Consider the following 240,820-nt stretch of genomic DNA (forward strand, 5'->3'; position numbering starts at 1 on the left):
TGTTTCCCTAATAATCCTTTCATTTCAAGAGAAAAATGAGTTTCATGTAGGGAATGACATTTGTCAAAGGCAGGATTCCTTGCATGGTGGGTGGCTTGAGAACTAGTCAACAGACATACCATTTGAAAAAATAAGGACACAAAAGTATTCGGCATTTTAACCCATAAATTCAGCTCCCTATTCTTTTAATTTTCCTCTGTATCTATTTTTGAGGACACAAACTCTGTTCTACTTCTTTTTCAGGATCCAATACCCAAACCAGGAACTGCTCAACAATCTGCTCCATTTCAGGGGAAAATATGGTGCTTAGTCTATTATCTTGAACCAGAAATTCTAACTTTGTTTCCTAAACCTTATCTTTTTTAGCTAGCAGGCATGATTAAATTTAGATTGCCTTGTATTCAATAGCAACAACAAACTTCTCTTGCAGCTGCTTATTATTATTATTATCATCATCATCGTCATCATGAAGAGACTTTATCCTTTAGATTTAGGAATACAGAAAAATTAAGTGTAAAGTACAAAAAAAATTCCCATATGCCCCTTCTCCTGACAGAACGGTTTCCTTTGTTATTAATCTTGCATCAGTGTGTTACCATTACCTTGCATTTTTTAAATTGAGGTATAACTGACATATATTAGCCTCAGGTGTGCCACATAGTGTTTCAATATACGTATATATTGCAAAATGATCACTACAATTAGTCTAGTTAACACCTCTCATCATACAATTTTTCTCTTGTGATGAGAACTTTTAAGATCTACTTTTAGCAACTTTCAACTATGCAATACAGTATTATTAATTATAGTCACAATGCTGTACAATATATCCCCATGATTTATTTATAACTAGAAATTTTTACCTTTGACCCCTTTCACTCACTTTTCTCATCTCCCATCCATCATCTCTGGCAATTACCAATCCCTTCTCTACATCTATGAGCTTGTTTTTGTTTTTAGATTTCACTTATACGTGAAATTATATGGTACCTCTTTTAAAGTCCATTCATGTTACCTGTCACAAACGGCAAGATTCCCTTCTATTTTTTGGCTGAATTATATTTCATTGTATATGTATACTACATTTTCTTTATCCATTTATCTATCAATAGACATTTAGTTTCTTCCCCTTAGCTACTGTAAATAATGCTGCAATGAATATGAGGGTACATATATTTTTGAATTAGTGTTTTTGTTTTCTTCAGATAAGTACCAGAAGTGGAATTGCTAAATCATATGGTAGTTCTATTTTTAATTTTCAAAAATATTTTATTTATTTGAGAGAGAAATCACAGGGAGAGGGAGAGGGAGAAGCAGACTTGCTGCTAAATGGAGAGCCAGATGCAGGGCTCAATCTCAGGACCTTCAGGTCATGACCTAAGCCAAAGGCAGACACTTAACTGATTGAGCCACCCAAGCACCCCAATTTTTAATTATTTTTAAGGAAAGCCCATAATGTTTTTCATAGCGACCAAACTAATTTACATTCACACAAATAGTATATCAGAGTTCTCTTAACTCCACATCCTTGCAAACATGTATTTCTTGTCTTTTTGGTAATAGCTATCCTAACATGCGTGAAGTGATGATATCTCACTGTGGTTTTGATTTGCATTTCCCTGATGGCTAATGATGTTGAGTACCTAGTTATGTACCTGTTGGCCATCTGTACGCCTTCTTTGGGCAAATGTATATTGAAGTCCTCTGCTCATTTTAATTGGATTATTTGAGTTTTTGCTATTGAGTTGTATACCATTACCTTGCATTTTTATAGCACTTTATTGTTTACAAACAACTTTAGTTATATCATTTAATCATAAAATAGCAGGTGTCCAGTAAGTACTTTTGGATTACTGAATGAATTAAACAGCTGTGTATAAGCTACAATTGGATTGTAATTAAATGCAGATGGCAGGATAAAAATATTAAAATAACTATTCAAGTTCAACATCTTTCATTTGCTAAATTACATCTCCCAGGCTACTAACAATTCCTTGATATCTTTATAGGGTTGATCTGCCTCACTAGAATAAGAATTTGATATCTAGAATTATCTCTCCCCCTGGTTCATCAGGCAACATGACTAAACATATAATCCTAAAAAAGTTTTCTTTAAACATCTAAAATTTTACCTCATTGAAATATTATTTTTTACAACTCCACTAATTGTAGTAACCTTCTGACAGAAGTTATTAAAATGTTTTTTTTTTGAAGTCTTTTTTTTTTTTTAATTTTTAAAATTTATTTATGATAGTCACAGAGAGAGAAAGAGAGAGGCAGAGTGTGTCTGCCTGTGTGGCAGAGGGAGAAGCAGGCTCCATGCACCAGGAGCCCGATGTGGGATTCGATCCTGGGTCTCCAGGATCGCGCCCTGGGCCAAAGGCAGGCGCCAAACCGCTGCGCCACCCAGGGATCCCTAAAATGTTTTTTTTTTAATGTTTTTATTACCCACATTGAATCCTTTTGAGAACCTGTTTTAAAGTATATTCTTTAAAAAAAAAAAAAGATTTTATTATTCATGAAATACACAGAGAGCGAGGCAGAGACATAGGCAGAGGGAGAAGCAGGCCCCATAGGAAACCCGATGTGGGATTTGATCCGAGACCCCAGAATCACGCCCCAAGCCAAAGGCAGAGGCCCAACCATTGAGCTACCCAGGTGTCCCTTAAAGTATATTCTAACCAGCAGATATTCTTGCTAAGATTTTAGGGAGCTACCAGAAGAAAATGCTTAAATATTAAATCTAATAATGCTCCATGTGCACTACAGAAGAATATGTATTTTGTTGCTTTAAGATGGAATGCTCTGTGTGAAGTCCATCTGGTCCAGTGTGTCATTCAAAGCCCTTGATGATCTGCTTAGATGATCTGTCCATTGCTGTGACTAGGGTGTTGAAGTCCCCTACTGTTATTCTTTTTAATTTGGTCATTAATTGGTTGATATAATTGGCTGCTCCCAAGTTAGGAGCATAAATATTTATACTTGTTAGATCTTCTTGTTGGATAGACCCCTTAAGTGTGATGTAGTGTCTCTCTTCATCTCTTACTAGTCTGGTTTAAAATCTAATTTGTCTGATACGAAGATTGCTACCTCACCTTTCTTTTGAGGTCCATAGCATGATAAATGGTCCTCTAACCCCTCACTTTCAGTCTGCAAGTGTCTTTAGGTCAAAAACGAGTCTCCTATAGATAGCATGGAGGAGTCTTGCTTTTTTACCCAGTATGACACTCTGTGCCTTTTGATTAGAGCATTTAGCCTATTTATATTCAGAGTAACTATTGAAAGATAGGAATTTGTGGTATTACTTGTAAATTTCCTGTTTCTGTAGATTGTTTCTTTCTGGTCTATGTTACTCTTTCTTGGTCTATGTAAGTTCTCTTTGCTTACTGAATCCCCCCTAATATTTCTTGCAGGGCTGGCTTAGTGGTCACATATTCTTTCAGTTTCTGCCCATCCTGGAAGCTCTACCTGTCCTTCTATTCTGAATGACAGCCTTGCTGAATAAAGTATTCTTGGTGGCAAGTTTTTCTTTTAATACCCTGAATATATCATGCCACCACTTTCTGGTCTGCCAGGTCTCTCTGGATAGGTCTGATGCCAGTTAATGTTCCTACCCTTTAGGTTATGAACTTAAGCTGCTTTCAGGATCTCCTTATCACTGAAGTTTGCAAGCTTCACTATTGTATGTTGAGGTATTGATCTACTTTTGATTTGGGGAGGGGCCTCTAACTCTTAAATTCCTGTTTCCTTCCCCAGATTCAGTAAATTCTCAGCTATGACTTACTCAAATGTAACTTCTGTCCCTTTCTTCTCCCTCATGGACTCCAATGATTCTAGCATTTTTTTCATTTTATGGCATCATGGATTTCTCAAAGCCCTCATGGTCCATTAATATTTTTTCAACTTCCATCAACTTGTATATTACGCTCTTCTGCCTCATTTACCCTAGCTGTTAGAGCAACCAATTTAGACTGCATCTCACAGCATTTTTAATTTTGGCCTGATTAGATCTCATTTCTGTACTGAGATTCTCTAGTGTCTTTCATGCTTTTTTCACGTCCAGATAGTAACTTTATAATTGTTATCCTGAATTCCAGCTCTGACATTTCACTTAAATCCATATGGATTAGATCTGTGGTAGAGTATTACCTCTGGTTCTTTCTTTTGTTGTGAAATCCTCCTTCTAATCCAGGGAAGAATAGATGAACAAGTGAACAAAATAAAAAATATAAACCATGACCCAAGCAAAACACACTAGACAAATCCAAAGTCAGAAACCAAAAATGGAAAAGAAGAAAAAAAAATGGGGGAGGGGAAGAGAATATAATCTCACAAGGTGGAAAAAACAAGGTGACCTACCAGGTCGTGAGTGTATTTTGGCCTGTTTTAGAGACACCAAGCCCCAAAATAATAAAGAAAGCAAAACATATATATATATATTTATACAAAAATAAAACTGAATAGAGTGAAAGGAAGCCAAAAATGAGTAATATATCCATAAAATATAAGAAATGGAAGTTAAAAAAAGACAAAAATCAGAGTTGATAAAACGAGAACTACATGAAAAGGGAAAAAAGAAAAAAAGAAATGGAAAATCTTAAACTGAAAGACAAGCAAATCATATTTTCCTCTAGCGCTGGAGTTTTGCAGTTCTCTGAGGTCCATAAACTTGTTTACCTGTTCTTCCAGCTGGTCTTCTGGGGGAAGACCTTGCTATGCTGATTCTCCGGTGTCTTTGCCTGGGTGGAGTTGTACCGCCCCTCACCAGAGGGCTGGGCAGTGTAAGCTCTGGGTGCTCTCTGTGGCCTTTGTTCCCTGAAGTCCTTCTGTGCCTCTTTAGGAGACCAAAACAAAAATGGTGCACCCCAGTTTCCAGCCCCAGAGCCAAAAGATTGCAGGCCCCTCTCTTCTGTAAACACTTCCCCTTAGGGACAAATGGTCTTCAGGTCTGTGTGTGCCAAGCTCTGTAGACTCCTATGGTGCACACCACACCAATCCTCCCTGGGGAAGGAGGAGGTCCCCTCCCCCATCTCTGCACTTTGCAGAGCCTGGACTAGAGAACAGTCTCCAAGTTGTGAGTGCACCCACTCTGCCCCTCCTGGGAGAAGGCAGAGCAGTGCTCTACACTGTCCTTTACAGGACCCCTATGTGGAGAAAGGTCACTTGATTGGGCTGCAGCTCAGAGTTTATAGTGAACCAAGCTAAGTGCTCCTTCCCAGGCACACTGACCATAGCCACTTTCTCCACTCCAATGCTTGCAACTGTACCAGCTTAGGCACCTCCATTCTGTGTGACTCCAGGGATCCTTAGACCACACTATCCCAAGCAGCATTCTGTCCCATTTCATCACCTGAGCACCTTTCAGGCAGGGATGTCTCAGACTGCAGAAATCTTGGGTTCCAATTTTGTGCTCCGGGGCTGTGTCACTTTCCAATAGCCAGCTTAAGGAGGCTCCCTCTCCCCATGTTTATCTTCTGAAATATCGCTTCTGATTCACTTCTCCATACCTCCTATCTTGCAGAAAGTGATCATTTTTTTACTTGTAGAGTTCCAGCTATTCCTTTCTTACATCTCACTTTGAATTCATGGGTGTTCAGAATGATTTGATAGTCATCTAGCTAAATTCAAGGGACCAGATGAAATGTTAAGCTACTCTTCCACCATCATGCCTCCTCCTCCCAGTTTGTACTATTTTGTTACAAAGTCCTAGAAAAGTAATACAGATGTACTATTCCTGTATATCACAATTCTCTATTACTGGGTTATTTTGTTGGGGAGTTAAAAATAACATTTGGAAAAGTTTTTTAAATGAATTAACATATTAATCAAATCTTCTAAAAAAGAAATGTCCTATATTTCATTGTGAGAGCAGTGATTCTCATGTTATTAAAATACTATGAATATGGGCATCACTACAGGCTATATATGTATTTGTAAAAAAAAAATCAGAAGACACATGGGAGTTTGAAATGTTTATCAGATAAAAGGACACAAAACTGAATCAATTTTTTATTTTAAAATATCACAATGTCTCAATTGTACAAACTTTTTTATATGTGTGTATACACACACACACAAACATATATATATATATATACACACATGTATTTAAACTTTGCTTCATCTTTCATCTTTTTATTTGAGTAAAAAGAAGAACACTTTCCTCATTTAGGAGATTTTTGATGTTGTAATAATTACCTACAAGTAAAGCGGTAAGAGAAAAAAACACAATTATTTCCATAGAAATCATTTCCTTTTGATTAAATATTTAGCCATCAATAGGGCAGTTATGGTATATAGTACCAATTTGTTTTTAAATCAGTTCATCTAACCTAAAATAAATCTTATTTAATTTCATGAAATAAAAATCCAAGAGTTCACCATCACCTGTGATGCAGATAAGGTTTGAAAGAAACGAAAGTCTTACATCATTCTGATAATGAACACAAAGATGAATTAGACGAGGATGAAGGAAGAGAAAATTTCTCTCTGACCCAGCTTTAGGTCTTTAGGTCTTGAAAATTAGGTCTTTGAAACTGTGTGGATTCCCCTAAACCAGACATATGCGCATAAAGTATAAAAAGTAAACTGTTAAGTAAAATTGAATCTCAAAGCTTAAAAAGAGCAAATGCTTCTCTTATTTAGGTAATAAATAAGAGCAAAAGTGAAATACAGAACAGCTACACAGAAGGCAGGTTTATAGCACTGAGCACTGTGACACACCCTGACTTTATATATTAGAAACTGATACATATTTTTTCAATAAATTTATTTTTTATTGGTGTTCAATTTGCCAACATATAGAATAACACCCAGTGCTCATCCCATCAAGTGCCCCTCCCTCAGTGCCTGTCACCCAGTCACCCCCACCCCCCCGCCCACCTCCCTTTCCACCACCCCTAGTTTGAGAAACTGATACATATTAACTGAGTTATAATAAATATAGTATGTTCACAAGAGTGCTGGTACATATTAAGAGGACTATATAAACACTACTATTATTATAGTGTCCTTTCATTAGAATGTAAGTAAGCTCAATGAGGGCAGGGATTTCTTCTCCCATTTTGGTCACTCATGTATCCTATACTCTTAGAGCAGTGCGTGACAGACACTCAATCACCTTTGTTGAATGATGAATAAATAAATGAACAAATTAAAAATCCTCTTTCCAGAGACATGCTCTTCAATGGCTAATGAAGCACACTATTCTGTATGTTTAAAATAATCTACTAAAAATTGTTTGACTACATAATGTCTTAGAGATAATAAAGCAGAAATAATTTTCTTCCTACCTTGGACACAGCTAAATATTTTTATATTTTTCAAGAAGCAACTCTTGTTCAATTTTCATGTACCCAAATACTAACATACTTACCTAATGATAAAATATGTACTGGCATGAGTCAAATGATGTTTCATTTTGACTACTGTGGCTTCCAGTTGCATGGTACTCATGAGCAACTATATAAATATTTTAGCTATATGAAAGAAAATGTCTTTATTTTTCTTACCTGAAGGAACATAGAATGAATCCCCAGCTGTTATTATATAAGATGTTTCATGCAAGGTACATAAAAGGTCACCAAAGTTAACATAAAAAACCTGTAAAATTAAAAATTAAAATCTCATTTCAAATTGAACCGCCAAAACACACTACAATGAAGCTTATAGGAAATGTGGTAAGCAGAATAACAGCCCTCCAAAGATGTCTACGCTCTAATCTCCAGAACTTGTTCCATTACATGGCAAAAGGGACTTTGAGACTGAGAAATAGGTTGGTCTAGATTAACTAGTCTGGCCTATTCTAATCATACAAACCCTTAAAACTGGAGAATTTCTCTTGGAAGCAGAAGAGAGATGAGGCAGAGGAAAAGCCAAAGACATTTAAAGTATGAAAAGGACACTGTTGCTGTTGCCGGCACTGAAGATAAGAGGGCCATGAGCCAAGAAATACAGACTATTTCTAGAAGCTAAGAATGATACTCTACCCAACAGCCAACAAGGAAATGGGAGCCTAAGTCCTACAATATGGAACTGAATTCTGTCAACAACCCAAATAAACCTGAAAGCAGAAGAGTCTCCAGAGAATACAGAGCTCCCAACATCTTGATTCCAGCCTTGTGATACTCTAAACAGAATACTCAGCCAAGATCATCAGGATTCTAATCAATATAACTGTGAGATAATAAATAAATGGATATTGTTTTCAGTCACTGAATTTATAGCAATTTGTTAAAACAGCAACAGAAAACTAATCCAGGAAGAAATTTCTTTTGTTCTTATTATTTACCAGCTTATGAAAATTCAGTACTATAAATAATATCACTTAGCTATTCTACAAAAATAGCTAGGTTTTATATACACCTCTTTAAAAGGTTACATACTTAGGACATGTAATTCAATCTGAAAGACCAGAGAGAACAAAAAGCAAAACTAATAAATGATATATTTAAACAAGCATCAACATTAAGAAAGTAAAAGAGGATAATCTAACTCTCAACCATAAAGGCTTCCATATTCATATTCATGGCAAATTTTACATTTTATACATAGGTAGCATCCTGGTAATGATCTGGTTTTGAGCAACTAAAAAAATAAAGCCTTCAAACATTCAAATTCAAATTTTGAGATTCAGCCATCAAGAATATTTTGCCTCAGAGAATTACTCCTCCTTTTTTTTCTTTCTTAACACTTTGTAAATTGAGCCTAAAATACCAGGAAAATAGCAGATAACACTTATATAGCACTTACTCTTTGCCAGCCAGGATTCTGAACACTTAATACGCATTTACTTAATATATGTAAGTAGAAACAGGTACTATTTTAATAGCTTTATACAAATGAAGAAAATGAGGCAACAGAAAGGTGTAATTTTCCAAATTCACAATGTAAATGGCAGAAATGAGATTTGAACTTTGATTCCAGAATTCATGCTCTTAACCACTATGATATGCTAACTCCCTAAATAGGAAAAAAGCTCTCAGATGATTCCAAAGATACTCTGTAATTTAACAAAACAAAAAATATTACATCTAAAAAATTTTTGCCTCAATTTAAAAGACAAAAAGGTAACAAACCCAGGAAGGAAAGCATGTATTTCTAATGGGTTTTTTTGTTTAAAAGTTTTTGTCTATTCAGTTTAGCTAAGTATACCTCTCTCCACTTCTGCAAACATTTTAGTAGGAAGGCTTCTGATATACAAAAAAATAGAATGATGAATTCCCATGAATATCTAATACCAACAATCTTCCCTGTTCCATCTCTTTACTTCCCCCATTCCGTATTACTTTGCAATATATACCCCAGCATCATAAATCATCCGTAAATATTTCAGTGTGTACTAAAAAAAAATCAAGGTGTTTTTTAATTTTAAGTTTTTTAATTTTAATTTTAATTTTTTTTAGTAATTTCCATACTCTGTATGTGGCTTGAACCCACACCCCAAGATCAAGAATCACATGCTCTACCAACAGAACCAGTCAGGCACCCCACTCCTCAAGGTCCTTTTTAAAAACATGACAACAGTGTTATCACACCTAAACATAAATGAATATTTAATATCAACTACCCAGTCAGTATTAAAATTTCCAATTGTCTCTTAAATGTATTTTTAAGAGTTTGTCCTCCTAAATTGCTTAATCTATAGTAGTTCTCAATTCGGGGGTAATTTCTCAATTTCAGGAGGTAAGAGGCAATGTCTGGGGACATTTCTCATTCTTAAAACTAGAGAAGTACTACTAGAATCTAGTTGGTAGAGGCCAGGGATGCTACAAACATCTCACAATGCACAGGAAGCCCCTCTACAACAAGGCGTTATCCAGTCTAAAATGTCAATAAGTGCCATGGTTGAGAAACATTGATCTAGAGGTTCTACTTGGTTCTTTTTTTATTCCCTTCAACTTATTTATTCAAGAAATCAAGCAGCAAAGTTTGCTGTAAAAATCTTTGCACAACTGAATTTTGCTGATTACAACCCCAGGGTGTCATTTGAAAGGTCATCGATTCTTTATTTCCTATAAATTGGTAGTTAGATATTAGAGTCTTTATCAAATTCCGATATTTTTGTTTTTGTTTTAAGGGGTTTCTTTTTGGTTTGTTTTTTGTTTGTGTGCTTTGTTTTCCTTTAAGGAGATGGAAGAGGCAAGACTACTTCATAAACAGTATTGTATTCTTCCATCAAGAGGCACATAATGAAGGTCTGGTTATCTTCTTTTTAGATGTTAGCAGACACTGATGCTTAATGCCTACACAGATCCAACAATTTATCAGGAATTGCAAAATGGTGATATTATATTCTAACATTCCTTTTTCATTTATTAATTGGAAATATTTCTTTTTTTTTTTAAGATTTTTTATTTATTCATGACAGACACACAGAGAGAGAGAGGCAGAGACGCAGGCAGAGGGAGAAGCAGGCACCATGCAGTGAGCCTGATGTGGGACTTGAACTGGGGTTTCCAGGATCACACCCCGGGTGGCGCTAAACCGCTGGGCCACCGGAGCTGACCTAATTGGAATATTTCTTACAAGAACAAAGTTCACCTCATTTTTATTTGGTTACATAAAGTACAGTCTACAGGAAAAGGGTAGAATAAATATTTGATTATATTTCCCTTTATTTACTATATTCATTGTCAAAATGAGTTAGCCTCCTAGAATTCTCTAAAAGTGATGAATTAGTTTTTCTTTTTGTAGTAGTCTTCAAATTCATATATTTAGATATTATGGATATGAGGCAATCCACTTAAGTTATTTTTATTGATTCCAAGTTTTCACATCTTTGTCCAGTGAGAGCATCTTCAAGTTGGATCTTGAGACTCTATGACCCAATTCTAATGGTCTTTGATAAGTCTGCTAGCAGTCATGATAAAAACATTTCGAGCTCAGGGGCACCTGAGGAGCCCAGTCAAGTAGGCCTCCGACTCTTTGGGTTTCAGCTCAGGTCACAATCTCAGGTTAATGGGATTAAGCCCTGCATCATGCTCCACACTCAGCACAGAGCCTGCTTGAGACTCTCTCTCTCTCCCTCTGCCCCTTCTCCCCCCCAAGCTCTCTAAAATAAATAAGTAAATCTTTAAAAAAAAAAAAAAAAAATTCAAGCTCAGCTCCAGGCTTGCATTTAGTTCTCTAAGGAACTCGGTTCCTTTAAGTGTTTTTGCTCTCACTTTTTTGTTTTTTAGTTCTGGTACATTTACTAATTTTTCAAATACCTCCACCACTTTCCTTATTTGTGTTTTTTCCTTTCTTCTCCTGTTTTTTTTCTGTTCTCCACATCACTACACTTTGATATTTTCCATTTCCTAATCTCTTCTTGTCTTTTTGGAGAGCTCCACAACCAACTTCCATAGTTATTAATCTGTTATTCTTCTGTGGTTTGATTTTAACAAATCTACTACTGCTACTATCTCTCTCATACACACTCTTTAACACTGAGTTTGAAGGAAAGAGTTAATGGCCTATGCTTGTTCTCCATCTAGTCCCTTTTGTTTCTCAAAAGCATATATTTAAAAATGTGCTTCATGTTTAAAAAAATACCATTATTAAAACAAAACATTTTAATTCTGATTTTCATTATAAAAAGTTAAAAACAATATTTAGAAGAAAGAAAAATCAACTATAATCACCTAATAACATGTTATTTTTCTACAGTTCCTTCCATTTTCATTTTTAAATTCTAATCAAAACAAAATAGAGAATTCTCTATTTTCTGTAAGTTTTAAATACTTATCTTAAAGGTCTTCTTATATGGCTAGTCTTCAAAAACAATATGTTTAAACTGGTATAAAAATACTTATTACAGTACCTGGAACATCTAAGCGCTATATAACTACTTATTATCATGTAATGACTCAATCTCATTAAGTCAAAATATAAAATATAACCATTTCTTCCTGCAACACTTTTCAATGGTTTCTAATTTTTGTCAATGTTATAATAAATACCTGTATATGTCCAGGTTCCCTAACCTTTATATTATTTTTCTAGGAAAATACTCTGAAATGAGATTCATAGATCAAAGGGTACAAATATTCTTCCAATAATTTCTACTAGCTTAGTAAATATAAAATATGTTTGTTTTTAATGCGGATTCCTTTGAATAGTAGCCCGGCTAAATACTTTCAAACATCTACTGTTCAAATTTTCTTTTGTATAATAAAAGCATTACAATTTAATAGGTAACCGGCATTATTTCAATGATATTTCATAATGCTTATCTTACTAATTGTTCCTTAACAATTATGCAGAAGTCATTACTTTGGTTAGTTAAATGTGTTATTTTTACTCTTTTAATAGCACCTGGAGATCTATAACACTTAAGATTGGATTAAAGCATATTTTAAAGTATTTTAAATCCAGACTCTAGTTATACTAATGCATTAATGAATTATTCACTGACTTTCATGTGTACCTTCTTTTCTTGCCTCAATTTGCCCTTCTTTGTTAATATAACTCAAGGACCTTGATGTTTTCTTCTTTTCTTTCTTGAGTTTACTTTCATTTTATCAGTAAAATAATTGTTTTGAATGTAAAAACTCCAATAATCCATTATATCACAGGTTCCTGAAATGTTGCTTACTAAAAAAATGTGCCTTAGACTCAATATTTTTTAAATAGTAAATATTTTTAAAATTTGGTGATTTTCAAATTCTGTAATGTACAAGTTTACCATATATATCTCTAACATCAATGGTGTGTATCTCCAATAAGAAAGACGGACTCACCTTAAATCTCATTATAATTTCAGCCAGTAATACTGCCACATATAGTAATACATTATTTAGTACTTATTGAAGTAACTAGTAGCTCCTGGTCCTCAGTTTACTGCTAATCACCTGATTTTGAAGAAGACATTTAAAACCTCATTATTGCTAAGAGGCATGACCAGTGAAATGAAATTTAGATTTAATTTTCATCAGCTCTAATGATTTATTTGCAAACCTATATTCTACAGTTCTTTTAAAAACATTCCTTAAACATGAATTTTAAGATCACACTGCTATGCACAGAACAGGTACTTTTAAATAACCACTGGCTGATGGACTCTAAACAGATTTAACAAAAAAATTCTCTATGCACTACAATAGTATCATTTCTGAGAAAACAGCATTTTTAATGCCTCACCAAGTCTAATAAATCAGAGTTATAACAAAAGAGAAACAAACTATGGAGAAATACACTCACCAATATATCTGAGCCAACATGCTGCTTTCCCTTTTCTTGATGTGGTCCTAGTATCAATTTTCCAGTAGAAAAAAGAGGTGTATCCAGTGTTTTATATACTTTCAACTCATCATGCTCAATAAAAAATTCATATGTATCTCGTGGTCTTAAAAGATCTAAAGGAAAAACACTAGTATAAATATAAAGCAATAGAGTAATATGCTCAATGATATAACATATAAACACATATACAACACAACTATTCCTAGATATAAACCTGCCTTACAAAGACAGAAATGATTAAGGTCATTTACTCAAGCTAGAATGATAGATGTCAAATTTTGTTTGTCTCTCAAGCTATGCGACCAAGCAAGGCACTTCTCTTTCTGTGCCTCTGTCTCCTTTTCTATAAAATGGGACAATAATAGTTCATCTACTTAGAGTTGTAAATATCAAATAAATTAATGTGCATAAAGTATTTAAAATACTGTCTGGCACAAAATAAGCATTAGGTAGGTCTTAGCTATTAGTAATAATGGCATGCAGAAGAATGAAACTAGACCATTCTCTTACACCATACACACAAAAATAAACTCAAAATGGATGAAAGATCTAAATGGAAGACAAGAATCCATCAAAATCCTAGAGGAGAACACAGGCAACCACCTTTCTGAACTTGGGCACAGCAATTTCTTGCAAGATACATCTATGAAGGCAACGGAAACAAAAGCAAAAAAATGAACTACTGAGACTTAACCAGGATAAAAAGCTTCTGCACAGCAAAAGAAACAGTCAACAAAACTAAGACAACCTACAGAACGGGAGAAGATATTTGCAAATGACCTACCAGATAAAGGGCTAGTTTCCAAGATCTATAGAGAACTTAATCCAACTCAACACCCAAGAAACAAACAATCCAATCATGAAACGGGCAGAAGACATGAACAGAAAGTTCACCAAAGAAGACATACACATGGCCAACAAGCACATGAGAAAATGCTCCACATCACTTACCATCAGGGAAATACAAATCAAAAGCATGATGAGATACCATCTCACACCAGTGAGAATGGTGACAATTAACAAGACAGGAAACAACAAATGTTGGCGAGGATGTGGAGAAAGGGGAACCCTCTTGCACTGTTGGTGGGAATGTGAACTGGTGCAGCCACTCTGGAAAACTGTGTGGAGGTTCCTCAAAGAGTTAAAAATAGACCTGCCCTACGACCCCGCAATTGCACTGCTGGGGATTTACCCCAAAGATACAGATGCAGTAAAAAGCCGAGATACCTGCACCCCAATGTTCATTAGCCAAACTGTGGAAGGAGCCTCAATGTCCTTCAACAGATGAATGGATAAAGAAGATGTGGTCTATATATACAACGGAATATTCCTCGGCCATTAGAAGCAACAAATACCCACCATTTACTTTGACATGGATGGAACTGGAGGGTATTATGCTGAGTGAAGTTAAGTCAATCAGAGAAGAACAATCATCATTTGGTTTCACTCATACGAAGAATATAAGAAATAATGAAAGGGACTGTAAGGGAAAGGAGGGGAACTGAGTGGGAAAAATTAGAGAGGGAGACAAACCATGAGAGACTCCTAACTCTGGGAAACAAACAAAGGGATGTGGAAGGGGAGGTAGGTTGGAGGGGTTGGGGTAACTGGGTGACAGGCACCGAGGAGGATACTTCATGGGATGAGCACTGGGTATAATACTATTATGTTGGCAAACTGAATTTAAATAAAAAAATTATTAAAAATAATAATGGCAGTATTATTATTTCTATTTTAGCTCAGAAAGCAAAATTAGCTACAAAACAAGAATTCCTCATCTTTAAACAGTTTAACATAGCCTACAATTAACACATGTATCATCATGATAATATTTTGCGCTTGCTTGACTGATTATTAAATAGCAAGATTATTTTTTAAAGATTTTCTTTATTTGACAGAGAGATAGCATGCACACACACAAGCAAGGGGCACGGCAGTGGGAGAGGGAGAAGTAGACTCTCCCCGGAGCAGGGAGCCCAAAATGGGGCTCAATCCCAGGATGTTGGGATCATGATCTCAGCTGAAGGCAGGTGCCTAACCCACTGACCCACCCAGACACCCCTAAATAGCAAGATTTTTATCAAGTTAAGCAAGAGTTCTTACTGTTGCTTACCAATCACTATCTCAATTTTGAATTTCCCTTTTACACCTCTCCAAATACAGAGTTAAAACATTCTTCTACAATCAACTTCTGTTTCCTTGGATATCTGGGAATGTTAGTAATCTCACAGATTACAGGATATAGAAAATACATAGACTCAAGAAACAGATAAAAAGTTATGAACTCCTGGCCACACTCACAACTTTTCTAACTTGATACAATGTTTTTAGTTAAGAGCTAAGCAAAATTTTCTGTACTTTTACATCTGTTGCCAAATAAACAATCTGATCATAAAAATAACTTTACTACTTAAGATGTCAAATGGAACCTATTTCACAGCCAAAATTTTAAGTCAGAATACCATTACTGCCTCTGTAGTTTTGACCTATTTGTCATCTGACTTAACATAAATAGTCCTCAGAACTCATTGGTATGGTCAAAACAGCTAAAACATTTAAATACTTCCTGTATGTAAATAGTGGCTGTTGGTAAACAGCTGTGTGTCCCCCTACTTGCCCTTACCACATTACAGCCCATCCTTTGGAACCAATCAATCATGATCTTGGAGACAATGTATTTTTAATGCCTATTAGATAAAACTCTAGGACCCTGTGCTGGCCTTAACGTTAAGCCTGGCATTTGTGTGGAAGGTCAATGCCTTTACTTGTCATTACTCTAAAAGGTCTGATTTCCCAAGTACTATTATTGGCATACCAAGGCCCAAAAGGCTGTTTAAATCTGCCCACAATCCCTGCCTGGTCTCACAGTAAGGGTATGTATTCTGTGATCTACCACCAGCTAAACTGTAATAATTACCCATAAAAAGCCCCTGTCCCAGGGGCTCAGTCGGTTAAGTGTCTGCCTTTGGCTCAGGTCATGATCCCAGGGTCCTGGGATCAAGCCCTGCATTGGGCTCTCTGCTCAGCAGGGAATCTGCTTCTCTCTCTCCCTTTGCCTCTCCCCTGGCTTGTGCACACTCTCTCTCTCTCTTTCTCCAACCCACCCCCCTCCCCCCGCCTCGTTGCTCACTCACGCTCTCTCTCAAATATATAAAATATGGAAGAAGAAAAAAAAAAAAAAAAGCACCTGTCCGCATGTGACAGACATCTTGGTCAAAGAAAGCCTGGATTCTACTAGGGAAGGCAACACTCCTGATGATAGCACTTGTATCCCAGATGACAAATGCATTGTGCTTTCTGTCCCCTAGACATTGTTTGCTATCAAAGCTCCTCCAGAGTAGTCCTCACATAGGCTGCTTACTAGAATTAGGTACTTTAGGTACTTTACTTTGGGCCCTAAAAGAGCTGAGAAGAAAAAGAAAAAGCCAGCAATTTGTCCTTACTGTTAAATTAAGCATTTTCATTATCCTTAATCTTACCCATGGTAACAATCTCTCTTGTTTCTGGGTCCTTGACCCTTGTTGGCTGCAACGGATCTCCCAAAGGTATATTCAGATTTACCATGAATTTCTTTTCTGCAAAAGAAATATCACTGTAATACAAACTACTTACTTAAAATTCTTGTAAATTAAAAAAAAAAGTCTGGTATGAAACACAGCTACGGACAAGTTATTAAAAAAAAAAAACTGCCACAGGCTAACAATCTCTTCCTATTTTCCTATTTATAAATGACCACTCTCTCATAAAAATTTAAAAACCAGAATGATTTAATGTAGAAACATACTAAACTTATTTTCTATAAACCTATTATGACAATTCTTGATACTCTTGTATCATGAAGAATGTTTTGAATATTCTCTTAGAGAGCTTTAAGTATGTAACACACTTCAAATTCATTACACTTTAAATCACACTTCAAATTCATCACACTTTAAAATTCATTAAAATGCCTATTTTAATCAGTTTGAGCAGGGGAGAGGTGAGCTTCAATGACAGGGAAATTTACTCATGAGGATGTGTTTTAAATTATGCTATTAATAATTTTTTAAAAGAGCAAACTCAGTTTATTTCCAGGATTTTGGAAAAAGGTGGACATTTAAAAGTGAATTCAAAACAACAGAAAAAAACAGAATATTCCAAAACCTATAGGATGCAGCAAAAGCAGATGTTAAGAGTGAAATTTATGCTATAAATGCTTATATTAAGAAATAAAGTTCAAAGAAACAATTTAACATTATACCACAACAAACTACAAAAACACTTGGCTGAAATTTAGAAGAAAAAGGAAATAACAAAAATCAGAAATAAATAAAACAGACCAGAATAATCAATAATATAACATTGAAAGAAATGACCAGTTTTACCATTTGATTTCTTATTTAGCCCAATGCTTGCTTACACAGTAGTGTATTATTTAATATTCACATACTAAGTATTTAATAGCTTACACTGAGTTTCCAGCTTTGTCTTATTGTTGATCTTTAGCTTTATATCATTGTGATTGGAAAATATACTTAGTATGATTTCAGTCTTCTTAAATTTGAAATATTTGTTGTTTCTTTTTATGTAGTTTAACCAGGGGGATTCTTCTATGTGTACTTGAAGAAAATGTGGATTCTATTTTTCTTGGGTGGAATGTTTTACATACACTTTTTTTTTTTTAAGATTTTATTTATTTATTCATAAGAGACAGAGAGAGGTAGAGACATAGGCAGAAGGGAGAAGCAGGCTCCCCACAGTGAGCCGGATGCTGAAACTCAATCCCAGACCCCAGGATCACACCCTGAGCCAAAGGCAGGTGGCTCAACCGCTAAGCCACCCAGGCGTCTCTCTATATATCTTTTAGAACCATGCATTCTGCAGTATGCTTCAACTTAAAAATGTTCTTTGTTGAAAAAAAGTAACTTTAACTGAGGGTACTCATTTAAAATAAAGCATATCAGAAGGGAGGTTAGGAAGGAGGAGGGTGAGTAGTTAAGGGGATTAAGAGTATACTTAATATGATGAGCACCAATGACATTTAGTTTTTTTATTTTTTAAAGATTGAACCCATTTATTCATGAGAGACACAGAGAGAGAGAAAGACAGAGGCAGAAACACAGGCAGAAGGAGAAGCAGGCTCCATGCAGGAAGCCTGATGCAGGATTCTATCCCAGGACTTTGGGATCACACCCCGAGCCAAAGGCAGATGCTCAATCACTGAGCCACCCAGGCATCCCAGTAATGACATTTAGAATTACTGAATTACTATACTGTACATCTGAAACTAATATAACACTGTGTATTAACTATACTGGAATTAAAATAAAAAATTTAATAAAAAATAAAGTGAATGCACCCTAAAGTACGACTTTTAACATTTTTACAAATAAATTTCAAAATTTATAAAAAGCTACTTCTCAGAGCACTATTATTTAAAATAAAATCTAAAATATACTTTCAGGAAAAAGTTCATACTTCTTTCCTCATCATCAAGACAGATCCTTTTCCTATTAGCCATTTTCTTGACTTTTCCAACGTTTCCTTTTGACTTTGTTTTAGATGATACTGTGTCTGGGGATAGTATTCCACCAATAACAAATCCACCTAAAAGTTAACAACAAAAAAGGTAAAGTATCGCACCTGAGAAAGTAGAAATATTGAAACAAAATTTAAATTATTATAGCACATTTCCTTTCAGACTCCAAAGAACATATTACTATTACTACATTCTACAGCTAATAACTCAAACAACACAAATACCAACCAATTCCACTTATATTTCTACTATCCAAATTCTAGATACACTGATGAAACATGATAGAATGATCTCTGTTGCTTGAAATCAACAGTCAGGTTGAAAAACACAAAAGCCAGCAAGGAAATATTTATAATAATCCCCATGTGAGCTTATACAAAAGCCAGCAAGGAAATATTTATAATAAACCCCATGTGAGCTTAGTTTTTTTACTTAAATATATCACAGAAAGGAAATATCTTTCTTGCCCACTGTCTATATTTCTGTAGATAAATATGATGAGAAAATGGGATGAGAATAGTAAAGGGGAATACTTAACCTTTGCCAGTTACTAATTTTCTTACATTCTGATCTAATGACTTATTTTGTGCAATAAACCTTGTTCAACAGTATGGAATAACACTCTATAAAGCCACACACTCACCTCAAACTGCTACCAAAGAGAGAAAGAGAAGCATCTCTAAAGTAATCAGAACAATCTGTACTTGAATTTATTCTGGCCTCATTTCTGGAGGATAATGATAAAATGAGGTAATTTATATAAATATGTAAGACAGTGCTTTGTATGTAATATACATAAACTATTAGCATCCTCAATATTATTTTTTACTATCAGATATTAAAGTGTAAATTGGAATTCTCACCTGATGGCCTTCCATGATAATCTATTCGTTCTCCCCGCCAATATTCCAAAGGTTTCAATCGTGTTCTCTTGGTCCTGCGAACATTTGGTGTGTTGGAAGGCAATACTGTAAAAAGATGACACAAAATTGTACACATATACACGTTTAATTGAATGTTACTCTAGTGGAAAGACTGATACTACCCTCTAGAACACTAATGCTTCTAGACAAAACAGTAGAAAAACAAAATTTTACAATGTATTTGTTCTAAGAGTTAAAGAAATACCAATCAAAAAACAAGCTGCTAGATTCACAGATTAAAAAACTTGGTAATACCCGAGGTGAATGATGTTAAAGGTACACAGAAATTCACATATATTGTAAGTAGAAAAGTAAACTGACATAAGATAATTTAGCAATAACTTGATTAAGAATTTAATTTATAGGGCAGCCCGGTGGCTCAGGGGCTTAGCGCCGCCTCCAACCCAGGGCCTGATCCCGGAATCCCGGGATCGAGTCCCACATTTTGTGTTTCTATGGTATTGGTTGTAACTTTTTTCATTTCTAATTTTATTTGAGTTTTCTTGTTGTTTCTTGATGGGTCTGGCTAAAGGTTTTATCAACTTGTTTATCTTTTTTAAAACCAGCTCACGGTTTCATGGATTTTTTTTTTTTTTTTGGTATTTTTTTTTTTAGTCTGTATTTCCAGTGTGATCTTTATTGTTGCTTTCCTAAGATGCTTGATATGATTTTAATATTTTTGAATTTATTGAGACTTGTTTTGTGGCCTAACTTGATCTATTCTGGTGATTGTTTCATGTGTACTTGAATGTGTATTCCGCTGGTTTTAGATGGAATGTTCTGTATAAATCTATTAAATCCAGATGGTCTAATGTGTCATTCAGAGCCACTGTTTCCTTATTGATTTTCCATCTAGATGAAATATTCATTGATGCAAGATGTTGATCTCTTTTGCTGTTTTTTTAAAGGTTTTATTTATTTGAGAGAGAGAGTGTGAGTACAAGCAGGGGGAGGGGCAGAGGGAGAGCGAGAGACAGACTCCCTGCTGCGCAGGGAGCCTGACATGGGGCTCATTCCCAGGCCCCTGGGATCATGACCCCAGCCAAAGGCAGACACTTAACCAACTCAGCCACCTAGGTGCCCCTGAAGTCTACTGCTATTTTCTTACTCTAAGTTTCTCCCTTTGTATCTGTTAATATTTACTTTATATATTTAAGTGCTCCTATGTTGGGTGCATTTGTACTTAAAACTGTTATATCCTCTTGTTGGACTGATCCCTCATAATTATGTAATTCCTTTCTCTGTCTCTTGTAGTCTTTATTTTCAAGTTATTTTTGGTTTGATGTAGTTATTGCTACCCTGGCTTTTTTTTTTTTTTTTTTACCTCTATTTGCACGGAGTCTTTTTTGATACCAGCTTCAATTTGTATGTGTCATTAGGTATAAAATGAGTTTATTGTAGACAGCATATTGATGGGTCTTGTTTTTTATCCATGTCTTTTGATCAGAGCATTCAGTCCATTTACATTTAAAGCAATTATTGATAGTTATGTACTTACTGCTCTTTTTTTCATTGTTTCTAGTTGTTTTTGTGGCCTCTGTTTTTTTTTTTCATGTGATTTGATGACTTTCTTTAGTGTTATGCTTATGTTCTTTTTTATTTTTTGTTTCCATTAGAGGTTTTTTATTTATAGTATTAATATGAGGTTCATATAACATTCTATGTATATAGAAGTCTATATTAAGTTGATGGTTGTTTAAGTTCCAGCACATTTAAAAAGCACTACATTTTTGCTTCCCTTCCACATTTATATATATGATGTAAAATTTTGCATTTTTATTTTGTGATGATTCACATCCTTGAGTAATAATCCCCCCTCCCCCAAGATGTATGTGGGAACTATGACTTTCTTCTCATCTGCAGAATACGGCAATAATGACAGAGAATCAGTCCTATGATCACATCATGATTATATATATATGATATTATACATATAAGACACCATCTAGCTGAAGCAGAGAGAATTTTTCCTTGCGGACTCTGAAGAGTCAAGGTGATGGAAGAGGTCATATGGCAAGGAACTGTAGGTAGCTTTTAGAAGCTGATGGCCCATGGCTGAAAGCCATCAAGAAAACAGGTACCTTAGTCCCGCAATTGCAAGGAATTGAATTCTAACATCCATATCAACTTGGAATACAATCTCAAACCTCAGATGAGACCACAGCCCATGCTGACACTTGATTGAAGCCTGTGATATTCCTGAACAGAGGACCCAGCTAATGTGTGCCTGGGCTTCTGACCCACAGAAAATATGGATGATAAATAAATGTATGTTGTCTAAACCAATGAACTGTGGTAATTTAGTACACAGCAACAGAAAACAAATACACACTATTTAAATTTAACCAATATATTACAAGAATTATTCCTCACCACTGTTTCCTCTATCTGGACTCAGTTTTGATTTATATACTTGGTTAGAAAACCTCACATAAGTATTCTACCCGGAGGATTTAGAGTCCACTGAATCTCTGCATTTTCTGCAAAATAAACTCACTAATTGGAAAGGAAAGTATTTTGGCTAGGTATACGATTATTGAATTGTAACACATTTCTTAAAAAGGCTATGGATGTCATTTTATTCTTCCAATTTTACATGGAATAACAGTGCTAGTCATTAAAGTTGTGCATTCAAACCATCCTTAATCTAGGGAAGTTTTCTTTAACATACTTCTTTTAACTCTTTTCTCTCCTCCACCTGTTTCTCTTTTCTGGCAATCCTATTACTTGCAAGTTTTCTCAGCTGTCTACTTATTATTTCCATGTAAACCTTTTTCCCCATCATGATTTCCAACTTTCTGTATTTTGTCTCTGAGGAATTTCTTCCATATCAACACCAGTTACTAATTCAGCTCTAAATAACAGTGATTACCTTTACATTCACTTCATCTACTTTTTAAATCAAAAGAATAGGATTTTCAGTACCAGAAAGTTTTCTATGCTATAACTGAAATGATTTCTGAAATGATCATCTTTCTTTTATTATTAAAATTGTTAAGAACCTACTGCAAAAATTCTAGCTTACCAGCAGTTGCCTACTGTTTTTAGGCATAAGGCTTGATTTTCCTCTCTTTAGTTGCTAAAACCCCTGCTCAGGAACATTTTTATTTGTCTGCTTACTCCTGACTAGTTATCATTCCCCTCCAAGAAAGCATTAAGTACTAAAAGTCAGAATGGTCTTTCTTCATATGGGCCCACAAAATACTGATAAGATGTGAGTTTTTGGTTGAAGCCATTTGAGGAGCTTCTCTTCTAGTGGTTCTCTTCCGGTACAAGTGCAGGAGCATTCACAACCTCAGGAATTGAGAGAAACATAAAAGGTCACTCCAATCCCACAAAATTGAGAGGTGCCATGAATCCTGACTGGCAGCTATCTCATTGGGAACCACAGAATTTTAATTCTCCATGGCCTCTCCATGGGTTCCCAAGCTCCCATCTTTGCCTACTTATTCCAGCTACTGCTTTGTTTATAAGTAAACTGGATAAAAGCAGGAGTTTTCAGGGATATCATCTGCTTAGCAGTTATATTTTATAGAATTCTCCACCCTAGCTTCTTAGCCTAGGTGAAATCATGCTCCTTAATACAGGAGTGAGAGGAACACAGGCTTTATAAATGAACAACAAAGAACATCACTGGCCTGTAATGACTTATGAAAGTCATGAAAACAAAATAAATAGTTTTATCTGTCAATCCAAACATGTCGCCCCTGCTTGAGAAAAATTAAGTCCTATTTAGTAGAGAGGTTTTATAATATGAAGATACTAAAAGACAGAAATAGTCTTACCTAACTTGTGATGTATTTTATGTTCTGATATTATAGGAGGCAGTTTTAAACTTGAGTCACCTGCAAAATACAAATGATATATCATGGGCAAGGCTGCTAATTCCATCTTGAATTAAAGTGTGTTAGTTGGTCAATTTAAATATACGTAATTTAATTAAATTTAACCTGACAATACATGTTATTACTTCTTTTACTTTTTACTGCTGAAGAATAAAGGCTAATGAAAAACAGTGTAACATTTCTCTAGATTTTGCTACCATGTCCGTGTGCATGTCGAAAGAATCTAACACTTAAAAATAACAAAAAATAAGCAGCTTTTCTGGATTTCAGGTGAAATAAGTCACTTGAAACACGAAAATGTAGGGTATAATAATGAATAGACATGCTAATAATGTAATATATGATCTTTCAAATTCTAAAATAGTACAAGTATGCTAAATTTAGCAGTGTGTCAATTAGGCCAGAGTTTTCAACTTTAGTATTGTAAATAGCACCTAAAGATAGCTGCCATTGGGATGCCTGGGTGGCTCAGCGGTTGAGCGTCTGCCTTTGGCTCAGAGCATGTGATCCCAGAGTGCTGGGATCGAGTCCCACATTGGGCTCCCTGAATGGAGCCTGCTTCTCCCTCTGCCTTTGTCTCTGCCTCTCTCTCTCTCTTTCTGTTTCTCATGAATGAATAAATAAATTCTTAAAAAAGATAGCTACCATTAATTCTTTCTCTCCCTATGCACAAATGTTATCAAGAAACAGTCTAGTCTCCTTTCCTTTGCATCTCCGATCTGAATGACTTGCTTGACTAACAAACCAAGCAGAAGTAACATTCTGGGACTTCAAAGGCTAAGTCCTAAAAAGATATGCAGGTACCACCTGGATCTCTTGGAATTTCACTCTGGAGAAAGATAGACATCATATATGAAGACCATCCCAAAATTGCCATACTGTGAAGAAACCCAAGCTAACCACAGGAGAAGGCCATGTGGAGAAAAGATATAGTTGGTCAGCCCTCAACTGTTCCAGCCACCGAGCTAAGTGCTAAATATGTAAGTAAAAAAGTCACCCTGGACTTCCAACCCAGTTGAGCTTTCAAATGACTCCAGCCTCAGTAGCCTGCATTTAACTATAAATGCATGAGAGAGCCCAAGTGAGAACTGCCCAACTAAGCTACATCAACCTATAGAACAATGAAAGATAAATCAAGCCACTAAGTTTTGGGTGTCTGTTATGGAGCAACATGTCACTGGAACACTTAATGTCTATGAATGACCTAAAATTTCTAATACAATTTTACATGTAATATCCATTTCCAAAAAGTAAGTCTAAGCTTTTGTTGTATTTTTAAATGAGTCTGTGATAGCAAAAGACTGTTTAAAATTATTGAACTGGGGCACCTGGTTGGCTGGCTCAGTCAGTTAAGCATCCAACTCTTGATTTCAGTTCAGGTCATGATCTCTAGGTCATAAACTCGAGCCCCACATTGGGCTCTGTGCTGAGCATGGAGCCTGCTTAAGATTTTCTCTTTCTCTCTTCCTCTGCCCCTCCCCACCCCACTCATGTATACACACACACTCTCTAAAAAAAAAAAAAAAAAAAAAAAAATTAAATGGCTGAATTACATACTTTATAAAATTGCTGGGTAAGAAGAAACTTGAGTGATCATAAAATCCAATTTCCCTATCCAGAACAGGCAAATCTTACATAGATCTATAGAAATTAAAAGTAGATTACTGGATGCCATAGGCACACAAGATATGAGAGGGAGGGAATAAAAGATGCCTGCTGAAGATAAAGAATATGGGGTTTCTTCTGGGGATAATAAAAATGTTCTAAAATTTATTGCGGTGATGGTTACACACCATTGAATTATATACCATAAATGGGTAAATTTTACGGTATCCGGATATCTCAACATATATCTCAATAAAACTGTTACAAAAAAAAAAAAAAATCTGGGGAAATAGGAAGATGGCAGGAGTGGGGGTCCTCAACTCACGTGCCCCCACCAACTCACCTAGATAACTTTCAAACCAGCCTGAACACCTACAAATTCAACCTGAGATTTAAAGAGAGAACACCAGGAACACTACAGAGAGAGGGGTTTTCGCTTCTAACAAGAAGCCGCAGCCCCGGGAGCACGATGCCAGCAGCACAGGCCCCGGATCCCAGGGCACCGGGGGGACACAGCCAGGATCCTGTGCTTCCCCCCGACGCCCTGGGACAGGCAAAGGCAGGGAGGGCCCAGGACAGCGAAGACGCTCTTGCTGCCGGGCGCCCCGAGCTGTGCAGGTCAGTGCCCTCCACACTGACCCAGGAGCACCCAGGCCAGTGTGGACTGGGAGACTGCGGTAGTTACTAGGGGAGCTGACTCCAGGGCTGGGGACCTGGCCCCCACCAGTGGTGATGTTCCTTCTGGTGTCACCCTGTGTCTGGGGTGGGGAGGGGGCGCCAGGGAACAGGGGACTCATGGGGTAAACATCTCCCACTGAACCCAGCACCAGGCGGGTGGAGGGGGGCAGCTCCCCCAAGGTGCACACACCTGAGAACCAGCACAGCAGCCCCTCCCCCAGAAGACCAGCTGGAAGGACAGGGGAAGAGCAAGTTCTGGACCGAGCAGTGGGGGAAAGCTCCAGGGGAAGTCGACAGATTTACAGTATATAGAACTAGAGGGTACCCCTCCTATTTTTTTCCTCTTCCTTTTTCAAGTACAACTCGTTTTTGTGTCAGTCTGTAAATTTCCTTTTCTTTCCCCACCTTAACTACAATAGTTTAGCAACTCTTCCTTTTTAAGATTCTGCCTTTCATATTTCTACAATTACAGGTCCTAGATATATTTTCCACTTCTAGATTCCCTTCAACATACTCAACTTAATTTTGGGAGACAGACAAGATATGTTTTTTTGTTTTGTTTTGTTTTTTGTTTTCTCTGCCTCATTTTGCTCTACAATGGTAGAAGTTAATACCTTCTAAAACATGACCAGCATGCACCCAGAACCAAGTGGTGTACCGTGCTGGTTCATTCTGTAACATTCCTCATTCCCATTCTGCCCCCGTTTTATCTCATTTGTTTTGTTGGTCAAAGTGGGGGCCCTCTACAAGTATTTCTGGTTTATATAAATTTGGAACTGAGCATCTTCTAACATACAGAACTTAATATATTCAGACATAAGAGGATTACTCTCTAGAACCCCTCAGGTAGACTACATTCTCCCTCCACTACAACTTCGTCACCACCACCATCTCCCAGTCCCTCCCCCTTTTTTTCTTCTTTTTTTTTCTCCTTTGCTTTTCTTTTTTTTCCTCTTCTTTACGATTCCTGGCCTTTTATTTTTTACTGCTTTGTTTTAAAATTTGTTTTTCACTTTAATGGTCCTTTTGTTTTATGTCGTTCTGATCTTTGTTTTCAATTTCTGGTCTCTAACCTCGGCAGAATCATCTAGGGTGAAATTTACTTAGGTCGTGGCCAATAATCATGACTCAGCCCACTCATACAGCCACTCTGCACTGAGCAAAATGACTAAAAAGAACTCACCACAAAAGAAAGAATCAGAAACAGTACTCTCCCACAGAGTTACAGAATTTGGATTACAATTCAATGTCAGCGAATTCAGAAGCACAATTATAAACCTACTGGTAGCTCTGGAAAAAAGCCTAAAGGAATCAAGAGACTTCATGACTGCAGAATTTAGATCTAATCAGGCCAAAATTAAAAATCAATTAAATGAGATGCAATCCAAACTGGAGGTCCTAACGATGAGGGTTACTGAGGTAGAAGATAAGGTGAGTGACACAGAAGACAAGTTGATGGCTAAAGAAAAAAAGAGAAAAACAATTAAAAGACCATGAGGAAAGGTTAAAGGAAATAACTGATAGCCTCAAAGGAAAAATCTACATATAACTGGGGTTCCATAGAGCACCCAGAGGGACAGAAAGTGTATTTGAACAAATCATAGCTGAGAACTTCCCTAATCTGGGGAGGGAAACAGGCATTCAGATCCAGGAGACAGAGAAGTCCCCCCCCCCCCAAAATCTATGAAAACCATTCAACACCTCGAGATTTAATAGTGAAACTTGTAAATTCCAAAGATAAAAAGAAAATCCTTAAAGCAGTAAGAGACAAGAAATCCCTAACTTATATGGAAAGAAATATTAGAATAACAACAGACCTCTCCAAAGACCTGACAGGCCAGAAAGGTCTGGCAGGATATATTCAGGGTCCTAAATGAGAAGAACATGCAGCCAAGAATACTCTATCCAGCAAGGCTCTCATTCAGAATGGAGGAGAGATAAAGAGCTTTCAAGATAGGCAGAAACAGAAAGAATATGTGACCACCGAACAACTATGCAAGAAATATTAAGGAGGACTCTGTAAAAGAAAGGAAGACCAAAGTAATAATCCACAAAAACAGGGACTAAATAGGTATTACGATGATACTAAATTCGTATCTTTCAATAGTAACTGAACGTGAATGGACTAAATGATCCCATCAAAAGATGCAGACTGGATGAAGAAGCAAGACCCATCTATTTGCTGTCTACAAGAGACTCATTTTAGACCTAAGGACACTTACAGCCTGAAAATGAAAGATTGGTACAGCCTGAAAATGAAAGGTTGGAGAACCATTTACCATTCAAATGGTCCTCAAAAGAAAGCTGGGGTACCAATCCTCATATCAGATAAATTAAAGTTGATCCCAAAAACTGTAGTAAGAGATGAAGAGGGACACTATATCATACTTAAAGGATCTATATCCAACAAGAGGACCTAATGGTCATGAATATTTATGCCCCTAATGTGGGAGCTGCCAAGTATATCAATCAACTAATAACCAAAGTAAAGACATACTTAGATACTAATACACTAATAGTAGGAGACATCAACACAGCACTTTCTGCAAATGACAGATCTTCAAAGCACAACATCTCCAAAGAAACAAGAGCTTTAAATGATACACTGGACCAGATGGATTTCAGAGATATTTACAGAACTTTACATCTGAATGCAACTGAAGACACATTCTTCTCAAGTGCACATGGAACTTTCTCCAGAATAGACCACATACTGCGTCACAAATCAGGTCTCAACCGAAACCAAAATATTCGGATTGTCCCCTGCATATTTTCAGAACAAAATGCTTTGAAACTAGAACTCAATCACAAGAGGAAATTTGGAAGAAACTCAAACATGTAGAGGTTAAAGATTCCTGCTAAAAGATGAATGGGTCAACCAGGAAATTAGAGAAGAATTTAAAAGATTCATGGAAACTAATGAAAATGAAGATACAACCATTCAAAATCTTTGGGATACAGCAAAAGCAGTCCTAAGAGGTAAATACATCACACTACGCATCCCTCAAAAAACTGGAAAAAACTCAAATACACAAGCTAACTTTGCACCTGAAGGAAATAGAGAAAGAATAGCAAAAAAAAAAAAAAAAAAAAAAACCTACACCAAGCAGAAGAAGAGGGTTAATAAAGATTCAAGCTGAACTCAATGAAATAGAGATCAGAAAAACTGTAGAACAGATCAACAAAACCAGGAGTTGGTTCTTTGAAAGAATTAATAATATAGATAAACCTTTAGCCAGCCTTACTAAAAAGAAAAAAGACTCAAATTAATAAAATCACGAATGAAAAAGGAGAGATCACAACCAATACCAAGGAAATACAAACGTTTTTTTTTTATATTTTATTTATTTATTCATGAGAGAGACAGAGACACAGGTAGAGGGAGAAGCTAGAACCAGGCTCCATGTAGGGAACCTGATGTGGGACTCAATCCCAGGACTCCAGAATCATGCCCTGAGCCGAAGGCAAGGGCCAAACCGCTAAGCCACCCAGGGACCCCTATAAACGATTTTAAAAACATATTATAAGCAGCTATATGTCAATAAATTAGGCAATCTAGAAGAAAAGGACATATTCCTGGAATACAAACTACCAAAACTGGAAGAAGAAGGAACAGAAAACCTGAAGGAATGAAAAACCGATAACCAGGGAGGAAACTGAAGCAGTCATCAAAAACCTCCCAAGACACAAAAGTCCAGGGCCCAATGGCTTCCCAGGGGAATTCTATCAAACGTTTAAGAAGAAACCATACCTATCCTACTAAAGCTGTTCCTAAAGATAGAAAGGGACAGAATACTTCCAAACTCCTTTTATGAGGCCAGCATCACCTTAATTCTAAAACCAGACAAAGACCCCACCAAAAGGGAGAATTATAGACCAATATCCCTGAAGACCACAGATGCAAAAATTCTCAACAAGATACTAGCCAGTAGGATCCAACAATACATTGAGAAGATTATTCACCATGACCAAGTGGGATTTATCGCCGGGATGCATGGCTGGCTCAACACTTGTAAAACAATCAACGTAATAGATTATGTCAACAACAACAACAACAAAAAAAACAAGAACCACATGACCCTCTCAATAGATGCAGAGAAAGCATTTGACATCCATTCTTGATCAAAACTCTTCAGAGTGTAGGGATAGAGGGAACATTCCTCAGCATCTTAAAAGCCTTCTATGAAAAGCCCACAGCAAATATCATTCTCAATGGGGAAACACTGAGAGCCTTTCCCCTAAGATCAGGAACACGACAGGGATGTCCACTCTCACCACTGCTATTCTACATAGTACTAGAAGTCCTAGCCTTCAGCAATCAGGCAACAAAAAGAAACAAAAAGCATTCAAACTGGCAAAGAAGTCAAACTCTCCCTCCTCGCAGATGACATGATACTGTACATAGAAAACACAAAAGACTCCATTCCAAGATTGCTAGAACTCATACAGAAATTCGGCAGAATGGCAGGATACAAAATCAATGCCCAGAAATCAATGGCATTTCTATATACTAACAATGAGACTGAAGAAAAAGAAATAAAGGAGTCAATCCCATTTACAATTGCACCCAAAATTGCATAAGATATCTAGGAATAAACCTAACCAAAGAGATAAAGGATCTATACCCCCAAAACTGCGAACACTTCTGAAAGAAACTGAGGAAGATACAAAAGATGGAAAAATATTCCATGCTCATGGATTCGAAGAATTAATATTGTGAAAATGTCAATGTTACCCAGGGCAATTTACATGTTCAATGCAATCCTTATCAAAATACCATGGACTTTCTTCAGAGAGTTGGAATAAAGCATCTTAAGTTTTGTGTGGAATCAGAAACGACCCCGAACAGCCAGGGGAACATTGAAAAAGAAAACTAGAGCCGGGGGCATCACAATGCCGGATTTCAGGTTGTACTACAAAGCTGTGGTCATCAAGACAGTGTGGTACTGGCACAAAAACAGACACATTGATCAATGGAACAGAACAGGAACCCAGAAATGGGCCCTAAACTCTATGGTCAACTAATATTCGACAAAGCAGGAAAAACTATCCACTGGAAAAAAGTCTCTTCCATAAATGATGCTGGGAAAATTGGACAGCCATGTGCAGAAGAATGAAACTAGACCATTCTCTTACACCATACACAAAGATAAACTCAAAATGGATGAAAGATCTAAATGGGAGACAAGAATCCATCAAAATCCTAGAGGGGAACACAGGCAACATTTCTGAACTTTGGCACAGCAACTTCTTCCAAGATATATCTATGAAGGCAAGGGAAACAAAAGCAAAAATGAAGTACTGGGACTTCATCAAGATAAAAAGCTTCTGCACAGCAAAAGAAACAGTCAACAAAACTAAAAGGCAACCTACAGAATGGGAGAAGATATTTGCAAATAACTTTTCACATAAAGATCTAGTATTCAAGATCTATAAAGAACTTATTAAATTCAACAGCAAGGAAACAAACAATCCAATCATGAAATGGGCAAAAGACATGAACAGAAATTTCCCCAAAGAAGACATACACATGGCTAACAAGCATATGAGAAAATGCTCCACATCACTTGCCATCAGGGAAATACAAATCAAAAGCACGATGAGATACTACCTCACACCAGTGAGAATGGTGACAATTAACAAGACAGGAAATAACAAATGTTGGCAAGGATGTGGAGAAAGGGGAACCCTCTTGCACTGTTGGTGGGAATGTGAACTGGTACTGCCACTCTGGAAAACTGTGTGGAGGTTCCTCAAAGAGTTAAAAATAGAACTGCCCTACGACCCCGCAATTGCACTGCTGGGGATTTACCCCAAAGATACAGATGCAGTGAAAAGCCAAGACACCTGCACCCTGATGTTTCTAGCAGCAATGTCCACAATAGCCAAACTGTGGAAGGAGCCTCAATGTCCTTCAACAGATGAATGGATAAAGAAGATGTGGTCTATATATACAATGGAATATTCCTCGGCCATTAGAAACGACAAATACCCACCATTTGCTTGGACATGGATGGAACTGGACAGTATTATGCTGGCTGAAGTTAAGTCAATCAGAGAAGGACAATCATCATATAGTTTCACTCATACGGGGAATATAAGAAATAGTGAAAAGGACTGTAAGGGAAAGGAGGGGAACTGAGTGGGAAAAATTAGAGAGGGAGACAAACCATGAGAGACTCCTAACTCTAGGAAACAAACAAAGGGATGTGGAAGGGGAGGTGGGCGGGGGAATGGGGTGACTGGGTGACAAGCACTCAGGGGGGCACTTGACAGGATGAGCACTGGGTGTTGTACTATATGTTGGCAAACCGAAGTCCAATAAAAAAATATGCAAAAAAAAATCTAACTTCTCATGCAATCCCAAGTAGAAAAGGTAGAGAGCTAGTCACTGGCTGAAAATTATCCCACAGCAATGAGCTGTGGGAAGCAGCAGATGGGAACAGAGAAGGAATGAAGCAGTAAGTACATATATTGAGGACAGTCCACTGAGAAAGCCTAGAAGCAATGATATCCTTGCCTCCTTTGTCATAGATTAATTGATTATATAAGCATGAGTTATAAGTGGGCTCTCTGTTTTGTTCCATTTATCTATGTGTCTATTTTGTTCCATTATCATACTGTAGCATTATTTACAACAGCCAAGATATAGAAGCAACCCAAATGTTCATCCATAAGTGAATTAATAAAGAACATGTGGTACATATACAAACCACACACACATACAGAATAGAATTTAGGCATAAAAATAGTGACATCTTGCAATCTACAACAACATAGATGGAATGGATGGACAGTATAACGCTATGTGAAACAAGTCAGTCAGGGAAAGATAAATGCCATATGATTTCACGCACATGTGGATTTTTTTTTTTTTTTAAGATTTTATTTACTTATTCACGTAAGAGAGACAGAGACAAGCAGAGGGAGAAATAGGCTCCCGGCAAGGAGCCAGATCTGGGAGTTGATCCAGATCCCAGGATCACGCCCTGAGCTGAAGGTAGATGCTCAACTGCTGAGCCACCCAGGTGTCCCTCACAGTCCCTCACAAGTGGAATTTAAGAAACAAAACAACTGAATAAAGAAAACCAGACTCTTAAATACAGAGAACATAATGGTGGTTGCCAGAGGAGAGGTGGGTGAGCAATGAATGACACAGATAAAGGGAATTAAGACTATGCTTATGATAAACATTGAATAAAGTATAAAAATGCTGAATCATTCTATTGTATACCTAAAACATATCACTGTATATTAATTATATTTCGATAAAAATAATTTTAAGGGGTGCATGGGTGACTTAGTCAGATGAGTATCCAAGTTGATCTCAGCTCAGGTCTTGACCTTGGGGTCATGAGTTCAGGCCCCACGTTGGGCTTCAGGCAAAGTGCAGAGCCTACTTTAAAAAAATATATTTTTTTAAGGTCTAACAGAAGTGAGTATGAACATGTATGTACTGGAGGCAGGAAGGAAAATGAAACAAATATAAAATGTTGACAATTGTGGAAACTGGATGAAACAAATATGGGATTTCAGGGAGAGTTTAAAATTAAAAATTTCCAAAATTTAATAACTTAATAAATTTAATAATTTCCAAAAAAATATTTTTCTAAAGATTTTTTATTTATTCAGAGAGAGAGAGAGAAAGAGAGAGAGAGAGAGGCAGAGACACAGGCAGAGGGAGAAGCAGGCTCCATGCAGGGAGCCTGACGTGGGACTCGATCCTGGGTCTCCAGGATCACACCCCAGGCTGCAGGCGGCGCTAAACCGCTGCGCCACTGGGGCTGCCCCAAAAAAATTATTTTAAAAAAATAGCAATAAAAAAACTTCTGTTTCAAACATTTAAGAATCTTAATAAGCACAGAGATAGAAGAAAACAGATTACCTACAAAGAAAACAAGAAGTAAGCCTGCTTTTGAATTTCTGCTCATGAGCATTAGCTATGAGGCAAAAGATCAATAGCCAGCTAGTTTAAAGGAAAAAAAGATTATGACTCAAAGATTATTTTTACCATTCAACTGATTGTAAAAAATATATATAAATATATAAATACATATATTTTTTTTCCCTGAGTTTTCGCTAGCATATGTGAGAATGTCTACCAACTTTAAAAAGAAATATCAAGGCTATCTGTCCTGACAGTAAGTACAAATGTATTAAACATTTATTAAAGGAAAAAATACTGACAGAAGTTAAAAATAAAAACTCATTTATGTACTATTTCTAAACCACTTTGTTTTAGTTCTTTAAGAAAGGTTAAGTAAAAAGATGAACAAACATATAAAAAAATAAGAACAAACCAAAAGAAAGCAGGCATCACAATATTAGGCAAAACAGACTATAAGTTAAAAGCACTGTAACAAGATCAAGAAGATAAATTTGACTTAAGCAGTTACATTCCATATAAATGCTTACCTGCTTAGTAAAAGCACTGAAATATACAGAGCAAACACTACAGAAGACAGAAGGAGAAAAAAGCAGACCACTGCAGGAGAAGCACTTTACTGCAACTCTGGCAGTCCTCAGCAGATTACACAAATCACAAGCAAGGATATAAAGATAAAGGATCAAAATAATATCTATGTAACATGTTCCATTCTAAGATCTTGTTCTTTTCCCCAAATCCACTCCTTCCCTAGTAGTCTCCAAATCACATAATGACACGACCATTCTTTCAGGTGCTCAACCCAAAACCATTAAAGTTATCATAAGAAACATAATATTCTATAAATATTTAAGAAATTCCGAGGTGCTTGGGTTTAAGCATCTGCCTTGGGCTTAGGTCATTATCTCAGGGTCTTTAGGATGGAGCCCCGAGTCTTCAGGCTGCCTACTCAATGAGGAGTCTTAATTCTCTCTTTCCCTCACCCACCCTACTCCCGTTCGTGCTCATTCATTGTCTCTCAAATAAATAAAAATCTTTAAAAATTAAAACAATATTTAAGAGTGCTACATATATTCAAAAATATATATCCACTTATATCATTAAAACAAGTGGATATTTTAAAATCCATACATATACACAAAATAATATTCTTTTTTCAAGCACCCATGGGAGAATTATAAAATTCTTACATGAATTTTATATGTTCTAAGTATACTATAGAACACAAAGAAAATCTTAATAAAGGTCTATTTTTCAAAAAATTTATAATACAAGCCAAAGTACCCTAGAACAGTGAAATGAAACTAGAAATTCTTAACAAAGAACAAAACACTTTAGGGCAACAGCCAACATTATGTTCTACCACAAACCAGATATTAAACTAAACAAGAGGGACGTCTGGACAAATGCTGGGTGGCTCAGCATTTAAGCCTCTGCCTTTGGCTCAGGGTGTGATCCTGGAGTCCCAGGATTGACTCCTGCATCAGGCTCCTGCATGGAGCTTACTTCTCCCTCTGCCTATTGTCTGTGCCTCTCTCTCTGTGTCTCTCAGGAATAAATAAATAAATAAAATCTTTAAAAATAAATTAATAAGTAAACTAAACAAGAAAGCTAAGGGATTGGAAATGATATCCCCATTTTACAGATAGGACGTTAAATGTAAGAGCAATTAATTTTTTTACTCAATATAACATAGTAAATAAGTGGTAGAGCTAGATTCAACCCCAAGTTCCAGACTCTGGAGACCAAGTTCTTGATTAAATATACTCTTTAAAAAAACTCATAGGTCACAGAAAAATCACTGTAATTTATGGTACACTACAATAAGAACACAACATTTGGGACTCCCTAGGTGGCTCAGTTGGCTTAGTGTCCAACTCTCGACTTCGGCTCAGGTCATGATCTCAGGGTCATGGGATGGAGACCCACACTAGGCTCTGCACTCAACGAGGAGTCTGATAGAGATTCTCTCTCCCTCTGCCCCCTCTCTGCTCATGTTCTCTCTCTCTAAAATAAATAAATCTTTAAAAGAAAAAAAAAACATTTAAAAAGCTATAAAATTGGGTGCCTGGGTGGCTCACTGAACTGAGAGTCCAACTCTTTCTGGCTCAGGTCATCATCTCAGGGTTGTGAGATCGTGCTCCAAGTGGGTGCTCTGCCCTCAGCACAAAGTCTGCTTCAGATTCTCTCTTTCCCCTCTCCCTCTGCCCCAATCCTGCTCACATTCTCTCCAAAAAATTAAATAAATCATTTAAAAAAATTTTTTAATAAAAAGCTAAAAAATTAAGCCAAAACTATAATCAGGAAATTTTTTTCAAATGAAAAATTATTATCAAATAAAAAATAGAAAAATAATTATAGAAAGCATTCAACTTAGAGGAGAAAAATAAAATCTAAACACAGGGGAAAAAAACAATTTAAAGGAAAAAGCAAAGGGGATGTCTGGCTGGTTTAGTTGGTAGAGCCTATGACTCTTTGTTAACAGGGTTTTTACATTCAAATCCCACATTAGGTATAGAGATTACTTAAAAATACAATCTTTAAAAAAAAATTCCACCTTTCTAGCATTTCAAGAGATGCAAATTAAAAGGAAAAAAAGGGGCATTGGGTGGCTCTGTCAGTTGAGCATTCAACTCTTATATCCAGCTCAGGTCATAATCTCAAGGTTGTGAGATCAGCCCCATGTCTAGCTCCAAGAAGTCTGCTTAAGAGTCTCTCCTTTTGGGGTAGCCCACATGGCTCAGCAGTTTAGAGCTGCCTTCAGCCCATGGTGTGATCCTGGAGACCCGGGATCGAGTCCCATGTCAGGCTCCCTGCATGGAGCCTGCTTCTCCCTCTGCCTATGTTTCTGCCTCTCTCTCCCTCTCTCTCTCTCTCTCTGTCTCTGATGAATGAATGAATAAATAAATAAATCTAAAAAAAAAAAAAAAAGTGTCTCTCCTCCTGGCAACCCCCCTCAACCAACCCTGCTCGTGGGTACACCTGTGTGTGCTGTGCTCTGTCTCTCTCTCTCAAAAAAAAAAAATGATATTCCAATTTTAAAAAATAAGTAAAAGGAAAATGAATTAGTGAATCAGGAAGAAAAAATAGATAGTAAAACATCATATTTCAAACACACTTTCTTTGGCAGCATAAAAAGTTACAAAACTATTAAGAGGCATTTCAAAAACTTTAAAGTTTCAAACATATTTAAGGCAGAAAAAATGATATAATCAAATGATATACCCATCATATACCCACAGTAATTAATAAATGGCTTATCTTGCTTCATTTATTCCCTTATCAGCTTAACATTTTTTTTTTTTTTTTTTAAAGATGTATTTATTTGAGAGAGAGAGAGAAAGCACATGGCATCTGGGGCACAGGGAAAGTCTCAAGCAGACTCTGTACTGAGCAAGGGCCCGATGCTGGGCTCTCTCTTACTACTACCCTTGAGATCATGACCTGAGCCAAAACCAAGAATCAGATGCCCAACTGACTACACCACCCAGGCACCCCTTAACATTTTTAAATACTAGAGTAGATATTTTCAGTGTCAAATATTTCATTATGTTCTACCTCAAAGAAAGGACTGTCACTCTGTCATTCCTTCTCTTCCTCCCTGTCACCTAGGTGTAAGGTCTTAAAAATCTCTAAACATTTGGTAAGGCTCTTAAGAGTAAGTACTCAATTCACATTTACCACTGGTGATTATTTATATAAAACACAGCACACCTTACTCTATATGCATAATGCCATAAATATCAAGACAACAGACAATAAATAATAACTTACTTGAACTTTCCGAAACTTCCCTGTCATCCACATCGGAATTATTCTTTCCAGATGTTAAATAATTCTTAACCCTGAAAGGTCCACTTTAAGATAAAAAAGTAAACCATAAAATTGTGCATTTATAATACATATATCTAATTATGTACCTTGATGGTCATTTTTTTCCCAAAACTGCCAAGGTTTCCTTCTTATAAAACTAACATTGATGTTATAGGTCACCAAATATGTATGTACATGATGCATAAAATAATCTATAATTTAGTCTTATAACCGTCAAACAAATGCTGAATTTTATAACCTTTTAAGCTTCATGAATCAGTTATAAATTTTAAATCAACTCAAGCAACACCCCTTGATAAAAATTAAATCATAAAAAATTAGAAATAAATCAGCTTGTCTTAGTTAAAAAATACAGTAAAAAACAAGTGAAATTTAAAATATGGTCCAGAAACTGCTCAGAGATAATTCAGCTTATCCTAGTCCTAGATTCCTTTCCTTCTACTATGAATCCAGGATAGGCCTACTAATCATAACTCACCAAACAGTAAAGAAATCTTAGCCATCACTTAAAAGTCTTGGGAATCTGTTATAATTTACCATTCCTTCATTTTAAAAAAGGGTATATGACTTCAGATATATACATACCTTCCTTCCAAAACTGAAGTTTTAGGCTCTCCAGAATCCAAGTTAGATTCTGCTGGAGTCTTGCATGTAAATTCCTTGATCTGAGACTTCAGATGAACATTTTGTGCGGTCATATTATCTTTCTTCTTTGGATTTCCTATACCTCTGTAAAAATGTAAAGTGTAAAATTGTTTTCATTCCTCCATAAAATATTCTTCCAGAAAGAATACACAATGAGTAGACAATATAATATTGGCTGTAACAAATATCAGATAATCCTGTTCAGGTCTTAGGACTTACTAGAGTAGGAAAAAGAAATTTGATTCTAGGACCCACTAAGAATAATTCTGATAAGAAATCTGGTAGACACCTGGCCTAAGATGGAAGTGATGACAGGAGAACACAGGGAGACACTACCTACAGGCAGGATATAATGTATTTTACACATTTAATATATCTTTTTTTTGAAAATCCACAAACAACTGAAACTGTTTTCTTTGACACCCCTATCCAGCCTATTGAGGTACAGTAGGGGGCTAAGAGGCACTCAGGCTCATCTCTTTAATAGCTAACATCTAATTAGTTTAAGTTTATCTCCTATATATGCATATAGGATATACTATTCCCAAACTATACAACTTTTCTCACCTTTCTAAGCCCTATGTTTTACTTTGTTTCTTGACTCATTCTAACAGCCTACTCTTATTATACTTGAGGAAAAAATTTGCATGTGACATAACTAAAGAGCATGCAAACTTTCGAGTATTCTTTGATATTTTATTTCTGAAGGTTCTACTATCCCTCTAGGTCCTATGATCAGAGTCTAAAGAAATAAAAGGGATTATAAGAGAATATTATGAACAACTATACATCAACAAATTAGATAACCTAGATGAAGTGGAAAAATTCCTAAAGATACGCTAATTACCAAAACTGATTCAAGAAGAAATAATCCCAAAAGACCTGTAACAGGAGAATGAATCAGTAATCAAAAAAACTCCCTAGAAAGAAAAGCCCAGGCCCAAATGGTTTCACTGATGAATTCTACCAAGCATTCAAAGAATACAAATTCTTCACAAACTCTTTCAAAAGACAGAAGAGAACTTCTTAACTTATTTTATGAAGCCAGGATTATCTTGATACCAAAACTCGACAAAGACATCACAAGAAAACCAGAGACCAAAAAAACTCAACAACATAATAGCAAAAGAAATCTAGCAATGTATAAATAGAATTATATGTCCCATTTGGTCCCGTCGTGTCCAAATGGGATTTATACCAGAGATGCAGTATGGTCTACCATACTAAAACCAATTAATATATCATCTGAGTAAGAAACAAAAATCATATCATATGAAAAGATGCAAAAAAAAAAAAGCATTCCACAAAATCAAATAGCTTTTTATGATAGAAACACCCAACAAACTAGAACTAGACGGAAACTGCCTCAACCTGATAAAGAGTATGTATGAAAAACCTACAGCTAGCAACATACTAAATGGTGAAAGAATGGATGCTTTCCTCTTAAAATTTAGGAACAAGACAAAGAAGTCTGCTGTTGCCACTTCTATTAAACACTGTACTAAAGATTTTAGCCGGGCAATTAGGCAATATAAAATAAATAAATAAATACGAGATTTTAAAAGAAGGGTAAAAGTATCTCTATTCACAAATGATATGGTTTTTGTACTCAGAAAATCCTATGAAATCCACTAAAAAGCTTTCAAAATTAATAAATGACTTTAGCAAGGTTGAATACAAGATCAAATATTAATTGTATTTCCATACACTTGCAACGAACATCCAAAAATAAAATTTAAAAAGCAATTCCTGGGCAGCCCCGTTGGCGCAGCGGTTTAGCGCCACCTTCAGCCCAGGGTGTGATCCTGGAGACCCAGGATCGAGTCCCGCGTCAGGCTCTCTGCATGGAGCCTGCTTCTCCCTCTGCCTGTGTTTCTGCCTCTTTCTCTCTCCATGGAGCCTGCTTCTCCCTCTGCCTGTGTTTCTGCCAATAAATAAATAAATAATCTTTTAAAGAAATAAATAAAAAGCAATTCCTTTCACAATAGCATCAAAACAAATAAAATGCTTAGGGATGATTTAACAAAAGAAGTATAAAACTTATGCTCTGAAAACACTCTTGCAATAAGTTACAGATCTCAGTAAATGGAAAAATATCACATGTTCATGTATCAATATATTTATTGTTAAAATGGCAATGTTCCCTCAAGCTGATACACAAATCCAATGCAATCTGTATCAGAATCTCAAATGAAGTCTTCGTAGAAATTGGCATGCTGATTTTAAAATGTATATGGAATTGCAAGGAACCCATAATAGTCAAAACAATTCTGAAAAGGAAAAATAAAAAGGACTCATATCTCTTGATCTCAAATCTTATCATGGCAATGGTAATCACAACAGTATAGTACTAGACCCAGAACTGATACACAGATCAAGAAGGAAAAAATTGAGAACCCAGAAAGAAACTCTCATATATTACGGTCAACTGATTTTCAATAATGGCGTCAAGACCATTCTATGGGGAAAATAAGTCTTTTCAACAAACACTAATGGGACAATTGGATAGTCAACATGGAGAAGAATAGTGAAACCTTTACTTCACAGAATATATAAAAATTAGCAAGATGGATGAAAGACCTAAATGTAAGAGAGTTAAAACTATAAAACTCTTAGAAGAAAAGATAGAGGCAAATCTTCATGAACTTCCATTCTTAGATATGACATCAAAAGTATAAACAACAAAATGATAAAATAGATTGGACTTTATAAAAATTAAAAGCTTATGAGCTTCAAAGGACACCATGAAGAAGCAAAAAAACAACCCAAAGGAGAAAATACCTGCAAATCCCTTATTTGACAAGAGACTTGTAACCAAAATATATAAAGATCTCTTACATTATTTTTTTTCTTACAACATAATTTAAAAAAAAGACAATCCGACTAAAAATTAGGCTGAACAGATCTTTTTCTAAAGATATGCAAATGACGAATAAACACACGAAAAGATGCTCAACATCATCAGTCATCTGGGAAATGCAAATGAAAACCACAATGAGATACCACTTTCATACCAACTAGGATAGCTAGAATCAAAGTCAGATGATAACAACTGCTGGCAAGGATGTAGAAATACTGGAATCCTCATACACTGCTGGTAGAAATGTAAAATGGTGCAGATGCTTTGGAAAACAGTCTTGCAGTACCTCAAACAATTTAAATATAGAGTTACCATATGACTAAGCAATTCCAATCCTAGGTATATGTCCAAGAGACATGAAAACATATGTTCACATAGAAACCTGTACACAAATGTTTATGCCAGCATTATTCACAAGAGCTAAAAGGAAGAACCCAAATGTCCATCAACAAATGACCAAATAAACGAAACATGGCAAAACCGTAAAATATTTGGTCCTAAAAAGTAATAAAGTACTGATACATGCTACAACATGAATGAAACCTGAAAATATCCAAACAGGGGGCACCTGCGTGGCTCAGGCGGTTAAGTATCTGACTCTTGATCTCAGCTCAGGTCTTGATTTCAGGGTCATAAGTTCAAGCCCCATGGGGAAAGAAAAAGAAAGAAAATATCCAAACAGAAAGAAGCCAATACAAAAAACTCATACTACAGGATTTCATTCAGATTAAAATCCAAAATGTAAAATCTATACAAACAAAAATTATATTAGTGGCTGCTTAAAGCAGTGGAAGAGGGACTACAGAAATGCTAACTAAAGGGCACTGGCTTTTTTGTGAAGTGCTGAAAATGCTCCAAAATGGACTATGTTGATGGTTTGCACCTTCCTGTGAATATATTTTAAAACAATTGAGTTGTGCACATTTCATGAGTGAATTTTAAGTCTACTGTAATGAGCTTCTGTTCCATCCGGCTTATAGAAATAATACAGAAATTAAGTGATTCCATAAATTCAAATGAAAGAAACTCAGTGGAAACTGTTTATGATTCAAGTCCTCTAGCCCTTAAACTTTTGTTCCCAAAAGTTTTAACAGGGAAGAAGGAAGTTAGCTTTAATTAATGCTCATGGTTATAAAGAAACAAAAAATAACACTTAAGTTAAAAGTTTCAATATCGTTACATACTTGTAAAGAGAAGTAACTCATGTAACATTTCTATTCAGGAAGATGCCTTAATTTAAAAAAAAAGCTAGATGCCTTAGACAAATTAATCAATTTCAGCTTAAAAACTATTACCCATCTCCTCTCTGATTTCAACATGTGTATGTGTGTGTATGTATATGGGTGTATCACATAATATTCTAGTATTAAAAAGGTTTAAATTTATTTTCTTCCAAAAATCCTAGTAAGTTTTAATTCCTAAAATTCCTCTCCTGGTACAAATGGTACGAATAACATCTTTGAACATTACAAAATACAAAATCATGTGCCCAACTAAGTTAAATAATAATAATAGACAATATAATGTCTTTTTTTAACATTCATTTATTTATTTGAAAGAGAGCGCAAACGGGGGGGGGGGGGGTGGGTAGCAGAGCAGAGGGAGAGAATCTCAAGGAGACTCCCCACTCAACATGTGGGGCTCAATTCCACAACCCATGAGATCATGACCTGAGCTGAAAGCATTAGTTGGACACTCAACTGACTGAGCCACCCAGGTGCCCTGGTAACGTCTTTTTTAAAAAAGCAATTAATTCTTTTTTTTTTAAAGAAAATTTTAATTTATTGAGAGAAAGAGAGCACACAAGTAGGAGGAGGGGCAGAGGGAAGCAGATTCCTCACTGAGCACAGAGCCCATGGTGGGGTTCTACCCCACGACCCCAGGATCATGACCTGAGCCCAAAACAAGAGCTAGAGGATCAACTGAGCTACCCAATCATCCTAGAATTTTTATAGTGCCATAAATTATAAAAACTCAAAGTATCAAGCTAAATTGTGTTTTCAAACCCCTTTGTTAGCTTTAAGACTTTAGATTAATATTGAATTATATTAATAATTAATTTTTGGATCTGTGGACAATTCCTAAGATAAAAGACACAAAACTGGTTTCTTTTTCTTTTTCTTTTTTTTTTTTTTAAGATATTTATTTATTCATGAGAGACAGAGAGAGTGAGAGAGGCAGAGACACAGGCAGAGGGAGAAGCAGGCTCCATGCAGGGAGCCTGACATGGGACTTGATCCTGGGTCTCCAGGATCACACCCTGGGCTGAAGGCAGCAACCAAACCGCTGAGCCACCCAGGGATCCCCACAAAACTGGTTTCTAAACATAGTTTTAATATACTCCTGTCTCATACATTTTTAAATGACCATCAGTTAAAAAGACTAAAAATGAAGCAATTCCTTCAGATGCTAATATACAATTCATGTTAGCCATTATGAAAACATTAAAAGGTTTATGTTACATGTACTTGCACAGAGCATTAGCTAGATACTAGTTCTTGACTACCTACATTCATATATCCCTATGGCCAGAGGAAACAAAAGTTGATTGCTTAGAGGCTAAAAAATCTTGGCACTACACTAAATAAAACAATTACAGAGAAATACAAATGTATACACAAAGTAATGAATATGTTTATATATCAATTCTTACAATTTATTAAGAATGTAAAATCAGGGATCCCTGGGTGGCGCAGCGGTTTAGTGCCTGCCTTTGGCCCAGGGCGCGATCCTGGAGACCCGGGATCGAATCCCACGTCGGGCTCCCTGCATGGAGCCTGCTTCTCCCTCTGCCTAGGTCTCTGCCTCTCTCTCTCTCCTTTCTCTCTCTCTCTCTGTGTGACTATCATAAATAAGTAAAATTAAAAAAAAAAAAAAGACATTAAAAAAAATAAGTCTTGAAAAAAAAAAGAATGTAAAATTAATTTGATGGGATGAGCACTGGATGTTATACTCTATGTCGGCAAACTGAATTTTTAAAAAAAGGAAAAAAGGTAAAATCAATACAAATTATATACTATCTTATTTAATGATAAGGTCAGGTTAATACAAATTATATACTATTTTATTTAACAAGAAGTTCAAGTTAAAACTGATGCCAAACCTTGTACTTATATATGTACATATGTGTAAGTATACACATATAAATGTATATTAAGATTTACAGTTTTTAAAGAGCTTAGCAATGATGAACAAAAAATATTATAAAACCTAATCTCTTCTGGCATCCTTTAAGCCATTTTTGACATAAGTGCCTTCTTTTTTTTTTTTTTTTTTTTAAAGATTTTATTTATTTATTCATAAGAGACACAGAGAGGCAGAAACATAGGCAGAGGGAGAAGCAGGCTCCATGCAGGGAGCTGATGTGGGACTCAATCCCAGCACCCTGGGATCACAACCTGAGCCAAAGGCAGACATTCAACCACTGAGCCACCCAGATGCCCCAAGCTCCTTCCTTCTAAAAGAGCTTACTCTTGTTACTGATGCATGTTTTAAATATTATCATCATGAAAAGGGACCAATCATTTGCCTCCCTGTAGGCACCCATGATCTATTCATATTTTAATGTAATACCCAGTTTTCTCTGACCATTTTTTTTGTCTAACTTTCCTAAATACAGAACCATACAACTGTTAATATGTATTTTATATCCAAATTATCTTTGAAGTTTCCATAAGGATCACTGGGTAACCACAAAGATTTATCTTTTCACCTTATGACAGGGAGAATACCAAAACACATGTTTGCTCTTCTGTGTGTATAAAGTAGCTTAATGATCATATATCCTGATGAAACAAATGTCTCAAAGATCTGTCTATGAATTCAGATACCTAATAGGTTTTCTTCAGCAAACATTTTAGCAACTATCAACTTTGGGTATTTCTAATTAGGCTAACTCCTCATTTTACACAAAAGGTAAGGTTTGTTGTAGGAATACTAGCTCAAATTTTAAAACTCAGGGAAATCACTTTTTACCTGAACATTTCTCTCAACCTATAACTAAGGCTCATCTGCCTTATTTAATAAAACTTGGATTTATTTTATTAATACATTCAAGTAAAAACTACTGGACTACTAGTTAGAAGGCCTAGGTATCTAATGACACACTATTTAATCTATGTAGACCTTCCTCATTTATAAAAATGGAGCTAATACCTGTACTATCCACTTCTCAGGAATCTTATGCAAATAAATAAGAAACAAGCTGATATAAATATGGAAATCTGATAAAAGACAGCAAGGTCATTACAATTCAGTGGGGGGAAACATACTATTCAATAAACTGATTATCTACATAGGGAAAAAAGAATTTTAATTTCCTAAATAAATTACAGATGATTTAAAGAAGTAAATACTAAAAAAGCAAGTTTTTTAAAGATTTATTTTATTCATGAAAGATTTATTTATTTATTTATTTAAAGATTTTTTTATTTTATTTTATTATTTATTTATTCTCTCTCAGAGAGAGAGAGAGAGAGGCAGAGACATAGGCAGAGGGAGAAGCAGGCTCCATGCACCGGGAGCCCGATGTGGGACTCAATCCCGGGACTCCAGGATCACGCCCTGGGCCAAAGGCAGACAACTTAACTGCTGAGACACCCAGGCATCCCACCAAGTTAAAGTTTTGAGAAGAAAATATAGAAAAATAGATCTTTATGATCTTGGAATCAATACAAAAGCAAATGTTCAAAAAGTCTGATAAATTCTATAGCTTATCTTGAACAATACAGGTTTAAAGGGTGCAGGTCCACTTACCCATGATTTTTTTCAATATACACAATACTGAAAATGTTTTTTCTCTTCCTTATGATTTTCTTAATAACACTTTCTTTCCCATTTCTAGATTTTAAGAATATAGCATATAATACATGTAAAATATAAAATACGTGCTAATTGTTTATGCTTTCAGTAAGGTTTCGAGTCAACAGTAAGTAAGCAGTTACATTTTTAAGACAAAAGGTATAAGCAAATTTCTGACTGTACAGCCTTAACTGTACATTAAAATTATGTCTTCTGAAAATAAACAAACAAATAAATAAATAAAATTATGTGTTCTGTATAAAAGACATTAATACATGTGACCCATTAAGGATTACACGCCAAAATAGAGTTTCTAAAAAAATAGAAAACTGAGCCAAGCAACTTACAAAGAGGCAATTCATTTAAAAATGAACAAAAAGCAAATGAAAGATATTTAACTATTTAACCTCACTAATAATTAGGGAAATGCAAATTAAATCCAGAAATATACCCCACTACACTGTCAAAAAATAACAAGTCTAACACCAACACATTTCAATAAGTACATGGGACAATAAGAATTCTCACACCTTGGGCACCTGGTGGTTCAGTCAGTTGAGGGTCTGCCTTCGGCTCAGGTCATGATCCCAGGGTCCTGGGACAGAGTCCTGAGTCAGGTACCCTGCTCAGCAAGGCGTCTGCTTCTCCTTCTCCCTCTGACCCTCTCCTCTACTTGAGCTCTCACTTGCTCACTCACTCTCTCTTTCAAATGAATTTTTAAAAAAAAGAATTCTCATACCTTGCTATGGGGTTATAAATCAGCTCATCCAATTTTGAGAATGATGCAGCAGTATTAGGACAAGTTAAACATGTACATACCCTAAAATTTAGTAATTCTATTTCTCCTATATATACTACTACAAGGAATCTCTTACACATTTGCTCAAGGAAACATGTATAAAATGTATGTACAGGGATCCCTGGGTGGCGCAGAGGTTTGGTGCCTACCTGTGGCCCAGGCGCGATCCTGGAGACCCGGGATCAAATCCCACATCGGGCTCCTGGTGCATGGAGCCTGCTTCTCCCTCTGCCTGTGTCTCTGCCTCTCTCTCTCTCTCTGTATGACTATCATAAATAAATAAAAATTAAAAAACAAAATAAAATAAAATAAAATAAAATAAAATAAAATCAGGTTGTTTTAAAAAAAAATGTATGTACAGGCAAAAATCTTTTTTCAGAGTGATAAATTATCAAGAGACTAGATAAATACATTGTATACCTGAAAATATAACACAGTGTTAACACTTGAAGAAAAAGAATCACATCTGAAAATAAATAAAAATTATCATTTAAAAAAATAAAAGTGGGGCAGCCCCAGTGGCGCAGCGGTTTAGCGCCGCCTGCAGTCCAGGGCGCGATCCCGGAGACCCTGGATCAAGTCCCACGTCAGTCTCCCTGCATGGAGCCTGCTTCTCCCTCTGCCTGTGTCTCTGCCTCTCATTCTCTCTCTGTGTTTCTATGAATAAATAAATAAAATCTTTAAAAAAAATAAAAATAAAAAATAAAAGTGGAAACAACTCAAATGCTCACCCTTCAATAAATGAATAAAAAGTGGTACATTACTTGCAATAAAAAGGAGTGAAGTACAAAAAAAAGGGGAGAGATTAAACATTTTCATATAACCATACAAGGTAATAACTATAAATCAACCACTTGTTTCTTTATATATATATATAATGAGAGTTACGAATGGTTTGTATATTTTCAAAAGTTATATCTTAAATGGTTATTTATCTAGATAACTATTTCCATTTTGCCTCTTGGCCAGCAAAGTCTAAAATATTTACTCTCTGGCCCTTTAAGAAAGTTTGCCAACCTCCACTCTTTATAAAGGAATAAAAATAAATCATTTATCAACATGAATAATCTTAAAAATGAACTGTGGGAAAAAAAGCAAGTCACAGAAGGATGTGTATACTAATGAAACCATTTTTATAAACTTTTAAAACCATACCACTGCCGTTCATATATATACATGCACATGTAGAAAAAGTATAAAAATATCCATGAGAATGGGCTCAGCAAAAGTACACATGGGATTTCAGTGGTCACTATGTTTTATTTCTTAAGTGAAATCATGAGGGAATCAGGGGTTTTACTTTTTTTTTTTAACCTGAAATATAAAGAAACTGAAAAGTTGTATGAAAATGGTGTGAAAAAGTTAGAATGTGTATAGGATTTTTTTTTTTTTTGGTACTACAATGACATATACTACTATGCTTTAGGGCACTATGATCATTTATTTTCATACACCCCTAGCACCTTGCAGTTTCTCACATATATATTATTTGTTGAGTAAATGAAAGAATAAATACTATGTCAATAAACAAAAATATGCAAGAACAATACCTAACTCACTAGGTTGTTAGGACTGATGAAAATTCATTGAAAGTTCCTAGCAAATACTTGGCACAAATAAGCAAAGTATGTTGACTATTATCACCTGAGGAGAAGAAGTATTAAGATATATTCCCAATTATTGAAACCACATTAACCTCACTCAAAAGGAAGCAAATCAAACTAGACATTAAAATGACTAAGGGGCACCTGGTTGGCTCAGCTGGTTAAGTATCTACCTTCCGCTCAATTCATGATCCCAGAGTCCTGGGATGGAGCTCCGCCTCTGGCACCCTGCTCAGCCTGCTTCTCCCTCTCTGTCTGCCCCTCCCCCCTGCTCCTGCTGGCTCTCTCTCTCACTCTTTCTCTCTTAAATAAATTAATAAGATCTTTTAAAAAAATTACTAAGATAGTTAATTATACTGGAATTAAAATACAAAATACATTTTTAAAAATAACTAAAATGGTAAATTTTATGTGCTTTTACCACCTTAAAAAAAAACTTAAAAAAAAAACTTTTAAGTGACAATAATACTTACCTTTTTAAATATATCACTCACATGCCATGTACTACATAATAGTCCCCATTTTAATATGAGGAAACAAATGGAGAGTACTACTTTGTCCTGGGGCAACCTCTAACTAACAGGTGAGCATGGATTTACAACCAGGTTTGTCAGACAGCAGAGCTTCTTACTTCTTCAGAAATGATTAAATGACACCGACAAACTATTAAATGCTAAACAACAAAAATAACTATATTGTACACATAACAGACATTACCCAGAATGATTTTTCTTCGTAACCAGGTCTTCCTCATCACTTTCTAATGACTCATTCTGGCAACAACCAGAAATTTCATCATGGTCAGTAACTCTTCCAGAATCTTTAGCATTTAAAAACTCCTGTGCTCCTGAGCTGCCTGAAGTAGTTATCTTCCGCTCTTTAAATGGGATAGTTTTTTCCTTAGTATTCTTAGATGACTGATTTGGTTTTTCAGCAAGTTTTTGTCTACAGTCATAAGACAATGACAATTCATTTCTTCTTGGAGAATTGCTATAAACATGACCTGAAAGAGTCAATGATAACCTAAAGTTAGCATAATGTTTATCTAGATTATTGAGCTCACTGAAATACCAACATTATTTACTTAGATGTAAACACACACACACACACCAATCTCATAGGCTATGTTTGTTTTCAAATTAAATTCATATACTGTACAGCTTTTCAATTTTTAGGTATATGCACCAACCCCTTTAAATTCATCACAGGCTTCCAAAACCACTTTCTGTGTCTCTACCCACTACTCTTTGGGCCATCCTTAAGATCTAGTTATTTCCCAAGGCTCCAGCTTCAGCTTCTCACTCTATGCACCTACTTTGAGGGACCCTTCTACCCTTAAACTGTAATTACTATGTAGATACTGGTATAATATTCACCTACAACTCTCTCCTAAATCTTCCCCTCTGGTTTTAGTTCCTATCTTAATGAAAAGTGTAACTATTGACCCAGATACCTACATCAGGAATCTGAATCATCGAAGACTCCTGTACCTACTCACAATCAATCCCCTAATTCTGTCATTTCTACATTCTTAATATCTCTCAAATCTATTTCTTCCATAGCTCTCCTGCAGGGATCCTCAACATTTCTTAACTGGATTATTAAAGCAGCCTGTTAGTCTACCTTTCTCTAGTCTTGCCATTCTTCAATCCATTCTTCACACTGCTTCAAGAATCATCTTAGGAAAACACAAGTTGGATCATGACAATGTTGCTAAAATCTTTTAGTGATTATCTGTAACTTAAGGATTAAGCCAAAATATTTTCAATTATTTATTTCTACACCTATTTATTTCATTAATCAAAAATGTTTAACATTCGCTGTCAAATAAACAAACCAAAAAAATCCAGCAATACTGAACTACTTACATTTCTCTAAAGCACTGCATCTTAAAAGGTTGCTCCCTGGACCAGCAGGATCAGTATCACTTGAGAACTAGTTTGAAATGCAAATTTTCAGGCTTCACTTCAGACCTACTAAATCAAAAACTCTGAGTAGAGCCCAATAATCTGTGTTTTAACGAGCCCTCCAAATAACTCTGATAAAACAATTTTTAAAAGGTTAAACTCTAATCTCCAGATGCTACTCTACTGAAAACATTCCATCCTTCCCTCTCACCCCATTCACTCAGTTGATTGCTAATTCATCCTTCAGGAAGCTTTCCCTAATTCCCATCCCTAAATTAAGCAGCTCTCTCTCAACTCTTTGATAGTATTTATTAGCCATCTAACTGTTTACTTATCTCTCTCTTCTAGCATACTGACAACTCCTAAGATCAAAATTGCTCTTTTATATTCTGAATGCCTAACACCAGGAGCAGGACTGTGGTGAAGCAATTTTTTTTTCCAGTTCTACTGAGATATAAATGACATATAACATTGTATAAGTTTAAGATACACAATATAATAATTTTATATATGTATGTATTACAAAATGAATACCAAAGAGTAAAACTTAAAGTTCTCATCATAAAAAAATTTAATAAGCTTGGAAAATTTAAGAGGGTGCTCACTCTCAGAGTCATACAAACACTGAATCTGAACTCACACAACCCTGAGACCAAGTGCTTCTGCAAATTTCTCATTCTTTGTTACTCACTTGCTCCACTCTAGTATTGGGCCTTGCCTAACACCATTCCTGTCTCAGAGTGGGCACTCGATAAACGTTTCTCAACATACATGAAAAAGCAGCGGGGCCACATATCTACTATAGGCAGTTTGGTTGCTTACTAGGGAAATAAGCAATGGATCAACAGACAGAAAACTTGAGTTCTACTGTTTTCCAGTTCTAGCACAAAGGCCTATGACTTTAGGTTGCAACTCATATTGCTTTTTTGAGCTTCAGACTTTCTTTTTCTATCAGAAGAAATATTGGTAAGTCTCAGAGTTCTAGAAAACTTCTCCAAGCTTTGTAGATTTTTATTTACCTATATATTTACATGCTCATCTGCCATACCCTGGGTGACTCAGCGGTTTGGCGCCTGCCTTTGGCCCAGGGCACTATCCTGGAGTCCCGGGATCGAATCCCACGTGGGGCTCCCGGTGCATGGGGCCTGCTTCTCCCTCTGCCTGTGTCTCTGCCTCTCTCTCACTATGTCTATCATAAAATAAATAAATAAATCTTTAAAAAAAAATAGTAACAGGAGTTAATATTTTATATACTAACTACATGCCACTTACTCCTTCTACGGAGGTAGAAGGATTTGTAATAATGTTACAAAATAAGAAACAACAAAATAACTGAAAAGTGGAGAAATCATAATTTAAACCCAGATCTAAGTCCAAAATCCAAGGAAGGCTATAATATAATATCTCTTTCTACTATCAATCAAGGATCCCAATGACTCAAAAATTCATAGCAACAATGCCTCAGATTTGTGCCCTATTTGTTCTACTCTCACTTGTTGATCTAAATACCAGAGACAACAGATTCTGCAAATGTAAATATTCTTTTTTCATTTTTAATCTTCTACCATCTTCTCATGATTACTTCCTTTAAAAGATTAAAAATTTTTCCAAAACAATAAATGTACCACGTTGTACAGAGAAGAGATAGTATAGCAGACCGAAGAATGTCATTTTTATAAAGACCTGCTTGCAAAGTTACCTCTTGACTAGCATGTGGGAACTCAAATTTTGGAGGGTTCCCATTATTTCCTAACTGATAAATGTAGCTTAGTGCGCCTAAACTGCTTTGCAAAAAATACGGTTTATGTCAAATACTTGCTTTCCTTCAGGGAGTCTGGAATTTTAGTACTTACTAGGTAGACGGTGTCTAGGTGATCACCTCCAGGCTTCTTTGTCCATTCATAAGTGATGGACACTTGGGCTGCTTCCATAATTTGGCAAGCGTAAATAACACTGCTATAAACATTGGAGTGCATGTATCCCTTTGAATTAGTATTTCATTGGGTTCAAATACCTCGTAATGCTGGATCACAGCTATTTTTAACTCTTTGAGGAATCTCCATACCGTTTTCCACAGTGGCTGCACCAGTTTGTATTCCCACCAACAGTACAAGAGGGTTCTCCCTCCCCTACATTCTATGAGGTTATTTTATTTTATTTTTTTTAATTTTATTTTTTTTAAATTTATGATAGTCGCAGAGAGAGAGAGAGAGAGAGAGAGCGAGAGAGAGGCAGAGACACAGGCAGAGGGAGAAGCAGGCTCCATGCACCGGGAGCCCGATGTGGGATTCGATCCCGGGTCTCCAGGATCGCGCCCTGGGCCAAAGGCAGGCGCTAAACCGCTGCGCCACCCAGGGATCCCTCTATGAGGTTATTTTAAATGGGCAGATAAATTGATGTAACATCCTGTAAATTACCAAAAACACAAAGACCTTTCCTTGACCCTATATCTCTATGCTCCCTTATCTTACTATCTCTCCTTCCTCACTTCCTATTCTCTTAAAACCACTTGAATCAGGCTTTTGATCTATCATTCCACAGAAACCATTTCTATAAAAGTGACCAACAACTTCCATGTGGCCAAAATTCTACTGTCATTTCTTAACTCTCATCTACTTCAAGTCATCAGCAGTATTTAAGAGTCCATCACTCAATCCTTAAAATGCTTTCATTACTTTGCTTCCATAAACCTAAGTGCTCTTCAATTTCCTTTAATCTTACTAACTGTTCCTGTTTAGTTTCTTTTGGTGGATGGATCTACCTTTTCGTCTTGACTCCTGATTAGTCTCCCAGGACTAAATCCTTGGCTTTCTTCTCCAGGTTCATTGTATCATTAGGTGATTTCAAACAGTCCTAAAGTTTTAAAAATCATCTATATATTGTTAGGTCCCTAATTATACATCCTCCCATATCCTTCTCCCTAACTTTAAGTTCATTTACCAAGCTATTTCCTCAATATATCTACTTTGATATCTAATTAATTTATTACAACCTGAAATCTTGACATCCTTCCATATCTGCTTCTTTCATACTTTTCCTCATCTCAGTAAACAATAGAGCTCAAATATTCTACTTGTTCAGGCAAAAATAAGTCTGAGTCATCCTAGACTCCTGGTTCTCTCTCCGTTAGTACCAAATCCAAACACTTTTCATCTCTTCCCTCTGATAATCTCTTCCCTAGTGCCCATGCCCTAGTTTCTTCTCTATATAGCAGTAAGAAAATCTTTTAAAAGAAGACTCAACCAAGTCACTTTACTGCTTAAAATCTTCCAATAGCTTCCCAATACACTTCATCTAAACTCTCTATCCCAGTCTGCCTCTCTGACTTCATCTCTCCTGGCTTACTCATCTTTAGCCATACTGGCCTTCTTGAATTTCTCAAACATGCCAAGTATGCTCCATTAGCACTTTTACAAATACTGTTCTCTTAGTCTGAAATGTTACACACCAAGTTATTTGTATGGTTCCCCTCTTCATTTTTCTAAGATATTTTCTCTGAAAGATCAAAATGGACTCTTATTACACCTTTTATAAGAACAGTATTCTATTTTCTTACCTACCCCTACTTCTGCCATCTACTTCTCATCTCTATCATTTATCTGATTTTTCTTTATTACCTATCACTGCATGAATTATACATCTATATTGCTGGTCTTCCTTTACTTAAATGTAAGTCCCATGAGAGCAGTTTATTTTTCCACAGCTATATCCTTCTATCTAGAATATAGTATATAGTAGAGCCCAGTATCTTTACACTTTAATTGATTTAATATTTCTATCAATGATCCAATTTAACTTTGTCCTCATTAGATTTTCTGTGGAAAATGGGAGTATAAATCAAACATAAAGCCTCCTATACAATGACTTTTTGGAGCTCTCCATGAACATCATTTAAATAAAATACTTACTCTGCTCTGATTTTACCACCCACCAATCAGATGGGTGCCGGGAAATTCTTCGACTTCTTGTAATAGTTGAAGTCACTTCATCAGGTATAAGCTTATTCTTCTTGGACCCACTAGGAAAATGCTTCTTTTTAGATTTCTTATCTTTTTTCTGATACACTGTATAAGGAACATTGGTGCTATTTTTCTTGCTTCCTAAATTAAAGAAAATAAAAAAAAAATTTACAATCTATGGAACCAAAGAGTTTTCAGAAAATCACAACAGATTAAAAAAAAAAAAACCCTTTCAATTATGTCTTAAATTTATTCTGTGGGCTTCTTTCATCTCCTTTTTTTTAAGTCAAATGTTCTCAATAAGATCTGTTTCTGTCAGTTAAATGTAAACCTTTCACATTGCTTGAGAACATATACTTCTGAGCCCCCCAAAAATGTACATTCTGAGTACATTCTGAAAAGGAAAAGTATGTGGCTTCTTCCAACTACTTACCAATGTCCCAAGTCAAAAAAAAAAAAGGTAACCATTGTTTTTCTGTTTTGAATGGTCATGATTTTGTCAATCTAATTTTTGAAAGAAGAGATTTAAAATGAAGTTTTTTTCTTTTTTTAAAAGATTTTATTTATCCATTCATGAGAGACACACAGAGAAAGAGAGGCACAGAGACACAGGCAGAGGGAGAAGCAGGCTCCATGCAGGGAGCCTGACGTGGGACTCGATCCCAGGTCTTCAGCATCACGTCCTGGGCTGAAGGTGGCGCTAAACCGCTAAACGCCATCCGGGCTGCCCTAAAATGAAGTTTCAAAAGATGTTCCTATATGAAGGAAAAACATTATTTTTGTAAATAGAATTTAAAAAGAAAAAAGAGACTGAAAAGAAACAATGAATATGGCAAGCAATCATAGCTAACGTAAAGGTTTGGTACCAGTAGTAATTTCATTTCATCCCAATGATGTAAGAAAAGAATCTAGCAGAAAGGTGAGATCAATTCTAGTTTTGTTTTTTGCGGCTGACAACAAGAAGGAAAAATCAGGGAAATACAAGATATTTCAATACAAATATTACAGCAAAGAGGGGCACAACCACCAAAACGGAAAATTTTTTTCAGGAAGAGGTTTAAAATATTAGATGTTAGTAGACAGAATGAAAAATTTTCTTGATCATCAAATAAATCAAGAAACCAGCATTTATGAAGCATCTGAGAAAAGACTTCTGATCCAAAAAAAGAATTAAACCCCTATTAAGTAGGAAATATTCATGGAGTAAACAAATTACATAAAGTCTGTAAGACCAAAGGAGCAGATAGGTATTATACATAATCACATAATTAAAGATGAAACTGTACAGAACTTTTCAAAAAGATGAGAACATAATTCGGGTTGAAATCTGGAAATACAGGAAATACAAGACCAGACTTTTACTCTGAAGGTAAATTTGGGAAAATAATTCAGATGGAAGCAAAGGAATAATTTTCTCAAGGTATGAATATAAAGGAAGAACAAAGGGCAAACTATTAAACTTGAGGAATATGGAAAGAATCACGAAAATTTATAAGTGAAATGAGAAAAAGAAGTCAATAAAGAATAGAAGGAAATCAAACAAAAAAATAGGAGAATCAGACTTATCCTGGATTATCTAGGCTGGTCCAATCTAATTATATGTGTTCTTAAAAGTAGTGGTCAGAAAGGGCAATGGAAGAAGAGGTAAAAGAAAATGGAAATGTAAGAAGGCTGGTATTGCTGGCTTGGAAGATAAAAGAAGGAAATCATGATACAAGGATATAAACAACTTCAAGAGGCTGGAAAAGACAAGGAAGCAGATTCTCACCCAGAATCACAAGAAAAGCAACCTTGTCAACACATTGATTTTAGCCCAATGAAATCTATTTCAGATTTGTGACCCATAGAACTATAAAATACATGTATGTTTTTTAAGTCACTAAGTATGTGGTAATTTGTTATGACAGTGATAGAAAATTAATACAACTGGTAATTAATCAGAAATTATAGTCACTAAACAATCTAGATAAAGAAGAATTTAATATACCTGAAAATCAATGTGAAGAATTTGGCATTTAATTAAACAGAGTATCCTTCAAGTATACTTTCTTGATACAATGTTTTTTTCCTAAGAACTTAGGATAAATAAAAATTTTTGTAGCTTCAAATTTTGTGAATTCATATTTTAAGGGACTAATAAGAAAAAAAACTTTCCTATAATGTAACTTCAGTTTAGTCAGATTCTTTTTATTTTCTTAAAATACCCACCTCCTGAGAAAAGGAAAGGCAGGCAGGCAGGCAGGCCAGCCAGCCGGCCAGCCTGGGTGGCTCAATCACTTAAGCATCTGCCTTAGGCTCAGGTCATGATTCCAAAGATTCTGGGTTCTAGCCCTGCTTCATCCGGCTCCCTGCTGAGCGAGGAGTCGGTTTCTCTCTCTCCCTCTGCCACCACCACCCTGCTCATGCTCTCTCTCTCTAATAAATAAATAAAAATATTTTTAAAAAATAACCTGGGACATTTGGACATTTACAAGAGAGGTCCACAAAATAAAAACGGTGGCTTTTTTCTCCCTTTATTTTAAGCAGAATTTTTCAAATACACAAAGGTACGAACAGACAAAACTCATGTGTGACAACCATTAATTCAGGTAATTTAAAGTCTATGTTATAGATTATACAAAAAGAAAGCTAAAGTAATTGAATAAGTAATAATTAAAGTGGAATTTTTCATAAAAACTAGCTTAAACACCGTACTTTACCTCTTTCTCCCTTCTTTATCAGCAATATGTTATAGTCATCTAGAACCTCTAGGTACAAACACAATTATAGTGAAGAGAGTTTTCTGGTTAACTAATAGTTTTTTCAAATGACTACCAAAAACACTTCCACTTATTTCAAAACTTCTTTATAGTGCTTAAAAAATATAGGCTCTGGGATCCCTGGGTGGCGCAGCGGTTTAGCGCCTGCCTTTGGCCTAGGGCGCGATCCTGGAGACCCGGGATCGAATCCCACATCGGGCTCCCGGTGCATGGAGCCTGCTTCTCCCTCTGCCTGTGTCTCTGCCTCTCTCTCTCTGTGACTATCATAAATAAATAAAAATTTAAAAAAAATATTAAAAAAAATATTAAAAAAAAAAATATAGGCTCTAACGAGGAGACAGATCCTCAGCCAGTTTTTTTAACCTTGAGTGTTATCTCCTAACATATGGGATTATCAAGAAGGATTAAATTATATTATGTACATATAAAATATCTAATACATTTATTAAGTGTTTTCTATTCCATTAACTATTCTAAAGAAACCTGTAAGAAAAATTACCTTTTCTATTACTTAGAAAGCGGTATAAAGAATATAAATGGATCTTTTCTTCATGAGAGTTTCATCATTACAAACCTTAATCACTATACAATAATGACATAAAGAGGATAACCATACTCCAGCTTTGTCTGAGACAATCTCAGTTTATGCTTCCTGTCCTGAAATCCCTTTTAATTCTCAAGTCTCCCAGCTTGGATAAGTAATATAGTGAAACAAGATAAAAAGATCTATTGAGATATTACTTGGATAACTGTCTCTAATTCTACTACTGGCCTATGAATATATGTGTATATCTGCTAGTCTACAGACACTACTAGATCGATTTTTTTAATGGTGATAACTGTGTCTCAGTAATCTTTGTTAATTTCACTACCTAAATACAGTGTCTAGCAATTTACTGTTAGATTAATGAGAAAATGATGGAATAAAAGAGTATGAATTTTATTCTGTAATAAATAGCCCCATACTAATCTTGTTTTTTTCTTCCCAGTTTATATTTCAATAAACCTCAAAGAATATATGATGTTGTCTTATTCATATTCTGGTAACTACCTGGTTTATGAGTCTTTCCCATTCACTTTTCCCTTTATATATACTACCATCTTAGAAGCTACACAAAACTCAAGTGACTCAGAATTTAGTTGTAGGTAAAAGACAGATGCTAGAAAAGAGCCTACAGATTTAGTTTTACTTTGCCTACTTCCCAAAGCTAAACAGAAATATTATAAAAACAAAGTTGTGGAATACTGTTCATAGTTATACTTAATATAAAACACTTACCCACAGGCAGCATCTGTTTTTTGGAAATACCAACATTTATCACCTTTTCACACTCTTCCATATTTCTATCTGAATTTCTCTGTAATTTATCTTGGGTGATATGTGACACATTTATATTGTTATCTTTCGATTGTTCCATATCAACCTGTTCTTCAAGGATATTGGCCTTAAATTTTCCTCTCTCTTGTTGTTGTATAGTCTTTTTCTTTCCAGATGATTTCTCTGCATTCTCATAATACATTTCATGTTTTGTAGATCTATAATCATTTTCCAGTTCATTTGTCGAAGCACAACTTCTACCCAGTCTTCTTTGTTCAGAGGGCGGAGACGTCTCTACTGCATAAGCTGTGTCAGAATGTTTGTCACTTGTCAAAGCTGTAGGTGACACGCTGTGATGTTTTTCTTTTGACTTCTTACTTTGAAGTAGTGCAGAGCTCTCTGCAGGGTACACTGTGCACTGTTTCAGAGACCCAGCCTTTCTGGGTATAGTAATCCAAGGTTGACTGGCAATACTGCTTTCTGATTCATCAATTATAAATTCATCCTCTAACAACGTTAGGTCATTTGAAGGAGATGAATGAGGTGGAGCAGTTGCTATATGCCTAACAACAGGACTAAACAGGATGTTACAATAAGTAATAGCTCAAAAAATAAAGTTTTTACCTTTGCTTTGTGAAGAAAATAATCTAAATAGGAAATATAATCTATGTATCTTTTAAAGAACAGTATACATCTCGTCAATTTTCTCTTACCCTTGAAAATCCTCCTCTCCTTTTACATTTCTGTAATACCCAATTATACTCATTTAAAACACTAATGAAATCACAGAAGTTCAGAGCTGGAAGGAAGCCTAGACATCAACTAATTTAAGGCTCCCCCAACCCATTATATATATTGAATAGTTGAAACCCGCAGATGTGTTAAACAGCCCAGAGACATTGACCTACAGTCCAAAAATGTATGCCATTATTATTTATACTGTTATACTAATTCTAGGTCTGTATAGATGTCTCTTAGGGGCCAGATTTCTTTACATCCAAAACAATGTCATTTCCAAGGCATCTTCAAGTATAATAGTCTAAGAAAACACTACAAATTTATGCACTAAATAATATAAAAATTCATTCCAAGTTTGATAATCACATACGTCTTCAAATAAGTTTTAATATTGCAATCACAGTATAGAAATAAATGAAAAGTATCTAGAAAGGTAATCTAATAGGAATTAAACAGCATCTCTTCCAATTAGTTGGGAAAGCTTTCTAGAGAAGGAAGGAATTATTCAAAGGATAGTAATCTGATGGACTCTTCTGCATTTCCTTCGTTTTTATAACAACAGCCTCAAGCAAAACACCTACTGAAGTGAGATATGCATAAGTAAAAACTTAGGGTAAACACCCAAACTCTGAAGCTAGCATATGTACTCCTGTTTCTGCCTTTTCCGCTTGAGTCAGGATCCTTAAGCATTATCGTGTCTGCCTCTTCTATATTTTCATTAATAAAATATACAAAAAGATTATGAAATGAAAATGCCTTCTCTACTTTTCTAATCTCAAACCCCTGATAAATCTTATAATGTAAAACTAGTTTTACATTATAAGATTTATCTCTACATATAAATATATATATATTTATACACACACACACATATATATACACTAAGAAATATACTATCTTCTAACAAGTAGAGTTTTGCAAGTTTATATGATTAGAAAACTCTAGAAAATCTAATGAATACCAAGTCAATATAAATAGAAAACCACAATGTATGAATATTTAAACAGAAATATTACTTTTCAACATTTAGAGAAATAGCCAATCTGTTATAAACAGGTTTAATTTGCCTTACTGTATATAACTCATCTATTAAGTTTTTGTATATAAAGAAGTAATGCTAAGAATTTAAAAATTAAGCCTTCCTAAACCGGCCAATAAGAATTCTCTAAATTTGCGCCTCTATTTTACTTCAAGGGACTTCCAAAACATCATGATTAGTCAAACTGAAGATATCCTTAGGAAACAACGTTGACACTTGCTATAGACTGAATGTCTGTATATTTCCAAAATTTATAAACTGAAACCTAATCCCCAGTGGAATAGTATTTGGGGATGGGGCTTTTACAAGGTGATTAAGTCATGAGGGTAGAACACTAATGAATAGAATTAACACCCTCATAAAAGAAGCCTCAGAAAGCCTTCTTGCTATCATCTGCCATGTGAGGTTGTAGAAAGAAGATAGCCATCCATGACCCAGGAAGCAGATGTCACCAGAAAAGAAAAAGACTAGCATATGACAAGGGAAAAATGGTATGCCAAAACAGACAAATGCAAATGTGTATGACCAAGTTGGCAGAAACAGGTAACCAGGGAGAGTGAAGGTTTTAAATACCAGCTGACAAATCTGAAGTTTATATAGGCCAGTGGTTCTCAACCCTAGCTGACATTAATTGTAGTTAACTGTAATGTGCAGCCAGTTAAGATCACTGTATGGACACTGAAGAACCTCTAAAGGTTTTAAGGAGGCCAAAACAGACTAAAATTTATTAACACAAGCAGAAGAAAAGTAAAAGTGTTAAAGCCCTTAATAGTGAAATACATCATGACATAATTCTGTTTCTAAATACTGCCTTCATTCTTTGGTATCATACAGATTTGAAAGTGCTAATGAACAGAAGCAATGAAAGCTGAAAAAACTTACTGTCTTTCACATTTAATTTAGTAGATATTTAATGATGGCTTTGGGAGTGATTTGCTGTGAGAGTTAGGCATAATTTCAATTAAAATTTGTACCAAATAAGATTAACTTCTATATAAATAGCATTTAGCATTAAGAATCTATTTAAATAGCATTAAGAATCCTTGATATTGTTCACAGAATGTAAAATAAAATTGCCTCAAAGGCAGCTTCTTAGTAACTCACCTGGATTCACTTTTTCGTTTTACAGTTTCTAAAAACAATGTTGAAAAACTTTTTTTAGTTTGTGGCTGAATTTCATCTTCTGAGTCTTGTACTCTTTTCTGAGATATTCTTAATGATCTCCTCTTTTGTGTTTCTTCTGATACTTTATCTTCTATTTCTGATACTTTATTTGCTATTTCTCCTTTCTTCAAAACACTTTTTTCTTCAAAATTTAACCTTGAAGGTTAAAAGGAAGGCAAGTTGTATAATCTCACAGTTTGCTGAGTTATAAGTTTTCCTGAACAATAAAGTTTTCAGTGACAATACAGACCACTTACAAAATTTTCCACTAGGCCGGGACACTTGGGTGGCTCAGTGGGTTGAGCGTCTGCCTTTGGCTCAGGTGGTGATCCCAGAGTCTTAGGATCAAATCCTGCATCAGGCTCCCCCTCTGGTTCTCCCTCTGCCTATGTCTCTGCCTCTTTCTTGGTCTCTCTTATGTATAAATAAATAAAATCTTAAAAAAAATTTTTTTTCCACTAGGCCTTTAAAATCTCCACGTTCTGATCTGTAATCTCTTAAAATATACAAAGAAAATTACATTTCTTATTTGTCAATGGAAAAAAGTAAGAGATAGACCAAGGAAATCTGTATCTTAGAGGACTAGTTCTCAAACATTTCATGAGATTTTGAATAATCTGAAAAATCTTATCAAAATATAGATTCTGATTCAGTAGGTCTAGAGTAGGCTTTGAGATTCTGTATTTCTAAAAAACTGCCAGATAATGCATCCACTGTTCTTGATCCTGAGCCACAGAATATTCTGAATAGCAAAATCTTAGAATGTACTTAACTCCTTGGCTCCAAGAATTACACAAGACACTAGGCAGACAGTTACACTCATTGCAAAGGTACCCAGTAGCAAAGGACTTTGAATGATCTACTTTGCCTCTTAAAGGCCAAAATGAAAGCCCCAAGAAACAGACATAGATTTACCACAATTTACCCTCAAAATACTTACCTTCTGCTACCCTACAAATGACCCAACACATACCTACCACTGTAATTACAAATGACACAGAGAAAATACTCTTAGGAAGTTATAGAAAACATATTATCAGAAGAAAATACTTTTTTTTCCAGCCTATAGAAATGTTTACCCACAAACTTCTCTGAAGCATACCTTAAGCTTTCTGTATCAAATATAAACTGAATATAAACTGATGTATGTTATGCTCTTCTCATGTTAAGATTCCTCAATATTTACTATAAAATACATTAAAAATAAATAACTTAAAATTTTCAAAGTAGGATTCACATTATTATTTGAATAGGTAAAAATTTACCTTTTTCTGGTTTTAAGAGAAATTTCTGTACTTGAAGGCAATGTATTTACTGAATTTTCAGAAGTGTAGGTCTCTCTCTTTTGGGCCACAGATGGAACAGCATTTTGCAATACAGAAGCTTTTGCATCCAAAAGAACTACAGGTGAGCCAACAGATAAGTGAAATTTTTCACTGGCTTCACTGTGGTGATCTCTGAGTTTTTTACTTGACGTTCTTCTTAAGCCAGGTGTATTTTTAGAACCAACAGTTGCCAAAATTTGCTGATGAACTTCATGGTCTTGAGCTAGAAGAAAATTATATGAAGACATTAAAATTTTTTAAATATTAGAACAAAATGTGTTTTAAAATTCAATAGCAATAATTAGAAATAGTTTTCAGAAGACTCACAGTTCATTAAGTTTATAATCAAAGATCTATGATTAAAATATGTAAGTGCTCTACAAGTTCTAATTTACGAAATCAATGAATATAAAGATGTATTTGCTCCTTGCTCTGAAGTTTTGAAATGGCAAAAATTCTCAAACAGAAAATTCACAATTATATGGATAGTCAATTTACTCAAGATTTGAATAAATCTATACACAGTTAAAATAATGAAGAAATGCTAGAGAAATTATGAGATTCGATTTTTAGGTTGAAAGTCAGTAAACTATGGCAGCTAGATAACCACATATACAGATATATACACTTACAGAGCCATAACCGATATATGCAGAGATATATAAGATTTGTGTGTAAATATATATAAAGGTACATATGTAAAAATATTTTTATATGTAAAAGAGTATTTGTGTGTGTATATATATATATACACATACATATATACATGTACATATAAAGAGCATACATATTCTCTTAGCCTTATACCTTCAAATATCAAAGAAAAAGTAGAACTGCTGGGGAGTATTTGTACTGATTCACACTCTTACAAAGCAAAGATCAGGGGCACCTGGGTGTCTCAGTTGGTTTAGCATTCAACTCTTGATTTCAGTTCAGGTCATGATCTCAGGGTGGTGAGATCAAGTCCCGCATTTGGTTCAGCATATAGCGAAATCTGCTTGGGTTTCTCTCTCCTTCTCCCTCTGCCTCTCTCTCCCTGAACCCCACACACTCTGCCTCTCTCCCTCTCAAAAATAAATTACTTAATTACTTAATTAATTTTTTAAAAAAGCAAAGATTAAAAATTTTAAATACAATCAAAAAACATCTTTTAGAAGGTTATGGAACAAGACAGTATACTCAGTTTTCTCTGCTTTTCCCTCTAAATACAACTAAACTAAATTCCTGGTAATTATCTATCCAACAACAATAACAGAACTCTAAAAGCTGGAAAGAAAAAGGTGTATTTGCTAGGAACCTCAAGCTTTAAGCAACAAAAGACAATATGGTGAATCCTTTAGGTTGTCCTTTTATCTCCCATATACCCCCCTAGACTGGATTCTAGAGGTATGCAACCCAGAACCACCAATAGGCATAGGGGAAAAAATCCTCCATTCTCTGGCCAAAAGACTTGAAGAAGGGAAACTCAACAAGGACCTCTAGCAGGGAGCCCCAACTCTTAATTCCACAACCTAACCCACTAAATACGCCATTCTATAGTGGCCTTGTAAAAGCAGCAAAGCCTCAGGCCATGCCAGGTCCCACTCTGTAAGTTATACAGGACAGCAGTAGTAAAAGAGCAAAGTCCTAGGCTAACCTTGTCCCTGGACCAACCCAGTCTCCACTTCAACAATCAAGGATAGCAGGCCAAATGATCCACAAATAGCTGCAGAGAAGTGAAACTTTTTACCTTCCCAGCCACTGCTGCACAGACCAAGGTGACATTTTGAACCACTGTTAGTATCAACAACCAAGGCCTTACTTCACATGGAGGGCCTCTATGGGCAGTCTAACCTGAGGCAGGAAGAACTTAAGAAAACCCTACACCCCCCCATCTTGTCCTCTACCCAGTCATTTTAGAAGATCCAATCTCAACAGTTTCTGACCCCAACCCTCACTTGAGTGAATAAGGACATGGGGTACTCTGAAACATCTTCCATTCATCTGACACAGCACTCCAAGAACTGAGCGGGAATCTCAGCAGCATCAGGAAATGAAACAGACCAAAATATCACTGTTAGGACTCTAAACATTTAACTGCCACTGGAAATAAAATCCACAGAAGCAAGCAATAACCTACACATTAAACCAAAACAAGGCAACTGTATACTATAACAAAAGATTTAAATAGAATCAAGAGTTTCCTAAAATATTAACCAAAATGTCAAGAATACAATCAAAATGATGAAGCATACCAAAACTCAGAAAAGCACTACCTGAACAAGAAAAATATGACCAATGGGCACAAATAAACAAGATGAATCAAATGTTAAAATTATTTAATAAGAATTTTAAAATATCCATCATAAAAATGTTTTAACAATCAACTACAAACTCTCCTGAAACAAATAAAAAGACAAACTCTCAAAAAAATGAGTTACAAGGAAGAACCAGTTTTTTGGATTTTAGCCATTCTTACAGTGTGCAGTGGTATATAATTATTAATTTAAAATTCCTAATGACAAAAAAAATTCCTAATAGCAATGATGAACAAATCAAAATCACAATGAGATACAACTTCATACCCATTAGGATGGCTATTATCAACAAAACACATACATGCAAAAAAAAAAAAAAAAGTATTGTTGAAGATATGGAGCAACTGGAACCCTTATACACTGCTGGTGGAAATGTAGAAATGATGCAGCCACTATAAAAAACAGTTTAGTGGTTCCCCTAAAAGTTAAAAATACAATTACTGTGTGATCCAATAATTTCTTTTTTGTGTATGTCTCCAAAAGAATTGAAAGCAGAGACTGCAAGAGGTATCTGTACACCTGCATTCACAGCAGTGAATAAGCAAAAAGTGGAAACTGCCAAAATATTCATCAGTGGATAAATGAACAAAACAAAATGTAGTCATGGATGGATCTAGAAAGTATAATACTAAGTAAATAAATCAGAGAAAGACAAATACTCTATGATTTCACTCATATGTGAAATTTAAGAAACAAATGAACGTATGGGGGGAAAGGGGAGAGAGAGGAAAACCAAGAAATAGACTCTTAACTATAGAGAACAAATTGATGGTCACCAGAGGGGATGTGGGTTGGGGGATGGGTGAAATAGGTGATGGGGATTTGATGAGCACCAGGTATTGTATGGAAGTGTTGAATCACTATATTTTACATTTGAAACTAATACTACACTCTATGTTAACAAAGTGGAATTTAAATAAAAACTTAAAAAAGAAGATGAAAATCTAAGACTCTACCATTAGAATAAGATAGACCTTTTAACCAAAACAAGGTCAAAAACTATTAGAAGTCACAAATTTGACAATTAAAATTAAAAATCTTACTTACCATATGGTTTAAGATACTATAAAACAAAATCTGTAAAAGTCAAGGGATCATTGGAAAGGCAAACACCTCTCACACAAATCACAGATCAACAGATATAGATACTCAATTCAAAGACCTCTCATTAACAAGAAAAAACTAATGTGCAAAGGATACGAATAGCCAACTCAGATAAAAGGAAATTCAAATAGCCAATAAATAAATTAAAAAGTATTCAAATGCAATGGATATCACAGATATCTTTTTTAGAAAATATTTTAGTTATTGAACAGACAGAGTGAAAGAGCAGAGAGCACAAGCAGGAAGAACAGCAGATGGAGAGGGAGATGCAGGCTCCCCACTGAGCAGGGAGCCCAATGTGGGGCTTGATTCCAGGATGCTGGGATCATGATCTGAGCCAAGAGCAGACACTCAACCAACTGAGCCACTCAGGCACTCCCTGGATATCATAGATATTTTAGAGTGACAATGAGATCATGTAATACCAATCAAACTGGCAAAAAAAAAAAAAAAAGGCAAATGATCTATCAGGTAAAAAGTACTTTCCCACATTGCTAGTGTAAAAAAAAAATTGTACAGCCTCTTCTGAAGGTGTGCACACACACATACATTTATATATGTTTTCATTCAAAGGTTACCTCAGCAGGACAATGGAAATAACAATTAGTAGCTTTACTTTTTTAATCTTTGAAGCTTACTTCAAATGAGCAAAATTTTTCTGATTTGAAAAAATGTAAACCAACTTTTAAAAGTTGCAGCACATATATCTAATAAAAGGAAATGAACAAAAGGATAAAAAAAAGAACACTAACCATGTATATACAAATATTGAATGTTATATACTTGAAGCTAACATGTTACATGTCACATATCTCAATTAAAAAAAAAAATGCTCAAGAAGCCCATGAAAGGGTCCATGTGAGAAGGAATTAAGACTTCCTGCCTGCATTTTAGCCCCACATGAGTCATCTTGGAAATATATCCTTATTCCCCATTAAGCCTTCAGATGACTGCAACACTGACCAACATCTTGACTGACACCTCATGAAAAATTTCAAGCCAGAACCATCTATCTAAGCTGCTTCTCAATTCCTGACCCATAGAACTGTGTGATTTAATATTCATTGGTTGGGGGGAGAGGGGAAGGAGACTAATCTATTTGAAAAGTCTTAAAACTACAGTCTATGCAATAATTTTTTTTTAATGTCTCTTACCATATCCTAATAATCAATGTTCTTACCACTAAAACAAAGGAATACTCAAAGCGTATTATTCGTGTTTAAAAAAACAAAACAAAATAAAACACTGACCACTCTGTCTACACTGACCTGTGAACCTATCACTCAAGCCAACACACGTGACACTTTCAAAATCTCCTTTTAAATGTCTAAGCAAATAACATCCATGGAGATGCCACCAACCTGATCTGTTGACACCTTCACTTTCTTTCTTCCTTGAAGAAACTGGAACTGACTTCAGATGAGATTTCTGGCACTGAGCCTAAGAGATATACAACATTAGATCTAATAAAAAATAGTAATTCTGATTAAATACATTTGTTTTTTAAATTGGAAAAAAAAGAAAGTATTTAAAAACAATAAACCAGCTGATAGAGTTGTATACTTAAGTAACTACTTTAGAAAACAATGTGGAAAAAAGAAAGAAAGGGAAGGAAGGAAGGAAGGAAGGAAGGAAGGAAGGAAGGAAGGAAGGAAGGAAGGAAGGAAGGAAGGAAGGAAAAACAATGTGGCATTATCTAGTAAAGTTGAAATTTCAAATAACCTAACACAGAAACAATGTTGCTCTGGATAACAAAGAACTATTCTGATAGTAAACTGGGTAAATTATGGTATAGTCCTATAACATCACACATCACACATTCAACAATGAAATGACTAAGATACAGCAATAAGAATAAATGACAGTTAACCATGAAAAAAAAAAAATCAGGTCACAGAAGTATGTCACAGTCCTATTTACATAAAGTTCAAAGTAGATACATGTGAAACTATATATATATAAATACATATATTTTAGAGATTCACTCAATGGAGAAATCAACATAGCAGGCCTGATCATTTAAAGCAGCTCACAGGGCAGTCCTTGGTTGGCAACTGGGGACTTGGCTTTCAGAATATTTCCCCCATTACCAAATGATAAGGTTGTGCCTACTAGGCAGCTGCTTAGACTGTATAAAAATGTGATTTACAGTGAACATCTGCTTTTTTTTCTTCAGAGAGAACAGGATTTGATTGGGCAGAGAGTGCCTATGTAACCAGTCCCGAATAAAAATGGGGTAAGCCTCAGAAAGCTTCCCTGGGCAGAAAGACTGTACACATTTCACTGCTGGAAGCAACACGTTTTCTGTGATCCCCACAGGTACCCTTGACATGGTTCCTCCAGACTGCCTGGTGGGTCTTTTTCCTTTCCCGATCTGGCTGTATATCCCGACTATATGCCTATAATAAATCTCAGTCACAACTATATGATGAGTTTCAGGAGTCCTTCTAGTGAAGCACCAACATGTGGATGATAATGGGACCTGTCAGAGGTAGGGGAGAAAGTGCTGAACAAATGTCAGCAACACACCCATTACGTGGTGAAATTATAAAATAAAAGAGGGGAACGACGAACAGAAAATTCAAGATAGTGGTTACCTCTGTGCAGGGAGGAGAGGCTGAAGAACAGGATCAGAAAGGGAGACACTGATGCTGAAGTATGGAGATTTCTTACATTGAGGGATGGGTACGTAAGTGTTCATTTATATTATTTTTAATGCTTTACATAATGCATATTTTCTTTTGTAAATCTGAAATATATCGTCATAAATTTTAAAAATCTAGAAAAGGGAAATCTCATTCATATATTGCATATGGGGGAAAAAACTGGTAAAGCATCTTGCAGAAAAAACTGAAAATACTTAACAATTTTTTTTTCTAAGATTTTATTTATTTATTCATGAGAGACACAGAGAGAGAGGCAGAGGGCGGGCCCCATCCAGGAAGCCCGATGTGGGACTCAATCCTAGGTCTCCAGGATCACGCCCTGGGCCTAAGGCAGGCGCTCAACCACTGAGCCACCCAGGCGTCCCAATATTTAACAATTTCATCTGAAATGTGCATATCCTAGAAACTTCAGTTTACAACATGTGCATGAGGAGGCATGAACAAAAGATGCACATCACTACATCACTGTAATAATGAATTGATGGAAACAACCTAAAAATCTACCAATATGGAAATATATAAATGAGGAAGCCACTGCACTGCTGTTCAGTGAATATACTATGGAACTCAATTACATAAAGAAAACAAAAGCAAACTTTCACTATACTTTGTTCCTCTTAAAACCTCATTAGGATTTTTTTAAAATGTACAAACCCAGAAGTATGAAAAGAGAAGGGATTACATGGGACATGTCAACCAATTTTTCTTCAGTTGGAAAGCAGATCAGCAGCAAGTAATCAGTCCAGAGAGAGCAGAAACATGCTAGCAATGGAGAAAGCGCAGGATAGATTTATGTTTATGGAGAAACCCTTAAGATCATTAATTCAACATACAAGGCACCTCTAAAAGAGAGGTTCCAACTGGGACTTACAAACAGAAGAGTTGTTAAAAGTATGTATAGGAAGCAGTCAGAGTCATAGTCTGTCCTTTCCCAACCCTGGCATATTAGATGTTTACTCTCTTGAGTCCCAGAATTGGAGAGCCTCTAGACTCAGACACAGCTGAAGGTTAAGAGTAAAAACAGAGTTATTAAGTGAAAGCATTCAAAATGTACCTTCCCTCTGCCCCACCTGGCTGAGAAGATTTGTAGTTATCAGACTTCGAAGCAGGAGAGATTTGTCTGAAAAACCTATCAAGCCAAGTTTAAAAAGCCTGTAGATTATTATTAACACCTGGACATCTACAATGACATGGCCCAGACAGATCACAGCACAGTAAAATCTACCAAGGCAAAAATTTTACTACAAAAATAGAACTTCCAACCACCATTTTAGGTTTCCACTCTTAAATATGAAGAGACCACTAAGATTCACTAGACATCTGAAAAAAAGGCTCTAGTATAAAAAGGCAACAAACAAGGTAAACAAAAAAGGTACTTGCAGGAAACAAACTGTAAAAAGAAATCTTAATAAGAAGGGTTAAAGAAATCTAACATCAGGAATATCATGAAATTTCAAGTAACTAAAAGCAGATGACAAGATCCTAAAAGCCTGCAAAGATTAAAAAACAGTGACTCACAAAGGATCAAGGAATCAGAATGGTATTTTCAACAGGAAGAGAAGCCTAAAAGAAAATAGAATATGCCTTTAAAAATCTGAGGGAAAGTAGTTTCCAACCTAGAATTCTGTACTCACTCAAATTACCCATCATGCACATAAAATCAAGGTATTTTCAAATTTTTAAGGTCTTAAACTATCAGGAAGCAACTAAATGAGGAGGCCCACTAAAAAGAGAGGGCAAGAAAAAAGGGAGTATTTGGAATCCAAGAAATATCAACTGCATTACTAGAGAAAAGAGAAGGGACTCTCTGGATAATAAAGGAAAATCACATGGCAACACCTATCTCACAGGCCTAAGGGTAGTCAAGAGCAAAAAACAAAGAGCAGAGAGATGTAGAAAGGACATTTCAGGAAAAAACTGAAAATGACAAATTACTTGATGAGTCTACATACACTAAGAAGATATTTATAATTTTGCCACAGAAACTCATGATAAATTAGAAACAGGTGCACAAACGGTTAAACACGCCATGGTACAACCACACCATAAAATATAACTCAACAGTAAAAAGAAATAAATGACTGATACACACAAAAACCTGCATAAATCTCCTAAGAATTATCCTGAGTGGAAAAATCAATTTTAGAAAGTTATACACACATAACTCTATTTAACTAACATTCTCAAAATAACAAAATTGTAGAAATATAGATTACAGGTTTCAGGGGTTAAGGAGGGGGTTAGGGCCAGAGAAAAGTAAGTGTTGCTATAGTGATCCTGTAGTGATGGAATTGTTCCATACCTTGCCTGTATCAATGTCAGTACACTGGTTGTGATACTCCAACTACAGTTTTGCAAGACCATTATCTTTAGAGGAATCTAGGTAAAAGTACATCGGCTTGCAACCCTTTATTTCTTATAGCTGCTTGTAAATCTATAATTATCTTAAAAGCTTAATTTTAAAAAGTTAACAGAGTTCCCAAAATCTTTCTATAGGGTAAAAAGAAACTTTATCTCCTTTTAGGCAGCTTGGATTGAAATGAACAGATTCCCACTCGCAAGGACTGAGCTGGGTCAGTCTGGGATGAAACTGTAGTAAGACTCAGTATATTTGTAGTCTGCTCTGTTCTTCAGAATGAGGTCTTCTGGGAAACTGAGAGCCAGGAGAGTCACCTTAGAAATACTGGGAGACATTCGGTCTCGTCCTCTGGGGGGGTTCTTGTTCAACTTTTTAGCCTCTTACTTCCAACTGCTTCAAAATCTGGCAAATGCCTACTTGTGGTGGGACCTTTTCCTATGACAGGATTTTCCCTTCTTAGCATAGAAAGACTATATATTTCACTCCATTTTTCTGGCCCAGGATTCTGCGCCACCCCCAGAACTTAAAAATGTTCTCTAAAGGAAAAGGGCCTAGCCATTTGGAAAATCCCTGGGATCCAGCTTGTCATGCCATTCCAGCATAGCTGACAAAAGTTGTCCTTTCCCACAGTAGACTCTTTCTGTGTGGGCCAGCATAAAATCCTCAGCTTTTGCACCAAATGAGCCAATACTCTCAGGAAAGAAAATGACTAATAATCATCAACTCATCTTCCAGATTCTTCTCTTTGGAATTTTATCTAGCCTTTGTTCTTTCCATAGCTCTCCATGTCTCTAAAAATAGGATTTATTTGCATTTCATTCTTTTTCTTTAACTAGCTTTTACAGAAGAAATGTTGGTCCACTGCAATCTGTCACATCCTACCTAGCAGTGAAACCTCTAGCATAACCTTCATACCAAAGCCCTACAAGAACATTCTGAGAAAATAAAAGATAATACTGTTCCTGAACATAGATGTAAATACCTCAAATATTAGCAAACCAAATCAAGAAAGGTTAATACTTTATGACCAAACCAAATACATCCCAGAAATTTTAAAGTTGATTCAACTGTTAAAAATCAGTATTATATAATTTACCACAAAGATCTCTCAATTCTGAAAGAACTGGATCTTCATGCAACCAAAGGCTATATATAGTTGACCCGTGAACAAAGGCTTGAATAAGTGAGGATCCACTTATTCACAATTTTTTGCAATAAATGTAGTACTATAAATGTATTTCCTCTTCCTTATAACTTTAACATTTTCTTTTCTCTAGCTCATTTATTTTTCTTTACAAGATGTATTTATCTATTTTAGAGACAGAGCAGGTGAGGGGTAGGGGAAGGGGACAGAGGATCTCAAGAAGATCCCGTGCTGAGTGCAGAGCCCAATGTGGGGCTCAATCTCACGACTCTGAGATCACAACATGAGCCAAAACCAAGAGTCAGTCATTTAATCAATTGCACCACCCAAGTGCCTCTCTAGCTTACTTTACTCTAAGAATATAGTATATGATACCTATAACATACAAAATATGCATTAACTGTTTATGTTATCAGTAAAGCTTCTGGTCAATAGCAGACTATTAGTACTTAACTGTTTGGGGAGTCTAAAGTTGTACGTGGATTTTCAACTGCATTGGTGGGTCAGCAACCCTAACCTCTGTGTTGTTCAAGGATCAATTGTATAATTAAGTGTTTACAGAAATTTATAGTGAATGTTATTTATAGCACTACATATTTTTTCCCTCCAATTTGTACTGTACTTTTGAATAACATGTCTTTATTCATTAGCTTTACAAACTCTATTTGAAAGTTCGCTTTTTGTACAGTTAAGTCAACTTATCCTCTTAAAATATAATCTATAAAAGATTGATTCTCCTTATAGCAATAGAGTAACTTTGGTTCTCAGAAAACAACAAAATCTGCCACCTTGAACTGGGAACTTCAGCACTGCCCACTTTTCTAAAAATCTAACTTAACTAGTATTTTAGGAGAGGTGAAAAATGATTGTGTTATGATTTGATAATTCTATACCCAGACCTCTGATTTCAAACACAGGAAACGTCAAGTCAAAACTTTCACAGAAGGGCAGCCCGGGTGGCTCAGCGGTTTAGCGCTGCCTTCAGCCCATGGTGTGATCCTGGAGACCTGGGATCAAGTCCCACATTGGGCTCCCTGCATGGAGCCTGCTTCTCCCTCTGCCTGTGTCTGTGCCTCTCTCTCTCTGTCTCTCATGAATAAATAAATAAAATCGTAAAAAGAAAAAAAAAAAAGTTTTTCACAGAATATCTCTAAATTGTAAAAAAGTCAATGGGAATATAGGATTCCCTTTTAAGAATAAGACTTACAAACAACTAAAATAGGAATGACTATATTGTGTAACGCTTCATTCATTAAAATATTAAAGCTGTACTAGCTCTTTTTTCACTTACCTCTTTGCTTGGTGACTGAATACAAATGTCTCCTACTTTAGGTGTTGAAAAAAGCACTGATTTTGTAGAATTTGTGCTAAAATCATTAGCAAAACCTTTTAAAAAAGCAAAAAAAAATTTTAATAAATATGCTATCAAATCTTTTGGTTACTACATGAAATGTGAAGAAGTTTGTTGACTCTTTAAGTACAATTAGTTAAAAATTAAGTACAGACATCACTTCAAGTGTTCCTAAAAGGTATCAGGAACTGAAAAAGGCAAACAACATTCCTGAAGAAATGGTGTGCCAGCTCTTCAGGGCTTATATAAAAGAAATATTTTTTTCACTATCTATGTCTGTTTCTTTGATTGATCCAGTCTGTTATTTCAATACATTCTGACGCTGACCAGCACTTCAAAAAGTTTTTGCCATAATTCACTGTTTCTGTAGAAAGAACTGCAAATCATCAAATATTCTCTCTTAGGGATCCTAAGAACCCTGCACATTTATTCCCATTACATGAAATACTTCCTTTTGTGTATGATAATTATTTATGGACTCCCACACTACAGGAATCTAGTGTGAACTAAAAAAAATGACAAATTATTCTCATGTTTGTATTATAACAAAAGGTACATAAAGGATTGCTCGTGTACTCAAAATTTCTGGGAAAATACTTTACTTATATTTAAATGTTAGAAGAACACACTTGCTGAATTTAGTATCAATACGACAAATTTATATTTTCATCCAACCCAACCATCAAAGTCCAACTCGAAGACACCTTACTTTTTTCTTCAAAACAGTCTTGTAAGATTTCCAGTATGTTCTGGCCTTCCTTCGTATTAATGGCAGGGGCTCTAATAAAAGAAGGAATGAAGGGAAAATGTTACACCTCATTTCCAGAAGATATGTGCTATTTGTGTTACCGTCTACTTTGAAAATTTCATATCTCATTATAAAATGCTATTTTACTTAATGGAAAAATATCATCTTTACTATCTGAGGACAAACCAAGTATTTGAGAGTCCAAGAGTTTCCAGAAAAATATCTGAAAGCAGTATGTCGTTATCTCCATTAACAATTAGATTCCTTGTTATCTAGGAAGGAGCCACATCTAAAGCCATTTTAGACTACTACTATATCTAAAGAATATAAATTTTTTGTAACAAATTTAATCAGTACTAAAACACTTCTTTAAGAAAAACTCTCTAGGGGCACCTGGGTGGCTCAGTGGTTGACTGTTTGCCTTTGGCTCAGGTCCCTCCCCCACTGGGAGCCTGCTTCTCCCTCTGCCTATGTCTCTGCCTCTTTGTATCTCTCAATATTAAATATTTTAAAAATAAAAATTAAAAAAAAAAACCTCTATGTTCATTGGTCCTAACAGTTCCAAGTAACAGTCTTCCCTTCAAGTTCTCAAATGTACTTTTGATTTAATATTATTAACCTTAACAGCAGCTTATGAATCAGTATAAAATTTTAATTGTAGTTTCACATGCAATTGTAAGAAATAATATAGAGGAAATCTCTTGTTCACTTTATTTAGTTTCCCCCAGTGGGTAACATTTTTTAAAACTATACTATACTACCATAACCAGGACACTGGTATCAATACAATCTACTAATCTTATTTAGATTTCTCCAGTTCTACATATACAGTTGACCCTTGAACAATACGGGTTTGAACTGCATGGGTCCACTCATACAACATAAAACAGCACAATTTTTTGGAGATTTGCAACAATTTGAAAAAAACCAGAGATGAACCACACAGCCTATGAATATGAAAAAAATTTAACAAAAAGTTAGGTATGTCACGAATGCATAAAATACATGTAGATACTAGTCTATTTTATCATTTACTACCACAAAATACAAATCTATTATTAGAAATCAAAATTTATCAAAATTTACACACAGAACATACATGGTGCTATTTGTAGTTAAGAGATATAAACAAATGCAAAGATACAGTATTAAATCATAACTGTATAAAATTAACTGTAGAGCATGCCATACTACTGTAATAATTTTATTGCCACCTCCTGCTGCTATTGTGGTGAGCTCAAGTATTAGTGAGAATCCCCTTAAAATGTCATCTAACACTAATCATCTCTGAGCGAGGGATTCATCTTCTCCAATAAATCATGTATTGTAGTAAAAAGTGATCTCTCGCAGTTCTCCTAGTTTTCATTATGTTTAGTCCATTACCATAAACCCTAAATAACACATGGGGATCCAATGAGGTACCACTAGTGATGCTGGAAGTGCTCTCAAGAAACAGAGAGACGTCATGACATTACAAGAAAAAGTTGAATTACTTGATATATACCATAGACTGAAGTCTGCAGCTGTGGTTGCCTACCATTTCAAGATAAATAAATACAGCATAAGGACTACTGTAAAAAAAGAAAAGGAAATTTGAAATTTGTGAAGTTATCTTTGCAGCTGTACCAGCAGGTACAAAACCTTGCATTTTTAAAAATATCTTTCTATCTTATACTGAAAATGCAGCTTTTATGTGGAAGGTATAAAGACTCTATTATGGTTTGAGAAAAAACAAAGTCTATTATGACAACTTAAAGCAAAAGGAAGGTGAAGGATCTAAAGCTGGAGAATTTACTGCCAGCAAAGGATGATTTGACAATTCAGAATGGAAGTTGGCTTTAAAAAAGTTAAAATAACAGGAAAAGAACCTTCTGCCGAACAAGAGGCAGCAGAGGAGTTCCCAAATGCCACAGCTCAGGTCATAACCTGAGGGTCATAAGATTGAGCCCTGCACCACTGCACGAAGTGTGGAGTCTGCTTAAGATTCTGTCTTGGTGCATGGGTGGGGCAGTGGTTGAGTGTCTGCCTTTGGCTCAGGTTGTGATCCTGGGGTCTTGGGATTGAATCCCACACAGCGTCCCTGGAGGGAGTCACCTTCTCCCTCTGCCTATGTCTCTGCCTCTCTCTGTATGTCTTTCATGAATACATGCCTAAAATCTTTAAAAAAAAAAAAAAAAAGTTCTCTCTCTCCTCCTCTGCCTATCCACTGCCCCCACCACTGTCGCACTCTCAAAAAAAAAAAAAAATCACTGAGGAGGCACCAGGATAGTCAGTTGGTTGGGCATCCAACTTTTGATTTTAGCTCAGGTCATGATCTCAGGGTCTTGGGATTCAGCCCTGTATCAGGCTCACTGCTCAACAGCGAGTCAGCTTATCTCCCACTCTCTGCCCCTCCTCCTGCTCATGCTTTCTCTCTCTCCCTCCCTCTAAAACAAGTAAATCTATTAAAAAAAAAAAAAAAAAAAAAGGAAATCACTGAGAAAATACATCCGCCTAAACATTTTAATGCAGAGAAAACTGTCCTATTCTAGAAAAAAAAATGCCACAAAGGACATTTATTAGTAAGAAAAAGAAGCAAGCACCAGGATTTAAGACAGAGAAGGATAGGCTAACTGTACTGTTTTGTGCAAACGCATTCAGGTTTATAATCAGGACTATCTACAAAGCTGCCAAACCCCAGTTTTAAAGGGAAAAGATAAACACCAGCTGCCAGATTTGGGGTTGTACGATACCAAGATAGCTGGGCAATAAGAAGCCTTCTTCTGGACTGGTTCTATCCATGCTTTGTCCCTAAAGTCAGTAAGTACTCTGCCAGTAAGGGACTATCTTTTAAAGTTCTGATATTGAACAATGTCACTGGCCACCCAGAACCCCAGGAGTTCAACACTGAAGGGGAGTCAAAATGGTATACTTGCCCCCAACATGATGTGTCTAATTCAGCCTCTAGATTAGGGAGTCATAGGCCTTTAAGACTCACTACACATGGTTCTCTAGGGCAAAGACTATCAAATGGAACAGAAACCCAACAGAGAGAACATTATGAAAGTCTGGAAGGATTACAGCATTGAAGATACCATTATTGTTATAGAAAACACTATGAAAACCATCAAGCCCAAAGCAATGAATTCCTGTTGGAGAAAACTGTGTGCAGATGTTGTACATGACCTCACAGGATTTATGACAGAGCCAGTCAAGAAAATCATGAAAGAGATGGTGGATATGGGGGGGGAAAAAAAAAAGAAAGAAAAAGAGAAAAAAAGAAAAGAAAAGAAAAGAGAAAAGAAAAAAAAGAAAAGAAAAGAAAAGAGAAAAGAAGAAAAAAAAGAAAAGAAAAGAAAAGAAAAGAAAAGAAAAGAGAAGAGAAGAGAAGAGAAGAGAAGAGAAAGGTGGGAGGTGAAGGGTTTTAAGATAAGGATCTTGGAGAAATTCAAGAGCTAATAGATATCACACCAGAGGAATCAAAAGATGACTTTATGGAGATCAGCACTTCCAAACCAGTACCAAAAGGTGTAGCAGAAGATGTAGAAGCACTGCCACAAAACAAATTGACATTAGACAATCTGATAGACGGTTCCAATTATTCAAAACTGCTTTTGACTTCTTTTATGACATAGATCTTCTATGATACAGGAATACAGACACTCAAATTAAGGTAAACAGCAGGACTGGTACCATATAAAACCAATTTTAGAGAAATTAAAAAGCAAAAGTCAGATAGAAATTACGATGTATTTGCATAAAGTTATACCAAGTATGCCGGCCTCTCCTGCCTCCCCTTTTACCTCGTCCACCTCTTCTGCTTCGGCCACACCTGAAACAAGAAGATCATCTCAACTCTTTCTCCTTCTCCTCAGCCTACTCAATATGAAGAAGATGAGGATGAAGATCTTTATGATGATCTACTTCCACTTAATGAATAGTAAATAATTAGCATGCCATATAATTAAAATAAACTGTGTATGTGTCTTCATGTGACATCTAGTAACTATATAGCAAGAAATGTATGAGACATTTTATGTCATCGTCATCATCATGGTCTAAGTATTTGTTGTGTAGAACATCACGCACAAAACTGCATGGAAGTGGGTAGCCCATCCTTACATAGGCATAAGGTGAATGATATTTAATATAAAATTAATCATGTTATCATACTGACTTGCAACTTTCCTTTCAAAGAATTATATTACCATACAATATATCTCTCATTACAGGTAAGTGGTTTTATAAAAGTGTAAGAATGGTTCCAACTCCATATCATACTCCATACTATAATACTGTATGCCATAAAAATTTCATAACAATTCATTCATTAGTGTCTAGACTAGGTTACCATGAAACAATCGTATCAATTATACCACACTACCATAAAGCAATCATACTGCTGCTTTTTTATCACTACCTACTATACCTGCTATAAATAAGAATTTCTTTTCCACATTATTTTTTCATATCTGATGTCTACTGCTAATATATATATAACATCTACAGTATTTTGTACCTTGTAAGACTCTATGCACATAATGATATGCATATGCATTAATATGCACATAATGATAGATGATTCCTCTTGTAAACAGACAACATAAACTTGCAGTATCAATAGAGTGCAGTACTGTAAATGTATTTTCTCTTCCTTATGATTTTCTTAATAACATTTTCTATTTCCTAGCCTATTTTATTGTAGGATACAGTATATAATATACAGCATACAAAATATGTGATGACTATTTATGTTATTGGTAAGGATTCCAGGCAACAGTAGGCTGTTAAAAGTTTTAGGGGAGTCAAAAATTATACAAGAATTTTCAACTGTGTAGGGGTCAGCAACCCTAACCCCTGAGTTGTTCAAGGGTCAACTGTATTCATTGTGTTTATGTTCATACTTAGTACTGTGCAACTGATCACATCTGTAGGTCCAGATATCACCATCAGTCAAGATCTGTACAGTTCCACACCACAAAGATTTTCTATTGCCCTTTTATAACGTACAGCCACGTTTTCTTTTAGCCCCACCAAATAAGCTGCATCTTTGTAATACTACCATTCAGTCCACTTTATAGAGTGCTTTCCCCATGGCTGTCATTTAGTCAGAATTAAGACTGCTTCTTCCTGATCCATAATTTACCAGGTAAATTTCTGTCTTCTCACTGCCACTGGGGTCAATACACTGCCTGCATTAACATTTCTGTTAATAAAAAATCACTAAGTAGACTATACTTAATCAGTGGGCACAGAAATCATTATGCTAGACAGAAGTAATTTTTCCCTTCTTCATTTAAAAATTACTTTCTGAAAATGGAAATAAAAATGACCTTAAAAGCTTAAATATACAGACGCCTGGGTGGCTCAGCAGTTGAACATCTGCCTTCCACCCAGGTCATGATCCCGGATCAGGGATCGAGTCCCACATCTGGCTCCCTGCATGGAGCCTGCTTCTCCCTCTGCCTGTGTCTCTGCCTCTATCTTTCTCTGTGTCTCTCGTGAAGAACTAAATAAAATCTTAAAAAAAAAAAAAAAGTTTAAATATATAACTCACCTGGAAGGTCGGCAAAATCTTCTTCTATATTCATTTTTGAGATGATCCTAAAAGAAAAGTGAATCATCAAACTGGTGAAAATATATTCATTCAGTAAGTTTTGCCAAATGCCCATTATATTACTATAAAAAGGAATTGGTCTGGATCACCTCATATCCACTACTAAAAAAAAAAAAAAAAAAAAAAACCTCTAATTAATACCTTTAAGAGAGTTTGAAATACTGAACTCATAAAACAAAAGTGGTATACTATAAACACTAAATAGAGACCAAGAAAAACTCTTAATAATTAAAAACATGATGGCTTAAAATTTAAAAAAGCACTAATTATGAAAAAGCTAAGGATATCTCTGGGAGACGAAAAAAAAAAAACAGGACAAAAAATGAAGAGGAAGAGGAAAATGGAAAAAAGAATAAAACAAAGATGATGCAAAAATCAGAAGGTCCAACTTCTGACCAATTGTTAATCGGAATGAACAAAGAAAAAAGAGACATACTATAAGAAAATACACAATCAAATTTCCTAAATCTAAAGGGCATGAATAGATAGCATGATAAATTTAAGAGGATCCATACCTAGGACATAATAGTGAAATTTCTGAAAAATTGAGAATAAAAAAAATCCTAGAATGCTTCCAGAAAGAAAATCATTAACTCCAACAAGGAAACAGCCCCATCACTGGGAACAACAGAAATGATAAAAACACCTATATAGACATGCTGATTTGGGAAGTCAAGAACATATCTGAGATACTTAGGATCCTATCTTTTAATAGTAAAATCAATTCTAGTTGAAAATTGGGTAGTAATAGGATGAGCAGCACACTTTAAAATGTACTACCAATACCAAATATTTACTGAGCCTCACTTTTAGTTGGCCCAGTGTAATATAAATGACTCCACCGCACATAAACACTCCTTTAACCCCCTCACACTCTTAACATCCTGAGCTGAGCCACCCTCCAGACTCCACTCAGGCTCGGACACTCAGCTCTCAGCTCGGGCCACTGTAGCTTCCCATCTTTAGGAGGGACCCCCTACCATGCTTGCTTGACCCCTCCTAAAGGCTTTCGGATTGAATTATTCAACAAGATGAAGACATCTATTAGATTTTTTTAAACCTGAGAGCAGAGATTTTGTATTAAGCTAGTTTATATTCTTCCCAGCACCTTGCCTAGTGCACTATACACCAAACACCTTTTTTTGATATGTTTTTGATATGCCAAATTAGTAAGATCGAAAACTTAGGAGATAAAAATGTCTTTCCTTGAAGGTGAGATATACAAGGATAATGATTATAGAAGGTCGACTAGAGGCATGAAAAACAAGAAATGCAGTCAGTATGAGAACTGAGACTAATTTCAACCAGTCTAAGCTTCTCAAATTCTGAAAAGCAACATCTCCAAGAAAGAAGAAATTCATAAAAGGCAAAGATCACACTGAAAAAATAAGTTTATTGACAATACCACTGATGCTATTATTGTTAATCGTAGATTTTAAATCCATGCCAACGTTGATCCAAATAAAACACTGATCATAGTTTAAAAAAAATTAAAAAGGAGAATGAAAGGACAAGCAACAGGCTGGAAGAAAACACTTGCAAAAGACATCTGATAAGGACTATTATCCAAAATCTAGGAAGGATGCTTAAAACTCAACAATAAGAAAACAAACAACCCAAATTAAAAAAACAAATGAGCCAAAGACCTTATGCCACATGTAAGAAGATGTACAGATGTGGAGAAAAGATGCTCCACATCATGTCATCAGGCAAAAGCAAAATAAAACAATGAGATACCACTAATATCTAATACCTATTAGAATGCCCAAAATCTGGAACACTGACAACTCTAAATGCTGGTACGGATATGGCACAACAGAAACTCATTTATTTTTGAATGCAAAATAGTACAGCCACTTTGGAAGATAGTTTGGTAGTTTTTACAAAACTAAACAGACTCTTACCATGACTTAGAAATCGTCTTAGAAATACTTAGAAATAAGTGCTTGGTATTTACCCAAATGAGTTGTCCACACAACAGTTGTCTATACAACAATCTGCACACGGATGTTTACTGCAGCCTTATTTATAAACGCCAAAACTTAAAAGCAACCAGATGTCCTTCACTAGATGAATGGATAAAGCATGGCACATCGAGACAATGGAATATTATTCATCACTAAAAAATGAACTGGGCAGCCCAGGTGGCTCAGTGGTTTAGTGCCGTTTTCAGCCAAGGGTGTGATCCTGGAGACCCGGGATCAAATCCCACGTCACGCTCCCTGCATAGAGCCTGCTTCTCCTTCTGCCTGTGTCTCTGCGCGCTCGCTCGCTCTTTCTTTCTTTTCTCTCCCCCCCCCCCCCCGTGTCTCTCATGAATAAATAAATAAAATCTTTAAAAAAAAATGAACTACCAAGCCATGAAAAGACATAAAGGAACCTTAAATGTATAATGAAAAAAGTTGATTCCAACTATATGACATTCTGGAAAAGGCAAAATCATCAAGTTGGTAAAAAGATCAGTGGTTACCAGAGCTGTGCAGGGAGGGAAAGTAGGTAGAACACAAAAGATATACAGGGCAGTGAAAACACTCTATCTGATACCATAATGATATATACAAATCATTAAATTTTTGTCCAAACCCACAAAATGTACAACACCAAGACGGACTTTGGGCAATAATGATGTGTCAATGTAGTTTCATCAATTTTTTTTTTTAAATATAGTTTTATTTTTTTTTTAATTTATTTATGATAGTCAGAGAGAGAGAGAGGCAGAGACACAGGCAGAGGGAGAAGCAGGCTCCATGCACCGGGAGCCCGACGTGGGACTCGATCCCAGGTCTCCAGGATCGCGCCCTGGGCCAAAGGCAGGCGCCAAACCTCTGCGCCACCCAGGGATCCCTAGTTTCATCAATTGTAATAAATGTACCACTTTAGTGGGGGATACTGAGAATAGGCTATGCATGTGTCCAGGTGAGTGGGTTTGGAAAATCTCTGTACCTTCCTCTTAGTTTTACTAAGAACCTAAGACTGCTCAAAAAAAAAATAAATAAATAAATAAAACTCCTTAAAACAAACAAACAAACAAACAAAAGGAACCGTGGGCATTTGGTAAATTTTATTCCCCTCCTCTTCCTCCAATAAAAATGGCTTTATTCTTTAAAACTCTCCCTAATGTAAACAATGTTTAGGTGCTCGCAGTAAAAAGTACCCTCTATAGGATCCTTTCATACATCTTCATGCATACAAGCATACAACTTTACATAAATGCGGGGGGGGGATCACTGATGAAGATTTTCTTAAAAGGAGAGATAAAGGAGAAAATACACTAGGGCAGGTGCTGCTGTGGGTTGTATTAAATACATAGTAACCACAGGCAAAGTGTGAGATACAGAAGAGTGACTACCAAACAAACGGAGTGCGGAAACAAACAAAAACCGGGTGCCCCTCTAGTCGTTCCCACCTTGAGCACCTCTTTAAGAGCTGTCTTTCAGAAAACTCTATCAATGACATAACTTACAAATAATCTGCTCCTGCAGACCGGAAGTCCAGACTTTTGAGGTATCCCAATACTTCTACGGACAGAAAATTATCTGGAGGGCTAAGAAGTAGAGTTAAGCCAAAAAAAAAAAAAAAGGGGGGGGGCGGGGGGGGTGGGAGGGAACCACAAGATTCTCTGAAGAGAAAGATGCCATCACAACCAAAATTAAAAGATATTTTTAGGGCAGCCGGGGGGCTCAGCGGTTGGGCGCCGGCCTCAGGCCCAGGGTGTGATCCTGAGGACCGGGGATCGAGTCCCACATCGGGCTCCCTGCGTGGCGCCTGCTTCTCCCTCAGCCTGTGTCTCTGCCTCTCTCATGAATAATAAAATTAAAAAAAAAAAAAAAGAAAGACATTTTGAGGAAACAATACAAGGAAATTAACTCCAAGAAGCCACAGCAGCGGCTAGACGTCTGGGGGCCCCCCGCCCGGAGCGACCCAGCGGGTCTTCCCGCTCGTCAGAAGCAGGAGCCTGCACTTACCAGACCCGACGCAGCAGCCATGTTCCCCCTCGGCCCCGGGGTGGGGCGGGCGTCCCCGCGGGCGTCCCCGCGGGCCGGAACTCCAAGAAGCCGGGCGCTGACCGGTCACGGGTGGAGCGGCCGGACCGCGCCCCAGGAGCGGCCTAAAGGTGGGCGGTGCCAAAACCGAGGGAACCGCGACAGGCCAGCGCGCTACCGACACTCGCCAGCCATTGGCTCGGCTCGGCCCTTCAGGAGCGCGGTACCCAGCAGCCTCCGCGTTTGAAACGGTCTGCACATGCGCAGACTGGCCGCGCCACCCGCGGCGCAGCCGTTGGGCGCCCGCCCCCTCGCCGGTCGTGCGCAGGCGCCCACGGAAGCGGCGCCGCCCTCCGCAGGCTCCGCCCCCGGCGCGCGCCCCTCCCCGCGGGCTGAGGGGAAAGCTGCCGTCTCAGTTGGCGGGACCGTCTCCACAGCAGCCTTTGTTCGCCCGTGAGCCCGCCGTGAGGCACGTGGAGGGTTCTAGTTCGGAGTGAAAATAACACCTGGAAGGATAAGCGCTGTGCGCAGAGAGATGAGTAAAGTACTTCCCTGCGCATGCGCAGACGCGCCGGCCCCCGCCAGCGCCTGGGTGGCCCCGGGGTCGGGCGTCGGCCTGAGGCGCGCGGCGGGTCCTGGGCGCGGGTTCGAGGCCCTCGCGGGTGCCCTGCGTGCAGCGCGCTCTTGCGGCCTTCTGTGTCTCTCACGAATAACTAAGGCCTTTTTAAAAAGTTATGATAATGATAGGATGAGGATGACGACGATGTGCTTTTTTCCGAATAAGTGGGTAATATTTTTCATGAAGCACTGGCAAAAAGTGACCTGGGTAAATAAGACTGTCATTGAGGTATGACGCCCTGGAAGCAGCCCTAATTAAGAGACTTGACATCCGCTCAGCCATCGGTTACGTCATCTAGGGCACACTGGGGCGCCGTTCGAAGTGTTTCCTTCGTAATATGTAAGGGGAGAGCTAAATTCGATGCTCTGGAGACTGGACTGTTCCATGATTCTATAAAACTTGGTGTTCTATTTTGGCGACTTAATAAAAACTTGGGTGGGAATTTTAGACAAAATACTTATTAACTCAATCTATCAATCAAGAGTTGAGCTAATGAAGTGTTTCGACTTGTGATGATGTAACAAATGTTATCACCTGCTAAGGGTTTTTTGTTTTGTTTTTTTTTGTTTTGTTTTGTTTTTTTTAGGGTTTTTATTTATTTGTTTTTGGTAGGGGAGAGAGGTTATATGTTGACTCTGAGATCAGACTGGGTTCCCATCTACTCCACTAATTCTGCCATCGCGGACAAGTTAAACTCTCTCAAGTCCCCTGTGTGTGTGTGTGTGTGTGAGAGAGAGAGAGAGAGAGAGAGAAATAACTGGATTAACTCCTTTTAATATCCAGATGAAATGCCTGGAATATAGTAAGAATTCAATAAATAATGCCTGGTGTCATTATGGAGTTTTTTATTTGATCTAGCAGAAGTCTTGCCAGACTACAGAGTATAATTTGGTGTTGTCATATTTGGAATAGGTTATTTTTTTTTTTAAGATTTTATTTATTTATTCATGAGAGACACAGAGAGAGAGAGAGATGCAGAGACACAGGCAGAGGGAGAAGCAGGCTCCATGCAGGGAGCCTGATGTGGGACTTGATCCTGGGTCTCCAAGATCACACCCTGGACTGAAGACGGCACTAAACCGCTAAGCCACCGGGGCTGCCCTGGAATAGGTTATAATAAAAAACTTTCATGTATTCAGTTCACATTATATGCCAATATTTTTTTCTTTTTTCTTTCTTTCTTTCTTTCTTTTTTTTTTTTTTTTTTTTTAATGCTATCCACGCAGTAACATTTCTTAGGACATTCCTATTACAAGAAGACGACGAATATCCCCATTTTACAGGCAGAACCGGGACAGTGTTTAAGTAACCTGCTCCAAATTGAAATACGATTCCAGGACACAACTGGGGATGAATGCTGGTATTCTGACTCTAGACACTGAGCACTTACTCACTCTACTCTTTTTATCTCTGAGTGAGAAATTTTAGCAAGCGCAATCACAGATATAAAAGTTCCACCTGTAAAATGATGCTCCCTGTTTCCACTGGACACAGTAACTCTCAGAGGTATTTTGAGAAACATGATATAGTATAAAATGCAGTGCACAAAGGTTGTTGGTGATGAACTGGTCTGTCCTACAGAGAAAATGGAGCAGCACCTTTATGAAAACCAAAGTTATGGAGACTCCACCATTCCTAAACAAACTTTGTAGCTCTCTCTGCATTTGTCCCACTATTTAATAGCTTCACCATGTTTTTAGCATCCAAAAAATAAGGTTGCTAGTTGAATGACCAATATTTATAAAACCCAGCTTTGTCATTATAGGCTCCCTGCCTCCCCAAAATACTTCCAGATCACTCCTTCAGAACCTCTATGGCAACTGACTAAATCTTGAAGTTTTTCATCACAACTACGTAACCTAAGTAAGGAGTGTGTGTGTGTGTGTGTGTGTGTGTGTGTGTGTAGTAAACCCAAACTGGTAATATGCCCATCAACTGGTAAATAAACAAACTAGAGTACATCTATAGAGCAGAATATTCCTCAGCAATAAAAACAAGTTACTGATACATGCGACAACTCGAATGAATCTCAAAAGCATCATACTACGTAAAAGAAGCCAGACATCAAAGACAAACTGCTGTATGATTCACACATTTGTGTGACTAAATAAAACTGCAAACTTTTCATAGTAAAGTGATAGGGCAAAGTGGCATTAATAAAATTGCAGATGTTCTCAGAATTTTTGCATAAAAATTATTCCACAAAAGTCAAAAGTACAAGTTAGCTAATTAAGAAAATTTTGTCAGAAAAAAATTACACTCCAAAAATCAATTTGTAAAAATTATAGACGTTGCGATTATAACTTTAAAATTTGCTAAGGTGAAATAAATGTATTTATTTATTGTGTATTTTTTAATAGAACATTTCAATTTTTAAAAGTCTTTATTGTCAAATGTTATTGCATGTGTAAGTATATTCACCTTAAGTAGCCTTTTCTGACAAAGTTATCCTCAGAAAGACTCTACTAAGACTCTAATTGCCACATTAGTAAAGTGTGCTTGCAATATGCAGGTAGATGGCAGCAACGTTCACAAAAACAATTTTAGTTTTTGTGGGTTAAGTGTCCCCATGAGTTCTTAATTTTAGAGTGCTGTGCAAATGGCTTAATAGTTACTCTGTGCCAAGTGTTTTATTCTGAGTTGCAATTGAATTCTATTATATATACATTGTTGCTCTTAACAAGAACACAACAGGCAGGTCTGGTTCAGTAGGTAGAGCATGTGACTCTGGATCTCCAGTTGTGAGTTTGTACCCCATCTTGGGGGTAGAGTTTTACTGACAAAAAATAGGGTTTTTTTTTTTTAGATTTTATTTATTCATTCATGAGAGAGAGGGGGGCAGGGAGCCTGACGTGGGACTCTATCTGGGGACTCCAGGAGGCGCTAAACCACTGTGCCACTGGGGCTACCCTGACAAAAAATAGTTTAAATAAGTAAATAGAGGAACAACAAGTACACTAGTCTCTGGATCTCCATTTTGTAGTCTATAGTTTACTTCTAGTCAGCATAAAATTCTTAAAAAGGAGCTTTTGTCATTTAAAACACATTTAGATTCATGATGTTGTACACCTGAAACTAATGGTAATGTGTCAATCATTTTCTTTAAAAAAGAGATAAACAGGACACCTGGGTGGCTCAGTGGTTGAGCATCTGCCTTCAGTCAGGTTGTGATCCCAGGGCCCTAGGATCAAGTCCTGCATTGGGCTCCCCACAGGGAGCCTGCTTCTCCCTCTGCCTATGTCTGTCTCTCTCTCTCTGTCTCATGAATAAATAAATAAAATCTTTTAAAAAGTTAACTAATTAAAAAATAAAAAGAAAGTTTAAAAAGCACAATTACATTTTCAAAAGCTTCATATACTTTCTGCACTATAATTTTATTTTTTATTTTTATTTTTTGCACTATAATTTTAATCTTGCAAACACATTATCCCAGCGGTACTAGGCAAAAATTTAAATAATGAATGTTCATATATCATATGAAAAATGATATAGATATATTCATATGAAAAATGCAGTTTTATCAAACAGCATGTACTAATCTAATTATATAAAATACACAAATAGAGAAAAAGTGCCAAAAATGTGATGGTACCCATCTAAACCGTGCTAATGCTGTATGGTGGAATAACATGTGATTTTCATTTTTTTCTTATGCCTAAAGACTTTTTTTTCTAAAACTTATATAAGTGAGTTTTTCATTTTTAGGAAAAAACAAATTATTTTAAGTCTTTATAGAACATGGGATATGTTTGTCAACTCAAGTGCCTGAGTTTCATAAGATACATAAGAGATTCATAAACAAGAAAATGTCCAAACTGTAGCTTGCAGGCTACAGTCTTGCAGGCAAAACTATATAGATCAGTGGTCAGTTCTATAGAATAGAACTCAATAGCTTATTTAGGAAAAAAAAGAATCTACCAATAGGCATTTATTAGTTTCCGGAATTGTTGGGAGGGGTGGAGAAATAATGTACTTAGGGCTTTCAGGAATGATTCCCCAAGACACACTGCAGAACCAAACCAAGAGCCAGCTGTTGCATGTACACTCAGGAAGCAAATTGAAAACTTGAGGGCAGCCCGTGTGGCTCAGCGGTTTAGCGCTGTCTTCAGCCCAGGGCGTGATCCTGGAGACCCTGGGTGAGTCCCACGTCGGGCTCCCTGCATGGAGCCTGCTTCTCCCTCTGCCTGTGTGTGTCTCTAATAAATAAATAAAATCTTTAAAAAGAAAACTTGAGAAGCTAATGCTGATGCTGGAGTCTCCAGAACCACACTGACACTGCATGATCAGGAAGTCATTGCTGTTGCAAAACTGCCACGTCTAGGAAGCCGCAACAAATAAGAAGTCTTTGTGACCAGGAAGCCTCCTTATTGCTTCCGGTTCCAGGAACACACCATACCTGACATAATAGGTATCAGAAAACTGATGTTCCATGCTTTGACTATCACCAACCATGAAACTACTGATCGAATCCTGGGACTTTAGGTAGTATTGCCACAGAAAGATTAGTTGTCTACTGATCATGCTTCCCTCTAGAAAAAAAAACAAAGCCAAATTAAGAATAAATTCTGACTCCATTCTTCCTTGCCAATATTGAATGCATCCCAACTCCAGCTGTAGAAATGTCTGGATGTGTAGTGTTTAGCTCTTCAGCCTCTGCAGTAAAGAATGGCACACTGGAAGGAGCTGGATGCTATTGAGCACCAATCTACTTTATCCCATAAGACAATGGTAGCGGGTTTTAAATGAAGGGAAAGGGAAGAAAAATGTAGACCTAAGCTTTCAATATATTGAGCTTGATATGGTTAAAACCAAAGTCATTATTGCTCTACCCTCCAAACCATCATCTTATCTGAAATTTTGAGTTTCTATTAAAGCTACCATTATGCTATGACTTCTGTCATTTAGAAACCAGTATGTGTCCTATATCTATGTGCCATTCAAAAAATATTTCTCAGTAATGTAAATAATGCCCTATACTACAAAATAGTGAGAACATTTAACTAGAAAAGTTGCATCCTCAGCACAACTGTTTGTACTAAACATTGTGTTAGCAAATTAAACCACTCTGACAGACCTACTAATATCACATCTGCAACAGTGATTCTTCACCTTTTTTTTTTTTTTTGGTCCCACAAGACCTAGTAGAAATATCTTTTTGAGTAATAATGACTCGCCATGGCACAAAGTATTCCACGTAGTCATTGAAATTAAAGCTGTATTCGTCAGTTATAGATTGTGAACATAAATGTTTTCAATTCAAACATCTTCAAAATTTACTGCAATGAATTTTGATGAAAATGGCAATAGAGCATCAATAAACCTTAAGTGAAACAGAGGTCAGAAATTTGGAAATATAGGAGAGGAGTTGGAGGCTCCTGTACAGATTTACTGATTGAATCTAATTGGAATAAGTAAATAGTAAAGTACTTTAGAGAGCCTTAACTGATGTAAAAACGTGCATGCATGCATGTTGAATTGCATTATAACATAAATGACTCAAAAGAGCACTGAAATTTTGGTTTTATATGAGTTAATCTTATACTCCATTCAAAGTTGTTGGATTTTATTAGCCATGTATCCGATGTGTAACAAACTCCTGTGACACAGATACTGATGATGGCTGTAATAATAATTGGACTTAGTGAACATCTAGTAGTTTGATAAGTAACATGATTGTTCTACATGGCAATGAGAGAAATCCTATGTCAACCAATGGTCATGCATATCAGAAAAAAAAGAAGCTTCTGTCACAATGAAGGCTAAGAACTCCAAAATTAGAATTATATTTTCTAGCTCGAAGCTATTCATTTAACAAATGGTTACTGCAATCTACTTCTTATCAACTTCAACTTCAGCACAATCCCTGTATTTGGAAAACTCAGTTTCCCGTTGATACAGAATGTATACCAATAGCTAAAATACAACAGAACAAATATTGAAATAGAAAATCCGCAAGATGCTATGGAATGTAGGATGAGAGCAATAAACTTTCTCCTTAGAGATGGGAAAGGCTTCAGGAAATCAGGAAATTTTCATAGACAAGGATATATTCAATGGAAGTCTTGAAGGATGAGTAGGAAGTTGTCATTTTTAACAAGAAGAAAGAAAGGCATCCAAACAAGATGTACAGTGATTGGAAAGGTATGAGGAAATGGGAAAGACCATGAGGTATTGAGACAGTTGGGAGCAACTGAAGTTACTAGAGCAGCTTGTTGGTGCTCTATATTTAGTGCTAAAAGATAAAAATGAAAGAATGAATCTCAAAAGCAGTGAGAATCCATCAAAGTGTTTTGAGCAGGGGAGTGACTTGATTAGACTGCGTTTTAAATGAATCAGAGAAGGAAAAATGTGAAAAGTAGACAATTGAGAAACCTATTGCAGCTCTGGAGACAAGCAGGGAAGAAGCTGTGAGCCCAGATAAGTTAAATGGTTTGTTCAAGGTCTCAGAACCAGTTGGTAGCAAAACTGGCTTTTCTCTCAACACTCAAATTGAGATTTGATTTGATTTCTACTATGATTCCTTCTCTACAAATTCACTATTCACCACCTAAATTTTGAGATATCTCTAAGAGCATTTCCATTGTAATGATACAGTTGTACTATGATGTTGGAAACTGGACAGGTCTAACTGGCTAATAATTCAGCAGCATTTTTGCATCTTAGGGTTTTTTTAGAAAGACATAATTTGAACATTAGTCTATTAACAATTAATGTGAGTTGCAAATAAGCAAACTAGAGAGGCTGATAAACTAGTTTTTCTTTAATTTTCTTATTTTTTTAAAAAGAGAGACATGGGCAGCCCAGGTGGCTCAGCGGTTTAGGGCCGCCTTCAGCCCAAGGTGTGATCCTGGAGACCTGGGATCAAGTCCCATGTCGGGCTCTCTGCATGGAGCCTGCTTCTCCCTCTGCCTGTGTCCCTACCTTTCTCTCTCTCTCTCTTTCTGGTCTCTCATATATAAATAAATAAAATCTTAAAAAAAAAAAAGAGAGAGAGACATAATTAACTAGGTGATTATTTCTCAGAAATACTGCTATGTTTACATTTTTCTAGAGGGATTCTTTTCTCCCATGAAACTCTCTGGCCATAAAGCCAATGACTATTTTTCTCATATTCCACCTACTACTGCCTTGCAATATACATCTCATCTCCCTCCCCTTCTTTCCATTCTCAGTTCTCATCCTTCCTTTCAGTTCCTCCCTGTTATACCAGCTACCAGCTGCCAAAAAGGTGGATTAGGTCATTCATCAAATCAGGAGGTTTTCCCTTGTCATTCAGTTCATCTTCCTATTACATTGAGACTAAGGAGTACTACTGTTTTGTCTCAAAAAAAAAAAAAGCTGAATTTGTATTTTATCATTGGATGGTTTGAGTAATAATAGGAAGCATGCTTTGACTTAATACAAAAGCAAGGGAATAATTTTGAATCTTCAACTCCCAATTTCTGCTTCAAACATTTTCATTTTGATGATGTATTAAACATTCTGCTCTAGTTTACAGATAAGCCATCTATACTGTTGTACCTCATGCTATAGACAATTTGGCTGCACATATCTACAGATACATATCCAGTGGAACCCATACTGGCTGGGAAAACCATGTGATGTCACCATAAGGAAAGGAGGAACAGACTGGAGATTCCTGCCTTATTTTGATTTCTAAGAATCAGCTGGTCTAACTGGGGAGAATGCTCAGGCCTGGGCTATACTAAATCTAGAGTAAACCTGAAATACAGAGGGTAAAATAAGAAATCATGGAACTTATCAGGATCTCTGCAAAACATACTCGTATTCCTTCCAGTGTTCCAGTGTTAGCCTTCTCCCATCATCCCTTGCACAGTGCTAGGCCAAATCCAGTCTCTCACAGACCCTTTTCCACATGCAACTATTGAATGCATTTTGGCCCCAGTGTAGGTCTTTAAATCTCACTAGGTAACTTTAGAGACCCCATCTATGCATCATAGCATCAGTGATACACAACTCAGAAAGCATAAAAGAACAAAATAAAGTTTGAAATATTCTTTCTGTGCCAGACATATTTTGCTAAATATCTACTGGTAATTCACAGATTCAAAATTCTTATTGACAAAAAAAGGAAAAAGTCCCATGTTCCCATAACTGTGGTTTGTATTTGGTGGACTATCAAAATGGGCATGGGATAAAGAACTCCATTTAAAAAAAAAAAAAAAAATATATATATATATATATACATATATATATGTGTGTGTGTGTGTGTGCGCGCGCACGCACGCGCAAAGCTCAGTCCTAAAGGTTTACAACAGAAATAGTACTAATAAAATTATTTTGTGAAGTAATTTTTAATGAAGTTGAGTTAATTAAAGTTATGTCTCCTGGAGATAAAAATGGAAAGCAATCAATAAAAAGGAAAAGGTGGAAGAAAACAAATGTGACCTTGATGACTCCTCCAAAGTCCATAATCACCACATTGGTTCTTTTCATCTGGTGATGTTAATCTTGTGTTTATTTTGCAACAGTAATCCTAAGTAATTCTAAAGTGACACAGAAATTGCCCTTTCAAAGTTGGTCTATGCCTGTTCTTTCTCACTTCACAAAAAGCAAAGGAAAAAAAAAGTGTGTGTGTGTGTACTGTTGGTGGTTAAATATCGAGTTGGGACTTCCTCTTTAAACAGTTGCTTTTTTCCTCTCACACAAAGGAGATCTCATTTTGTTTGAGACTGGGTATAGTTGAAATCAAACCACAAACCAAGAGGGTATGATGGCTAAGAAGCCCCCGAAACCAGCCCCCCGCAGGATCTTCCAAGAAAGGTTAAAGATTACTTCTCTACCTTTGTACTTTGAAGGGTTTTTGTTAGTCAAGAGGTCAGAATACCAGGTAAGTCCATAGACGATAATGTTAAACTAGCAACATCTATATTAATCTAAAAGTTATTTCATGATGAGTTGATATGATGTGACAAGGGCCTCCTTGTGTCTGTTGCGATTAAATCCTCTTCCTTGAGCTCAGAAATATGATGCTGATTTTGCATAATTTAAAGACAAGGTATGGCTTAAACACATACGTCTATATATATTATCTATAACATTCTAATAGTAGGTTAATAATGTAAAAAAATTTAATAAGCTAATTCCCCCAAAGAATTTATTTAAATATTACAGAAGATTTCAGCTTAGAAGATAAAATGTTTCCTATATTTTTTTCTGCAACTTATTAGTATGCTTCCACGATGACGTGTACCATTAAGATAAAATATTATGACCAAAATGAAACCTTTTGCTCCTACTCTCGGTGTTTGTAGTTTACAAATAATAATAAAATTATTTTTCAATAGTAAATTTTTGGGACGCCTGGGGGTTCAGTGGTTAAGCATCTGTCTTTGGCCAAGGGCATGATCCTGGGTCTAGGGATCGAGTCCCACATCGGGCTCCCTGTGAGGAGCCTGCTTCTCCCTCTGTCTATGTCTCTGCCTCTGTCTGTGTCTCTCTCATGAATAAATAAATAAATCTTTAAAAAAAATAGTAAACTTTTGTAAAAATTTATGAGAATTATAAAATTGATACTGTTTAGCATTATGTATAGTTATATATTCTAAAAACATTAAGATAGTGACTTGAAAAGGTAATATGTGGGTGCGGTATGGGTAATATGTACACTAAGCTACATAAATACATTCACTGTAAGAAAATTCAAAAAGCAATTCATATTTTTTAATTGTAAAAATGAAAACTTACAATTAGTTAAAATCAGTGCCTTTAAAATACCAATTATGGAGAATTTGAAATTAATGAGAGAAATAAACATGAAAGAGCCTGTTATTAATGAAAAAAGAAATAATTAAAAAAATTAAAAAAAAATTTAGTTATGAAATTTTAACAGTTAAATAGTAGAAAAAAACTGTTTAATGAGAGAAACATGAAAGAGCCTGTTATTAACGAAAAAAGAAATAATTTAGTTAGGTCAATTTTATGAAATTTTAATAGTTAAATAGTAGAAAAAAACTGTTTCAAGAACGTCATAGAAATGTTTAATAATGATAATGTATATTTTTATGAAGATTTATTAACAGAAAAATTGTGTTTGTGAAAATATCTGTAATAGCACATTCAAGGTTTTTGCAAAGATGTGGTAGTTTATACTGTTATGGGTGTTAAGCATGTATTAGTAAAATTGGCAGTTACATTAGAATATTTTTTCATTCCTCCAGTGTGTTTCTAAAGTGAATTTTATCTTGTCACAACAGGTTAGCCACATTGTTACACTTAGCCAGGAAAGGGGACTTGGGAAAACTAAATTTCTAATTTCTAATTTAAATTTGGTTATTCATTAAATGTTTATCAAAGTGTTCGTAATAACTATTTCTGATATCAGGGTTTAAAAAAATATTGAAAGAAATTCCATTGGTGTGGTTAGCAGAAAGAACAAGGATTTTAGACAATCAGTAAAACATGTCTTTACCTAATGGTTTTGTCACTTAAACAGCTTGTGATCTTGTACAAGTTATTATATCTCCTTGAGATTTAATTTTCTCAAATTATTAAAAGGGGAATAATACGACTCACCACACAAGGTACTATGCCCGGGACACAGCAGGTGCTCAATTAAATTATTCATTCAAGCACTGTTTATCATGTGTCTCCTACGTACCAAGCCTCAAACTGACTTCTAAGAATATAACACAAAGTCCCTTCAAGAAGCTTAGTTTATAGTAAGGGGTGATGACTTCTTTACCTGATTGCTACTCTACCTTTTCTTAGAGAACATGTTTTGAAATGGAAAGAATAAACTATAGGTATAAATATTTCTGATGAAATTTGCTTGTGTTTCCACTTGAATTCATAGCAATGTATCTTTTACTTGTTTGTCAAGGAGAAGAGAGCAAGAAAATGACAGTAATGTTTCCTTATAGGGGGTTTCAAGGATTTCAGAGATAACATAAAATACCTAGCTTACACAAAAGGTTAGATTCATTCTCCTTCCATTTCATTATTTTCATATTCTTATTAACATACTAAAATCAGTTTTGAGTCCATAAGTACAGCTGACCATTAAACAGCAAGGGTCCACTTACACTTGGATTTTTTTTTTTGATAAATACAGTACAGTGCTGCATATGTACTTTTCCTTCCTGATGATTTTCTCAATAACATTTTCTTTTCTCTAGCTTACTCCATTTAAAGATACAATATATAATACATAGAACATACAAAGTATGTGATAAACAACTGTGTTACTGGCAAAGCTTTTTTATTTTTTTTTAAGATTTTATTTTTTCACGAGAGACACAGAGACATAGGCAGAGGGCGATGCAGGCTCCCTGCGAGGAGCCTGATGTGGGATGTGGGACCAGATCCCAGGACTCTGGGATCACAGCCTGAGCTGAAGGCAGACGCTCAACTGCTGAGCCATCCAGGCCTCCCACTGGCAAGGCTTCTAATCAACAGTGGCTATTAGTAGTTATATTTTTCTGGAGTCAAAAGTGATACACAATTTCAGCTGGACAGGAGGGTTAGCGTCCCTGACCTCCCACGTTGTTCAAGGGTCAACCAGTAATATGGCTCAAAGGAGAGCCACAGGGCTCCAATGGTAGAGGATAGAAGCCGGGAGAAAAAGCTAAGGAAAATACTGGGATTCCTAGGCAAGCAGCAGCAAAGTGCCAGGGAACCATTGAAAGTGAGGGTGAGCCTGGGGTACATAAAAGGGTTGTCTTTAAAGAAAATGGGCTAGAGGAAGTTGGGTTGCTCTGCAGAATGTTGAGTAAGGGAGCACGTGGGTGACTGACTCAGTGGTTGAGCTTCTGCCTTTGCTCAGGTCATGATCCAGGGGTCCTGGGATAGAGTCCTGCCTCCGGCTCCCCTCAGGGAGCCTGCTTCTCCCTCTGCCTATGTCTCTGCCTGTGTGTCTCTCATGAATAATAAAATCTTAAAAACAAAAACAAAAACCTTAAGTAAGGGTCTTTGCTGAAGAAATTCATAACATTTAAGCTAAAGAAGATATAACAGAGATCACACATTTAGGTCCTTCTTAGCTGTTTTGTGACAGGGGCACTTTTAAGAATTTAAGGAACTTTGCCCCCAGGAAAAGGTGCCGACAGACACCATTTTAGATGCAATTCCAGAAAGTCCATGGATCCCAGGTCAAGAATCCATTTAAAATACATAATCGTCGTGGAAAGGATGATGTGGGAAGACTTACTTACTTAAACCACAGCAATAAAATTTTGGATTGATCCAGAAGATTTATTTGATAATAAGAGCTATTAAGAAACCGATGAAAACACAGTTCTTGCATGTGGGGATAAGTCTCAATTTCCTGGAACTGTTGGAAAGAATATAAGAGAGAGCTTGGGCAATATCTCATAGTTTATTCAATCTGTGATACGCTGAAATCAAAAACAACATGTATAATATGTCTTCTTATTGCCCTGAACATTAGAATGTTGTCCCCATAATAGTATCAGAATAACATCTCTCTGACTAGTCCCTCTAATTGCCACTAACTCATTAAGAAAAATTTTAGGGCTATCTCCGTTGTGCCAGTAACCTCCAAATTTTTTTAAATAACACACTCCTTTCAAGAAAACATTTTCAAGGACAGATCTTCAATATAAGATTATTAATTTATTTAGAAATTATATATGTGTATTCTTGTACTAATACTTCAAGAAAATTGCTTAATATATACAGAAAAGGAATTAAGAAAGATAAATGAAATATAATTAGTTATCCTTTTTTTTTTTAAGATTTTATTTATTTATCCACGAGAAACCCACAGAGAGAGAGAGAGAGGTAGAGACACTGGCAGAGGGAGAAGCAAGCTCCCCGCAAGGACCCAATCCAAGGTCTCCAGGATCACGCCCTGGGCTGACGGTGGCACTAAACCACTGAGCCACGGGGGCTGCCCTAGTTAGGTATCCTAAAACTTTCTTCCCCAATGGAATTATCTTGCACGCCTCTGGAGTTTATGTGCCCCACCTTGGAGCCACTATACAGCATCCTACATTGCACAAAGGTACTTTACTTGCTCACAGAAAAAAAGAATCAGAACTTTTTATTAGGGACAGAGGATAGAGAGTAACTTAACATTATAACCCATTTTTACTAGTTACATCAATAAGAAAGAGCACTAGAGAGCCAGGAGATACAAATATCAGTCCAAATATGCAAGTTGGACAGTTCCTGTAGATCTTTTCATCTGTTTCCTCTTTTGTAAAATAGATTATTACTCCTTTGCATAACTGAATGGATTGCTGTGATGATCATATGGACTATATAATAATGGGTATTGACGTATGATAGATACTATGCTAGGCTCCTAATGTCCTGTTGCTCTGATCCTCACAGTATCCACGGTATTCCACTTCTTCGGGGTGGACATTTTATTCACTTCATAGACGAATAAGTTGTAGCACGAAGGTTATGTTCAAGGTTCCTCATCCATTAAGGAGCCTAGTCTGAATTTCATTACAAAGCATTTAACATCATGCTGCCTCTCAAACTAAACTAATTCCATTTGATTGTGGGCTTCCAAAGGTTAGGGATACCTAATCACTGGAAACTCTTATCATCAGGCAGCCCGGGTGGCTCAGTGGTTTAGCACCACCTTCAGCCCCAGGCATGATCCTGGAGTTCCACGATCGAGTCCCACATTGGGCTCCCTGCATGAAGCCTGCTTCTCCCTCTGTGTGTGCCTCTGCATCTCTCTCTCTGTGTCTCTCATGAATAAATAAATAAAGTCTTAAAAAAAGAAACTTTATCATCTTGAGATCAATAGTAAACTCAGTAGATTTTCAAAAATATTTGTTTAATTGAATAAAAATGAGATAGTGACCTTAAACTCTAAATACAAGGTCAGCTAATAATTATGAAGCTAGTGATAAACTCAAAATCCTATTTCAGTTCCTTCAGAAATTCAACACAAATGATTGCTAAAACATAAAAAAAAAACTGTGCTAAATGCATTTCATTCAAAAACGTATTCTTTGAAATTAATTTTAAAATATTTGCATATCTCTATAGATATAAATATATACCTAGGGACTGATTATTGACATTGTATTTATAGATGACTCAGATTATACTGGTATGTTCAAAAGAGCTTATCAGAAACTAAATCAAGACTGTGATCTCTGCATTCTGAATACAAGTTTGATCTGTTAGGTTTGTGGCTGTGGGGCTGTGGTAGGAGTTCACAGGACCTATTGCTATTTGAAATCTTTCTTTTTCTCCAGGCTGCTTTTACTCTCAACTCAGAGCTTTGTTCTTCCGCCACTTAATAAACTCTCTTTAGTCTTTCACATGAATCTATGTTTGGTTTGTTTACCAGCAAAACTCTTTTTTGTAAGCTTTCATTATTTTTAAAGATTTTCTTTATTTGAGAGAGAGCACGAGCCTGTAAGAGCTGAAGGACCAAGCAGAGGAGGAGGGAGAGGGACAAGCCAACTCCTGCTGAGCATGGAGCCCTCTGCAAGGCTCGTCCCATGACCCTGAGATCACGACCTGACCTTACACCAAGAGTCAGATGCTTAAATGACTTAGCCACCCAGGGGCCCAACCAGTAAAATCCTTATTTTTCCCTGGTTAATTCTACTCAGTTCATATCATTCTCTCATGATTGAACACTTCTGTAATTTTTGTTAGAAGCACAGATGGATGTACATACAGAAAAAAACTGGCTATTGGTGATTTTAATTTTTCTGTCTTAGGGCAGTTCATGAGGCTAATGAAGACAATCAACAGAGTACACTTTGACTTCGTTTTCTCTTGCTTTCTTTTCCTCCAAGAATGATAGAATCTCCAGTTTGAACCTGATCTTAGATGCCATACACCAGTAAAACGCCACAATCACTAAAATGCCTGCATTCTGATCTCTTCTCACTCTCCCTCACCCAATTGTAGGTCCAAAATACAGTGTAGCTTTGGCTTGCTCCTTGCATTGCAGAGGCTTACCAGCAGAGCAGAATGTGAGGCCTTAAGAATAGATATGATTAAAGAAAAGCTTCCCTCCTCAAATTTGAATTGTTTTATTATTAATCAAAAGACAAACCTGAGAAAATTCAAGTATTTTTGAACAGAGTACCTAGATGCTCTCATGGTTTTTACAGAACATCTGCCTAATCATAGAGACAGGATATATTAGCAACTTCTCAAGCCAAATTTCTCAATTAATTTTTTTATTTCTCTATTTAAGACAACATGAAAGCACCGTTTCATAATATTTGTGAACGGCAATGGGTTTCATTATTCTGACTCACAAAATATCCTCCCCTTCTCATACAGAATCCCACTGAAAAAGTTCTATTTGGAAGATTTTTAATTGATTTTTATTTTTATTTTATTTTTTAAAAGTTTTTATTTATTTGTTCATGAGACACACACAGAGTGAGAGAGAGAGAGAGAGAGAGAGAGAGAGAGAGAGAGAGAGAGAGGCAGAGACACAGGCAGAAGGAGAAGCAGGCTCCATGCAGGGAACCTGATGTGAGACTCGATCCCAGGACCCCTGGGGATAATACCCTGAGCCAAAAGCAGACGCTCAACCACTGAGCCACCGAGGCATCCCTATTTGGGAGATTTTTTTAGATGACACCACTGTCATACACATACACATCACCATGTGCAAAAATATCAAATAAATAATGAAAAATGCTAAGTACCTGTTAATAATATGAGTGATCAGGCAATGCTTTTTTTTTAAGTGACTAACATTTATGAAACACTTGCTATGCCCCAGGTTCTGTGTACTTTACATACAGTATTATTCCATTTAATCCTTAAATAAGAAGCAAGAGCAGAGGTCTGGGGTCTCCCTCTATCCTTGGCCCCTTAACAGTGCACTCTCATACAGGAGCCACGGTAGTAGTAGTCATCATCATCGTCATCATCATCATCATCTTTATAACTCAGTGCTTTTAATACATTCACAAAATTGTACATTATCACAATTTAGTTCAACATTTCCATCATGCTAAAAAGAAACCCCATTAGCAGTTACTCCCACTTCCCCTGCTTTGTACATTTTTATATCTATTTATGGGGATTTTTTTGTCTCCCAAGTATGAAAACAGCTAAAAATTAAGACAGAGGAATCCCACAAAGAACAGTTAGGCATTTTTATCATCAAAAAAATCTATCGATATCGATATAAATATGTTTATATTTATGACCCAAACAATGCTAACACTTTATCCCAGATTTAAGTAGGCTTGAGCTACCTTGAGTCACTTCCTGACCCAGTTTTGAACCACAAGCTTGGGGCACCTGGGTGGCTCAGTGGTTGAACGTCTGCCTTTGGCTCAGGTCATGATCCTAGGGTCCTGGGGTCAAGTCCCATGTCAGGCTCCCTACAGGGAGCCTGCTTCTCCCTCTGCTTCTTTCTCTGTGTCTTTCATGAATCACTCACTCAATCACTCACTCAATCAATCAATCTTTAAAAAAGAAAAAGAACCACAAACTTGCTCCTCTTGGAGACCCTTTGCCCCATGGCAGGACGAGAGCAAAATATTCTCTTCCAGTAGGCTGAGCCCAGAGACGACAGAAAGGAGTTGAGTTGAATATATTGTCCTCCTAACTCATCCATCTGGGGAGGGGATAATTCACTGTCCTGCACTGTGCTAGATAGATCAGAGTGTGTCAGAGGGCAGCAGAGAAACAAGGCAGTGCACTATTGCAATGCCAGTAACAAGCACTTTGTATCATATGTGCAAAGAGGGAAAGAAAAGATTTCTGATGGGGTGGAAAGCAAGGTTTGTTCTCTGGCCTTTTTAAACTGCTTGACTCTGAGATGCATTAGATAAACATTGGGCATCTGGATTTCAGACAAGAAGAAGAATCACTTTGCCTAATTTCATAATTGCTCCTTTGGGGGTCATCTATTGGCTGATCCTTCAATCCTATGCCCTTTTGAATTGGTCTTTTCTATGTTAATTTGTTCTTGGCTCAGGAGGCATCAGCAGGTTCCTTATGGTGCATTATAGCCAGCTGTCAATTAGGAGGTAGGATGGAGTGGAAAGACCACTGGGCTTGGACAAAGGAACTTGACCCACGTTCCAGCTCTGCCCCTGAGGTAGACTGCTACAGTAATACTACTGATTTGTTCAAGCCGCACTGTATGCATTTCCCTTTGAAATGTGACTGTTCTGCTCTTCCATAAAGAGATTGAATTTATTTTTCTACCCCTTGAAATCTGGACTGTGTCATGCTTTGGTAAATGTGACAAAAGCAGATTAGAAAGTACTCGCACGTGGGGTCTGGCTCTCTCCTGTTCCTGGGAATCCTTCTACCAGCATGTGAATAAGTCTAGGCTACCCGACTGGAAACAAGACCCTATGGAGTGAGACTCCAGTTGTCTCAATGGGGGGTTTTCCACCACCACCACCCACTTCTCTGATTCTCTGGACACCGAGAGGGTGTTCAACAATTCAGCTCCGTTTTGAAACTATCCAGATGTAGTGCAGACTCCATAGCTTACTTAAGGGCTCAGTCCCACGAGACAGCCCTCCACTTCAGTCACCAACTGTAAATCCCAGGCCTCCCATACTTGTGACCAACTCACTAGACATCACGAATTCCCAGGGCACTTGCATGGCCTATTCCGTTAAACATCCAACTCTTGATTTTGGCTCAGGTCATGATCTCAAGGTCGGAAGATGGAGGGAGCCCTGTGTCGGGCTCTGGGCTTGGTGGGGAGTCTCCTTGGGATTCCTTCTCTTCCTCTCCCTCTATCCCTCCCCCTGCCAGCATTCTCTCTCTCTAAAATAATAAATATTTTTTTCTTTCTTTACTTGAAAGAGCACATGCATGCGAGACAGAGAGAGAGACAAAAAGAGAGAGAGAGAACAAATTTACAGAGAGAAAGGGAGAAGCAGATTCCCTGCTGAGCAGAGAGCCCACTAATTAGAAATCTCCTCAAATCACATTGTTCAAGAGTTTTTATGAAACCTAAATCTCCCAGTCCACCTCCCTTTTTCCCTAGAGGTGGGTGGGTGGGGCTGAAAATTCCAACCCATTAATCAGTTGTTCTTCTGGCCACCAGACCTATCCTGAAGCTATCCAGGGGTACCATCCTAAGTCACCTCATTAGTACAAATTCAAGTATTAAAGGGACTCATTAGGGATCCCTGGGTGGCGCAGCGGTTTGGCGCCTGCCTTTGGCCCAGGGAGCGATCCTGGAGACCCGGGATCGAATCCCACGTCGGGCTCCCGGTGCATGGAGCTTGCTTCTCCCCTTGCCTGTGTCTCTGCCTCTCTCTCTCTCTCTCTGTGACTATCATAAATAAATAAATTAATAAATTAATTAATTAATTAAAAATCGTTAAAAAAATAAGTAAAGGGACTCATTATGAATAACAACAACACTCCTGTCACTCAGGAAGTTCCAAGAGTTTTAAGATCTCTATGCCAGAAAGTGGGGAACAAAGGCCAATACATTCCTCTCAGTTCTGCAATCCCAGCTAAGACCCCAGGCAAGTGAGTGAGGCCACCCTAGACCAGTCACAGTGAAGTATACTCAAAATAATCATCTGCCAGCCACAGAATGGTGAGAAATAGAAAACATTTGCTATTTTAGTCCACTAAGTTTTAGGGTGGCTTGTTACACAGTAGAAGCTAACTAAAATAGCATCTTATCAGTCATGAAGAAAAAGGGAGAAAATAGTTTTACTAAGAACATGGGAAAGATGGTTGTTGTAATTCAAAATGAATTTAATCTTGAGCTTCCGGGAAGCCAAGACAAATAAAAACAAGATGGGTTATAGAATTGCCATTATTTGAGAAAAGAAATATATAAATTCTGAAGAGGTGACAAACATTTTATTTTGCTGGTCAAAAAAAAGGACAAACGATATGTCAGCATTTAAAGAGACACAAAATACCATAATATATAAAAGTGTCTTCACATTTCATAAGCAAAAGAAGTCATGTAATTCTCTTTTATTAAGCCTTAATATAAGTCAAGATAATCCAACATGGCATAAAAATTGAGCTTATTAAACCCTAAAGGAAGGAATGACCAACATGTCTATGAAACTGGAATTTTTAAAAAACATACTTTTGGAAACAGCTGGTTATGAAGGTCTATAGATGTGGAAGGATTTTATTCTCAAAACCCCTTTGCCATTCTTCAGTAATAGAGCCAGTCTTCATATAAAATGTAATTTCCTCTCATTTAAATAAACTTTCGCTTGAGTGAAATGAGACTAGGTTATTTAAATTTTTTAAACTAAAGAGTTGTATTTCCATAGCCCCATAATAATGCAGCAATAATGAAATGTTCACCACATGAATGAAATTCAGACTTCAAAGTTTAGCTCTGATGATGTGAAATTATTTTTATGACTATGAACTGTTCACATTGCCTTTATTTATATAAACATATACTGTTTCTAGAACTGAAACTATGAGCCATGTACACTGCTAAGTGCTTTACATTCACCAAGCCATTCAATGTAGATATTTAATGCTTGTCCTATCCTGGTCCCTTAAATGAGCCCTCTTACAGGTGCAAGCTTCCACTGAAACCTACAAAAAAGTCAAGTATCTTAAATCAATGGGGAAAGTTTAGAAAAATTATCTATTTAAACACAAATCAAATTACATCCTTACCTCTCACCTTATACTAAGATAAATTTGTGAAGGATGTGATCGAGTTAGATGCAAAATTAAGCCGTAAAATTAGGTGATTTATCTCAAGATAAAAAGGAATCTTGGGATCCCTGGGTGGCGCAGCGGTTTAGCGCCTGCCTTTGGCCCAGGGCGCGATCCTAGAGACCCGGGATCGAATCCCACGTCGGGCTCCCGGTGCATGGAGCCTGCTTCTCCCTCTGCCTGTGTCTCTGCCTCTCTCTCTCTCTGTGTGACTATCATAAATAAATAAAAAAATTTTTAAAAAAAAGGAACCTTATATCCAACAGCAATTAAGAAAGTTATAAGGAAAAATATTAATAGGAAACTAGTTGAATTTAGACCAATGAAATAATGCTTATAATTTATTTCCCACAGGAATATAAACATTATTGGACAGAGTTGAGAGGAACTACGCTTTTCTTTTATTCTGACAAAAAAAGCCCAAAAGTAAGTAGTTAAACATATTCAGCTGATTCATTTTTTCCTAATATAGACTTGTCAATAGTTTTATTCATTTGGGGTTTTCTGTCTTCTGAGAGTAAAGATATTCTAGTCAAAGTAATTCAAATAAGAACATTATGTCTGTGGGGGCTATCAGCTATAAGACCTATAAGATTCACAGTAAAATTTCCATGGCACCTAAGAGAAGGCATAAACTCATGTCTTTGCGTTTTTTCTTTCTGATCCCAATAATAGAAGCTTAGCTGAAATGTGAAAATTTTATTTCTTTGAAGATTTTATTTATTCATTTATTTGAGAGGGAGGGAGAGAGAAAGAGAAAGAGAGGGCACAAGCAGGGGAAGGGGCAGAGTGAGAGGGAGAAGCAGACCTCTCGCTGAGCAGGGAGCCCAGGGCTCTGAGATCATGACCTGAGCTGAAGGCAGAAGCTTAGCCAACTGAGCCACCGAGGCACCCCAAAATCTGAAAATTTTAGCCAGATACCTGGATACAACTTGTTTAAAGCCATGAAATAGCCTTAATTTCCCCCCATCTTTTTATCTTGTTGTAGCATGCAGTTATGATCTGAAAGGAAATAGATGACCCCCAAGGCCTTGTAATATAAAATATGTCACAATTTGATTTTCCTATAGGGAGACAAAAACATAAGTAAAAAAGGACTTCTAAGAGCTTAAGCATGAGAATAACAATAGATTCTGAGATTTATTTATTAGTATTCATCTCAAATAATTGACTTATATTTCAACTTCCCACAAACATTGACAACTGTGTATTTCAGTTTTTTCCACAAATAAAATGTATTTTCATGCCAAATGCTTGCCTACCTTGCTATGCCCATAGGGGATATTATGATCTAGTCACTTGTTTAAATATAAACATTTTGGTCCATGGATGTAGTAGCCCACAGTTCTTAGCACATCATTATTACATGTCCAGACCTAATGAAAGAAATGGAAAAAAGAGCCTTTGTGATGTATTCTATCTGCAGGCACTTTGGTACCATTAGTGGTAAACTAACCAGAAGTCATTAAAAAAAAAAAAAAGAAAAGAGAAAACCACAAACTTAAAATGATCCAGAGTTCTGGATAGACAAGATTTGTATAAAGATGTCCCCAGATACCATAATAATTTTAACAAAACTAATTCCTCTGTTGTGCCTTCCAGCTTCCTACTGCTGTGAGCAAAGCTGTTGAAGCCCCAGCTTGTACCTTGTACAGTCACGTAGGGGAGAGTGCAGTTATTGCTGTCTGACCACCTGGCGGGAGGCAGCCCAGCTTAGTGCCTGCAGCCAGCTCTCCAGGGGGCTTATGCTGGTCCTGCCCCTGTTAACTGTGGGCTCTGGGGCTAGTCACCCAAGCTCTCTGTGTCTCAGTCTGGCAGGAAACAGATGACGTCTCCAGTTGGGCATTTTTTTTAAAGATTTTATTTTTAAATAATCTCTACACCCAATGTGGGGCTCGAAACCCCAAGGTGAAGAGTTCACGCTCTACCAACTGAGCCAGCCAGGCACCCCTCAAAATGGGCATTTTTGAAGAAAGTTTCATGAAGATGCTATATTCAAAGTGGTGGGCAGGATGTAGGAAAACCACAAGGGGGAGAACGGAACTCGGAGGCTAGTCACGATGCCCACACTATAAAGCCCAGGAGAGGAAGAAAAAGTGGGAGAACCGTGAAGGGAGGTGTACAAAGATGAGTGTGTTGAGAGGGTATGATCTCTGACTGAGGAAACGATCGCATAGGATGATAAATAGCTCACCCTCCTCGGTCTTCTGACCAGAGTCCAACCCAATGGGAAGTCAGAGGGTAAGAGGGTCCTTGATGTTGTCCTCCTCGGTCTGTCTTCTGGTACAGAGCACTGTGTGGTGAAGGGATAGAAATAAACCTAGAATACCACATGAAAGATCTTGCCCAACATGCTTATTTTCACATCTCTAAAATTAGGATGAAAAGAGTAGCCCAGGTCATGAGCTCAGCAAAAGGATTAAATGAGATGATAGTGAATGCAAGGACTGAAGAGAGCAGCTGACACTGAGTAAGGATTCAAGTATTTTATATGTAATATGTCATCTAGTTCTCATAACAACTCCGCGGAGTGGGTACTATTTTAATCATCACTGTAGTCAAGTTTCAGGATGCAGAAATTATACAAGATTAAGCAGTTAATTAAAGGGGTATCATCCAGATCTTGATCCTGAGCTAGCATTCTTAACCATTATGCCAAGAAGACCATTACAATGAAATACTGCAGAATTGTCCATCTACCAATTTTGTTAAGAGAGTGCAAGCTTTAGGAAATGTTTTGGCTGAAAATGTCAGGAGAAAGCACAGAGATAGGATAGGTGAGAACTGGTGATACTCAGCTGATAGGAGGAAAGAATTTTAAGCTGCTTTTAAACATTTGAAAGGCCATCAGGAGTCATGTGAAAGAGTCCATGAATTTGTTTCATGCTCCTGCAGAGAAAGGGGACTGGACTAATGGTTGGAAATTCTCTGGAGGAAAAACCATGGCTTAATACGAGGAAATGCTTACTAGCAGGCAGCGTGGCATAGCAGGCATGAGTTTCATGTTGTTTGAGATACTCCAGTACAGACAGGATGGCTATATGGGGGGATACTCTGAAGGAGATTCAAACATCAGATGGCAGTAGATTAAACAGATGACCTTTAAGGCTCTTTTCAGCACTAAAATTAAAAAAAAAAAAAAGATATAACTTCCTTTCTTCTAATCAATAGATCAGTTTATGGCTATCTAATTTGGCCACCTCTTCCTCTGTTGCTTCCTTCTTTGTCTCAGTAAAATTCACTTAGCTTGATCTAGACAATCTATCAGAAAAAGATTCTGTGTAATTTGAAATTCTGTCCTGCTTCTCTTATACTTTTCCTTCCATTTTTAACTGCTCTTTCTTCATTGAAAATAAATAGGTCAACCCAAATTGCCCTCAACTTCATCAATATAGGAATCAGTCTGGAAAAAAATTTACTTATTTTTATGCCTTACTTTATTCAGAAAAATAAAATAAGGAGACATAAAATAACATGGCAAAAATAAGTTATATTGGGCAAAACAGAGGAAAATAAAAAGAAGTCAAGAATGAGGCTAATTCAGGAAAAAAAATTATGATGAAAACTCTACTACAGTTACTGGAGGTGGTTCTGATCTAATACTAAAAAGCAAGTCTGGTCAGTTGAGTACAGACCAGTCCATATATAACAATCGTTCAGAAGAAATATTTTTATTGTACTGGGATAAGATAGGAATTTCTTAATAGGATCCTCATAACCAGTGGCACATAATAAGCATCAAACAACGGCATTCTGGAAAGAATTATATGTATGAATATATGTACATAAGTTTATTATAAACATGACTGATATAAGGAATGTGTAGCACACAGTTAAAAAAATAGAATACACAATATTCTTTATTGTAATTTCCATATAAGCAAATGATTCTCACAGACTATTTTCACTGATTTTTCTGAACTCGGATCCACAGGCAACTATGTTTGCAGTTCAATCATGATTTGATAAATGGAGTTGTCCAATCTGCCATTTCCCTAATAAATGTATTGTCATTAAATATGACATTTCACACAAATATTGGCTGATATTTTTGTTTACATCAATGAATAAGAGGAAAGCAAAGCAATACTTATGCATATCAGAACTTCACCTATTTTTCAATGATGGGGCAAGATCTTTGTGGAGTAACAAGAGTTTTTGAATTAATGAAGAATATTTTGTCAATCTTTTGTTCTGTTAACAATGAAAAAGTTTCAGACAAAACAGACTTTAAAATTTCATCTGTATTATTAACATTTTCTCCTTTACTTTCTTATGTCTCAATCAGAGTCCAGCAAACTGTGGCCCTTGAGTCAAATCTTGCCTGTGGCCTGATTTTGTACAGTCTATCAGCTAAAAATATTTTTTTTACATTTTTAAAGTGTGTATTAAAATAACAACAACAACAACAACAAGAATTTGCAACAGAAACCCTGTGTGGTCCACAAAGCCAGAAGCATTTACTATCTAGCCTTTGCAGAAAAAAATAAATTGCTGGCCTCTAGGACAACTGACAATTGTAAAGTAATTGTAAAAAGTTTTAACAATTGTTAAAAATTATTAACAATTTTAAAGTAAATCAAGCCCTAATTTGTGAGGTTTGCCAATTTCCATGATGTAAATACTCCCACCATAGCTGATTTCAACCTATCAATGTGACCTTGCTGAATTGGGAAGGTACAGTACAAACAGAAATGAAGATGTAAATTACCTCGAGAGCATAGTGAATACACTTTAGTAATATAATTAGAAAATACTGAGTTTTGAATTTTAAGTATATTTTAAAAATAATTATATGTTTATATAATTTAATTTTTAATAATGGCTGTGTGTAGTTGCTGGCTTGCAAAATTCCTAGACATTAAAAAAATCAGCTTTTGCAAACCTGTAAGAGTCAGGTCCAGTGGACCACCACATAATACATTTTCCAAATGCCCTCTGGATTTAAAGGGTTGCAATGCCCAGTTGAAAACCAGGATATCATTCAAGGTATAAATCAGTTGAGAGGAAGAGATTACTTATATTTCCGCCTGCTACCTAATGTATGTTACCCCTGAAATAATTTAATGAGATTTCCTTTACCTTTGTAGTATGTTGACAAGTTAGACATAATAGACCTCACGTGCCTTACTGACCAGAATTCAACTGAAAAGAATTGTGCAAACTTCACCCTTGTTTTGCCAAAAGAGGAAGTGCAACTGAAGGTGAGTAGAAATTAGTTGGAAACAAGCTGTAGTTATAAATAGCATTGGCCCTTCACAACCCAGTGGCTGAGATAAAAAGGAATTATAAGGAGAGCTGCCAAGTCTTATACTTTGTTAATATTTCTTGCCTTGGGGGATCCCTGGGTGGCTCAGCAGTTTGGCACCTGCCTTTGGCCCAGGGCATGATTCTGGAGACCCAGAATCGAGTCTCATGTCGGGCTCCCTGCATGGAGCCTGCTTCTCCCTCTGCCTGTCTTTCTCTCTCTCTCTCTCTCTCTCTCTCTGTGTCTTTCATGAATAAATAAATAAAATCTTTTAAGAAATGTATTTCTTGCCTTTTGCCAAAAACTGCAGTTTTCTAAATAGAGATTTGAAAGGGTATGTTAACTTGTTTAGTATACAAGCACATTGAAACCATATCCTTCTGTCCTCCAACAAAGTCAGAGATCCCATCTGGTGTTTTTAAAAAGTCGTTCTTGAATTGACATTCACTGAGTTCCAGGTGAATCTGAGTCATGTCCAACACGGCACATGGTGAGTTAGACAAACCTGTATTTCACAAACCGAGACATATTTTCAAGGCAAGTTGGCCTATAGTCTGCAAAAATCAAAACGGGCACCGCTTTGGAAAAAAAAGCCAAAGGAACACCGGACACCTGTTCCCAATTATGGAAACTGGAGTATGACAACTAAATACAGTGTGTGATCCTGGATTGGATTCTGTATTAGAAAAGGAAAAAAAATTATAAAGAACATTATCGTGACAGAAAAACTTCAAAAAGACTGCGTTAGATATACACAGTTTGTGAAATATGGTATTGATCTCACAAAACTCTAAACTCCACACAAGCAGAGATTTGTTAAATCCATCACTGTACACCCAGTACTTACATAGAAAAAATGTTTTTGTTGAACTGACATTCAAAGTGGGCCAAGTAAAATCAACCAACAACTGTAGTAATAACGTATAGAGCACACCTTGTAATTGAGTAAGATGTTGTTCTTGCAAGCACTGGTCATGAGCTGTATGTACCATTGTCTCTGCATAAAGTGGTTGCAGTTACTGGCAGTCAGCTGTGGTCTGGAGGCAGATGGTCCTCTTTCTGACCCATTGTCAGAAGGTCAGTAATAGCCTACCACTCCGTCATAAGGCCTATCCTATGTCATTCATATCACTTCATTTCATCACATAGGCATTTGATCATCTCACATCATCACAAGAAGAAGGGTGAGTACAGGATAAGATAATAAAATCTTTTTTTAAATTTTATTTAGAGAGACAGAGAAAGAAAGCACAAGTAGGGGGAGGGGCAGAGAGAGAGAGAGGGAAAGAGAATCTTAAGCAGATTCCACGCTGAGCACAGAGTCCAATGCAGGGCTCAGTCCCATGACCCTGAGATCATGACCTGAGCCGAAATCAAGAGCTGGACACTTAAAAGACTGAGCCACCCAGGTGCCCTAGTACAATAAGGTATTTTGAGAGAAAGACCACATTCACATAACTTTTATTACAGAATATTGTTATAATTGTCTTATTGCATTATTGTTAATCTCTTACTGTATCTAATTTATAAATTAGACTTTATCATAGGCATTACGTATAAGAAAAAACATCGTATATATAGAGTTCACTACTGCGATGTCAGGCCTCCACTGGGGGTCTTGGAATGTATCCTAACAGATAAGGGGGACGACTGTATATAGGAATCACTTGTACTTAGGAAATCTAGGCCCTACCCCTAGCCCGGGGCCCTAGAATCTTTGTTTTAAGCAAGCTTCCCAGATGATTCTGAAGCAGGATTGGAATCAGACACCTAGAGTTGAATTCTGGCTGTTTTACTCATTAGCTGTGTAATCATAGGCAAGTCGCTTAACCTCTTTGTGCCTTGGTTTCTTCATCCAGAAGTCAGTCTTTACCCAGATGTAACCTCCTTACTGAGACCTACCTCGACCACTTTGTTAAAATTGCAACCTTTGCCCCTCCCCTAACCTCTCATGCCATTCCCAGTGTCTTTTACATTGCCTGCCATACATTTTATTTCCTTCTGATGCTATAACACTTGCTCACTATTGTATTTATGATTCACTATTCCTTGCTAGGCCCCAAATTTCATCAGAACAAGGATTTTTGGTTTGTTCTCTGACATAAACCAGTACCTAGAAGAGTGTCCAGCCTTAAACGCACTCAATAAATATGTTAAATGAGCAAATCTATGAAATAAAAATTTTAAGACTTTCGAAGAGTTGCCATGAAGATTAAATTAGTTAATATATGTGAATGTTTAGAACAGTAGATGCCTCTTATAAATACTTAATAAATGTTGACTATATTAGTAGGATTTAGAGCTAAGAATTGCAAATTTTTAAGGATTAACTACATTGGTCCCAAACTTACCTTGTTGTCCCAAACTTAAAGCCAGTCAGTGTTAAATACCAACAGGGGGAATCAACCATTAACTGACATATTTGGAAATAAGTGTCCTAACATTTACATTTTTTTTTGAGTTAAGTAAATTTATATAATTTTACTTGTTTATTAAGCAAACAGAATAAAGCTATATTCTTTTGACAAAAAGAAAATAATACTGAAATTTCATTACCAATACACATTAACAGTTTTAAACAAAAAGGAAAATGACTTGTTTCTTCCTTTCAACTAATTTAAACTGCTTTTAAAAATTACAACTGACTTTTTAAAACGATGTGCTTCAATAGAAAAATATGCATTGTGTCAATTGTGTTGGGTTTTGATGGCTTATACATTTTGAGTCTTATAAAACAATCATATGAAATTCTAAAGTTTTTGAAGTTAATAAAAGTGTTAACAATCATTCATGTCTTTTCTTCTTTATATTTTTGTCTTCCTATCTAGACAGAGAACACAGAAAGTGGGGAAGAATGGAGAGGCTTCATTCTTACAGTAACAGAGGTAGGTAGGAAGGACATTACTTGTGATTGATTCATTAATTCAACAAATATTTACTGGACATTGGCTATGAATCATATAGAGTGAAAGGAGTCAGAGATACAAGAATTGAAAAGGAGAGGTATAAACTCTTATACTTACTCATGAAATTTATATTTTTATCAGGTGGATGGAAAGGAAGAAGGAAAATGAGAAAGATGATTTGAAATTTTGATAATCATAAATAGAAAATAAACAGGGCCATTTGCTAGCTAGAGAATAACAGGTCATCAGGGAGATCTATTTTTTGGTCTTGTCCTTTGACACAATGGTCCTTTGTATAAGCTGATATCTATAGCTTACATCTTCTAAAACACTTTTCAATTACTTTCTTATTCATTTAATACATATTTATAAAATGCTAAGAGATGAATTTTATGAATAACATAAACAATTTAACAGAAAAGCCCATCAAAATGAAAACTCACCTTTAAATGTTTGTTTGGTGAGTCTTAGGACAAAGGGATGCTTACATGTTCAACTCTGTGGCACCTTATCAGAGATAAATAGGGAGACCTACTGTTTACAGGGAAGTGTTGCAGCAGGATATCTATCATTATTTTAAATGAAGCTATTGTAGCAACTGTCGTTTTCAAAAATGTGAGTTATGTTGACTTGTGAAAAGGAAGAAACTTTTTGGGAACCTACATCAGTATTACGGAAAAAGTGTCATTGTGTCTCTTCTTACATTGGGATTCAAGTACCCCAAAGGTATGTGAATAGGTACCAAGGAGAACACTAAAACTACTGGAAAACCTTGGGGTGCATCTTCCTGGTACACTAATTATACTTGATGTTTTGGCAAAAAAATTTGCTTTTAGTTTTTTTCTTTGAGGTAAGGATAAAAAGCACTATTTTCATATTAAAATGTACATAGGTATGTTCAGAATACAAAATAAATTCACATGAATTTCCAAGAGAAGAAAAGTTGTCTTAAATTTTGTGCTCTACACTTTTTTTTTTAAGATTTTATTTACTTATTCATGAAACACGCACAGAAAGAGAGAGAGACAGGGAGAGAGAGAGGCAGAGACACAGGCAGAGGAAGAAGCAGGCTCCATGCAGAGAGCCCGACGTGGGACTCGATCCCGAGTCTCCAGGATCATGCCCTGGGCTGAAGGCGGCGCTAAACCGCTGAGCCACCCGGGCTGCCCTATACATGTTTTTTACTATGTTCCCTGAACACTCTGTGTATATTCACACCACGCTATTATTAGAACTTTACCAGAAGTTTGAGAAACACAGACTGTAGTCAAAAGAGCAGAGACTTTGCTTTTGAGTTAAATAAACTGGAGGTTAAGTCCACAACTTTCTAGTAATGTGACCCTGGACTAGTTATTCTTAACCTTTTTAAAAATTCTATTTGTATAGTAGGGATAACAATACCGATCTTATAGTATTGCTATGAGGATTTGGAATGGTACAATGCTTGGGACATAATAGACAATTATTAAGCAGTAGCTTTTTCATTAGTTTCTCCTCATTCTATTACTTTTTTCTGGATTGATATATAAAGAAATAACTATAGTGATTATTAGTTAGCTTAATTATCCAGAAGAATAGTCTTTAAAACTTTGTGTTATATACCCTTATTATGTTTTTATTTCAAATTTCACATATATGTGTGTGTATATATATATATAAGATAGAAACAATAAGATTTAATAAGAACATGTAAGTGGGTCATGAGGTGAGATAAATCAGGGGTATGAATATCAGGAGGGCATAGGTTGCTTAATCCAAAATACATATCTAGAAAAGGTGGGGAAAAAAACTAAGTAGAGCAGTATCATCATCCTAATGTGGGAATGAAAGTTTCAAATATATGTACAAATTTACCAAAATATAGACCTCTTACTACCAATTCTCAGTTATCTAATGAAGAGTTCTAGCTCAGTTCCACATTATGATATGGCTGGTGGAGCTATTCCAGGCTGGCCGTGGGAAAGCAAGGCACCTTGCAGGTGCTCTGGGACTTCCCTGGCACCAAGAACTAGTGAGCACAGAAGGAAAAATGAGAGGTTTGTCATTACTTGAATTAGCTTGTGGTGCAAGGTGGGTGTACTCTGCTGTGTGCCAGGCTGAACGGAACACTTCTAGGAAGAAGATTGGGCACTGTGTGCAGGTCAAAGCTGTTTGGCTGGTTTGGAGGCAGTTTTAAGACACCAGGACCCTCCATTCACCATCCTATCCACCCATCTGTGTCAGATAACTGAAGGCCCTGGGGACCACAGGACTCTCCTTTTGCTAATACCAGTTCGTTTTTCTGCTGTCTTTCTTGTTTGCCTACTATTTTCACTGGGTTCAGCTGTCCGTCCCTCTACACATGTCACTCCTCCCTGGGCAAGTAATTCGACTGCATGAAGTCCTAGAGAGAGAGAAAAAAAGGAGGATTGAGACAGAGCAGATGCCAAGCTCAGCTCTGGGAAAGGAGAAGGAACCAGTTGAAGATTATGTGGATGTACTGAGCCCTATGCCAGTGTAAGTGGACCACTTAACTATGGGGTTTGTTATCAGATTGTTAATATTAATTTCTAATTACCAAAGAGAGTGAACCATTGAGCTTCATAAAGCATGGGCACTAAGGTGTCATGTGGATAAACATTAGATCTCTGAGTCGATGCCATATTTCCTCTTCTGTGTCATGATCAACAAAATGCAAAATGCAGGTTTGAACCAACCCTCTTACCACACAGGAAATCCCCTTCCACCCACATCTGTAGACCAAATAGATATTCTTTCCAAAGCTCAAACCCAAACCTTTCTGCTATGTAGAAAGAAGGAAAAGATGTTTTTTTTTTCCATCATGCAACTCTATGAATGACTGATTTTCTGTCAGAAAACTATACCAAAGAATTTTAAGTATCTGAATGTTCTATTCAATTGTCCAATCAGTGAGTGGTCATTGAGCTTGAACTTGAGGAAGACCCTGTGTAAAGTGTATAAGGTATCGTTGGGAAAAGGAAGAGGCTGAATTCAGCAACACCTTTATTTTTTACTCCTATTTTGCTGGAAAGGGTGACGAAGATTGTGAGCCATTTCCTCCTGGAATTGTGGTCTTCTTGTTGGTGAAACTTGTCCTGGTTCCATCACAACATCAGGTTCTTAGGCATAGTCTTGCTGGACTGTAATGGCTGAAACCCGCCTACCATCACTCTTAGCTGAAATCAGTGACATCTGATAGCCTGACAGATTAAAAGTCACAAAGAGTGCTTCTTTTCCTTTTTTCCTCAGTAAAACAAGTATTTTTAATATTTTTATTATATAGATAAAAAGAATATTTAAATCATTCTGTGTCGTACCAATCAGAGATATTCACTGTTAACATTTTGGGGTATTGCAAATCCTGCCAGATTTTTCTCTGTTGATAAAACAGACTTTTCATTGGCTATGATATTTACTATAAAAATGAGAAGTGCTCTCTTAAAAATGTGACACATAAAAATAGCACCAATGCCATTAGAAAGCCATATTATACCAAAAGGAGTGAATGCAGACATACCTTTAAATATGCTATTTATAATTGGGTAATGGGCATTAAGGAGGGCATGTGATACTATGAGCGCTGGGTATTAAACACAAATTATTGAACATTGCATCTGAAACTAATGATGTACTATATGTTGGCTGATTGAATTTAAATTAAAAAATCAGTTATTTAAAACTGAGACCATACAAGAGAAGCATATAAAAAAATGCTTTGCATCCCTGAAGGGAAACTGTCAACAAATATTTATCCAAGAGCTTATATAAACTGAGATTATGAGCTGGGGATACACTATTAATTCCTGGCTTAGCTGTTCAAGTGATAATGATGATTACATACTGACCAACAAATAATTTTTCAGGCCTTTTTTGGTTAAAGAAAGAGGTTTGGAGGGATGAGGGAAGGAAGGCCTTAAGCATAAGGTATATTTAATAATGGCACAAGATTATAATAACAGTAATTATATCATTGTAATAGGACTAATAAAGCTGGGAATTAAGTTAAGAAAACTTAATAACTGCAGCTCTTAGAGTTACTTTGGTAGCATTTTTTCAAGTAATGATCTTCATCAGTTGAAAAAAAAAAATCCCGTTTTTTGTCTCACCTCTGTAGATGTTTTTATTCAGTGTCCCGGAAAGAAGCAACTGAGATGCTTGAGAAGAACCCTTCTTTGGGAAATATGATCCTGAGACCTGGTAGTGACAGTAAAAGCTACTCCATCACCATCCGGCAGGAGATAGAGTATGTTTAATTTAAAAAGTATGGAATTGTTAAAAGCATGGTATCACTTTAAAAAGCAAAGTCACACAAGATCAGCATCTGCTATGTGTTTTTGTTGGGACTAGATAAACATAATAGGCAAAGAATGTTATGGAAACAATCCTAAAGATTGAGCCAAGGGTAATATTTGCAGTAGGGAAAAAGAAAAACGGGTGAATTACTTTGATCCTGGGTATAGTTCTGTTGTTCATTCATTCATTTGTTTCACAAATATTATTGAGCATCTACTATGGGGCCAAGTAATATTCTAGGTACTGAGAATGGAGTAGTGAACACAACAACATCCCTGGTTTAAGGAGTTTACATTTTCGTAAGGGAAGATGGATGATAAATAAACACATAGCTACGAGAAATCATATATATAGTAATAAGATCTATGGAAAAAATAGGACAGATACGGGAACACTCAGCGATGATGGATAAACATTTTCTGATTACTATTGTTTTGGTTTGTTTTGTTTTGTTTTTGGTTGATTTTATTTATTTGACAGAAAATGAGAAAGAGAGAGTGCATGCACAAGCAGGGGGAGCGGCAGGCAGAGGGAGAGGGAGAAGCAGGCTCTGTGCTGAGCACAGAGCCCGACATGGGGCTCAACATGTGGCTCAGTCCCAGGACCCTAGGATCATGACCTGAGCTAAAGGCAGATACTTAACCTACTGAGCCACCCAGGGGCCCCACTATTGTTGTCCTAATACAGAGTGGTCAGGGAAGGCCTGCTTTATTAACTAGCATTTAAATAGGGCCCTGAAGGGAGGGAGGGAAGAAACCATGCCAATATTTGGGACAGGAGCATTCCAGGCATTAAATACATGTGCCCAGAGGCAGGAGAGGGCTGGGTTTATTCAAAAACAAAAAGAGGCCACTGTGATTGCAATGCAGTGAACAAGCAAATAGTGGTACATGAGATTTCAGAGGTGGGGGGAGGGACTGATCACTCTGAGCCCTCCAGGTCACTGTAGGGCAAGAGTTATATACTCTGAATGACACGAGAGGATTCTGGAGAAGAGGTAACATAACCTGACATCTATAAAAAGGACCACATGGGAACCTCTTGTCAAGGTTAAGAATTTCTTTCTAGTAAAATGGTTTTACCTTTGATAAAGTCAGTGACACATGCAAAAGTTGGTTTTTCCATGTAGCTAAGGTGGTTGGATCTGCTAAGGTCCACTCCAGCTCTAAGTCTACGAAATCTTGCATTTCAATAAATGGGCACTCTGGGTTAGTTAACACTTTGACAACTGATAATGAAATTAAAATACAGGTTTTTGTCCTAAATGAAAATGTTCAATAAGTAATTATCTTTCATATAAAAGCATAACCAGAACTTTGATTCTTGAATTTGCTATTCTTTCTGGGGATAATATTCCATTAATTATTTTAGCTGTAACATATCTGTCAATGAATCTATCTACCAGTCCACTATAAATATCAATAATTCTAAATATATGAAGTATGAAGACACTGACAGTGAATAAAAGCAGGAAAAAGAGCCATGGTCCAACAAGTTTCATCATTTGCCAATTACACCATATAAACAGAGGCTGGTCTTTATACAACAGCCGTGTGCCCTGAACAGGTGGCAAGAATGAGAGAGAGTAGATCAGGGCCCAGTTCTGTGTGTGAAGTGAGAGTCTGTGTGTGTGTGTGTGTGTGTGTGTGTGTTTCCACAATGAATATCTATGTCACCTTAGCCTTCTTGTCTTTCTTTTTTTTTCTTCTTCTTTCTTTTCTTTTCTTTCTTTCTTTCCTTCTTTCTTTCCTTCTTTTCTTTTCTGTGCTTTCTTCTTTCTTTCTTCTTCTTCTTCGTTCTCGTCGTTCTTCTGCTTCTTTTCTTTCTTTCTTTCTTTCTTCTTCTGTCTTCTTTCGTTCTTCTTCTTCTTCTCTTCCTCTTTCTTCTTTCTTTCTTTCTTCTTTCTTTCTGTTCTTTCTTCTTTTTCTTTCTTCTTTCTTTCTGCCTTCTTTCCTCCTTCCTTCCTTCCTTCCTTCCTCCCTCCCTCCCTCTCTCTCTCTTTCTTTTTCTTTCTTTCTTTTTCTTTCTTTCTTTCTTTCTTTTCTTTCTTTCTTTCTTTCTTTCTTTCTTTCTTTCTTTCTTTTCTTTCTTTCTCTTTCTCCTTCCTTCCTTCCTTCCTTCCTTCCTTCCTTCCTCCTATCCTTCTTTCTTTCTTTCTTTCTTTCTTTCTTTCTTTCTTTCTTTCTTTCTTTCTTTCTTTCTTTCTTTCTTTTTTCTTCCTTCCTTCCTTCTTCTTCTTTCTTTCTTTCTTTCTTTCTTTCTTTTTCTTTCTTTCTTTCTTTCTTTTTTCTTTTTCCTTCCTTCCTTCCTTCCTTCCTTCCTTCCTTCTTCTTCTTCTTCTTCTTCTTCTTCTTTCTTTCTTTCTTTCTTTCTTTCTTTCTTTCTTCTTTTTTTCTTTCTTCTTTTCTTCATGAGAGACACTCAGAGAGAGGCAGAGGGAGAAGCAGGCCCCATGCAGGGAGCCTGATTCAGAACTTGATTCCAGGACCCCTGAGCTGAAGGCAGAGCTCAACCACTGAGCCACCCAGGGGTCCCCTGTTTCATTATTTTTTATTACAAAGGCTGATATTTGGAGTTAATGTATTTTCAACTAATATGATAGAATATCACAGATTACTCAATTTTAATTTATTTGATTTATAATTCAATTGGCTATTTTGAAACAAATCCAAAAGAAATAAAAATTGTGACTGCCGTTACATTAGAAGTCCTGGGAGAAAAGTGAATTTTTTTGTTGAGTACATCCTGGTCAAGGAGGCTGTTCTTTTACAGGGCTTAGGAAATTGAATTGAATATACCTTTAAAAATTAAGAGCATATATAACTGAATTAAAATCTGTTTCTCAGATTTTGTTTTTAAAAATTTAACTGCTGGAAAGCTAAATGATGCAAGAGGATGATTAACTTTTTCCCTTCATTTTATTCTTTTCTTGGTTGGATTGAGTGTTCAGTTCATTAGCATGTGAACCCTATGAATGTGAATACATTTCATACAGAATAATGTATTATTATTCTGTATGAAATGAACAAAGTCCCTAGGAGCTAATGACTCTTTAAGACCATGTGTTTTCTGCACAATAGCAGCCTGAGCTCTTTATAAGAGGGTTTAAATTAGCCCAGCTTTTGCACTGCATTTTCCGTAAACGTGAACTATCAGAAATAACAGCATTTTCTGCTGTAGATGTGGTTTGTGACCAAACTCAATGAGTTTCTATACTTAGGATATGAAATGAACATCACAGTTTTTACTTATATGTGTATTATATTTAAGTCAAATTTAAACTCATAAGAAAGAGTCTGGCAAGGGAGTTTATATCAAATTTCCTATTTCTAATTTCAGGAAAGTCACTGCCAGTTTGAATTCATATAGAAATTTGTGCTTTTATACAGCTGATGGTCCAAAAAACATAAAATTTCATAAAACTAATCCTCCTCCTCCCAAAAGTTCAAATTTAGAAAGCAGAGAGAGAGGAATGGTCAAAGTAGCATGTTCTAACGCTAGAGTGGGTATGTGCTTATTTAGGAATAGTTTATGGTTGGAATGGACATGAAAATTTTTAACTGTTGTTGCACCAATTTTCCTTATGAGCCAGATATATCTATGATATTAGGGATTGTCATATGTATTGTCTAATGCTTCTGAACAGAAATTTGAGAAGTCCTAGATTTCATATCTTCTGTATGAAGTTGTAGCAGTTGAAGAGAGTAGTAGGATGTTAGTTTGTTAGACTGTAGAGCTTAATGTAAAGACTTTGGCAAAAAATCTAGATGTTTAGGAAGCATCTGAACACAGGTGAGTAACAACCCACAAAACCAATTCATTCTCTTACGGGTTGTAGGAGAAATGTGCAGCCATGCAAGTTTAGGCGACTGTGTCTGGTAAAATACTAGCTGAAAAGGACAGGTTAGTTTACAAAACAGTGCTTGAAAGTAAAATTATCTCCATCTGTAGACAAATCAGCTGTGGGAGGGAAGATCGTAGTTCTCAGGAAAAAGCAAAAGTCACATAGTACCAAATTATCAGCTGACTCCTCTCTCCATGTAAAATATCATCTCACTTTACCCAGAGCAGTGATGTGTGAATTCAAAAGACATAGAGCTATTCTTACAACAAACCTAGTGGTTTGGCTTTCTTAAAATTGTTGTGACCACATGACAAGCTAGTAATATACATACTTTGTAAAGTCATTAGCCAAGGAAACACTAGAACATATTGACCCTAAATTAATTCCTTTACAAAACTTGAAGTCAGAAGCTAAAACCAAGTATTTATATAACATTTAAGGCCATACACCTGCTAAATGACAAGTTACTTCTTTTTTGAGATCATAATCAATAAACCTCAATCTAGCAAATTTTATCAATCTCATTTTTTCCTCTATCTTTATTTCTTTGGAAAAACAAAACAAAATATGAAAGAAAAACAAGTCTAAGGGGAGATTCAAAGCCTAAGTGATTTCAATGGAATTTTTTTCTACCTTACTTTCTGCCTCAGAACTTAGTCCTCTTAGTCAAAGTTCCAAGAAACTCTGTTAATCTTTGTTTGCTACTTTTCCTCCGATACCCTTGTTATGGATAATGATGATGATGATATAATAGCTATTACTAACAACAATCGTTGTCACCACTTACAGGGTAACATAAAGAATACTTTTTATTTTTAGTTTTTTTTCTTAGGAGAGAGGTTATTTAGGGGGGAGAAGGTTATTTAGATTTCATCCCGTGTTTTAAAAATAAAGTCCTAGAATAAGCCACCAGGATAGAATAAATAAAAGCTGTTTTCCAATGTGATAGTCAATTGAGAGAATATTTGGATATTGTGGTAGAGGAGGAAAAAGTCCCTTGAAAAGAAGTGTAATTCAGTCCTAGAGGAATGTGACCTGGAAATGGAGACACGGGGGATAAAAAAGAAGGTGGGAGGCCCTGCCAACAAACTTAACCTGATAGACAGCTTTAGACCACTTCTGTAAATTGGATAGATGTTGAATTAGTTTTTCTTTCAAGCCAATGGTAGTGTAATAAATACTTTTAACTTTTCAACATTACAAGATGTCTTGGTCCTGACACTGTTGTCATATGAATCCAAGGAATTCAAGGCAAACCGACTGACTTCTGCTCTCAGTATAAATCAGTCGTAGCAAATAGCACTATAAGATGGACTTGTAATATTTTAAAAATTCAGTTTCATAAATACTGTGTGCCTAATGCTGGAAGACAAAGGCGAATAGATAAAATACCATGTTTAGGGTGGTAATAATTTAGAGCTCTATGTGACCATAGAAGAGGAAGACACTATGGTTCACCTAGTGGTTTACATTCTCACAGAGCATTTTCTGTATCTGTGAGTTAGCCCCAGAGTTAGCAGTGTCCAAGGTGGTATATGAGCTAGCAGAAAGAGCAGCCATCCAGGGAATTCTGATAGGAATACTGATGAGGGTAGAGTAGAAAGTGATTTTCTTTCAGTAATTCTTTCTACTTCCCTGTTAATCTAGAGAATAACTATCTGATTTGTATGTGCCTATGCAGGATTTTATAATGTTGCCTTGCTTTGTCAATTACTGGCATAAAAAATGATTTTTGCCTGAAAGATTTTTAGTTCTTGATTCCTTTTTTTCGGTTATCCATTCACCTACTCAATGACCCAGGTTTCTATATTCCTAGTGTATAACTCCCTAAAAACAGACATAGAGAACCAGGTAAATAACAAAATAAAAGCCATCATTACCCTCCACCTTTTTTTTTTTTTTTTTTGCCTAACTACGGAAATGGAAACATAGGGTTTACTCTACAGGAGATATTTTATATTCACTTTAATTTGAGTTGATCCAAATGGAGTTTTTTTTTTTTCATTTTAGCTTGCCAAGAATCAAGCACTACAAAGTGATGAGTGTAGGAAAAAACTACACCATTGAACTGGAAAGACCTGTAAGTAGCTATTTCCTTGTCTTTGAGGAATTTGTTTTTCCCCAACTCTACCTTATAGAATTTAAAGAAAGATAGAAAAGCCCTTGCCTAGGAACATAGTGCCGAAAATGACAGATAACCAGGGTGATAAGTGAGATCCAGAAGCAGGTAGATGAGGCGCCGTAGAAGAGAGTGTGCTAACGATTCTGTTTGTTTTTCTGTAGTCTTTATCAATACAATTATTTCAGAGAGGGGAAAATTTTTTTGTTAAATATCTGTTTTATATCCTCTAACTCTCCGTATTTCAATGTGCTTATTTCTAATGGGGAAAAAAATCTGTGGGTGCCCAGTCCTCTAATACCTGTCATGCAGTTTGGAAATCTCTCTCATAATAGCAACATAATCATGAAGAAATGCTCTATTCCTAGTCTGCAACCCCTTTTCTACCCCAGTCACCTTACCATGGAGCTAATGATATGATATCATAATCACTAGGTCACTGGGTTAGGCAGAGAAATAAGTACTTTACATATATCATCTAGTTGAATATTCATCATTGCCCTGAGGCAATTACTGTTATGCAGGTAAAGGTAGTAATGTGGGTTGTGGTCCAGGTCCTGGGAAAAGGGACTACGGTCGTGTGATGTCAGGCTGCAGTGGGACCAGGAAAGTTATATCACACACATGGAACTCATGAGTCTTGAAGATATGTATCTTAACACCTCTAAAACTGAGCTTAGTGCATCTGTCTCTCCAGGCCCACTGTGTTGCTCAGATAGCAAAAGGGGCAGCATGGTTGAATTTTATTTTATGTTTAGAACCTATTTCTTAGAATGCAGTCCTGACTTTTGCCAAGAGGAGGGAAGCTGCTGACTCATATGTTCCACTTACATCTTTGCCATAAATGCCTTTTAGAGCTTCTCAGCTCTCATGTCCATGCCTGCCAGGGCTTTTTCAAAAATTGTAATGAAGGAAACAAACCACTGGATTGCTGAAGAATAAGCCAAATAGCCAACTGACTGGAAGCAATGGTCAGGAAGAAGAACACCAGGTCGGACTGGTGAACTGGGGCTCCTTTATCTGTAATTAGCCCAAATAGCATCCAGTTTAAGGAAAGCTAACCGCCTGGATTGTTCTTTCCCCTTTCACATTCCCCTATCCTATCCCTCAACCAGGTTGTCATTTTATTTTCTTTCAAATTTACCAGGGATATTCAGGTTTAACCTGATTTTACTTGTATGAAAATATTGGTTTGGGGGTGGCAACACATTTCAGCTACTTTCAGCCAAGTAAATTACCCTGTTACAGTGAGATATTAAAATGCTAAATTCTCTGGCTTTAAGGGTTCTTTGGTTTCAATCAGAAGAAACCAAATAACTAACTTAAGCAAAGACAGATTTAAGAACATGGGAAGCACATGAAATGACTGGAAAGCTAGAAGATCTCCAGGGACTAGGAAGCAGTCACTTGTACAGTTGACCCTTGAACAACATGCGGGTTGGAACTGCATGGGTCCACTTACATGTGGATTTTTTTGATAAGTACAAACAGTATTGTAAACGTATTTTTCTTGTGATTTTTCTTAATAACATTTCCTTTTCTCTGGCTTACTTTATTCTAAGAATAGAGTATAAGGTACATATAACATACTCAAAATGTATTAATCAACCGATCATGTTATTGGTAAGGCCTCTGGTCAACAGTAGGCTCTTCGTGTCTAGTTTTGAGAAGAGTCAAAGTTATAATGTGGATTTTTGAGTGCACAGGGGTTGGTATCCTTAACTCCTATTGTCCAAGGGTCAACTGTAGTAAGAACCATCTGATTAGGAATCTGCTATCCTTCCTTGTTCCTCTGCTCAAGTTCAAACTTCAGGAAGGGAACACTTTCTGGTCTACCCTGAGTCACATTCTCATGCAATAACTAGGAAAGAGTAGAGTACCTAATTATTGTCCGCCAAAATGTACCCCATGGGGAGGGGGAAATTTCTCAACAGGGAATTAGATATTATAAAAGAGAAGGAAAATGCATGGGTCGGAAACATTAGCCATTCAGTACCTCACTGAAGTGAGGTATTGATATGATTTTCTAGAGGTCAGGAAATTCACATCAATCTTCATTAAATTTCACATGAGCTTTCTTTTACTCTCTCTTAACATGGATGACACTGAGCCTTCTCTCACTTTTCATACAGGTTACACTCCCAAACCTTTTCAGTGTCATTGATTATTTCATGAAGGAGACTCGAGGAAATTTACGACCATTTATATATTCCACTGATGAAACCCTTGGTATGTCTGTATTTTATTGCTGTATAAGCAAAACAAAACAACTTTCCCTCGCCTCCACTCCCCCCCCCCCCCCCCCCACCATATATGTTTTGTAATACCAATCAGGTAGGAATGGAGTTCGGCTTTTAAATCTATTTGTAAGTCATTTTGTCACTGACCTTGTGACCAATATATTCTGGGGGATGAGTACTATCCCACTCTAGAGAAAGAAAAGCCATAAGGCATATATTGTGACTACTAATTTCATCCATCATTCTACTCGGCTTTATCAAACAAGTTAAGATGAAAACCATCCTTATACAGAGTCATGGAAATAGAGCCATGGAAACCAAACGGGATTTAAGAGTATGATCTGTCGACAATACCAGATGCTCTAGTCAGATTAAAATGGATGAAGGTTGGGAATTGGCCATTAGGCAGTAGGTGACTTGAGAGAGAACCTTGTTTCATTATAAAAGCATAAGTCTGAGTGTAAGACAACAAGGAGGGAGTAGTCAGGACTGGCTACAGAATTTGTGAAGCCCCTTGTTCATAAATTATTAAGAATTTCAAAACAGTGATAATAGATCATTAAACCAAGAATGGGATCCTAGGCAGTTTCATAGTTCACATGACCATGAAATTGGCCCTGTTTGCAGTTGTTTTTGGCAAAGCAGGGCAGGTTGAATGTGATACTTTCTTTCCAGCCTTTGAAACAATCCCTGATACATATGATTATTTGACAAAAGCTGTGGGCAGGAGAGATAAAATATTTCCAGTTTGTTTGGACTCAGTTACCAAAATAAGTCCCGGTTCCTACAGATTATGAGGAAAAACAACTTCGTTTGGCTTACCTGCATCAGGGCATATCTGAAAAGTCTGATTAAATTTTAAAAGCCAGCAACTTTAAAAGTCCAATGTTGAAAACATATTATGAATCTTGTGATGCCAAATAAATTAACTTAGAGTCAGAACTTTAGGGAAATCATCTAGTACAGTGTCTCAATCTATATGGGAATCACCTGCAAACTCAGGATAGAAAATGTCTCTAAGATGTGACCATTCAGCTTGTTTGGAGATTCCTAATGATGGTTGCCTCACTGGTTTTTGAGGCAGCACACCTCACCTTTGATCAGTGCTCATATTGGAGAATTCTTCCTTGAGTCTGAAGTATTTCTTTCTTTAACTTCTATATGATCTAATTTCTGGTTTTGAAACAACTCAGGATTTTTAAAATCCCATCAAATATTTAAAAGCAGCCACAATGTCCCTCCCTTAGTCTCTCTTTGTCCTATATAAGTTATTGGTTCCTTCAGCCCTTTTATCACATCTTTGACCTTTCCTGTATACTAATTTCTGAACACCTCTCTTAAAATATAACTACGAAGGCTGAACATATATCACTATGAATATCCCCAGAATAATATATTATGCAGGCGTAATGCAGGAAAACACCATTTATAGAAATCTACTATTAATATAATCATTAATGTAAAAAGTAATTATTGATTTTTTTTTTTTCAGAGACCAAAGGATTTCCTGCAACATCTCTAAAATTAAAAAAAAATGTTTAGGGTGGCAGTGAATCTGATATAATTTGTTTCATGTTAGTTATCTAATTCTGTGGGACAAACCACCCCAAAACATGGTAGTTAAATCAACCACCATTGTATTTGCTCACAATTCTGTGCATTGACAATTTGGATTGTATTCAGTTGGGCAGTTCTTCTGCTAGTCTCACTTGTCACTAACACAACTGTAACCAGCTGGTGTCCTGACTGGGGCTGTATGTTTCAGGTTGGTCTCATCACACATCTGTTGCTGGTAGCCGGCTGGAGCTGGCTGAACCACTCTCTTCACGTACTCTCCAATACTTGAGGAGTTAGCTCAGGCTCTCTCACATATCTCAGAGCTGTTAAGAGGAGAAGGAAACCTCAAGTCCTTGGGCTAGAAATTCTCAGTGTTAAGGATCACGTATGGCCCTGTTGGAGCTTCTGGTAAAGGAGAAGCTGTGAATTGAATAAAAAAATTGAAGTGTGATGTGTGTTATGCACACAGCTATACTTCTTTTTTAAAAAAATTTAACCTGCTTGTAATAAAATTCACCTGTTTTGGTATACAGTCTAATGAGTTTTGACAACCACCAGCAGAATCAAGATACAGAAAGTTTCATCCCCTAAAAAAAATGCCCTAATGTTCTTTCTTTATAGTTAACCCTTCTCACCCACAATCCCTGGCAACTACTGATCTGGCAACTACTGATCTATAATTTTCCTTTCCTATGGTTTTGCATTTTCCAAAATGTCATATCAATGGAATCACAGTATGGAAAACTTTTGAGGCTGATTACATTCATTCTTCATATTGTCTAGATTCACACAAGTGTTGTATTACTAGCTTGTTCTTTATTGCTGAATAGTATTTCACTCTATGGAAGAACTAGTTTGTTTATCCACTCAACAATTAAAATGTATTAGGGTGTTTCCAGTTTTTGGCAATTATTACTAGACTATATAAATATTCATATACAGATTCATATGCAGATGTAAACATAAGTCTTCATTTCACTTGGGTAAAATATCTAGGAATGAGATTATTGGGTTATATGGAAAGAGTACATTTAACTTTGTAAGAAACTGCTAAACTTTTCACAAGTTCTTTTTGCATATCTGCCATTGATGTTAGAGTTTGTAGTTGCATCCTTACCAGCATTTGGTATTATTATGAAAACATTTTTTAAAAACTTTGAGTAAACTCTACACCACACATAGGGCTTAAACTCATGACCCTGATATCAAGAGTTGCATGCTCCAGCAACTGAGCCAGCCACACAGCCCACTGGTATTGTCATTAAAAAAAAAAAAAAAAAAAAAGTAACTCTATTAAGTGTGTAGTGGTATCTCTGTGGTTTTATTTTTAAAATATTTTATTTATTCATAAGAAACACAGAGAGGCAGAGACATAGATAGAGGGAGAAGCAGGCTCCCCGTGGGGAGCCTGATGCAGGACTCGATCCCAGATTCTGGGGATCACAATCAGAGCTGAAGGCAAGACGCTCAACCACTGAGCCACTCAGGTGTCCTCCCTCTGGTTTTAAAATGTATTTCCCTAATGGTTAATTACATTGAGCATCTTCTCATGCGCTATTTGATATTCACATACCTTATTTGGTAAAATACTATTTTTGCCCACATTTTTGTTGGGGTTTTGTTTTCTTATGGTTGAATTTTGATAATTCAGTGCATATTTTGAATATGTCATTTGTCAGATATAATTTGCAAATATTGTTTTTCATTAACAGTGCCTTTTGCAAAGCATGTTTTAGATTTTAATGAAGTACAAATGATGTTTTTGCTTCTGTATATAGATACTTTTGGTGTTGTATCTGAGAACTCTTTGCCTAAGATCACAAAGATTTTTCTCCCTATGTTTTCTTCTAGAAGTGTCATAGTTTTGTTTCACATTGTCTGTGAGCCATTTAAAATTAATTTTAATGGGAAAATTGATTTTATTTGCATTTAGGTATGTAATTGAGCAGTTACTTAAAAAAAGATAATCTTTTCATTCAATAGCTTTCGTACCTTTGTAAAAAAAAAATCAACTGACCATATTTTTGTGGATAAATTTCCATTGATATATGTTCTTATCCTTTTGCCAATACCATGCTATCTTGATTACTGTAGCTTTACAGTAGTTCTTGAAATCAGAAGATATGAATCCAACTTTGTTCCTTTCAAAATTGTTTGGACCAATCTAGTTCTCTGCCTTTCAGCATAAGTCTTAGAATCAACATACTTACAGAAAAATCCTCCAGAGTTTTGGAATTTGAAGCATTAGATGAGGTCAGGGAAAACTGAGAGATCTTGACATTATTTTCTTCTAACTGGGAAATAATATATCCCTCCAGCTATTTAGGTTATCTTTGATTTCTTTTAGAGTTCTTTATGGTTTTTAGCATACTGATCCTGCCTGCACATATTTTGTTAGATTAATACCTATTTAATTTCTTGGTGCTATTGGTGCTATTGTAAACGATACTTTTTTTTTTTTTTTTTTTTTTTAATTCATGATAGAGAGAGAGGCAGAGACACAGGCAGAGGGAGAAGCAGGCTTCATGCCGGGAGCCGGACGCGGGACTCGATCCCGGGACTCCAGAATCACGCCCTGGGCCAAAGGCAGGCGCTAAACTGCTGAGCCACCCAGGGATCCCCAAACTATACTGTTTTTAACATTTTTGATTCCAATTATTTACTGGTAATATATAGAAATATATTTTTTTGTTTACTGATCTTGGAATTCTAAGATTTCATTTGCTACATTTCCATTCATTACTAAAGTTTTTTTTTTTTTTAATTTTAATTTTTTTTATTTAGAGAGAGTGTGAGGGAGCCAGAGCAGGGGCAGAGGAGAGGGAGCGAATCTCAAGCAGACTCTGTGCTGAGCATGGAACCTGATATAGGGCTTGATCCGGGACCCTGAGACCATGACCTGAACTCAAACCAAGAGTCGGTGCTCAACCGATTGAGTCTCCAAGGCAGCACTAGATTCCTTTTAACCTTTTTTTTTTTTTTTTAATTTTTTTTTTCCTTTTAACTTTTTATGCAGACATCATGCCAGCTATAAATAGAGACAGCTTTAATGCTTTCCAATCTGGATACGTTTTATTTTCTGTGTATTATTGCACTGGCTGCAATGTCCAGAACAATGATAAATAGAAATGATTCGATTGGAATCCTTATCTTGCTTTGTTTTCAAGGACAAAACATCCACCTTTCTCTAGTAAGTATAACGTTGCCTGTAGGTTTTAAAAGATGATTTACCAGACTGAGAAAGTTCCCTTCTATTTTGTCTATTTTTCGTATTGGTGTAATGCTGCCATAAAAAAATTAGCTAGGCAGCCTTTCTCTGTGGTCTGGAAAATATGTGTAGAGTTGGTATTTTTTCTTACTTCAATATTTGGTAGGATATACCCAATGAGCCATATGGGCCTGAAGATTTCTTTGCTGAAGGTTTTTAACTATGAATTCAATTTCTTTAATAGATGTAGGACAATTCAGATTATCCATTTTTTCTTGAGTGGATTTTGGTAATGTCTTTTAAGGAACTGGTATAGGGCCTGGCACAGAGTGGAAGCTGATGGATATTGGGGGAATACATAAATGAATGAATAAGCATAACATTAGGGAAGGAGAAAGAAACCCTCCCTTCTTCCTAGAGGAAAACTGTCACTCTCACAAACAGGAAAGCACCAAAGCAAGTAACTAGAGCCTGGACGACTGTATACTTACTCTGTGATAGGCACCATATGAAGTGCCATGATTATATGAATTGTCTCATTTCATTCCTCCCAATAATCTTATGATTATTATCCTTGTTTTACGATCAAGAAAATCACCACCTAAGTAGTTTTCACACAAGACTAAAGAAGTGAAGTCAGAAACACTAGTAAATGAAGTTGGAATCCAAACTCATGTTTATTTCTGAAGCCTTTTTAAAAAACCTCAGTGAGTCACATCTCCACAGATATTTGTATACAGATATTCACATTTCCTTTCTTTCTCTCCACCACTTGCCCCCTGCCCCATCCTTTCCTGTCTGTAGGTCGGGAGTTTGGGCCTGCCTTAGCTGGGTCTTCTGCATTTTTCTTTTCTTTTTTTGAGAGGGGGTTGGGGTGGGGAAGGGCAGGAGAAGGGGAGAGAGAATCTAAACAGGCTTCATGCGTGGTGCGGACTCAGGGCTTGATCTCAGGATCCTGAGATCATGACCTGAGCGAAATCAAGAGTTGGAGTCACCCAGGTGCCTCTAGGTTTTTTGTTTGTTTTTTTAAAGCAGACAATCATCCTGAACAGACGGATTAGACTGAAGCAGTTCTATCTTATTTTTGGTGGGAAGAAGTTCCTGCATCAGTTCAGTTTTCAAGCCTTTGTTATGTTGGTTTGGGTCTGTTTCATGCATGTATATAGTGGGCATTGGCCTGGGAAGTAGGCAGTTTTTATACTTTAGTTTATAAACTTACACATATATAATAAACTACATAAACTATATGTGTTATATAGTTCAGTAGTTTTTACTTCTCAAAGCCCTCATTATATGTTTTGCATGTTCTGTGCATGCACAGTTTAGGGGTGAATGTGGAACTTATGTTCACTTCATCAGAACTAGGGGATGCTTTTTCAGTTCTCTCACCTCTTCAGGAAGTTTTTTCCACTTTCCAGCTACCAAAGTTCCTTTTTCCTGGTCTTCTAGATAAAGATGGGGCTTTTTTCTTTTTTCAAAGATTTTATTTATTCATGAGACAGAGAGAGAGATAGAGAGAGAGAGGCAGAGACACAGGCAGAGAAGCAGGCAGCATGCAAGGAGCCTGATGTGGGACTCGAACCTGGGTATCCGGGGTCACGTCTTGATAAATAAATAAAATCTTAAAAAAAAAAAAACTAACAAGAATTCCAACCCTTCTCCCTGGAAACCCCACCCACCCTGTCCACCTATTCTTCAGTCCACAGGGTCCACTTTTCCTAGGTTCTCTGGCCAGGATGAGCTTTCTTTGGGGGGTGTTAGGTGCTTGTGCTGCCCTCTATTGCTACAGTGCAGCACCTTGAGTCCGAGCCATCCTCAGAGCAGGGCCAGAGAGAAAAAAAATTAAGAATGGAAAGAAATAACCAAAAATGGGCTGTTCATGTAAAACGTCAATGCTATTAGAGTCAACCAGATCACTATTGCTCTGGTGGCTGAATTGGTTCAGTTTGCTTTGTAATCAGAAACAAATAACTCAACCAATCCTGCATTTCAGATTCCCTTGTTAAAACACTAAGGGAGAGGCATATGAACAGATTGAATTAGATGATCACAAGGAGAGAGACTTCAATAATCAGCCTATCTTCTATAGAGTAATGTATTTTCTTTGAAAAGCAGAAAGATGATGGAAGAGTGAACTGGAAGAGTAAATGAGAGTGGAGAAAGGACTTAAACCAATTATAAAAAGACCAAAACCCTTCTTGACAAAGTGCTTAAGCCTCAAGGAAAGTTTGGAAACCGTTAAATTGTTTAAGCAGTTTGAAATCACAGGACTGAGGCACAGTGGGGATGCGGGAGCCCTTAGCTTTAATTTGCCTCAAGTTAGGAAATGGGAGTTGTAGAGCAACTAAGGGTTAAAATCTGGAGACTTAGAGAAAATTAAAGTGTTTCCAAAAACATACTAACAAAAAGAAAATAAGTTTTTTCTTAGATTTTTAAAAAAGATTTTATTTATTCATGAGAGACACAGAGAGAGAGAGAGGCAGAGACACAGGCAGAGGGAGAAGCAGGCTCCATGCAGGGAGCCTGATGTGGGACTTGATCCTAGGTCTCCAGGATCATGTCCTGGGCCAAAGGCAGGCGCTAACCCACTGAGCCACCCAGGGATCCTCTTTTTCTTTGATCTTTGATGGTAACCCATGTCAGCATTCAACTTTTTCTCTGACATCAAAAGGAAAAGCAATGCTGGAACCAGAATGGTCAAAGATATTTCCTCAGTTTATTTTTTCCCACCTTCATAAATTAACAGTTTAAACTAAAAGTCACTTTTAGGGTGCCTGGCTGGCTCAGTCAGTAGAGCATGCATCTCTTAATCCCAAGGTTCTGAGTTCAAATCCTACACTGGGTGTTGAGATTACTTAAAATCTAAAAAACAACAAGCAAAATTAAAAGCACTTTAAAATATGGTAGAGTAGGTAACTTGATATTAAGCTAGTCAGGAAGAAAAAAATGTTCCCTAGAGAAAAATTTATTAGAAGCCAAATCACAAGTCATGAATAAAATAAAAAAGCATGTGAATATTCATTATTTAATTAACTAACATTTATTAAACACACTACCAATGTTCCAAGTACAACAGGAAAATCAATTCACATAAAAAAATAAAGAACTGCCCTCTGGCTTGATATTGGATCTCTAAGTGTTTCTAGACACAATTTTTAGGCTAAGAACTCACCACAGAAAGAAGGGAAAGATAGGAGAAAAACTACACATTGTGTGAAATTAAAATAGGAAAACTACCTTTATATATCTTGATAACTTGTTTTAAAAAATGAACATCTTGCTTGTAAAGAAAATTATTACACCTCTATTTTCCTGATCCTGATTACCAAGTCACTTACCTGAATACCAGAATTAAACACTGTAGCATACAATTTCATCATCTTACTTGAATGAAACCAATTTATGGGGAAACTACAGAATATGGCTGTGAGGGTAACTCATAGATATACACATTCCTATGCAATGATATAAGCTGGAAACATATATCTGGTCCTTTCTAAATGAAGTTTTTATTTTCCTAGGCTTCAATTAAATACATTTCCCTCTATACAATTTTCCACAGCAGATTCTCCTAAATTCTCACAATTCCAAAAAAGCCTCACTAGGTTTCAGTGAGGTTTCAAATCTGATTTGACCAATATTTATCAAATATAAATCATTCGAATTATCTACTTAGAAACCAGAGACATGAAATGTACTAGAAGAAGCTCTTTTCTAATGGAAAAACTCTAGGCCATTTTCTTTTACCAGAAATAAAAATGATCAATTTCCATGTTTTCCCCTGATGTTGTCTTTTTGCTAGCTTAAAATCAACCCATGTTTTTTGGTGTCATCAAATTTAAGAATCACTTGTGCAATCAAGTAAGAATGAAAAGATATGGCTTATATTGTACTCCTGGTTCTAGTTATTTGGTTGTTTTATTTGATTTCCTCATCAGAAAAAAATGAGTAAGTTAGGTCCTCTTAGCTCCAACAATTTATATAGATGTGTCTTGAAAAGGAGAGGAAATCAGGACACACACACACAGAAGAAAGACAATGTGAGGCAGAGGGAGAAGATGACCATCTACAAGACCATGAAGCCTCAGAAAAAAATCAACATCTTTGATCAGGCTTAGCCTCCAGAAGTGTGCGAAATTTCTGTTGTTTAAGCCACTTAGTCTGTGGCATTACAGTAGTCCTAGCAAACCAGTTCAATGAATTATATGGGATGCTGGAACGTATGCAGAATCCTACGCCTCCCTCAGACTAGAGAGTTAATTTCTGGGGATTACTGATCCAGAAATCTGCATTTTTATCACACACAATAAAGTGTGCTATTTATAGCCAAGTATGCAAACTGCTTTTTAAAAATCTCCTGTGATAGGGACGCCTGGGTGGCCCAGCGGTTGAGCATCTGCCTTTGGCTCAGGGCATAACCCCACGGTCCTGGGATCGGGTCCCACATCAGGCTCCCTGCAAGGAGCCTGCTTCTCCTTCTGCCTGTGTCTCTCATGAATAAATAAAATCTTAAAAAAAAAATCTCCTGATATCAAATGTGTAACTGATGCAAAGATTATAAAAGAACTATATCAAATCTCTTATTCTCGAGGGCCTTACAATTGAGAGGTTAGGCCAAATATTGTTAAGAAATAAGAGAGTGAAGAGTTCCAATGTGCAAAATCTTAAAATATTAAGGGTGAATTCTCTTGCATTCTGTAAGAGTATACAGTGCTTAATATACAATGCTTAAAAAAAACAGACTCCTGAAGATGATGAGGTAATGTGGTTGACTGCAATAAAGTGAAAAGGAATGGACCAGGGACACAGAAATCAAAGTTGAGGAACTAGCCAACGCGGAGAGTCTAAAAGAAGACCATTAGGGATGCCGAGATGGCTCAGTGGTTGAGCGTCTGCATTTGGCTCAGGGCGTGATCCTGGAGTCCCGGGATCGAGTCCCACATCGGGCTTCCTGCATGGAGCCTGCTTCTCCCTCTGCCTATGTCTCTGTCTCTATCTGTGTGTCTTTCATGAATGAAATCTTTAAAATAAGATAAAATCTTTAAAAAAATTTAAAAGACCATCAACAAAGTCAGCTGGGAGAAACAATAGAAACTACAGTAACTGAAAATGACAGACAAAGCCATAAGATGGTCCTTATAGTTTAAATAATAGATATTAGAAAATTTCTACAGGGGACAGAAAACTATAAAATGTAATCTAGCTATTAAAAACAAGAAAAAAGAACCAAACAGAACTTCTAGGACTGAAAAATACAGACAAAAAATAAAAACAAAATGGATGGTTGTAACATAAAAAACAGATGAAGAGAAGCAAAGTAGAATATGGGTCAGAAGAAATGGTGCAGAATAAAGCATGATGAAACAAGAACAACTGGAAAATATAGAAAAGACCGTTTTAAACATAGAAGGCAGAGTCTGTGGTGTTTGATGAGAATCCCCACAGAAGAGAATGGGGAAAGAGGCAATATGCAAAGGAGTAGTATCAAGATTTTCTTAGAAGTAATAAAAGACTCAAATCTAGAATTCAGAAAGCTGAACAAATCCCAAACAACAATGATAAAAGAAATCCATACCCAGATACATAATAATTACACTTCGTAAAATGAAGGCAGATCGATTTATTTTTTCTCCCTTTATTTATTTTAAAGATATTATTTATTTATTCATGAGACAGGGAGAGAGAGAGAAAGAGAGAGAGAGAGGGGCAGAGACACAGGCAGAGGGAGAAGCAGGCTCCATGCAGGGACCCAACGTGGGACTCGATCCGGGTCTCCAGGATCACACCCTGGGCTGAAGGCGGCGCTAAACTGCTGAGCCACCCGCGCTACCCAAGAGATTTCAATGTTTAACTCACCTGATGCTGACTCAAGAGCAACAGGGGAAGTTCAAAGACAGAAGAAAAATATCTCCAATGAAAGATAATGAAGCCCAAATTAGAATTTTACATTCAGCAAAAGTCTCTTTGCAGAATGAGGGCAAAATATTTTCAAAGAAACCATGAGTAAGTATGCCACCAGTGGACTCTCACCACTTTAGAATTATGAAATTCTAAAACATTTCAGGTAGAAATTTAGTTCAGATGGTAAGCCTGAGATACAAAAAAAGAATAAAGAGCAAAGGAGGTGAAATATATGTATGGGTAAATACAAACACTGACGACATAGACAAAATAGTCTTGCCATATTAAAAGACATTTATGTAAATAACTACTGAATTAAAGTGCATAATAGAAATAAAATACATGATCATAGTAAGCAATCTGGGAATGAGAGTTGTTTCAGTTATTAGAACATAGTAACTGCCTAATAAATAATCCCAAAACTTACTAGAATAAACCATCCATGTTTATGGATTCTGTGAGTCAGGAATTTGGTAGGACACAGCAAGGATGGCTTGTCTCCACTCCATTAAGCTTTGGGCTTGGAATCCTCTGAACTTGCTTACTCATGTCGGACACCTGATGCTGGCTGTGGGTTGGGGACCTCAGTTTCTTCATGTGGGTTAGTTTAGGCTTCCTTATGACATGATGTCTGGAATCCAAAGGTGGGCTTTCCAAGAGGGGAAAGTAGAAGTAGAAGACCTATAGCCTTTTATGACCTAACCTCAAAAGTTGTAGTTACATATGATGCATTTTGTTATATCAGGGCAGTCATAAAGTCTTATTCAGGTTCAAAGAAGAGCTGGAGGAGGTTGCAAACTTCAATCAGCAAAATGTAAAGATAATCATTAAATTTAGTCTGGCTTAATCTGAATGTGCATATTATAATACAGGTTAATCATCAAAAGACAAAAGCCACTGAACTAGAGAAGAGAAAAAAAAGTGGGTATAGCCCAGCAAAAGAAAAACCGTATCATGCATATTAAAGAAGAATTTAACATAAAGAATTGGCTAAACAGATTTTGGGAGAATTGAAAACATCAGTTATTAAAGGGAAGTGGGTGACATTATTAGAACCTGAACCCTAGAAGAGATACCCTGCAGAGTGCCAGAGAAAAACTAGAGCCTAAGAACCAATCAGAAACTACTGGAAGAAAAGCCACTGTTGAGGTGATGCTGACAATATTAGGAAGCAAATGGCAAAGGTAAAATTCTCCAGCATTCCAGTCCTCCTCCTAGTGCCACCTATTTGTGGAACCTAAAGAAAGCCAAATGGCAAAAAAGAAATGCAGTTTACAAAGTTCTAGAGTACAATAAAGTGTCTAGAGTTGAGGGTTAATAATTAGTAATTGGCATATGTAGAATAAAAAAAGTACAAAAAATTTTTAAAAGGCAAGAAAACAGAGAAAAAGAATAATCTACACTTTGAAGCCAACTCTGAAAGGCTGTAGGAATAAGGGTAAACAGGAAGTAAGAGCAATAGTGGTCTACAGTTCAACTTGGAGTCATATGGGTAACTCATAAAAACTCGACTCTGGAATTGGTCAAGTTACTAGTGGCTAAGTGCCTATGTGGAGGATGAAAATACAATGCGGGACATCAAGTTATTTTTAAAAGCAACTTTTCAAATATAATATTGGCATATAATTAAAGATCACCATACACACAGGATGTAAGATAATGATTAGCTGAAATAAAAGAAAAATAAAAACAGTCCCACAGGAGAGTTCCAGATTTGAGAATGAACACAGACTATGAAATAATCATGCTTTTCATGTTCAAGTAGATAAAAGATTGAAAATTCAGCAAGACAGCTGAAGAAGCTACGAGTGACAGAATTTGCATATTTGTAATTAGAAATTTGAGAACTGAAAATACAATGGGCTAAGAATAACCAAGACACTTTTATATAAGTTCGGAGGACTTGTTCTGCCAAATAGAAAAATCAATAAATCAGCTACAGTGATGAAATTACTAGCACAGGGATAGAAAAGGAGAAATAAAAATCCAGAAAAGAACATACTTGGTAAAAGAACATGTTTCACAATTCAATAAATGGTGAGGCACACCCAGCATACACAAAATTAATTCCTCATAAATTGAAAACTGAAAACGTGAAAGGCAAAGCTAAAGCCTTTATAAAACAATATATAGAGAGGTACCTGCATGACCTTGGATAGAGAACACTGTTTTAAGCAACTCACGAAATACACTAACCTTAAAACAAAAGACTGATACTTCTTAGTATCTAACCTTTGAGAAATTCTTTTTAGCAAGGAACATCATGAAGAAGAGAGGGAAAGGCAAGCCAGAGTGGGAGAAGATATTTGGAAATATGTAGCTAACTAAAAACAGGATTTATAAAGATCTTCTATAGATAAATGAGGGAAAAGACTGCTAATACAACAGAAAAATGGTCAAAAGAATTGAAAAGACACTTTGCAAAAAAGAAAGTCAAAGTGGCCAACAAACTCAGAAAAAGGTGCTCAATTTCACTGGTCGTTAGGGAAATACAGAGTAAAATTTCAATAACATACAACTGTACAATCCAGCAGGTTGGCAAAATTAAAAAAAAAAATTCTGTTAATACCAGTATTGAATGGGGTAAGCAAATACAGGATATCTCTACTGCTAAGGCAGTTATGGTCTGTTATGGTCTAATAAAACTTAAGATGTGAATACCTAAGAGCAAGCAATTCCATTCCTACGTATATAGGTATATACCTTAGCTGCACTAGGAAATACATACAATGTTCACTGAGCAACTGTGATTGCCCCAAACTAAAAACATCCCATAGTCAATAGAATGAATAAATAAATTGTGATGTATTAATGCAAAGGTAAACTACATAACAATGATGAATAAAGTGTGGCTATAAGCAACATGGATGATTCCCATGTTGAATGATGAGAGCAGCAACCACAAAAAAAAAAAAAAAGTCTGATTCCATTTATACCAAGTTCAAAAACAATAAAAAAGTAAACTATATTGTTTTAAGTACATGATAGGTGGTTAACACTATAAATAGAAACAAAGAATTATCACAAAAGGTAGCATAGTGGTATTATCAAAGGATATGTGTAGGGAAGTTGGTTGTGACTGAGAAGGGACTACAACGGACATTTCTGAGCTGCTGCCAATGTTCTACTGATTTGACAGGTAGTTACCAGCCCTTACTTTAAAATTAATCCTTAAACTATGTATTTATTTTCTATATACTCTTGTGTGTGTGTGTATATGTGTGTGTGTATATATATATATATATTTGAATATATATTTCTGAACTTAAAAAACAAAGCTAAGAAATGGCAAGAGAAAAATGAACACTGAAAATTACCTATTCCTTACTCTGATCCCCAAGATTTCAACTTCCTGATTTATGTTTTGAAATTGTTGAAAGTAAAATAGTTAAATCCATACTTACTGACTGCATACAAAAAGATTTCTTATTTACAATTACAATGAATTTTTGTAATTTAACTGTTCATTATAGTTTTAAATTATTAGGTCAAAAGATTTTTCCTTAAGATCTCAGGAGAACAATTTTCTGTCTTCATTTTACTAATTATAAATTATAAAACAGTGGACTCTAAACAGGGGGTGTTATAATTGACAAAAAAATAAAAACAAAGATAAACATCTATTTCTAAGTTCTAGCTTTGGGAAAATTTAGAGGAATTACTGATGAGTATCAAATAAGTTTTGAACTCCAAAAAGGAATATACTTTATAAAGGTGCCTGGTTGGCTCAGTCAGTAGAGCAGGTGACTCTTTGGCCTTAGGGTTATATATGAGTTTAAGCCTGACATTGGGCGTGAAGTCTACTAAAAATAAAATAAAAATCTTTTTTTTTTTTTTTAAAGGAATATACTTTAGATATCCCCAACCAACAGTGAGATATTTACCAGACCTTTTAGGTTTTACAGTCACTATTTTCTCAACTGTTTTAACAGAATCTCCAGGAGCCAAAAGTACTTTGAAGTAATGTTCCTCTACACACAGCGACTATTATATCTTCATGACTGCAAACTTGAAAATTAGGAAATACCAAAGCAATGTTACTCAGAAAATGATTAGCAAAATTGGAAATCTCTGGAGTCAACCATGGAATAGGATTTACAAAGATACTGTCAAATTTCTTAATTTATTTTTAGTAGTAAAAAAAAATCACTCAGTGGTACCATACAAAATCAAATAATTTTTATACCTGGTATTTTAATCACCAAAAGTGATCTCGTGGTACAGAAATAAAACAGATAATGACAAAAAATGTCATTAACTTCACACCCTGGCTTTCCAGCTTAGAACTAAATAGAAATTAATGGTAATAACCATTACCTACAGGAAAAGAAAAAGCAATGATAAAATCTTTCAGGCTTGGGCAGCCTGGGTGGCTCAGCGGTTTAAAGCTACCTTCAGCCCAGGGCCTCATCCTGGAGACCTGGGATCGAGTCCCATGTTGGGCTCCCTGCATGGAGCCTGCTTCTCCCTCTGCCTGTGTCTCTGTCTTTCTCTCATTAATAAATAAATAAAATCTTAAAAAAAAAAAAAAAAAAAGAAAACAAATGGTTTAAAAATATGTTTCAGGCTTAATCACAAAATGAACTTAATCCATGTTGGTTTTGTTTATATCTATTAAAGCACTGATTACTATAAATAAGAACTGATAGCAGGGTTCCAAATTTACTTCTGAAGAGATGTGGAGATTTAAATAAGAGTAAGCCATCAGATCACAGTTGAGGATTACTGAAAGACTCCCTGAAAAACATCAGTTACTATCATAAAAGCAGAGTGAAAATGGGGAAAAGGCTTCTTATAGAAAAGTCCTTTTATTATTGCTAGCCAAGAGTTCTAAGCCATTGACTTTGATGTTCCTGAATTCAATTTTAAGGAATTTTAAACATTATTCTTGAAGAAAAATTACTTATATCAAGGGTATCCATTTCCTTTAAACTCATCCCATCCACCTATCCTTGCCTCCAATGCAGAATATCCTTTTATTCATACAAATTCACATTCCACTCCGAATATATTTTCCCAATTGGCTGATACTTTTACAAAAGAATGAAATAATACAGCTGGTTGACAAAGTAATTTCAACTATTTATAAATAAAAGGAAAGTTAAGCAGAGAGTATATAAAGATACCAAATGGGAGTAATACTGATGTGACTCTAGTCGAGTTTATCAAAATCTATTAGTAGCCTGGACAGGGGATCAGATGAAAAGCAGCTAGAGAACTGACTTCCTGTGGTTACAAAATGCCAATTGCTTTAGAATGCATGACAGCCTTGAAGAAACACTTGCTGCTTTTACCAAGTTTACAGTGTTGAGTACATTTTACATCATTTTAATGAAAACATTTATACAAATTTACTGCAATATCTCCTATCGGAAAACAGAGTTTCTACCATTAAAGACCTAAAAAAATAAATTTTTATCTTTGTCAACTCCCTTTCTGGGAATGCAGGATAAAATATATGTTTCCCTTAAAATAAAATATTTTTTTTTCTGTCCAATAGGTTGCTGGAAGAAAAAAAGTCAAGACTCGACTAGTAATGATTTTTTTTAATTTCTAGTTTTCATCTACTTCTAAGGACACTCCCTTTACAAAACCTTTCAGTCTTATATACTATGACAATCATGTTTAGAGCTCCAAATAAATAAAATAGCCACGTTAGAAGGCATATTGAAGAATCCAATGATTAGCCACATTTATCTGTTCACATTCATGGATCCTCTAAGAGGGTTGTCAGAGTTCATATAATACTGTTAACATTTAATACAAGTTAACATGTGTCATCTGATCTACTGCTCATGGGTTATAACAGTGACGCTATTATTAATACAGATCCTAATTTTGGGGAGACAGTGATATTAACAAACTCCGGTTAAATTACCAGGACATTAAACTGTAACTATATAATTTAAAATGGCTACTCTTCATCCACTGCTACCATCTCCCTCTTCCCCCTGGTATTAAACTCAAAAGCCTAACTATAAGAGGTGCAGGGTGCCAAACACTTTTGTATCGGAAAACTGGGTCTCGAATAGTAAACAACAAAAAAAAAAATTCACAAAATAAAGATTAAACTGTTTGAATGGTTGCAACTGTTATTTTCAATTTTTTGATCTTTTATCTCTTCTGGTGACGAATATTTTTTTTCCTTCTTTTCATCCACAGAGGTTAATACACAAATTTTTTGTAAGCATTATAAAACATCATTCCAGTTCAAAATTGCTTGTGATCATATCCACATATGAAGCACTAGACAAGTGTATATTATGTTCCAAAATGCTTTAAAATTCTTCACTGTAGTTTTCTACTGATGTTTCCCTTAAATTAAGGCTTCATCAAAGAGAAATTCATAGTATTATGAATTGATTTTTTTTCATTCCTGAATTAAGTGCAATCTTTCCAAAATCAAGTAGTCCTGGAGAAAATTTAAGACAACTTCCGTTAATCAGTGTCATGACTAAAATAGTATCTTACTGGAGGTCCAGGCAGATCTTCATCTCCATCCGTGTCTGGAGCAAATGACACAGTAAGATCCACATATTTCTTTTCAGTAGAAGGTTTCACAAGTTTATGCATTCTAAGAAAAATAATCAAGGACAAATAATTTGGTAAATTCTGTAAAATGAAAGAGTGATTTCCCATGTAATGTTGCCCAGAGAATCTGGACCTGTGTGTCTGGACTTCACATTTATTTTAAAGTCTAATAATTCATCTGCTTTCATATGTTACAATTTTTCTTTACTAAAAGCTCTAAACTCAAGACATTCATTTATGTAACAGTGAATCAGTCTGGACTACCGTTAATATTGATAAAGAAAACAGACCATTTGCTAAAAGACAATGCTCTCGCCCAAAACCAAAATGTAAGCAATGTATTTTAAAAGTCAATTATTCTCATATTTCCTATAAAGTGTGGAGGCATCATAAATTCTTTAAGCATTTCTATGTAAAGAGTAAAAAGCAAACTAGATTTAAATCTTCAAATGCAAGCTAATCACAATGAAAGACATAAGCTTTACCTTTACCTTATATCCCATGTATATCTTATTTACTAAAATAAACCTATTGTAGCGATTATCACTGATACTATCTTAAATTAAGTTATCATCTGTATTTCCTTTGATTACTGGATTAGTTTTGAGTCAGCTTTCTCCTACCTGCAATCTACTCTGCTGCCAGAACACTCTTAGGACGCAAATCTGATTTTACTCTCTTGCCTAATAATATTATGTATCATATGCCATGTACCTATCTCATATCAGGCTTTGAACTATGTAATCTATTTAAATGTCAATAATAGCTCTTGCCATTTTACAAAGATAGTTTGTCCCATTTATAACTTCTCATTCTTTCTACCGTTCATTCTCATCATCTCATCCTTAAGTTATTCCAAAATACTGATTTTCCAAATAGATCATGCATGCTCTTTATTACCTAAATGCTTTTGCATAAGCTATTGCTTTTGCCTAATACCCTTTTCAAAGGTAGCTCAAATGAAATCTACCCTAAAGTGAAGGATTGAGTTAGTAGTGCCTAAGGTATTCTGTAAAAATATTTATTATACTAATTATTCAATTACATTTTAATGATTAACATGTCTCTTTTTCATAATAGACTGTGAATTCCTTGAGGGCACAGGCTATTTAATAAAGATGTATATTAACAAAAGATTTACAGGGGTAACATTTATGGACTACCCCTTGGTTGCTATTATACTGCTAGTCTTTACTACTATTTTAATGATCAACAGCTATGGGGACAATCATTCCTAGTTGTGGACAGAAAACTAAGTTTCAAAAACATTCAGTAAGCTACTCAATGTGGCAAAACAAGTAGCTGGGCATGGATGTGAATTCAGGTCTTTCAGAAGCCAAGCTTCTCTAGCCACTTAATAGGTACTTAATGTTCTTAGTAAACATCTGGTAAATGAAGATATAATAAATAAAAAATATCATTCACAAAGTATATCATGCTGGAGATTCCAAATACTGGCCAACTTATAAAGCACTATTGGGCATTACTTACAACAAATTTTAAATTCTACTAATCAATATGCTTCAGGACCACACATTCTATTCTCATCTAGGTAGTATACAGGGAATACTATTAATATATCAAAAAGATACTCAGGGATCCTAATGACAAAATAATATAAAGCAAATTAATACCTTATCTATGTAACAGCAATTTTGCTGTTTCAAATATAGATCAATAAGCCTGGATTATAGTAATTAAAAAGTGATTACTCTCATTAATTGATAATCATAGTTAAAACTTACATATGTTAAACCACCCATTATGCAGAGATGCATAGGACAAATATTTTTATGCTAATTTTTATTTATTTAATACAAGTTAACATGTCATCTGACTTGCTCCTGGGTTAAAACACTGATGCTATCAACAATGATTCTGATTTTTAGGAGACAGTGATATTAACAAAATCTAGTTAAATTAGCAGAGGTAAATCTATTTGATTTTCCAGTGTGCATTCCCCTTATGTTTTAATTCTTGTGAATCCTCTGATGTGAGGTTCAATACTTACGTTAACTTTAATCTTTTTGCATGACCTGGCATTACAGGAACATAAAGCATTTTGACTCCCTGTACCACCATCGTTGGTTCAATTCCATACTTCTCCTAAAAGTAAATACCCAAAAGATGGCAGTCAAAGCCATGTCCAAATATAAAAGGCTGGGTGACAATATATTACAACCAGTAAAAAGACACTTGACAAACTTCTGAATATTTATGAAAACCTTCAACTAATGAACTAATAAGTAAATAAGTGTCTCACTTTGACTGCATTTATGAAATCCAAGAGGGTGAAGTCTTCTTTTCCATGTATTGTCCATCTGTCCCAAATTGTAAATGATATTCCATTTCTGTTGTAGAAAAATATTCAGAACAAAAAATTTTAATTTTTTCCCTTTAGTAATAATAAAAAGCCCCAGAAGTTCATAATTTGTTACTTAGCTACATAATAACATAAAGGAAAAAGAAAAATATAACTTATTTCCCTATCATACCATACAAGGTAGCCACTTTTATCAGTACCTTGTTGATCCTTCCAGTGTCTCATAATAAATCAGTATCTCTTAGGCAAGAGAGTTCTCTATTTAAACAGGTACATGGGTTTCTCTCTGTGGATGTTTCAGTCCCCTATTACTGAACAGCTGGGTTATTCCAATCTTTGGCTATGATAAACAATGCTACAATGAATATCTTATAAATATATCATCTGAGATGAGTGCAAATGTGTCTACAAATTTGAAATAATGCACTATATTTCTCTTATTATGGGTTATACTATTTTATACTCTTATCAGTAGTAATGTATGAGGAGAGTGGTTCCCACTCTTGCCAAGACCGATATTTTCAAATTTGTGGTTGTTGTCAATTTGAAAGTGAAAAATGAAAGTCCAGGGGGATTGTTTTGTTCTGTCACATAGTTTCTGGAACCAGATTCTAAATGTTATGATAGATCAGTAAGACACTATAATGCCTTCTAACTCATCTGAATTAAGAAAAAACGGATGAAACCATAACAAAGTACAATGCTAAGTAATGTAGTAGATTAACTGTTGTGAGTGTTCTATGGCAGTTTAGCCAGGAATGCTTCACATAAAGCAAAAGAATAAAATTGGACCACTATCTTACACCATATGAAAATTAACTCAAGGGGAGCCTGACTAGCTCAGCCAGAAGAGCATGTGACTCTTCATCTTGGGGTTAAGTTTGAGCCCCACTTTGGGTGTAGAGATTAATTAAAAATAAAATCTTAAAAAAGAAATTAACTGAAAATGAATGAAAGTCCTGCATGTAAGATCTGAAACCATAAAACTCCTAGAAGAAAACAAAAGTGGTAAGTAAGCTTCTTGACATCAGGCTTGGTGATAAGTTTTTTACATTTGATACCAAAAGCAAAAGTAGACAAATGGGACTACATCAAACTAAAAAGCTTCTACATAGCAAAGAAAACCATCAACAAAATGAAAAGGCAGACAAAATGAACAGTGGTTAATTGTTCAAATTAATAATCTTACATAAAAGAAATCTAGAAGTAAATAAACCAGGGATGTTCCATTGGTTCTGTAAAGTGACTAGTGATCCAGGCTTTCTATACTCATTACTGGGAGGCAATTTTTCACTCATGACATGTCTTATGATAGCTTTTATCTAGAAATATCCTTTCAGGGATGTTTTCAGAGGAAACAGCCTTGAATGATGAAATAGTGTCGCTCTTCAGGTCAGAGAACAGATCTGATTCCTGGACAAGGCAATAAAGATAATGCCTCTCTGCTGGGCATAAGTGTTCAGATTTGCCAGCAGTCTTTGCATAAAATTGGGGTATTCTTAAGCTCAGTGTTCCTTAGCTGTAACAGATCTATTGCATGTATAGTATCAACCTGGATGTTCTGCATTATCCGCATGGGACTTGGAGGGCAAGAGAAAACAATGCAAACATGAAGCTCATGTTACCTGCTATGCCAGAAGTAATAAATTGAATTAAAAAGAAAAGAAAAGGGGATCCCTGGGTGGCGCAGCGGTTTGGCGCCTGCCTTTGGCCCAGGGCGCGATCCTGGAGACCCGGGATCGAATCCCACATCAGGCTCCCGGTGCATGGAGCCTGCTTCTCCCTCTGCCTGTGTCTCTGCCTCTCTCTCTCTCTCTGTGACTATCATAAATAAAAAAAATAAAAAAAAATAAAAAAAAATAAAAAAAAATAAAAAAAAATAAATAAATAAATAAAAAAAAATAAAAAGAAAAGAAAATGCAACCTACTGAATGGAAATAAATACTTGCAAATCATGAATCTGATAAGGAGTGAGTAACCAAAATATATAAAGAACCTGAAGACATACAAACAGGTATGAAAAAGTGCTCAACATCACTAAACACCTGGGAAATGCAAATCAAAACCATAATGAGGTTATCACCTCACATCTATTAGAATGGCTAAAACTAAAGACAAGAAATACCAAGTGTTGGCAACAGTACGGAGGTTCCTTAAAATATTAAAACTAGAATTACCATATGATCCAGCAATTTCACTTCTGGGTATTTATCCAAAGAAAATGAGAGTAAGTAACTCCAAGACATATCAGTACCCCCAATAAAAGAAATCTTGTTATTTGGAACAACATTAGCATTATGCTAAGTGAAATAAGTCAGAAAAGACAATAATATCTATGATCTCACTCAGATGCGGAATCTTAAAAAAAAAGAAACCAATGTGAAACTGAGCTCAGAGATAGAGACAACAGATTAGTAGTTGCCAGAGGTGGGACTGGGGTATGAGCAAAATGGGTGAAAAGAGTCAAAAGGTGTGAGCTTCCAGCTTTAAGATAAATTAGTCATGGGCATATAATACACAGCATGGTGACTATAGCTAATAATACTATGCTGTATAGTTGAAAGTTGCTAAGAGAGCAGATCTTAAAATATCACAAGGGAAAGACTATGCTTAACTCTGTATGGTGATGTTGACTGGACTTATTATTCTGATCATTTCTTAATACATTTAGGTGTTGAATCATTGGGTTGCACACCTGAAACTAATCTAATGCATGTCAGTTATGTCTCAATTAAAAAAAAAAGAAATGCTTCATGAAGATGGGATTTTGACTTAGTCTTAGCAAGGATTACTATGTCCATAAGAAAAGGAGACGTGAAACTATGATATTTTCCTTTTAGAAGGTAAAAATTTTATTTCATTTTTTATTATTGAAGAGAAATAGACTTTCATGCATACCTGATTTCAGTTCTTTTTACTTCAGATGTCTCTGTAAACACTATAATTGGAATAGCTAAGTTAAGGAAACAATTTTTGTAAGCTTCAAATGGATAGTCACCAGCTACCTTGATCATCTCCAATGCAACCTAGATAAAAGAAGGTGATCTGATTATATAGAGCCCAAAACTATTTATGACTTTAAATGCATTTATTTAGGGATGCCTGGGTGGCTCAGCAGTTGAGTGTCTGCCTTTAGCTCAGGTTGTGATCCCAGGGTCCTGGGATCGAGCCCTACATCAGCTCCCTGTGGGAAACCTGCTTCTCTCTCTGCCTAGGTCTCTGCCTCTCTCTCTGTGTCTCTCATGAATAAATAAATAAATAAATAAAAATCTTTAAATAAACAAATGCATTTATTTAATTTTCCTAAATTCTTCTCAAGCATTTCTCTGTAAAGAGTAAAAGCAGCTACTAGATTGAAATAATAGGAATTTTTTATAAATCTGTCCACTTTTTGCATATCTTATACTTTCAAACTTTTCACCTGTTCTATATGGGTTGAACAAAGTTATTAAAATGACTAATTTAATCATTTAATCTTCCTATTGTGGAAGACATGAGAATTCAAGAAATATAATACTCTAAAATCCTTTAATACAGGAGCAGATAATTACATAGCTTTGAAGTATAACACTATAGTACAGCATAACAACTAGGGCGAGCCTAAAGATTCTGAATCATTAAGGAAAGATTAAACTGTAAGAAATCTGAATCACTAACAGGAATTACATTTTTTAAGGCAAAGAACTAAAATCTAATACAATCAAAGACCAACCATTAGAGCAGTTCACTTTATTCAAGAAAAATAGAGTGCTTTGTATGGAGAATACAAGAATGATTAAGAGTATTATTGCTTGTAATAATAATTATACTCTATCTTGACAGAGGTTAGTTATTATATTAAAATATCTATATATCTATAAAGCTTCAAAATGTGGATGACCTTATTTTCAGAAATACCTTGAAATTTAAAATTATAAGATCAATATGGATCCCTCCTTCTCTAAGATCTCTGAGTGACTGGCTAGTGTGGCATAGTAGGAAAAACAGGTAAGAGGCAATGAAAAAGAAGTATTTCCATTTAAAGAATAATACACTCACCAAGCCAGAAACTGCAGCAGTGGATGTTGCTATTGCAGGTATAATTTTACCAGCTATGCGCTTTGTCTTAAAACGGTCAGCTGGTTCAATGCTATACATTTTGGCACGAAGGTTTGATGCAGCTGTAATGAAATCTATGTGTCCATTATGTTCATCATCTTTCTCAAATGAAAGCACTGCCATCTGAAGATCACCTGATCATAACAACCAGAAAAATAAAGTTTTGTAGTAATTTGTAAAGGTTTTATTAGGTAAAAAACAATGTGGATTCGTTATCCTTAAATATTCCTTTACAAAACACACGAAAAAAATCCAGAAAGATGAAGTTATTGAAGGATATGAAAATGATGGCTGTGATATCACTAAATCAGAGAAATTTCTATATTAAAAAAAATCTTTCTAAAAAACAGAAAATAAGAAACCATATATCACATCTGCTATTAAGTGGCTTACAAATAAAGTTAACATTGGGTATTGTACTAAAATTGTTTCCATAAATACTATTCTAAACATTTTGCCCCTGTTAACTAAGTACAGGGTCAGTGAGTCTAACAAAAATATGTATCTGTAATATTTCTAGATTAGTGATTTCAAAAATCATTCTGTAGGTAGGGCAGCCTGGGTGGCTCAGCAGTTTAGCACCGTCTTTGGTTCAGGGCGTGATCCTGGAGACCCAGGATTGAGTCCCGTGTCGGGCTCCCTGCATGGAGCCTGCTTCTCCCTCCCTCCATCTGTGTCTCTGCCCGCGCCGCCCCCAACCCCCCCGTGTCTCTCATGAATAAATAAAATTTTTAGAAAAAAAATCATTTGTAGATAGGTGTAGTTTGATCTGTTATAAAAAAGAGAAAGTAAGAAATGGTATTTTCCTAGAATTGTAACATACCTGTATTCTCTTTACAAAATAAATAGTTGGCTAACCTAGGTTCTTATTTCCTGAATTTTACTGGTTTGTACATAAAAATCCTGAAGGTCCGGAAACTGCTGATTTATGTAATAAAGCATGGTAAGCAGTTCTAAAAACATAGCTAATGGCTTTGTTTTTAAGGAATACAACTTTGGTTTTCTTATGTTTAAAACCATTTAGCAAGGATGTATGCAGGTCAAGATGTATTTCCCATGTATAACTAAGGAGACTAATAAGCCAGAAGAAATCTGTCTATGGCTTTTTATCCTTAAAGTGATAAAACTGGCTTGTGTTAATCTATATGGAAACTCCATTTTTTTGCTCTTTATGCTGGCCATGAGTTGTTTTTTTTTTTTTTTTTTTTTTGGCCATGAATTAAAAAAGAATCACACAGTAGAATCCCAAGGACTACACCAGTTAGAACAATGACAATAAAGCAGATAATACATTTCTGAATAGCAATTGAAGGTAGGGCAAAAGGTAACAAATAATGAATTTAGTCACAGTTAAAGATGAACAGTGACTTTCATATGATCGTGAAATCAACTAACATTGTTATTATTATAGTTATTATTTAGTCCCATAAGCTTTTGGGTGTAGAGTTTATTGATCATAAAAATTCCCTCTAGTTCAAAGCATTTTATAAAGATTTCCTCTTACTTGTGGTAGCTTTATTAGATGAAATAGCCTTTTCTAGTTGGAAAACAGCATTCCTCTCATCTTCATTGCTAATAGGAACATGGTCTGGTTTCCTTGCAGTTTCATCTGTTTGAACAACCTTTAAATACATGGACATATATTCACTATTGTTATCATAGCCTGTACTTAAGTCTGATTTCCATATCTTTTTTACCAAATAAGTCACACAGAGAAGATATTCCCTCTATCTAGTTTAATCACATTATTTTTTGTACAATGTTTTAAATAACTGAAATATATAAGAAAAATCCAGGAAAATGAAGTTATTGAAGGATATGAAAATGATGGCTTTGATATCACTAAATCAGGCATGGAGCCTAATACAGGGCTCAATCTCACAACCATGAAATTAAGACCTGAGCCAAGATCAAGAGTCACTTAACCGACTGAGCCAACCAGGCCCTCTGCTAGTTTAATCATATTAATCATTATGGCCCAGAGCATTTTACAGCTTCCATTGCTAAGTAATGTTATTTACATATTTATTATGTATTTCCTTACACTGAATGTCAACTCCTAGAAAAGTGATCTTTATCTTGTTCACTGAGAGAAATTCAATATATTTAAAACAAATTATCTCGTGTTAAAATATTTACTGAATAGCTTACAAGATCTGTATTTATATAGATCTCTTAAAATTCCACAGTATAATGAAGTTAATATTTATCAAGAGTCTGCAATTCTGAGAAATCTACTTCAAACCAAATTGTATAGCTCTAACTGGTGCAGAGCTGTTTTCTGTCTCCAAAGAAATCCATAAAATACATAATATTGCCATCCTTTAAATAATTACTGATTGCTGATAAGAAGTTGTTTCCGAAAGAATAAGTCTTCCTTCATATAGATGTATGCTTAGAGCAGCACCATCTAAGTAATTTATCTTTAAGAAATTACTTATTAAACATTCCACAAGGGCAGTAAAGTTAACAATTTCAGACAAAGAAAACTATCTGCATCATCGCTAATTAAAAATACTACTTCTTTTGTACAGTGCACATTCAACTTACATTTTTATAGATTAAGTATTATTTTAAGTATTTAAGAAATAGTAAAGAGTTAAGGAAACAGAAACTTCTGTTTTCCAGAATATCTAGTTGGTATTTTTGGCATCTTTTAACAAGTGCTAGACTTTGAAGCTTTGGTGTGAGTTGCTTCAGGAAGTTGTGAAAAGCTCATAATTCATGTTAAAACTAAAACTGTAGCTAAATGGCTCAGGATAATTTATTACCCCAAAACTTTGATAGAGAAAGAAGCAATTCAAGGCATAAAACACTGAAGAGCAATAAAGATTAGTGAAGTTATTGATACATGTTTCTTTGGCTTGTCTAGCAGTTCTGTTTACTAGAAACATGCGTTAGGAACTTACTTTTTTTAAAAAAACATTTATTTGAACAGAGTTGACAATGTTAAGTTACTTTCACATTTTCAATAAGGTGATTCAATTTCTCTATAATTATGTGATGATCACAAGTGTTACTACCATCTGTCACCATACAATGCTATTACAGTATCATTGACTATATTCCCTATGCTGTGCTTTCTGTTCCCTTGACTTATTCATTTCATAACTAGAAACTCCTTTACATAGGAATTCTGTTTACCTTTCTGTTCTTCTATTCTTGATAAGCTGTAAGTCATGAACATTTCATTCAGCACACCCATTTATTTGTATAAAATCAAACAGCTACAAATTTTCCTTTTCCCTAAAATAAAAGTGCAGAATGGCAGACTGCACACATCACTTCCTGCTTGAATTTTATAGGGAGGCAATCATTATTCCATATTTTTCAATATTACTAGAGTATAAGGGGAACAAAAGATTGTTTTGTAGATGATTTTTAGAGTGTATACAAAAAGGCATATAATGAACATGTGAAAAAGAAAAATACTTAGTATTTTCAAACTTTCCTATTTATCCAGCCTAAATTTCACATTCCATCTTTATTAATATACTGCTTATCTCTTTCCTTCCAACATATTTGCCCTATAAAATTCCAGTCCTAGTTATATCCAATTTTTCAGCTATTCTATGGCAGCACTCAGGCATCCAAATGCCTTTTTTCTAGCCACATTTATATAATACATTAAGTAGATTAACATTAAATGGATTCTCAATGCTGTTTCAAAATTCTACTACGACTTCTAATAACTGACTTTCCCATCCCCTTGAGCAGTTTTTTCACACGTTATTTTTCCCTCTGCTCAAACTTCCTTTAACTTCTTTTCCTCCTCACCTGGAGCTGCTATCCATGCTTCTTATTTCAACTAAGAAAATAATAATCTTTTTTTCTCTCCAATTCCAATCCCTGTCAGGACAACATACACCAGACTCCAATCGCTATCATAAATTACCTTTTACCTACTACTTCATTCAAACCATCATCATCTTTTGCCTATAACCTAATAGTTTTTCATGCTTCCTCTCTCATGCCCTATATAGTCATTCTTAACACACCAGCCAGAATCATCCTTTTAAATATAAGCCAGATTGTGTCCTCTGCTTAAAATACTTCACTGGCTTCTTATCTTATAATAAAACATTAAATACTTATCATAACCCCAAGTATCTCTCCTATTTCACTGTCTACCACTCTTCTTACATACTCTCCTTCAGAAGAATCCTCCTTCAAAGTCTTTCAGGGCTTTTCTCTGAACTTGTTTTGCTTGTGTGCATTATTCTTTCACCACATAATAGCATGGCTCACTCTATCACTTCCTTTAGGCTTCTGCCCAAATGGTACTATATCAGAGGCTTTCCCTTTAGCCCACAAAAAATGACACCAGCTCCATCACCCTTTACTTCTTTTCCTTGTTTTTAATTCTTAGCACTATGCCCATATTGCAGTATTATAATAATAGCATTTTTTTTTTAATAGTCCGCCTCTCAGACCGTAGTATAGCGGAAAGTATAGTCTGTCCGCCAACAGACTATACTTTCATAAGAGCAAGAATTTTGTTTTGTTCATTGTGGGATTCTCCAGGTTTAGAATGAGACTTGATACAAGTAAAAGTTCAGTAACTATTTGCTGAGTGAATAAATTTCCAAACATACCTTGTTAGAAGGTTTGAATTCTTGAATCTTTACTTCAGAAAGAATATTCAAGAGGGCATCTGCTGATAAGTCCTGTTTTTTTAAAGAGTTATTTTGTGAACATTTTTTTTAAAATTCTGAATTCTAAAGCTAAAAAATCCTAAAGAGATCCTTTATCATACTAAATTTGAATAATTTATCATCTGACTATTTAGACCATATCCATTTGTGACATTTACCTTTATTCTATAGAAATACCATTCATATAAAGGCTGGGAGGCAGGGGTGGTGTGTGCAAAAAAATTCCTTATTACTCAATGAACTTGCAATCTTAGTTCTTTCCATAAATTTTTAAAAAGATAGTTTTAGGACTGGTTGTATCAGACTGAGTGCTCCGCGATCAGGGACTATCTCGTCATTGTTTTACAAAGTTCCCCACACAAAGTTATACTTGATAAATATGGACTCAATAAATGAAATATGTAAGTAAATGGAATTCATACCTTTGGAAGTAGAAAAATATTTAAATGGTTCAAGATGAACTAAGATGAATTTATTAAGGCTATCAGATCTATATCCATTTTTAAGAAGCTGCTTAGGAAAAACTGAGACATACTGCTTTTGAGGTCACCTACATTCTTATCACAGAATTGCCACTCTTTTTTTAGAAAAAGAATACCAGACTGAATGACACTATTTTAACCAGACATTTATGGTATATTTCACCATTAACTCCAAAAAGGATTAGTTTACACTAGGCATTTTTATCTGGATCCAAAATAGCCAGTGTTAATTATGGCTCTAGTTCGTATTTGCCCATTTAGCCTACCTAAAAGTATAGCGATTTATTTGGTTCTATTTTGCATCTGTGAAGAAAAAAAGCACTAATGCAGATCTGCCTTTCAATTAAAACTATATTAGATGCTTTAGATAATAGTCAATAAAGATGTCTAAAGAAATAGGTAGGATAAAGGTTAAGAAATCTCAACATGTGATAGTACAGCAAAACAAAAAGTTTACGTTAAAGAATGATTCTTGTAACATAAAAACATATTTTGATGATGCAATTAGCTGGCATGTCATCAAGTTTTTACCTGGTTTTGTATCAGTTCCTAGAGCCTGAAGGTTATCTTACCTCTTCTGTAAATGGAATGCAATAGACTGCAGCATACAGTTTTGCAGCATTCAGAAGAAAACTGAAGTGCCTTTTGAAATTAAAAATATGGCAAAGTGTGAATGCACAGTTTCAAAGATGCTTAATTCACCAAAACTATAGCTTTTGAAATGCTGAAGAAAAATAATCACAGAATTTTCGTTACAGGAATATTTAAAAGTTAGGCAATGAACTTCTGGTCCAGATGAAAGAATTACAGAAGCTTTAAGAAACATTAAATGTTCATCCTTCTAGGGATCCCTGGGTGGCACAGTGGTTTGGCGTCTGCCTTTGGCCCAGGGCGCGATCCTGGAGACCCGGGATCGAATCCCACATCGGGCTCCCGGTGCATGGAGCCTGCTTCTCCCTCTGCCTATGTCTCTGCCTCTCTTTCTCTCTGTGACTATCATAAATAAATAATAATAATAAAAAGAAGACCATAAAAAAAAATGTTCATCCTTCTAAGTAGTAATATTCAGAAGATGATCATGATTACTTTGGGGAGAGGAGTGGCAAAAAGTAGAAAAATTAGACTAGTGAAAGAAAATTCATTTTAACTCATAAAAAATTAGAAATTTGGTTTAAAAGAACATATATTAGGTTCAAATTAAGCAAATGAGTTTGTTTAAAAACACAAGGGAAGTTTTAAAGGAGAAGTAGTCAGGATAAGGGGACTGGAAGCCTAACATAAGCATCAGATGAGAAAACTAAATTAGAATTATTTGTTGAAAGGAAGGTTAACAAATTGTTTAATTGAAATACATAAATATGGGTGTTTGTGCATGTGTGTATAAATGTCTATCTAATATAGATACGGTATACAGGTATTCATTCAAACTCAACTATTTTGAAAATTAATTTGAGATAATTTAGGGAGACAGTAGTAATCATTTTTCCCTCTGTATTACTAAAGGTCCTTAAATACTGGCTCTACTTAACAGGAAAACATTTGTTGTTATTTTATGTTTATTTCTTATGGATAACGTCAAAGAGGATTATACTTTGCTTTCACTTAAGATAAAAATAATGAAGTTATTTTACTATCTAAATAAACAGATTCACATATATGTGAAGGACTGTGGCTGGCTTTGCTGGACAGACTAATATGCTAAATAACTCTTAGATGAAGAGGGATGCAATAATTTAACATTTACAGAGCCTGAGGTTTTTACCCTATAAACAAATACATAGTTAAGAAATTTACAATAAAGGATGCATAAAAAACTAGATACAAATACTTACAAAGGTTCATTTAAATCAAATTTTATTGGAGAGGGGGGCCTCTTTGGTGACTGCCAAAACAAACCTAACAGAATATACGATATTAGTTTCATTATAGACACTTAGAAATAAATTATATTAAATGTTCTTCACAAGACTTGGTCACACTTACTGCCATCTTTTAATCTTGTGTCTAGGGGAAAACAGTGAAGAAGCTGAAGAGCCTAAAGAAGAATATTTAAAAAAAATCACAATTCAATATTATCCGAGGTAAAAAAAAAAAAAATGCACAAGAAGATATACACTGAAGCCTCCAGCTACCCTTCTATTCCTTATCTCCATTTTCCTTGTCACTGCCCCCCATACCTGTAATAACCTCTATTGTTATTTTCTATCAACATATAGTTCTTTTTTTGCATCTACAGCAAACATAAATATACATTACTTAATCACTTTTTATACAAATGGTGACTTATTTTACATAACATTCTGCTCCTTTCAAAGAGCTAATCCTTAAAACAAAAATGAAGCCAGTAAAAATATACAGTATTTTGTATTTTGAAATGATAAATGATGGTTGAGATTTGCTTCAAAACCATCTGGGGAGAGTATGTTGGGAGGTATATGGATAAAACAAGATTATCTACAAGTTGGTAAATGTTCAACCTGGGTGACAGATTTGTGAAAATTACATGGGGGTTCATTATGCTATTTTTTCCACTTTCTATGGTTAATTTTTTCCATAATAAAAAATCTTTTAAAAAAAGGTATAAAAGGTAAGAGGACTAAAGAGAGTACTTTGGATTTTGAAACAAGGAGTCATTGATAATTATGGTAAAAATAATTTGAACAGCAGTGGAGAAAGAAGACATATCTATTGGATGAGGAAGTAGCAATAGCAAGTATAAGATCACTCTTCTAAGCAAAAGAGACCAGAAGGAAATGAAAAGCAAGGATAAGTGAAACCAAAAGACTTTTTAAAAAAGAAAAACTTACTTATATTCTGATAGGTAACAGCCTAAAGAGAGGGAGAGACTCAAGAGAGTGCAGGACACATTCTAGCAATTTTAAGTAATGGGAGAATAACAGCTAATATTTAATGAGCACTTACAGGCTAGGTTCTGCTCAAAGTGCTTTACATGTAATTCACTCATTTGATGCTCACACTAGCCTATGAATTACATGCCAATTTATTATCCTCATTTTACAAACGAGGAAACAGACCAAAACAGACATAAAATACGATTTTGGGTATCGGTGGGCAAGGCAAAATTCAACAAAATTTCTGACAGTATCTCTATTTTCTCAGTTTCTTGCTTTATTCTGAATAATAAACTTTTAGACTACTAGTGAAATGTATTCCTTATTTTCTAAAGGGAACCTCTACCTGAAACCCAATTTGCACACAGAAAAGATAAGGATCAAGTAAATGTATTTCTAACAAACTAATGGATGGAATATAAGTGTATTCTTTTAACATTCAAAGAGAAACTAGCTATGTGCCCTGCACTTGTTTTCACTTAATTTATTACTTATTTCTGAAAAGATTCTCGAATGAAAGAGATGTTTGGTCCAGGGAAATTAATTTGGTAGCAATTAAATGAGCAATTAATATATTATAATGCATACTTACCTTATGGTTAAAATATTTTTCAAACTTTAACCTTGCTAACTCTACACACTGGGACCAATTTCTAGGTCTTCTGCTAAGTAACTTAATAACTTGAAAACAGCCTTCTAAACTGTGTCCAGTTTGTATCTTCTAGAATGAAGGAAAAAAAAAAAACAAAATAAATACATTTCCAATTAAACACACAATACCCATCACTCACCCATATCATTACTGGGAAGTATTTTTTTTTTTTTAAAGATTTTGCATTTAATTATCTTGAGGAAAGAGAGCAAGAGAACACCAGAGACAGAGAGAGGGCACAAGCTAGGGGGAGAAGCAGAGGGAGAGGGAGAAGCAGACTCCCCACTGAGCAGGCAGCCTGATGTGGGGGTTGATCCCAGGACCCCAAGATCATGATCTTGGCCAAAGGCCGACATGTAACCAACTGAACCACCCAGGCGCTCCTATTCCTGGGAAGTATTAGCCAAAGTTTGAAGTGCCAGCTCACGTGCCCTATAATTTTAGTATTTTTACCATGAGCTCCCTTCCATGTCCCTGCCTTTTTCTTCTTCCTATTTCTTTTTGGAGGGAGAATGGAAAAGGACAGCACATGAAATTTCAGCTGTAATTTCTTTTTTTTTTTTTTTCAAAGATTTTATTTATTTATTCATGAGAGACACAGAGAGAGAGGCAGAGACACAGGCAGAGGGAAAGGAGGCTCCATGCAAGAAGCCCGATGTGGGACTTGATCCGGGGACTGCAAGATCACATCCTAAGCTAAAGGCAGACGCTCAACCACTGAGCCACCCAGGCGTCCCTCAACTGTAATTTCTTATCTGACAAGTTATCCTCATGTCTAGCTAGCTGCTAAGTTGTTGGTATTACATATGTACTTAATATAATAAGTGCTTATAAATAACATTTTATTTATACTAAAAAATTGGCCTGTTTAATATAGGAATAAGGAAAAGTAAGAACATATCTTTAAAGTTGCCCGCATCATGAAGACTATTTAGTCTGAGAGATTACTGTCCACTCATGAAATTTTCATTAGAACTCACCTCAGTTTTTTTCCAAAGAGTTTAACAAGTTATTTTATTATTTGTAGCTGTCAATATTATTACATCTTTCTTAGGTTGAGTCATATGAACTCCTGTTCATACAAACTTAAAAAACGGGGTTATTTGTGACTTGCTGATTTCAAGATTCCTCATGTACTTACTATGTATAATAATGATGCTATAATCTTTCTTTAAAGAGGTGAAATAAACTATAGGCAATTTGCAAATAAGATTACACTGAGACAGTGTTGAGATTATATTAAAATGTATTGATTTTTACCTGTAGCACCTCTTCTGCAGATGGATAGGTTTGCCAAAATTTGTTAAACAATGCAGGCTTGTGGGAAAAAGAACTTTCAAACTATAAAGGAAAAAAAGTTACAAATAGAAGTCTGTTTTAAAATTGGAAACATCTTTTCTACCTCAAATTGGAAACATCTTTTCTACTTCAAATAAAAATTTCTTAAAATAAAGATCTTTATTACCTTATCTCTTGCCCACTGTATAGTATGTTCAATAGCAGCTGGAAAGGATTTTAGAGTACAAAATGGTATTTCCTCTTCTGGGGGATCCCGCTGATTTATAAAACATGACAATAGATAGTTAAGAAAATTAAAAAAAAAGAAAAAAAAGAAAATCAATGGCAATTTTTCATTGATTGAATTTACTTGAATGTTTTAAGACCATTAAAAAATGGTTTTGAGTGTTTTATGACCATTTAAAAAAATGAAATAATAAATGAATCCAATATTTTTAAATCCTCTTTCTCTTAGGCAAGTAAGAGGGAAAAATGGATTTTTTTGACACTCATTTATTAATAGCAATGTCACAAAAAAACATGAATTTTATTACAACTTATTACCTGTGCACTTATTTGGTACCATATGGTACTTATGGCAGGTTCTCACATATAATTAATTTTTTCTACAAGAGTCAAGGTGACATTGAAAACTACAACATTCCCTACTTTGAAAAGTAATTCAAGAATTCTCCAAAATGGTGCTCAGCATACCACGAGTTTCTTTCCCCAAGGAGAAAAAAATTTAGGAGCAGGGATCATATGTCCTTGATGCTTCATACAGTTTCTTAAAGAAGTGTGTTTTAAATAAACAACATATCAAAAAGAATGAAATCTTGACATTGCAATGACATGGATGGAGCTGGAGAGCATTATGCTAAGAGAAATAGATCAGGCAGAGAAAGATATATACCATGTGATTCCACTTTTATGTGGAAGTTAAGAAACAAAACAATAGGGAAAGGAGAAAAGAGAGAGGCAAAGCACGAAACAGACTCTTAATTACAGAGAACAAACTGATGGTTACCAGGCGGAGGCAGATGTGGGGATAGGTTAGATAGGTGATGGGGATCAAGCAGTGCACTTGTGATGAACAACAGGGTGGTGTATGGAAGTGCTGAATCACTATATTGTACACCTGAAACTAATATTACACTGTATGTTAGCTAACTGGAATTTAATAAAAACTAATAAAATAAAATAAAATAAAAAAATAAAAAATTAAATTAAAAAATTTAAACCATTAAAAATAACTTTCAAAAAAGAAAGAAAAAAGAAATGGTAAATGTCTATACTGTCTCATGTAAAAAAATACCATTAAAAAGACCCTTTTTCTATTACATTTGGCTTAGGTGTATTATTTTTTTTAAGATTTTATTTGTTTATTCATGAGAGACACAGAGAGGCAGAGATATAGGCAGAGGGAGAAGTGGGCTCCCAGGGAGCCCGAAGTGGGTCTTGATCCTAGGACCCCAGGATCACGTCCTGAGCTGAAGGCAGATGCTCAACCACTAAGCCACCAAGGTGCCCCAGGTTTATTGGTTTAATCAATCTAAAATGACTCACTTTATCTCTTCTTACTTAGAGATTTATATTTCAGTTTGTTTATGTGAAATACCATAAAATATTTTATAAACCAAAGAGGGAAGCCAGAAGAGAATTCTATTTTTTCTAAATATAAAGTCAGAGAATATAGTAAGAGGCTTGGGAAAATTGTGGTAGAATAACACAAACAAGGAACTTTTAGAATTTTAACAGCATTCTCTATTTTGAAAATCTTCCAATATGACTTCAGCATATCATGATTTTCTCTAATTTCCTTCAAATTAAACTTAGAATTTTGTCTACTATAATGTTCTTACTATATAAACTTTGGATTTCATGAGAATGGGAAAACATTTTATAAATATTTAACAATTTTACTAAAGCAAACATTAACTATGAAATAAAGTGATATTTACACTTGTAAAGAAAATTCTTTCCATTTTACAACTTGGGTTTATCTTTTTTAAAATCATAAAGCCTACAAATGTTTCCCAGGCCAGTATTTTTCAACTTTGGCAGTATATCAAAATCACTTGCAGAGGTTAAAAAAAAGTGACATCTATATGCTTTACATATATAGATGGCTTGGTTTCCTCCCATGGAACAACTGAGTCTTCAATAAAATTTTGGATGGGTCACCAGTTCAAAGGTTGTTAGAAAACCAATCAAGCACCTCTGAGAAATAAACAGTAAAGACAAGAATGAGATTGCAAAACACCAGAAACAAAATTTTGATGATTTAAAAATTAAGTTCAGTTCTCTTTAAAAAAATGCATATGCATATATGCATGGAAATTACGGACAGATTAACAGACAGATTAGGAAAGCTAAATCAAATCTGCTGACTAATGAAGAGAAAAAAATGAGATATAAAAATTATGATATAAAGAAGATAAACATTTACTTCAAAAACTCAGTTCACTTACATGACTATTATAGGATTCAGTTAAATGAGGAACAATAACTTCAGTGTGTCCCTTAGTGCCCATTGTTCCAGAATCTAAGAGGGGTCGTAGATTTGCTAAGCAACGGCTATTTGAAAAGATAACAGGTAACAAACATTTAAGTGAGCAATAACAATGTAAGCAGAGGACATCTCACCACCTTCTGTTAATCATTTCACACACTGATAACTTCTGGATGTAGTATCTCAGGAAACAGATACATTACCACCAAATAATGCATTTATCATTTCTGTCCCGCTCCTCCCACAAATTTTGTTGCCCAACCCAGTAATTTTTGTCTGTTTCTTCTTTGACTACTACTAAATTTTGGGCTTCAACTTTCTTTTACTCTAGGTTAATTCTTGATGTACTGCGTCCCTTCTTCTCTTGCTTCCTATTTCTTCTTTGGTTATTTCCTGACTACAAATTCTGTTCTACTGTATCTTCTCAATGTTATTTTTCTCCCAAACATTAATCTTCTTCCTTAATACATTCAATACCTATATTCTACACATGTTAATTTCTTAAAGTTTTTATTCTTCCTCTGCCCAAGATTACCAACTTTCCACTACACTCTCCACTGGTAAATTTTCTTCTGTTAATAAATCTGTTCTCTAACCGTAACATTAGAGAGTCATATAAAGAAGTAAGGAAAATTATGTAAGGTGTACACATTATAGTCACTCATTCATCTACTTATTTAACAATATTTCCTGAATGACATATGTTGGGCACTGAGGATACAGTGATTGGAAAATAAATGGTCCCTGAATAAGTGATTTAGTGAAGAAACAAATACCAATTAGTGTATCAATAAAAATAAGCACTATGACAGAAAAAACAGAGTGCTGTGAAAGATTACCATAGGAGAATCTACAGAACTTAGTGGTTGAATAAAGTCTGTTTAAATAAAGACATTCGGGATGCAACTGAAAGACTGAGAAAAAACAAAAACAAAAACAAAAACTAAAGTAGGTAGATTTGGAATCAAGATTGTTAAAACAAGATAAACAATTTCCTAATCTGAAGGAGAGTATGTACAAGTCTTTGAGGTGTAAAAGTGTTGGATGCCTTATAAAAAACTGAAAGAAGCAATGTGTGGCCGGAATGACGGAGCCAGCAAAGATAGGTAAATTTTAAGCTAAAGTGGTAGCAGATGGCAGACACTCCATGAAAAACATTTAGGCCATGTAAAGATTTTGAATTTTATCTTAGGTATAATGGAAAATCATAAAAAGGATTTGACAGAAATACAAAGAATGATCAGAAAATTGGGTAACTTTTTAATAAATAGGTGTGGAAAACAGTGAAAACAAAAGAAAAAAATTTTATGAGCCTGCATTTCAAGAACATACCTGTCTACATATCTCCTGGCTTCCACATTATCTAATGCTGTAATAATGATATCTTGTTTAGTATAGAACTCGTCACTGTAAATAGCCTCAGTGGCTGGACATACTTTGTTCAAGTGTGCATCTATCTTTAATTGAGGATTTATTTTCAGGGTTGCATCCGCAGCAGTATAGCTTTTAGGTTTCTAAACAAATAACAAATAAAAACAGAAGAAATAAGTGTTAAACAGAAAAAGTAGGCCGTGAGTGAACTTACCACATTTTTTTATATGAGAGTAATGAGGCCAGCTTTCATTTTCATTTGTGGAAATTACATTCATTGTAGTCATATTACATTTAATAATCCAGATTAGTCTGAATAATTAATACATTTTTAATGGAAATCTAAACAGCCTCTATCTTAACTACTATGTGCTTTAGAGTTCTTAAAATATCAATTATTAATAGTGTTTTTCCTAGTATTACGGTCTGAACTTGGTAAGTGCCTAGGAAAAAATAAGAACATGTTCAGTACAATATTAGAAATCATAACTGCAGAAGAGGTATGGGAAGTTAACACTTTGGTACTGAAATCTTACAAAAATATTAGTATTTCTAGATGGAAATATTTAAAAAATTATAATATATGTTTGTTTTATGAGTTCTCCTGACATGTTTTTACCTCTTAATGCTGTTAAGTACACAAACTGTAAACTCTGTTGGATCAAAGTAAAATTAAAACAAACAAGCAAAAAACAGGCTTTAAAAGTTTTTCTGTAAGTAAAATGCAGAGTGAATGAATTGTGTGACATATATTTTGGTTCCTGACAGACGCTGTTAATTCTTTTGTGTGTTTGGATTGGTGAGGCAATTATGCCACCTACTTTAGTAGTTACTTTTCTGTTAATGACATTCCTTAGTTTACCAAGATTATTGATGCACTGTTGAGCAATAAAGTGCAAAAACATTTCTAAAGTAAAAGCAAGTATGTTTGACTAAAATCCTTTTCTTAAATATTTTGATCTCTAGAAAAGACTGAAACCCAGCATGATTTTACAATAAAGAGGATGTTTAATGGTCAAGCAAGATCAAAGAGCAAAAAATTCTAAGTGCCAAACTTCACTTATTATGTAATAGACTCCCTTCCAAAATGTGTCAAATGTGGGATCCATTAAAGTTTTAAAGTCTCTGCATCCTTAGTTTCTTTTTTTTTTGCTTACATCCTTGGTTTCTAAGATTAAATATGCAGACACACCTTCATTATAAAATGGAAAAAAATACTGCCCATGATTCACAACTTAGATTTTAAATCCAAAATCAATGCAAAAAAAGTTTTTACATCAGAAAATAATTTTATATTTGTCCCAAATGTCATTCCCCATGTTTGATAAGAGATTCTAATAAAATAAAAACACATTATACTTGTTCAAGTACCATATTTATAAAAAGGAAACTCTCTTCTTTTTGGTGTAGCACAACAGATGACTTAAATTTGAAACAGAGTAGCAACAAACCTGTATGTGGTGAGGACGGAATAGGAACTGTCTATTCAAGTTGGATTTTTCTATCAAGTCGGGATCTGTAACTGTAACCTAATGTGAAGAAAAGAAAAAAGCTGAAATTGTGTAAGAAAAAAAAAATTAAATCTATTTTGCTTTGCTCAGAAAGACTAAAACAATTCCAGTTATTCTGAATTATCTTAGCTGTACAAGTAATTAGAATACAAACATCCCAATGGTTACCAATATTATTATTTTTATATTATGTTTAACTACAATTAATGTTTAGCCTAGGAACATGTCAAACAAAACAGCTGAAACTGATGACAGTTCCTGTTTGAAACTTTTTTCTAATTATTCATAAGAAAAATAAGAGACTAAACACCACATTTTAGAAACATGTGATGGATTAACTATAGAGAAGTTAGCTCTTCTTTCTAAACATTTATTTTCAATTGCAACAATCAATGGAAAGAATATCTGCATATTTCAATTTGAAAGGAAATCTTGCTAAAGCAGAGGTCTACAAACTACAGTGCAGGCAGCCTGCCTGTTTTTGTAAATAAATTTTGTTGGAACACTGTCATGCCATTTGTTTTAAGTACTGTCTATGGCTGTTTTCATGTCGTAATGGCAGAGCTGACTTGGGACAGAGATCCTTGGTTCACAAGCCTAAAATAGTTGGAATCTGTTTAAGAAAAAGTTTGCAGATATTCTAAGGGATGCAAGATCAAAATAAACAGACCCAAGATAATCTGAAAAGTATTCATAATGCATTTCTCACTTATGTTAGTATTTTTACAAGATCTGACTAGATCTTGATTATTTGAAATTTATTTTTCTTATTTTTTTTTAAAAGATTTTATTTATCTATTCATGAGAGACACAGAGAGGCAGACATAGGTGGAGGGAGAAGCAGGGTCCCACTGGGGAGCCTGATGCAGGACTCAATCCCAGGACTCCAGGATCATACCCTGAGCCAAAGGCAGATGCTCAACTGCAGAGCCACCCAGGTGTCCCATTTCCTTTTCTATTTAATATTTTGGACATACACTCAATATAGAAACACTTGTGAGTAACTGCAGCTTTTAGCTCAGGAATAAACTTCTCTCTTGATTCTTGAACCTGGGGATTTCTCTTTCCTTCTTTCCAGTTAGCTGGCTACATTTGTAAACACTATAAAAAAGAATAATTTAAATAGCAAGTCTATGTATTTGCAGGACAGAGATCAGTGCACATTAACTTACTGTGTTTTTGTCACCTGAAAGCAGGATTGTTTACTATATACCTTTATATGCTTGTATGCATTATGAATTTCCAAGGAGTTAAGATACTCAAGTGATTCTCAAACTTAGGTAACCAAGAGTTTTTTAAAGTAATACCTTTAAAAGGTATGGTTTTAAAACCCCTAGAACTAATAGTAGTTTGTGAAACACAATTTCAGAAATGCTAAGCAGGAGAAATATGTGCATATGAATATCTGTCTATAACAGTGATAGCAATGAATACCTTTTTTAAGTGGAATATTAAGCCAAGGTTACTAAACTATGTGAACTGGGGCATAAATTTAGGCATTTCATTACTTACTGTTAGTTACCATGATGAATCTATGAAATCACTACTCTGGGAAGCTAGTTTATATATTAAAGGCAAAACAAATTAGTGAAATATATTTTTATTTAAATATGACATGGCTTCCCAATTAACTCATTTATCATCTTAAGAAATTAAATTGTACACCAATATTTACATTATTCCCTTTTCTTTTGATAATCACTAATTGAAACTGTATCTGAGAACTCTGCCACTAATGTTAGCTTCCATCTTAAAGATTTACTTAATAATAAGGAATATTAATAGAAATAACAATTCTAATGTGCTTTAAATAGTTTGCAAAGCACTTTCACATTTTTTTTTTTAAGATTTTATTTATTTGACAGGAAAGAGAGAGAGAGCACAAGCAGGGGGTGCAGCAGGCAGAGGGAGAGGGCGAAGCTGGGAGCAGGGTCAGGGTGTTCAATGAGGGCTTGATCTCAGGACCCTGGGATCACAACGTTTGTAGATGGCAGATGCTCAACAGAATGAGCTACCCAGGTGCCTCGCTCTTTCACATTTGATCTTCATAATTATATTGTGAGGTAGGAAGCAGAGATACCAGTTTCATAGTATTAGAAAGAAACGGAGAAGAGAGAATTAAAAGTAATTGGCCACAAGGTCACATAATTTTGAAAAGTGGTCAGAGCAGAATCAGAATCTTCCGATTTCTACTGTAATTCTGTCTCCTCAAAAATTACTTATTTCAGATCTATGCAAATACAGTACAAAAATGAGTAGCAACAAAAAAATTTTAACTCTCAAGGATTTGTATCTTACCATTCCTTTTTCTTTGCCTGTACCAACACCAAGTAAAGCAAAATTTTTTAACATTTCACAGCCTATGGCTCCACATCCTACCTATACAGAGGAGAAAAATAAAATGTATCAGATTAAATACAATTAAGACTACTTACTAAAGGGAAATGTCATCTTAATTTTCTTCAAATACCAATTTGTAATATATATACTTTTTAAAATAAGTTGAACATTTGTGATTCATTTTACTTTAAAATACCTAGCTAGTTTATTGTGTATGCTATTACAACTGTTTCAGTTAAAGAAAAAAAAGATATAAATCAAGTTAGGAAAGTAATATTTACCATTCCTTTAAACAGAAGACATTTTAATATTCCAACAAAAGCCAACAATTGAGCTAATTATTTATATGAGACAGAAACAAATGCCACAAAACACCAGTACAATATTTTGATGGAAAAGATTTCTTGTTTATAATTTTCAAAATTCATATGATGAAGCTATCTATTCTAAGACTTTCTATGTGCATGTAAAAGCTCAGCAACAGCTGTTGATATTCAAAACATTATTTAAAAAACTATTACTATAAAATCAGCAGTATTTTCATGACTGAATAATAATAATAAAAAAACCATAAGTGGCAGGAAAAGGGAGTTTTATGGTACTGGGGAGAGAGATCCTGCCAATGTATGAATTAAGACATTTAAAAAGACAGATTAAATCTATATCTTATTTTATTTGCTAGGAAAAAAATTTAAACAATGAAAAAAAAAATCCCATCCCAAATCTAATTTTGAATGTATTTCTAGAAAATAATTTAATTTTCAAAACTATCATACATTTTAATTTTGAATGTATTCATTATACTAGAGGTTAGCAAACATTTTTTGTAAAGGGTCAAAGAGTAAATATTTCGTTTTGTAGGACATATGGTGTCTGTTACAACTACTCACCTCTGCTATTATAGCATGAAAGAAGTCACAGACAATACATAAATGAATGGGTTTGACTGTGTTCAATGAAATTTTATTTACAAATATAGGCAAGCAGAATGGATTTGGCCTGTCTTACGCTTTTACTGAAATGTCTACTCTGTCAGGAATTATACTTAGACTCAAATTTGCTTTAATAAATGAATCTGATGATAGACAATAGCAGTTAGACTGTACTACTTATTCTCATCATTATTTATACTTACTAAAAAGATATTCAACTTTTGTAGCTTCTGACACAACGTGTCTCCAATGCAAGCTCGTAAGGCATCATATCTATCTCCTCTGAGGAAAGTAAAATATACCAAAAACCAGAAAAGCATAAAAAAACATTATTAGGATTAGTTTTACTATTGTTAATATCAATTTAATGTTGAACTTTAAATAGAATACTCTGAGTTTCCTCCAATCTAAAAGAAAATTATCTTATTTGAAAGACAAAAACTCCATTAAGAACTCAGTTTTTTTCTTTTTCCATTTAACATCCTTTATCCAAATGACTTAAGTAAAGGTGACTTTAGTTTATCTAGAAAAGACAATTTCCTAAAGTAGGGTTTTGTTTGTTTTTTGTTTTGTTTTGTTTTTTAAAGAGAGAGCAAGTGTGTGCACACATGAACGGAGGGGGAAAAGGAGAGAGAGAATCTAAAGCAGGCTCCATACCCTATACAGAGCCTGAGGCCAGGCTAGATCTCATGATCCTGAGATCAAGTAAGGGAGTAATTTTTTTTTTTTTAAGATTTATTTATTTGAGGGAGGGAGAGAGACAGAGGTGGGGGGGAGAGTAGAAGCAGGAGAGGGAGAGAATGTCAAGCAGACTCCACACTGAATGTGGACCTGATGGAGGGCTTGATCTCACAACCCTAAGATCATGCATGACCTGAGCTGAAACCAAGAGTTGGACACTTAACACTTCACCAATTGCATTACCCAGGCATCCCAGGTAGGTTTTTTTTTTAAACAATTTTATTTATTTATTCATGAGAGATACAGAGAAAGAGAGAGGCAGAGACACAGGCAGAGGGAGAAGCAGACTCCATGCAGGGAGCCCGACATGGGACTCAATCCCGGGTCTCCAGGATCATGCCCTGGGTCGAAGGTGGTGCTAAAGAAGGTGGTGCTAAACTGCTGGGCCACTGGGGGCTGCCCCCAGGTAGGGATTTTTAATAAAGCTTCCTAGAGAAGTTTATGGCAGGGCTTTGGAGTTGCTAATACATTTAAATTGGAGGCAAAACTTTGGGAAGAGTGATTCTATAAGCTTTAATCAGATTCTCAGAGATTTGTGACTCAAAAAGATGAAGAATGACTGATATAAATAAAAGTTGCAGATAGCAATTGTTTTCATCTCAATTCAGAATAGTATTTGGAATGCTAACTATTCTCATGGCATACAATTTAAAACTTCATATTCATTATTTATAAAAAGGTAAAAAGTTATTACATTAATTTTACATTAACCTCTAAGTAGAGAAAAAAATTACGAGAAAAGACATCTGAAACAAATGGATATTCGGGTAAAAATTCTTCTAATGTAGCTGTCTCTTGCAAACATTCAACTAAGAGAAAAAGAAAAATTTCAGAATTACCGTGGGAGAAATTCTTCACGTTCAATTTTGTCTAGGGATTTGACAATATCTCCTGCTTCAATGTATAACTTTAAAGTAGAAGATAAAAACACAATTTACTATGTATAAACATTAAATTGCTAAAAAACATTTTTCTCTTCTGTATTTAAAAATCTTTAAGAAAAAAATGATAAAAATGCCAATCTTGAGTAAAACAATACATTAAAAATATTGTTTTTTATACAATATACATTCCTATATTACTTTATTAAAACCTGAAGGAACTGTTAAAAGGTCTAATTTGATTCATGTCACCCATTTTTCAATTTTAGCACACATAAGGAAATTTCACCTCCAAATCTATTTATAATTCCATAAAAACTCTGGAAGCCTCATTCAATTTCAGTTACATTTGAAGAAGTAATCTGATTACTTTTAGATAAGAAAGTACCAACTTTTATTTTCCATCTTGGGTATATTATGTCATTTATTACATATACCATAGAGGAAATGATCGAGGAAGCCACAATTCTAGCATTAAAAAAAATGATCGAGGAAGCCACAATTATAGCATTAAAAAAAATACCAAAGAAATTAAAATTAATTAAAAAAAGAATTCACTCTCATTTTCATTTAGTAACTATGTGGCTAAATTTGAACATAACTAAATGGTTGTGTATTTAACTACAATAATATAGAATCTAATTGTTAATAACATACTTCCTCATATTGTTGACAGCTATATCTAAATCAGACATCTACAACTTAACTTGTACTCTTAAATCAAGTGATTCAGGAGCAAAATAGCATTATGTAGATACTTTTTTAAAACATAAAATAGATAAATATTATATACAAAATGTGGGGATTCAAAAAAGAAAAGGCCTGAAGAGTATCCTTTGATACCCTCTGCCAATTATTCTTTTCAGTAATAGAAAGGATTCCTTTTTATTCCTTCTTGAGATGTTTTTACCCCGTAGAGTTCTCAAACTTACACTACTTCCATGCTTTTACCTTTAGAAGTTTAAACCTAAGAAGGGATTCTGAAGATTCCTGATGCCCAAAGATTCCATGGAACTGTTATCCCATGAATGCTAAGCTAATAGTACTAGAAACTAAGTATAATAGTAGAAAATTCATTCCTTCACTCTAACAAATCAGGGAAATATATCCTAGAATGCAACTTTGGGTTATAGTCCATAGCCTCAACCAATGATCTTGTCAATTTTGATTAGAGAATTAAATTTTGGCAGCATATCACATCTAACTCACGCATCAAAAAATATTTAAGATTGCTTTTATATTAATAATTCATAACAAAAAATAAAAAAATAAAAAATAATTCATAAGATATTCACTGTATGGTTGGAAAATTTAATCATAAGTATAAAAAATATTAAAATACAAAACTAACCCATTGGCACAATGGAGAAAACTTTCCTGTTATGGCTTTCAATACTTCTTGGCTGGCAACACCTCCTACTGCTGCAGCAAGTGGAGGTAAAAAACCTTGAGCAGTCCAAGAGAGCCAATGCACAATGTCAGCATTTACTTCTGGCTGAAACACAAGTCATGAAAGGCAATAATCTTAACAATTTTTACACAGACACTCATAATTTCAACGGTTTAGTATGAGAATTACTAAATTACTATAACTTCTAAAAAAGTTACTCAATTTCCCTGCTAAACAGATTTTAAATGCTAAAGAAAGTTCCAATCTTACAGTAAATCTTACAATCTTACTGTATGTTAGTTACCCTAAGTATTTCTCTTTACCAGTAACTGCACATATGTTTGCTTTCTGAATCTCTATGTTATACTAGGGCAAGATTTAAGATTAATGGGAGTATCTAGCATTTACAATTTTTGTTAAAGACCAGTTCTGTGATGTCAATCAACATCTATAAAAAACCAGAATTTTAAAAAATTGTTTTAATGAAAACTCTGGGAAACCCTTAATCCTAAATAAATGAAAATAAAGATAAAATAATCTATAAAAAATGATAAGGAGCTATCAGTCTGTGCTTGAAGTGGTAAATAAAAAGTAAAAGGGTCAAAAATAATGAGGCAATACTTTGTTAGGAAAAAAAAATTGAGAATGGTTATTTTGCATACTCATTTAAGACCCAATCATTATGAAGTTCTCATTATCATACTTAAAAACTGACACGATGTTTCTTGAAATAAGATTTATTTATTAGTATTTTTAAGGAAATACTGGAGAATTGGATTCTGGAACTATTGGTATAATTTTTTCTTTGTGAGGAAGATCTCTTCATGAGCTCTGGCTTCTCTTTCTATTCTTTCAACATTAGTAACCTTAATCTTAACCTTAAGATTCAAATAGGACTCAATGGATTTGAAATTGTATGTAAAATAACACTTTTGCATTTAGGAGGAAAAGGAAGGGCTTTTATTACATTCTCAACGATATCTGTGATACAAAAAGAAGTTAGTATCTACTTACTATTCCACCCACTCTATTTCGGTGTTCTAGATTTCATTATTTTTCAACTATTTAGCACTAAACTCAAATTAGATTATGTTTTCATTTAAGCGGTGCCATTTGTGAATGCAGAGATACTGGTGGTAGTGATAATATTAAAAACAGTGATGAGAATGTGAATAGAAGCAGGTAATTTGAGCACCTACTGGGACTTGTATATTAAATTCACATGTAATTTGCAAAACAGTCCTAGGAAATATAATTTTTATCATACAAATTGGAAAACTAAAACTTTGAAAAAGAAATTTAATTAAGATTTTATAGCTAATAGAATAGAATCTGAACTCAAAAAGTTTAACTTATCATTAGGTTACACTATCTCCCAAGATTCTATTATTTTTTAATTAACAAACAAAAAACCAAATTCGGGGAAATATTTGGTTGCCTTAGAATAATGACAACAGCCTAAATCTGAATTTCCCCACACAATCTCTAAAAACAGATATGTATTCACAAGAAGAGAAACAAACTGGTGGCAGGGTTTCATTATTACTAAGAAACAGAATATTATGAACTTCAAATTACCTATAAATAGAAAAGTACCAAACTCCAACAAAACTACTTCTGGATGTCATACTGTTGCAAGGCTGCACAGAGAGCAGGAAATGCGTAACCACAGAAAAGAGAATGAAAGTTTTAACAGTGACAAATCATTCTGAGAAAACAGAAGGCCCTACACAAAGTGCAAAAAATACTGAACACTTATGAAATCTAGCAGATCTCAGCACTGACTATGGTGAAAGAACTTATCTGGGAGAGAATGATGTAAATAAAAAGAGGGAGATATCCTTTGACATAGAAGGTTAAGATAAGTAAGAGAGGAAGTTAAGGATTTGACAGAAATCAGATTCACAAGACACTAATACCTATTCACCAAAAACAAAAACAAAACCCCATCCATTAAAGAATGGGAAAACCCCAAAAACCCAACCATTAAAGAAACCCCTTTCCAGTATCTTAAGAGAATAGGGATTTTTAGAAGTAGCAATCTGAATAAGTATCCAAAACCCTTACCCTGCACCAAAAATACGCAGAAAAACCAATTTATATATCAAACTAATATAAGAAGGAAACAAAATTAGAATAAAAACGTTTTTTGTATTTCCAATTTTTTTTAAATAATAAATTTATTTTTTATTGGTGGTCAATTTGCCAACATACAGAATAACACGCAGTGCTCATCCCGTCAAGTGCCCCCCTCAGTGCCCGTCACCCATTCTACCCACCCCCACTCTCCTCCCCGCTTCCACCACCCCTAGTTTGTTTCCCAGAGTTTGGAGTCTTTATATTCTGTCTCCCTTTCTGATATTTCCTACCCATTTCTTCTCCCTTCCCTTATATTCCCTTTCACTATTATTTATATTCCCCACATGAATGAGAACATATAATGTTTGTCCTTCTCCGACTGACTTACTTCACTCAGCATAATACCCTCCAGTTCCATCCACATTGAAGCAAATGGTGGGTATTTGTCGTTTCTAATGGCTGAGTAATATTCCATTGTATACATAGACCACAGCTTCTTTATCCATTCATCTTTCGATGGACACCAACGCTCCTTCCACAGTTTGGCTATTGTGGACATTGCTGCTATAAACAACGGGGTGCAGGTGTCCCGGCGTTTCATTGCATCTGCATCTTTGGGGTAAATCCCCAGCAGTCCAATTGCTGGGTCGTAGGGCAGGTCTATTTTTAACTGTTTGAGGAACCTCCACACAGTTTTCCAGAGTGGCTACACCAGTTCACATTCCCTCCAACAGTGTAAGAGGGTTCCCCTTTCTCCACATCCTCTCCAACATTTGTGGTTTCCTGCCTTGTTAATGTTCCCCATTCTCACTGGTGTGAGGTGGTATCTCATTGTGGTTTTGATTTGTATTTCCCTGATGGCAAGTGATGCAGAGCATTTTCTCATGTGCGTGTTGGACATGTCTATGTCTTCCTCTGTGAGATTTCTGTTCATGTCTTTTGCCCATTTCATGATTGGATTATTTGTTTCTTTGGTGTTGAGTTTAATAAATTCTTTATAGATCTTGGAAGGGCTTAGACTTTTATATTTAGCCAAGTTGTCTTTCAAGTATGGAGGCTACCCAAAATATTTAAAATAGGTAAGAACTCGGAGAGAAAAAAAAAAAAAAGGAAATTCTGAGCTTTTCCTAAGAAATATACTAGAGGGGCACCTTGGTGGCTCAGCTGGTTATACATCTGCCTTCAGCTCAGGTCATGATCCCTGAGTCCTGGGACTGAGCTCCAAGTAGGCTCCCTGCTCAGTGGAGAGCCTGCTTCTCCTTCTCCCTCTGCCCCTTCCCCTGCTTGTTCTCTCTTGCTCTCTAATAAATAAATAAAATCTTAAAAAAAAAAAAAAAAAGAAATATACTAGAGACCAAAATTGATTTCAAGACTTAGCAATGAATTGTAGTAATCAAGATAGGATGGTACCAGCAAAAGGAAATGAAAGATAACACTGAGTTCAGAAGTAGCCCTATGCATATGTGTTCAATAAATTATTGACAAAGAATACCCAGAATATTGAATAAGGAAATAATTATCTTTTCAACAAATGGGCTAAAATTGTTGGATATTTATTTACTTATTTATTTATTTTATTTTTTAAAAGATTTTTAATTTATTTATTCAGAGAGAGAGAGAGAGACTGAGAGGCAGAGACACAGGCAGAGGGAGAAGCAGGCACCATGCAGGGAGCCCGACACGGGACTCGATCCTGGGTCTCCAGGATCACACCCCGGGCTGCAGGCGGCGCTAAACCGCTGCGCCACCGGGGCTGCCCAAATTGTTGGATATTTATATACAAAAAAATTAATCTTAATCTATGCCTAGTAAAGTATAAAAAAAATAAACTTCCAGAAGTACAAAACTATACCGAATTAATTCAAAATGTAAGTTATGGTTACGTATACTTGACCTATAGTTTGTATGGTATGCAAAAATGAATTCACAAAACTATAAAAATTCTTGAGGACAAAAGGACAAAAGCTGTGATCTTAGATTAAAAAAAGGTACAAACCACAAACAAAAAATTTATAGTTTGAAGTTTATCAAAATTAAAATCATCTCTTTAAAAATACACTGTGGGATCCCTGGGTGGCTCAGTGGTTTAGTGCCTGCCTTTGGCGCAGTGCATGATCTTGGAATCCCGCGATCGAGTTCTGCATTGGGCTCCCTGCATGGAGCCTGCTTCTCCCTCTGCCTGTGTCTCTCCCTCTCTCTCTTTCTCTCTCTCTGTCTCTCATGAATAAATAAAATCTTTAAAAAAAAAAATACACTATAATAAAATGAAAAGACAACCCAAAGACTGGAAGAGAATATGTGTAAAACATGTATCCCATACAGGATTGATAACTAGGATATAAAAAGAACTCTCTTACTCAACCTATCTAATTAAAAAGTAGACAGGGCAGCCTGGGTGGCTCGGCGGTTTAGCACCTGCCTTCGGCCCAGGGCCTGATCCTGGAGACGTGGGATCGAGTCCCATGTTGGGCTCCCTGCATGGAGCCTGCTTCTCCCTCTGCCTGTGTCTCTGCCTCTCTCTCTCTCTCTCTCTGTGTCTCTCATGAATAAATAAATAAAATCTTAAAAAAAAAAAGTAGACAAAGATTTGAAAGGACAGTTTATCAAAGAAGACATAGTAGTGACAATAAGCACATGAAAAGATACCAAATTCATAATCATCAATGAAATGTAAATTAAAGCCAAAAGAAGATACTAACACACACACTTTAAAATGGCTAAAATCAAACAAACAGATAATATATACCATTATGGAGAGAATACAGAGCAATTCAAACTCTCATACACTTCTGGTGGAAATGCTACAGCTATTCTGCAAAACAATTTGGCAGTTTCTTATAAAATTAAACATACATCTATCATTTAACTCTGTAATACACTACTAGGTGTTTTACCCAAGAGAAATGAAAACATATGTCCATATCAAAATCTGTATGGATGTTTGTAGGAGTTTTATTCATAATTGTTCATATTAGAAACCCAAATGTCCACCAAATGTCCCCTGCTACAGGGGAAAACAAATTGTGGTACATCTATACAATGGAATACTACTCGACAATAAATAGGAATGAGAATGCAACAACATGGATGAAACTCAAATCATTACATTTAGGAAAAGACTCCAGACTCAAAGGCTACATAGTGCATGATTTACATGACATTCTAAGGAAAAGGCCAAACTATACTGGATGGATGGTTTGGCATTGGGGGAGAGGGAGGTGATCATAAAGAGGTACGAGGGAATTTTTTGGCATTACAAAAATGTTTTATATCTTGATGGTAGCGGTGGATACATGACTGTACACTTTGACTTAACTGTGTAGAGTTAAATCTCATACACAATTTTGTTTAATTCTGTATCTAAAAAGGGTGTAATTTTAAGTTTTATTTCAATAAACCCGATGAATCCTTAATCCTATCCTTCCTTTTAATCACTTACTTCATCAATCTATTTCTAGATTTTCACACTTCTCTGTAACCACTAAATATGCATAAAAGGTCTTTAACTTGTGGTTAATGACTCACTGTTTCCAATACATTATTTCCTTGTTTAATCACATAAAATATGAGATAGTATACTTAACCACTAATGTTAATACTTTTCATTTCCTCATTTTTATAGTATAATAACAAAAAATTTTCAACTAATTGCACAAATACTTCTACTTTGTTATCTGCTAAAATGAAACTAATGGCCAGCAGGCATTGGCATCATAAGACGAAAAAACAATTTTCTAGGTGAAATGTCCAAACATAATATGCAAGATGAGACTAAGAGATATCAATATATAGTGGATAAAAGATTTATAGGAACACCTACAACTTTATATAGTGAGTTTCTGTGGGTTAACAAAGTAAATCAGAAGATAATATTAATATTAATGCTTCTTAAAATACAGTAGCAGCAGCAACAAATAGTAATTAATATATGCCATATACTCTTCTATAAACTAAAGCAGAACAAATTCAAGTAATTTGCCTACTATCACAGAGTCAATAAGCAGCAAAACTGGGATAAGAGAATATTAATATAATATAGAATATATTAAAAGAATATATTAATATATAGAATGTTTATATGTTACACCTTTTTTGATGGCTATAACTTTGAATATTCACCTTCTCTTCCAAGGTTTCACTTATAGATGTTGCTAGTTTCAAGAGCTCTTCTGAATCTTCTTGGCAACTAGGATTCAAAATAAAGTACCACAATTTCAATTTTCTCAAGTGCTATAAATAGTAAGTCATATTCAAAACTAAAATTTAAGAAATATGTAAGGATAAAATAAAGTGGAATTTTGCCAGCCAGTTAGCATGAAGTTGCTTCCCTGGCTTGAAGGTAACTAATTCATAAATACATTAATTAACAATCATGTTTACCTAAGGATAGGTAGTATATAAATAGGATTTAGTTTTAAATAGACAAGGCAAAATATTTTTGTAACAATACTTCTGATTTGATAGGCTAGAAAGTAGAAAATACATAGTGGACTCATAATTCAATAATTCTCAGATTTTTTTATTTTAAAAAGTTGTAGCTTCAGAAGACTTCAAAATGGGAAAATTCTTATTCAGCATAATTCCATTTTTATAAATTGATCTTTCCATTCCCACCAGAAAAAAGACCAGAGCTCATAATAATGTTTATACAGTTTAGTGTCTCTTATAATGTTGCGGCTATAAGATAGGGCTTTAGTTGCTTGTTAAATTTTTAAGCTATCATTTCCAAAATATTGCTTTTATAATAAGGAAAAAGTCATTTCAAAAAATATTACCCAATATTTGGCTTGCGATTATAGTTCTCCTGAAACTGGTCCAAGGCAAGCATTGCTGTGTGAATCTGTAAAGATGCCTATTTAGAACATTAAAATTTGGTCAAGTTATTGAGAATATAATATGTGCCAGACAGGCAATGTGCTAACACTAAATGTTATTTAACTCTTACAATAAATTAATTAATACTATTATTTTCTCTATTTAACAGATGAGGAAGTTGAAGCTTAGAGAGAGGTTAAAGAACTTGACTTCAAGGCCATGAAGCTATATTTAAGCAACAGATCCACATGTCAACCCCAAGTGGTATATCCAGTTTTTAGTACATTATCCATATGAAAGTCAGAGTAATATCAACTAAACACCACCAACAAAAAACATTTATACAAGATCAATATTGCCTAATCCTTTTTCCTGATCAACACCTACAAATTTAGAAACTGTTAATATAATTCTTATCACACATATATTCACTGCTACAAAATTATATCCAGGGATTTAAAAGAATAGAATAAAGGTTTCCAAGGTTTTTAGGAAGAAACATGTATCATAAAACTCTACATGGTTCAGAATATCTTTAATAAGATCACTTTGCATAAATTATTGAAATCATTTTTTTAAATAATAAAGCTAACATATCATTATAAAAGTAAAACATTTTGCTATTATTTAAAAAAATTTTCCTTGATACAAATTCCTGTTTTTAATACTTGGGAGTCAACTCTAGATATGTGAATACAACCTTTACTATAAAAAACCTGACAGAAAAGTTATGTACATGGTTTCCCTACTTTTAACTTTACAATGTCTCTTACCAATTCCCAACCCCCACTCTGCTGCCTCTCTCAAACCTACAAAGAGTTTATTTACCTCAGGTTTGCTAAAATCCGCAATAAGGCACTTTGGATGTTTTATCTGCGTCTCCAATGGTTCCTTAATAGAAACATAAACTATTACTTCAGAGCAAGTGAGTGATTACTAACAAAATAAACAGAGCACTAAAGCAGTGCATCTCTCCCAAAAGTCTGAACTATTTATGGTAGGGCTAATATGGTTTAACTGAAATGTGAAAGAGCTACCATTGCCCATCACCCCTTGTCTCAATTGCTATGCTTCATTGTTTAAATGTTAATTGTGGGCAGCCCTGATGGCCCAGCAGTTCATCGCTGCCTTCAGCCCAGGGCCTGATCCTGGAGTCCCAGGATCGAGTCCCACGTCAAGCTCCCTGCATGGAGACTGCTTCTCCCTCTGCCTGTGTCTCTGTCTCTCTTTTTTTCTCTCTCTCTCTATGTGTCATGAATAAATAAAATAAAATCTTAAAAAAAAATGTTAAATGCAGTTAGACAACCTGCTGCACATAGTATATTTAGGAAGAATTGGAGAAAACACCTATATATGAGGCAAAATCTGTTTTAATCAAAAAGCTATCATATTGTTCTGCTATCAAATTATCAAGATGTGTTATGCCTGACAAGACCTGAATAGTCAACTGAAATTTTCTGTGTGGAGCAAAGAACACACAAAGGCCAAAAAACCCAGCCAGCAAACCAACCATTCCCCCACAACACCCACCTAATCTGAAATTTACTTGGGGCATAAACCTGAAGCAAAATTAAAACTGGGGCAAGAAGAAATAATGTAGGAGCAGATTTGATGAACTGTTTTAATCTGTTGTTTTGTTCTAACTTTGGCTTAGACAAAGCCCTGTAGAGGACTACGGTTAATAATTATTCTGGAAAAGAAAAGGCAATCAATTTAAACCTGGAGAACTTGCAAAAAAAAACGATAAGAGCTGTACTAGACAGCTTATACTGAGAAGTAGCCTATGTATTTAATTGGCAAGAGACTCCTTAGTTTCTCGGTACAGAGTAGCTACTATATTCTTTTTATTTAGATAATTACATTTTCCTTTCAATGCCAGTTTATAGAACTTATTTTACATTTCCAACATATATACACTTTCTAGAATTAAAATGTAAAAACCTGAACTGAAAAGTATGATAAATAAAATAAATATTCCTTTTCCTTTTCCTTTTAAAATGTAATAACTGTTTCAATGCTTGTTAAATCTTTCAAATACATATTAGCTTTATCTTTTGTCTTAGGGAGTAAGAAGTATGATCAATTCTTTGTGATTCATCAAAGTATAGTTCCTCTAAGGTAACTTATATACCTCAATCATATGCACTGGTATTCTAGCCATAAATTTTTTTTATAAATTTATTTCCTTAAATTAATCCCATTTTCCTCAAAGTGGGTATAAATTACAAACCAAAAATCTGTTCAACTCCTAAGTCAACTGGTTAACTGATTTTTCTATTACTTTTTTTCTGTCATTCTTCTGCGAAGAAATACATTTAAATAAAAAAAATACTTACAAAGCAAAATGTTTTAGGAGTCTTAACTTGGACAGCTATGCCTCCATGTAAATAAGGTTCCAGTTCTGTAGTATCACCAATGCTAAAAGAAAATGGTGATACCACTAAAAGAAAAATAAGAAAATTATATACTGATATAGATATTTAAATTCAAAGATTATCATGACAAAGATATTAATTTTTACTAATTTATAAAAATTTAAAAATTTATTTATAATGGGATCTTCTAATTTTATAAATAAAGGGGACAGGAAGTATTGAAAACTGGACAGACTATTTTTCCAGTGTGAACTTAATGACTTAAAAATAACCAAGAAAATTCAGAGGGGGATAATAGTAATGAGAGGTGTTTTATGAAACATCAATAAGTAATATTGATACTAATTATATACAATTAATACTAAAATATAGTATGGTACTGGCTAATGAATAGATAGGCAGACAAATGGAACATTTCACATGTAGCCTTCCTCAAGACTCTGAACCATCACAATCCTGCATTGCACAGACCCCAAAATAACAATAAACCTAAATGGTTACTTGAGTCAATTTTTGTAAAAAACAGATAAAAATTCTTTAATGTCAATGACCTAACCTGTATTTTGCATATCTATATATAGTCTGGGAAACAAAATCCAGCAATTTTGTTACCAAAGATGCTTCATTAACTGTAGATCCAAAATTGTTTTACTATAAAGAGTTCAAAATAGGGACTGATTCTCTTCTCTCCTAAGGATCCATTCTGCAGTCATTACAAGAAAAGACGATAATCCACTTATTGGTCTATACAGTAATTATATAGACTTTCAAATATCCTAAAAAAAAACCTGAATTGTTCTTAGCTAACAGGTGTAAATATTCTATCTTTGAGTTACAAGATGTTTAGCAGTATCTTTAACTTTCTAAACATGGCTGTAGGAAAATCACAAACTATGCAGTTTAACTGCTAAAAATTCACTATCTTCAACTTCAAATGGGCACTAAATGAAGTCTGATAATCTATTTTAAAAAATGTTTACTCTCCTCAATCTCTGACCTTGGCACCTTTCCTCTCCTATGGGAAATGATCTCAGTCTATTAAAAAAAGCAAATTCCTTCAACTTTTTGCCAACAAACCCACAAACTTGCCTGCAATAACATTCATTCATTCCTTTTATCCAAACCATGAGCAAAAACATGTCTCCACTTGAAAAGTTCATTGCCACCCTACTCATTGAGCCTAAACTGTCCTCATTATCTTCTAAAACTTTCTAGCTTCCTTGAATTCCCTAAGTGAATAAATAAGTGGCCCATGTTAGAATCTTTGCTTACCTACTAATAAAATTATGAAATTTCCTCTTAAATGCCTTAAGACTTTTGCTATCTCAACTCCCACCGCCAGTCCTGTCATACTGTATCTTTTAATCTCTTGAATTGTTTGCCTTTTATTGTCTCTGCACAGAATATTCTTTACACCACCTTCCTAAGTCCATGCAATTTTAATCAAGATACTCTGTCCCTATTTCTGCTGGTCCAAGACCCGGTAGATTTCCTTGCTATATTTAGAGTTCACAGAATGCCTGTACTCTCTATATATACCATCACTGCTTAATGTTAACATCTCCTCACTTGGATTGAATGTTTTGAGGCCAAGAACTAGATCACATTTGTCCGAGTTGATGTTGTATTTTCAACATTGAGTAGACTGTCTGAACTATTAAAGTTTTGAAAAATAAGTATAAATGAATAAAACACATGAACTTACCGGTTATTTGTTGTGTAGATCCATTTAAGCCTGTCATTCCATTAACTTCTCGAAATGTTAAAAACTGCCCTGTCTCAAGCTTGTGAGGATGATTTTCAAGGCAGGTAACAATGCCAGGATTAGCCTAAAAACAAGTTCACGTATACCTTTTTTTGTACAAATTTCAAATCTTACACAAAAGGGACCATTTTATCATAACATTCTTGAAACAATCAAACTAAGATTTTTCTTTCCTTTCTTAGTAAAAGCAAGCCTTTTAAGATTACTGCAAACTAATGATCAACTTATTTTATTATGAATGTTTAAAATATAATTTTTATGTTTAAGAGAGCTTCTACATTGGAGTTCAAATATTTCACAAAGATTTTTGTGACTTATATTTAATAACCTTTAATGTCTTTTATAAGTTTTAAAGTCACGTTATCAAAAACTCTGCAAAAAAGAGGAGTCTAACTTTGAAGATCAAAGAAATATAAGAGAGGAGAGAGACTTAAAGTCAGAAAACTGGTAATTTAAAGCTTGCAACACTATAAAGGAAAATATTGTGTAGCCCAGCTTACCAGGACAGAAAAAGAAGAAATTGGCTTATTTTAGCAAATAGGATGGATGAGATAGGTCAAAGGCCCAGAAATTTCCTAACTGTATATAATCCAAAACACTGCTTGAATAAGGTAATATTTATTTAATCTACATAAAATCTAAAATTGTCATTCTCTGTTTCATAATTATAAAGATTCTAAAAATTTTGCTATGGCTTAATAATTTGGATAAGAAATAAATTATGATCATAAACATATAGATAAAATTAACCTAGTGGGGGTTTACTAATATTTCAAGAAGAATAAAATTTGTAAGGATTTTATTAAAAAAGGAGGAATAGGGACGCCTGAGTGGCTCAGAGGTTGAGTGTCTGCCTTTGGCTCGGGGTATGATCCCAGAGTTCTGGGATGGAGTCCCACATCAGGCTTCCTGCATGGAGCCTGTTTCTCTCTCTGCCTATGTCTCTGCCTCTCTCTGTGTGTCTCTCATGAATAAATAAATAAAATCTTAAAAAAAAAAAAGAATAAATTGCAGATTAAGTTAAATAGGAACACTTACTGTATTTTGTAATTCTTTATGGATAACCTTCATACTTTGCACACTATTCGATAAAAGAAAATACCAATGCAATACAAGAATCCATACTATATCCTAGAGCCTATTCTAACTGTATGGTATTCTCAGGGACAAACTAAACACAAGTACAAAGGTTAAAGGCTGAATAATAAGTCATTCCATAAGCAGAGATACACAGAATGATTTTTTAAATGCATTTTTCTTAAAAAGGGGTGAAAAGGCAACATTACATGGCTGTATTAAAATCAACCATAAAGACAGAGGCACAAATACTATTAGGTCAAGGTATATTATCATTCCCTTTTATTTAGCATCTTTTGAGCTTCAATGTAAACTGATTAGAAAGAATGCAAGTAAATGTAATGATTTAGACTAAAAAACAAGTGGCAAAAATTGATCACGATGATTTCTCCAATTCTTTTATGGAATAAATACCTTAAGCTTATATGAAGAAAACATGGTTAGAAAGTTCATACTTTCTGATCTCAAGGGTAATTTTTATACTTTTTTTCCTCCTCCAAATATTCTAGAAATATAACAAATTTTAGAAAAGCGTTTGCCTATAACTTAATCATGCATCTTCCTATTAGTCCATTGTTGGGCCAGGTGGCTTATAACATACTTAGTACTTCCGTGATCTGACACAATAAACACAGTTCAGTAAACACTGAATCACACTTCATGTCCAATAGGAGCACAACATAAACAAATTAAAGTTAAAATTTATGACATAAGTAAATGTTGATGTATTGATTATTAAATAATGTTAGAAGGAATCCAGATATTCTGTTAATATCCTAACTTAAATCTTAAATTTGGTTTTAATATAATGCAATCAAGAAATTAACACATATTCTTTTATAAATTACCTTAAAATACCATAAAACAAATGAAAAATATTGCATGTTATAGTATTTTGCTAATATCACCTTTTAAAAAATTGTATTCACATCAATCTAAAAAAAAATCAACCATATACATATATAATAATAAATATATACAACCATACTTGTGTTATATTTGAAATGAAAATTTCTTTTGGCTCTTCTCCTGTTGTATCCGAAACTTCAAATTCATCACCAAAATCACAAAACAATCGTGACCAAATTCCATGTATATCTGTGCTGATGAACTATGAAATGATAAAAACAAGTTTATCTATTCACATAAAGAAAAAACCCGCATGTCTACTATTTTAAACCTTTTCACGACAACTTTATTTATAGTTAAGATTATCTTTTCGGATATAAAGTGATCACAAATAGAATACATTATTTGTCTGTAAATTGGTTCAGGAATCAGGATACTGGTATTTGGGACTGGATGTCTAGTGTTATACAATTAGAAGATGCAGCACATCATCATTACACATTCTCTGATTTTTAAATAACAAAAATTCTTTCCTTGCCTTAAAAAATCAAGCAAAGTATTTAAGAAAAAAGTATTTAAGAAAAAAGTATTTAAGAAACATCTTGGTTCAATGGTCTTAGCAGCGAATTTTTATTTTTCATTTGAGGAAATGAAAAAAGAGTGTCCATTTGTTAAAAGTAGAGTTAATGGAAAAATAGAACAGAGCTAAAAGCTGAAAATCGAGGCAACAAACTGAGGCTGAGGAGCTGTCAGTATACATCAAAGTCAAGAGAGGTAAAAATTAGACTCTTGAACACAATCATTAATCATTGCTCTATTAAAAATGACTTTTATAACACATACACTCTCTCCACTCTAAGAATCTGCAAAGAAACTGTGCTCAAAGTTATTTTGAGAGTTAACAATAAAAGGAAAAATTCTTATTCCATAACACATATGATCCTGTATAAAGTGATTTTTTAACAAAAACTAAAGTTTATTCATATTTGGATATAAAAATGTAGCCCATTAAAGTAATTTATGCCACCTTAATTACATAAGGTAGTGAAAGAGTTAACAGAAGATTACCTCATACTGGATCATGCACCGCCTTTACTCTCAAAATAGGTACACACAGCATTTTTTATGAGACAAAACTGAGCAGAAATTTAGAAACTTTAAGTTTAAAAGCTGCAAACTTGAGGACAATTTCTTTTGAAAACAACTTTCAAGTAGGACTAAGTATTATCAATTATATAAACAAAGACTAGTTCAATAACTCAGTGTAATTATTTTGTAAAACTTCTGTGCCCTATCCTAAGTTTATCCTATATCTTATTCATTTGTTTAATTTAAATTGTGAACCACAGCAGAAATGTTCTACAGAATGTAAATGTTATATAAACACTACAATCCAAAAACTTTTAGCACATCTATTTAATAGAGTATGACCGTTGGCTTAGTGCCTATCTCAAAGGAACAAATAGTTTTTTTCCAAAGGAACAAATAACCCCATAAAGGAGGTGGAGCTGGTAATATGTATGTAGCTGAGCAGGAAAAATGATTTTTTCCGAATTAAACCTATTTCTGGTCTTCCAAATGTCAGTCACCACGACTCAATTACTCCAGAAAAATCTTTAAGTCATTTTTGATCATTCTTTCCCTCACAACTCGTATTCATTCGATTCTCATATCTAAAATTCAATGATTTCTTACAATCTATTTCTACCTCTCTTTGAGTAAGGCACCAGCATCTCTCATCTGGACTACTGCATTATCCTCCAACTGGTCTAGTTGTCTCTACTCTTAACAGCTCTCTTTCTCTTTGGTTTCGTGATTCCTTCATGTTCTTAAGAATTACTGAGGACTGAAAGAGCTTTTATTTATCTGGGTTATAACTACTATATTAGAAATTAAAACCGAGACACATTTAAAATATAAGAATATACACATATTCCATTAGCTGTCAAAACAATAATGTCACTACACATCATCTAGACTGAAAATTCCACTGTGCCCCGTAAGAGAATCAGAGAGAAAAAACAAGTAGCATTTTAATATTATTATGAAAATAGTTTCATTTTGGAGACCCCATGAAAAGATCTCAAGAATTTTCAGTATCCATGGGCCATACTTTGAAAACTTTTGCTCTAGACTATTTTCTATACAGCACATTATGAGTGATTTTTTAAAAATATAAATCAGGTCAAAACTCATGGGCTTAAAACTCAGCTATCCTTGGGGCATTCTGGGTGGCTCAGCAGTTGAGTGCCGCCTTCAGCCCAGGGCGTGATCGTGGAGACCTGGGATCAAGTCCTATGTCAGGCACCCTGCATGGAGCCTGGTTCTCCCTCTGCCTGTGTCTCTGCCTCTCTCTATCTGTGTCTTTCATGAATAAATAAATAAAATCTTAAAAAAAAAACAAAACAACTCAGCTATCCTCAAAGTTATCTAAATTATGGTCCTCTAATTACTTCTCTGAACCTAATTGTCTGGTAACTTGTACTCCTACTTCTCTCTCTTCTTTACCCAAACTCCATTCTGGTCTTGCTTGCTTCTCATTGTTCCCTAAACACATTAAGCAAATTTTTACACTTGCAAGTCTTTATACTTGCTATTCTTCATGTTTTGAATGTTCTTGCCGACATTTTCCATAGCTGGCTCCTTATCATTATTCAGGGTTCTACTCAGATGTCATCTCCTCAGACAGGAGTTCCCTGACCTTCAATTTCAGAGAACCAGCACTGGTCCCCATCCCAACATCATGCAGACATTATACTCTTTTTTTTTTTTTTTTCAGACATTATACTCTTTATCTAGGTTTTTATTCATAGGACCTGAAACTATCTATTTATCTGCTTTTTTATTATGTATTTTCCTTACTGGATGGCAATTTTCTAGAGTAGGAAAAATTTTATGTCCTATTCACTAATGTATTCCTAAGGCCTACAACTCTATCTGTAGCACATGCTCAATGAATATGTTACAAGAACCAATGAACCTCTTGAAAACCACTATGATGCCATATTTAAACTTAGATGATGAATTCAATATTTACTATCTCTTCCATTCGTAACCTTAATTCTTCCTTTTAGCAATTTTCTATAAGTCAAATTTAGATCCTGGTTTTAAAAATAGGAAATGAATATGATGCCAAAATTAAAGAGGAAAATACTACTGTGATTGTCCTTATGTAAAAAGACTTCTTAAATAACCCACTGAAAAGCTACAAATTCTAACAAAGTGTTCTTTCTTTGCTTAACTACAAGTCATTATTAAATGACACTATTACCTTAATTGGAGGGCACTGAGAATGGCAAAAGTTATTGATCTTCTTCTGCAATGGAAGTTTGATCTCAGTCAATACTACACACTATTAAGAAGAATATAAGAAGATAAACAATTAGTTTGGTAAAATATACTTCTAAATCAAAAGCATTTCAGTTTGCATTATGCTAAAAACATATTGTTTTCTTTATGAAAGAATAGTATCCTATTGTATTCTATTCTAAGATTAAAACCTTCAGAGTTATGGAATAGCAAAAGGAAAAATAACATATTATATTAGTTGCTTTTTAGTTTTGTTATTTCCTTTACCATGCAGGAGCTTTTTATTTTGTTGTAGTTCCAATAGTTTATGTTTGTTTTTATATTCTTTGCCTCAGAAGATATATTTAGAAAAATGTTCCTATGGCTAATGTCAGAGACATTACTGCCTGTACTCTCTTCTAGAACTTACTGGTTTCAAGTCTCATTATTGGGTCTTTTATCCCTTTTGAATTTATTTTTGTTTGGTGTAAGAAAGTAGTCTAGTTTCATTCTTTTGCATGTCGCTGTCCAGGCTTCCCAACACCACTGGTGAACAGACTTTTTCCCCCACTGTATATTCTCTTCTCCTTTGTTAAAGATTAACTAACCATATAATTGTGAGTTCATTTCTGGGTTTTCTATCCTGTTCCATTGATCTATGTTTTTATTTTTGTGCCAGTATCATACAGTTTTGATTACTTATTACATTAGTGGACTTAGCTTACTTTTACTTCAGATATTCAACAGATTCATAATATAATGACTTTTGCTTTAGGACAGTATCATTAGTGAAACCACCAAGTTCTGTTATTTAAAATAGCAAATTATAAGTTTTACTGCTTGATTTCTTATCATCACCCTGTGAGGTAATTAGAGTTTTTATAATCAAATTTTATCTTAAGTAATGTAGACTCAAATAGGTCAAGAATTTTTCCAAGGTTATTCATCTATCAAGTGACAGAACTAGATTCTCAGTCCAGATTTTTTTAAATTTTTATTTCTTAAAATTCAATTAACATATAATGTATTATTAGTTTCAGAGATAGAGATCATTGATTCATCAGTCTTATATAATACCCAGTACTCATTATACCATGTGCCCTCCTTAATGTCCATCAACCCAGTTACCCCTCCCTCACTCCCCTCCCCTCCAGCAACCCTCACTTCATTTCCTATGATTAAGAGTCTTTTATGGTGTGTCGCCCTCTCTGATTTCATCTTGTTTTATTTTTTTGTCTCTTTCCCTATGATCTTTGTTTTGTTTTTTAAATTTTACATGAGTGAGATCATATGATAATTGTCTTTCTCTGATTGACTTATTTCACTTAGCATAATACCCTGTAGTTCCATCCATGTTGCTGCAAAAGATTTTTTGATGGCTGAGTAGTATTCCATTGTGTGTGTATACACACACACACACACACACATATACCTATATATATGTACATCTATACATATATACACACCACATCTTCTTTATCCACTTGTCTGTCAATAGACTTTTTCTTTTTCTTTTTTTTAATTTTTTTTTAATTTTTTTTTATTTTTTATGATAGGCACACAGTGAGAGAGAGAGAGGCAGAGACACAGGCAGAGGGAGAAGCAGGCTCCGTGCACCGGGAGCCCGATGTGGGATTCGATCCCGGTTCTCCAGGATCGCGCCCTGGGCCAAAGGCAGGCGCCAAACCGCTGCGCCACCCAGGGATCCCAATAGACTTTTTCTTGAGGCTAACTAGTTTCCATGAATCGGATAACTCACTTTCATTACACATATCCAGGTGTGGATTTATTCCTATTTATCTAGCTCAGAATATGGTGTGCTTCCTGCAGAGAGGTATTTCTCCTCCATGGGTCTCTTACTTTTTATACATGTATCCACTGGATATGCAATGAATCAAGGCTCTTGGCCATTCTTGGGGCATCTCTCAGGATTATATCTGATTTGTGCAAGCCTGAGGAATAAAGTAATAATTCCCCCTGGAACAAAAAGCATGCCTGTTTATTGCTTGCTATAAAACAGCAGGTTATATCATGAACTCATCTTCAAAGGGGCCTTATATACTGGAATATACTATGGCTTAGTTGAAGGTAGATTATTACATTTGTTTAGTTTTATTTATTTCTGGCATTCCAGGGTATTACCAGCTTAATACTAGTTCTTATTTCTCAGCTTGGAAAATTTTAGATTACAAAGAATTATAAAGTTTACATTCAAACTCAGGTGAGTACAGGCATATGGTTGTGAATTCCCAGAGAAGATCATTATATTGTCATCCAGAGCTCAAGAGAAAACAGGCAATCTTCTTGTTCTGATGGGCAAAGATTGTTTTCATCCACACTTTCATTGAGCATACAGCCCTCTCAGGTTCTAACTTTACAAAGAGGGGTAGGTCTCAAAACCATTTCTCTATCTCACGTAAACCTATTTTGTATCTTCTGTTTCTATGTTACCACTAATTCTCAATAATGTGGTTATTGAAACCAGCAACCCCTGACTGAAAGTGACCATAGCCAATAAGCAGTTCACAGGTTTCTTTTAGCTACCCATTCATTTTTGGTCTCTGAGCACTTCCCTTACATTATTTTGAGCTAAGATACTTACTTATTTAACTTACTTAATTCATTTATTTATAAAGGCTACTTTTATTCAACATAGTACTGGAAGTCTTAGCTGTGGCAATCAGACAAGAAAAAGAAATAAAAGGTGGCCAAACTGGTAAGAAAGAAGTAAAGCTGTCACTATTTGCAGATGGCATGATACTATGCACAGAAAACCCTAAAGACTCCACCAAAAAACTATTAGAACTGATAAATGAATTTACTAAAATTAGTTTACAAAATTAATATACAGAAATCTTTTTATATACCAATATAAAGTAGCAGAAACAGAAATTAAGAAAACAATCCCATTTACAACTCTACTAAAAAACCAAAATACCTAAAAATAAAATTAACCAAAGAAGTAAAAGACCTTTACTCTGAAAACTATGAAACAATGAAGAAAGAAATTAAAGACACAATACAATGAATGGAAAGATATTCCATGCTCATGGATTGGAAGAATTAATAACGTTAAGAAGTCCATACTATCCAAAGCAACCTACAAATATAATGTAATCTCTATTAAAATACCAACAGTATTTTTCAGAGAACTACAACAAATTATACAAAAAAATACTAAAAAACACTATGGAACCACAAAAGACCCTTAACAGCCAAAGCAATCTTGAGAAAGAGGAACAGAGCTGTCACAATCCCAGATTTCAAGATAGACTACAAAGCTGTAGTAATCAAAACACTATGGTACTGGCACAAAAAGAGACATACAGATCAAGAGAATAGAATACAGAGCCCAGAGATGAACCCAGCTTAAATGTTCAATTAATCGGGATCCCTGAGTGGCGCAGCGGTTTAGCGCCTGCCTTTGGCCCAGGGCGCGATCCTGGAGAACCGGGATCGAATCCCACGTCGGGCTCCTGGTGCATGGAGCCTGCTTCTCCCTCTGCCTATGTCTCTGCCTCTCTCTCTCTGTGACTATCATAAATAAATAAAAATTAAAAAAAAATGTTCAATTAATCTGTAACAAAGGATACAAGGATAGACAGTAGGGAAAAGGTAGTTTTCCACAAATGGTGCTGGGAAAACTGGCACAGCTACATGCAAAAGAATCAGAATGGACCACTTTCTTACACCAAACACAAAAATGAACTCAAAATGGATAAGAATCTAAATGTAAGACCTGAAACCACAAAACTCCTAAAGGAAAACCAAAGTAGACGTGCCTAGGTAGCTCAGCCAGCTAAGCATCTGCCTTTGGCTCAGGTTATGATCTCAAGGTCCTGGGATGGAATTCTGCATTAAGCTCCCTGCACAGGAGGGAGTCTGTTTCTCCTTCCTCTGTGCGTGCTTTTTCTCCCTCTCTTCCTCTGTCTTTCAAATCAATAAATAAAATCTTAGAAAAAAAAAAAAAGGAAATTTAAGTGGTAATCTTTTTGACACCAACCACAGCATTTTTCTAGATATGTCACCTTGGGCAAGGGAAATAAAAGCATAAATAAACCATTGGGACTATAACAAAATAAAAAGCTTTTGCACAGTGAAGGAAACCATCAACAAAATGAAAAGACAGCCTACTAAAAAGGAGAGATATTTGCAAATGACATATCTGATAAGGGGTTAATATGCAAAGTATATAAAGAACTTATACAACATCAAAATCCCAAACAATATGAATTAAAAAAATTGAACAGAGGACCTGAATAGACATTTTCCAAAGACATACAGATGCCTAACAGACACATGAAAAGATGTTCAACATTTCTCATCATCAGGGAAATGCAAAAAACAACCCACAATGAAGTATCACCTCATGTATATCACAATGGCTAGAATCAAAAAGGTAAGAAATGTCAAGTATTGGTGAGAATGTGGAACAAAAGAAATCGTCTTGTGTTGTTGGAGGGAATGCAAACTGGAAGATGCATACTGAGGAAAACATATAGTGGAATATTACTCAGGTATAAAAAAGAATAAGATCTTGCCACTTATAACAACATGGATGCACCTACACAGTATTATGCTAAATGAAATAAGTCAAAGACAAATACTATATTATCTCCCTTGCCTGTGAAATCTAAAAAAATTAAAGAAATGAATAAAGAAACAAACAAAAAACCAGACTTTTAAATAGAAAGAACAAAATGATAGTTGCTAGAGTGGAGATGGATAGATGGATTGGTGAAATAGGTAAAGAGAATTATGAGGTACAAACTTCCAGTTATAAAATAAGTCACAAAGATGAAAAGTATGGCACTGGGAATATAGTTAATATTGTAAAACCATTGTTTGGTGACAGATGGTGACTACATATATCATGGCATACAATGAGTAATGCATAGAATTATTGAATTATTATGCTGTATACCTGAAACTAATAGAACACTACATTAATTATATTTTAATAAAAAACTGAAAAACTAAAAGGAACTCTGTTGAACAATTCTATTTAGGAAGTCTATTACACATCTTTGTAGAAGATTGATTTCAAGTTATCTAGTCCAGAGTGGAAGTCTACACTGGCTTTTAAATTGGTGTGATATTATTATAATTATAATATTAAATACACCTTTTGGTCATTATCCAAGGTTCCTGGCGTATAGATCCTAAACTCTTATAATTTCCCATATAAGAGCTACAGAGGCATCTTTTGTTATAGTATTTAGTTTTGTTCCAAGTCCTGAAATAGCTCCAGAGCGATAAAGGTGAAATAACATCTTTTGTTATTCATAACAAGCCCCTTTCAGCTACACCTCAGTTTAGATTAATGAAATGACTTTTAGAAGCCCACTAAAGAGAGGGGCTGATTGTCAGGGGAACCAAATTTGTGATCTGAAGGTCAGAACTTCCAGCCCTGTATCTCAGACCTCAAGGGAGGAGACAGGTGCTAGAGATTTTCTTAATCACTAAAAATCAATTATTTAATCATTTGTGCTTCCATAATGAAGCCTTCATAAAAATCCCTGAACTAAGGGCTCAGGGAGCTTCCAGATTCATGGAGGTGCCAGGAAGGTGGCATTCTTGGAGAAGGCATGGAAGCTGTGTGCCGCTTTCTGCATACATTGCTTTATGTATCTCTTCATCTGACTGTTCCTGAGTTATAGCTTTTATAATAAGCCAATCTAGTAAGTAAACTGTTTTCCTGCATTCTGTGAGCTGCTCTGGGAAATTAATTGGACCCTAGGAGGAATACGTGGGAACCTCCAATTTATAGCCAGTCCTTGGAAGCACAGGGTAACAACCTGGGCTTGTGATTGATGTCAGAAAGGGAGCAAAGAGGCTTTTGTGGGAATGAACCCTTAATGTGTGGGATCTGAAGCTATCTTCTCCAGGTAGAGTGTCAAAACTGAACTGAACTGTAGGACACTGAACTAGGTGTCCATGGAGTCGGAGAACTGCCTGGTTGGGAGGAAAAACTCACACACATATGGCAATACAGTGTCAAAACTTCGAAAAAAAATATATATATTGAGTAGCAGTAAAACAAGGGAGTGCTTCTCCCTAAATGGGCAACATCATAATTTAATCACAGAGAAAATCAGGGTCAACCTAATCACTTTTTAACACTTAAGGTGTTGAGAATTGTTATTATTTAAGGTTAACTTTAGTTAACCTTAACTAAAGTAGACTGAATATTGTCTGCATTTTTTTATTCCTCTGTAATTGATTATACATGATCCTTTGCCCATGGCCTTAAGAAGAGCAGAGTGTACTTCCCTGTTTCTCCACTTTGGGCTTGACCATGTGACTTACTTTGGCCAGTGAAGTATTAACAGAAGTAAAATGAATGGAACCTTGCAATGTGCTTTAGATAGCTGGACTTGCCTTTTTGCATTTCTTTTATTGCCACAATACCATGTCCTAGGTAGCCTCCTGGTCCCAAGAGAGACAGGTGACAAAACAGACTTTGCAATTTGAGTTCAGCCTAGAACAGCTAAACTCCAACTGACATACAGATATAGGAGAAAGAAATACATGCTAGAAACCAGAGTTTTTCACTGTTCTGAAAGAAGCTGACTTTGTCAGTTCTCAAGTCCTTTCCCTAAAATGAAGCATTGGAAAGGTATTATTTTAAAGGAAGTCTTTTAACCTAGAAGTTTTTGTTCTGCTAAACACACTAGGTTTAATTAATTATACTACAATATACCTAACAATCTGCCTTATAATTTGTCAACAATATCTAATATAAAATAGAGTACCAACCTGGTATTTATCTAAGAAGGAGAGATCTGTGGTTTCATTTAAAAGAACAGAGGATGATGTGACATGAACATATGGATTTAGTTCTGCAATATGTTGAAGTACAGCTTCAGCCCTAAAAAGCAAAAAAAAAAGGACTTTTATTATTCTTCCATTCAATACTCCCAATCCCTCATATTTGGACACTTTGACGATATCAGAGAAGCATGAATGCTAGAAAATTTCAATGGAAACTTAATATAGAGATAGAAAGAAGACTTACTTATCTATACAGATAACTATACAATGTTGAGATGTAGCATACTGTCATGTTCCATCATAAGCCATGTAATCTCAAAGCATACCCCTATGGTTCCAAACTCAGTAAGTCTTTTAATAATTCAGCAATAAAAAAGACTTTTAATAATCTTACATTCATTTCTAGGTAGCAATATCAACATATTAAAAATTTCACAAATATAAATAACTAAATCAGTGTATGTTAACACTTATTTGTCTATGGTGATGTGAATTTATGGTGATAAGTCAAACAACTATGAATGAACTGGAGTTCTAGACACAGAAAATATTCTAAGTAATTGCAAGAGTAAAAAAAAAAATTCTACAATAATACATCAAAATATCTTATCTGCACCTGTTTCTCCTATTAACAACATCATCTTCACAGAGAAAGAAGTTGGTTCCTAGATCCCATGTTTGGCATTTTTCTGTATCATGAATGGTAAGTGCCTTTGAAAAAGAGAAAAATCTCTGTTATATTCAGGAATAAGATAGCTATATCTTTAATACTATTTATGCTGAATTAGAATTATCCAGTGTAATCAGATACTAGAAAGTAATTAAAAGCTTAAGAATTGAGAAGGATATAAAGTTGAATTCATTCACAAAGGGTGTGACCATATTCATCTGTAAACCCAGGAAAATTAACGGAAAAACTACTTTAAACCATAAGAGAATTTTAATTTAGGAAAGTAGTATGTTATACTAATCAAAATACAAAAATCAAAAGAATTCATGTGAACAATTATTTTCAAATGTTCCATGCTCAAAGTAAGAAAGATAATCAAATAACTGGAAAGAACATTTTTAACTTGTAACAGAGAAAGGAGCGAGGTATATGAAAAACATTCAGTATACTGAAAAAGAAATGCATTATTTTTTTTGAACCTGCTTGAGTACTTTAAAGTACTTTAAAGTCAATCCTGTTCAAGAATGAAATACCTTTTCTCATTCATCAGAATGGCTTAAATCCAAAAGTTTGGCAATACACTCTATTGGTGAGTGAGGTGAATCAGGTATTCTTATATTATTGATAGGTATGTAAACTAGCATGACCTTAGTGGAAAAGAATTTGGTATCTCTAGCAAAACGTGTACTTTTATCCTTTGACACAGCAATCCCGCTTATAAGAATTTATCACAAAGACACAGTGGGAAAGATACAAAAAGACTCACGTACAGGAGTATTAACTTAGCACTATTTGTAACAGAAAAAGACGGAAGGTAACAAAAAATATCTACCAATAAAGAACTGGATCTAATAATATATAATATATCCATACAATGTATACCCACGTAGGACAAAAAAAGGATGAAATATATATATTTAACATTATGAAGTAATCCCAGGATATGTTGTTAACTGATAAGGAGAAAATGGAGGCAAATATGGCACTTTATCTAAGAAAGGTATGTGGGGATAAATATGTATATACCTACCCATATGTGGGAGCTGCCAAGTATATCAATCAATTAATAACCAAAGTAGAGAGATTAACTTAGATAATAATACCCTAATAGTAGAGACTTCAACACGGCACTTTCAGCAAATGACAAATCTTTTAAACAGAACATCACAAAAGAAACAAGGGCCTTAAATGATACACTGGACCAAATAGATTTCACAGATATATACAGAACTCTCCATCCAAATGCAACTGAATATCCATTCTTCTCAAGTGCACATGGAACTTTCTCCAGAATAAACCACATACTGGGTCACAAATCAGGTCTCAACCGATACCAAAAGATTGGGATTGTCCCCTGCATATTTTCAGGCCACAATGCTTTGAAACTAGAACTCAATCACAAGAAGAAATTTAGAAGAAACTTAAAAACATGGAGATTAAAGAGCATACTACTAAAGAGGAATAGGTCAACCAGGAAATTAGAGAAGAAGTAAAAAGATTCATGGAAACTAATGAAAATCAAGATACAATCATTCAATATCTTTGGGATACAGTAAAGCAGTCCTAAGAGGGAAATATATCGCAAGACAAGCCTCCCTCAAAAAACTAGAAAAAACTCAAACACATAAGCTAACGTCACACCTAAAGGAACTGAAGAAAGAACAGGAAGTAAAACCTACACCAAGCAGAAAAAGAGTTAATAAAGATTTGAGCAGAGCTCAACGAAACAGAGACCAGAAGAACTGTAGAACAGATCAACAAAACCAGGAGTTGGTTCTTTGAAGGAATTAATACGATAGATAAACCATTAGCCAGCCTTATTAAAAACAAAAGAGAAAAGACTCTAATTAATAAAATCACAAATGAAAAAGGAGAGATCACAACCAAAACCAAGGAAATACAAACGATTTTAAAAACGTATTATGAGCAGCTATATGCCGACAAATTAGGCACTCTAGAAGAAATGGATGCATTTCTGGAAAACCACAAATTACCAAACATGTAACAGGAAGAAATAGAAAACCTGAACAGGCCAATAACCAGGGAGGAAAATGAAGCAGTCATCAAAAACCTCCCAAGACACAAAAGTCCAGGGCCAGATGGCTTCCCAGGGGAATTCTATCAAACATTTAAAGAAGAAACCAAACCTATTCTACTAAAGCTTTTCTGAAGGACAGAAAGGGACAGAATACTTCCAAACTTGTTTTGTGAGGCCAGCATTACCTTGTTTCCAAAACCAGACAAAGACCCCACCAAAAGGGTGAATTATAGACCAACATCGCTGATGAACACGGATGCAAAAACTCTCAACAAGATACTAGCCAATAGGGATCCCTGGGTGGCACAGCGGTTTGGCGCCTGCCTTTGGCCCAGGGCGCGATCCTGGAGACCCGGGATCGAATCCCACGTTGGGCTCCCGGTGCATGGAGCCTGCTTCTCCCTCTGCCTGTGTCTCTGCCTCTCTCTCTCTCTCTCTCTGTGTGTGACTATCATAAAAAAAAAAAAAAAAAAAGATACTAGCCAGTAGGATCCAACAGCACAAAGATTATTCACCATGACCAAGTGGGATTTATCCCTGGGATGCAAGGTTGGCTCAACACTCGTAAAACACAACATGATAGATCATATCAACAAGAGAAAAACAAGAACCCAAGAACCATATGATCCTTTCAATAGATGCAGAGAAAGCATTTGACAAGATACAGCATCCATTACTGATCAAAACTCTTCAGAGTGTAGGGATAGAGGGAACATTCCTCAGCATCTTAAAAGCCATCTACAAAAAGCCCACAGCAAATATCATTCTCAATGGGGAAACACTGGGAGCCTTTTCCCTAAGATCAGGAACACGACAGGGATGTCCACTCTCACCACTGCTATTCAACATAGTACTAGAAGTCTTAGCCTTCAGCAATCAGGCAACAAAAAGAAACAAAAAGCATTCAAACTGGCAAAGAAGAAGTCAAACTCTCCCTCTTCGCAGAGGACATGATACTGTACATAGAAAACACAAGACTCCACCCCAGATTGCTACAACTCATACAGAAATTTGGCAGAGTGGCAGGATACAAAATCAATGCCCAGAAATCAGTGGCATTTCTATACACTAACAATGAGACTGAAGAAAGAGAAATTAAGGAATCAATCACATTTACAATTGCACCCTAAACCATAAGATACTTAAGGAATAAATCTAACCAAAGAGGTAAAGGATATGTACCCTAAAAACTACAGAACACTTCTGAAAGAAATTGAGGAAGAAGACACAAAGAGATGGAAAAATATTCCATAATCATGGATTGGAAGAATTAATATTATGAAAATGTCTATGCTGCCCAGGGCAATTTACACGCTCAATGCAATCCCTATCAAAATACCACGGACTTTCTTCACAGAGTTGGAACTAATCATCTTAAGATTTGTGTGGAATCAGAAAAGACCCCAAATAGCCAGAGGAATATTGAAAAAGAAAACCAATGCCAGTGGCAACACGATGTCGGATTTCAAGCTTAGTACAAAGCCGTGATCATCAAGATATGTGGTACTGGCACAAAAACAGACACATAGATCAATGGAACAGAACAGAGAACCCAGGAATGGACCCTGAACTTTATGGTCAACTAATATTCGATAAAGGAGGAAAGACTATCCACTGGAAAAAAGACAGTCTCTCTCTCTCTCTATATATATATATAGAGAGAGACTAAGTATAAAAAAGAAAATCATAGAGCATTTTCAATAATTATATTAACAATATTGAAATTGTTATGCTGAAATTATGTTGTAAGTAGGTATCATATAATATAGGATAAAGCAAATACATGATTAAGTCCATATCATTAAGACTCAAACTTTAGAGTAAGAGAAGAGATAGAAATACAAATCATGATATCAAAGAAGTAGACATGCTATCATCCTAAACTTGAAACCTGGAATTTCAGTGTTCATTCATGAATTTTCTAGCTCTGTCCACTGAAGAGACTTTACCATCAGTGACAAAGACTACTAGGGTTGTATTAAAAGGACTCAAGAACGGAAGAGTCCAATAAGGAAAGATGAAACAATTTAAGCATCACTAAGAATTACAACTATACTGGATCAAAACAAATCATGTATGTTTAAATCCGTAAGTAGTTTATCATGATGTTCATGTATATACACATGCCACACAAGTTCATTAGTCACTATTGGGGGATGACAGGAAACTACTGATTCTGAAACCTGGTCAACAAAGGGTGAAAAAAAAAATCAAGTATTTATCCTGCCTTTTATACATGTACAAACTACACTTTAGTGAAACCAAATATGTGATGAATGGAAAACGGTCTAAAATACTATTCCAGCTAATAAATCAAAAAGAAATGACAGAATTGGAATATCATTATCACTAATGAAATAATGAATCTAGGCAATGATCATTAATAGCTAGTAATAACCACAAAAACAAGGGCAATAGATTAAGATTTCCTACCAAGAAGAAAACATAAAATTATCTGTGTAGCAGGAGTGCCAAAATAATCAAATCTGAATTTGAATCTCTGGATAGAAATACCAGTTTACAGGAAATACAAGAGTAGAGGTATATGTGATAAATGATCTGGTTTTATTTACAAGTACATTGTAATGGGAAAAAATCAGGGAAGGGAAATCTATAGATAAAAAGAAATCAATTTCAGTGTATGGACTTGACTTGAATCCTAATTAGAACAAAACAAATTAGAAAATCTGAATTCTAACTAGATATTTGATGATTGAGTTAGGCTGTAAGAGAACCCCAATGATTCCCAAGTCCTGTTACTCAGGCCTTTGTGTAATTCCCTTTCCTTACATTCATAAACTACTGAATTGCTTTTAGCAAATAAGCATAGATAATGGAATATCCAAATTAGGTTACAAAAGACTGATTTGTTTTACTAGAACATTCTCTTTCTTGTCTTCTTGCTAGCTTACTCTGATGAAGCAAACTGCCTTGGTGACCTCCAACCAAGAGTCAACAAGGAACTGAAGTGGGAATGTGAAGTGAATTGTTTCCTAGAGTTCAATGTCTGTTATGGTTGCCATCTTATTTGCCGCCTCCTCATTTTTCATCTTTTTTTCCTTACCTTCCCCTATGTGGATGTCTGGGTTTTATATCAAAATAATTTGATGGTTGGGGAACAGTGGGAAATGGGAAAGAGATAACATGGAACAAAATTGTCTATGAGCAGGTAATTGTTGCTGCATGATGGGTACATGGGGTTTTGTTAAAACTATTTTATTGTCATATAGTTTTGAAATTGTCAAAAGAGGAAAATACAGCACTAAAACAATTTTGCTAGTAAATGAAGAAGCAGCAAGAAGTAGGCCAAAGTGTAAACAATATTACCACTAATGAGCAAAAAAAATAAATAAATAAAATAAACATCACAACAATTATTTTAACCAAGGACATTTACTCACTTACCTTAATTCCTGCAAGAACAAGATTCTTTGCTATGAAGGAAAAAGAAAAAGAGATAGCTTAATATTAGGAATGTATATTAGTCTTGATGGAGCTTAGTCCCATCTCTGACTGGATAATTTAACTTTTTTACTACCTAAAAAATATAAGTTCCTTAGAAAATACAGATGAACAAAAAGGAAAAAAAATTTCTATAATCATACCACACTGAGGTATAATACACTAAAGTTTTAGTGTATTATCTCAGACATGTTATAAATGTATGTGTGTGTGTTCTATCATATATGAATTAAAGATACAGAAATGATCATTAATGGTTATTAACATTATATAAAAAGAAGCAAGAGAGGGATCCCTGGGTGGCGCAGCGGTTTGGCGCCTGCCTTTGGCCCAGGGTGCGATCCTGGAGACCCGGGATTGAATCCCACGTCGAGCTCCCAGTGCATGGAGCCTGCTTCTCCCTCTGCCTATGTCTCTGCCTCTCTCTCTCTCTATGTGACTATCATAAATAAAAATTAAAAAAAAAAGCAAGAGAATCATTGCTGGTTCCTTGTGGAAGAACATAACAGTATCATGAAACAGTGTTATTAAGGAGCAGCTGGATGGCCCGGTTGGTTAAGTGTCTGCCTTTAACTCAGGTCATGATCCCAGGGTCCAGGGATTGAGCCTGAGGTCATGTTCCCTGCTCAGTGTGAAGTCTGCTTCTCACTCTGCCTTTCCCCCTTGCTCATGTTCTCTCACTCTCTCAAGTAAAATCTTAAAAAAAAAAAAAAAGATTTTGGATCTAATCTCCTTTATGGGAAAATAAATTAAATTCTTTAGTTTATGTTGCTCAAAGTATCATATAAAATCATGAATAAAAATACTACTTACCAATTTCCAAACCAAGACCACCCATACCACTTAAGAAAACATGGGACTTGGCCATCTTCTGCATTGCTGTATCTCCAAGAACGTACCTCTGTCGACTATAGGTAAAACACAATACAAATAAATTATTTCACAAAAATTCACATCCCTTAAAGTTGCTTGGGAATTAATAGTCTAGTAACTAGGTCCTGCCACAGATGTGTTTTGGATCACTTGCACAGTGGCTAACATTTCTAAATTAATTGCCAAATATAGTACATAGTTGGAAAAAACCTTAGATCTGGCACCACCTTCTCTCATGGCAGCAAATGGAGTTGAGTAGGAGTTGTCCTGTTTGATAGGGAAGACTATGTGCTCTAGACTTGCCACATTCTCATCCCATTCCCTTAGTTTATTACCTCAGGGGCCATAATAGGCATTTGAGTTTCCTACCTCCCCTTTAAGTCTTTATAAACAGGATTTCTGAGACAGAAAAAATAAAAAATAAAAATGGTTCCCTTCTTGGAGTTTAGATGACTTACAGCAGTTTTCTAACATTATTTTATTTATTTCTTTTTATAAGTAGTATTTATGCCCAATGTAGAACTCAAACTTCCAACCTCAAGATCAAAAGTCACATGCTTTATCAACTGAGCCAGCCTGGTGCCCCTAAAAATTACTTTAAATATAAATGCTGTTAAAGTATGTACAAGATCCCGTTAAGGGATCCCTGGGTGGTGCAGCGGTTTGGCACCTGCCTTTGGCCCAGGGCGCGATCCTGGAGACCCGGGATCGAATCCCACGTCGGGCTCCCGGTGCATGGAGCCTGCTTCTCCCTCTGCCTGTGTCTCTGCCTCGCTCTCTCTCTCTCTCTCTCTGTGACTATCATAAATAAATAATTAAAAAAAAAAAAAAAAAAAGATCCCGTTAAGCCATCCATCCGAATAGCCACAAGATAGCATCGGAATGAGAATTTCAAAAAACACACATTGGCTATTTTAAAAAGTCAGATACAATAATAAAGGCAACAGAAAGCTTATTTGAAAGAATAGTGATAAAGTTGATGCTGTACCAAATTTTTGAAGATAATGGTCATTTCAATGGATTCTTACAAGAATCATTTGAAAATGGGTTAAATATAAATAACTGAACTCCTTGGTTTAGAAGTATTTCTTTTGGAATTTGCAATGTTCATGCTAGTTTAATTTATTTAATGCATGTTTGTTTAGTATGTAGATACTTATTTCCATATTTCAGCTATTTATATTCAATTTAAAAGCCTGAAAAGTCATTTCTCACCTAGTCAGAAGACAATTTATAAACACAAACTGTTATTTCATTCCTCATTCTCACAAAATAAAAGCTAGACTTCTCTTTTTATTTTATTTTTATTTTTTAAAAGATTTTATTTATTTATTCATGAGAGACACATAGACAGAGAGAGAGGCAGAGAGACACAGAGGGAGAAGCAGGCCCCACACAAGGAGCCTGATGTGGAACCTGATCCCAGGACTCCAGGATCACGCCCTGGAACGAAGGCAGGCGCTAAACCGCTGAGCCACCCAGGGATCCCCTAGACTTCTCTTTTTAAATCAGTACTTACCAATTCTGTTTCAGAGATCAAAACTATCCATTTATTCAACAAATATTTGCTGAACTTCTACTATGGTATATATAGTATATTACATAGTCTTGCCACCCTTATTTCTGTTCCCCTAAGCAATATATTTAAGTTTTGTCTGTTTTGGAACTTTATTTATATATAAAGCCATATGTGTGTGTGTGTGTGTGTGTGTGTGTGTATATATATATATACACACATATATATATATATAAGCCATTTCTGTTTTGGAACATATATATATATATATATATATACACACATATATGGGATCATTTTGAATGTCATCTTCTGTGTCATGCCTCTTTTGAATGATGCTATATTTATAGATTTATTTAATATTAATGTATATGGCTATTTACTAATTTTCAGTTGTCTTATTCTATTGTATTGTACTATTCTATTATCATAACATATCACAATTTAACTATTCTAAAGGTCTGCAGCATGAATCTCTTTTTTAAAGAAAATTAATTAAGTAATCTCTATACCAAATGTGGGGCTTGAACTCAAAGCCCTGAGAGTAGTATGCTCTTCCAAACTGAACCAATCAGGCACCCTGCTATTCTATAGTATGTATGTATTTATAAGATTTATTTATTCATGAGAGACACAGAAAGAGAGGCAGAGACACAGGCAGAGGGAGAAGCAGGCTCTCTGGAGGGAGTCTGACATGGGACTCGATCCCAGATCCCAGGATCACACCCTGAGCTGAAGGCAGACGCTCAACCACTGAGCCACCCAGGCGTCCCTATTCTATAGTTATGGACAGTTTCTTATACTGTATATCATAATACAAATGTGTACATAGCAGTTTCTACAGATATATGGACAGATGATAGATAATAGCATAATATATCTAGGAGAGGAAATACAGGGATAACTTTATTAAATAATGCCAAACTGTTTTTTCTGAAGTGTACCAATAACTGTCCTCCTGCAGTATAACGAAGTCCCTGTAGTTTCACATCCTTAACAGGAAAAAGTTAACATAGTAGGTCTGGTCATTAGCCTGCTTACAGGGCTAGCCCTTGGCTGGTGTCTTCGATTTTTTCCTAATTTCCTGAAATAAAAACTCATTAGTTTTCAGGTTTTCTTTTCTAAAATACTATGTAAAACTTGAACTTATTTTAAACAGCATCTCAAATTTTGATACATAGTACTTCTTTATTATTTTCCAGTTTTAATTATGATTCTTTTTGACTTAAGGGTTAATCTGAAGTGTATTTTTAAACTTCTAACTTCATGGGGGAATATTCTAGTTATCTTTTGTGTTAACTTCTAGCCTACGTGTATTGTGAATAGATATCACAATCTATATGATTTCATTTTTTAATATTTGAGAATGTTTTTAGTCAGTTTTGCAAATGTTCCATGTACTCTTAAATAGAATGTGTACTCAACAGTTGGTTAGATACAATATTCTTTATATGTGCATTATATTAATTTTAATAACCATATTGATGAATACTATACCCATTTTGATTTTTTTGTCTGCTTCTTCTCTTGATTAGTAAAAGCAACATTTAAACTCCTCCACCAATGTAATAGTAAATTTGTCTATTCTTGTATATTGTACCTTAAAAGTACTGACATGTAGAAGTGCTAACACTGAGTGTTTATTATACACTATACATTGTTTTAATGTTTTACTTGTATTAACTAATTTAAATCTTACAAAATTCTATAAGTACTATTAATAGTCCATTTTTACAGAAAAGAAAACTTAAGCACAGAGAAATTAAGTAATTTACAAATAATGGAGATAAGATTCAAGTCAGGCAGTTGGCCTTAGCATCCATATGCTTAATCACTATGGTACACTGCATGTAGATTAAGAAAGTCAAATCATTCTAATAAGGTTTACTGGAGGAATAAAACAAACAAAAAATCAGTTCCCTAACCTAACTCTTCCCTACCCAGATTCCTATACACCAAAGGCAATCATTCTCAATTTTTTTAGTTGTTTCTTCGAATATTTACTCCTTTTTTCTCAATAATGTTTATACTTTTATTTCTTGGCTTTTCAGTTTTATATATACCCTATTAATTTCCTCCTAACATGAATAATCTTTCTGCAATACAAATTTGGTCAAGTCATTCTCCTGCTTTAAAAACTCCAATGATTTCCTATTTTCCTCATGATAAAGTCTAGATTCTAATATAAGTCACAAGGCTGTTCATAATCTAGTCTCTGCTTGGCTCTCTCTAGTCTCATCTTTTGTCACTCCTCTATCAAACTCCATATTCTAGGTATACTCAAGGTTTTCACTTCTCCAAATGTGGTATGTTGTCTTTGGCCATTAGACATTTTTCTGGAGTATTTCTCTTCCTCAATATTATCTGCCTGAAAAACTTCTACTCATCCTCCAGTTTTGGCTTATACGTTATTTTCCCCCATGATGTGTCTCCCAAAATCCCTAGACTTCCTCAAGATAGTGCTGGATCATCTTTTATGTGCATCCGTAACATCCTACAATGTATTACAACATTTATCACAATATATCTTCACTATTTCTCTATTTTTCCTAGGAGATTATAGATTCCTTAAGGCAACCTTTGCTTTATTTACTATTGTATTCTCAGTGATTGACAGGTCCTGGCACGTTACAGACACACAAAAACAACTTGTCAAATTAAGGAAATGAACTGGCATATAAGAACAAAAACAACATGTTTATACTCTACTTAGAAGAGGACTTAAATACTTTTTTCTATGTTCAGAGTCACAGGAATTATGTTAAAAAATGTTTTCATCTCAGACTTGTTCTCATGAATTATTTTGAAGATTATTTATGTAAATAAGGAATAGCTATGACACAAATTTGGTTATAAATGACAAAGAACTTACAGACAAAAGGATAAAACAAAAGACATATGAACCAAAGTTTTCCAAAGAATTATAAAGTCTCAGACAGATTCTCAGCAGTTTCCTAACTACCTTTTCAATGTTTGGCCACCAAGGGTAAAGGTACTAATTAAGTACCTACATTGTGCTAGACAAAGTCAGGAACTCTGAATTCGATGCTAAAAATCTTACGACGTTCATATTGTTAGTAAGTAGTAGAGATGGAATTTAAAGAGCCTAGAGTATAACCTCAAGTCCAGCATTGTTGTATTACAGCTTACTCTACTGAGTGGATATTCAAAATATCAGTGAAAGTATCCAGTAGAAATAAATTACCCAGGCTATTTTTAGAGAGCCCTATTCATTAAAGATTCTCCCTTCATGAAGGTATGATATCTCCTTACAGTTTTCACCTACTAGTCCTAATTTTACTTCCTTGGGGCCATAGGGAACTTGTCTAATTCCTCTTGGATGTGTCAGCTCTCCAAACATTTGAAGATGGTATTCAGGTTCCAGAGTCTTCTTTCTTCAGGTTAAACATAGCCAGTTCTTTAAATTATTCCAAGCATGACATCATTCTGAATCCCCCTCAACACTCTAATCACCTTCTTCTGGATGCATTTCAATTATCTTCATCATGCATTCATAAATTTATTAAAATCTCTCTCTCAAGCCAGACACCGGCACTGTGTGAGGACCATAATAACAAACTCATATGGGTACTATGAGGATTAAATTAAGTAAGACTTAATATATTAAGTCTGCAAAATATATTAAATACTTAGCAGAATGCCTGGGACATGTTACTGAGAGAAAACGATAAATAATCAAATAATTCTTTATTAAGGAGAATACACAGAAGTATCAGAAACTAAGGGAATCTGATATAAGAAGAGGGAGTAATTATCTCTATCAGCGGAGGTCATGGAAAGCTTCACAAATGAGCTTCATCCAAGTTGGATTTTGAAGACTTAACAGGAGTTAAAAAATAATCAAAAAAGGAAAAGTATTCTGTAACAGAAAAAAAAGGAAAATAAAAGCATGAAAAAGAATGGCATATAAGAGATACATAATAAATACAATAATAGGGGATCCCTGGGTGGCTCAGCAGTTTAGCACCTGCCTTCAGCTCAGACCTGCGATCCAGACCCACATCAGGCTCCCTGCATGGAGCCTGCTTCTCCCTCTGCCTGTGTCTCTGCCCCTCTCTCTCTCTCTCTCTCTGTGTGTCTCTCATGAATAAATAAATAAAATCTTTAAAAAAAAAAAAAACTTCTAAAGATTTACTAACTCTTCTTTAAAAACAAAAAATAAATACATTAATATTTTCACTTCTGGCCACGAAAAGTTATAGGATCAGATTTATCTTCCACCTGCCTTAAACAACTGAAAACTGGACAATATAAATAAACAACAGATTTCAGACACTTGAGAACAGGCATCTGAGGACAGCAATTTCAGAGAAGAAAAACAAATGAGGTGAACTTTATGAATGTCCTAGCTATTGCCTGAAGAGTCTCCAGGCTGCAATTCAGGAAGGGGAACTCAAACAGAACCTGGTGGTCTCCATGAATTGAAAAGACAGGGCTGTGAATTCAAGAAGGCTAAAACATGAAAGCAGATGCACAGAGAGAGCACCAGAGATTTGTAGAGGGTTTTCTTTCTTGAGTATATAAGCTGGATAAGATCAGCAAATGCATATGAAGAAGCAACCTTGAGGGCAGCCCAGGTAGCTCAGCGGTTTAGCGCCACCTTCAGCCCAGGGTGTGATCCTGGAGATCCAGGATCAAGTCCCACGTCGGGCTCCCTGCATGGAGCCTCCTTCTCCCTCTGCCTGTGTCTCTGCCTCTCTCTCTCTCTCTCTCTCTCTCTGTGTGTCTCTCTGTCATGAATAAATAAATAAAATCTTAAAAAAAAAAAAAAAAAAAAGAAGCAACCTCGAGCTGGGGAAAGAACCACTTGAGAGGGGATGGTGAAACAATGATGGTTGTTGAAACAGGGCCAGAAGTAGTTTGTGCTCCTCGTCAGCCAAGTGGAAAATTTGGATAGAATGAATACTCAGAGGATATTATAACAATAGTGGGGGAAAATTAGCCTCAGACTTAAGTCTCCTCTAATCTCACCTGCAAAGCTTAAAACCAAGCTTTGAAAAAATAAAATTGTTTTCAAGTAATTTAACTGTATCTCTTAACAAAGCTCAATAATATTTAAAGGAATTCAAAATAATGTAGCACCCAAAAAAGGTAAAATTCACAATGTCTGGCATACATTAAAAAATAACCAGCTACACAAAGAAGTAGAGAAATACAATTCATAATGAACAGAAAAACTGACAACAGAACAGACTTAGGAATGACATAGATGATAGACTTTATAGAAAAATATATTGAAATAATTATAAAAATAACTATAAATATAATCCATATATGCTCAAGGAGAAAGAAGAAAGCATGAGCAGCAAACTTCTAGAGATGAAAATCATATTATCTATGATGAAGAAATATATTGGATGGAATTAACAACAGATTCAACTCTGCAGAAGTGAGCTTGAAGATACAGCAGAAATTTTACAAGATGAAACACAGACTGAATAAAAATTCAAAAAACCCAGAGCACAAATGAGTTGTGGAACAACTTCACTAGGCCTAATATATGTGAAATTAGAGTTCCTGGAAAAGATCAGAGAGGAAGAGAGATAAAAATATATTTAAAGATCTAAGAGCTAAAATTTTTCTGGGAATACAATCAATCAACTCACAGAACAATGTGAACAAATCCAAGAATAAAAAATATGAGGGAAACTACACCAAGGTATATCATACTTGTTATACCAGGATGAAGAGAAACTATTAAAAGTAATCAGGGAAAATAGGACACATTATTTACAGAGGAAAGATAAGAATGACAGTTAACTTTCTCTCAAGAAGCACTACAGATCAAAAACAGGGGCCCAACATTTTAAAAGCACTGAAAGGAAAAAACTGTCAATCTGGAATTCTATACTCAATTTTATAAGTAAAGACTTTTCTAGACAATCAAAAGCTGAAAGAATTCATTGCTGACAGACCTTTACAATAAATAATGTTACACTAAATCCTCAGGCAGATGGGAAATGATACCAGATGGAAATCTTAACTTACACAAGGAACAGAGAATACCAGAAATGACAAATATATGAATAAATACAAAAACACTGTTCTGCTATTTATAAATTCTCTTTTAAAGACAGTTGACTGTTTAAGCCCAAAATGATAATGCACTGTAAATGTCTAACACATGTAAAAGTAAAATGTAAGAAAACAATAGGTCAAATACTGGGATAAGAGAAATGGAAGTATACTGTTTTAACATCCCATACCACACAGGAAGTGATAGAGTATTATTTGACCATACACTATAATATATTAAAGATATATGCTACATGCCATAATCATTAAACAAGGAAAAAGTATAGTATTATGCCAACAAAGGAAATGAAATATAATAATAAATGTTCAACTATTCAAAAAAATAGGAAAAATTGGAAAATCAGTAAGAGATCAATGAGAAAGCAAAAGGATATCAATGTTTCACATTAAATGTAAATGGTCTAAAGACCCCAATGTCTTAAAAGACAATCGTGTCTTAAAAGACAAGATTGGTAGACTGAATAAAAAGAAAAATCCTACTATATTCTATTTATAAGGGGCCAAATTTAAATACACAAATAAGAGTAAATGAGTATATAAAGATAGATAATGCTACCAATAATCAGGAGAAAACTGGAATGGCTCTATTAATATTAGACAAATAGATTTCTGAACAAAGAAAACTACCAGGATAAAGACAGCCATTTCAAAATGATAAGAGTCAATACATTAAGAGGATATAACAGTTATAAAAGTTTACGCATAATAACAGATGCTCAAACTACACAAAGCAAAAACTGATAGAACTGAAATGAGAAATGTCAAACAAAAACGACAGACAACACTACTTTCTCAATAACTGGTAATAAAGACTAGACAGAAAATCAGTTATGATATAGAATACTTGAAAAACTATCAATCTGACTTAATTGACATTGACAGGACAATCTAACAAACAACAGAATACACATTCTCTTCAAATGCACATAGAACAATGATAAGATGGATCATATTCTGTAGCAAAACACTAAAAAAATATGAAATTATACAAAGCTTATCCACTGATACCAATGGAATTGAAATAGAGATTAACCATAGAGGGGCACCCGGGTGGCTCAGTGGTTGAGTGTCTGCCTTTGGCACAGGTCATGGTCCCGGTATCCTGGGATTGAGTCCTGCATCAGGCTCTATGTGGGGAGCCTGCTTATCTCTCTCCCTATGTCTCTGCCTCCCTCTGTGCGTCTCTTATGAATGAATGAATAAATAAATCTTTAAAAAAGCGACCGAGATTAATAGATCTCTGAAAAATGTCTCAATATTTAGAATACAGATAATACACTTCTAAAAATAAATTTAAAAAGTTACAGTTTTCTGAACTGAGTGCAAATGAAGACATATCCATTAGATACATATACAGTGTTTAGAGGGATATTTTTAGCATGAAATGGACATATTACTAAAGAATAAAGGTCTCAAAAATTGATCTCAACTTGCATTTCTATATACCAACAATGAAGCAACTACAAGAGAAATTAAGAAAAACAATCCCATTGTTTTCTGCACCAAGAATAATAAAAACCTAGGAATAAACTTACCCAAAGAAGTAAGACATCTGTACTCTGACAAGTACAAAACACTGATGAAAGAAACTGAAATTAAGCAAAGACATTCCATGCTCATGGATTGAAAGAACAAATATTATTAAAATGTCTACACTACCAAAGCAATCTACAGATTTAATTAGCTATCAAAATACCAACCACATTTTTCACAGAACTACAATAAACAATCCTAAAATGTATATGGAACCACCAAAGACCCCCAACAGCCAAAGTAATCCTGAAAAACAAAAAACAAAACTGGAGGTATCACAATTCCAGACTTCAAGGAATGTTACAAAAGCTGCAGTCATCAAATTTGTATGGTACTGGCACAAAAATAATAACAGAGACCAATGGAACAGAATAGAAAACCCAGAAATGAATTGACCATAATATGGTTAATAAATCCTCAACAAAGGAGAAAAGAATATACAATGGGAAAAAGTCTGTTCAACAAATGGTGTTGGGAAACCTGGAAAGCAACATGCAAAATAATGAAACTGGACCACTTTCTTAAGACTATACACAAAAATAAATTCAAAATGGAAAAAGAAGACCAAAATGTGAGACCTGAAACCATTAAATCCTAGAAGAGGGCACAGGCAGTAATGTCTCTGACATGGGCCATAGGAACATATGTCTCCTGAGGCAAGGGATATAAAAGCAAATACAAACTATTGGAACTACAACAAAATAAGAAGCTTCTGCACAGTGAAGGAAATAATCAATAAAACTAAAAATCTACTGAGTGGGACAAGATAATAACATATCTGATAAACGGCTAGTATCCAAAATATATATGTAACTTATACAACAGTCAAAAAATCCCAAGTAATTCAATTTAAAAATGGACAGAGGACAAGAACAGACTTTTTTTCTAAAGACAACAGACGGCTAACAGACATATGAAAAGATGCTTAACGTTAAGCATCATAAGGGAAATGCAAATCAAAACTACAACGAGATATTAACTTGCATCTGTCAGAATAGCTAAAAATCAAAAACACAAGAAACAAGTGTTGGTGAGGATGTGGAGAAAAAGAAACCCTCATGCACTGTTTGTGGGAATGCAACCTGGTGCAACCACTATGGAAAACAGTATGGAGGTTCCTCAGAAAGTTAAAAATAGAACTATCTTTCAATACTAATTGCACTACTGGTATTTACACATAAAATACAAGAACACTAATTCAAAGGGATACATGCACCTCTGTTTCTTGCACTATTATTTAGAATAGCCAAATCATGGAAGCAGCCCAACAGTCCATCAATAGATGAATGGATAATGAATATGTGGTACTCATAAAAAAATGGGGTATCATTTAGCCATGAAAAAGAAAGAAATCGTACCATTTCCTACAACATGGATGGAACTAGAGAGTGGAAAGATAAGCAGAATGACAGAGAAAGGCAAATACCATATGATTTCACTCATGCAGAATTTAAGAAACAAAGGAGTAAAGGAAAAATAGAGACAAAGAAATAGACTATAGAGAACAAATGGATGGTTGGTTACCAGAAAGGGAGTGGGGAGGGAATAGGTCAAATTAGGTGACAGAGATTAAAGAGTACACTTACCCTGATAAGCAATGTATGAAAAGTGCTGAATCATTATACTTACATCTGAAACTAATCTAACACTCACTGTATGTAAATTATACTGGAATAAAAAAAATTAGAAAAAGAAAAGCAAATTGATATCAAAGTAAGCAGAAGAAAAAGCCCCAAAAGACAGAAATCACTGATACAAAACAGGAAAATAACACAGAAAAATCAACTGAATGAAAAGCTGGTTCTTTGGGATTCAAATAAAATCAATAAACCTCTAGCCAGAATGATCAGGAAAAAAGAAAAACTACCAGTAATAAAAATAAGTGAAGGAACATCATTTCAGGTTCTACAGACGTTAAAAAGGATATTCAGGGAAAATTACAAACAATTTTATGCCACTAAATTCAACCACTAAGATATAAATATATTTTATAAAAGAGACAAACTATCAAAGCTCTCTCAAAATGCACTTGACCCTTAAACAATGTTGGAGCTAGGGGCACCAACCCTCCACACAGTCAAAAACCTGTGTCTAACTTTTGACTCACAAAAACTTAACTAATGATAGCCTACTGTTGACTGGAAGCTTTACCAATAACAAAAACAGTCAATTAACATATTTTGTATGTTCTACATATTACAATCTGTATTCTTACAATGAAGTAAGCTACAGAAAATACTATTAAAAAATCATAAGGAAAATACATTTACAGTGCTATGCTGTATTATACTGTAAATTATTATCCTGTTTACAAGATGAATCATCAGTACCTGCATCAATGTTGTCTTACTATACAAAAGACTGTAGATGTTATATGTATTATTAACACTAGATGAAAAATAAGAAGATACCCAGAAACAGAATCTGTACTTATAGGCTTAACAATCCATGTATTAAAAACAAAGTAGCAGCAACAAGATTGCTTTTGGTAGCCTAGCATAACTGATTCAATTGCTTCAGGGTAGCCTAGCTTATATACTAATAAGTAAATCTTAACAAAAAATTTGGAAAGATTTTTAATTTACTTATTATTATTTTTTAAAGGTTTTATTTTATTTATTCATGAAAGACACAGAGAGAGAAAGAGAGAAGAGAGAGACAGAGAGAGAGAGAGAGACAGAGACACAGGCAGAGGGAGAAGCAGGTTCCATGCAGGGAACCTGATGTGGGACTGGATCCCGGGTCTCCAGGATCACACCCTGGGCTGAAGATGGCGCTAAACCACTGAGCCACCCAGGCTGCCCTTAATTTATTTTTGTGAGAAAGAGAGAAAAAGAGAGAGAGAGAAAGAACACGTGCACATGTTTGGGAGGTGAGGCAGAGGGAGAACCAGGGTCCCTGCTGAGCAGGGAGCCCATGCAGGACTCAATCCCAGGGCCCTGGGATCATGATCTGAGTTGAAGGCAGGTGCTTAACTGGCTGAGCTACCCAGGCACCCTCTTTACAAAATTTTCATGGCATGTATTATTGTAGTCATACACCTATATGGTATTAGAAACATTGTTACATTTTCTAAAAACCCCACTTACTTGTAATGAGAAGCTGATAAGCAGTTTCTCCAATGATGGGGGGGGGGGTCGTACTGTACAGTAAGGCAATTTTCTTTTTTTAAAGACTTATTTATTTATGATAGACGGGGTGGGGGGGCAGTGACACAGGCAGAGGAATAAGCAGCCTCCATGCCAGGAGCCCGACACGGGACTTGATCCCAGGACTCCAGGATCGCGCCCTGGGCCAAAGGCAGGCGCTAAACCACTGAACCACCCAGGGATCCCCCAGTAAGGCAATTTTTTGAAAGCAAAGATATGAAATGGTAAGATAACACATTAATTTTGTATTACATATTCACCTTATGCCTATGCAAGGATAGGCTATCCACTTCTATGAGGGTTGTACATGATGTTCTACACAATGAATACTTTGATGATGATGACACCGAAAGGTCTCATACAGTTCTTGCTGTATAGCTATTAGTTTCTCAAATGAAGATACACACACACAACAAATCAGTTTATTAACTGTGCAGCATGGTGATCATTTACTATTTATTAAGTGGAAGCAGATCATAAGGGTCTTCATTTTCCTGTCTTCATATTGGAGGAGTAGTAGAAGGGGTGGTCTTGCTGCCAGAGGTAGAAGAGGTAGAGGAAGGGGAAGGGTAGGCAAGAAATACAAGCACGCTCAGTGTAACTTTATGGAAATACAAACATGATTTGTCTGTTTTTTGCTTTTTCATTTCTCTAAAGATGTTTTTATATGGTACCAGTCCTTCTTCCATAATTTGTTTTAGTTTCAGTGCCCATATCATAGAAGGGTCCAAGTCATAAAAGTCAAAAGCAGTCTTCAATAATGAGAACCTTTCTGCCAGACTGTCAAACATCAATTTGTTTTCTGGCAGTGCTTCTCATACATCTTCTTACACATCATCTGGCACTGTTTGGAAGTGCTTATTTCCATCAAGTCTTTTTCTGTTAATTCCTCTGCTGGGGTGTCTATTAGCTCCTGAATTTCTCCAAACTCCATATCTTGAAACCCATCACCTGCCCTTCCTTTTTTATTTTTACCGTATCCTAATTTCCTTGATTTGCTCTGTCATAAATCCTGTGAAGTCACATATAACGTCTCTACATAGTTTTCTCCAGTAGGAATTTACTGTTCTGGGCATGAATGCTTTCATGGCATTTTCTATACTAATGATAGTATCTTCAACATTGTAATCCTTCCCATAATGTTCTCTCTATTGGAGTTCTATTCCATAGCGTTAATAATCATTTTAATAGGGTACCATGTGTAATAAGCCTTAAAGATCCTTATGACCCCCTGATCTAAAGGCTGATTGAGAGATGCTATATTTGGGGGCAAGAAGACCACTATGATGCCTTTTGTACTGAACTCAGGGTTCTGGGGGGCCAATAGCATGCTGCTCCAATATCAAAAGAATATTAAAAGACAGCCCCTTACTAGCAAGGTACTTCTTAATTTCAGAGACAAAACATCGACAGAACCAATTCAGAATAAAGAGTTTTAGTGTTCAGGCCTTTTTGTAGTACAACCAAAAGACTAGTGGCTGGTGTTTACTTTTTCCCTTTAAGGCTCAGGGGCAGGGGTGGGGAGGTAGAAGTGGCAATACTTAGCAGCTTTATAGACAAGGGCAGTCCTGATCATAAACCCAAATGCATTTACATAAAATAGTTGAGTTAGCCTATCCCTTCCTGTCTTAAATCGTGGTACTTGTTTCTCTTCCTTACTTATAAATCTTTATGCCATTTTTTCCCCCAGGATAGGCCACTTTCATCTGCATTAAAAACCTGTTCAGGTATATTTTTTCTCCATAATGATATTTTAAAAAAATATTTTATTTATTTATTCATGAGAGACACAGAGAGAGGGGCAGAGACAGACAGAGGGAGAAGCAGGCTGCCTGCAGGGAGCCTGATGTGGGACCTGATCCCAAGACTCCAGGGAGTCTGCTCTCTTTTGACCTGAGCCAAAAGCAGACACTCAACCAGAGCCACCCAGGCATCCCCTCCGTATTGATTTTCTTAAAAGGCATCTGGAACTTAACTGCTGCCTTTTGTTCAGCAAGTGCTTCTCCTCTTATCTTGACATTTTTAAAGCCAAGTCTCTTTCTAAATCATCAAACCATCCTTTGCTGGCATTAAATTCTCCAGCTTTACCTTCATCTTCTGTTTGTTTTAAGTTGTCTTATATGGAGTTTGCTTTTTCTCAAATCATATTAGAGTATATAAGCATGTCTTAGAGCAACTCGCATACCCACATAAAAAGCTGCATTTTCAATACAAGATAAAAAAAAAAAAAGTATTTTACAAGAAGTGCAAGGTTTTTGTGTCTGCTGATGGAGCTGCAGCTTCAGATTCCCACATTCCCTTCCCAAGTTCCATTTCCTTCCCCGTTATGCTGAATTTATTCGTCTTGAAATGGCAGGTAACCATAGATGCAGATTTCAATCTATGGTACGCTAGGTAATTTAACCTTTTCTTGCAATGTCATGACTTTTCTCTACTTTTAGGGAGCGCTTCTAGAGTTGCTGGTGACACTCTCTCTGAGACCCATAGTGTTATTCAAGGTTTACAGTATTCCACTAAACACATTGAAAAATAGGTGAGAACTGTGAAATCATTTTACTAGGATACAAAATTTACTGAAGAGAGAGGCCGCTCACACTAAGAAATTAGCATCCCCTGGTATTTTAAGGGGATACTCGCCAACACTTGAGTTCACCACAATAGCAACAGGAAGTGGCTTCAAATTTTATACACTAGTACAAGTAGGCACTACAGTTAATTTTATATAGCTGTGATTTTTAAAGTTTTTCCTTTAATTCCCTTTAGTTAACATACAGTGTTATATTAGTTTTGCCATTATGATTTAATACTGCATTTTTATGTTTGTTTACATTTCTCTTGACTACAAATGGTACCATGTATACTCCGTTTGTGTGCATAAGTTTTGATAAACTATTTTTAATAATACATGTGCATATTTTGTGGTAGTAATGGATAAAACAGACTAGTCTCTACATACATTTTATACATTTACATGCCTTTTGTTAATTTTTAGGTATTTCTAGGCTGTGTGGTTTGTGTTTTTTCAAATTATTGCAAATTTTCAAAAAATTTCCAGTATATTTATTGAAAAACATCCACATATAGGTGGACCTGAGCAATTTAAGCCTATGCTAAGGGTCAACTGTATATTACTTGAATGTTACCATGTCTATTAGATGTTAAATTTGTAATTAAAACTTTCCCACAAAGACTAGATAACTCTATTGTTATTTCTACCAAAAATCTAAGGAGGAAATAATACCAACTCTACACACACTTTTTAGAAATTTGAAGAAATATTTCGCAGCTCATCCTATAAGATCAGCATTACCCTGATAAAACAAAATCACTGAATTAAAAAATAGTCCACAACAATCCATCACATACACAGATGCAAAAATTCTTTTTTCACATTTTTAAATTTAAATTCATTAATTAACATATAGAGTATTATTAGTTTCAGAGGTAGAATTCAGTGATTCATCAGTCTTATGTAATCAGATGCAAAAATTCTTAACAGAATTTGTGTGTGTGTGTGTATATAACTGAACCCTGAGTTCAGTATGAAAGGCATCATAGTGGTCTACTTGCCCCCAAACACAGCATCTCTCAAGCATATATATACAATCATATATATATATATAATCATCTCTCTCTCTCTACACACACACACACACAAACACACACATCATGACCAAATGAGTTTTATCCTAGAATCAGAATGCAAGGGTCATATAATAATCTAAAAGCCATCCTTGTAATTCACTATATTAAAAGACTAAAATGAAATGCATACAATCACTTCAATGAATGCAGAAGTGTTTGACAAACTCGGTATCTATTTCTGACTTAAAAAAGAAACACCAAAAAACAAAACTTTAAGCAAACTAGTAATAGAAAGAAATTTCCTCAACCTATGAAAGGGCATCTATGAAAAACCTACAGCTAGCAACACAGCTGAATGAATGTTCATAGAAGAATATACGTTTTTCCAACAAACATCAAGAACAAAGTGAGGTTGTCCACCTTTACCACTTCCATTTAACACTGTATTGGATCTTCTAATCAGTATGATAAGGTGAGACACAGAAATGAAAGGCATATATCTACACTGAAAAGGAAGAAGTAAAACTTCTTTATTTTCAAACCACATATGTCTGTGTAGAAAATCCTATGGAGTCTAAAAAAAACTTACTAAAACAAGTAAGTGAAGCAAGATTGCTGGATAAGAATAATTATTTAAAAATCAACTGAGCTTGAATTTAAAAGTAATGAATAATTGGTAACTGAAACTTAAAGACTACCATTTATAAAAGTATAAAAATAAAAATTACTTAGGGAAAAATTAGATAAAAGCTGTGGAAAAATCACACACCGATAATTATATAACACTATTAGGAGAGACTAAAGAAATGAATTGACAGACATACCACGTTTATTAATGGATCTTAAAATTCAATATTTTTAAAATGTCAATATTCCCAAAATTGAACTAAAGATTCAACACAAACTCAAACAAAATTCCAGTAGGATTTTTTTTAATTGACAAGCTGATTCTAAAATGTATGTGGAAATTCAAAGGACATATAAGATCCAAACCAACTCTTCAAAAAAAATCAAAGTTGGAGGAATCAGACTCCTAGACTCCAAGATGTATGATAGAGCTATAGTAAGTAAGGCAGTGTGACATTGTTGTAAAGTGAAACATAGATTATTAAAAGAGAAGATTCCAGAAATAAATCAACAGATATTTACTCTACTGAATTCTGCCAAAGATAGATACTCAGGAAATTTTTTTTTTTTTAAGATTTTATTTTATTCATGAGTGACTCAGAGAGAGAAGTGGAGACATAGGCAGAGGGAGAAGTGGAGAAGTGGGCTCCCAACAGGGAGCCTGATGTGGGACTTGATCTCAGGATTCCAGGATCAATGCCCTGAGTTGAAGGCAGATGCTCAAACACTGAGCCACCAAGGTGTCCCAATACCCAGTGAATTCAATGAGGATAAATAATCTTCAACTGGGGTGCTGAAACATTAGTGCTATAAGGAAACTGATGAGTCACTGAATTCTACCTTGGAAACTAAAAATACATTATATGTAAATTAAATTGAATTTAAATAAGAAAAAATTTTTTTAAATGGTTAAAAAAATTGTAATATGTCCATATGTTAAAAGGAACAAATTACTGGTAAAACAATATAGATGAATTTCAAAATCATTATGCTGAAAGAAGCCAGCACCCTCAAATATGTACATACTGTACCATTCCATTAATATAAAATTCCAGAAAATGCAAAGTATTCTACAGTGACAAAAAACTCATCAGTTGTTGCCTGAAATGGCAGGTGGAGAGAGAAAGGCAGAGGTATTATAAAGGGGCACAAAGAAAATGTCTAGGTGTGATGGATAAAGTCAGTATCTACATTTTGGTGTATTATGGTGGTGATTTCATTAACATATATGTATGTCAAAACATGTCAAGTTGTATACTTTAAATATGTACAGTTTATTATATATCAGTTCTACTTCAATAAAACTGAAAAAAAAATTTATTTATGTTGGAAGACACTCCTTCATGGGTCATTCACGCTCCTACATGTCTCTCTAGATATGCCTAGCAAGCACGGTCCTGACTGTTCTTTACTTGAGGGTCTTGTTTGCAGCATATAAAATTGAGGGATGAGGTGATTCTCTACGACAAAGAGCAGGCTTGCTTACTGTTTGACATAAAATGGTGGGTCCCCCAAATGCAGTGTATCTCACCTGTGATGTAAACCCTTTATCTGCAAAGAATCCATTTAGGCCCATGGCATTATCCCTATGGGACATGGCAATAAGGGGAACTGAAACCACATGATGGGCATGCTAATGCTGTATCCTAAGTAATGAAATCTTTTGTAATGGATGGCCATTATAAAAAACAAAATGCCAGAAAATAACAACTGTTGGCAAGAATGTGGAGAAATTGCACATCACCCATGTAATGTGCACTGTTGGTAAAGTGGTCTAGCTCCTATGGAAAACAGTATGGAGGTTCCTCAAAAAATTAAAAATAGAACTACTTTATGATCCAGTAATACCTGATCATATATAAACTACAATATTCTGTATTTTTCACTCAAGCAAACTGCAGCCTACTTACACAATTTGCAAATGGAAAACTTAATCTCTAGTTTACTGAAAATTATGTTCATTAATCAGCCATTATAAGGTTGGAGGGATATAAAAAAGTTTTACAAAGATCGTAAGTAAACAATGAATAAAACTAGCTAATGCTATTCCAAGAAACTGCCATTTATTACCCCAAAAATATGATCAAAAGGATGTTAAGATCATAATTATAGATTAAGAATCCAAACTTAAGGTGATTTCTAAGGTATATTTATAATCAGGAAACCTTAGGGCAAAAGAATTTTCATAAAACAAAACTAAGTTTATAGTCTTTTATCTCTTTTTCCTAGTGTACAGTACAAAACAAACTGAAATCCACCGATTAGGTGGTATATATTAGCTCCTCATAAAATGCTCAAAATTGACTCTGAATCCCACATAAAAAATATAAAAAAGTTTTCAAAATAAATAGTCCATTGTTCCAAACTCTATATACATAAAATATTTTTCATAATTATATAGAGAAGAAATCTAAAAATTTTATTTACTTTTTTTTTTTTTTTAAGATTTTTATTTATTCATGAGACACACAGAGAGAGGCAGAAACATAGGCAGAGGGAGAAGCAGGCTCCCTACAGAGAGCCTGACACGGGACTCAATCCCAGGACCCCAGGACCATGACCTGAGCTAAAGGCAGAGACACTCAACTGCTGAGCCACCCAAGCATTCCAAAACTTTTAAATTGAGATTATAGTATTTTCCATACAAACAACTTGAAGTATTAAAAGAATACCTTAGAAGTGATAGCAATATAGGGGTACCTGGCTGGTTCAGTTGGAAGAACATGTATGTGACTCTTGATCTTGGGGTCCTGAGTTCAATCCCCACATTGGGTGTAGAGATTACTTAAATAAATCAGTAACTTAAAAAAAAAAGTGCTAGCAATGTATGTATTTTTAATTATCTTTAATTCTAATAAAAGTATTTTGATATCACTATATAGTACAAGCATGTAACGTTAACAAGATTACACTGAAGTAAATATATTTCCTAGATGTTACCGTATAATTGAAGCAAAATGGACCATTTTTCATGAGATTCCTGCACTATCTAGAACATAAATATGTACTCCTGCTCAAAAATGAGAGGAATATTTTACAGTGGGTAACAAAATCATTCTTAGTCATATCACATAAACCTAAAGCAACTAAGATTTAAATATTATTCAAACTTTCAAAGTATAGAAAAAAAAATCAGAGAAAACTCTAATTTTAACCTCAGAGGAACTCTTAGGATGTATTTACAAAACTCTGCATAGGCCTAATGATATTTTCAAATATAGTATTCCTTTACTTTGAACAATAAATGAGGAAACTCAGTTTCCATAAGGTTCTCACCTGTATAATGCATCATCAATCTCCACAGATTCTGCTGACATGATGGACAAATTTTTATTTGCACTGAAAAAATAAAACACAACTTATAAGGGCAAGTATGGTTATTCAATATTCACATTCTATAATCTAATATTCAATTATACATGACAGTTACTAAAGAGAATTTCACAAACCAGATATATATCTTATTTTCCACCCCTTTATTTCAATTTTAAAAATAGGTCAGAATTAAATTCACTGACCACCTACTCTGTGTATACTACAAAATCACAGCCTATAGTTTTATTCTCAGGTGTTATCAGATCTTGTTTTACATACATTCTGATGGATCTGTATTTCAGCAATTTTTTTGGAGTGCCCCATATACCTTGTTTAATATACTCTCTTCTAGATAATCTCATTCAATGGAATTTACCATACTGATGATATATCTAAACATATTTCTCCATGTTTAATCTCTCTTCTGACATTCAGACTTTCCACATCTGCTAGAACAATCTCTCTTTTCTGATGTTTAATTGGTTTCATGAATATAACAAGCCCAAAACAGAATTCAACTCCCCCTGCTTAATCTATACTTTTCTGGTCTTTACCAACTCAGTTTCTGGTACCACCATTTATTCACTTGCTCAGTTCCAGAATCTAGAGATCTTCTTAGCCCATTCCTTCATTTTTTCCATGTGTGCTAGTACAATCTCAGGCCAAACCATTATTATATGTCATCTTAACTACTTCAAAGGCTTAGTCTCTCTAGTGCTACTATTGCCCTCCCCCTTCAGTTCATGCTCTGTATTAAAGCCTATTTTTTTTAGTATGCAGTCAGACATTATTCCTCAACTTACAACTATCCTTCACTAAATTTCCGTAACTCTTCGAACTAACATTCAGTAAATTTCCGTAACTCTTCAAATAAAATTTAAACACCTTACTATGTTCAAAGAGCCTAGGTGTACCCCTTCAATCACAACTCCCACTACTTTCCCTCTTACTGTCTTCAGCCACACTGGCCTCCTTGCTGTTCCTCAAAAATCCAAGCATGCTATCACTTCAGTTTTTATACTTCCTATTCTCTCTGCTTGGAAATGTTCCTCTTTTACATCTCAGAATAGCTGACTTTTATCAATTAAAAGTCTCAATTAAAATATAGACTCACAGTATTACATAGACCACTCCTGATTACACTTTCAATGAAATGTCTCCCCTTCTCCTTAGGTCATTCCATAACTCACTACCCTGCTGTATTTTCTTATAAATTACTTATCATTAATTGTTTACTTATTTATTTTTTTAAAAAGATTTTTTATTTATGTTAGAGAGAGAGAGAGAGAAACAGGCAGAGGGAGAAGCAGGCTCCATGCAGGGAGCCAGATGTGGGATTCGATCCCGGGTCTCCAGGATCACGCCCTGGGCGGAAGGTGGCACCAAACCGCTATGCCACCGGGGCTGCCCAATTATTTATTTTTTAAAAAAAGATTTTATTCATCCATTCATGAGAGACACACAGAGAGAGGCAGAGACATAGGCAGAGGGAGAAGCAGGCTCCATGCAGGCAGCCCGATGGGGGACTCAATCCTGGGACTCGGAGATCACTCCTGGAGTCACTCAACCACTGAGCCACCCAGGCATCCCTCATTAATTGTTTATTGTCTGCCTTCCCCAAGAGAATATATGATCTGTGAAGAATTCACTAATGTGTTTCAAATACCTAAAACTGTACCTGGCATTCATTATTTAAGAGCAAATACTGTGTTACACATTGTTTTAAGTGCTTTAGATGTACTAACTCCATTAACCCTTACAACTTTATGAGATAGGCACTATTACCAACTCCACTGAACAGAGGAAAAATACTGAGGCTCACAAAAGTTAATTTAAATAACCTGCCAGACATTCCAGAATAGGTAAATAGAAGAGCCGGAATCTGAACCTAAGCAGTCTAGCTCTTGATCACCATGTTCTACCGCCTTCTGCCTCTTATAGGAGGCATAAAGAAAGCACTCAAAAAGCATCTGTTAAATGAATTTTAAAAATTAAAAAAAGGGGGGAGGCAGGCCGGTTCAGTTGGTAGAGCATGCCACTCTATTTCAGGGTTATGAATTCGAGTCCCATGATGGGTATAGATGTTAAGGAAATAATTTCTTTTTTTTTTTTTAAAGGATACTAGCATGATAAGATATAGTAATGTATCATTTACCACAGCTCAACCTTTTCACAGCATGGCATACAAATAAAAATGAAAATAGGAATGAACATTAGGAAACAGAAATGGTTCCCAAGCAGAGGTGGGGCATTTTGGCCTGAGCCACAGTGGCAGCTAAGATCAATATTATCTTGGCAAAAGTGTAATCCATTCCAGGTTCCGGGAAGCTCTAATTATCAACTGTACAATTCTAAAAAATAATGCGAAAGCATGAAATCTAGGTTTTGGAACCCAATTTTCCAAGTGTGGTATTGATACATTAGCCAAAGGATTTGTAAATAGAGCAAATCAAAATGTTATCATTTATCTTACCAAACACTGATTGGTATTATCAAATAGTATCAGCTTCTAGCTAAGTGATACGTGGGTAATTATTAGAAATACTCCTGATTGCAATTATGAAAGCAAACCAGGAGATAGCTGGGTTTAGGAGATCACTTCTCTAATAAACACACACACACAATATGCCCTGTTTTGGCATAGTAATGCAATATGAAAATTTCCCACGCACTTTTCTTATCCCTGGTATACTTTCACTAGCTGTCTTCCTTGCATGGAGGACAATAGTCTAGCCGGCAAAGCTCTTAGGCGAACATGGTAACAGCTACATTCTAACCAGCTTTGTCACTTAATGATATGACTGGCACTCACTCCTCAGAAAATTTTGCCTTCCTGGAATGCTTCAAAAGTCATTTTTGTAATAAGGTCTAACATAGCAATCAAAAATCCTTTACATAAAGGGACGTTTTGTTTGCATTACATAATATCCCCCACGTAAAATGTGGCAGTGTTGGCCTCGGCAGGCAGTTATCACGGTACCAGAGACATCTCTTCAGTTTGAACCAGCGAAAAAGCCACAGGTTTATGGACAGTCTCACATTAGCTCAAAAAAAAAAAAAAAAAATCCTATATCCATTACTTCCATCTTTGGAATATTGTATCCTGGTGGCGGGCAGGATGTAACTAACCAATTTATTAATTACGAGATAACTGAAAAGAAACCACACGAACATCCTCCCGCCCCGCCCCCCCCAACCTCCCCGATTCTGTAGAAGCGCAAGAAACGTGAGAAACCTTAACACCAACTGGGAAAGAAGGATGACTAACTCGTGGGGTTTTTTTCCCGGATTTTCTTTTTTTTTTTTTTTTTTTAAACTGTAGTCAGCAGAGGCCTCCGGGCGTCCTGACTGCCCCTGATTCATCCTTACCAGGTTCCCTCTGGTAATAGTTTTCAAAGGAGGATCTCGGTGCAGGATCCCGCACAGCCGCGCTCTTAGCTTTTCTTTTTTACCGAAAAAACAAGGAGGGAGGGTGTGGGGCTCGCGCCGGGCCGCCCGCGCCAGGACTCTCCACGGAGCACGGAGCAGCCGTGTCTTCCCGCTCCGTCACACCCGCGCCCCGTCCCCACACGCGCCGGTGACTGAGAGGGTGGCCGCCCCGCCTCGGGCTGAGACAGCGCCGCGGACGCCGACCTGGGCCCTTCTCCTCAGCGAAGCCGGCAGCCGCAGCGCTCGGGGCCCCGGCGCCACACCCACCCGCGCGCCCCCTCGCCGCCAGGGCCGCTTCCGCCGGCTCCGCGGCCTCGCGCGCGCTCCCTACCGCCCGAGCCCGAGCCCGAGCAGCCCACAGCCGGCCGCCCTGGACCGGGTGCCGCCCGCCACCCCTCGCCGCTCTGCGCGCGCCCCGGTCCTCTCACCCGCCAGCCGCCCAGGACGAGCAGGACGCCTCTTCCCGCTGAGGCGCGGCCACCGGCGCCGACGCCTCCATCGCCTCCGAGAGACGCCGCCGCCGCCGCCGCCGCGCCGCCGGCTCCGGGCAGGCAGGGAAGGGGGCGGCACCGCGAGGTCAAGGGGCGGGTGGTGACGTCACGGGGGCGGGGCCGGGAGCGCGCGGCGGGCCCCGGTTTCCGGTTTGGGCGTGGCGGGGGCGGGGCCGGCTAGGCCTCGGCGCGCAGGTGCGGGGTGGGCGGGGGCCGCGGGCCTCGGGACGCGCGACGCGGTGTCTAGCTCCGTGGCCGAGCACGGCGGTCCCAGGGTCCAGCGACGTGTTGGGGTTGCGAAGCGGACTCCTTCAGTTTTATAGCAAGAAGACGAAGCCCCTTCATTTAACAAATAAAACCCCGAAAGTTAATAGGTAGCTCCAGGTTTTCAGGATTTCTGGGATTCCAGTTAAAGACGTTCTATACGTTTAACGGATGGTTTGGGGGCGTCTGCTACAGGCCGGGCACCGCCACGGATTTAATAGGGTCGTGATTTTTAGAGCCGTGAAGGCCAGTGTGGCCCCGTTCGCTTCCACTTGGTCGCGGACAGCCTGCGAGACTCGTCAAGGTCGCGAACAGCCTGCGAGACTCGCTCAAGGTCGCGGACAGCCTGCGAGACTCGTCAAGGTCACGGACAGCCTGCGAGACTCAGTCAAGGTCATGGACAGCCTGCGAGACTCGGTCAAGGTCACGGACAGCCTGCGTGACTCGCTCAAGGTCACGGACAGCCTGCGTGACTCGTTCAAGGTCGCAGGTCAAGGTCGCAGACCCAGTCACTGCCGCATCAAGTGTTCACCTTCTCATCTGATGTTGGGTCCTCTTTGCCCTTTCTTAGAGAACAAGAATTAGTAGTACTCGACATTAGGATTTGTCTTTCATTTTAAATAAACTGTACTTTTGAAGTAACGTCTGTAGGATTTTAAGAATTAGCATATACTTTGACTCTGTGTGATAGCATCTTCTGTAATGTATGGCTTTTTTTTTTTTTTCTTTTTTAATTAGAATTTTTTTGAATTTAGAATTTCTTCCTCACTACTGGCAAGAGAGGGTCCAGGCAAAACTGCATTTTCCTTTGCGCCTCTTCATTCTCGTTTCAAAATAGAACATTTCCAAATACCTGAAACTTCATGCTGCTCACCTATGCTATTATTCAGGTTTCTTACTCTAGTTGTGTACCTTTCATACACAATCATTAAAGGAACTTGGTCCATGTCCCATTCTTTCAAGATTCTATTCTAGTACTATGTTTATAGTAAATTGTTATACAGCAATAGAAAATGAGTAGTTTGAATCTCATCCACAATCCACATTTCTTTATATTTGAATATCCTTGAAATTGGAATATATTTTTTTCCTTGTTCATCAATACAGAAAATAATGCTACTCTTAAATTTGAGGTCATCTTAGATTTGACGAAATATAGTGTGAATTACTTCAAAAGTATAACGGATACCCCAATTTAACATATTTTAATGTATCATTACATTTGCAAAATAGAAGAAAATTGGAATGTCGCTAGACTTTTGATAGACTTTTTGTCAATAGAAAGTAGGACAACATATTTACGATATTCAAGGGGAAAATGTGTGCTAAAGATTTTCATATCTAGCAAAAGCAACTCTCACATACAAAATGTATAAACTATCATCAACACTTGATATGGTATCAATATTTGATGACACTATTGTCATGAACTCTTCCTGAAGAATTAATAGAGAATGACTGGAGGACCTGAGGATTGGCTCAGGTTCTTTACAAGAAATCATAATCTGTTAAATGTTCTCTCTAGTTTATTCTCTTTTTCTTTTATAATGTTAACACAACATTACTAACTATATTTATTATGCCTTTTAATCTCTGTGACTTATTTATTTTATAACTGGACATTTGTGACTCTTAATTCCGTTCACCTATTTTACCCATCCTACCCACCCCACTTCTAGCCTTCTTTTCTTTTAAAGATTATTTGTTAGAGAGAGAGTATGCCCGAGTAAGTTAGCAGGCAAGGGGAGAGACTGAAGAAGAGGGAGAGAAAGAATCCTCAAGCAGATTCCCCACTGAGCGTGGGTGGAGCCCGATGCAGGGCTCAATCCCAATTTCTTGACCTGAGCCAGGATCAAGAGTTGGCCGCTTAACTCACTGAGCCACTCAGATGCTCCTTAATTTAATCTTTATTACCAATTCTTTTGAATTTGCCACCTCATTTGTGAGATTCCTCCCTCTTGTTGAGGTAATTGACAAAATTGTAAGGTAAAGTGTGCAATGTGATGATTTGATAAAAATACACATTGTGAAAGGATTCCTGCCATCAAGTTGAGTTTTTCTAATTCTGAATCATGTTGTTCTTTCCTTCTTTGTATTTCCTTTTGTTTAGCTAGTTTAAAAATAGTAATACATTTTCATCTATTTTTGTCGCACATCTTTCAGGTATGTGAGGATGAGGATATAATGCTCCTATAATGAGGATGTTATGCTCCTTATTCTCCTTTTTAACAATAATTTTCTGTAGTATTTGACCTTGATACTTTTTTTTTCATTTTTATGTCAAATTATTAGTCCTGAATTTTTAATACGAGGCAAGTTTCCTCATCCAAGAAGCTTAAGTCCATCAGTAAAGAAATGTATTTCAAGAAAGTCAAGTTTCTTGTTCATTGCAATAAGGGAGTCCGCATTCCAGAACCATGCGGTGTCTCACCAAACAAAGGAAAAGAGCCTTGTTATAGGAATTTGGGGAAGGGTGAAATTTAGGAGAAATTAAAATGAAGTGGTGTTTTGTAGGCTCAAAAGAAAGTGAAACTGTAAAGGGTCTACATTGGGTCTGGACTCCAACATGGACCCAGGCTGCTGTTTTCTTGGAAATTGCAGTTAAAATAGATGTGTCGGGTGTCCACAAACCCCTTTTGTGAAGCTCTGCCCCTGAGTCGGAAGTAGAGGCTGCTTCTCTATGGAAAGTGACTTAGATCATCTAGTCAAGAGTAAGGTATTTTAATAATTTCAAAGAAAAACTTTTTTGACAATCAATGACCTTAGAGAAAAAGATTCTTTGTGAGTAAAAAAAAAGTAGCAGTTACCCAAAGTCAGGGGGTTTTGTGACACTTTACAGCATGTGTTTGGGAGAAATATTATCTTCTGTTAACTTTACAGTTGGCTTTATCTGTGTCTGTTATCTATACCTGATGAATGCCAAGGCAGATTTTTTCTTCCTTCCTTCCTTCCTTCCTTCCTTCCTTCCTTCCTTCCTTCCTTCCTTCCTTCCTTCCTTCCTTTCTTCTTCTTTCTTTCTTTCTTTCTTTCTTTCTTTCATTCTTTCTTTCTTTCTTTCTTTCTTTCTTTCTTCTTTCTCTCTTTCTTTCTTTTCAAATTAATTGGAGTTTATTATTTTGGAATGTGAATTGAATGTGGCTATATTTAGTTCTTTATATTTAAGTGTACAAGACTTCAGAAATACATAGTGTACTTAGTACCTTAAAGTAAGTTCATGCAAATTTAGGGACAAAACATGTGCTTACATGAGCCGTCACTTCAGGTGTTCATGAAGTCAAACATATATATTTGAAATGATCTAGCTTTCTGTGCTAATGACAGTCATGTTGACAAAATTTACTGGTTCATCAAACTATAGTGCAAGTATATGAATTTATATGTTTTTTTAAAAATTTTTTTTGCTGGAGTTCAATTCGCCAACATATAGCATAACACCCAGTGCTCATCCTGCCAAGTGCCCCCCTCAGGGCCCATCACCCAGTCACCCCAACCCCCCCTCCCACCTCCCCTTGTTCATTTCCCAGAGTTAGGTGTCTCTTATGTTTTGTCATCCTCACTGATACTTTCACTCATTTTCTCTCCTTTCCCTTTATTCCTTTTCACTAATTTTTATATTCCCCAAATGAATGAGACCTTATAATGTTTGTCCTACTCCGATTGACTTATTTCACTCAGCATAATACCCTCCAGGTCCATCCATTTGTCGAAGCAAATGGTGGGTATTTGTCGTTTCTAATGGCTGAGGAATATTCCATTGTATACATAAACCACATCTTTTTTATCCATTCATCTTTCGATGGACACCAAGGCTCCTTCCACAGTTTGGCTATTGTGGACATTGCTGCTAAAAACATCGGGGTGTAGGTGTCCTGGTGTTTCAGTGCATCTGTATCTTTGGGGTAAATCCCCAACAGTGCAATTGCTGGGTTGTAGGGCAGATCTATTTTTAACTCTTTGAGGAACCTCCACTCAGTTTTCCAGAGTGGCTGCACCAGTTCACATTCCCACCAACAGTGCAAGAGGGTTCCCTTTTCTCCACATCCTCTCCAATATTTGTTGTTTCCTGTCTTGTTAATTTTCCCCATTCTCACTGGTGGGAGGTGGTATCTCATTGTGGTTTTGATTTGTATTTCCCTCATGGCCAGTGATGCGAAGCATTTTCTCATGTGCGTGTTGGCCATGTCTATGTCTTCCTCTCTGAAATGTCTGTTCATCTCTTTTGCCCATTTCATGGTTGGATTGTTTGTTTCTTTGCTGTTGAGTTTAATAAGTTCTTTATAGATCTTGGAAACTAGCCCTTTATCTGATAGGTCATTTGCAAATATCTTTTCCCATTCTGTAGGTTGTCTTTTAGTTTTGTTGATGGTATCTTATGCTGTGCAGAAGTTTTTTATCTTGATAAAGTCCCAATAATTCATTTTTGCTTTTGTTTCTCTTGCCTTCATGGATGTATCTTGCAAGAAGTTACTGTGGCTGAGTTCAAAAAGGGTGTTGCCTGTGTTCTCCTCTAGGATTTTGATGGAATCTTGTCTCACATTTAGATCTTTCATCCATTTTGAGTTTATTTTTGTGCATGGTGTAAGAGAATGGTTTAGTTTCATTCTTCTGCATGTGGATGTCCAATTTTCCCAGCACCATTTATTGAAGAGACTGTCTTTTTTCCAGTGGATAGTCTTTCCTCCTTTGTCGAATATTAGTTGACCACAAAATTGAGGGTCCACTTCTGGATTCTCTATTCTGTTCCATTGATCTATGTGTCTGTTTTTGTGCCAGTACCACACTGTCTTGATGACCACAGCTTTGTAGGACAACCTGAAATCTGGCATTGTGATGCTCCCAGCTATGGTTTTCTTTTTTAATATTCCCCTGGCTATTTGGGGTCTTTTCTGATTCCACACAAATGTTAGTATGATTTGTTCCAACTCTCTGAAGAAAGTCCATGGTATTTTGATAGGGATTGCATTGAACGTGTACATTGGCCTGGGTAACATTGACATTTTCACAATATTAATTCTGCCAATCCATGAGCATGGAATATTTTTCCATCTCTTTGTGTCTTCCTCAATTTCTTTAAGAAGTGTTCTATAGTTTTTAGGGTATAGATCCTTTACCTCTTTGGTTAAGTTTATTCCTAGGTATCTTATGCTTTTGGGTGCAATTGTAAATGGGATTGACTCCTTTATTTCTCTTTCTTCAGTCTCATTGTTAGTGTATAGAAATGGCCACTGATTTCTGGGCATTGATTTTGTATCCTGCCACGCTACCAAATTGCTGTATGAGTTCTAGCAATCTTGGGGTGGAGGCTTTTGGGTTTTCTATGTACAGTATCATGTCATCTGCGAAGAGGAGAGTTTGACTTCTTCTTTGCCACTTTGAATGCCTTTTATTTCTCTTGTTGCCTGATTGCTGAGGCTGGGACTTCCAGTACTATGTTGAATAGCAGTGGTGAGAGTGGACATCCCTGTCATGTTCCTGATCTTAAGGGAAAGGCTCCCGGTATTTCCCCATTGAGAATGATATTTGCTGTGGGCTTTTCGTAGATGGCTTTTAAGATGCTAAGGAATTTTCCCTCTATTCCTACAGTCGAAGAGTTTTGATCAGGAATGGATGCTGTATTTTGTCAAATGCTTTCTCTGCATCTTTTGAGAGGATCGTATCGTTCTTGTTTTTCTCTTGTTGATATGATCAATCACATTGATTGCTTTAAGAGTGTTGGACTAGCCTTGCATCCCAGAGATAAATCCCACTTGGTCATGGTGAATAATCTTCTCAATATACTGTTGGATCCTATTGGCTAGTATCTTGTTGAGAATTTTTGCATCTGTGTTCATCAGGGATATTGGTCTATAATTCTCCTTTTTGGTGGGGTCTTTGTCTGGTTTTGGAATTAAGGTGATGCTGGCCTCATAGAATGAGTTCAAAAGTACTCCATCTCTTTCTATATTTCCTAACAGCTTTAGTAGAATAGGTATGGTTTCTTCTTTAATCATTTGATAGAATTCCCCTGGGAAGTCATCTGGCCCTGGACTTTTGTGTCTTGGGAGGTTATTGATGACTGCTTCATTTCCTCCCTGGTTATCGGCCTGTTCAGGTTTTCTATTTCTTCCTGTTCCAGTTTTGGTAGTTTGTGGTTTTCCAGAAATGCATCTAGTTCTTCTAGATTGCCTAATTTATTGGTTTAGAGCTTCTCCTAATAAGTTTTTAAAATCGTTTGCATTTCCTTGGTATTGGTGGTGATCTCCTGTCTCATTCATGATTTTATTAATTTGAGTCTCTTCTCTCTTTAATAAGGCTGGCTAATGGTTTATATATCTTATTAATTCTTTCAAAGAACCAACTCCTGGTTCTGTTGATCTGTTCCACAGTTCTTCTGGTCTCTATTTCATTGAGTTCTGCTCGAATCTTTATTAACTGTCTTCTTCTGCTGGTGGAAGGTTTTATTTGCTGTTCCTTCTCCAGTTCCTTTAGGTGCAAGGTTAGCTTTTGTATTTGAGTTCTTTCCAGTTTTTGGATGGATGCTTCTATTGCGATGTATTTCCCCCTCAGGACTGTTTTTGCTGTATCCCAAAGATTTTGAACAGTTGTATCTTCATTCTCATTAGTTTCCATGAATCTTTTTTAACTCTTCTCTAATTTCTGGTTGACCCTTTCATCTTTTAGCAGGATGGTCTTTAACCTCCACGTGTTTGAAATCCTTCCAAACTTCTTCTTGTGGTTTAGTTCTAGATTCACAGCATTATGGTCTGAAAATATGCAGGGTATGATCCCAAACTTTTGGTATAGGTTAAGATCTGATATGTGACCCAGTATGTGGTCTATTCTGGAGGAAGTTCCATGTGCACTTGAGAAGAATGTGTAGTCAGTTGCATTTGGATGTAAAGTTCCGTAAATATCTGTGAAATCCATCTGGTCCAGTGTATCACTTAAAGCTCTTGTTTCTTTGGAGATGTTGCTTAGAATATCTATTGATTGTAGAAAGCGCTGTGTTCAAGTCTCCAAGTATAAGTGTATTATTATCTAAGTATGTCTTAACTTTGGTTATTAATTGATTGATATACTTGGCAGCTCCCGCATTCGGGGCATAAATATTCATGATTGTTAGGTCCTCTTGTTGGATAGATCCTTTAAGTATGATATAGTGTCCCTCTTCATCTCTTACTACAGTCTTTGGGATAAACTTTAATTTATCTGATATGAGGATGGCTACCCCTGCTTTCTTTTGAGGACCATTTGAATGGTAAATGGTTCTCCAACCTTTTACTTTCAGGCTGTAGGTGTCCTTAGGTCTAAAATGAGTCTCTTGTAGACAGCAAATAGATGGGTCTTGCTTTTTTATCCAGTCTGAAACCCTGCGCCTTTTGATGGGGTCATTAAGCCCATTCACATTCAGAGTTACTATTGAAAGATATGAGTTTGGTGTCATCATACCTATTCAGTCCTTGTTTTTGTAGATTGTTTCCTTGGACTTCCTCTTTCTTTTACAGCATCCCCCTTAATATTTCTTGCAGAGCTAGTTTGGTGGTCCCATATTCTTTCAATTCCTGCCTATCTTGGAAGCCCTTTATCTCTCCTTCTATTCTGAATGAGAGCCTTGCTGGATAAAGTATTCTTGGCTGCATGTTCTTCTCATTTAGGACCCTAACTATATCCTGCCAGCCCTTTCTGGCCTGCCATGTCTCTGTGGAGAGGCCTGCTGTTAACTTGATACTTCTCCTCATAAAGTTTGAGGATCTCTTGTCTTTTCCTGCTTTAAGGATCTTCTCTTTATCTTTGGAATTTGCAAGTTTCACTATTAAATGCCAGGGTGTTGAATGGTTTTTATTGATTTTAGGGGGGGATCTCTCTATCTCCTGGATCTGAATGCCTGTTTCGCTTCCCAAGTTTGGGAAGTTCTCAGCTATGATTTGTTCAAATACACTTTCTGGACCTCTGTCCTTTCGGCATCCTCTGGAACCCCAATTAACATAGATTTTTCCTTCTGAGGCTGTCATTTATTTCCCTTACCCTATCCTCATGATCTTTTGTTTTCCTCTTTTTTCCTCAGCTTCCTTCCTTGCCATCAACTTGTCTTCTATGTGACTCACTCGTTCTTCTACCTTGTTAACCCTCATCATTTAGGACCTCCTGTCTGGATTGCATCTCATTTAATTGATTTTTAATTTTTGCCTGATTAGATCTAAATTCTGCAGTCATGAAGTCTCTTGAATCCTTTGTGCCTTTTTCCAGAGGCACCAGTAGCTATGCCTTTGGAATAGAACTATGCATCCATCCATACATGTATGTGTATATGTGTATGCAGCACAGGAACAACAGAAATAAACAGTGGGTCTTTTGTGGATCAAAGTTGAGAAGGAAGAGAGTCAGGAAATCACAGAAATCAAACCACCATATTTTTTTTTAACATTTCACAAAAGCAACAAAAAACATCTTCGATGTTAGAAAAGTTTTACTGAAAGTTGTGAGAAAGGAAAGATAAACTTAGACTAAGAAAGTAAAAATCTGGAGGCGGGCAAGATGGTGGAAGAGTAGGGTCTCCAGGTCACCTGTCTGCACCAACTTACCTAGGTAACTTTCAAATCATCCTGAAAACCTACGAATTCGGTCTGAGATTTATTTATTTACTTATTTAATTTATGATAGTCACACACAGAGAGAGAGAGGCAGAGACCCAGGCAGAGGGAGAAGCAGGCTCCATGCACCGGGAGCCCGACATGGGATTCGATCCGGGTCTCCAGGATCGCGCCCTGGGCTGAAGGCAGGCGCCAAACCGCTGCGCCACTCAGGGATCCCTCGGTCTGAGATTTAAAGAGAGAACAGCCGGAATGCTATAGTGAGAAGAGTTTGCGCTTCTATCAAGGTAGGAAGACAGAAAAAAAAAATAAAGACACAAAAGGCCTCCAAGGGGGAGGGGCCCGCGAGGAGCCGGGCTGAGGCCGGGGCGAGTGTCCCCAGGACAGGAGAGCCCCGTCCCGGAGGAGCAGGAGCTGCACCGACCTTCCCGGGCGGAAAGGGGCCCGCAGGGAGGTGGAGCAGGACCCGGGAGGGCGGGGATGCCCTCGGGCTCCGGGGACACTAACAGAGACACCTGCGCCCTGGGGAGAGCCCCACACCCCGGGACCGAGCTCCCTAAAGGGCTGCAGCGGGGCTCGGCTGGACCCGGGAGCAGGCTCGGGCGGAGGCTCCATGCGGAGGAGACTGAACGGCCGGGAGCACGATTCTCGCGGTGCAGGCCCCCATCCCAGGGCACCGGGGACACAGCCCTGGATCTGGCCCTTCCCCCCCACCCCCAACAGGCGGAGGCCAGGAGGGCACAGGACAGCGAGGACGCTCCTGCCCCGGGTGGCCCCGAGCTGTGCAGATCAGCGCCCCCCGCCCCCGAGCATTCAGGCCCCTGTGGACTGGGAGCTGCGGTTGTTACTGTGGGAGCTGACTCCAGGGCTGGAGAGCTGGCCGCTGACACCGTTGTTGTTCCTCCTGGTGTCACCTTGTACCTGGGATGGAGCGGGCCACCAGGGAGCAGAGGCCTCACAGGATAAACAGCTCCCATGGAGCCTGCAACAGGCAGAGGGCAGGGCAGCTGCCGCAGGTGCACACACCTGAGAATCAGCACAGCAGGCCCTTCCCCCAGAAGACCAGCTGGAAGGACAGGGGAAGAGCAAGTTCTTGACCAAGTAGCACTGAAAAGTTCCAGGGGAAGTCTAGGGACTTAAAGTATACAGAATCAGAGGATACCCCTCCTTATTTTTGTTTTTTGTTTGCCCCCCCTTTTCTCCTTTTTCTCCTTTTTCCAGTACAACTCGTTTTTAGCCACTCTGCACTGAGCAAAATGACTAGAAGGAAAAACTCACCACAAAAGAAAGAAACAGAAACAGTCCTCTCTCCCACAGAGTTACAGAATTTGGATTACAATTCAATGTCAGAAAGGCAATTCAGAAGCATTGTAGCACAATAATTTATTTTAAAATCTGGCAAAATTTTAATAATTTAATAATTTTAGAAATTTTAATTTTCAAAATTAGAAAAGTTGCAAAGGTAAGACAGAGAATTTTTGCATACACTTTACTCAGCTTCCCATAATAATAACATGGTACATTTGTCAAAACAAAGAAATTAATATCGGTACAAGACTTTTAAATAACCACACACTTTATTTGGATTTTACCAGTTTTTCACTAATGTCATTTTTTTTCCTGTTCTGGATCCAATCCAAGATATGACAATACATTTAATATTTCCCCATCTTGATCATTATATAGGCATATAATGTTATGAATATCTTCCTGAAAACTTAAGTGCCAATTGGATTTCTGTAAATTGAAGAGTTCACATCATAAATTTAACATCTATGTTGTATTTTATAATTACAGAGGGTTTTTTTACACGCATTTTTTCACTTTATATTCCTAAGTTATTGAATATTAGCACAGGAAGGACACTCAAGGGTAAAGGCAAGATGGCGGAAGAGTAGGGTCAAACTGTGGAAGGAGCCTCAGTGTCTATTGAAAGATGAATGGATAAAGAAGATGTGGTCTATGTATACAATGGAATATTCCTCAGCCATTAGAAATGACAATACTCACCATTTGCTTCCACGTGGATGGAACTGGAGGGTATTATGCTGAGTGAAGTAAGTCAGTCGGAGAAGGACAAACATTATATGGTCTCATTCATTTGGGGAGTATAAAAAATAGTGAAAGGGAATAAAGGGAAAGGAGAGAAAATGAGTGAAAATATCAGTGAGGGTGACAAAACATAAGAGACACCTAACTTTGGGAAATGAACAAGAGGTGGTGGAAGTGGAGGTGGGTGGAGGGTTGGGGTGACTGGGTGATGGGCACTGAGGGGGTCATTTGGCGGGATGAGCCCTCGGTGTTATGCTGTATGTTGGCAAATTGAACCCCAGTAAAAAAAAAATTAAAAAAAGGAAGGACACTCAAGAATCATCTACACTGGGGCACCTGGGTGGCTTAGTGGTTGAGCATCTGCCTTTGGCTCAGGTTGTGATCCTGGGATTGAGTCCTGCATCAGGCTCCCCAGAGGAAGCTTGCTTCTCTCTCTACCTGTGTCTCTGTCTCTCTCTCTGTGTCTCTCATGAATAAATAAAATCTTTTAAAAAATTATCTACATATACAACCCTAATTGTTTTATCAAGGATGATTTAAAATGGTTAAATATCTTGAATAGATTCATATCAGAGCCAGGACTAGAACCCAATTTTATTCCCTGTTGAGTATTTTCCTAGAGTATTATACTCAGATCCCAACAATTGGATCACCCATTTAATAATCATCAAAAAGAAAAGGAAATACTGAGTCCCAAGGTCAGGCCTTCATGAACATAGTTGGAAAGCAGCTAGCCTTCTGAGTTTTGAGGCAGGCTTCTTTGCCCAAAGGTGTTGTATCACTTTTTGAACTGGCTTGAAGCTAACCATTTAGAAGAGACCAGAGGAATTCCTTTGTGAAGGAAATAAACCTTTTCAAAATGTGAATAATTATTCTCTTAAGTAGCCTATGAATTAGGATGTGCATTCACATTTTCCTGGAATGTGCATATCACATTTTCCTGGAATATTTTTAAAATATTGCTTACAGAGCAATAAATAGATAAGTCACAGATTAAAAATTGAAATATAATTTTCTAAGACCCTTTTCTTATTTGGCTTAATTACTTATGCAACAGTGGGTGGAAATAAAACATAGTAAGTGATGCTCCTAAGTTTAACCTTCTGATAATATTGATAGAAAACAGACAACAAACCTAAAAATCCCTAAGTGAGGCTTTCTAGGCAATGTTGTGCTAATGCATCAGGTTCTGCCCTAATGGGAGGATTAAGTCACCTTCATTAAAAAAAAAAAAAAAAAAAAAAATCCTTTTGTAAAAGAGGACATTCAGAGCCCTATCCAGAGATCCAAATTCAGCCACACTCATGCCTTGCCATCACATTCAATTGCCTCCAAAAGTTACAACTTTTTCTTTTTTCTTGACTGAAACAATATTCAGATCATCCTCCTTCTCATCTTTGGTTTGTTTTCTCATCTTTGACTTGATAGCCAGAACCTCTAGCCCAGGGCCATCAAACTTTAGCACATACCAGAATCACCTGGATTGCCTGTTAAAGCACAGATTGTGGGTCACACCTAGTATTTCTTCTCCAGTATGCCTGGGTAGGGCCTGAGACTTTGCAGTTCTAACAAACTCCCTGATGATATGTGTGCTGTGGTGCTGCCAGACTTATGACCATGCTTTGCACTGCTCTAACTTGCTTCCTCTAATGTATGCTTTCCACATGTGTGTATAGTTGCTCTCTCTCTTCCTCCCAAGGGGGAGAGGACAGACAGACAAACCAAGAATTCCTAGTTCTGAGCCCATATAAATTTTAGGTAGAAGAGAAGGAACACAAAGCAGAAAGAACCATGAGTCACATAAAAAGAAAATCAGGAGGGGATGACTTCACAGAACTAAGAAAAGTGTCTCAACTGGGAAGCAAAGAGGTGTAGGATTTCATCACTGTCCAGTTCCACTCAAGTACTGATGCTGGACTTTCTCCACAAATTCTTAAAAAATAACCTCTCCTCCTTTTCAGGGGAATTAAAAATGTACTAGACTGATAAAAGTGGGATTTCCACACAGAGTGGTTATCCAGATTGGGGTTCAGCACTGCTTTAGGATGACTTTTCATGAATGAGCCAGGGATGATACACAGATATCTGAAAATAGAAGGATATCACTAGATAATGATAAGAAAAACATTAATAGGTCACTTCCATGAGGGCAATGTGCTTTACTCAGTTGAAGGAAGAAGGATGGCCTTTAGACATCAGTTCAGCTTCCATGAAGCTCCCTTATACTTGGCAATCTACTGACCCACTTCCTTGTTATGTGATCTCTCCCAAATCAGGCCTTCTCCATTTCCCGCGACTTTAGTATTTTCCCAGATAATGAAGTCCTCCTTCACCCAAGCTCCTTACAGAGAGTGGACAATTGTTTAAATATTGATGAGCATTACAGTAAGTTAAGAAAAGAGAAGTCATCATCAGCTTTGATAGTAGGGTGATCTTTGGTGACCTTGACAAGAGTTTCATTGGAATAGAAGGGACGGAATCCAAGTAATGTGATGAAGATTAAAAGGGAAGTTAAGGAAAAGGAATGATCAGGCTTGTACAACTCATGAGAAGTTTTCTATGAAGAATAGAAAAGTGGATTGTGAATGCTGAAACTGAAATCAAATGTACAGTTGAGGATATTTTTTTAAAGATTTTATTTATTTATTCACGAGAGACACAGAGAGAGGTAAGGACACAGGCAGAGGGAGAAGCAGGCTCCATGTAGGAAGCCTGATGTGGGACTTGACCCCAGGACTCCGGGATCATGCCCTGAGCCAAAGGCAGACGCTCAACCACTGAGCCACCCAGGTATCCCTAGTTGAGGATATTTTCAATGATGTGAGATGATAAAGCATTTTTATATGACAATGGGAATGGTTTAGTAGAGAAAGGAAGATTGATGGTCTAGGAGAGAGATCTGAAGAAGTTATGTTCTTGGAAGGTAAGAGGGAATGGTATCTAGAACAGAGGGTAGACGGATTGACCTTTAAGAGGAGCAGGGACAAGTCTTCCACTGTAATAGGAGAATACAGAGAACAGGATGTTCTTGAGGAAAGTTTATAGATTTAGTAACGAGAAGTTGAGACAGCTTGCCTCGATGGATCTTTATCAATTTCTGCATTTGTATTTCTCTGAGATCTATTTCTATTGAATGTGAAAATGCTATTGTGATGGTGGTTGTATTTTGTCAAATAGCTGGTTATGAGATTGTTTTCTGCAGATTTGGGAAGAATTTGTGGAGCTAGTTCTGGGAACTACATCTATTGGGATAAGCAGTTGTTTGTAGAGGAACCAGCTGTTAGTAAAGATAGCATGACCTAGAAAGTGGAACCATCTAACATATTTTGTGATAAATAGTGAGAAGTTCAGGGGAGCAACTAATAATGGGGAAAGAGGTAGATGAGAGTATAGCAAGATATATCCTATCAGATGGGTGGAGCATAATAATTAGAAATATATAAATGCAGGCTGCATTAAAAACTTTAGTACATAGCCTGGCATATAGTTTGCAGCCAAGATGTCTGAAATCAGAAGCATGTCCTTCCCTAGTTAAAGCCAATTTAGGAACAGACTTCAGTCCCAAGCTCGATGGAGAGGAGGTATTAGAATGGCAAGTATGAGGCAGGAGCTCATTCTAATAAGCATAAATTTATGGAGAGATCATTAAGATGATGAACTTGGCAAGAAAATAAGATTTAACCCTTTTACCAGGACTAGTGTATAAACTTGGGAAGTGGAAAGTGATCTTGGAAATATCATAGGGTCGAGGGGCCTTGGTGATTTAGTTGGTTAAGCATCTCACTCTTAATCTCAGTTCAGGTCCTGATCGTGAGGTTGTGAGTTCTACTGGGTTCCATGCTGGGCACGGAGCCTACTTTAAAAAAAGAAAAGAAATAAAGACTGTAGGGGTTTAGTTCTTTCCTATCAGAGGATTCATGTTTTCTGGGGGCCTGAAGTTTTTACAATTTTGAGAGCTCTCTGTAATACATAATTGGGTATAAAAGGAAAAATATTGTTAGAATGAGAAAGGAAATCACAAATTACAAAAAGCTGACACCATAAACATCAATCTATAAAAATAATGAAATAATTTTAATCATTAATTGCTTGCCATAATCTAAAATACTTTTTCCTCTTAAATTATTTTGGCTACATATTCCCTGATTATGCTTTTGTATAATAATGTTTTATAATTTTTTATATATGGATAGTTTAAAAACTTTTCTCTCAATTTCACAATTCTTTATTAATAATGACATCTGATACATTAAGATGAATAAAACAGATATACTTGATGTATTTAGTACTGCATATAGTTTTGTGTCCTACCAACACAGAAACTCAGATACATTGTATATTTTAAATCAAAAAGGAAAAACGTAAGGGAATTTATAATTGTTTATGCTTCATTGCTGAGTGTATTTCTTAGGAGAGAATTTCCATAGTGACTAGGATTTGATAAGGACCAAATCTTTTTCTTATAATTTTACATGTAAAGTGATTAGTTTGCAGAATTAATTACCACAAACATAGTGACTTAAAGCAACACACATTTTTTTGGAAAGATTTTATTTATCTATTTGACAGCGTGCACTGGCAAGAGCATGAGCATGGAAAGGGGCAGAGGGAAAAGCAGACTTCCCACTGAGAAGGAGCCTGATACAGAGCTCAGTCCCAGGGCCCCGGGATCATGACCCAAGCTGAAGGCAGATGCTTACCTGACTAAGCCACCTGGGTGCCCCAACAACACACATTTCTTATCTCATAACTTCTGTGGCTACACAGTCCTGGAGTGACACTGGGTCCTCTGTTCAGTCTTATCAGGCTACAATCAAAATGTTGGCCAGGCTGTGCTCTTACTTGGAGGATTGACTAAGGAGGAGTCCACTTCCAAGTTTATTCAGGTTGGTTGGCAGAATTCATTTTCCTGCATCTGTATGACTGAAGCTGAAGGCCTAGCTTTCATGGGATGCTACCCGTAAGTCCTAGAGGCTGCCCACAATTCTCTGCCATGTAACTTCTGCAAAGATAGATCATAAGCATGGCTATTGGCTTTTTCAAGAGCAGCAGGAATATTTGGCTCCAGTCAGCTAAGATAGAGTTTTAGATGATGTAACATAATCATGGGAGTGACATCGCATCACCTTTGCCTTATATTGTAACCTAACCAAGGGAATCATATCCTGTGAGCTTTGCCATAAGAAAGCATGGTTAGAAGCAAATCACAGGTTCCATCTGCCCTCAGAGTAGATTGCACAAAGTTGTGATTTTTTGGGAAATACTTTAGGGTGTACATCCTGAGGGCTGGAAAAATTTTCCATAGACCAGCTTCTGTACATTTTGTACCCTGTTTTCCCTCCCCTACCCACATAGTTCTGATGCCGTAGGTCCAGACACATTTACATCATGATATGACCTCTGACCTTACATTTTCCTGTCACTATGACAGATAAATCAGTATGACGGCTACCAATATTTTATCTAGAACTATGCCTATGGGCTTACTGTGATGGTTAGCAGTGACTTAACTGTGTGTACATGAAAGTGACCAAGAGCCACATAATATCCCTCTAGTTTCAATATTAATATATTCCTGTTTCAACTCACCCTTGGCTGGATTGTGAAGGTATCCATGGACATTCTAATACTGCCTCATCTGAGGAGAGGAGGAGTGGGGCAGAGAGGAATAAAAAGGGAAAGAGATAGTCTTAACCCATTACAATGATAATATCTTGTTTTTGTGAATTTTGCAAAAACATATGACATTGTGAAGACATCTTTCCCAGGGCCTCAGAAGGGAACTGAATAAATAAGGAACTTGAAGTTAAGTTTTATTAGCTTCATGGAAAATCTGCTTCAGATTGCCACATATTTATACTAATTTATTTGACAATTATTCTCTGGATCTGAAGTGATCACAAGAATTTTAAAAAACTTATGAAAATTTCTTACTCAGTGGAATAAGCGATAAAAACAGACAAACAAAAAACAGGGACCAAGAGTTCCCAAGAAAGTAAATAATTGGGCAGAAGCTACCCTCTGCTTCTATTGAAGCTTCCAACTACTGGAGTTTAAAGGGTTTGGATTTAGATTGTGAAAAACAATAAAATCTTTCGCCTTAGGGCTACAATTACTATGTAATTACTATGTTCCAATAACTATATTTAGTCTATATGTTTTGTATTCAATTGTGTGCTGTGCTACTTAAACTTTGTGGTATACATAGTTTCAATTTTATTTTGATAGTAAAGTTACTGCTGCTTTCTGACTCCAAAACATTCTCCTTCTGCTCTTAGGAGAAAGAAAGAGAGAGAGAAGAGAGAGAGAAAAAAAGGGGGGAGGAGGGAGAAAGAGTTGGGTGGGGGGAGAACGAAATAGGGGAGAAGGGGGGAGAGACAGAGAGAGGGAGA

The 240,820-nt window shown here is 35.9% G+C and overlaps 3 protein-coding genes and 1 long non-coding RNA gene across 18 annotated transcripts; 1 reads left to right on the forward strand and 3 right to left on the reverse strand.

Annotated features, from left to right (window-relative positions):
* Window positions 1-5,996: 5,996 nt before the first annotated feature.
* Window positions 5,997-83,933, reverse strand: CENPC (centromere protein C). Of its 6 annotated transcripts, XR_004815281.2 has the most exons (21): window positions 83,660-83,933; window positions 79,635-79,681; window positions 74,060-74,130; window positions 73,291-73,385; window positions 67,192-67,270; window positions 62,370-62,652; window positions 61,045-61,260; window positions 58,125-58,738; window positions 54,036-54,227; window positions 48,938-49,223; window positions 46,766-46,882; window positions 38,098-38,241; window positions 37,453-37,535; window positions 23,451-23,510; window positions 19,606-19,710; window positions 18,682-18,810; window positions 16,704-16,799; window positions 13,183-13,337; window positions 12,723-12,833; window positions 7,512-7,602; window positions 6,177-6,198 (listed from the first exon to the last, which is right to left on the reverse strand). XR_004815281.2 is itself a non-coding variant. In XM_035715426.2 (20 exons), exons 1-20 carry the CDS (start codon window positions 83,678-83,680, stop codon window positions 6,128-6,130), a joined length of 2,955 nt encoding a protein of 984 aa, XP_035571319.2. In that variant the 5' UTR covers window positions 83,681-83,933; the 3' UTR covers window positions 5,997-6,127. The 6 variants fall into 6 exon arrangements, 4 of the variants coding, with proteins under 4 accessions (XP_035571319.2, XP_025291687.3, XP_035571320.2 ...); XM_035715426.2 differs by lacking the exon at window positions 12,723-12,833 and having other exon boundaries at window positions 5,997-6,198; XM_025435902.3 differs by lacking the exons at window positions 12,723-12,833; window positions 46,766-46,882 and having other exon boundaries at window positions 5,997-6,198.
* Window positions 83,934-83,994: 61 nt separating this feature from the next.
* STAP1 (signal transducing adaptor family member 1) lies at window positions 83,995-141,228 on the forward strand. Of its 9 annotated transcripts, none has more exons than XM_049093005.1 (10): window positions 83,995-84,146; window positions 92,969-93,147; window positions 104,265-104,336; window positions 109,001-109,114; window positions 111,987-112,043; window positions 114,388-114,560; window positions 116,179-116,307; window positions 122,212-122,281; window positions 124,453-124,549; window positions 126,326-127,719. In XM_049093005.1, exons 2-10 carry the CDS (start codon window positions 93,028-93,030, stop codon window positions 126,412-126,414), a joined length of 921 nt encoding a protein of 306 aa, XP_048948962.1. In that variant the 5' UTR covers window positions 83,995-84,146; window positions 92,969-93,027; the 3' UTR covers window positions 126,415-127,719. The 9 variants fall into 9 exon arrangements, with proteins under 9 accessions (XP_048948962.1, XP_048948961.1, XP_048948965.1 ...); XM_049093004.1 differs by having other exon boundaries at window positions 84,000-84,221; XM_049093008.1 differs by lacking the exon at window positions 126,326-127,719 and adding an exon at window positions 140,727-141,228 and having other exon boundaries at window positions 84,001-84,216.
* On the reverse strand, window positions 104,330-109,008 carry LOC112652365 (uncharacterized). The gene is made up of 3 exons (XR_003131399.3): window positions 106,879-109,008; window positions 106,105-106,203; window positions 104,330-105,286 (listed from the first exon to the last, which is right to left on the reverse strand). It is a non-coding gene; the product is annotated as an uncharacterized LOC112652365 (long non-coding RNA).
* UBA6 (ubiquitin like modifier activating enzyme 6) lies at window positions 140,758-223,641 on the reverse strand. Of its 2 annotated transcripts, XM_025435541.3 has the most exons (33): window positions 223,480-223,641; window positions 219,584-219,646; window positions 199,781-199,875; window positions 198,911-198,939; window positions 193,414-193,508; window positions 192,783-192,894; window positions 186,007-186,087; window positions 182,875-182,997; window positions 180,750-180,873; window positions 179,006-179,109; window positions 177,498-177,560; window positions 176,630-176,706; window positions 175,974-176,040; window positions 169,737-169,880; window positions 168,344-168,411; window positions 166,967-167,045; window positions 165,790-165,870; window positions 163,432-163,509; window positions 161,942-162,123; window positions 160,569-160,674; window positions 158,285-158,374; window positions 158,080-158,160; window positions 156,760-156,888; window positions 155,299-155,350; window positions 155,148-155,211; window positions 153,888-153,957; window positions 152,774-152,845; window positions 149,683-149,800; window positions 148,119-148,312; window positions 146,979-147,106; window positions 144,021-144,108; window positions 143,769-143,863; window positions 140,758-141,800 (listed from the first exon to the last, which is right to left on the reverse strand). In XM_025435541.3, exons 1-33 carry the CDS (start codon window positions 223,548-223,550, stop codon window positions 141,665-141,667), a joined length of 3,159 nt encoding a protein of 1,052 aa, XP_025291326.1. In that variant the 5' UTR covers window positions 223,551-223,641; the 3' UTR covers window positions 140,758-141,664. The 2 variants fall into 2 exon arrangements, with proteins under 2 accessions (XP_025291326.1, XP_048948959.1); XM_049093002.1 differs by lacking the exon at window positions 152,774-152,845.
* Window positions 223,642-240,820: the final 17,179 nt, after the last annotated feature.

The sequence above is a fragment of the Canis lupus genome, chromosome 13 (assembly GCF_003254725.2).
Source record: "Canis lupus dingo isolate Sandy chromosome 13, ASM325472v2, whole genome shotgun sequence".
Taxonomy (NCBI): Eukaryota; Metazoa; Chordata; class Mammalia; order Carnivora; family Canidae; genus Canis; species Canis lupus.

What these genes read in the sequence shown, in the direction of transcription:
- UBA6 (XM_025435541.3), bottom strand. Translation starts at nt 223,550, where the DNA reads ATGGAGGCGTCGGCGCCGGTGGCCGCGCCTCAGCGGGAAGAGGCGTCC. An exon ending in ATCTACACAACAAATAACCG is followed by an intron (nt 179,110 to 180,749) that starts GTAAGTTCATGT and finishes TTTTTCTTTTAG; the next exon opens with TGGTATCACCATTTTCTTTT. An exon ending in TTTCTCCATTGTGCCAATGG is followed by an intron (nt 168,412 to 169,736) that starts GTTAGTTTTGTA and finishes TCTACTTTAAAG; the next exon opens with TTATACATTGAAGCAGGAGA.
- STAP1 (XM_049093005.1), top strand. Translation starts at nt 93,028, where the DNA reads ATGATGGCTAAGAAGCCCCCGAAACCAGCCCCCCGCAGGATCTTCCAA. An exon ending in CTGACAAAAAAAGCCCAAAA is followed by an intron (nt 104,337 to 109,000) that starts GTAAGTAGTTAA and finishes TTACCTTTGTAG; the next exon opens with TATGTTGACAAGTTAGACAT. An exon ending in ACCATCCGGCAGGAGATAGA is followed by an intron (nt 116,308 to 122,211) that starts GTATGTTTAATT and finishes TTTTCATTTTAG; the next exon opens with CTTGCCAAGAATCAAGCACT.
- CENPC (XM_035715426.2), bottom strand. Translation starts at nt 83,680, where the DNA reads ATGGCTGCTGCGTCGGGTCTG. An exon ending in AAACGAAAAAGTGAATCCAG is followed by an intron (nt 58,739 to 61,044) that starts GTGAGTTACTAA and finishes CATCCTGTTTAG; the next exon opens with TCCTGTTGTTAGGCATATAG. An exon ending in ATGTTGGCTCAGATATATTG is followed by an intron (nt 7,603 to 13,182) that starts GTGAGTGTATTT and finishes TTAATTTTACAG; the next exon opens with GTTTTTTATGTTAACTTTGG.